General features: G+C 39.9%; 5 protein-coding genes, 1 long non-coding RNA gene and 2 pseudogenes across 14 annotated transcripts; 6 read left to right on the plus strand and 2 right to left on the minus strand.

Moving 5' to 3' along the window:
• Window positions 1–34,305: 34,305 nt before the first annotated feature.
• On the plus strand, window positions 34,306–36,452 carry Foxd3 (forkhead box D3). Its single transcript, XM_048349927.1, has one exon. It carries the CDS (start codon window positions 34,356–34,358, stop codon window positions 35,775–35,777), a length of 1,422 nt encoding a protein of 473 aa, XP_048205884.1. The 5' UTR covers window positions 34,306–34,355; the 3' UTR covers window positions 35,778–36,452.
• An 11,907-nt stretch (window positions 36,453–48,359) lies between these two features.
• Window positions 48,360–51,019, minus strand: LOC125355694 (annotated as a pseudogene).
• A 5,539-nt stretch (window positions 51,020–56,558) lies between these two features.
• Window positions 56,559–82,299, plus strand: LOC125355695 (annotated as a pseudogene).
• On the plus strand, window positions 78,206–117,852 carry Alg6 (ALG6 alpha-1,3-glucosyltransferase). Of its 7 annotated transcripts, none has more exons than XM_048351465.1 (15): window positions 78,206–78,293; window positions 82,217–82,473; window positions 89,911–89,995; window positions 91,975–92,064; window positions 93,016–93,104; window positions 96,524–96,606; window positions 98,085–98,149; window positions 100,404–100,589; window positions 101,186–101,321; window positions 103,552–103,637; window positions 104,753–104,837; window positions 107,529–107,599; window positions 110,939–111,007; window positions 111,132–111,330; window positions 117,497–117,852. In XM_048351465.1, exons 2-15 carry the CDS (start codon window positions 82,392–82,394, stop codon window positions 117,692–117,694), a joined length of 1,524 nt encoding a protein of 507 aa, XP_048207422.1. In that variant the 5' UTR covers window positions 78,206–78,293; window positions 82,217–82,391; the 3' UTR covers window positions 117,695–117,852. The 7 variants fall into 7 exon arrangements, with proteins under 7 accessions (XP_048207422.1, XP_048207423.1, XP_048207424.1 ...); XM_048351466.1 differs by lacking the exon at window positions 78,206–78,293 and adding an exon at window positions 78,849–79,279; XM_048351467.1 differs by lacking the exon at window positions 78,206–78,293 and having other exon boundaries at window positions 81,980–82,473; window positions 111,132–111,276.
• Window positions 117,853–120,118: 2,266 nt separating this feature from the next.
• Window positions 120,119–124,919, plus strand: LOC125355249. Its single transcript, XR_007211627.1, has 2 exons — window positions 120,119–122,061; window positions 124,825–124,919. It is a non-coding gene; the product is annotated as an uncharacterized LOC125355249 (long non-coding RNA).
• LOC125355248 (integrin subunit beta 3 binding protein) lies at window positions 122,528–168,109 on the minus strand. 2 transcript variants are annotated; one of them, XM_048351472.1, is made up of 9 exons: window positions 167,848–168,107; window positions 154,493–154,535; window positions 145,221–145,356; window positions 140,300–140,369; window positions 134,716–134,794; window positions 133,940–134,033; window positions 132,857–132,913; window positions 126,370–126,420; window positions 122,528–123,251 (listed from the first exon to the last, which is right to left on the minus strand). In XM_048351472.1, the coding sequence occupies exons 1-8, from the start codon at window positions 167,850–167,852 to the stop codon at window positions 126,371–126,373; spliced, it is 534 nt and encodes a 177-aa protein (XP_048207429.1). In that variant the 5' UTR covers window positions 167,853–168,107; the 3' UTR covers window positions 122,528–123,251; window position 126,370. The 2 variants fall into 2 exon arrangements, with proteins under 2 accessions (XP_048207429.1, XP_048207430.1); XM_048351473.1 differs by lacking the exon at window positions 126,370–126,420 and having other exon boundaries at window positions 167,848–168,109.
• Window positions 168,110–168,299: 190 nt separating this feature from the next.
• Window positions 168,300–202,500, plus strand: Efcab7 (EF-hand calcium binding domain 7). 2 transcript variants are annotated; one of them, XM_048351475.1, is made up of 14 exons: window positions 168,300–168,400; window positions 170,337–170,524; window positions 172,155–172,366; window positions 172,943–173,029; window positions 174,361–174,556; window positions 175,210–175,328; window positions 183,124–183,265; window positions 185,188–185,297; window positions 188,059–188,216; window positions 190,163–190,296; window positions 193,301–193,449; window positions 198,958–199,167; window positions 200,820–200,927; window positions 202,201–202,500. In XM_048351475.1, the coding sequence occupies exons 2-14, from the start codon at window positions 170,338–170,340 to the stop codon at window positions 202,273–202,275; spliced, it is 1,887 nt and encodes a 628-aa protein (XP_048207432.1). In that variant the 5' UTR covers window positions 168,300–168,400; window position 170,337; the 3' UTR covers window positions 202,276–202,500. The 2 variants fall into 2 exon arrangements, with proteins under 2 accessions (XP_048207432.1, XP_048207431.1); XM_048351474.1 differs by lacking the exon at window positions 168,300–168,400 and having other exon boundaries at window positions 168,615–170,524.
• A 49,860-nt stretch (window positions 202,501–252,360) lies between these two features.
• Pgm1 (phosphoglucomutase 1) lies at window positions 252,361–285,535 on the plus strand. The gene is made up of 11 exons (XM_048351476.1): window positions 252,361–253,032; window positions 259,112–259,274; window positions 259,606–259,752; window positions 261,580–261,705; window positions 262,430–262,620; window positions 263,818–263,972; window positions 266,590–266,705; window positions 275,867–276,002; window positions 280,097–280,280; window positions 282,018–282,152; window positions 284,870–285,535. The coding sequence occupies exons 1-11, from the start codon at window positions 252,733–252,735 to the stop codon at window positions 284,957–284,959; spliced, it is 1,743 nt and encodes a 580-aa protein (XP_048207433.1). The 5' UTR covers window positions 252,361–252,732; the 3' UTR covers window positions 284,960–285,535.
• The last annotated feature ends 2,823 nt before the right edge of the window (window positions 285,536–288,358 follow it).

The following is a 288,358-nucleotide window of genomic DNA, read 5'->3' on the forward strand; positions in this document are numbered from 1 at the left end:
GTATGGTTAATAAGAATTATAAACCCAACTAATAGATTAATCATAGTGAAGTTACTAAACATTTTAAAAATATTTTATGAGTCATTTTTCTTTTGAATATTCAATATTTGAATATTCTTAACAAAGAATGTTAACTGTCATAATGATTTTTTATATTAGAGTCATTATCTATCAAAAATTATTTATTATTTACTACAAATCCAATGTATATTTATTAACATTACTTTGCTCTCTTCTCTACTTGCAGAAGCTAAAAACAACATCCAAACTCTCCAGGTGATTTTAATACATTTAAAAACCACCAGTACTACAAACTTATGAAGGAAGAATTTTTAAAAAGAAGCATGGAACACTCTAAGCATTAGCAGGCGACAGGGTAGCAAATAAGAGAAAAGCATATGTCAAGCACCTATCATTTCACCAATACAGAAAATTCTAGTTGGGAAAATCATTTGTATGTTTTATAATTGCTGGTAGTGTGTCCTTAGGAACCAGCACAAATATAATAGTCTTTCTTTGCTCTACTACATCCTGCACTCATGACTTCACAGAAGAAGAGTATGATTTGGGAATGAGCTGGCCATTTTGGAGGCTCCTACCTTGCAGAGAGCGTGGTCCTGAGCTAGGAGTTGAAGAGAAGGCAGGACTGGTGTGTAGGTCTTTAGGCTTATGGGGTGACAGGATCTGAAAGGAGTGGATTAGAGAAACACAAAGGAAGTTCAGAATGTATGGAGAGAGAACATACCTTGTAGTAAATTATCTCTTGTAGTGAAAAATTTCCTGGAGGGAATACCTCCTCTAGTGGACACAGCCCTAAAATGTGTCAGAGGCTACATTAAAAATTATTAAATAAAATACCATTATTTATGAAATAAAATAATGTTATTCTTTAAAAAAAAAAAAGAAAATTCTAGTTGGAAAAACTGCTGAGAAGACAATTTCTGTAGCACAAATAAGTTTCAGAGTTCATTTCCAATGTCTCACTTTCAATGTTATTTTTTTACTAGCAAAGTGAAAAAGAATTACCACATTAAGTCTATGTAAAATCTAAGACACTCTTTTCCAGTGATTCAAAAGCATGTGGGACTGAAAAGATAACCCACCATAAAGTCAGCTTCTCTCCCAGGTAAATATTGGCAGGCACAAAATGCAATTCGATTGCACTCTTCTTTTCTGAAAACATTGTTTGTAGAATATCCACCTCAAGGCCATTTCTGTTTCTTAAGAGAGCTATAAGTGCTTGCCCCCATGGCTTCATTAAGACTTTCAATTTCAATATATTCTTTTATTTTAGATTGTCTCCCTTGTCTTTGCTACATGGGGCACTGTGGCTCCAGGGGAAGATGGCAGCCATGCATGCTGCCCCCCCCCCCATCCACCCAGTAACTGACATGCAAGGACAGGTAGCTCTGCAGCAGAAATGTGGATTTGTTGGCATGAGGTGAGAAACAGAGGTTAAACCTCTGAGACATACTGCGGCATCATTCAGCAGACACTAACATTACCATGCTTCTTCCTCATTAACTCCGCATGGGTCTCCCAGCCCATTCATCTCACCCAATGCTCTGGTGATACTGAAGATGCTACAAGTTTTGAGAGGCCCTGCTGCCAGACCTCAATGTTGCCTAAGCAAGCATTAAGAGATTATAGTAATCATAGGTGAGCTTATCCCAAATAAAAGGTTTCATTAATCAAGCCATATTGAGATAAACCTGTCACTGGACAGAGGAGACCAGAAATCAAATGCTGTGAAAGTTCTGACAGATTGTTAAATAGAAACCCTTTAAAAGAGAATTTAATTTACTGTGATATTATAGATATTTATGCATCAATAGGCAAGTGCAGATTGAGTTCAAAGGTTGACTCTGGTATTTGAAAAATAAAAGCGCGGGATGAAACAAAAGGTGACAGTTACCTTTGTCTGAAATTAGGGTTCATTAGACTAACTGGGAAGGTTTTAACTGATTCATGTAGGGAATTCGGGCACAGCATGGCATGTGGGATTGGGTGAGGTGCAGTATTGGATAACAGGCAAATCCAATTAGGGAGTCTTCATCAGGTTAAAGATTTGTCTACAAATGTTACAAGGGCTAGCCTAGGAACAGCCCAGATGCTGATGGGTGGCAGTTATCTCTCACACCCCAGCACGGAAATGTAAGTCCTTTGTGGAATTATTGTTAAGGGCTCCCTCTGAAGCCAGAAGGACCTGGTTCTAACCATAGCTTCTGTAGCTAATTACTCTATTTAGCTTCAGGATCCTGATTCATTAAACAGTACTATCTACCTCACTGAGCTATGGTGAGGACTGAGATCAAGTTTGCCAGGTTCTTGGCATGGTGACTGCCAATGCTCAACAAAGAAAGCAGTTCTTCCAAGCCCCACAACCGACACAAACAAACAACAACAAAAAGGAAATTTGTTCTTCCTTTTCCTTCCCCTCCCTTTCTCCCCATCTTGTCTTCTTCCAGGCCCCTCTTTTGCCTTTCGTCCATGCCCCTTTATCTTTCCTCTCCTGTCTATGCCACAGAACCTGTCACTGGCATCAGCAGTATTTCCAAACATTCTGTAGCCCCTTTCTGGGCTGAAAAATCTGATGACTTTTGGGTAGTGGGAAAAGTTTAAAATGAAGTTACAAATATCCTATTTATTCATACTGCTTCATACTGTGCTATATAATATCTGACATTTGCTTGTTCAAAGAGAATTAAGCTCTACATTCTACAAAACTTATCCACAGATTCATCTTTCCTTAAAACCAAATCAGCCCAGGAAGCAGTCAGTGACTCATGCCTGTAATCTTAGCTCCTCAGTAGGCTAAGATCTGAGGATCTACGTTCAAAGCCAGCCCAGGCAGACTCTGACTTACAACTAACCAGCAAAGAGCTGGCAAAAGTCCTAGAGGGTTAGCCTTGATGAAAAAGTCCCTCAATGGACAACACAGCCTTCAGGCCCAGTACTAGCATACACACACACACACACACCCCACATACCAAAATAACAACAACAAATCAGCATGTTGCCACAAATTTCTTACTAATAGAATTCTGTGCATCAAATCACTAAAAGTTGTTGAATAATTTTAAAGAAAAAAAAAAAAAAACCATGGTTGGAAATGTGGCTTAGTGGTAGAGTGCTTGCCTAGCATACATGAAGCTCTTGAGTTTGACTCCTTAGTACCACATAAACAGAAAAAGCTGGAAGTGGTGCTGTGGCCCAAGTGGTAGAGCACTAGCCTTGAGCACAAAGAGGCTCAGGGACCCTCTGGACCCTCAGGACCAGGCCCTGACTTCAAGCCCCAGGACTAGCACACAAACTAAAAAAAAAAAAAAAAAAAAAAAAGAATGCTAGGGGCTGGGGAATGTAGTAGTAGAGTGCTTGTCTCACATACATGAACCCCTGAGTTCAAGTCCTCACCACCACATATATAGAAAAAGTCAGATGTGGCACTGTTGCTCAAGTGGCAGACTGCTAGCCTTGAGCAAAACGAAACCAGAGACAGTGCTCAGGCCGGGAGTCCAAGCCCCAGGACTTGGGGGGCGGGGAGAGAATCCTACACCCAAAATGTTTTATTTTGTTATTGTTATGGGGCTTGAACTCTGGGCCTGGGCACTTTTCCTGAGCTTTTTGCTCAAGGACAGTCTTCTACCACTTTAAGGCACAGTGCTACTTCTGATTTTCTGGTGGTTTTTTGGAGCTAAGAGTCTCATGAACTCAGGCTGGTTCAGCCTCCTGAGTAGCTAGGATTACAGGCTTGAACCACTGGCACATGGCTTCCCAACTGTTTTTAGTATTACAGTTTGACACTATTTTGATCTTCTAATTTCTATTTTTAACACTTCATTACTTCCAGGGTTTTGTTTTGTACTTTAATGTTTCTGTTTCTTAGTTTCTGTGTTGCATTCTATTTGTCCAAATTGAAAGAAAAAGGAAGGCTTTTTTTTAAGCTGGAATAATGTTTCAATGAATAATGGTAATAAAATGGGGCATATGGAAAAATATAGAGAGTCCCTTAGTAAGATGTATTAGAAAATAGGCATACAGCCCTGCTACCACCATTCCCAGGGAGTAACAGAAAACAGACAAGACAAGTAAGTTACAAATGCCACGAAGTGTGACACTTTGAAAGTTATTTGTCTTCCCTGAACTCCTGGCTTGAGTGGGGCCTCCTCCATCCTTTACCTGTACACTTTGTTTCTTTTTCTTTTTCCTTTTTCCTTTTTTTTTTTTTTTTGCCAGTCCTGGGCTTGAACTCAGGGCCTGGGCACTGTCCTGAGCTTCTTTTGCTCAAGGTTAGCACTCTACTACTTGAGCCACAGTGCCACATCTGCCTTTTTCTGTGTATGTGGTACTGAGTAGTCAAACTCAGGGCTTCATGCATGCTAGGAAAGCATTCTACCACTAAGCCACATTCCCAGCCCTACCTGTACACTTTGAATACCTACATCAGAATTATTTTCACATTATTGAAATTATCTGGCCCATCACTAGCCTATACTATTCAATGGTAGAGGCGTTACTATTTTAGTATATTTGTATTCCCCAGATAAGAGTGGTTATCTTGACAAATATTTGCTGAATCAAAAGACTTCATATCTAGGTCTAAGTTAACACCCTACACATTTGTTAACTGAAAGTGTTGGGGAGATGGGGTACCCTTCAATGGAGGAGCATGTTTTTAGCATGTATGAGGACCAGGTTCAGTCCCTAGAATAGAAGAAAGAAAAGGAGGGAAAGAGGAAGGGAAGAAGAGAAGAAAATGAAAGTTAATTTATGTAGGCATAAAAATGACTCAGATAAAGTGGAGTGATTTAATACTAAAACAGTAGTTCTCAGAACACTCTTCAAAGTTTGCTCAAACCATAACTCTTGAAATTGCTGGTGTCATTTTGGACTTAGTCTTTCCTTGTATTTTTTTTTAGTACAGATTAAACTCTCTACTGAACCATCTTAAATAAAAATTAATTGTTTAAATAAGTGGATGAACATGAAGTCCTGACCCCTAATTGAATCTCAAGCTCCTCTACCCTGTGTTTTTTATCTTATTGCTTATCCCCTGAATTCACCAAAAACAAATACCTTTGCCAACTTTACCTAGAACTAGCATTTAAGATTACAGAACAATCATGTTTTTTTTTCTAGAACTACACTTAGACGTACAAATGATCACAACACAGACATTTAATAACAAACACTTCATTTTATTATACCAGTTCTTTTCAAAACCTTAATTTCTGTGGCTCGTCATTGCACTGATTTTTTTTTTTTTTTTTAGTTTGTCCATGCTGAGGAGCCAACCCACGGCCTGGCACATGATAGACAATGCTCTACCACTGAAACATATTCCTAACCATGCATCACTTCTTTCTTTACATTTTTTAAAACAACAGTACAAGCTTGGCATCAATGCTAACTTCTGTGATCTCAGGAAACTGAGACAACAGTATCATGGTTCTAAGCCAGCCTGGGTAGGAAAGAACATGAGACTCTTATCTCCAGTTCACCACCAAAAAACTGGAAGTAGAACTGTAGCTCAAGAGGTAGAGAGATAGCCTTGAGTGAAAAAGCTAAGGGACAGCACCCAGGCCTTGAGTTCAGAGAGAGAGAGACAGAGACAGAGAGACAGAGGAAGAAGGAAGGAAGGAAGGAAGGAAGGAAGGAAGGAAGGAAGGAAGGAAGGAAGGAAGGAAGGAAGGAAGGAAGGAAGGAAGGAAGGAAGGAAGGAAGGAAGGAAGGAAGGAAGGAAGGAAGGAAGGAAGGGAAGACAATGGCTGGATCTGCACTATTTTAGGCTATCCCCCCTCTCCTTTCCTACCTCCCCAAACAGTGCTAGAAAATACTCTGTAATATTCACTATAGAAAGCTTAGCACACATAAAAATACTCAGCCAGTGAGGTGATCAATGGAACCAAATTGAAGATAAATTCAGGCTCATGAATATAAAAACCAATTTATAAAAAAAATGGTTTTAACAAAAAATGATTGCTTATAGATGTAGACAGGAAGATGTCTTTCCCCCAAAGGATTCACTCTACAAAGTCTGGCAGCATGATAAAAGGCAGAGGAGTGTGGTTCCATGACAGTAGAGGAAATAATACTTTCATCAACTGGCAACCAGTTTTCCTCAGAGGGGTATGGACACAGCCAACTCAGGCCAAAAATTATGAATGGACTTGAATTCAAACAGGAAAATAATGTATTACAAAAAAAGTCTCATCTGCTGTGCCTAGACTGACTTGAAGAAGAAAGGGAAGTCTTCTAGCAATCTCCTAACAAGGAAAAGAAAAGAAAAAGAAGAGAAAGGTGCAGGCATGGTAGCAGGCCTGGTGGCACACATCTATAATCCCGGAACTCAGGAGACTGAGGCAGGAGGATTTTTAAGTTCAAAGCCAGTCTGGCTTACTAACTAAAACCCTGTCTCAAAGAAAAACAGAATGATGACAGCAGCAACAAGAGGTTAGAAAAAGCAAATGGCAGGAAAATATATCAATAAAAGAAAAGAGCAGGGCTGGGATGTAGCTCAGTGGCAAAGCGCTTGCCTAGCAAGTGCAACGTCCTGGGTTCGATCCCCAGTACCAAAAAAGAAAAGACAAAAAAATACAGTTAAAAAAAAAAAAGAAAGAAAGAAAAGAGCAGCCAGGTGGCTCATGCCTATAATCCTAACTTCTCTGTAGGCTGAGATCTGAAGATTGAGATTTGAAATCAGTCTAGACAAGAAACACTGTAAAACTCTTGTCTCCAATGAACTATCAAAAGGCACAAGTGGAGCTGTGGCTTAAGTGATAAAGTGCCAGCCCTGAGAAGAAAAAAAAAGGGAGGGGGGAATTATACAAGTCTAGAAACTCATCAAGAGGACCTTAGGTGTCTTGCTCAACTATCACTACCACAGTGCCTGGTACAGAATAGGTGTTCAAGACAAGTTGAATTAATGAAAGAATAGAGACAAAGAAACAAACAACAGTTGGGGGCGGGAGGCAGTATATTCTTTTGCTTCTAGCTATGCACTAACTCCTAACAAAACTTCTTCATGACTGAAAGATGAATGTAAGAGAAAGTAGATGGGTCAGTCAGAATCTGTGACATCTCAGCAAAAAAAGAAGACAGGTGTTATGCTGCTAAGTACCTTGTTACTTGCTTATTTTCTCTTTTCTTTTAATACTCTAGGCATTTGGGATATAGTTCAATGACAGAACATGTGCTTAATGTAGTAGGAGATCCTGGGTTAATTCTCCAGTGCCAAAAAGTAAGAATAATATTAATAATCTGGTAAGTCCCTCTTCAATATTTTAGAGTCACAGGCTCAACACAAAGGAAACACCCCAGTTAATTCCAGTTCAAAAGAATTTGATGGCTAAAAAAAAAAAAAATCTACCTTGTCTACCTGTCATTTTATAAACTCCACCAATATTTCATTATAAAAATAAAACTGTCAGGGCTGGGAACGTGGCATAATGGTAGAGTGCTTGCCTAGCATGCATGAAGCCCTGGTTTCGATTCTTCAGTACCAAATACACAGAAAAATCCAGAAGTGGTGCTGTGGCTCAAGCAGTAGAATCCTGGCCTTGAGCAAAAAGAGGCCAGGGACAGTGCTCAGGCCCTGAGTTCAAGCCCCAGGGCTAGCAAATAAAATAAAATAAAATTGTCAAGGAAAAAAAAACTGAGTTAGAAATAAAAACAGCACTGGAATGTCTTCTGCAGTTTGTATGGCTCTGTAGAAGAAGGTCCTTGCAAATTTCATTCTTTTGGTTAAATGTTGACACAAGATCAAACTGCATTACAGTTTGAAAGCTCAGTTCATTCCCCCTCCACAGGTTATTTTAGATCTTGGTCTAATACAACTATCCCTTTAGGACCAGTCCAATTGCCATAGTAATTGTTCAGTGACCACAGTTGTTGCAACTTTGACACAGGAATGACCATGGTCCCAGGTAGGCTTTCAATTCACCTAGAAATGAAGACACATTCACAAAAGTGGGACTAGACAGACACAGACAACCTTCTCAACACAATATCTGCTGGAGAGAGGAAACAGAAAGAAGAGCCCCCATTTTAATACTTCCTCAGGACTCTGATTAAAATACTATCCTTTTTTCCTACAGCATTTTTCTTTCAAGAACATGAAAAGTATAACTTCCACCTGCATTTTAATCAGATATGTCTCCTTTTAAATTAATTCTATTTATTGGAGTATATGTTAATAATCCATGGAATATTTTCCACAGTTCTCTTGTTGATGAAGTAACTCAATATTTTAGAAACAAGATTGACACATTAATTTTTTTCTAAATAAAATGAACATCAAATTATCTTTGTTTGCTTTTCTTTCTTTCTTTCTTTTTTTGGGGGAGGGATAATAACTCTTGCCACTTAAGCCCTGTCCACTAGGTTAAGGCTAACTTTTAAAGTAGCTAACATTACATTCTAAAAGAGGGCCAGTGATTAATTTAAAATTTTTTTTTTTTTTTTTTTTTTTTTTTTTTTGGCCAGTCCTGGGCCTTGGACTCAGGGCCTGAGCACTGTCCCTGGCTTCTTCCCGCTCAAGGCTAGCACTCTGCCACTTGAGCCACAGCGCCGCTTCTGGCCGTTTTCTGTATATGTGGTGCTGGGGAATCGAACCTAGGGCCTCATGTATCCGAGGCAGGCACTCTTGCCACTAGGCTATATCCCCAGCCCCTAATTTAAAATTTTAGTTTGGCATTTTGTTTATGCAAATTAAGTTCTTATCTAGAGATTATCAACACTAGTTAATTCTTTCCATTTCTTCAATAAATGTTAGTATACAACCAGAGTTGTATACTTTCTGAAAGGATAAATTTTATGGTATATGAATTATATCTCAAACTTAAAAATATTTGAAAATACAATGCCAAAGACTATTTCCCGGGATAAAGAAGGGCATTTCATAAAAATAAAGTGGCCAATTCACCAAGATGATATAAAACTCCTAAACATTTATGAACCTAGTAACTTAAATTTCAATACAGATGAAGGAAAACCTGATTGAACTATAAGTAGATAAGACCACAATTATCGTCAGAGTTTTTCATATTTTCTATTAAAATTGATAGAATAAGTCAGGCATGGTGGTACATGCCTATAATCCCAGAACTTGGAGGCAGAGGCAGAAAACGGTGAGTTTAAGGACACTCTATGCTACAAAGCAAGTTCAAGTGCAGCTTAAACTACACAGCAAGACCCTATCTCAGAAAGCCAAGTTCAGTGGTACAATGCTTTCCTAGCATGCCTAAAGTCCTGAATTTGACCTCCTGTGCTGAAAAAAAATTAATCCACAATAAACAAAAAGAAAATAGTAACTATCTGAGCCAAAATAAAGAAAATCAAAGGCAGGTGGGAATGGTTCATGCCTGTAATCCTAGCTACTCAGGAGGCTGAGATTTCACAGTTCAAAGCCAGCCCAGGCAGAAAAGTCCCTATTAGACTCTTACCTTCAATTAACAACTCAAAACCAGACTTGGCATTGTGGCTCAAGTTAAGTTGTAGAGTGCTATCCTTGAGCACAAAGAATCTCAGGGACAGACAGCACCCAGGCCCTGAGTCCAAGCTCCACAACCCACAAAAAGAAAATCAAGGAAACTTAAAGACTGATCTAGCCAAGTGCCAATGACTCACATGTCTATTCCTAACTACTCATAGGAGACTAAGATCTGAAGATCATAGCTCAAAGCCAGCCTGGGCAATAAAAACTGTAAGTGGAACTGTAGCTGAAGTAGAAGAGTGCTAGTCATGAGCAAAATCACTCAGGGATCACACCAAGGCCTTAAGTTCAAGCCCTAGGACGGAGAGAGAGAATATTCTTCATTAACATTGGTAAAATTGAACTTCTTGTCAAATTGAGCAGAGAAATTCAAAGGTACACATTGAATGAATCATAACCATCAATTATAACATACCAACTCATATGAAATGGCAGTAGTGATTCCTATCTATCAAAAAGTACCTTTGCTGCAATCAAAGAAATAAAGTGACTAAATGGATTAAAATTAAAACAAGAGACTCAGTTCACCTTTATGGCTCACATAGACTAAAAGTAAAGGGGTAGAAAAAGATAGTACATACAAATGGCAACCACAACAGAGGAGGTGTAGATATACTTAAAGCAGACAAAATAGCCAGTTGCTGATGATGGCTTACACCTATAATCCTAGATATTCAGGAGGTTGAAAGCTAGATATTCATTGTTGGAAGCCAGCTCAGACAGAAAAGTTGCCAAGACTCTATCTCCAATTAATCAGCAACAAGATAGATAAGAGGTGTGACTCAAGTGGTAAAGCACCACCATGAAGAAGAAAGCCAAGTGAGAGGTAAGGTTGTGAGTTCAAGCCCTGGTACTAGGATACAAAAAAACATATATATATATATATATATATATATATATATACATTTATGTGTGTGGGTACATATATGCACACACAGGTATGTATATATGTATATTTGTGTGTATGCATATAGATGTTGTATGTATATATTTCTATACCTGTTTTATATATCCAGATATTTGTATATATATTGTATGTATGCACATGTTATATGTATGTATTTATAAATATGTGTGCATTTATACATACATACATACACAATGGAATACTATTCAATCTTTTAAAAAGAAGGAAACTTCAGCTGCGTGCTGGTGGCTCTTGCTTATAATACTCAGGAGGCTGAGATCTGAGGATCATGGTTTGAAGTCCGAGCAGGCAGCCAAGTCTGTGAGACACTTCTCTCCAATTAATCACAGAAAAATTGGGAGGTGGTACTATGGCTCAAGTGGTAGAATGCCAGCCTTGAGCGCAAAGAGGCTCAGGGATAATGCCCAGGCCCTGAGTTCAAGTCAGGACTGGCAAAAAGAAGAAGAAGAAACAAAAAAAGAGGAGAAGGAGGAGGAGGAGGAGGAGGAGGAGGAGGAGGAGGAGGAGGAGGAGGAGGAGGAGGAGGAGGAGGAGGAGGAGGAGGAGGAGGAGGAGGAGAAAGGGGAGGAAGAAGAGGAGGAAGGGGAGGAAGAGGAGGAGGAAGAAGAGGAGGAGGAAACCTTGTCATTTGTTACAACATAGATAATGGGTCTAGATTGCAGTGTGTTGTGTGAAATAAACGAAGCATAAAAAGACAAGCTACATAATATCATTTATATGTAGAAGAAAAGAAGGTCAAACCAGCCAGGTGCCAGTGGCTCACACCTGTATTACTGGCTACTCAGGAGGCTGAAATCTGAGGATCCAGTTCAAAGGCAACCTAGCAGAAAAGGTCATGAGACTCCTATATCCAATTAACCCCTTGAAAACCAAAAGTGGAGCTGTGGCTCAAGGAGGTAAAGTGGGAGCCTTGAGAAGAAAAGCTCAGAAGATCAGGGACAGCACCCAAGCCCCAGGACTTTGCGAGGGAGGGGCTGGAAAGGATGCCAAACTAGGGTAGGGTAGAATAATGGCTGCCAAGGGCATGAGGTGGTTGAGTTGTGAGGGGGATTACAATTGGAGAGAAATATCATTTAAAGCATTAAAAAAGCTTCAGTTAGACAGAAGAAGTAATTTTAGGAGATACATTGTTCTACATAATGACTATAGTTCATAGCAATGTACTGTATACGCAAATAAATGATAAGTATGTGAGGAGATATAAACAGTAATTTGCTTGATTTAGCCATTCCACAGTGTGTGTATTTTTCAAAGCATCACGATGTATACCATAAATATGCATCATTTTTCAATGAAAAATAATGAACACAGCAACAGAGAAGGAAAGAAAAAATTCATACAGCAAACAATGAAGAGAATGTGGGAAAAGGGCTAGGAATATGGCCTACTGGTAGTGCTTGCCTCATATACATGAAGCCCTGGGTTCAGTTCCTCAGCAGCCAGAAGTGGCGCTGTGGCTCAATTGGTAGAGTGCTAGCCTTGAACAAAAAGAAGCCAGGGACAGTGCTCAGGCACTGAGTTCAAGCCCAAGGACCGGCAAAAAAAGAAAAGAAAAGAAAAGAAAAAAAGTAGGAAAAGATCAAGGCAAGGAGAAGAGATGAAGGAAAGCCTAGATAACTCAGTAAGCACAAATGAGATGAAGAGCAAGAAGAGGTGAGGCTAATCAGGAGGAGATTCACTGAAGAGGACCTGCTTCAAGTCTTGTAGAAATCATGGCTCCTACCTGTCATCCTAGCTACTATGGAAGCTAAGCTCTGAAGATCACAGTTCAAAACCAGCCCAGAGAGAAAAGTTTATCAGACTCTTTTTCTCCAATTACCCAACAAAAACCCAGAAGTGGCTCAAGTGATTGAGCATCAGCCTTGAGCAAAAAGACTAAGGGAACAGTGACAAGGGCCTGAGTTCAAGCCACCCATACAGTACCAATACTGGAGGAGGAGGATGGAGTGGGAGAGGGGAGGGGAAAGGAGGAGGGAAGAGAGAGGAGGGAGAAAAGAAAAAGGTTTCTAGATGGCTATTAGCTGATGCCTTCAGAAAGCAGAGAACAGAAGGACAGGGAGCAAGTACTCCTGAATATTTCATGAAGATATGAATCTCATAATGAGGCTCTACCCTCACCCTAATTTCTTCCAAAGATCTCATGTTCTAATAGCATTCTATTAAGAGTTAGACTTTCAGCATATGAATTTAGGGGGACATAAACATACAGTTTACAACATTATGCTTCTTCTTCTTCCTCCTCCTCTTCCTCATCTTTCTCCTCCTCCTCCTCCTCTCCTCTTCCTCCTACTCTTTGTTCCCCTTTTCCTCTTTCTCCCTCCCCTACTTCATCTTCCTTTTTCTTCCTCCTTCTCTTCTTTCTTCTCCTCCTTTTCCTTTCCTTCCTTCTCCTCCTCCTTTTCCTCCTCCTCTAGTGCTCAGAATTAAACCCAGAGCTTTGCACATACTATACTCAGCTCCAACACTAGCTTCTAGTTTCTTTTGTTTTACTTTATGTTATTATTTTGTTTTATTGGGAAAGCCTCTCAGCAGATAGCCCAGGATGGTGTAGACCCTTTTATACTTGTTATATATATAGCCCAGGTTGGTCTGGAAATCATGATCTTCTCACCTCAGTCTCCTAGATGCTAGAATTGCAGATGTGAAGGTCTATGGCCAGCTTTTTTTTTTTTTTAACCTAGAGGTAAAATTTATATTGCACATTGTAGAACTGATATGTGTACATTTAGGTGCACACAGCTTAACTCCCCAATTTTGGCAAATAGATATTTCCATTTATTGAAGATCCAAAACATTTCTACTTCCTGCCTTTCCTTTTTCAGTCACTTTCCCACTCCTATCCAGGAAGCCATGATTCTGTTACCTTCATCCTTTCCTACACATTCAAATAATGTAAAATCTCCCCCTAAGGGCTCTCACGACCAGCTGCTTTAGCTCAGCATAAAACTCTCCTTACCACTTCAACAATAGTCAATACCTTTTTAATAGCCTTCTTTCCACCCTATCACGAAAACAGTGAGTTTATCCCATTGTCATGTTAATGGCCTTAGGATGGTTCCTCTTTTGTGGGCTACTGAGAATAAAGCTGTAATGAAATTCCTGCCAAAATTTAAAAAAAAAAAAAAAAATGAAGCCTGGGCAGAAGCATGGCTCAAATGGTAGAAAGCAACAGGATCTACATTCAAACCCTTAAATCAACACAAATCAAATGAAAATTCTCTTGATAATTTTGAGGGTTGGAGCCAGTTTCTTGTCCGATGTAATTAGACCGCCACTGCGTTGTTTTTATTTATAAGTGGAAGGGCATTGGTTAGATAATCATTTTTATCTTGAAAAGTCACGGAGGAAGAAGAATCTTTTTAGGAAGGAAGAAAGTACTCTCTTAGTACTATCTTCAAAGTTTCTTTGCAGGAATCTTCTCAAGCTCAGTGTGCACAGTTTGTGTTGTGTTGTGTTTTGTTTTTTTGTGTGGTATATGCTAACTGATAAATTTCTTCATAAGCTCATTTAACCCAAGAAGTGCTCAGTCAATGTAATTGAGAGAAGGAAGTGAGCAAGAGAATAAAGAATCCTGACGTCACTCTGTAGCGTGAATTCCCACTCTTGTCTCAGAGGCTGCTTCTGCCCTAGTCACATCTACTTCTATTTACGAACCTACCGTTTTAACCAGCCAACCCAATTGAAAGCACAAGCTAAATAAATACTTGTCTGTGATGTTGAATAAAATAGCAAAGCTAAGCCGAGCCCCCTCCACATCACACTTGCTACCAGTTTTTCCTGATAGAGCTAAGGTATCCAGCATGAACATCCTGTTTAGTCCTGGTAGGGAGACTCGTTGCATTCCTGAGGTCGATGTGCAAATGAATTCAGTCTACCCACAGTTATCTTAGCATAGCTCCCGTGGAGACGCTTTGTAAGTCAACAATTGCCTCCTTCAAATTCCGTGTAGTCACTACTGCTAACAGTCTGCCTGGCTACTTCCTCAGGTAGCATTTTCTTCAATTATCCTGCAGACTTCCAAGTGTATCCTGCCTTTCCTAAGGTCAAAGGACTTCCCCAATCCTTAAAGGCCTCCCGGCTGTCCTGACTTTACTCCTCCCTGGGACACGTCGTAAGCTGCTTTAAAAATGCATTTGTGGTGCAACTCAGTGGGTGCTTCCATAACACAGCAAAACAAACCAACAAACAAAAAAACATGCATCTTAATATCCAGTGTGATATCCTTCCTTTATCCTTTGTAAAAAAAATACTATTCATATACGTCTTTTGTCAGTCATTTGGGGTTTGCTAACACACAGGATGTATGGTAGAGAGACCCTAGTATTGTTCCTGTAAAACACACAACTCAAGGACAGCATAAAGAGCTCCCAGGATGAGATGGCCTGCAGGTTTAGACAACAAGAATATACAGCAGCTCAGAGAACAAGGATGCGCCTGAGCAGAAGGAAGGAGACCAGACTGGATGCTCACATTGCAGCATTGTTCGGGAAGCTGAGATCTGAGGATCTTGCTTGAAATTCAATCTAGGCAGGCAAATCTAAGAGCTTCGTATCTTCAATTAAAAAGCAAAAACCAGAAGTGGTGGCTCAAGTGGTGGAATGCCAGCCTTGAGCAGAAAAAGACCACAAAGAGCCTAAGCCTCTAAGCTCAAGCACAGTACTAGTGTACCCATACACACACACACACACACACACACACACACACACACACACACACACACTCCTGCAACACACATTATGTTTATATGGAATACATTTCAGATACAGAGATAGAAGCTAGCAATCCTGTAATCCTAGGTACTCTAGGCTACTCCTAGGCTGAAATCTGAAAATCACTTGAGCCACAGAGTTACTTCCAGCTTTTTTAGAGTAGTTACTTTAATGAAGATAGGAATCTTGTGGGCTTTCTTGCTCAGTCTGGTTTCGAACTGTGATTTTCAGATTTCAGCCTAGGAGTAGCATACCTGTCTCTTAAGTGTGAGGATCCCTCCATATGCCCAAAAGTGAGGACACAAGAAAAAAATCCAAAGCATTTAAAGTATAAGATGTATTATTTACAAACATCAAAAAGCATTATCAGGCTAGAGGCATTGCTCAGATGGTACAGTGCCTGCCTAGCAAGTGCAAAGCCCTGAATTTAAATCCTAGTATAAGGGGAAAATTTATCATAGCTCTTACAGAAATATATTTAAAGTTATAAAAAAAAACATTTTTTAAAATTAGCACCATTGATCTGATTGTTCTATCTTATAACTGGCTATATATACTCTTTGTAAGGTCCACCCCAGGAGGGCTCCACGAAGATGCCCCCCACCTGGTTAAGTCTCCACCCAGTTACCTGGGTAACCAGCATACCTGAAGGCAGTTACTTCCCCCTTCCCTGAGGTCACATCCTAATCCACCTGGCCACACACCCTTGCCCCCTGCCCTATATAAGGCAGGAAGGGGGGGAGGAAGGGGAGTGGTACCCCTTCTCTCTGGCCATGCATCATCTGGGCCACAGGCCAGCAGTTCTGTAATACTTTCTCTCCTGCCTGTATACCACGTGGTGTTCTCCTTTATCAGCTACCTATTTTAATAACTCTAACACTTATTTGTATTTTGCTATATATAAGACTTGGGGTTTTGTTGTTGTTTGGTTGGTTTTTGTCCATCGTGGGGCTTGAACTCAGGGCCTGGGCACTGTCTCTGAGCTTCTTTTGCTCAAAGCTAGCACTCTACCGCTTTGAGCCACAATGCCACTTCTGGTTTTCTGGTGATTAGAGATGAGTCTCAGGGCCTTTCCTGTCCAGGCTCACTTTGAACCACAGTCCTCAGATCTCAGCCTCCTGCATGGCTAGAATTACAGGCATGAGCCTGGTACCCAGCATAAAACTTTCTGAGTAACACATCTCAAATCCAATTCTCAGAAAATCAGTCTGTTCTCAACATTGTTTGATACTGGAAATGTTAAAATTTAATGTCTACAGATGTAGTAGCACACACTTGTAATCACAACACTTCAGAGGCCTAAGCAGGAGGATCACAACTTCCAGGTCAGCCTCAGCTACATAGGGAAGCCCTGTCAAAAAAAAAAAAAAAAGGTCAGAATTGCTTCCAATTAAGATACTACTCCTTTGGGTAGTAATTAAAAGTGTTTAAATATATCAGTACATAAAACTGGGGGTTTGGAGCTGATAGAAAGTATCACAAATCATTCTTCAGTAATCATTCTTCAGTATTTTTGTCAAGATATATCATACATTGGTGGCAATTAGGATAACATATCAATATTGCACTTTACTTTTCTAAGATTTTTTTATTTTGAGACTTGATTTGTAACCCAGGTTAGAAGAAACTTCCTTTGAGAACCTTCAACCTTACTCTAAATTTTTTATTTGACTATAGTATACATTCAGTACATCCTGAAGTTACTGGAAATGCGGTCATTTAATTTGGTGTTAGTTCTTACTGGTCACTTCCAGATTTTAATGTTAAAATGAAGAGACTTAGCTTAAGTGTCAGTCTCTTTTAATCCTTTCCTCCAATCCTGCATGGTTGAAAGAATTGTTATTTCCTCCCAGGAGTAATGTATTGGTATTTCTTATGCCACATAACAAATTCAACCTTACAATATAATATTTTAGGGCTGGGGATATATATCGCACTCGAGGTAGGATACTTACCTAGAATATACAAGGCTCTGGGTTCAATCCCTTGAGTCATTGAGTCTCTATTGAGTATCGCTTGAAAGATTAGTTGATTGATTGATAATATATCATTTTATGCATCTGAACTCTGCTTTTTTTTTTTTTTGCCAGTCCTGGGGCTTGGCCTCAAGGCCTGAGCACTGTCCCTGGCTTCTTTTTGCTCAAGGCTAGCACTCTGCCACTTGAGCCACAGCGCCACTTTTGGCCGTTTTCTGCATATGTGGTGCTGGGGAACTGAATGCAGGGCTTCATGTATGGGAGGCAAGCACTCTTGCCACTAGGCCATATCCCCAGCCCCTGAACTCTGCTTTTATTCTGCAAGTGAATTAGGTTAAAATCCACCACCGACCCACCTAGCAAAACTTCAATAATGCTTTCTTTGTTTTGATTTGGTTTTTGCCAGTCCTGGGTCTTGAACTCAGAGCCTGGGCACTGTTCCTGGCTTTCTTTTGCTCAGGGCTAGCACTCTACCACTTGAACCACAGCGCCACTTCTGGCTTTTTCTGTTTATGTGGTGCTGAGAATTGAACCCAGGGCTTCATGCATGCTAGGCAAGCACTCTACCACTAAGCCACATTCCCAGCCCCCAATAAATGCTTTCTAAAGTTCACCAATACATATAAGGTATAGAATATAATGGTTATACATACACGTAAGTTATTATTACAGCCAAGCATACATTTCACATAGTTAAGTCTATTTTTTTTTCTTTTCCTTTCTTTTTTTTTCCAGTTGTGACCAGGGAGGTATTTTCAAATGGAAAACTACCAAAGAAAACAATACATTCTTGAAAGTGGTAGAATGCTGGATAACAGTAATAGGAAAACAGTAATTAACATATGCTAATGAATAAGGCATTGACACATCATTTCACGCAGTGTTTATCAACTATTCTCATTAAGAGTCTCTTACTGTTAGTGAAAGACTGAAATGTCACTGGAACACTCTATCTAAGAATGACTAATCCTTTGCATTTGTGACAAAACCCAAACTTCTTTCTACAGCCTATAAAAGTATCTGGCCGCATCAACCTCTCTAGCCAAATCCCCTGTCCCGCTGCTCTTCAGAAACAAAACTCCTGTCTGGCTAGCCAAGTTTATTATAGCTCCTGGCTTTTGTTGTTATTGATTTGCTTTCCTTTGTTTTGCATTGCTTTACTTTAGTTTTTTGAGACAGAGTCTCACTCTGTAGCTGAGGTTGGCACCAAACTTATTATATACCCCAGGCTGGCCTCAAGTTCATGATTTTCTTATCTTAGCCTCCCAAGGGCAGGGATTACTACTGCCATGCACCACCACACCTGACATCCCAGAGCTTTTGTATCATCCATTCCGCCACCAGGAACAGGATTTCTCACCTCTTCCCTTCCTCAGGCCCTCCCCCAGCTCTCCCACAATCAACTTTCCTAAGACCTTAGAAAAGCTTGCTCCTCTTCTTCTGATCTCAGATGGCCCCAAAGGCAACTGTACCTTAAAATATGTTACCTTAGGCTTCTTCAGCTATTACCTTCTATCATAACACTCTTACCTGATCTCATCCTGTATTATTATTAATTTTTTTTGCCAGTCCTGGGGCTTGAACTCAGGGCCTGAGCACTGTCCCTTGCTTCTTTTTGTTCAAGGCTAGCATTCTACCATTGAGCTACAGCACCACTTCTGGCTTTTATATTTATATATATATATATATATATATATACACATACATACATATAAACATATATACACACATATGTGTATATATGTATATGTATATATATGTATATACATGTGTGTGTATACACACACACACACACACACATATATGGGGTGCTAAGGAATCGAATCCAGGGCTTCTTGTATTCGAGGCAAGCATTCTACCACTAGGCCATAGTCCCAGCCCCACATCCTGTATTTTTTTTTAAATCATCTACTTACTATCTGCTCTATTAGACCCTATGATGGTGACAGCAGGGACCACCTCAATTCCTGAAAAATAGCAGATTCTCAGTTTGTTGATTTAAAGGAATGAGTGAAAAATGCCACATGCATGGATTTCAGGTTTAGTGTATGTACTCACTTCAGTGTCATAATAAGCTTTAAGTTCAAGTAGAGTAATGGTTGAAACAAATTTCAGTTTAATCCCTTGCTTACAATGTAACCTTGAGGGGCTGGGAATATGGCCTAGTGGCAAGAGTGCTTGCCTCGTATACATGAGGCCCTGGGTTCAATTCCTCAGCACCACATATACAGAAAATGGCCAGAAGTGGCGCTGTGGCTCAAGTGGCAGAGTGCTAGCCTTGAGCAAAAAAGAAGCCAGGGACAGTGCTCATCAGTCCCTGAGTTCATGGCCCAGGACTGGCCAAAAAAAAAACAAAAACCAATGTAACCTTGAGCTTTACTTAAGCCCTCTAGATTTCAACTTCTTCAAACAGGGGCTAACAACAGTATTTCCCTTAGTTTAAGAAATGGCAGTTCCCATGGGGCTGGGGATATGGCCTAGTGGCAAGAGTGCCTGCCTCATATACATGAGGCCCTGGGTTCGATTCCCCAGCACCACATATACAGAAAATGGCCAGAAGTGGCACTGTGGCTCAAGTGGCAGAGTGCTAGCCTTGAGCAAAAAGAAGCCAGGGACAGTGCTCAGGGCCTGAGTCCAAGCCCCAGGACTGGCCAAAAAACAAAAAACAAAACAAAGAAATGGCAGTTCCCTTCCCCACCCCCACACACACTGAGCTAAAAAGAACTCAATGGAGTGTTGGTATTATTATTCACATTAGAATTCCTTTAGTCTCTCACTGGTTGGTTGTTCTTTCCTTCCAGGCATCAATTACTTCACCAAAAACAACAAGTTTAAGTTAATGAAGTTTTAAAAATGTGATCTGGACTCTGTTTTTTTCTATACAACATTATGTAACCTTTCACATCTATATGAATGCGGGTGTATCCCAGTTTGGGAAATCTGTAAGAAAGACTTTGTTTAGTTGCAGAGACTAGGGATTCAGGAATAAGGGATGTATGCTAGAGTTGATAGTTGCTACGATATAAAAGGACTTGTGAATTAAAAAAATATATATCTATGTCAAACATGGAGCTTGAACTAAGGAGCAGTCCTTGAGCTTTTGTGGTCAACGCATTCTACCACTTGAATCATACCTCCACCTCCACTTTGGGCTGCTTTTTAAAAAATGATTAATTGGTGATAAGAGCCTTACTGATTTTTCCTGAAGGGCAGGAATTATATAGAATATCTCTGTAAAACAACTATTTTTTTTTAAAGTACAATCTTTCTAACAATTGTCTGTTTTTAACCTATAAACCCTCAGGTCTAAATATTATATAGAGAGGAAAGAAATACTTAGGTAAGAATGTGAAGGAAAAGGGAAGGGAAGGAGTGAGAATGCCTGGAAATCATCAGGAATATTCATGTTCAATTCTCTTATTTTGTCAAATTGGTGGTTGCAACTCATAAGTGAGCCATGAAATCCTGTCACTTTTATGAAAGAGTAGAACTATCCTTCCTTTGTAAAATAACATGTGAATATGCAGGGAAGCACAAAATTAAACCAAAAAGAAAAAAATGTCCCTAAGTTCGCAGTTGGTAAACTCAGATTTCCAAACTGCGCAGGTGTCTTAATTCTGGGCTGAAACCTATCTGTAGTACCTTATAAATAGTATTTGGAATAAGAGCCCTTTTATCAGGAAAGTCATTTTGGTTGGTTATTAATTCAAATCCTTTGTGTTATTTATTTACATGGCTTTAAAAGCAATTAAGACATTTAGGGAGCACATTAAACCACAGATTAATGTGGATTTTTCTTTTGGACTATCTATTATTCAAAGGTTTACCCCTACCCTTTTCCACTCAGGTTGATAAATGTTTCAGTACAAGAGAGGCATATTTCCTTTCTGTCTGGTTTCTTAGAATTAATTTAAACATGCCTATTGAAATTTTTGTCATATAATATGTTAGCAAGACTCCTTAAACATATACTGCGCATAGATTGTAAATATTGTAAGACAAGAGTGCTACCAAGTTTTCTTCCTTAGGCAAACAATACCACAGTCAAAAACGACTATACAAACAATTCCAGTGATAAGTAAATTACATTAACATAATAAAAGAGCAAGTACTCTGTCTTCCTCTACCTCTTTTAAATAAATTAGGATGAATATTCAAAAACTCTAAATGCTCTGGCTCCTCCATGCTTTAAGAGAAGATTCCTTATAACTTTCCTCCAAAGGAATTACCACTTTCTCTTGTTAAACATTCTACTTGGTACAAAGAAAAAGTTTTCCTCTCTAAGCCATAGTATTTTAAAAAATTGAATTCCTAAGACTTCTCAATGAAGTAAAGACTGAAAGACCACCAGAGATGCTTATTTTTGAGATCATATAAATCAAAACTTGATATGGGACTTTGCTCAAGTGATAGAATGATAGAATACTTGCCTAACAAGACCAAGGCCCTTGGGTGTTTAATTCCCTATTCTAAAAGAAAAAGAAAAGAAAAGAGAAGAGGGGCTGGGAATATGGCCTAGTGGCAAGAGTGCTTGCCTCATATACATGAAGCCCTAAGTTCAATTCCTCAGCACCACAAATACAGGAAACAGCCAGAAGTGGTGCTGTGGCTTAAGTGGCAAAGTGCTAGCCTTGAGCAAAAAGAAGCCAGGGACAGTGCTCAGGCCCTGAGTTCAAGGCCCAGGACTGGCCAAAAAAGAAAAGAAAAGAAACAATCAAAGACTATGACTTCTTTAAAAACAACAACAACAATATACTCAAACAGAAAGTCATCTAAGCCAATATACAAAGATTCATTCCCTTAGGTCTCTTGGCCATGGCTTAAGGAAAACAGCCTACTACAAAATAAAAAGGAGCTTGCGCTCCTTGACTCAAGCCTGTAATACTAGCTACTTAGGAGGCTGAGATATGAAGATCATGGTTCGAAGCCAACCTAGACAAAAAAGTTACCATGCGACTCTTATCTCCAATTGAGCACTCAAAAACCCGGAGGCTCAGGGACAGCACCCAGGTCCTGAGTTTAAGCCCCACACCCACTAAATAAATAAATAAACAAATAGGATAAATATCAGAGGTGACTGTCACCCTGTTGGAAGGTTATTATAGGTGGGAGAAAAGATCTGGGACCAAATTTTACTGTCATCTGGCCACCTAATCTGTAGCTAAGTAATCAGATCTCTAGAGAACTAGCCAATTAGAGTAAAAACCGTTAGAAATTAGGATCTTGATTTTTTATTTTTAAACTTTTATGAGCGTAGCTCCTTTGTTTCAGAGGAAAATAAAACACTTAAATTTTTATTCTTTGTAGAAAAACAAAAACAAAAACCCCGTCAACTCTACTTGGTGAACTCATAATCACATTACATTCTTATATTGAATTACTTACTTCTCTAGCTTTCACCTGAGCATTTGACATCCCTCCACCCCAGCCCAACACAAACACATACCCTTGGGGGAGAGGGGAAGGCACAGAGATATACTAACTGGGCTTCATTTTAAGTTCATAACCACAAATAGCTACCAGTTTTATTTACTTGTGCTGGTGCTGCGGCTTAGAGTCTGGTGCATTCTCACTTGCTCTACCACTTGAGGTACATCTCCAATAAACTATTTGTGCTTACTTGGAGAGTCTTGCACACTTTTCTGGCCCCTTTGAATTGCAATTCTCAAACCTCAGCCTCCAGAGTAGCTAGGATTATAGATGTGAACCACCCTCACTTCTAGCTAGTCACTGGTTTTAATATAAAGTTTGTTTTTTGATTCAGTTCCTCAATTACATGACAAAGAATCTAAGTACCTTCTACTTTTATTCTGTTTTTCCTCAGTCAGCCTCAGGGCCACAAGATGAAAAACTCTTAAGTATGATATATAGACATGCCATTGCTTAGTAGAAAAGGGACTTTTTCTTCCCCTGGTGATCTCACACCAACACACACACACACATACACACACACACACACCTCAAAGATCAGCAAAGAAAACTTTTCACAGAAACCCCTAAATAATCTTTCCCTTCCATCACAGCAGCCACAATGGCATCACTTGAATATGTCTTACTTAGTCTCAGGCAAGGTCAATGAAACCATCATATCTGGATTAAATCAAACAAGTTTCACCCTCTGGAACTGGAATGAGGTTCATTTCCATCAATATACATGGCCATGGGGAAGACAGGAGATACCTGGAGAATTCTATTACCAGGAGAGAATTGTATTAGTAGAACACTATTAGCGTTGACTGAAATAAAGACAGTACAAAATAAAGAGGTCTTCGGACTCCCCATCCCTAAACTTCTACAAACAGCAAGTCATGGAAAATACCTACTATGTTAAAAATACCTACTGCACTCAGCTGTTCTCTTCTACAAGAAAGAAAGGATAAAGCCTGGGTGCTGGTGGCTTATAGTGGTGATCTTAGCTACTTAGAAGATTGAGATTTGAGGATAACAGTTCAAAGTAGCCCAGGCAGGAAAATCCATGAGACTCTTTTATTAGCTACCAAAAAGGCAGGACTGAAAATGTGGTTCAAGTAGTACAGCACTAGCCTTGAGCACAAAAGCACAGAGACAGTTCCCAGGCCATGAGTTCCAGCCCAGGACTGGCAAGAAAGAAGGAAACAGAGGGGGGCAGGGGAAGGAGAGAGAGGAAGGAAGGAAGGAAGGAAGGAAGGAAGGAAGGAAGGAAGGAAGGAAGGAAGGAAGGAAGGAAGGACGGACCTATGGTACCGTGTGTGTGTGTGTGTGTGTGTGTGTGTGTGTGTGTGTGTGTGTGTGTGTGTTTATGTGTTGGTCCTGGGGCTTGATCTCAGGGCCTGGGCACTGTCCTTGAGTTTCTTTTGCCCAAAGCTAGTTCTCTACCACTTGAGCCACAGTACCACTTCCAGCCTTCTTGGTAGTTTACTGGAGATAAATGTCTCATGAACTTTTATGCCCAAACAGGCAGGCTGGCTTTGAACCCTGATCATCAGATTTCGGCTTCTTGCATACCTAGGATTACAGGTGTGAGTCACTGGTGCCCATTTTCTAATATTACCTTTTTAAAAAATATGGTTGATACATATATCATATCACAAAACAAAAATATCAAACTGTGAAGTAATAACTAGACAATAAAACTTCTTTATGCACCATTTTTTTGTAATTCAAGTAAAATTACAGAAACATTTCATCAATGTGTCACACTGAAAGGTTTAATTCAGCTATGGGAGTCAGTGAGGAAGCTATTTAGGAATGAGGAAGAGAGGAAGAGGCAGGTGAAAAGTAAAATATCAAAGGGCAGTGTGATACAGTGATGAAGAAGATGAGCTCTAAAGCCAAACAGCATGAGTTCAAATCCTGACTGGTCATCTGTCTTCATTTGTAAAATGGAAATAATTATGGATCCTGCTTTGAAGATGTTTCTAAAAATTCACAAATACATGTGAATGGCACAGATGTTTCTAAAAAATCATAAATTCATGTGAATAACAAATCAATTTTATTATCCATCTATATATCTATGGATATATAGATGCTTTAGGGATCACAGGAATTTTCAGATTCAGTTTTTACCTTCAGGAAACCTTGGGAGGATGCAAAAAATTCTGCCCTAACAGGCACTTGAGCAATGATACCAATCCCTAACAGCTCCCTAAAGCTCTTTATCTGAACTGTCCAACAAGCTAGTCATTTCCTACATGTGGCTACAGGGTACTTGAAATTTGGTTAGCTCAAACTGAGATGAATGCAAGGTTAAATTATACTCCCTATTTCAAAGACTTAGTAGGAAACAAATGAATGGAAAATATCTCAATAAATCTTTCACTGATTATACACTGAAGCCACAATTTGGGGAGCACTGAGTTAAATAAAATATATCATTAAAATCTTTTTATGTGTTTCTCTTTTTAAAATGTGGCTTTTAGGCTGAATGTGGTGGCACACATCTCTAGCACTGAGAGGCTAAAGTGGGAGAATTTTGAGTTTGATACCAGTGTAGGCTACATGGTGAAACTGTGTCTCATAATAAAATAATAATGATAATAAAAATAATAATTTAGGTAGATGGAGATAGGTAGAAGATATATAGCTAAGTACATTCATGACTCATATTTGTGTCTCATATTATATTTCCAAAAGTCAGCATTACTCTAGACTTTTATCTTTGTATCATCAGTACTCAGAAATTCCACCATCACTTCAAATTCAGTATGCACAAAACTTATTTCATCATTGGTCCCTTTCAGTTCATTCTCCATATGGATGAAAGAATGGCTAGAGTACATCCGGTCACATTCCTTCCCTATTCAAAATTCTACAATAGTCACTTTGGGGATAAAAAAAAATAACAATCTAAGCTTCTTGATGTCTACCTTCAAGGGCTTACAATGTCTCCTTCTCTCAATCTGCACAACTGAAGACGCCTCAAGGATTTTCAATCAGAAAATAACAAAAGGCATTGCAAAGACACACTCCACTGTGTGTGTGTGTGTGTGTGTGTGTGTGTGTGTGTGTGTGTGTGTGTGTGTGGTAGAGGTTAAACTCTGATTTGGAATGTTCTGGGTATACATGATCTTTACAACAACCCCATAAGGAAGGTATTATTATCCCCATTTCACAGACGAAGATACGAATCATATGAATCTGAGGAACATGGCTCAAGCTCACACAACTAGTAGAGGATGGAGGTCTTAGTGAGTTTTGGGAATGAAGTATAGTCCTACGGTAATAGAGAGTAAAGCTAAAAGGTAATGCCTTTACTAGCTCTTGTCTTTCGCGCCCTCCAATTTATCCTTCATGTGCCCTTAAAGAATTGGCCCATTTTTTTTCTAAACTTGTCAATCATAAGCTTAAAATCCTTTAGTGGCTTTAAAAAAAAGAAAGAAAGAAAGAAAGAAAAACCAACACTGGGCTGGGCTCTTTTAGCTCAGTATCTACAGACCTTTATAATTTTACTCTTGTCACTAACCACTCTCTCATCTTCTGTCAGTCATACTAAACTACACACTGCTCCTCCCTCCTGGCATCCCTACACATCATGGCTCATGCTCTGTACTCTGCCTAGAACCCTGTTCCTCTCTTCATCTACCTAACTGCTACTCATCACTCAAGACAGCTCTGGGATTATTACTTCCAGGGAGAGAGCTTCCCATACACCTCTTCTCTATTCCAAGCAGTTTGTTATGTCTATCCTGCACTCTAGTACCATTCTATGACATATAGTAATGGTTCATCACACTATATTTTAACTATAGGTTTTTTTTGAATAAGAACCCCATCAGAGGAGGGGCTATATTTTACTGGTCTGGTCCTTTAGTCATTGTTTGAGCCCCACACTCCCCTACCTTGGTGAGAGTTTAGAGATGCAACCATGAACAAAGAGATCCTGGTTCTACCAATTAGCCTTTTTCTTTTCTTCTTCTCTTCTTTTCTCCTTTTTGTTGTTTTTTTGTCTCCTTGCAGTGTTGAGGATGGGGCATCTCATTCAAGATAGGCAAGTACACAGCACTCTACCACTGAGCTACACCCCCAGCCCACCAAATAGCCTTTCAATAGTCTCTGTCATTCTCTTCCCTCTAATCTCTTTTCCCCCTACTTGCGTTCTCATTAATTACTTCCATGTGTTTAGTTAAAGTCCTTCCATGTAGTCTAAAACGGAGTCAAATTGGACCTATACAGAACTTCTAAGCAAAGTTCCATTTTCACACTGTTTTCTCTCATCTTCCATCCCTCTTTGGTTTTCTTGTCACATTTCGGCTCCTTATTTCCCTTGAGACCAAGTACTCTCTGGCTGTCCAGAAATACTGATAGTGATTTGCTTTTCCCAGACTATCTCCCTAATTTTTCCTGCATGCCCCTGAATTGAGAAGTAGCTGGACAATGTTACCTATTCTTTTATTTTGTTTGTTTTTTTTGAGACAGGATCCCACTACATAAACTGAGGCTGGCCTCAAACTTAGTCCTTTGGTCTCCTTGCCTGCTCAATGATAAGCTACCTTACCAGCTGACTTTACCTGCTGAATTGGAAGGCTTACAGTTCTCGTGTCCTATTCAGTGAGAAAGACCCTTCTCAGGACTCTTTCCCAGCGCTGTGGAACCTGTAGGGGATAGATAGATTCTTCCTTGAGGGACCTTGGCTTTAATTCTTTTCATCCTTAGCACTTTCCAGAATCCACAACAGGTCAGTAAAGTATCAATAAAAGAATTACATACACATCTAATATATTCTCCTGAATTCAGCTTCTGTGACCTCCATTGAACAAGTTTCTAGAATCTAGGGAGACCTGTCAAAACAAAAAGAAGCAGCGGGAAATAGAGGCTTCGAGCTCCAATTTTTAAAAAATCAGCCATTTTTTTTTTAGTGTGAAGCAAATTTAGGTTTAAAAAGTGTGTTTTGATATTCTTGACCACGTCACACCTGTATATGCATCCTTAGTACGTGGCTTTTGCATTGTGTGAATTATGTGACCAGCTTTGAGAATAAAGTTTGTATTGCCGTGGTGTTTCTATGCTTAGTCCTGGTAGGTCCTTGGGAGGGGGGAGGGGGAGCGGTGAATAAGGAAGACTGGACTGGCTTGGAACCGACCCCTTAACATAACTATTCGAAACCAAGGTTCTTGTTGAGTGTATTGGGGAGTGGGAAGGAGAGGGAACTTCTTGCACGAATGCAAAATCACAAACTTTTGAAGGGCAGAGCTCTAAGACACCTTCCGCGTCGCCCAGGCGCCCATGGTCTTGCACAAGTAAGAAATGGTCTCAATACTCCCCACTGAGAATCCTTTCCTAGGACAGTAATCCTCCTCCCACTTCCTCTCCCCCACAGGGAAGAATCCGGGCGCTCTGCATTTTACAGGCGCTGTGGCGACTGCTTCTACTACCACCAGGCCGCCCTGGCTTGCTCTCTCTCCTGTCCAAAGCTTTAGAGATGTTAAAGATTCTTAAGCCGGGGTTTTCCAATTTGCCCCTAGATGAATTGCCCCAGAAGCTAGGCGGGCGGGACCAGGCTGCGATGCGGAGAATTCGATGTGCGAGCTACGTCCTCGGAGGAGTGGATCGAGTTAAATATAACCGCGCGAATGGAATGGCGCTAAAAATAAGGCAACAGCTGGCGGGTCCACAGCCCTGTCCCGGGAAGGGCGGAGGCCTGAGGGGTCTTGTGCTGAAAGGTCGCTCCTCATCAAAACAGGAGGCCATGTATCTTCAGGCTGGGCCCAAAGACCATTCACTGGACAGGCCAACTATCCACAACCTAGAAGGCCCTTCTCCAGGAAAATCCCTGGGACTGGCTTCTGGGCTGAGGGGCTTTCCGAAAGACCTCGAAAACAGGGCCCACTTGCCTGTATGTAAGGACGCGGAGGAGCGCTGAAGTCCTGCGCACCCCGTCACCAGAGGGAGCTAAGGGGGAGAGGAAAAGAAGCGGACCCTCGTGGGCCTCGGAGGTCACCCGTGATCCACGTGGCAGGGGACCCTGCAGCGGGCGCATTCGAGGCTCCGGGCGGATTGGCTTTGCCTCTGTGCCCCTGCCACTAGCCCTTTCCAGAGTGCGCCCCAACCATCAAGCCAACAATTGAAACGTTCGCAAACGGGCTATTTATTTGCACCCAATAAATCGATCCGCGGTGATTAAGCAATCGATGTGGCCTGAGTGGGCGAGTCTCCCGCGGAAAGGGAAGGGCGTTTCCCCCGGGCACCCGCCGGGAGGAGCAGGGCCGGTGCACATCCTGGAAGCGAGAGAGGCTCAAGCTGTTCAGGCCACACCGGGGCCCTGCACACCTGGGCGCTCGGGCCCAGGATGGTCCAGTTGGCTTGGGCGGCGAGGGGCACTTGTCCGCCGCCCGCGTCCCTGAGCCTCTCTCGCCTTTCTTGATTCCACCCGGTGGAAGCCGGGGCCGCCCGCAGCCGCTGCGCGGCTCCCAGGCTTTTGTTGCGCCTCGGCCCCGCTGAATGGGGATTTTGTAAAGCGGGACAGATAAAAATGAGCAGCATCATATTGTTTGACAGAATGATCCCGCGTGATGAAGTGTCGCCTCCGAAGGGGGTGAAAATGGTGAATTCCTAAAAACCCAGCCCTCAGCTCCTCCAGGAGCTGCCGATAGCCTGGAGGGACCCAGCGGACAGCCGTGCCCCCACCGCCTCGCACCAAACAGTGTCGGGAAGCCTGGAGCATTCAATGCCAAGTCATTTTTAAGCCCTGATACTGCCCAGGACCCTGTTCCTCGCGGATGAAAAGAACAATTTTCGAGAGAAAGGCTCGTTTTGATTAAATCTGACATGCTGCTGATAACTCCATGCTAATGTGAAATAATTAACATAATAGCCATAATTAAAAGCACGCTAACAATGCCATAAATTTATCACACAATTTTACTAGCTTTCTGCCCCTAACTGCTCTCTCATCGTTAATTAAACGTGTTGCCTTTTACAGAATGGATGTTTATACATTTCCAATATAAATAAATTCGAAACCATTCTCTCTCTCTTTCTCTCTCTCTCTCTCTCTTTCTTTGCTTGTGGTCTCACCATTTACAAGCACACCTTGGCATGGATTCTATCTTAGAGGGAGACACTGAAAATAAATGAAGTTTTGAGATGCAAATCCAAACATGAACATTAAATTAGCTCCCCCTCCTTTTTCTCCTGCCAAAGGAGATCTAGAGAGGTGTACAAGGGGCAGTGGTGAGAAAGCGCATTGAAAAATCTCAGCCACTGGGGGAAGTGTAAATAATGGGAATGGGATGGGGCTCCAGGTATTTCTGTCCTTCCCACCTTCCTTTGTGGCAGCCATCCAGACAGACAATCTATGAAGATTGTCACCACCGTGCAGACTTCTGTTCCGGGGTGATTATGAGGAGGAAAGGGGAGCTGTCTTTCAAATGGCTCCACATTTATTTTGTTTTCTCTGCTGGGAAGCAGGTAGCTACCCTGGATGGGAGCATGCCCCTCACCCCTCACAACCTGGTCCCACCTAACCCCGGTGGTAAGAAAATTGAATCTGCTAAAGAAAAAATGATTCTATCTCAGAAAACATCAATGATTTAGTCAAGCCGTTGGTATGAGTCTCTGACTTAACCGAAGATAAAGAGCACATTGGCGGTCCTTTGGGCCTGGTCAGGTTTAAGTGGACCATTCCAACTCTTGTACGTTCTGACCATTCCCCTCCCCCCAGTGTTGTCCGTTTAAGAACTCAAATTGAGCTGTAATTAATTTTCCCTTTCTCTGTCATAAATTGTTCCATCCACACCCACCCCCACTCGCCAAGAAGCACATACTAAATCTCCCCTCCCCAAGAGATGTCTCAATTTCCTTCCTATCGATCCTGACACCATTCCTCTGGCCTCTAGTTGTGACAGCCTAGGTCCCCTTTTCCCTGAATTTGTCCCAGTGGCTTCCACAGCGGGGTACTCCTTCCTCTGTCAGCATCAGGACAAACAGGAGTTGCCATTCCACTGTCGTTTGCTAAATCCTTTCTAATAGTTGAACAGGTGAGAGCACTGGCTACCATCTTCCTCTGAAGTCTCCTCCGGAGAGGTTTGCTTGCTGTGACCCAAGTCATTACTCCCACTCATAATTGTGTACATGTGTTCTCTTCTCCCAGCCCTCTCCCAATAACCCTTGGAGACTCAGAGAAGGTTTACCTATTTCCGTTCCCTCCATCGCCCCCCCCCCCATGTGTCTCACTTCCTTTTTGGACTACCTTGTTTCTCCGTCTGTATGCTAAAGTTTGGAGGTCACTAATGATTTGTAGATTGGGGGGCTTCAAACTTCAAGCTCGCAGCAAACTATCTCAGAATCTAGCTGCTAGGGACCAAAGCGAGCGAGGGGTCTGGGTCGGACCCCCTCTAGGCCATCCATGCCCTCCCGTGGCGAAGGCTACGGGACTCTTTCTGACTTGTACCATCGTGTCCTAATCACAAAAGTCTGTTGGGAAGGAGGAAACACACCCGCAGCCGGTCCCCTAGCTGAGAACAGTGGCGGAAAAATCCTCGGCCTCGGCTGTTAATCGATATTAAGCGATTAGGCCGGTGTTGGCACGGGCTGTCCGGGCTGGAGCCAGAGGGTCCTGCACGTCTCATCATTTAGTTAATCGAGTCGAAAAGTTTCTGTAAGGGCCGGACCCAGCATCAGATGGTAACACTGATTGAACAAGAGATTAGCACAATAGATCTCTAACCAAGGGGAAGCGTTGCTTTTCACGCTACGCGCCGTAATTAATGGTATGAATCAATTAATTTGACTTTTATTGTGGAGAAAGAAAAAAGCGCAACAAATGGAACTGGCAGCTGGGAGTTGTTCACCACCCCCTTCCCCAGGGAGGTTACAAGGAGACACACGGGAATGGACGACTCAACTCAGCCTCGGAAGAGGGCGGGTGAGAGTCAACCACTAGTGGCGTGGAGGGAGTCCCGAGAGCCAAATCTGGCTGGAGGTGAGATCGAAATTAGGTTCATTTGGAGATTTCAAAATGACTGGTTAGGACATCCCCGGAGCTGCTGATCGGTGGTGCGCACGCACGCAGACACAAACGCGCGCACGCCGCTGAGGCCCAGTCACCAAGGCCGAAGTGGGGCCCCGCTCTGCACCCTGCGTCTGCCTCTCTGGTCAGCGCGAGTTAGCCAAAAAGAGCTCCTAATTTGGCAACTTTCATCTTCTTTTTCTTTTCTCTGAGTTGCTCCTGCAATTGCAACTGCGACCTCTGTAGCCTGGGATGAAGGGCAGCCCGCTCCAAGCTCTGGTCCGTTTCGCCGGAGGCTGTCTAGACCGCACAAACTACGGTTCAAGAGACTGCAGGTCACAAAGCAATGGCAGCTGCAGAAATCAACTCAGAGATGCGTTTTAGAGTTAACCATCACCCCAGGATCGCTTGGAAATAAAAAACGCAGCAGAGGTGCCAGGTGTCTTAGAAATGGACTCACCACCCCCACCCAACCCGTCCCCACAAGCCAAACAGGAAAACGCGGCGAATTCGGGATCCAAGAGCTAATGTTACATCTAGGGGAATTGTCTAGTGGGTAAAAGTCAATCTGTGCGCCGCGATGCCTGTAATGAAGCAAGTTTACAGACGTAAATTTTATTTTAATATTTATTTGGCGTTAAAGCAAAGAGCGTAAATGGATAGAAAGACTAAGAGTATCAGGAGCGCCAGTGTCCGCCCGGAATTAAACACATTTTCCAATATGTAAATATTTCAATACTTCTTTAGTAAATATTTTAGTACTTCTTTCCTCTCTGACCTCCTCCCAGCGCGCCCCAACTTGAGTGAGGCCGCCCTCCCCGCCCAGGCCTTCAGCAACGGGCCGGCTAGTCGAGGATTCCAAAAGCCCGCCACCCTGGCAGGCTCTTGCGCTTTGCAAAGAAGCGACCTAAATGCGGGCAGAAAGGCGCGTCGCAATTTACCTGAACAGAGGCACTGATTCTATTCGGAGGTGTGAGGTCCAAGCACCTCGATAACGCCACGCACCCAGGGCCGTCTGCAGTCCCCACCCCCCATTCCCGTCGGAATCGCCACCGTCTTTCCTACCATCACTGACTCCTGGCCACAGAAATTCCTCGTGCACTGGCCACATCTTGGCGTCTTCCTCCACCTGCTCTGTCGCTGCATTCCCAGGCAGTTAAATCTTGGACGGTTTGTCTAGCTTTAAAAGAGAATCCACGTTAGTTAGCAGCAAAAAGAGATCCAATCCGCCCATCTGTCCGAGACCACTGCAGATCCCTGGAGACCGTGCCGGCCGCCAGCTCCCCATACTTTGTCAGCTCTCCGGACCTGGGAGAGGTGTCTCACCTGTGGGCCCGTCGTCCCCACCCCTCCCCACTTACCCAGGCCGCAGCCAATACCGCTTCCTTCCCCAGCTCCTCCGTTCCGACTTTTTCATATGCTAAGTCGTTTAACAACTCGTGTGGCTAGTTCGGGCTTTCTTTATTTATAGGTTCCCGGTCATTTTACGTGTCGTTTTTATTTCTCTGGGCAACTATTCTAATAGATTAATCGATAGCTATTTTCTGACCTTCGGGAACCCCAGCTGATACTGTTGTGAAAGAGAAAAAAAATTATATACATATAATGCCTGCGCCAAGCCAGGAACGCGAAGGTAAGACTTGAGTCGTTAGGTGTGGGAGAAGGTAGAGACACCTCAGCAGGTGTCTCCCTTCCCAGCCCCCAAGAGCACTGAGGCCGGAGATTTGGGGGGCGGGGGGGGGGGGACTGGACACTGAAGTCTAGCAAAAGGGAGCGCGCTATTCTTACTCTTTAAGAGGTAAGACAACCAAACCAAAACCCCAAAGCGACTCACAAGTTTTTCCTTCCTTAAAAATGAGTGGGCAACCTTGTTTTACATTGCCAGTCTGAGTCAAAGGAATTTTAGCAAGGTGGGCAGAGAAGGCCGGGCAGCAGGAGCCGCCGGGTCCCGCGGACGCTCTAAGGCCCACGACACACACACACACACACACACACACACACACACACACACACACACACACACACACACACACACACACACACACACACACACACCCTCCCTGGACCCCGCGCCGGGCTCCAGTCTAGCCAAGGGGTCTCCGGATGGGCTGAAGCGCCCTCGGGGCCCTCGGGATGCTGGCTCGCGGTGCGCTGCGGAGTTGCGCGTCTCTGGTCCCTTTGTTGACAATTCCCTGAAACCAACTTGAGTTTGGCCAGCTCCGCCGCGGGCCTGACGTCACGCGTGGTCACGTGGCCCCGCCTCCCGCTGGATCTTTAAGTAGAAAGTAATCTATCAGGCCAGTCCTTAAAACGGGACTTTCGACTACCGGGGCTTCGGCGTCCCTGACACCCCCCCCCCCTTCCCGCTCCCCCGCGGCTGCCCCAGCCTGCGCCCTCCCGAGCTGCCTGGCGCCCGGCGGCCCGCACTCTTCTGGACCGCTCCTGTGCCCCACGCCCCGGCCCGAGGCCGAAGAAGGCAGGCGAAGTGAGGGGGCGCGGCGCGGAGAACCCTCCCGGGCCTCGAGCGCTCGCTAGCACCCCAGGAAGGCGCACCGGGGACCGCAGGAGTTGGCGGAGCGCGGCGGTGGGGGCGGACGGCGGCGCCCGTGCCGCGCGATGTCGGGCCTCCGCGTGTGAGCCGAGCGGGGCGGGCCCCGTGCCACCTGCGCCCCCTCCCCTCTTCCCTGCCCCCGGTGTTGTTGTTTTCTTTGGGGGGGGTGGAGAGGCGCCCCATTTCACCTGAGCTCCGCGGCAGCCCCTTACAGCCCCCATCGCCCTCCGTCTGCTCCCTCCTCGCCGCCGCCACCAAACCGGAGGAGGGATGACCCTGTCCGGCGGCGGCAGCGCCAGCGACATGTCCGGCCAGACGGTGCTGACGGCCGAGGACGTGGACATCGATGTGGTGGGCGAGGGCGACGACGGGCTGGAGGAGAAGGACAGCGACGCGGGCTGCGATAGCCCCGCGGGGCCGCCTGAGCTGCGCCTGGACGAGGCGGACGAGGGGCCGCCGGCGGCGCCCCATCACGGGCAGCCTCAGCCGCCCCACCAGCCAGCCCTGGCATTGCCCAAGGAGGCTGCGGGCGCCGGGAGCGGCCCGGGGAGCGAGGCGGGAACGCCGGAGGCGGACGGCTGTAAGGGCGGGGAGGAGGGCGCCGGGAGCGGCGGCGGGCCGGGCGCCGGCAGCGGTGCGGCGGGCGGCCTGACCCCCAGCAAGCCCAAGAACAGCCTGGTGAAGCCGCCCTACTCATACATCGCGCTCATCACCATGGCCATCCTGCAGAGCCCGCAGAAGAAACTGACCCTGAGCGGCATCTGCGAGTTCATCAGCAACCGCTTCCCCTACTACCGGGAGAAGTTCCCCGCCTGGCAGAACAGCATCCGCCACAACCTCTCGCTCAATGACTGCTTCGTCAAGATCCCCCGCGAGCCGGGCAACCCGGGCAAAGGCAACTACTGGACCCTGGACCCGCAGTCCGAGGACATGTTCGACAACGGCAGCTTCCTGCGGCGCCGGAAGCGCTTCAAGCGCCACCAGCAGGAGCACCTGCGCGAGCAGACGGCGCTCATGATGCAGAGCTTCGGCGCCTACAGCCTGGCGGCAGCGGCCGGCGCCGCGGGACCCTACGGCCGCCCCTACGGCCTGCACCCCGCGGCCGCGGCCGGTGCCTACTCGCACCCGGCGGCCGCCGCCGCTGCAGCCGCGGCCGCGGCGCTCCAGTACCCGTACGCGCTGCCGCCGGTGGCGCCCGTCCTGCCGCCCGCCGTGCCCCTGCTGCCCTCGGGGGAGCTGGGCCGCAAAGCCGCCGCCTTCGGCTCGCAGCTCGGCCCCGGCCTGCAGCTCCAGCTCAACAGCCTGGGCGCCGCCGCGGCCGCCGCGGGCACCGCGGGCACCACGTCGCTCATCAAGTCGGAACCCAGCGCTCGGCCGTCGTTCAGCATCGAGAATATCATCGGCGGGGGCCCCGCGGCGTCCGGGGGTTCGGCCGGGAGCGCTGGGGGCACCGGCGGCACCGGGGGAGCCGGGAGCGGCGGGAGCGGCACGGCGCAGTCCTTCCTGCGGCCGCCCGGGACGGTGCAATCCGCAGCCCTCATGGCCACGCACCAGCCACTGTCGCTGAGCCGGACGACGGCCACCATCGCGCCCATCCTGAGCGTGCCGCTTTCGGGACAGTTCCTGCAGCCCGCCGCCTCCGCTGCCGCCGCCGCCGCCGCCGCCGCGCAAGCCAAGTGGCCCGCGCAATAGGGGCGCGCCGGCCCGCGGCTGGGACGCCAGGCCGGCGGGCGGCCCCGGGCTGCGGCTGAACCTCTACACCCTGAGCGCTCCGCCCGGGTCCCGGTGACCCTGCCCAATCCTGGACTCTGCGAATCCCTCACTCCCCCCTCCCCACCCCACCCAACACCGACCTTCCGTGACCTCCATCCCCTCGCTTACACCACGCTGGCCCAGCCAACTCAACGCGCGCCTGGCCCGGGAATAGCTTTCCGTTCAGGTAAAACCCACAACCGAATTTCAAAAAAAAAAAAACAAAAACAAAAAAAAACCCACCCCGACGGCGCTTGCTATCACTTGCCGTGAAGGGGGTGGGGGGAGGGTAGAAGAAAAATTCTTTGTACATATTTGTATAAAAATTATTGACTTTCCTTTTGGGGTTTTTATTTTTTTAAGGAAAAAAAACAAATTCAGTAGATTTAGAGGTCTGAACTTTCATTTTTTTGGAAGGTTCACTCTCCGCAGTTTTATCTGAGAAAAGAATGTATAGAGACGTTGGGAGATTTTAAATACAAAAACAAATTTTTTTCAAAAGAGCGAAGTGTCATACTATTATAAAGGTCTGTTTATATATGAATGAATATATGGTATTCTAAATGTTATTCCATCGTGTTGTACACAAATTTGTAAATAAATTTTTAAAATGTTCAGCCTACTGTTTTATTTAGGGTATCTGAAGTAAATGGCAAGATTTTAAAATGGAATTTGCATTTTATTTAATTTAAAAAAATCAAGAGTTTCAAGTAATGACTTTTTCAACTTTGCACAAAATTAATTTGAATATAAGTACATTTTAATTGGAGAACATATATATCTAGGTTGGATCATATTAACATTTTTCCTTTTGTTTTCAAGTAAAATCAGGGTGCAGGTGAAGATCCAGATTATATCATCCCATTAAATCTAAATGACTAGGCACTTTGAAAAAGTTTTTTAAAAGTCATTACCAAGTCTATTCTAAACAACAGCAGTCTTCTGCATTTTTAAAGATCAGATTGGTGTCTTCCACAATGCAAACTTCCCTAGAGTTGTTGGTCATTTTAGTTTATCCCTTCAAAAGTAAGTAATTAGAAACATTCCTCATTTTAGCATTTAAATCTTAAGATTTTTGAAATTCCTTAAATGGAAGTGCTAAATAAATCGAATTGATTTTTTTATTTATGCGATGACATTTTAAATTTTGGAGTGGAATGGAACTATGTATATTATTAACCTGATAATGTATTGCTTAACTGTTTTCATAATGTTTTGAGAAGGTGCCTCTTTCCGCAGCAACAATCTGCCCACATCATAATTGGATTTCCACAGGATTCCCTTAGACGCTTTCCTCCCTCCCACGGAAGCCTTGCAAAGGACAAGGAATCTCCATCAACACCCTTTTAAAAACAGGTGCACATAGCACCACGCCCCCTTTTTTCCACCTTATGCTAGTTAGTGTGAAATGCCAGATCGTAGGACAAAAATGGAGAATGCCCTCTTAGATAATATGTAATGTGCATTTCAACTAGTTGAACCTTTTTTTTTTTTTTAATACTAAGAAGTAAAACGTCTTGGCTGGGGAGGCCGCTTCCCGCCACTTGCAGCAGCATCTTCAAACGGCATCAATTCTAATTATATTGTAATTAATTTAGCTGTTACAGTTACTTATGTGAATCGCTTTTTCAAACTGGAGCGGGCAGCAGCACTGTTTGCTCAGCCTGCCCGAGCCGGGACGGTAAAACCCGGGCGGAGGGACGAGGGTCGCCGCTATTAGCTTCACCTCTCCCGGGTGGTGAAGATGCCTCGGTCCAGCCTTTTTTTTTTTTTTTTTTTTTTTTTTAATCCGCGGCCAGCGGGAGCTTGGGGGGTTCCTTTGAAATACACTTCCTCCCAAATACCGAATCTGTTTTCCTGGTAAACGGTAAACATTATTGAGTCCCGAGTAAACATTCCTTCTGGATCAGGGTTTTAAAATAAAACCGGCTGCTGGGGCCGAGGGTGAGAGTTTAACTCGATAAACAAGTACCTGATAATCAACCACAGCCACTGAAACCTTCCCGCAGGAGATATTATGGGCAGACCGGTCTAAGGGCGGGTCCCTTCTAATCTCCTTTTACAAGGAAAACTAAACGGATCTAAATTTGTTTGTGTGTTGCAGCTATAAAAGTAACAAGTTGTTTCACAGTTGTGTCTGGCTAATCGGTTTTTACACAAACAGCAAATGGTACATGATTTGTGCAAACACACAGAGGTTATTTCTAAATTTAGCTGACACCCCTGGGAAAAGGGAAAGGCAGGGCTTCTTGAATTCACTTTTAGCCTCAAGAAGCTGCTGATCCAAGGCTTCTAAATGACATTGGATAACAGGGGCCTCATTCCATCCCTGATCCTTTGTTACTTATAAAATTACTCGCTCATATTTCCGCGCATAGCAGCAATACCGGCCGAGCCTAAGCCCCGCAGCGTGACACTCGGCTACAAGCCGCCGCTTGAGATCCGCAGGGCTTTTTCCAAGGACGCATTAAGAGGAGCCGAGATCCGCCGGCGACTCTGCTTCCAGCCCCTCTCACTTTTGAACTATAGCCTGGAGAAGGGCCCTTCCCCCTTTATCTTGGAGTGTAGAAAGGAAAAAGACCCCCATACTCAGAACCCTCAGCGGCCAGCGGTTGTTTAAAGTCCTGGCAGATGTTAAGAAGATAGGCCTAGGTGTAAATTCTGAAAACCTCGCCTGGGTTTCAGCTTTTTAAACTGCGATGGTTTAGAGCAGAAAGAGAAAGGCATATATCGTAGATAAGATTGCCAGGAAAAAGGAGAGAAAAAAAAAGATTGCCAGCACTTAGCGGCAGGGCGGGTGGCAGAAGCGTGAGACGCATGTTTACTGTTTCTGAACTGCAGACACCCACTGAACACTGAACACTGCTCTCACGTTGCGATTTAAAGGCACTGAGACTGATGTCCGCCTTTTATTCTATTTACAAAGAGAAGTTAAAGGAAAGGCTGGATCACTGGAGTTAAAAAGTAGGTTGCATTTTATGCGGAGAATTCTAGCTTTCGACTATACACAAATTTAAACATTTCCCCACTCCTGCTGATATCGATTTCTAGAAAGCCAACACACTCCTGAGTTCTGTGGCCCCTAGAATGCCCTCAGGGTGGGGTTCTTGAATAGACAACACCACCACCCCCCCCCCCCCCCCCCCCCGCCGCCCCACCCAGTCCCTTGAAGTAACAGAGGTTGGTTCTGCAAATCTGGAAAAATGGGAACCAAGAGTAGAGAACAGCTCTCGCTGCGATGGCGGATGTGGCCTGTAGGGGGCGACGAAAAGATAGAAAACTTCGATTCTTTCGGAGGGTTCAGTCCCCAATCCCCGAGGCCTCATCTTCTCTCCTAAGCATTGTCACCCTCCCACCCCCGGGTCACCCTGGCTCATCCTCGAATAGTGGACTGCAAGGCTGAATCTCAAAGAAGTTGTCTTCCTCCATGGGTCTCCTGGAAGGGACAGGGAACCCAGGGGAGTTTGTCCTAAATATTGGGAAGCAATAAAGTTTAGTGATGAGGAAACATTGGCTTGAAAACAATCAAGAGTTGCATTTGAGGTTATTTGTTTTATGTGGTTTATATGGAGAGTCTTAGTAGCGAGAAGAACATGAAAGGCAGGGTTGGGTTCTAAGACTGGGTTCCCCTTGAGAAACTGTCCTGAGGAGGATAGTATCCGAAAGATAACCAGTTTCTAAACGTGCGTCTTGTCCAAGTCCACCTGAGTGGACTTTTGCTGGTGCAAAGTGCTGTATGTGTAGGGCAGTGTGTGTACTGTATTTCATGGGAGGGGTGACAGGAAGCCACAGGATGAGCCAGGCCTTACCCACTATGTCACAATAGAGATTAAGTACTTCCTATTACTTTAGAAAACCTACTTGGTGTGTGTGTGTGTGTGTGTGTGTGTGTGTGTGTGTGTGTGTGTTAATGTTTCTATTTCCTTGACTACATGAGAATGTGCTTACCTTCCTCATAGACTTGTAGAATTAGGTGAGTTGGCATCAGTGACAAAATGTTTTATAAATTGTAAAAGCTTATAAAGAGCTGTTTGTTTTGTCTTAATGGCTTCTGGTCAGAGAAACTACTCTGTCCTCAAGAAGTGATTCTAACTAAGCTTTTTGCATTTGAAAGACTGGATTTTAGCTTGTGGGGAAAATCCCTGAGGTTTCTAAGAGGAGCACAGAACCTATCCCAGCCCTTAGCTGGAAGGTTGGGGCAAATACGAGGGAACTTGCTAGCTGGTCCTCCGATCTCACCCTGGGCCCAAGGACAGGCCTGAAGGGTCACCGTGTCCACCTAAGGCTCTAACAGGCACCCTTGCTCCAGAGGCTGGCACATGGCTTTCGGGCCTGATGATCTGCTTTACAGTTTGCCCATTTTGCTTCCCACGAAGCGAGGCAAGTGGGGAAACCTGAGCCCTCCGCTGACAGACGCCTATTAGTGCAAAAACGTGGCCTGGGAGGCAAGGTAACCAGATCCCAGACTCGCCTAAAAGACCACCCTCCCTTCGCTGCCCTCCAGCAGTTGGCAGAGTTACACCCAGAGCCAACTTCTCCCGCTGCCCCCTCCCCGTGCCCTCTTAGGAATGTGCACGCCATGATTTGCTCCCCGAGGCAAACCCAGCCAAGTAGGGCGGTGCATGGAACAACATTTGAAAAGAAATGTTGCAAAAATCAGCCAGAGAGCATAATCATCCCATTTTCATTTCCCTAGATGATGTCTTACATCAGAATTTTTCTAAAGAATTAAAATTTTCCTCAAGAATTAAATTAGTCGCACCTCCCTATTTTATTATAAAACCTCTACACCCACTGCTCCATCCTGTTGGTTATGGTGGAAGTGGGGGGCAGTCATTCCCTTGTGTCTGGGTCATGGGATGATGAGGTTCTGGGCCCATCTTTAGAAAAACGGTCCTGGAATATCCTCCCTAGAAGTGGCCTAGGAGCCCCCCCACCCCACCCTATTCACCCAGGCCCAGAAGAACGGTTCGGGTGACTTGACCAAGGTCACTCAGCAGGACCAAGTGTAAGCTACGGAAATTGTCTTGAGAGGGACAAGTGTTTGCCCAGGAAGGATGCCACTGCTTGTGGGGGAAAAACAGGCAACACAAAGGACAAAGAAGGTTGGGGAGACTGCAGAGAAGAAGAAAAGGCTCCCGGAAGCGCGGGGTTCCCAGAGTGTGGTAGACCTAGCGCCAAGGGCCTTCCCCCCACCTGGGTACCCAGGCCGATAACATCACGCTGGGCAGATCAGCGGGGATCCACAACCCTGGTTTCCTTATCCTTTCTCCAGATCTGGGAGAGAAGAAAGAAGAGTGTCAGGCCCACAACTCCCTTCACCGGGTTGGTGCAGCTCAGCCCCGGGGCCGCAGTGTCTGGAGCAGTGCCCAGCTACGTTCCCATCCCCTTTCGCAGGCCAGGCTGGAGGCCTCGGCCTGCAGGACCCCAGCTCCCCCCCTGCCTGGAGGTGGGGTGGTGGAAGAAAACGAGGTGGAAACCCAGCGTTGAAGAAGCACCCACAGCGCTGCGGAGCTGGGCTTGTGTGTGTGTGTGTTGGGGGGAGAGGGGGCGGGGAAAGCCCTGTCCTGCGGCGCCCAGGCTGGAGGCTCCTGATGGGAAATCACTCGCTCCCAGTTAATCTGAGCGCCCCGATGCCCCAGCCTGAGACCTCAAGTTTACTGCTGTAGTCCACGCGCAGACATGGCAAAAGGACCCCTGCTCAACTGACTAGGCCGGCAGGTAGGTATGAGTGCCCCTAGCCCAGACCAGTGGGAATGTTGTTGTTTTTTCCTCTCTTCCCACCTCGTCCGAGTCGCTCTAGCCTCTGAAGGTTTTGGAATGGGGTCCCGGGACTGGAGATGCAGGGCAGGTCTTACTGGTGAGGAAAGCTTGATTCTTTTTCTCCCTCCCCTGATTGCTCCTCTCCCACTCTTCTATCGGTGACTGGTAAGCAAGATTCAGTTTTCTCCAATTCAGTTTGCCTTTGTTACCGTTTTCCGCAGAGGACGCATGTCGCGTGTTTGGGTTCTCAGGAAGCTATGCAATCAACGCCGAGCAACCTCCAAAATCAAATTTTCTCTTTGCTCTCCACCTCTACTTGGGAGGCTACACCTGCACCTTGGAACTCACTACGTCCAGCACACCTTGCTAACTAAGGAACCATTGAAATGATCAATGTCTTGTCATTTCCTGATGGGTTCTTTACCATCAAACATTGCTGAGCACAGAGGAGATCCAAATCATTTGCCTAAAAAAATGACAACCTCGGACCATGGTCTGGGGGAATCTGGAAAACTGTTAATTGATCAAGATTGAGCTCAAGTGTTTGAGGGACTGTCTTGGGGGTGGGGTTCCCATTTATTTTCCTCAGTTTTCTCCTTTATACCAAATGCTTTTATAAACACCCTGTTAAATTTTTTAATGAAAGAATTTAAAAAGCATTTATTAGAGATCTAGAAAAAGCAGGCCTGTAAACTCTTTGTAATGTAATTAGATTCCCTGGCATGTTTTCTCTGCCATTGTGAAATGAGTTGAAAACTTCTCCCTGTCTGAAATACCATGAGCTAGTTCCACTTTCTCTCTTCTTCGGACCCCACTAGCATAACTTTCAATCAGCCTCTGTTTCAGTGTTCCCACTGTACTTAGGGAGTCTTTACCTGTTAATGTATCTTCTATCATAGAGCTCTTTTTCCTTAGGGGAAAAATTACGTGTTTGAGAATCATTTGCTTAGGTCTTCATATTAAAGATGGCCACATTTTGTTGGGGTTCTTTATTAATACATACAAAGAATTCTCTGTGAATTTGCTTCTTCATTAAAACTATCAGTTCCTTTTTTTTTTTTTTTTTTTTTTTTTTTTTTTTGCGGGGATGGGGAGGCAGGGAGAATTGTTCCAAGGTAATTCATAGACCTGGTGCTAAGACTCACATGGGCAGATTTTAGTTGTTTACTACTTCACTTACACTTGCATTTAGACTACACTAATGGTGTGTGTGTGTGTGTGTGTGTGTGTGTGTGTGTGTGTGTGTGTGTGTGTGTTCCCAATCAAATTAGTTTGTTGTTGTTTTGTCTTGTTTTTTGCCTGGTCCTGGGCTTGAACTCAGACTTGAATGCTGTCTCTGTACTCGAGGCTACTGTTCTACCACTTGAGCCACAGTTTCACTTCTGGCTTTTTTGGTGTTTAACTGGAGATAAGAATCTCATGAATTTTTCTGCCTGGGCTGGCTTCAAGCCATGATTCTCAGATCTCAGCCTCCTGAGTAGCTAGGCATGAGCCACTGGCACCAAGCCCAAATTAGTATTTTTTTAAATGAAATGTCATTTAATTTCCTTTTCATTATTGAATCCCTTGGCATAAGTTATCTCTTACCTAGCAGTCATCCAAGCCATTTAAAATAGAACATTAGTAGCTTAGAAGTCTTTTGTGAAATATTCATGTAGAAATTTCTATTTAATGTGGAAAAGAAAGGAAATTCCAGATTATTTGGCCATTACCTTCTAATTGGAATCAACATAATACACTCTTTTGTGTTAAGCATTCATTATTATTATTATTTGAAAATTTACATACCAGTGTGGATGGTCTTTAATTTAATCATTAGTCTTTCTAGAGCCCAGTTAAGCTTCTTTCGTTGCTCTGTTACAGATTATACCAGTAAACTATTTCTCAGATTCTACCATCTTGCAAATATAAACATTGATTACAACAGCAAGGTAAGGTACTTTGACAGCAATACTTATCCACATACATCATGCATTATTGCTTTATGATGAAGTTGCTCTTGTTGCTAGAAGAAATTGAATGTAAAAATTAATACACTACATTAAAAGATGACTAATTCCTAGCTCTAGTCTTGACATTGAACTTGGAAGTATCTGATAGACTCTGTATTTGTCTATAGAAAGACCACTATTGAAAATTGAGCCGAAAGAGAAATTATAGTGTAGTAACCATCAATTCAATTTTTTTTTTTTTTTTTTTTGGCCAGTCCTGGGTCTTGGACTCAGGGCCTGAGCACTGTCCCTGGCTTCTTTTTGCTCAAGGCTAGCACTCTGCCACTTGAGTCACAGCGCCACTTCTGGCCATTTTCTGTATATGTGGTGCTGGGGAATCGAACCCAGGGTTTCAAGTATATGAGGCAAGCACTCTTGCCACTAGGCCATATCCCCAGCCCCTCAATTCAAATTTTTAACTTTTTGATTTAACTGTTAAAAAATTTAAAGATTTTTAAAAAACATGATTTCACTTTTGTCTTGATTTAAGATAGCTGTCATTCTAAGACATCTGCCAATCAGTCCTCCAGCAGTGGAAGACTTCATTTCTCTGATATCGATTCTTTGTATTACACAGGGCTCTCTTGATCTACCACTATCCAGGAGACCCCAAGAATAACTTGAAGAAGCCCCATGGGAAATTGAGAAAAACTTCATTCCGCTTTGGGAAGCCTTATTCTAGAATAATTTATTTAATATACAAACAATGAATTGCATTCTTTTCTCTGCTGCTTTAAAGTGTTCTTACATTGAGATAAAGTTTGAGAAATCATTTTATTATTTATAAGAGCCAAACACCTTGTGACAGATAGCTACACTGTATTTTTCAAATTATTTTCCTTGTCAAAGAGGGTATATTATCTGAGGCATAATGATATTCTTGGAAAATTATTGTCTTTGGATTTGAACACCCTACGGTTCTTCATTTCCTTAGCATATATTTGTGTGTGTGTGTGTGTGTGTGTATGTGTGTGTGTGTGTCTATGTGCATCACGAGTGCACATGCATGCACATGCTGGCCCTGGAGCTTGAACTCAGAGCCTGGGCAATGTCCCTTGTGCTCAAGGCTAGTGGTCTACCACATGAGCTACAGCTCTGCTTCTAGCTTTTTGGTGGTTGATTGCAGATAAGAGTCTCATGGTCTTTTCTGCCCTGGTCAAATTTGAACCACAATCATCAGATCTCAGTCTCCTGATTATAGGAATGAATCACTGTTGCCTGCAAGTATGTACTGTTGAACAGTTATTTAGCTTTTCCTGAATCTGGGCTTTCATATCTGTACAGTGGGGATCAAAATATCAAGATTTATTATGATATATTTGGTGGGCCCCACATGCTGACTTATTACTGTACAATTTTTGCTGATTGTATAATGGTCATATTTTCATAAGGCTACCTGTGTTTTTCCTCTGATATCATATGTCCAATAGTTGTCACCTTTGACATTTAAAAATAAAGTTGCTGAGACCATTATCTCGTCTATCTGTTCCAGTTAAGTTTCATTTTTGTGTTCTTACAACTTAACAAATGTGAAACAATTTACTCAGTAGTACTGCCTGGTAAATCACTTTTTCACTTTCAGGATATTTTTCAGTCTTGTGGATGAGAGGTCCTGACAATAGTCATTAAAGATATGGTAGCACTTTCACAAGAACAAGGACATATGCCTACATTCTTTGCTGAGCTTTGGTCTGAGTACACTAATTTTAACATTTTCCCAGATCTGCACTAAAACATCACTAGAGGAAGACAGTCTCTGCCTTGCCTGGGTCTGACCAGGCAAATACCTGATTCTGAGCTTGTAAAGTCAACCTCAGTCATTCTATCTAACCAATGCAAAAGTATGTTGTATTGTTAAAAAGAAGATGAGATAGAAGCTGATTTGGATTTGCAGGCTGGCTGGTGTCTTTATTAAGTCAATTGAAACTCCAAGCTACTGGTTATAATAATCTGGTGGAAACATATTCTGTAATTGTTTAGTTCATCAAATTAAACCAAATATTTTAAAAGATAGAGAGAAAGCCAGGCATTAGTGGCTCACACCTGTAATCCTATCTACTCAGGAGACAGATATGAGGATCTGTTCAAAGCCAGCCTGGGCAGAAAAGTCTGTGAGACTCTCATCTCCAATTAACTAAAAAAAAGCTGGAAATGGGGCTGGGAATATGGCCTAGTAGCAAGAGTGCTTGCCTCGTATACATGAAGCCCTAGGTTCAATTCCTCAGCACTACATATATAGAAAAGGCCAGAAGTGGTGCTGTGGCTCAGGTGGTAGAGTGCTGGCCTTAAGCAAAAAGAAGCCAGGGACAGTGCTCAGGCCCTGAGTTCAAGCACCCAGACTGGCAAAAAAAAAAAAAAAAAAAAAAGCTGAAAATGGTGCCATGGCAGAAAGTGGTAGAGCACTAGCCTTGAGCACAATAGCTCAGGGACAGCAGGCAGGCCTTGAGTTCCAGAGTTCAAGTCCCAGGACCAGCACTGGGGGGGGGGGGTGAGGAGGGCGGCGGATGGACATTTAAGTGTGAAGCTGTTCTGGATTCCATGATGGACATGGATATCAAATGGACAAGTAAATAAAGAGTATTGCCAGGCTGCTGTTCCATACTTAGTCTCAGTTCCCATTATGACTTTACTGCATACAAATCTTCCTTCCAAAGGTAGTGACTTCATGTTGATATGCACTGCCTTTAGTTTCTAAATACAAGTCAGTTATTACATGTAGAACTCAACCAGAGAAAGAGCTAATAGGCCAAGGGAGAAGTGATATGTTAGTTTAATGCAAGGACAAATCTAAGGGATTCTATGGCTAACTTATTTTTTTTTATTTTAACTGTCCAAGTCATCCAATTTTTAATTTTGTGCCCTAAACCCTTCCTTTTGCCTTAATATTTTTTTTTGTCGAGCCCCTGCCTCACGAGACTTCTTCCAGGCTTCATTCGAGGACTGGCATCTACCACCAAGGGACCTGCTGCTCGCCTTCTCCAGGAGGGGCCGCATTTCTGCCTTTTACCCCTAATGACGACACCCCTTGCCAGCAGGAAGCAGCCAGAGAGAGTCTTTGTCCTTTTTCATAACTACTAAAAGGCTGGAATCTCTATGGCTAACTTATTGGGGAAGTTTTTTTTGTTTTTTGTTTTTTTTACCATATGTTTTACTTTAGACTACAACAATGTAGAGATGCCACCTTTACATCTTTTCTGTCAGTGGTATTCTGGGAATTAAATGAAACAATATATGTTTTAAGGGCTTGACAGGGTTCTGGACACTGTGAAGTATAAAATCTTTCTATTCTCTGAGGAAGATTTGACTAGTAATCCATTTAAGTTTTGTTTTTTCTTTTGTTGGTTGTGGGGCTTGAACCAAATATTTGAAAAGATAGAAAGCCAGGCATTAGTGGTTCACACCTGTAATCCTATCTACTCAGGAGACAGATCTGAGAATCTGTTCAAAGCCTGCCTAGGTAGAAAAGCCTATGAGACTCTCATCTCCAATTAACTAAAAAAACTGGAAATGGGGCTGGGAATATGGCCTAGTGGCAAGAGTGCTTGCCTCGTATACATGAAGCCCAAGGTTCAATTCCTCAACACCACATATAGAACAAAGGCCAGAAATGGCGCTGTGGTTCAAGTGGAGCCTTAAGCAAAAAGAAGCCAGGGACAGTGCTCAGGCCCTGAGTTCAAGCCCCCGGACTGGCAAAAAAAAAAAAAAAAAGCTGAAAATGGTGCTGTGGCACAAAGTGGTAGAGCACTAGCCTTGAGCACAATAGCTCAGGGATAGCATGCAGGCCTTGAGTTCAAGTCCCAGGACCAGCACAAGCAGGGGGGTGGGCACATTTAAGTGTGAAGCTGTCTCCTCCAGAAAGTATGGTCAGTAGTTTAAGGAAGAAGTGCCCTGAGGAAGATGAGACATTTGTACCACCATCCTGCACCCAAGAAACCTAGCAAGGCAAGACTTGTGGCTATGAACATGGGGACCATTCTCAACATTCAGACACAATGTCTTCTCCAAGAACCCTGCCCTTCCAATGCTTGCTAATTTAAAAAAGGAGATTGTATGGTGTGTGGAAAGTGACAATATGTGTTTCAGGAAACAACCAATACATCTGTACTTTCCCAAGACTTTACACCCTAGAAATCTGCATTTCTCCACCAAGGAGGGTCAGGCTGCCAGTGTTGGGCCAAGTAGCAAGACCACCACCAAGAAGACCACCGAGACTCAGACATTTCCAAAATGCAAAAGCAAGGCAAGGCTTTATTTAAGCGAGCTGCAACTCGGGCCTCGTCCTACCCACCGACACAGCGGAGGTTAGGAGGAAGCCCCGAGCTGTGATTACACAGGGCTTATAAAGGCAAAGAACAAGGTTACAACAATCAGGTGTGCAAGCAAGATTAGGACACAGGTACAAATCTGATTGGCTCAGGGTTTAATTCTAAAATGGGGTTCACATGTCTGGCACTTCACCAGGAGACAGATCACACAGTAAGGCACTAACCTAGTTCTGGGCAGAGGGAGGAGAAAACAGTTCATGTGCCATGCAAGTCTGGGAGGCCAGGAGATGGCAGGGCTCTCCTCAGAGCACCTGGCCAACAGCCTAGACACCTGTCTGGTGAGCACAAAGGCATCAGGGCTCCTCAGCCTGGTGCACACAAGGACACTATGCTCCTCAGTCTGATACATATAAGGGCATCAGGCCCCTCTGCTGTCAGGCTCTTCCTCTGGAGGAGTCTCCTTCCACTCTTCTGCTGGCCGGCCCTCCATCCGCTCTTGATTGCTAGCTGTCACACTTCACAGAAACAATGAGGAAAAGCAGGAGAGTGACTGAGTAGCAGCCAGAGGAAGAAGTAGTAGCTCAGATGGCAGCTGCTGATGTTACTGAAGTCCTTGTGGTTTCTCATCTACCCAATGGGTTTGACAAACACCAGAGCCAACAGACTGGGGCCCACAAAGGAGCCTACACCAAAGAAGAGGCCATAAATCTACAAATAAACCTAATAGATAGTAAAAGACAAAAAATTACACTTGGACATGATTAATTAAGCAGGACTCTATAAACATCCACACAGTGAGACCAAAGGAGGATATTCTTAGAAAAGAATCACAGGGGCCCAATAGTTATATGAATATGGTCATATAAAATGATGCTTCTCAAAATGAACTCCAAGAAATGGACACAAGGTTTTTTTTGTTTTTTGTTTTTTTTTTGAACTGTTTGTAGTTCTTCCCACCCCCCTCCCTTTGATTTATTCCCTTTTGGCACTGTAGTTTGTTTCTGTACCCTTTGTCTTATATGTAAGTTTATATGATTTGGGGAGAGGAAGGGGAAGCACAAACAGTGGGACACGTGGTGAACCAATTCAACAGTGATACTAGACACTATGTTGGAAATGAACTATACAGCTTGGGAGGGGGAGCCAAGGGGCCAGGAGGGGAAAAACTGGGAGAAAATGAGGGAGGGAGTGGCATCGTTCAAAAGGAAATGCACTCATTATCAGTCTCATGTAATTGTAACCCTTCTTTACCTCACCTTTACAATAAAAAATTAAAAAGGAAAAAAAAAAAAAAAAGAAGAGGCCTATGATGGCACTCTGTACGGACTTGGAGGCACTGACTCTGTGAACTCCAGTCCTGTTATACTGGCAAATACCTCGTTGATGCTGGTCAGTAGGCACTGGGGAACCTGCCACCAGATGGGCCATGTAGTAAACCATGTGGCCTGTAGTTTGATTGGTTTTCTCTTTAAGGAGGTCCAGGCTTTGACTCTCCAGGATTCCTGCAGCAAAGGTGGAGGACAACATGAAGAATATGCTCACAGCAATCTTCTTGAGGGAGGATGGCAGCAGGCTATTTCTTGTCAGCACAGGGCCCACAAGCTTGTCCTTGAGTGGGCTGAGCAGCAGGATGAGCAGAGCATCAAACATGGTAAGCCAGCCAGGCTGCCTGGAATGGGGGAGTGGTGATGGTACTATTTGAGATTTCTGGAATCTTCACATGAAGACTTTGCAAAAGTATGTGGTCTGGGGAGGGAGGGGGGCATGAGGGACAAGGCAACAAACAGTACAAGAAATGTATCCAATGCCCAATGTATGATACTGTAACCTTTCTGTACGTCAGTTTGATAATAAAAATTTGAGAAAAAAAAAAAGTATGTGGTCTGCATTTGGAGGTACATACACTGTCCAGGAAGGAATCAAAGCCAAAAACACAGGCATGATCTTGACCAGGGCTTTCATGTGTTCCACTTTGTCCTCTGCGAACTGCCTTCCGATCCACATTACATGCGATGTGCTGCTTTTGTTGGGTGTTGGGGAGGATATTTTTGAGGGCACAACTGAGGAAGCGTGGTCAACTGCCTGGATGCCCCACACAGTGCCTTTGAGAGCAGCAGGTGTAGGCACTGCAACTGGGGGGCTTGGTAATAAAGATGCTCTGGCCACAGGAGAACCACGAAAGCTATGGCCACGCAGACCATGGGGATCAGATAACCAGAGAAAAACCTTGCATTTGCCTGGACATAAGGAATGCCTCCTAATGAAAGGATCGCTCCCAAGTTAATGCTCCAATAAAACCAATTCAAAAATCCCCTCCTGGCTTCTGGACCTTGATTTTTGACCTTTTCAGGTCTGCTCTGCATCTCCTGCATCTGTGCTATGGAGGAGACCTGTGCACTCTGAAGCCCCGGGCACTTCCTCCTTCTGCCCTGCCTTGACTCCCTTGAGCCCCACCCTGGCCCCTGGGACTCACCCTTCACCAAGCCAGGGTGGCCATGACTCCAGACGCCATCACGAACCATGCATTCCAATGGCTGCCAGTCCCTCTCTTTCTGGACACCATCACTTCGTGTTTCTTGTCTCTGCTAAGTTGTACACCCATTCCTGCCAGGCATTCAAAGATTCTCATCCACAGTTTCAGCTCCCTCACACCCCGGGTTTACAAGTGGCCATTACTGCCAATCCTTGAGCACCTACTCTATATGTCTTGGAAGCAGAGCTTCAGCCTTCAGATCTACACTTCTGCCATTCTGGACTTGCTACTTCCCCAGGGAAGGAGGCTCACTGTCAAGCCATCTTTGTAGTCAGCATGAGTCCTTAAGCCCTGTTAGTCATAGGCAGATCCATAGATCTGAGTCTTGAGTGTGGAGAGTTGTCTTAAGATTCTGTTTATTCTAATGAGTTGCTCTTGCAAATAGTTCTGACTTCAAACAGTATAAATACAATAATTGCAGAGTTGAGGGATGTGATTTCACGGTAGCATGCTTACCAGAGATCTAGGGTTTGATCATCATAAATAAAATGAGCACAGTAGATGGCCTTTAGTGTACACTGTTACTCATTTCTATCAGCATCTTTTCCCTATTGGTAATATGCTTAGTACTTTAAATGGATTGTTTTAAATAAAATACTGCTTTGTCAGGGGGCCAGTCATTGGGCTTGAACTTGGAGCCTGGGCACTGACCCTGAGCTCTTCTGCTCAAGGCTAGCTCTCTACTACTTTGAGCCATAGCTCCACTTCTGGTTTTGTGGTAGTTAATTGGAGGTAAAAGTCTCGTAGACTTTCCTCCCTTGCCTTGGAACCTCGATCCTCATATCTCAGCTTCCTGAGTAGGCAGGATTACAGGCATGAGCCAGCAGTGCCCAGCTATCTTATTGTTTGTTTGTTTTTTATCCTCAATGACCTTCTAGAGTTACCCCAGTTTTAAATATTAGATATCTGTTCTTGGAAGTCTCCATGTTACCTGTGTATGTAGTTTTCTTTTTCGGTTCTTACAGAGATGAACTAAAGTGCTGGTTGAGGAAACCCTTGTTTTGTTGGGAGGAACTTGTTTTCATAGAGAACTTTCATTAGAGGAACATTTCAGATTTTCCCTTGTTCCTGGTGGGCTCTAACTGCTCAGTAATTTACCTGATCAGTAAATTTTGAAGTAGGAACAAGATGTTTCTTGAGCTCAGAGAGGATACATGATGGTTTTCAGTCTGCCAATCTTGACAGAACATGCTCTTACTTTTTTTTTTTTTTTCTTTTTTTGGTAGGTCCTGGAGCTTGAACTAAGGATCTCAGAACTGTCTCTGAGCTTTTCTGCTCATAGCTCTACCACTTGAGCCACAGCTCCATTTCAGGCTTTGTGGTGATTAATTGGAGATTAGAGTCTCACAGACTTTCCTGACCTAGCTGGATTCCAACCATGATCATCAGATCTCAGCCTACTAAGGAGCTAGAATTACAGGCATGAGCCACCAATGCCTGGCCTCATGTTCTTGCTTTTTTGTTGTTGTTAGTCTTGGGGCTTGAACTCAGGGCCTGAGCACTGTCCCTGGCTTCTTTTTGCTCAAGGCTAGCACTCTATCACTTGAGCCACACAGCCACTTCTGGCTTGTTTGTTTGTTTATGTGGTGCTGAGGAGTCCAACCCAGGCCTTCATGTATATTAGGCAAGCACTCTAGAACTAGGCCATATTCCCAGACCCTGCTCTTACTTTTGAGTAAGGTCTGCACCTGTTTAGTGCTGCCTGTGACTGGGTAGACCAGTGGCTACTTAAGTCCTCTTGGTTGTCTATCCTTCATTTTGGCTTTCACTAGAAATAAAGCCAATGCTTTTTATCCTTGACAGCTAGTGTTGTGGTTCCTAGTTTCTAGGCATCAAAACTGAGAAATAGGGCTAGGAATATGGCCTAGTGGCAAGAGTGCTTGCCTCGTATACATGAGGCCCTGGGTTCAATTCCCCAGCACCACATATACAGAAAATGGCCAGAAGTGGCGCTGTGGCTCAAGTGGTAGAGTGCTATCCTTGAGCAAAAAGAAGCCAGGGACAGTGCTCAGGCCCTGAGTCCAAGACCCAGGACTGGCACCAAAAAAAAAAAAAAAAAAACAAAGACAAAAAAAAAAACCTGAGAAATAAATTTCTATGATTAGTGACTTATCTAGCCTATGGTATTTGAATGTAGCGCTGCAAACTACTAATATAAGACACATTTATTAAAGTTTTGATTCAATTATTATTAGTATATAGGCCTTCTTTGTGCTAACCATAGTTTAGTGCCCCCCTCCTTTTTTTTTTTTAGTGCCAATACTGGGGCTTGAACTCAGGAGCTGGGTGCTGACTCAGCATTTTTGCTTAAGGAGGGCACTTTGCCACTTGAGCTGCAGCTGCTCTTTCAGCTTTTTGGTAATTAAAAAGAAGAAGAGAAGAATCTCACAGGCTTTCCTGTCCAGGCTGGTTTTGTATTGTGATCCTCAGATCTCAGCCTCCTGAGTAGCTAGTATTATGAACATGAGCCACCAGCACAGAGCTATAATGTAGTCTTTTTCCTCTCTTTTTCTCCACTTGCCAGTTTGCAGTAATGGGATTCATAATGACACTCCTTATGGACTCTAGGTAGTATACTGTGATTACTCCTATACAGAGACCCCTGGTGCCTTGCCTCACCTATGTATTGTGGTTGTTAAATATATGCTATCATATGAAGGGGGAGGCTGGATGAAGAAAGTCACTGAGTTGCTCTTAAGGTGCAAATATGCTGTAATAATATTTAGGGACATATAATTTACTGTGAAAATTTGTGGACACAGAAAATAAAGAATTTTATATCAAAGACCTGTATACACACCAATCTGCAATCAATATTTGAATATTCTTACTTAATCACATAATTGATCACCCAGCCATCATTTCATCCACCTATTACAACATCCTAGTATCTTCCTTTTCTGAAGTATTACAGAGAGAGTGCTGCAGTAATATTCCCAAAAGCTAACATGTGGGCGGGGAAGGGGGAGTGATCAAGCCCTGAGCTTCTCATATGCTGAGCATATGGTCTATCAATGAGCTACTTCTGTAGCTAAGCTTTGCTTCTTTTCTTGGAATTTCCTATGATCTCTCCATTCCTCTTAGAAGGCCGGAGCAGAATGACAAGAATGGACAGGACCATCAGTATCACCACCTTGGCTCTACTACCTACTCCCCATGCTACCTAGTTAACCTTATCGTGATCTCTTGTCCTTGTCTGTAACAAGCAGAGAGCCTAGTTGGGGGGATAAATGAAGTAGTTCCTATAAAAGACTGGCAGCATGTATTCAGTACCAACTTGCATGACATTTTATATTAATTTATTTGATTATCACTCAAACTCATGAAGTAGTGCCAGTATTATAAAAATACAACCAATTTTATATCAGTTGCAAGTGAGGAAGTGGTATCTACCTAACAGTTGTGAGGATGAAAATAGTTAATATGTGGAATGTGCTTGTAATAGTAATGTGCTTGTAACTGGTGCATAGTAGGCACTCAAGAACTTTTAGATGATATGCAAGTTCGTTTGCCTTATTAATGAAACTCTGTGTGTTTGTGTGTGTGTGTGTGTGTGTGTGTGTGTGTGTGTGTGTTGGTGCTGGGGTTTGAACTCAAGGCCTCATACTGCTCACTTGACTTTTTCACTCATGGCTAATGCATTTCCACTTGAATCATGGCTCTACTTCTGGCTTGCTGGTTAACTGGAGATAAGAGTCTCATGGACTTTTCTGTCTAGGCTGACTTTGAATCTCAGTCTTCAGATTTTAGCCTTCTGAATAGCTAGGATTGCAGGCATGAGCCACCAGTGCCCATCTCCTTACTGATGAAACTTAATTTACTTTCTTTTTCATTCTCTCCTCCCCTCCCTTCCTCTCCCTTCCTCCCTCCCTCCCGCCTCCTTCCTTTCCTTCCCTCCTTCCTCCCTCCCTTCCTTCCTTTACCCCCCCTCTCTCTTTTTCTTTCTCTTTCTCTCTCTCTCTCTCTCTCTTTTTTTTTTTGCCATTGCTATTAGGGCTTGAACTCAGGGATCTCTCATTGTCTTGCTTATAGCTAATGCTCTACCACTTGAGGCACTCCACCAGTATAGATTTTTCTACTTATTTTGGAGATGAGTCCAGTGGACTTTTCTGCTTAAGCTTGCCTTGAATCACAGTCTTCCATGTCTTAGGCTCTTAGGTGGTTAGGATTATGAACTACTAGCATCCATATTATAATATACTACTTTCATTATGAAGCTTTAACTAAGAGTTGGCAAGGTAGGGGAGGTTTTCTAAGTTGACACAGTTGTTCTCTTAATATTTAATAGACATGGGCTGGGGATATGACCTAGTGTCAAGAGTGCTTGCCTCATATACATGAAGCCCTGGGTTCAATTCCCCAGCACCACATATACAGAAAATGGTCAGAAGTGGCGCTGTGGCTCAAGTGGCAGAGTGTTAGCCTTGAGCAAAAAGAAGCCAGGGACAGTGCTCAGGCCCAGAGTCCAAGGCCCAGGACTGGCAAAAAAAAAAAATTAAATTAAATTAAAAAAAATATACACACACACACACACACACACACACACATATAATAGACTATGCTATGGACTGAATTATGCCCCCTACTCCTACCACTAATTCATATGTTGAAGCTCTAGTTCCCAATGTATTGGAGATACATTTTTAATTGTTTTTGTTTTTTAAGAAAGCTTCTCTATGTAGCCCAAACTGGCCTTAAACTCATGATTTTCTTGCCTTAACCTCTCAAGCGCTGGGATTATAAGCAGAGAGAGTGAGTCTCACCAAGATCCAATCCTGCTGAATCTTGATCTGGGACTTTATCATCTACCATTACAAAAAAATTCTGATGCTTAAGCTATGCAATCTCTAGTATTTGTTATAGTTTAGCAGACAAGAACAGATTGCTAATTAATAAGAAATAGACTTGTTAATTAAGACTTGAAACCTCTTCAAGTTGCATTTCTGTGCCAGTGAATGGGCACATGAAACAAGTGGTTTCCTTATCACCTGCCCTACTCAAGGGCATCCTGCCCTTGAGGATGGGACATAATGATGGAGAAAAGAAACCTGACTTTTTGGCCCAGTCTTGTCCCTTTTCACCTAGGTCATTTGGGGCAAGTCTTCTAACTAGCACATGCCTAAGAGGCATCTGAGATGAATACATTTATCCTTGTATAATATGGTTGAGTTACATTTTTGAATCAGTAATGAGACAGGAAGAAGGAGCAATTGTACAAAAAAAAAACCCCAGGAATGTAGACGACGAAGTGATTGGAGTCAGAACCAAATGTTCTGAGAATAAGTCTCTGCATCTATTCAGAAATGCTGGGTAGGGTATTGGACTTTTCCACCAGAGGTGAAATGGGAACTGCAATCAACCTCAGAAGGCCTTCAGAACAAGGAGACTTGGTGGCCTTCTGGATTAGGAAGAAATCTAAAGATCTCTAGCTCTAAAGATTGAGCATTCTTATTTGTGAGGAGGCTGAGGCAAGAGAATTGGGTAACCAGGACTACATACTGAGATCCTATCTCAAAAAACAAAACAGTCGGGGCTGGGGATATGGCCTAGTGGCAAGAGTGCCTGCCTCATATACATGAGGTCCTGGGTTCAATTCCCCAGCACCACATATACAGAAAATGTCCAGAAGTGGCGCTGTGGCTCAAGTGGCAGAGTGCTAGCCTTGAGCAAAAACAAGCCAGGGACAGTGCTCAGGCCCAGAGTCCAAGCCCCAGGACTGGCCAAAAACAAACAAACAAAAAAAACAGTCTGAGTACATTATGATACAAACCTGATCTTTTTTCATTACGTAGCCTGGGCTATTTAGTGAGCCCCAGTCTGGGCTGGGCTACAGTATAGAGAAATACTGTCTCCAAAACAAAAAAGTTGCTGGTGGCTCATGCCTGTAATCCTAGCTACTCACAGGCTGAGATCTGAGGATGGAAGTCAAAGCCATCCCTGGCAGGAAAGTCCATGAGATTCTTATCTCCAATTAACCACCAGAAAACCGGAAGTGGTGCTATGGTTCAAGTAGTAGAGTGCTAGCCTTGAGCTGAAGAGCTCAGGGACAGCTCCCAGGCCCAGAGTTCAGGCCCCACGGCCTACAAACACAAAACAAAAACAAGATGCCACCAAGCCATGAGGAGACCTGGGTGTGAGCAAGATTTGGTTTCATGGGTAATCTACCACCATGGCCGAGAAAGGCATTGCTGCTAGAGGTGTGATGGACACCAATACTACTTTACAAGAGGCGCTGAAGACTGCACCCATCCATGATCGCCTAGCTTGTGGAATCAGCCTTAGACAAGTGCCAAGCACATCAGTGTGTGCTTGCATACAATTGAAATGAGTCCACGTACATCAAGTTGGTGGAGGCCCTTTGTGCCAGCATTAAATCAACCTTATGAGGGTCCATGACAAGTAAAACACTAGGGGAGTGGGAGGTCTCTGCAAAATTGATCCAGAGGGAAAACCTCATAAAGTGGTTGGTTGCCATTGTATAGTAGCTAAGGACCATGGCAGAGTCTCAGGCCAAGGAGGTCATCAAAGAATATTCAAATGCAAGAAATGAACAGATAATAAACGTGTGTGTGCACGCCTGCGCATGCATGCAGGTCCTGAGGCCTAGACATTGCCCTTGAGCTTTTGTGCTCAAGGCCATCATCCATTACTCTATCACTTGAAAAACAGCTTCACTCTTCCAACTTTTTGGTGGTTAATTGGAGATAAGAGTCTCATGGACTTTCCTGCCCAGGCTGGCTTTGAACTGTGATCCTTAGATTTCAGCCTTCTGAGAAGCTAGGATTACAAGTGTCAGCCACCAGTACCTGGCTGATTTAATATATTTTATCTAATACATAGATACAAAATAGTCCACATAAGGTCTTAATATATATGTAAATTTGTGTAATGTTTAAATCAAGCTAGATATACTTATCTCCTGAAACATATATAATTTCTCGATGGTAAAAACATTCAAAAATGCTGGATATTGGTAGCATACATCTGTAATCATAATTATTCAGAAGGCTGAGATCTGAAGATCTCTGTTTGAAACCATCCCAGGCACACAAATCTGAGAGACTATTATTTCCAGTTAACCAGCAAAAAGCCAGAAGTGATGATGTAGCTGAAGTGGTTGAGTGTCAGCTTTGAGTGAAAAGCCAAGTGAGACTATGAGGTCCTGAGTTCAAGTCCCAATTACAAAAAGGGGAAAAGAAAGAAAGAAAAATAAAAGTTATTTCTTCTAGCTTGTTGAAATAAACAGCATAGTATTTTCAGTAGCCATCCTACTGTTTAATAGCACACCAAAATTTCTTGCTCCTACTTAACTACACTTCATTATTTGTTGGTCAACCTTTCCAGTAACTATATATATATATATATATATATATATATATATATATATATATATTTTTTTTTTTTTTTGCCAGTCCTGTGGCTTGGACTCAGGGCCTGAGCACTGTCCCTGGCTTTTTTTTTGCTCAAGGCTAGCACTCTACCACTTGAGCCACAGCGCCACTTCTGGCCGTTTTCTGTATATGTGGTGCTGGGGAATTGAACCCAGGGCCTCATGTATATGAGGCAAGCACTCTTGCCACTAGGCCATATCCCCAGCCCCAGTAACTATATTTTTGAACGAACAAAAACATATTAGTCTGATGTCTTATGAGTATAGTAAGTGCTCAAGAAAAGAGGGCTGGGTGTGTGTGTATACACACACACACAAACATATATGTGTATATATATATGTGTGTGTATATATATTCCCTTCTCTAGTGGTTATCAATTACTTTACTGTCTGTTTTCTAGTCAATTTCAATTTCCTTTGTAAACCTTCCCCTTCCTCACTGTTTCAGTGCTTGTGATTCTGGTGGAGCTGACCCCATATTTCTGCTTGAGAAGTGTCTGTGGGGCCCAGGCAGACCTGGGCCAGTGAAAGTCAGGCCAGGTCTTTTTCTGGACCTAATGTAAGAGAGATACTCTCTTTCCATCAGGGTTGCCAAGTTGGTAAAAGGTGAGCCTGAAGCTTCTGGTGGCCATCTGGTTCCATGAGGGAAGAATCTGCCCAGGATAAAGCCAAGAGACAGAAAAGGAGACCCGAGGAATGGAGGGAAACCAATTCCTGATATCCTTTGATATCTGGATTCAGCCCAAAATAAGAAAAAAAAAATCTCTGGCTTCAAGGTGCTCACAGATAGGTGGACTGTGACACATTCAGGAGGGTCAGGTGCCACAAATATACCATATATGGATACAAAACATAGAACCAGAACTGTAGTGAGCAGAGGTGGACTTCTGGCAGGCAGAAAAGATATGGAAATGATCAATATGAGCTAGCTAGGTGATTGGAGGTACATGGAGTCCAGTATATGTGAGAGAGTAGAAAGAAAAAAGAATATAGGAAGGAAGAATAATGGCTTCATCCAAAACACTATGGTCCTTTCAGGAACACAATCTGAGCAAAATATACATATTTCCCCCCTCCACCCCCACATGCTTCATCCAATTCTGTAAAATCTTAAACAATGACAGCAATAGCTCAGAATGTGTCCAGCTACAAGTGAATGGTAATCTGACTAATGCTGATTTAAACAATGAAGGTATTTAATTATTTAGAAGTGGACTCTTCAGAGCTGGGACCATGATTCTCTAGCATTATTAAGATTCTGTGATCAAACCAGATGTGATGGTGCATGCCTGTAATACTGGCACTCAGAAGGGTGAGACAAGAGGATCACAACTTCAAGACCAGTTTGGGCTACATAGAAAGGCTCTGTCTCAGAGAAAGCAATAAACAAACAAGACTCAAAGCATTTAAGGCTTGGCTCAGCAAGTCATTTCTCGTGTCCTTGTTTGGAGCCACTAATGTGGCTGCAGTCATTTCATGACTAGACAAGAGTGGATGGTCTAAAATGGCCTCGTTTAAATGTTTAGATGTTGATGCTGGCTGTCATCTGAGCTATCTATCTCAAGAAACTATGGCTTTGGTTTGTTGTTGTTTTGTTTTGTTTTGTTTTTCATAAGATACCAGTAGAAAGTAAGAACAATTACTGTGAGGCCCCTTTAAATTTAGATCCCAGAGGATTTCACCCCAAACTCCCACAGTCTGTCACTTAAAATACCGTCCAAATCTAGCTTAGGTCCAAGACTCCACTTCTTACTAAGAGGAGATGCAGAGAATTTGGGGCCATTTAAAAGCCATTACTTGAACACATTACTTTTCTTAGTAAAAGTACCACTTTGTTAAATAACCATGCCATATTTAACAACCATAACTTTTGAGAATTAGATAGGACTTTGGAGATTATCTAGTATTTAGCCTCTGTGTGTGTGTGTGTGTGTGTGTGTGTGTGTGTGTTACTAAAGATTGAATCTAGAGCCTCACATACATGACCTATCTTTCTATTCAGCCACTCAGTCAGTCAGTTATTCTGACAGGGTTTTACTGTATGGTCCAAGTTAATACTAAAGACTTCTGCCCAAGCAGTCCTCTTGCCTCTTCTACCTAGGACTACAGGTGTGTGCTACCATGCCTGCTGGTTTTATTATTTGCAGGAGAAAGGAAGAAGCTGAAGAGATTCTTTTAAAATGAGAATAACCAGTAGAATTTTCCTCCCAGAAAGTTGAAGTGGGGGACTTAAAATGATTTAAATGCTTAGAATGATGCATGGGCTATTGGGAGTCCTCAGAACAGATAGTCATCCCCGATCATCAAGAAGATTTTTTGGCTCATAAATTTCTGAATTGAAGAATTCCTTTAGTTACTACTAATGCATGGGTATATGGATTAGAAGGAGACTTTGCCAAACAATTAAAAATCAAAATTCTGACATGCTGAATGAGTTAGAGCAGGCAAGTAGTCCTTTTTAACTGAATCTATAACCAGTCTTATTTCTTTCTGGATTTGTTTACACTAATACAATAGATGATATGCTGTAAAGGAAGCAAAGGAATACAGAAAGATAATTGCTTAGTTTGTGTAAGTATCTTTCATTTTTAACTTGTGTTTATTTATTGACAGTTTAGCTTGTGTTTAAGCCACCTAGATTTTTAAAAAGACACGACTAAGTGTGTGTGTGTGTGTGTGTGTGTGTGTGTGTGCATCCTGTAGCTTACACTAAGGGTCTGTGCACTGTCTTAAGACTTTTTTGCTCAAGGCTAGCCCTCTACTGCTTGAGGCACAGCTCTACTTCATGCTTTTTGGGTATATAATTAGAGATAGGGGTCTCATGGACTTACCTGTACACGGCTGACTTTGAACTAAGATCCTCAGATCTCATATTCCTGAGTAGCTAGGATTAAAGGTATGAACTCCCAGTCTCTGGCCTAAGTTTTTTTTTTTAACATCTTAAGTGAGCCCACATTTTAGTGAGGATGAAAAGTAACATATTGATTGTGTTCAATTTAGAACATTAGCACACAAACCACTCCTCTCATAGCCTTGAAAAGCTGAGAACAAGTTATGTTGATGTAAAGAGACAGTTTCAACCAGCTATTGTTTCTTTCTTGCCTTTAAATAAGACTTGTAATCTCATTTTATGAACTCCTGTGTTATTTTTCAAACACTTGGTCACCTTATGATTTGCAAGTGCTAATGGAGCAAAGGATGTATATCATCAGTAAATATGAACACTATATTGTTCTTAAGGGACAACACATAGACTTAGGGCTTTTATGGAGTTACATTTTACTTATCCTAAAATATTTAGAGTTATGTACTTAAAAGATACAGAGCATAGGTATTACCTCCACAGAAAGTATTTTAGTCAGTGAATGTTCAATGTAGCAGGTAGAGATGAACTTCACACGTCCTGTAGACTGAACTGGGAACAGACTCTTCAGCCATAAAATGCACTTAACAGTCTATTTAATAGTGGTGAGGTCCTTGAAAATGCAATATCCATGCTAATCTTGCCTTTTTTTTCTAAATCACAGATGAAAAATAGGTCAGTTAGGTAGAGCCTTCTCTTTCTATTTAAAGTGTGACATTTAATCTATTTAAACAACTACCAAAACTTTATTAATTCATTGTAAGATAAACGTGCTGAGAAAGTAGAGAACTTTATTAAGGTTTCCCAAAATTTGATCTGGATGTCTTAGATTTCAGAACTCAATAAAAAAAAAATCTCTATTTAGGGGATTCTATCAAATCAGTAATAGCAAAGAAGGACCAGGGAAAAAAAAGCAATCTAGAATGTAATTAAATCTTACTCTGTGAAATGGCTTAAAGGCCTTGAGTATTTTACAAAAAGAAAAAAAAAATAGAACGGGAATCTCTGGAGAAAAGTTTCCCACAGCTCTAATACCCATAGGAAAAATCCATTTGGGAAGAGAAGTGTACACTGCCCGAAAGCTTCCAGCAAAGGAAAAACTAAGAAGTCAAATTAGAATTAATGTAACTTGCTGCCTGCTTTGTTACATTTCATTTAAGTCACAATGTTCTTTGGAATTCTTTTGAGAGGAGTGCATGAATCTGATGAATCATAAGGGCATTTCACTGGGGTCTATTTTGGAGAATGACTGTTTCTGCTTTTCTTTTCTAGTCTTCCTCCTTTATTTAAATGGAGTTAGTACTCTGTAGCCCCACCCTGCCAATCAGCTGAAATGTATACCAAGTGTAAAGTACTAATTCCAACTTTCCTCAAAACAACTGTGAAAAGCAAGAACTCAAATACTGAAAAAAAAAAACACAACAATATTCTACAACAACTTTGAGAGAGTTTTGAATTATTTAAAAAATTTTTAATTTAATTTAATTTATCAGTCTTGGGTCTTGAATTCTGGGCCTGGGAGCTGTCCATGAGTTTTTGTGCTCAAAGCTAGTGCTCTACTACTTGAGCCACAGCTTCACTTCCAGCTTTTTGGTAGCTAATTAGAGATAAGACTCTCACAGATTTCCTGCCTAGACTGGCTTTGAACCATAATCCTCAGATCTCAGCCTCCTGAGTAGCTGGGATTCCAAGTGTGAGCCACTGGCACCGGCTGAGTTTTGAAATTTTTAAAACAGATTTCTCCACATCAAACACACTCTTGGAAGATGTATGTGCTATAGCTGAAGGGAGATAATGCTTTCTTCTTCATTGACATCTTTGAATCCAGGAGGAATCCTGGAAGAAATCAGAGAGAGCCCAGCACCTGTGGCTCATGCCTGTAAATTGTAGCTACTCAGGAGGCTGAGTTCTGAGAATCAAAGTTTGAAGCAAATCTGGACAGATAAATCAGGGAGATTCTCATCTCCAATTAGCCAGCAAAAAGCTGGAAGTGGAGGTGTGGCTCAAATAGCAAAGTGCCAGTCTTGAGCAAGAAGCCCTGAGTTCAAGTCCCAGTAGTGGTACAAGGAAAAGAAATCACAGAAAGGACATCAGTAGGTTACTTCCCTTGCTTAAACACTATGGATTCAATAAGAATTTCCTTTTTTTCAGTTCAGCTTCTATTCCAGAAAAGTAATTCCAAAAATCTTATACATAAGATTTTCCAAGCCTATCTTCACAAGAATTATTTTCTTTTACATCAACAAAGCACCTAGTCTTTCCTTCACTTTATAAGAGCTGTTCAGGTGACTTGTTGCTACATGTCTGGTATCTAGCACATATGGCATCTCATGTAGATTTTAAAATCCATATTTCTAGAGGTAGACCTCCTATATCATTTGTGCCCTGTCCCTCTCTTAACACTCCGTTTTAGTGAACATTTTGAAGAAAAACTCAGTGGCCAAAGCTAGGTGGCCAAAGCTAGCCTTATGTGATATAATCTTAGCTACTTACTCAGTAGGCTGAGATCTGAGAACTGTGTTTCAAAGTCAGCACAAGCAGACAAATCCATGAGACTTATCTCCAATTAATCTACCAAAACTCAAGAAGTGGAAAATATAGCTCAAGTGGTAGAATGGCAGACGAGTGAAACGGAGCCAGGAGTTCAGGTCCTAATACCAGCATGTACACACACACACACACACACACACACACACACACACACACACAAATTGGTGATGAAATAGAAAATAAAGCCAATAGCCAGGTGCCAGTGGCTAATACCGGTAACCCTAGCTACTTCGGAGGCTCAGATCTGAGGATCATAGTTTGAAGCCAGCCTGGGCAGGAAAGTCCATGAAATGCGTATCTCCAATTAACCACTCAAAAGCCAGAAGTGGTGCTGTGGCTCAGGGGGTAGAGCACTATCCTTGAGCACAAAGAGGCTCAGGGACAGCATCCAGGCCCTGAATTCAAACCTAAAACAGACAAAAAAATAAAGTCAAGCAGGAAGCAGTGGTTTTATTTTGTGTCTTACTCTGCTTCTTTGGTATGAACTTTGATTAATTATGGTAGTGAAGGTTTATTTAAAAATTTGACTTTAATTAACATTGAATTCAAACTTCTTTGTACGACTATTTAGAGAATAATAATAAATATTACTTTAAATTTTGATGTACTTCCTGGAAACATTACAGAATGGAACCTCCTACCATCTTGATTTATATGATTTTAAAATGGAATTCTCAACATTTCCCTTGGGAAGACTTTTGGTTTGAATAGTTCTTACTGGGAGGTTACCTTCTTTATATGTAGCCCAAATTTTCATTTTCAAAGACTATTTTAGACAAGTATCATGACAGCTATAAGCCAATGGATCTGTGTGCCACATAATAGAGTGTGACAATTCACTCAGTTGTGAAAGACACTGGAGATAAAGTAATAAAGTAGCATTTGTGATATCACATTGACTTTACAAATCTCCAACACTGACCCCACAGTGTTGCTTATTATTGGAATTATAGATGCTTGCAGTTCTCAGAAACATGTTGGGATAAGTTATATATTACATACTTAAATTTAAATTCAAAATCCTAGGCTGAGAAAGATGTACATTTGTTTCACTCCTTGGAGATTTGAGGTCCATGAACCAATGAATACCTTATACTGCCACATTAAAGAACACTTTAGCTGTAAAGATATAAGCAGATCCTGGGGGAAGGGCGACAAGAGCTCCCGAGATGCTGCCCATACCCCAGCCCTGGGACAGTGATAAAGCTAGACACTCCCACCTTCCGGCCTCAACCGGAAGAGAAGACCCCACCCCTGGGGGGGGCAAACACGTGCATGCCACCATGATAGGGGTTGTCCAGCCCACAAAGGAAGTTTCATGACATCACCTGATGGACACGGTCTTTAGCCTATGAGTGGCCCTTTGGCCAGTCCCCCTCCTTTCCTGCCATTACCGCTATATAACCCCCTCCTAATTAAATCCTTTGAGACCCATTCAAACATTCAGGCATCTCCCTGATGTCTTCTTCCGCTGCCACTCCTGCCACTCCTGAAATGTGAGGGGACGGGGGAGGGGAGGCATCAGCAACCTTTCCTCAACTTAGTGTAACCCATGAGGGTACACCTTTGCCTTCTGCTGGTGGAAGATAAGGCCGAGTGCTCTCTCATAGTTTCTGGGGTTCAGGCATTTCCCCAGGAGATAGGGGAAAAGAGATCCTTCAGGTCCCGACAATTGTGTGTGTGCACACACACGTACATGAAGGAAGGTACATGCATACAGCTGGTACTGGTGGTACATGCATACAGCTGGTACTCAGGGCCTGGTGCTGTCCCTTATCTTTTTCACTCAAGGCTAGTGCTCTACCCCATGAGTCACAGTTTCACTTCTGGTGTTTTTGTTGGTTAATTGTAGATAAGAGTCTCATGGACTTTCCTGCCAGGATGGCTTCAGATCTCAGCCTCCTGAGTAGTTAGGATTCTAGGTATGAGACACCAGTACCCTGTTTCTGTGAGTTTTTTGACACTGTTAAAAATATAGAATGGCATGCAAGCACACTCCTACAACTATAAGACTACCTAATAGTGACATTCACAAAAGAACCACAAATTTGCACAAAGGTCATCATAACTTTACACAAAAAGCATTTTTTTTTACAAGGACAACTGTCTAGCTCCAGACCATACCACGTTTGTTATTTTTTTTTCTTAGTAGTAGTTTGTCTTTTAATATTTACAACAAATTCTTTATACAACTGTTTTTGAGGATGTGTATGCTATGTAGCTTTATTGTATATATTACAATATGCATTACAAAACAATATATGAGAAAAATGCCAAATATCTGTATAAACATCCATAATATATGCAAGCATTTTTTTCAGGTTGATTTTGAAAAAGTTACTCATTTCTATTTTTTTTTATTTTCAAACTGATGTACAGAGAGGTTACAGTTTCATACGTTAGGCATTGGATACATTTCTTGTACTGTTTGTTACTTCGTCCCTCATTCCCCCCTCCCCCTACCATGTTTGTTATTAATTGTCATGGCCAACATATTTATGAATCGTCTTCCTTTTTAGATTTAAGAAGGCCCCCTTGCCTCAATCTCTCAATTTTTTTAAAATTAGCATTTATTGTTGTAGAAAGGGATTCCATTTTGACATATCTATATTTGCTCACAATGTACCCTGATCAGATTCACTCTTCCTCACTCTTCAATCTTTTTGAATAGTCATAGTTCCTTATGACATTACTAATACAAATAAATATCTTTTTTTTTTAAAAAAGTAGAGGGCTGGGGATATAGCCTAGTGGCAAGAGTGCCTGCCTCGGATACACGAGGCCCTAGGTTCGATTCCCCAGCACCACATATACAGAAAACGGCCAGAAGCGGCGCTGTGGCTCAAGGGCAGAGTGCTAGCCTTGAGCGGGAAGAAGCCAGGGACAGTGCTCAGGCCCTGAGTCCAAAGCCCAGGACTGGCCAAAAAAAAAAAAAAAAAAAAAAAAAGTAGAGTCTGCTGATGTGCTCAGGGTGGTCTGAAGTCTTGATCATCCTGCTTTACTCTTCCTAGTACTGGGATTACAGACATATATCACTATGCTGGGCTTCAAAATAAGTAGCCTTCATTTTTAGAGAATCTTCTCTCACTGATGTGTGTGTGTGTGTATGTGTGCGTGCGTGTGTGCATGCCAGCACTGAGGCTTAAATTCCAGGCTTTTAGCTTTCACTCACCTTTTTCACTCACAGCTGGTGATCTACCACTTGAGCCATGCATCCAGTTCCAGCGTTTTGCTTGTAAATTGGAGCTAAGAGTCTCATGCATTTGTCTACCTGGTCTGGCCATGAACTTCAATTCTCAGATGTTAACCTTCTGAGTATCTAGGATTACAGCTGTGAGCCACTGGTCTCTGGCTCTCACTAATTTTAATCTGGATTGACACAACGATTTGGCAATCCACTGTAATCATTTATATAAGAAGAACAGAATAACTGCTTTGTTCTTTTGCTGTATTTACCCAGCTTGAAAAACTTGAGTTTACTAGATGCTTCCATTGGTGACTTTTTTTTTCCAAAGAAAATTTTCATAGAGAAGGTAATATGCAAGCCCAGTGCCAGTAGCTCATGACTGTAATCCTAGCTATTCAGGAGGCTGAGATCTGTGGATTGCTGTTCGAAGTCAGCTGATGAGGAAAGTCTATGACACTTATCTCCAATTAACCACAAAAGGCTAGAAGTGAAGCTGTGGCTCAAGTGGTAGAGTGCTAGCCTTGAGCAAAAAAGCTCAGAGACAGAACACAGGCCCTGAGTTCAAGCCCCAGAACTAGCACAGGAGAAAAAGAAAGAGGGGGGGGAGGGGGGGGAGGGGAGGGAGGGAAGAAAGAGAGGAAGTAAGGAAAGAAGGAAGGAAGGGAAAAGAGAAAAAAAAAAACCCTGTGATATCCAAATTTGATATCCACATTTGAAGGTAAGACACATATTTGATGTTTCTCAATCCATTGTAGCTATTGTGCTTGTAGTGTATTGCTGGGGGGAATTTTTGCAAATTGGCTCCTGTCTTTTTCTTTTTTTATATATATATATATATATTTTATTATCGGACTGAATTACAGAGAGGTTACAGTTTCATACATTAGGCATTGGATACATTTTTTGTACTGTTTGTTACCTTGTCCCTCATCCCCCCCATGAGTTGTTCAGTTGTTCATTTTCACCAAACAGTTTGTAAGTATTGCTTTTGTAGTTGTTTGTCTTTTTTTACCTTGTGTCTCTTGATTTTGGCATTCCCTTCCAATTTCCTAGTTCTAATACCAGTATACCCGGTTTCCAATATACTCAGATAAGATACAGAGATATTTTCTTTTCTTTTCTTTTCTTTTCTTTCCTTTCCTTCTTTCTTTCTCCTCTTTCTTTCTCCTCTTTCCTTCTTTCCTTCTTTCCTTCTTCCTTCCTTCCTTCCTTCCTTCCTTCCTTCCTTCCTTCCTTCCTTCCTTCCTTCCTTCCTTCCTTCCTTCCTTCCTTTTTACAGTGTTGGAGTTCTAACCCAGGACTTCTCCCATACTAGGCAAGTTCAGTGCTCTGTTCTACCTTTCCAGCTTTCATTTTCATAATTCTGGTGTTCATAATTTTTTATTCAGTACTTAGAGAGAAGTACAGGCATTAAAGCGTTTATTGAGCTGTTCTCACTTACCTAGGTTTATTGATTAACCTATTAAAGAAAAAGTATGAAAAAAAATACCCCCTTTAAATGTTTTATTGGGCATGTTCCCTTGACACTGGTAAGATTTAGCCAGGTAAGATGGTACATGGGAGTATGGTGGTTCAAGGCCAGCATGGGCAAGAAGTTTGAAAAACCTAATCTCAATCAACAAAAACAACAATAACAACAATTTTAAAAAGTGTGACAACATATGCCTGTTATCCCAAATATCTGAGAAGTGTAAATCAAAAGTCTGCAATCCAGACTGGCCAAGAGAACTGTGAGAGTCTATTTGAAAAATGATGAAGGGCAAAAAGGTGCTGGTCCTATGGTTGACATACTATAATGCCAGCCTAGCAAGTGCAAGTGCAACTCCCTGAGCTCAAACCACAAGACTGAAAAAAAATAATACTAAATTAAAAGAACAAAAGAAGGGGCTGGGGATATGGCCTAGTACCTAGAGTGCTTGCCTCCCATACATGAAGCCCTGGGTTCAATTCTCCAGCGCCACATATGTAGAAAATGGCCAGAAGTGGCACTGTGACTCAGGTGGCAGAGTGCTAGCCTTGAGCAAAAAGAAGCCAGGGACAGTGCTCAGCTGAGTCCAAGGCCCAGGACTGGAATAAATAAATAAATAAATACAAGGCAAGCACTCTTGCCACTAGGCCATATTCCCAGCCAAATAAATAAATAAAAGAGCAAAAGAAAACAGTTTTCATGAGACATGCATTGGTTTCTTAGTGTTTCTGTAACCTAATACAACAGGCCATGGTGTGTAAACAACAGAAATGTATTTCCTGAGAGTCCTGGGACTCTCAAATCAAAGTTTCCACAGGTGGGTTTATAGATGACCTTCTTTTTCAGTCTTTATATGATCTTTCTTGTGTGTACATGTATGCTAATGATTTGAAATGTTCTCAAAGTTCATGAATTAAAGGTTTTGTTCCAGGCAGGATGTTGGTGGCTCATGACTGCAGTCTAGTTACTCAGAAGGCAAAGAGCTGAGGATCACGGTTCAAAGCTAGCCTGGGCAGGGAAGTTCCTGAGACTCTTATCTCTAATTAATCACCAGAAAAAATGGAAGTGGCTCTGTGGCTCAAAGTGGTAGAATTCTGGCTTTGAGCAAAAAAAGCTCAGGGACAGCACCCAGGCCCTGAATTCAAGCCCCACAACTGACCAAAAAATAGGGGGTGGAAAGGTTTAATTCCCAGCCTGTGGTGCTAAAGAGCCAGACTTTGAAGTCAGGCCCCACTTTACCACGCGAACCCCACTTTACCACGTGAACATGAGATAAGCAGGCCCTGTGAGCAAACCAAACCCAGGACAAGCTTATTAGGGCCCAGCCGGTCAAGAACTCTAACCGCTGGGAATGCTTAACTCTAACTGCCCCAGAATCTAGAGCCCTGTGCCTTGAGCCCTGAGCCAAACAGATTTGTACCCGTGTCCTAATCTTGCTTGCTTGAACACCTGATTACTGTAACTTTGTTTTTTGTCTTGCTTGAACACCAGATGGCTGTAACTTTGTTTTTTGTCTTGCTTGAACACCTGATGGCTGTAACTTTGTTCTTTGCCTTTATAAGCCCTGTGTAATCACAGCTTGGGGCTTCCTCCTAACCTCCGCTGTGTCGGTGGGTAGGATGGGCCAGAGTTGCAGCTCGCCTGAATAAAGCCTTGCTTTGCTTTTGCATTTTGGAACGTCTGAGTCTCGGTGGCCTTCTTGGTGGTCGTTTTGCGACATGGCATAACAGTGCTCCCAAGAGAGAGCAAAACCTTTGAGAGGTAGGACCTAGTGAAGGAAGTTAGGTCACTGGAATGTGCCTTTAAAAGAAGGTTTGGACCCTGTCCCCTCTTCCCTCTCTTTTACTTGTTGACTACCCTGAAGTGAGCAGCCTTCTCTGCTGTGTGCTTCTGCATTGATGCACTGTAACTTGCCATAGGTCGAAAAGCATTGAGTCCAAAAGCCATGTCTGCAGCCTCTGAAATAGCCAAGCAAACCTTTCTTTCTTTCTTTTTTCTTTCTTTCTTTTTTTTTCTGACAGTCCAGGGGCTTGGACTCAGAGCCTAAGTGCTCAAGGCTAGCACTCTGCCACTTGAGCCACAGCACCACTTCTGGCCTTTTCTATATATGTGGTGTTGGGGAATTGAACCCAGGGCTTCATGTATGGGAGTCAAGCACTCTTTCCACTAGGCCATATTTCCAGCCCAAACCTTTCTTCTTTTAAGTTGATTACCTCAAGTACTTTGCTGCAATGACAGAAATCTGATTAGCATACCAGTCATATTGGATTAGGAACCACCCTACTAATGACCTCATTTAGATTTCATTGCTTAAGATTCCTGTCTTCAAGTATAGCCATATCTAATATAGTAGGGGCCATATTCCCAGCCCAGATTTAAAGAACTTAATTAACCTTTTCTTCAAAAAGGAATTTGAGGAGATAATAATTCGGCCTCAAAACTAAGCGTATACAATTTGTACCATAAAATTTTTATACATGTAGTAGTAACTAGAGGCTGCTGTTTTGTGAAGGATGTGCTAGAAAGACAAGAAATTAAGAGGGTTTAACTATTATTTCCTGGTTAGTGACAAGTAAAAGTGATTGAAACAGTGATTGGGTTCTTCTCTATTTTCACTTTCATCTCAAACTTTCTGTGGTAGATTAGAAATGGCTGCAGACTCTTTTCCCTTCTTTCCACTAAGAAGAGGAGTTGATTTCTCCTTTGCTTGATGAGGGCTGGATCAGTACCTAGGAGTGATGCTCTGTAACCTTTGTCATAGGCACAATCACAATACATTTAAAGATTTTTTTTTTTTTTTGCCAGTCCTGGGGCTTGAACTCAGGACCTAGGCACTGTCCCTGAGCTTCTTTTGCTCAAGGCTAGCACTCTACCACTTGAGCCACAGCATCACTTTTGTATTTTTCTGTTTATGTGATACTGAAGAATTGAACCTATGGCTCCATGCATGCTAGGCAAATACTGTACCACTAAGCCATATTCCCAGCCCAGATTTAAAGATCTTAATTAACCTTTTTCTTTTTGGGCGGGGTCTTGCTATGTAACTCAGGCTCACCTTGTGACAGCTATCTGAGCTGCTTATGCGGAAAAAGCCATTTCCTTAGTTGACTCCTTAGTTGAACCATAAATTAGCTAAAAGCAGGAGAAGAGCTTGGCATCCCCTGTTTCCACTTTTTGTATCTGACTGTGCTTAATCGATTAATCGCTTAATCACTTAATCACTACTGTAGACTCCCAAAGTGACAGGACTGATGGCCTTCAATGACCACATTCTGGCATCCCTTTACTCAGGGCATAAGTCATAATTCTAGCCAGTGTGGTGATTTGCTATGGTAGTGACTCTTACATGGTAGACAAGTGTCGCGCTGCACATCTTAAAGTGCTATAGCCAGGTGCCATCTTGAAACAGGGCTTATTGTTTGAAACTAAGCTGTACTGGGGACCTGAAAACAAGGAACAATTATGGCTCAGAGAATGTGGAGACACCTTGTCACCCTGTCTGGTGTGAGATGACAGTGGAGGGGGGTGGTCATGGAGAGGGGGAAATCTGATATGGACCCACTGAGAAGTTTAAAAACAACAGGGAACCGGGCAGAGACAGGCACTGTGATGGCTGCCCCACATTCTGTGGAGAGAAGCAAGCCTCAGTACTGGAGGGTCACTACAGAAACACTACCAAGCCTGTGGCTGACAGAGTGCTTGTTTCTGCTTTCTAGCTGCATGAATGATGAGGTTCTTGGCTGGGACTGAGAGCCCAATACCCAGATTCCACATACTGCACGATTTCCTAAACCTCCTCCCTCTCACAGTAGGTTCACGGCTGAGCAGGGTCTGAAAATTCTGAGACCAATACTCAGAGAGCATGAATTGCTCAGTTTTGCTTCTCTGGTACTGAACTCAGTGCTCTGTTTGCTCCCCTCTCCCACACTCTCTGGCACATTTGGAAGATAGCCCTATGCTAGGCTTGGCAAAGTAACTGTAGAGAAATTGGAACCTGCTTGGCTACCCTCCTCCCTCTAGGCTGCAAAGTTCATTGTGGCCAGCAGTGGCTGGCTTCTTGGTGTTTACCAAGAAGGTACACACCTAAAGAAATCCTGATGAGGACAATTAACTTTTGGCTGGCCCCTCCCTCAGCCTATCTAGAGCACCAACATGTACACTGGGAGACCCCAGCTAGCTTTCTGCGCTTTGAGTGGTGCTAAGGACCAGATCTGGGGCCCTGAGCTTCCAGGTAAATCTTTGGCTACTCAGTGATGAGAAACTATTCAATGCTGCCTGAACAGGGACAATATTTCAGTTAATAACTTGGCCTCAATGTGCAAATTCCAATGCAGAAAAACAAAAAATATGAAACACTAAGTTGACATGAATTTTCCAAAAGTAACAACTTCACAATAACAGATTCTGATGATACTGAAGTGGATGAAATCTCAAAGAATTTAAAAGAATGATTGTGTGAATGATCAATGAAGTTAAAGAACACATGGATAAATGTTTGTAATAAATTTCAAGGGAACTCAAACAGCTGAATGAAACAAAGAAGATAATGAAGGATATATAAGAGAAAGTAAAACAAGATATGAAAAAACTAATATGAAAAAATATTTAAAAATCAAAATAAAATTTTGGAAATAAAAAGTTCAATAAATCAAATTGCAAGATATTCAACTGGGAGAAGAAGAAATACCAATAACATTGGGTTTAGAGAGAAAATAGAAAACTGAACTAACTCATAATAACTGCAAAAAATATCCAGGAATAAAGCTAACTAGAGATATGGAAGATCTCCATACTGAAAACTATGAAACACTAATGAAAGAAATGGAAGAAGACACTAGAAGATAAAAAGACTGCCCATGTTCATATATTGGTAGAAGTAATATTGTAAAAATGGCTATGACACTAAAAACTATTTATAGATCCAATGCAATTGACATAAAAATTTCCATGATAGAAAAATCAGTCCAAAGTCTATATGGAAGATCTCAAATAGATGAAGTGAGCAAAAAGAGAATGCTTGAGGTATTACAGTATCTAACTTCAAATTACACTTCAGAAGCATAGTAACAGAAGTAGATTATGTAGTTCAATGGAATAGAAGACCCAGAAATAAGCCCACACAGTTTCAGTCATCTGACTATTCTCTTTTATTTCTTTCTCCTTTCTCTTCTTTTTCCTTCCCTACCCTTCCTTTTCCTTTCTCTCTTCCTTCTTCCCTCTCTCTTTCCTGCCTTCTTCCTTCTCTTCCTCCTTCCTTTCTCTCCTTTCTTTCTTCCTTCCTTCCTTCCTTCCTTCCTTCCTTCCTTCCTTCCTTCCTTCCTTCCTTCCCCTTCCCCTTCCCCCTTCCCCCTTCCCCCTTCCCTTCCCTTCCTTTCTCTTCCCTTTCCTTCCCTTCTCTTTCCTTCCCTTCCCTTCCCTCCCTTCCTCCCTCCCACCCTCTCTTTTTGCAGTCCTAGAACATTAATGTAGGGCCTAGGCACTGCCCCTAAGCTTTTGTGCTTAAACCCACTTCTGGTTTCAAATTTCAATCTTCAGATCTCAGCCTTCTGAGTAACTAGAATCACAGGCATGAGCCACTGGCGCCTAGTTTCCTTTCCTTTCTTTTCCTTTTCCCTTTCCCCTTCCTTTTCTTGGAGCTAGGTATGGAATCTATGGCCTTGTGCATGCTAGGCAAGTACTCTACCACTGAGCTTCATCAATAGATCATGCTACCTGATTTTCTACAAAGGTCCCTAAAACGTATATGGGAGAAAAACATCCATTTCTATAAGTGATGTCTGAAAAACTGGAAACTCACATATAGAAGGCTAAAACGACATCTTTATCTCTCACTCTGTGCAAAAATCAATTCAAAAAGACCAAAGATCTTCATATAATTTCTTAAACTTTGAAACTACTACAAGAAAGAAAAAAATTGAAGATATAGTCATAGTTTATAGTCATGACTTTTTGAATAGGATTCCAATAGCTCTGGAAGTAAGAGCAAAAACTGACAAATGAGTTTACACCAAATTAAAAAGGCTTCTGCACATTACTGAAAATAATTGTCAGGGGCTAGAATAAGTCTTGATAGTAAAGCAGTTGACTAGCAAGTGCAATGCCATGGGTTTAATCAAAAGAAAAGAAGAAGAAAAATTACTAGAATGTAGAGACAACCTACAGAAAATGGACAATATTTTTTTGCAGGGGGAGCAGTACTGGAGTTTGAACTCATGGTCTCACACATTTGCTAGGCAGGCACTCTAACCTTTTTTTTTTGCTAGTCCTGGGATTTGAACTGAGGGCCTGAACACTGTGCCTGGCTTCTTTTTGCTCAAGGCTAGCACTCTACCTCTTGAGTCACAGTGCCACTTCTGGCTTTTTCTATAGTGTGATGCTGAGCAAATTGAACCCAGGGCTTCATGTATGCAAGGCAAGCACTTTACCACCAGGCCATATTCCCAGCCCCATTTTAAAAAATTTCTTTATTGTCAAAGTCATACATAAGGCAGTGAGTACATTTCTTATCCAACTTGTTACTTCCTCCCTCATTTTTCTCCCACCTACCCCCCCTCTATGGCCCTTCCCATGAGTTGTACAGTTGGTTTATAGCATATAGTTTTATAAGTATTGCTGTTGTATTGGTTCATCTTTAATCCTTTGTCTCTCCATTTTGATGTTCCCCTTCCCTTCCCTAGTTCCAATAAATGTACATACAGTAACCAGGGTACAGTGTCAGTTACAGTGACATCAGGGGTAAAACCATGGGGAAGAAAGACCAAAAAAACCCGGCATAATTTCATATGGTGTGTTGACATTAACAACAACAATGATAAACATCTTGTTTCCAAACTTGGAGTTCATCTCACTTAGCATTGCTTTGGTGTTCTTTGAGATAGGATCTAGCTTTCTGCCCAGTCATATGTAAGGACTGTAATATGATTGTTTTGGGCTTCCTCTAGGAGCTGCAATGCAACTATGCTCAGATTTTTTTGTTGCTATCTTCCTAAATTCAGCTAATATGCCAGGTACATACCACCTCATCCAGTAGTATGTTGAGGGGGTAGGCATATCTTAAGAACTTTTCTGTCCAGGATGTCCTCAAACACTAATCCTCACACTCTCAGACTCCCAAGTAGCTAGAATTATAGGCAGGAGCCAGTGGGCTCTAGTGGGAAAAATATTTTCCAGCTCTTTATCAGTAAAGAATTAATGTCTAGAATATGTGTGTGTGTTTGTGTGTGTGTAAAGCTCAAAAAGTTAAACACAAAACAAAGAACCCAATTAATAAATGGTCAAATAAAACAGAAAAATCATTTTCAAGAGAAGAACAAATGGCAAATTAAATACATAAAGAAATGTTCAACATTCTTAGCTATAAAGGAAACTCAATCAAGATGATACTAAGATTCTATCTCATCCCTGTCACAATGACTATAATCAAGAAAACAAATAGAAACACATACTGGCAGTGTGTGTGTGTGTGTGTGTGTGTGTGTGTGTGTGTGTGTGTATTAGGCACTATAAAAGTCAGTATGGAAGTTCCTTAGAAAACCTAAAATATAGAACTACCATATGAACTTGCTATACTACTTTTGGGCACATATTTGAAGAAATGTAAAGTGGTGCCCAACAGTTACTTGCAAACCTGTGTTTGTTTCAGAACTATTCACTATAGTGAAGCTGTGGAATAAGCTGTCTATGAAATGATGGATAAAGAAATTATGGTATAAGCCGTGTGTGATGGCTCATACCTGTAATCTTAGCTACTCAAGAGGCAGAGATTTGGAGAATTATGGTTGTAGGCCATCTTGAGCAAAGAGTTCAGGAGACACTCATGTAATAAGCACTCAACTAATAAAAAGAGCTGGAAGTGATGGTGCACAGCTGTCATCTCATATACTGGGGAGACAGAAATAGGAGTTTCATAGGCAAGACCCAACCAAGCATACATATGAGACCCTATTTAAAAAATAACTAGACTAGGGGCTGGGGATATAGCCTAGTGGCAAGAACGCTTGCCTCGTACACATGAAGCCCTGGGTTCGATTCCCCAGCACCACATATACAGAAAATGGCCAGAAGTGGCGCTGTGACTCAAGTGGCAGAGTGCTAGCCTTGAGCAAAAAGAAGCAAGGGACAGTGCTCAGGCCCTGAGTCCAAGGCCCAGGACTGGCAAAAAAAAAAAAAACAAAAAAAAGACAAAAAAAAAACTAGACTAAAAAGAGATTGAGGGTGGGTGGGAGGTGGCTCAAGTTGTAGACCACCTACCTAACAAGTGCAAGATACTGAGTTTAAACTGCAGTACTATCCAAAAGGAAAATGTGTATGTATGCAAAATGGAATACTATTCAGCCATAGAAAAGAAATTATATTATTTTCAGGAAACTGGATGAAACTGGAGGTGATATTAAGCAAAATAAGGCAGACTTAGAAAGGTAAACATCATATGTTTTCTCTCATATGTGGAGTCTAAACATAAAAAGATGACATAAATATAAAAAGGGGATTGTACAGAAAGGAAGCCAGGGGAAGGCGGTGAAAGGATATAGGGGTTGAAAGGAGATAGGGGTTGAATATGACCAAAATATGTTATGTGCATGTATGTAAACTAAAATTGTTGGGTTTTGTTTTGTTTTGTTTTGCCAGTCCTAGGGCTTCGGACTCAGGGTCTGAGCACTGTTTCTGGCTTCTTTTTGTTCAAGGCTAGCACTCTACCTCTTGAGCCACAGCACCACTTCTGGCTTTTTCTTTTTTATGTTGTGCTGAGGAATTGAACCCCGGGCTTCATGCATGCTAGGCAAACACCCTACTGCTAAACCATATTCTCAGCCTGGAAATTAAAATTGTAAAAAAAATAAATAAATAAAGATAAGGTTCTCCACAATCTCTCCTCTTTCATCACCAACCTTCCAAACTAGAGAAAACATTCTGCACTTTTAAGCTGCAAGAATTCTTGCTTCAATCATCTCTTAAGATTAGGACTCCTCTTCTCTTGGCTTGCTGTACCTAGCTTTTCCTTCAAAGCTCAGCTGATTGCTTTAGGAAAGACATTTTTGGGTAGTTAATCCTTTACAGTGAGCCCGGCTCAACTCCTAGTGTTTACTGTGTATACCAATAATGTGACACTGAGTACATGCTTTTATTTTATTTTATTTTATTATTTTTTTCAAATTTTTATTATCAAATTGATGTACAGAGAGGTTACAGTTTCATACGTTAGGCATTGGATACATTTCTTGTACTGTTTGTTACCTTGTCCCTCATGCCCCTTATATGTTGCTTTTTATCCTTTTATGTGTGAAAGTATCTTCCCAAATTGGGCAGAGACTTGGCCATATTTCCAGGCTGACGAGATGTCTGTGCGTGTGCCCACACATGCACCAATACTGGGGCTTGTGGATTCAGGGCCTGGGAGCTGTCTTGTAGCTTTTTCACCCATAGCTGGCTTCCACGTGAACCACAACACCACTTCCTAGTCTGACAGTCTTGTAAATAATAATAACATTTTAGATCTGGAAATTCACCTGGACTTGCTGATTCACAGATGAAGACATGGAGGTCTTGCTGTTACTTGTAAATTAGAGGGGTTGGCTTGTAAAGAATGGCAGGATTCTAGGCTGGGAATATAGCCTAGTGGCAAAAGTGCTTGCCTTGTAAGAATGGCAAGATTCTGAAGGGGCTGGAGTATTTTCTGAAGGAAGGGGAATGCTGCTATTTTTGGCAAATGTGGAAATGGGCGATGTAAGCTACCTTATGGAGCTCGCCTAACCACTACTAGTAGGGGGAAAAGTTTGTTTTTCCTTTCTGAGACAGGATCTTGCCCTGTCTGGCTTCCAACTCTCCAGCCTCCTGAGAGTCAACGTTCCTGGTGCTGGGGCCCAGGTGTTGCACCTCCACGCGGCGACAGCGCTGTTCTTAGGCACAACCCATGTTTCTCATCTGAAGTGAGTTTCCCGACGATTGACTATACACCAGGGTGACTATGCAACGCGCTTCATTGCAGGCACGTGGCTGGGAGAAAGTGCGGTAGGCTGGCCTTGTGGCTCCTGGACCTCCCGGTCCACAGGAAGATCTGCTGCCCCGTGATGGGGACCAGCCAAGACTGTCCATTCTGCAAAGCAGGCCAGGGCCCGCCCCTGACAGGAATCCGTGGGCTAAGCAGCGGCTGTGGCCTTGGCCGCCATCCCGTGAAAGAAGACAGAGGGGCTTTCCGTTTGCCCTGGGCCTAACCCGGGTGGTGGCACCACTCGGGTTCCTGAGCCCCGCCCCTCAGCCCCGCCTCCCCTGAGTCCACGCCCCCTAAACCTCAAGGCCCCGCTTCCCTTTAGGCCCCGCCCATCACGTCCTGCGGGCTCGCTCTCTTTCTCGCGCGCGAGCTCGTGGGGCTGTGTCGGGTGGACTGCGCAGGCGCTTTTCCGGAACAAGCTGTGGGCGCGAATTCCTGCAGCTGGAAGCCGCCAGAGGGTAAGATCCTCGGTTCCCGATCCCCGGTCATGGTGGGGAGGTGAAGGGCTCGAGACGCTCCAGGAGCGGTCGCGGAGTTAGGGAAGCGACTCCCAGCCCCGTTCCGTTCCTGCGGACGCGCCGCGAGGCCCGGGTCTGTCGTGGGGTGCCCCTGGCCCCCGCGGTCCTGCGCGACGGCCTGCGGGAAAGCGGGGGTGGAGTGGGTCCTGTGCACCCACCGGGGCGGTCGCGCGGGCCCCGGGGCGGGAACCTTCAGGACTCCAGGGTCCACTGACCCAGGGAACCCCGTGGCTGCTCTTCCGCGCACGCCGGCGCCACTCGGCCCTGCCGGGCCACTGGGCGGCGGGCGCCTGGGTTAGAAAGTTACCCGACGTCTGGACGGTGGGGAAGTTGTGAAGAAACATTGTTTTTTAAGGGGAAGGGAACGGCTAAGAGTCTCACTGAGCATCTTTAACCACTCGGGACTCAGTAAAGTTAGTGTTGCCCCCCCCACCCCCCTCGCTCCTGTGTATTTCGGTTTGTCTCTGTGTCTCTGCCTCTCGGTGTCTCTGTCTCTTTCTCTCTAGCTCACTCTGCTCCATTCAGCAGACTGGGTTCCTGCCTCTTTGCCAACACACTAAGAACTAAACAAAAAGGAGCACCCTACTTACATAGGCTTTTATTTTAGCTGACAAGCAAATGTCATTTCCCTTTATTTTATTATTTGTTTTGTTATCCGATAGTTTATTTGTATAAATGAGAATAGAAAATTGAAACCTGTTGAGATTACTTTTGAAGGGGTTAGGGAAAGAAGGGGGTGAGTTTGATCACACTGCATTGTTCATATGTATGGAAATGTCACAAAGACCAGCCCCCCACCCCCGTACAATTTATTTGTAAAATTTGTATATAGAAAATCCTTTCTTAAAGAAAAGAAGTAACTCTAACGAGGTACAAGAGGACTAATTGGGGGACCAGTGGGAAGAAAGACAAGAGAGGATGCTGGGGTAAGTATATTAGAAGTATACTGTATACAGTTGTGAAAATATCACTGAAAACTGTTATCTTGTAATACTAGGAATCATTTATATTGTTGACTTATAAGAAAGTAAGGTGTGTTTTTGTTGTTGTTGTTTGTTTTTCTAAGAGTACTGGATCCTAAACTCAAAGCTCAAGCTTTTTAGGGAGAGGCTCTACAGCTTGATCACACCTCCAGTCCAACACATCTTTAATCACCTGGATCCCCTTCCAATCACCACCCCTTTTCCTCCCTGTAGGCAGTCTCTCTGCTAACCTCTGCTTCTTTATGAACCTTTTGCAGGTGAAATAGTGTTTGGTGTGTAGTTTATTTTACTCACAATTTTGTGTGAGAATGTTCTTTGTTGTGTGAAAATATAGTTTCTGATGATGAAGAAATTAGGAAGACAGTTAAAGATGGTAACCTTATAAACAGTAAGGGGTATTTGATTAGGGTGTGGTGATAATATAGCCTCATGGGATATAGCATGAATGACAAAAGATTAATTAGCCAATGAGCTAAGAGCTGGCCAAACAGAGTGACAGAAGCAAAAGATGGCTGAGCTTGAGTGAAATTGCGAGGATCTAGCAAGCAAGAAAGTTGTAGAGGCTGGCAAAGGCCAGGTCATAGATATGCTTATGTATGAGTAGAGTACTCATTTTAACTGTAGAAGATGTGAGGAAGAAATGATCTTGATGTCCTTCAACTTTTAGCATGATCTACTTGTATAAGACCTAAAGGTCTATTCTTTTGCTTATCAGAAATGCCTGGTAGCCAGGCTCATCCTGTAATCCCTGCTAGCTACTCTGGAGGATGAGATTTGATGATCGTGGTTCAAAGATTGCCAGGGCAGGAAAATCTGTGAGACTCCAATAAAATACCAAAAAAGCTGGAAGTGGGGCTGTAGAGTACCAGCCTTGAGTGAAAAAGCTAAGGGAGAAGCACCTAGGCCCCAAATTCAAGCTCCAGTACTAGCCATCTTCTCCCTAGCTCCCCACCCCCTAAAAAGGAGAATGCCCGGCATAAGTGGCAAAATTTCTAGTAGCGATGCAGATAAAATTTGTTTTCAAAATCAGATTTAAAGGACACTTTAAAATTAGCCATTTGTTTTAACTCTTTAAAAAATACTCCTGAAGTTATTAAAGAGGAACTTCCTCCAGAAGAGGCTCATTTCATTTTTAGGCAGCTCTAATTATTAGAAAACTTTCTTTGATATTTGTTTATTTATATTTTGGTGCTGTGCTTGAACCCAGCAACTACCAACCATATGCTCCACTACCAAATAACAAACTAACCATGCTTTTTAATATTGAATCAGAACGTATGTAATATGGGCTTCAGTTCTAGGTCTACACTGAACTGATAATTAGTGCTTACTTATTGCCTTCTATACAGTAATTACACTCCGTATATGTGTAGGACTTTGCACTTATTTGAAATTATCTCTGTTATTTCTGGAGTTAGATTTAGTCCAACCATAGGTGCTGTTCAAATATTTTTTGATTTGATTCTCTCTCTCTCTCTTTTTTTTTTTTTTTTTTTTTTTTGCCAGTCCTGGGGCTTGAACATGGAGCCTGGGCACTGTCCCTGAGCCTCCTTGTACACAAGGCTAGCACTCTACCACTGAACCACAACGCCACTTCTGGCCTTTTCTGTTTATGTGGTACTGAGGAATTGAACCCAGGGCTTCATGTACACTAGGCCAGCACTCTACCACTAAGCCACGTTCACAGGCTCTTGGCTTTGATTTTTTCATCAGCTATCCCATCATTATGCTCTTAAAAAACCTAATCAACTTGATCTCTGGAACTATGTATGTGCAGGTAGATAACCTGATTGTAAACTCATTTTTTATTTATTTTTATTTTTCTGTATTACTGGGATGATAGGCAAGCTCTCTACCACTAAACTACATCCAAGCCTCTTGCCTCAGCCTCTTAGTAACGGTTCCGGTATATACCACCATCCTCTGCAGTGATTTGAATTTCCTAGTGGATTGTTAGCTCAATGATATTTTTTTTGCCAGTCCTGGGCCTTGGACTAGGGCCTGAGCACTGACCCTGGCTTCTTTTTGCTCAAGGCTAGCACTCTGCCACTTGAGCCACAGCGCCACTTCTGGCCATTTTCTATATATGTGGTGCTGGGGAATCGAACCCAGGGCTTCATGTATACGAGTCAAGCACTCTTGCCACTAGGCTATATTCCCAGCCCCTCAATGATATTTTTTTAATTTAGGGATTATTTAAATATTGAATTTTAAATATGTCTTAGGAGTAGATCATTGTACTGCAGTTCTGGAATATATTGTACAGGGTGTTGATAAAAGGCAATTATAGTAATGAACTAAAAAAGGATTTGTTTACAGGATTAGTTTACAGTGGCTGTAGCCTGTATCAGGCCCAGAATTCAATTAGAGAATGATTTATGGGACTCTGGATAGAACTGACTGTGCCACTAGCTGTGTATGTTCTTTTTGTTTTGTTTTGTTTTTTGCCAGTCCTGAGGCTTGAACTCAGGGCATGAACACTGTCCCTGGCTTGTTTTTGCTCAAGGCTGGCACTCTACCACTTGAGCCACAGCATCACCTCCAGCTTTTTTCTATATATGTGGTGCTGAGGAATTGAACCCAGGGCTTCATGTATACAAGACGAGCACTTTACCACTAGGCCATATTCCCAGCCCCTATCTTCTTTTTTCTTCTCAGAAATACTCTCGTTATATTTCAGGTCACATTTTACAGGTAGAGCTGCCTTTTGAGGTACATTTCCCAATTATGAGAATAGGGAATAAGAAATTTAACAAAATCTCCTTTCCCTCAGTGTCTATCCTTCCCTCTTCCCCTCCTTTTGTATCTTTCTACTTGTATAGAGACGTCATTGTTAAGGTACTGTGCACACTAATTCTTGATACCTTTTTTCCATCCTAGGCTTCTTCATGGATACAGTTTTTGACTGCTTGGAAACACAACATCATTTAAGATCCTCCAAATGCCTAATTCCAAAGAAGTGATAACATTTCTCTAATCAAGGAAATAAGTGACCGATTCTATGATAAAAGTACTCTGATCCTGGTCCTGTTTTCTTCTCTGAATTTGAAGAACTATGGAGAAGTGGTATTGGATGATAGTAGTGGTCTTAATGGGACTAACAGTGCGGTGGGCCGTTTCCCTTAATTCTTATTCAGGTAGTGCATTGTTTTTAAAACTTTTTAAAATGTAGGTAAATATTTCCTTTGAGTGGGCTCCCCCTACCTCTTCAGTGCTGGGGAGGGAACCCAGGTCCTCATGATTCTAATAAAATACTCAACCACTGGTCCACACCTTGAGTTCCTGAGCGGGTTTTTATTGATTTTATTCTTTTTGTAACAGTTTACAGTTTTCTGATTGAAACAGGAAAAATTGGGGCTTTATTGGTGTGGTCATGAAAATAACATTTAAGGGTTTGATGTATTTCAGTCAAGTATGAGGCCTGGTAGCACAAAAAAACAAAAACAACATTTAAACAAGTAATTGTAAAGGAAATACGTAAGAGCTAAATGTGCTTTGTGTTATGAGAAAACTAATGGCAAATATGGCAAATTATGAAAGAATTATGTCTTAGATACTAAAGTCATAGTTTGTTGTTGTTTATGGTTGGGAAAGTACATTGCTAGATTGAGAAGAGGAGATCAATGGGAACAAAACTGACTGAATGAGGGAGGAAGAGTTGGTAAGAGTGTGGCTCTGAAGACAAGGGATACAATCAAGTATAGCATTGCAAGTGTTTATTTAACACTTATTATGTCTCAGGCATTGTATTAGGTGCTGTAAATACAGGGTGAGAATTGTTTTCTAATGGTCTGTGTTAGCCAGTCTTCATCATTGTGACAAAATACATTCTCCCACCTGACAGTTGTACTTGGGAAGAACTTATAGGAGGAGGAATGCACCTTTTTCTTCTCTCCCAGTTTCTCTGCAAGGACTTATATAAGAAGACAGACAAGTGCAAACCATATAAATTTATTCAAAAAAATTCCGTATGACATTGCAGACGAAAATGAAGAGCTAAGGAAACAATTAAACCTGAGTGCCTCTGTGCTAGGCTTGCTGGAGAGAAGAAAGTTGTGAAAAATATAAGGGGACCCAGGGATAAACTAAGAGTAGTAAACTAGGAGAAACTTGCAAAGCCAGTTCGTTTTGGAGACAAGGGTGCTCCATTCGCTTGGTATAGGGAGAAAGCTCTGCTAACAAGGGCCTAGTTTTCTGCTTGCTGCACCTGTGTTTCTCAAATTCCCTTCAGCTCACACTACGTAGTGTGACAAGGAGCTATATTTTAGGTAGCAGGTCCAGATTCCCTGTCACAGAAAAGCATAAAAATTTAAGTTAGCTTGCTTTATTATTGTATTAGTCTTCCTTTGGAAATTATCCATTATTTAAGTAAACTACTTAAATGTTACTGTAATTGCATCTATTTCCAAAATTTATACTCCTTAACTTTTTAGGACGCTATGTAAATTAATTTTCATAGACCTAAAAATACTAAATAAATACTGCTTTTTGCTTTTAAATCATTTATGGGGAATAGACAGTTTCTTTAATGCTGGTTGTTTATCATTTCTTGTAGAGAATTACCTTCAAGTACACTTGATCCAAAGTATAGTAATGTTTTAGACAAAATAACAGCACTTGAACAGAGAAAAGTTATTTTACTATAAAAATCTTTTCCTACCAATTTTTTGAAGGAAAATGACATACAAAATGAGCTTTTACAACATTTCATTATTAAAATAGGACTACATTCTATTTAGTTGGTTAGATTCTTTTTTTTTTTTTTTTTTTTTTGGGCCAGTCCTGGGCCTTGGACTCAGGGCCTGAGCACCGTCCCTGGCTTCTTCCCGCTCAAGGCTAGCACTCTGCCACTTGAGCCACAGCACCGCTTCTGGCCGTTTTCTGTATATGTGGTGCTGGGGAATCGAACCTAGGGCCTCGTGTATCCGAGGCAGGCACTCTTGCCACTAGGCTATATCCCCAGCCCTGGTTAGATTCTTTTTAAGATAACTAGTAAGAAATTACAAGTTCGTTAGCCAGAAACAAAGGAAAATTTTATATGAAATATTTTAAGCCAATCTTTTCTTTTAGAATATTTTAAATTGCATTGTAAGCAAGCTTAGAGGTGCATGGCTCATTCCTGTAATCCCAGCTACTCAGAAGGCTGAGATCTGAAGGTTGTGGTTCAAAGCCAGCCCAGGCAGGAAAGTCCAAGAGACTCTTACCTCCAATTAACTACCACTAAAAAACAAAGGTCAAAAGTTGAGCATGTATGGCTCAAGTGGTAGATGTTAGCCTTGATCAAAAAAGCTTAGCCCCCAGGCCCTGAGTTCTATTCCCAGATTCAGCAAAAAGTAAAAAAAAATTGTAAAAGGTAATATAAAGTATCTTGTTAACACACGCTACTTGTTCTTTAAATTCAAGCATAATTCTGATGAGTTCAGTAATTAATAAAATGAACATTTAAGTACTGGCCATTTTCCTAAGGATGAGACAGAACTAACTGTATAAATATAAATTAGTGTGTTTTCTTTGTGTAATTCTGAATCTCATGTAAACGAATTTGTAGAATTAATCACCCCGTGGAAGGAATCCTCCTTGCCCTTCCTAAGTGGCGCTCCCACAGGTACAGTTGGGTTGTCCTTCTGGTTGCTTTAAGGGCACTTTAGCAGTTTTAAATTTTAAGTACTAATTTCATAGCCAGTGTCAGCTGAATTTATTGAAGTAGGTCAGACTCTGGATAAAAACTTGTTTCCCAACCCTAAAGAGAGTCATTATCTATTCTTCTATTTGTTAGAGAATGATAATAAATTCTTCCACACTGACCACAAATCTAGAGTTATTGTAGAAAAAAATCTAGACAGTTGAATTCTTTGGGTATAAGATATTACTTAACATCTTCTCTGGCTTTTATCATTTCAGTGGTCCAAAAACAAACAAGAAATAAAAATCCATTATTTTCTTCTAAATGAATTCACGTTCAATGATTATGTTCATTGAAATAGAAAAAAACATACACACACCTATAAAATACACATGTAAAAATGAGAGCAATTTATTGGGGCATTATTTTCATCTAAAATATTGTAGGTTTTCTCCAGCTTAAGCACGTTGGTTATTATTATAATTACTTTTTGGTGCTACTAGGGTTCAAACTTGTGCTTGCTAAACCTGGCATTCTACCACTTGAACTACTCTATCAATCCCATTTTTGTATGGTTATTTTCAAAATAGGGTCTTTCATTATGCCCCGGCCATTTTCTTAAGCTTTCCATTGTCACTGGGGTGACATTGATTGAGATGTAGTATCTTGGAACTTTTTATGCCTGGTCTGGCTTTGAACTGATCTCCACCTCCCAAGTGACTAGGATTACAGGCTTGAGCTACCACACCCAGCTTAATTTTTTTTATTTTTTTTGTCAGTTGTAGGGCTTGAACTAAGGGCCTGGATGCTGTCCCTTAGCCTCTTTGTGCTTAAGACTAGCACTCTACCACCTGAGCCACAGCACCACTTCCGGTTTTGGAGTGGTTAATTAGAGATAAGATTCTCACTGGGACTTTTCTCCCCAGTGTGGCTTCTAACTGCAGTCATCAGATGTCAGCCTTCTGAGTAGCTAGGATTACAGGTGTAAGCCACTTTAGCCCAGCTTAACTATGTTTTTTTGTTTTTTGTTTTTTTTTTGGCCAGTCCTGGGGCTTGGACTCAGGGCCTGAGCACTGTCCCTGGCTTCTTTGTGCTCAAGGCTAGCACTCTGCCACTTGAGCGACAGCGCCACTTCTGGCCGTTTTCTGTATATGTGGTGCTGGGGAATTGAACCCAGGGCCTCATGTATACGAGGCAGGCACTTTTGCCACTAGGCCATATCCCCAGCCCCTTAACTATGTTTTGAATGTATTATATATGCTTGTCAATGTTTCCTTTGAACTCTGGAATATATTTTTTTTCTGTCTTTAAGAACTAGGACTATTATTTGGAAACAATTAGGAAATTGTATAGTTATGTGATAAAACATGATACTGAAAGTGTAATATGAGAAGTCAATAACTAAAGGTCATTTTTTTTCCAGCTGATACAAGGGCTTGAACTCAGGGCTTTTCTGCTTAAGGCTAGTACTCTATCACTTGTGCCACAGATGTGCTTCTGACTTTTTGGTGTTAACTGAAGATAAGAGTGTGGCTGGCTTTGAACTATAGTCCTTAGATCTCAGCCGTGAGCCACTGATGCCTAGCTGGTCAATATGTTTTTAGTTTATAAGAGAAGGTTAATGGAGAACTTGAGGTGATTCTTGAAGATTGCATATGAGTTGGTAGAAGAAATGAGTGGAATAGGGGGTGGGTAGCATGAATAGAGAGGCTTATAATTTCAAGCACTCTCTCTGCTCCAATCATATCCTAGCACTCAGAAGCTTGGGCAAGAGGCTTCCAAGTTTTAGAATAGCCTGAGCTATGTAGCCAGACCCTGTCTCAAAAACAAAAGAAATTTTTTTTTTCCAAAGTCACAGGACATTTGGGGCAAGAACAAGTATTTGGACATTGCATTCAACCAGTCTTGGCATAATTGGTCTGCCATCCTAAATTAATGTTGCACATTCAGTAAATGGGAATGCAGGGACTCACATGCTCTTTGAACTTAAAAATCTTTGATGTCACACAGATAATACCTATTTATGCTATGTCAACATATTCCATGAGAATTTATCAGATGTTATGAAGAGTCTTCTAGCTGCAGATACCAAAATAAATAAGACATGGTTCTTTCTGAGAGGCTGGTGTAGTGTGTGTGTGTGTGTGTGTGTGTGTGTGTGTGTGTGTGTGTGTGCATGAATATGTGTATACTGTGTAATTAAAAAAAATTATTTGCCAGTCCTGGGGAGGCTTGAACTCAGGACATGGGCACTGTCCCTGAGATTCTTTAGCTCAAGACTAACACTCTACTACTTGAGCCACAGCACCACTTCTGGCTTTTTCTGTTTATGTGGTACTGAGGAATCACACCCAGGGCTTCATGCATGTTAGGCATGGTAGGCAAGCACTCTACTGCTAACTCATATTCCCAGCCCTGGATAATTTTTTTTTTTTTTGCCAGTCCTGGGCACTGAACTCAGGGCCTGAGCGCTGTCTCTGGCTTCTTCTTTTTTTTTTAATTAAATTTTATTGATAAGATGATGTGCAGAGAGGGTATAGTTACATAATAAGGTAGTGAGTACATTTCTTGTCATATTTGTTACTCCCTCCTTCATTTTTCTTTCCCTTCCCCAGTTCAGATAAGCATATATACAATATCCAGTATACCAGAATCATATACAGTGACCACGGGGGGTACTTCAAAGGAAATTCACCTAGTACATTAAACATTGACAACAGTAAAATCCTCCTGTTTCCATCTCTTGGAGTTCATTTTGCTTAGCCTCATATAATCATATGTATGTAGCTGTTGAGACCTTTTTATGTTTATTTAGTAATTGTTTGGTTTTAGAGAGATGATCTATCTAAAGTCGCTGACCAAAATATGTAGAAATACCATTTGAAAAGAAGTTTGTTGCTTTACAGACATGATCTCTACTGTTCTCCCCTCCCCCTCCAACAACCACATATCAGGGAGACCATGCGCCTTTGTCCTCTGTGCTTTAGGCTTGCCTCGCTCAATATTATTCATTCAAGATCTGACCATTTCCCTGTGAATGCCATTATTTTATCATTTTTTTTGCCATTAAGATTACCTTTATTTTAAGTACACATTAAACAAGAGATTGAATATCTAAAATCAAATGTAACACTTTTGAAAGAGACATATTCTAAAATAACTGATTTCAATGACAAATTAAAAATTTACTGAGTAGTCTGATTTCTAAGTTTATCTTGCTGCTTCTGTTATCTGGCTTCTTTTTGCTCAGGTCAAGCACTCTACCACTGGAGCCACAGCGCCACTTCTGGCCTTTTTCTATATATGTGGTGCTGGGGAATCAAACCCAGGGCTTCATGTATATAAGGCAAGCTCTCTTGCCACTAGGCCATATTCCCAGCCCTCCTGGATAATTTTTTAAGCTACTTAGTGTGTTATGTTGCAGAGCTGTGAATCTGCTTTTCCTATAATTACCCCATGGTAGGAATATCTTCTTGAACAGAAATTTAATATTTAAGGAGCATTGGTAGAATAGAGCCTTTTGTAAATGCAAACAATTTATTTTATTGCTCTAAAGTTGGAGAAATCTAAGTTAGATTTTAGTGCACATTAATATGTTGAACATCTTCCTATCAGACTAATCAGTATATTTGACTCTTGTGATTTTCACTTTATATGCTGACTTAGAAACTGATGTCTACCATTTTGTACTTGTCAATACTTTTGTGATCAACCACTAGTTAAATAGTGAGAGCTGGGAATGGTATCTTATACTTGTAATTTTAGCTATTCTGGAGGTGAAGATTGGGTGGGCTGCAGTTTGAGGTCAGACAGATAAAAAGTTAGTGAGATTCCATCTAAAATAAGCCAGGCCTGGTGGTCCATGCCTGTCAGAAGGCTTTAGATAGGAAGTTTGTGACCTTAGGCAAACTCGTGGCAAAAACATGAGGCCTCACTTGAAAATAACTAAAGCAAAGAAGAGTTGAGGGTGTGGCTCAAGTGGTCCAGTTTCTAGCAAGCATGAGGTCCTGAGTTTGGACCCCAATACTAACATTTTTAAAAAGGGACACAAGATAAAAACATTTCATAGGAATATTCAAAAATGCTTCATAGGAAGCAAAATGCAAACAACAAACATAAAATATTCTCTATCTATATAGCTAATTTGATATCAAAGCCTGACCTAACTAGTGGCTATGTAATAGTCTTTTTGTAGTTTGTGCTCTACTTAGGTTATTTATATTTTTTTGTAAAAGCTCTTTGTAAAAGGCATTTATAATTATGATACTTCTAAGATAGTGTAGTTGACTATTTTTTTTTTCAGCATGTAGCCCAGGCTGGTTTTAATTCAGTCCTCTGTCTTTGCCTCCCAAGTGCTGGGATTACAAGTGTGCACCGCTGCACCTGGCTTTATCCTCATGAAGTGTATCTTATAACTTGGTAATGTAAATAGTAGTTTCTGTTTATTGCATGGTTACTAGATACTATTCTGGATATTTTATACCTATTATTCTAGTAGTGTTCTAGATAAGTTATATTGATCCTGTTTATAATTTGCTAAAGGAAAGATAGGAAGGATAAGGGAGGATAAGTAATTTGCTTATCACATAGTTGCTCAGTTCTTTAGCAGTGCCAGGATTCTACCTCATCTCCCTGATTCTTTTGGTAACTGTTATGTTCTTGCCAGCATTGTCTCTACATTTCCTCCGTTCCTCCCTCCCTCTCCCTCCTTCCCTCCCTCCTCCATCCCTTCCTCCCTCCCTCCCTCCCTTCCTCTTTTCCTTCCTCCTTCCCTTCCTTTAATTAATTAATAAGTTAATCAATTAATTTTTGGGTGCTAGAGATTGAACAGAGTGCCTCCAACATGCTAGGCAGGTATATCCCAAGCCTTAGAAAATTTTTATAAAGAAATTTAAAATCACTGGTATACTAAAGTCCATTGCTGTTTCGCTGTTTTTATTTTTCATTGTAGGTGCTGGAAAACCTCCCATGTTTGGGGATTATGAAGCTCAGAGGCACTGGCAAGAAGTCACTTATAATTTACCAATCAAACAATGGTATAGACAATTTTGGCTGAATTTTATTTTTATTGTAACATACTTTATTTGAAGATATTGCATGCTTATAGCTTACTATCATTTTAGCACCATTCCTGTTTATTTATTTCCAGTGAATCTCCAGGTAAAAGTGAGTGAAAACTAGTTTTTGCTTTATAAGAAACTGAAAACAAAGTTGTATTGGTCAAAATGAATTACTTAACTTTTTTAATTACTTGATTTCTTATGGCCATATCTCTCCCAGCAGTGGTCTGGCTAATGGCCAACTGGTACTACTGAATAGGGGTAATAGATTATTTAATGGGGTTCATGTTGAATACCAGCTGGAAAACTTTAATCCTAAAGTACGAGACTATGCCTTGTAACTGTGACCCATTACAAATAGGCTTATGAACAGTGGCCTTGTAGGTTATGTAGTTTGATACATAATATTATAAGCTATGACAAAATAAACTGGATGGAAGAAGCTGCTTAGTTACAAAGGATATGACTAAGAATGTCTATGGAAGTGTAACTTTTATTTCTTGAGGCATAGCACTTATAATAAGACTTTTTCAAACACACACACATATATATATATATATATATATATATATATTTTTTTTTTTTTTTTGCCAATCTTGGAGCCTGGCATTGTCCTTGAGCCACAGCGCCACTTTCGGCCTTTTCTGTTTATATGGTACTGAGGAATTGAACTCAGGGCTCATGCATGGTAGGCATGCAGCCACATTCCCAGTCCTCAAACATAACCTTTACATTCTTTCTTTATTTGTTTTTGCCAGTCCTGGGGCTTTAACTCAGGGCCAGAGCACTGTCTCTGAGCTTCTTTTGCTCAAGGCTAGTCCACTTACCACTTGAGCCACAGTACCACTTCCAGCTTTTTTTTTGTGTATGTGGCACTGAGTAATCAAACCCAAGGCTTCATACATGCGAGGCAAGCACTCTATCACTAAGCCACATTTCCAGTTCCATCAAATATAACCTTTTAAAAAATTTTATTGTCAAATTGATGTACAGAGAGGTTACAGTTTCATATGTTAGGCCTTGGGTACATTTCTTGTACTGTTTGTTACCTCCTCCCTCATTCCCCCCCTCCCCCCTCCTCCTTTCCCTCTCCCCCCATGAGTTGTTCAGTTGCTTTACACCAAATGGTTTTGCAAGTATTGCTTTTGGAGTTGTTTGTCTTTTTATCCTTTGTCTCTCAATTTTGATATTCCCTTTCATTTCCCTAATTGTAATACAATTTTTTTTTTTTTTTTTTTTTACAATTTTTTTTTTTTTTGGTGGAACTCGGAGCCTGGATGATGTTTCTGAATTTTTTTGCTCAAGGCCAGTGCTCTATCATTGAGCCACTCCTCCACTTCCTGCTTTTTGTTGGTTAGGTAATAATCAGAGATAGGGGTCTTGTGGATTTCCTTGCCTGGGTTGGCATTGAACTGAGATCTCAGATCTCAGCCTTCTGAGTAGCCAGGATTACAAATGTGAGCCACCAGCACCCACTTCAAACATAATCTTAATTCCAAGCCTTCCTAGGACTGGGAATATAACTCAGTGGTAGAGTACTTGCTTAGCTGGGTTCTGTCCATAGTACCTCAAGACAACAACGCCTGCCTGATGGTATTTCTTTTTCAGTAAGCTAGATCTTCATGTGTTATTTGAAGTTGACTTTTCATCTTTTAAAATTGTGAATTAAAGAAATACTTTCTTTAGTGTGTCAAGACTATGAGATGCAAATTGTCTCTTTTGTTTGTATATTTTTTGTTATAGGAGTATTAGTCATTGATTAAGTCAATTAATGGAAAAATGGTCAGTCCTAATTTGCCTGGAATATCTGCTTTATGTCTTTTCATAGCTTAGTATTCTAATAGTTAAAGTTTTAAGATGAAATTCAGTTAGATGATACATGTTAAATAAATCTTGAATATTGATAATAGAATGGTGCTTTTTAATTTTCTTTTTCTTTTCTGATGTTTTTCCAGGTATTTTAACAGCAGTGATAACAATTTACAGTATTGGGGACTGGACTACCCACCTCTCACAGCTTACCATAGTTTTTTATGTGCCTATGTGTAAGTTTTTTTTCCTTGATGTAACTGAATTTTTATGTCCTCAGTAGATATAAGAAAGTCTGATCTGACTTTATTGAAGAGAGGAGAGATACCCTATAGTCCTGTTTTACTATGTATTACAAATGGATTTTAAGAAAGTACCAGAATTTGAACATTTCTCTAATTTTGTTGGAATACATGCTAGATCAAAATACAAAAACTTAGCTTTGTTTTGAAGTGGAAACATTACCAATTATACACTGATTGCTGAGAGATACTTATAATATTGGTCCCATCCAATGACCCAAGTAAGTGGAAAATATAAGTGCAAATGGTTTTCTGACTAAATGTCAAGTTAGAAACTGGAATTACTGTAATATTTCACTTTGACTTAAAATTTGGGATTGGAGTTCTTCCTTTGGAGAAATGGAATAGCTTATGGGAAATGAGACTTGTTTTAGTGGAGCCTCCTAGTTCTACCTTGTACTAGTATTTCATCTCAGACTTAAGTTTGTCAACAAAAATTTAAGGAACATTTTCATAGTATTTCTTGAGCTCATTTTCCATGTTCTGTTATTCTAACATTTAACTTTTTCATATTTTGAAAAAATAAACTATAGATTGAAAATAAACACCTAAACATCATAACAACTAGTTGTACTTTGTGGCATTCATGTTATTACAATATGATTGAAAACTTCATGTACTTTTAATACTAATTGTTTTATACCATGATTTATGATTAATAGCAGCTTATTATAGTTAATACTTATGATAACTAAAAGATTATGAACGGTAAGACCTGAGTTTTATAGCTTAAGTGATTTCACCTGGTTAAATAAAAGGAGTAAAGCTTCATCATTTACTATTAAGAGCAATGGCTAGTTTCCAAATAACTCCTGTGTCCTCTAATGTCCTTATTGCTAAAAGAGGTGAGGAATAAAGTACATGTGTATGTGTTTTGATTTGCAGGGCAAAATTTATCAATCCAGACTGGATTGCTCTCCATGTATCACGTGGATATGAGAGTCAGGAGCATAAGCTCTTCATGCGTACCACAGGTAATGATAGGAATTGAGTATCAAATTTGAGTTTTTGACAGTTTTGGATCAATTAATAAAAAGTACCTAATGATTTTAAATCTATACCATACACACACACACACACACACACACTCTCTCTCTCTCTCTCTCTCTCTCTCTCTGAGGATATTAGGCTAAAAGCATATGCAAGCTAAAAACCAAAGAAATAGAAAGGAATCATTCTGTATATTTTATTATCTCTAATTGAATCACCAAATGGGTATGTGTGTGTCCGTCCTAGGGCTTGAACTCAGGGCCTGTGCACTATCCTGAGCTTTTTTGCTCAAGGCTAGTGCTTGAGCCATAGCTCCACTTCTGGCCCTCTCTCTCGCTCTCCTTTTTCCCCACTCTCATTATTTGGAGATAAAAGTTTCATGGACTTTCCTGCCTAGGCTGTCTTTGAACCTCAGATCTCAGCCTGAGTAGCTAGGATTATGAGCCTGAGTAGCTAGGCATGAGCTACTGGTGCCTGGCTTCTAATCTTATTTTAAGCTGAGGATGCTGTTTAGGTACAGAGAGGTGAGGTACATAACTTCTCTGAGGTTGCATAGCTGTGTATTTGCAGTTTTTGTTGGTTAGATAGCTGCTTCCATGTCCTAGATTTAGGTTCTTTTCACCTTTTTCTTAAAGTCAACCTCAAGTTGTATCTCATACATCTGTAGTTGGGCATTGTTGCTAAATTTAATAATCTTTCACACTTTTCATTTCAACATTGTGGTCCTGGGGATTAAATCCAGGGGCATGTCCATGCAAGTGCCCTACCACTGATCTGCACCCACAGGGTCATTTTTAACTTGAGTACCTGTGTGTGCTGTTCTAGGAGTTTGGAAGTAACAAGTTTAGCTTTCTTTATAAGCTTTCTATCAAGATTTTAATGCTTAGCTGGGCCTTCTCATTAATTAGTCTTAAATTTACTCAGTGAAATCTTTTTGTCAGTCTGGTTTTATAGAATCTTCAGGCTCAGGAGATTACTTATCTTGTCTGTCTTTCTCTTTATCAGATCTTTTTCCTTCTCCTCCAGTGCTTTATTCCTTTGCCAACTATGTTCTCACTATCTGAACCATTATCTGTATTTTTAGGAAACCCAGTCTTTAGAATGCCTTCTTCTATTTTCAGAGAATCCTGGTCATTAAAATTTTCCTTTCTTGGGCTGGGGATATAGCCTAGTGGCAAGAGTGCCTGCCTCGGATACACGAGGCCCTAGGTTCGATTCCCCAGCACCACATATACAGAAAACGGCCAGAAGCGGCGCTGTGGCTCAAGTGGCAGAGTGCTAGCCTTGAGCGGGAAGAAGCCAGGGACAGTGCTCAGGCCCTGAGTCCAAGGCCCAGGACTGGCCAAAAAAAAAAAAAAAAAAAAAAAAAAAAATTTCCTTTCTTTTTTTTTTGTCAGTTCTGGAGCTTAAACTCAGTGCCTGAGCACTGTCCCTGGCTTCTTTTTGCTCAAGGCTAGCACTCTACCTCTTAAGCCATAGTGCCACTTCTGGACGTTTCTGTTTATGTGGTACTGAGGAATCGAACCCAGGGCTTCGTGCATGCTAGGCAAGCACCCTACCAGTAACCCACATTCCCAGCCCCAAATTTTTCTTTTTACATTATAACTTCCTTGTCGTTCTAGGTTCAGTTTTCTTAGGTTATAGAGAACATATTTGTTATTTTATTTCTTTATATACCTAATGATCTATGATAATTTGAAATCATTCCTCCAGGTTGAATATTCTTTAACTATTCCTTAGATAACCAGTGTGGGAGTGTTTCTGTTTGTCTGTCTTTTTTTTTTTCTTTTTGAGAGCAAGGTCTTGTTCTATAGCCCAGGCTAGCCTCATTTGAAATCCTCCTGCCTCAGTCTTCTGAGGTGTTGGGATTATACCATACTGGGCTTTTAAATTTTTATTTATTTATTTTTTGGTGCTAGAATTGATCATGCTAGGCAGTTGCTTTACTACTGAGCTACATCCACGGTATCATCTTAAATGTATCATTTGTAGATGAATGTAGTTTGTACACAGTAACACTGACAGTTTACTATCATTTAACCTTTTTCTATGTATTACATTTAGTAAGATACAAGAAAATGTCTTTGGATTGCTAGGTTGTCCTATTGGAGAATACATTTCCCTATTAGTTCTTCTAAAAGAACTGCTTATTTTGAACACACACACACACACACACACAGATATTTATCTGTCTACCAGAAGGAAAATACCACAGGCTGGTTACCGAACTCTTGATTTTCTTTATATGTTGGAATTAAGGCCATGAGCCAATGTACCCAACTCCCTCAAGCTCTTTTTTTTTTTTTATTTTTGGCCAGTCCTGGGCCTTGGACTCAGGGCCTGAGCACTGTCCCTGGCTTCTTCCCACTCAAGGCTAGCACTCTGCCACTTGAGCCACAGCGCCGCTTCTGGCCGTTTTCTGTATATGTGGTGCTGGGGAATCGAACCTAGGGCCTCGTGTATCCGAGGCAGGCACTCTTGCCACTAGGCTATATCCCCAGCCCCTCCCTCAAGCTCTTTATGTGCATTAATTAGCTAAAATTTACTTTTCCTTCCCTTTCCCCTCATCTCCCTTTTTCCATTCCTTTCTTTCCTCTCCCTCCCTTTCCTCTTTCTCTTACCCTTCTACCTACACACTTACTTACCCACCTACCTACCTGCCTGCCTACCTACCTACCTGGTTTGTGGTACCAGTAGTTGAACTTGGACCTCAGGCTTGCTAGGAAGGTACTTTGCCTCTTGAGTTTGCTATACCTCCATCTCTATAAAATATTAATATTTAAAAATGATTCTCCTATGGGCCTAGAACTAGTAGGTCATGTTTGTAATCCAGCCAATCAGAAGGTTGAGAGTTGAGCATTTCAAAGCCAACAAGGCAAAAAAGTCTTGAGACCATCTTCAGTTAACCATCAAAATGCCAAATTGGTGGCATGGCTCAAGTAGTAGTTTACCAGCTTTGAGTGACAAAGCTGAGAGTGAGGCTCTGAGTTCAGACACCAGTACTAGTTTGCACACACACATACACACACACACATACACACACACTAAACAAACACAGACATACACATTCTCTTACAAATCACATTTGAATTGTTCTCATCAGAAAATTCAGAGTATACAGATACTTAGGAAAATGATACCTTTTCTTGCTTTGAGCATTCTTCATTTTTAAGCTAACTTATGGAATGCATGAGTTGTTAGGGAAAATGAAGAAACTGTTTTGTAATATAGCATTTGAAATTAGGCACAAGTGAAGCAAACAGAAGGGGTTAATTGTGTCAGGAACTTACCAATAGTGGGTATGTGCCTAATCTCAATCAGAGTTGAGAAAGAAAGTCAGTTAATAGATTGTTAGAGATCCCCATGTAGTCATCATGCTTGAAATTATTTGCTTGTGTTTCAGTTTTGATTGCTGATTTGCTGATTTACATACCTGCAGTGGTTTTGTACTGTTGTTGTTTAAAAGAAATTTCAATTAAGAAAAAGGTAAGTTTTAAAACAATCAGAAATTTATGTATTTATATTTATTTTTTGCCAGGTCTGGGGTTGAACTCTGGGACTGGGTGCTGTCCTTGAGCCACAGCTCCACTCCAGCCTTTTGTGGTTAATTGGAGTTAATCTCATGGACTTTTCTTCCCTAGCTGGGTTTGAACCACAGTCCTCAGATCTCAGTTTCCTGAGTAGCTAAGATTATAGGCAGGAGCCTCTGGTACCTGGCTCTGAAATTAATTAATCAGTTGAACTAAGAAAAAGGTAAATTTTAAAGCAGTTGCATTTTATCTCTGAAATTTATTTTTATTCTTTGCTGGTCTTGGGGCTTGACCTCTGGGCCTGGGTGTTGTCCCTGAGCTTTTTCACTCAAGGCTAGCACTCTACCACTTTGAGCCACAGTGCCACTTCTGGTTTTCTGGTGGTTAACTGGAGATAAGAGTCTCACATACTTTCCTGCCCAGGCTGGCTTCAAACCATGATCCTCAGATCTTACCTTCCTGAGTAGTTAACTAGTATTATAGGTGTGAGCCTCCATCACCTGGCTTGAGATTTATTTTTATTACCTTATACTGCCTGGGTGATATGGCTCAAACTTATAATGTTTGATATTTGGGCAGCAAAGATCGGAGGATTGTGGTTCAAGGCAGCCTGGGCATAAAAGTTCACAGGACTCCATCTCAACCAATTGCTGAGCACAGTGGTATGTGACTATCATCCCCAGTGACATGAGAAAGTGCAAGTAGGATCACAGCTCAGGCTAGTCTGGGCATAAAAGCATTCCTACTTCAAAAATAACTGATGCAAAAAAGGGATTGGTGCAGTGGATTAGATAGTAGAGTGCCTGCCTCGCAAGTGTGAGGCTCTGGTTCAACCCCCAATATTTTCCATACCGCTCACCCCCCAAAAAGGGATTTACTGTTCATCCCCCCACCCCAAAAAAAGGATAATGAGGCTGAGAGCACTATATTGTCTATCAATTAATTTTCATTGAGAAAACAGTATCATAATTATTTAATGTCCTACTATAGTAATGATGACAATACTGAAGTTCGTTCTACTATGTACATAGTGAATTTATTGCTTAACTGATAAATACAAATTTTGAGCTGGAGTGACTGATGGAACTGAACAGGCATTTTGAATAGTTGCTGTAATCTTCTCAGTCGCAGTTAGACACTTCTTTTATGACCATTTTACATTTAATGATTAGATAGGTTAATCATCAGATTAACCTCTGATTTATATATCTAAAAATACTTTCTTTGACAAATAACCTTTAGTGATTTTTCCTTTTGAATGAAGGGTCTTAAGTCACTTCCTTAAAAACACCAGTGTGTAAAACTATGCAAATGGAATATTTTAATAAAAAACACCTTAGGAAAACGGAACATTTGCTATTATATAAATAAAGGCTACACCTTTACCCTGTTTGAGTACTGAAATTACTTATTTCACAATGTTTTTCTTCACAGGTTGCTAATGCATTGTGCATATTGCTGTATCCAGGTCTTATTCTTATTGATTATGGACATTTTCAGTATCCTTTACTAATTTAGAAATAAAATCAGTCACATAATTTGAAATCTAGATTTAATTCATTTAATGTCATCCAATAATGTTGTACATGCTAAGGTGCTAATAGGAACTATTTATGCAATGACAAGAGATGAGTGTTATAGTTTGGATATGAAATGTCCCCCCAACACTCAGTGTATAAGGCCTGGTCCTTGATGCACTGCTCAGAGGTGGGGCTTTTATGAAGTGACTGGATCATGAGAGCTCTAACCTAATGAATGGGTGAATCAATTGATGGATTTTTAATTTCATGGCATTATTGGGAAATAGTAGAAAGTAGGAATTGGGGACTAGCTAGAGGAAGTCCATAACTGGGGATTGTGCCCTGGAAGGATAGCTAACTTGTCCTTGGCCCTGTGCTTCCTGTGCAGCATGAGGATCATGAAGCTCATGAGACCTTGTTTTAAAAAAAAATTATTTACCAGATTTTAAAATTATTATTTTAAAATATGATACTTCATTTAGAAAACTATTCAAAACAAATAGGCATCCCATTGAATTGGCAAAGTATATTCATATCAAGAAATAGAACATTGCTTTTGTATATATACTCCCAATTACTTGCTTTTTTTTCCCCCAAAGGTGTACTGCTAGTACTACTATAGTTTAGTTCTGCCATTAGATATTCCTTTGTGTTTGGTGTTTGGGCTCAACATTTTGTTTGTGTGACTTGTGCATGTATTTGTGTGTATAGCTATAGTTGTTACATTGCTTTTCAGTATTCCACTGCATGAACAGAGATAGTTCTGTTACTGATAGACATTTGATTTGTTCTAGATTTGAACTATGATAAATACTGCTGTTACAAACATTCTTGTATTTCTCTGTGCACATATAAATGTTTTCATGGGTGCAGTTGTTGAGTTACAAGGTTTATGTCCAATTTTAGATAATCTCAAATTTTTTTTTTTTGCCAGTCCTGGGCCTTGGACTCAGGGCCTGAGCACTGTCCCTGGGTTCTTTGTGCTCAAGGCTAGCACTCTGCCACTTGAGCCGCAGCGCCACTTCTGGCCATTTTCTGTATATGTGGTGCTGGGGAATCGAACCAAGGGCTTCTTGTATACGAGGCAAGTGCTCTTGCCACTAGGCCATATCCCCAGCCCAATCTCAAATTATTTTTAAGTGTAGAATACCAGTTAACATTCTGACTAGCAATGGTATAATAGGCTTGGCACCATTGTCCCACACCTGTAATCCTAGCTATTTGGGAGGCTAAGATCAGAGGGCTGGGATTTGAGGCCAGCTCTGGGCAAACACGAGACCCCCTTCTCCACCAATAATAGCTGGGTGTGATGGTGCACACCTATCATCCAAGCTATGTGGGAGGCTGAGATTAGGATTGAGCTTCTGACTCCAGCCTAGGGAGAAATATTCATGAGAGAAAGTTGGGTATCAGGACAGGAAATGTAAGGTAGGTAAGTGGCTTACATCTAGGTGTGTGCCCAAGAAAAAGTGAAACCCTGTCTGCAAATAACCAGTACAAAAAAGGCCTGGAGGCATGGCTAAATAGTAGAGGTTTGCCTAACAGTTCTTTGCCAAACACCAGAAAATCAAGCAACTGCAATTAATAACTGAATACTGGAAGAGCTCCGGATATTCTCTATTTTTCTGATCCTCATTTTCATTTTAGACATTCTGGTAAATTTGTATCTTCCTTGTGATTGGAATTAAACTTTTTTTTTTTTTTTTAACTCAGGGCTTAGGGATTGTCCCTAAGCCTCTTTGTGCTCAAAGCTAGTGCTCTACTACTTGAGCCACAGTGCCACTTCTGGTTTTCTGGTTGGGTAAGTGGTAAGTGGATCTAAGAGCCTCATGGTCTTTCCTGCCCAGGCTGGCTTCAAACCGCGATCCTCAGATATCAGCCTCCTGAGTAGGTAGGATTTCAGATGTGATCCACTGGAGCCTGGTTGCCTTTTTTAAAAAAAGTTTTGAGACAGAGTCTTTCTGTATGGGTCAGACTGGTGTAGAACTCATGTGCCCAGGCTGGCCTCCAAGTCACAGTCCTCCTGCCTCAACTTCCTAAGTACAAGGATTATGGATATGTGTAACCAAGTTTGACCAATAAGTTTCCATTTCTACTGAGATGTGGCTTTCATTTCCTACTTAGATAGGGCTTTCATAGTACATATATTATTTTTAAACTATATAGGAAATATACTTGATAAATGTAAGACCTTATTTTAATTATTGAGATAATTTCCTTAACATTGGAACATATATAATTCTGTGAGTCTTGGCTTTGCTCTATGGGGTGTTCTTGGAGTGTCTTGTGACTGGGACCTGCTTGGGTCACTGGCATTTTGCTTAGCTATAAATTATAAACAGATGGAACTTTACCACTCTTTGCCATTTTTTTGCTTTTTACTTGGCAAATGTTTTAAAAAAGGCCTTAAAGGAAAGGGGTGAGTGACTTTTAATCTTTGGATAGAATTCAGACTTTTTCTTCAGAGAACTAGTTTGGCATACTTACTTGGAGGAAGGTAGTCTTTGATTTTGCTTTATGTTGATTTCTTACAAATGCACTGGCTGTAGATGGATGGGAAGAAAGTGACTGAGTTATGTTCTGTATTCTAGAGAAATACTTTCCTCATTGTATCTTTTCTGAAGGTGAAGAAATATGGAGTTTGTTAAGTGCATTGCTGTAGATTTCATTATATTAGAGCTTATTACATTATATACTTACTAGAAATATGTCCCCATTTGACATTTTTCTTTATGGCTACATCCCTTTTTCCCCCATAGAAATGTCATCCAAGTTAAATATTAATTAGATTGGCACTAACAGCTTTTTGTTGGAGTGGTGCACATTTTAACAGTTGTGAAATTTTCAAGTCTGTTGTGAGCAGACTCTCCTCTTACAAGCCCCATCGTAAATCTGTATTGGTAGCATAGCCACTAAATAGACATTTGCACTCATTGTATTCCATGAGATTCACATTAATTTTGCAGACCGGTTTATCTTTCCCTATCTTACTGCTCCCCTCTGGTTTTTTTCTAGGTGTGTGCTGCTAATGAAGCTGGTTTGTATCGTTGTGGCTTCCTTCACTCTCTGTTGGCTTCCATTCTTTACAGAATGGGAACAAACGCTGCAGGTTCTAAGAAGACTTTTTCCAGTTGATCGTGGGTTATTTGAGGCATGTTTCAAAACTTAGTACTGTCATTCCTGTCTGTTACTGTAACTGTAGCCTTTGGGGAGTTCATGTAGAAGAACAGGAATAGGAACCTCAGCTGCTTTTCTCATACAACCATTCCCTGCCAGCTACTTAAACCAGTATGGAACCTTGAACACAGTGGGTGTTTTCTAGGACATTGCATGAATTGGTGGTGTTTTTTCTTTCTTTCTTTCTTTCTTTTTAGCCACCATTAGATTCATAATTCAGTTGTGCATTTTTCCAGTGAAATTGGGTCATGATGAAAGATAACATGAGAAGTTGTAGATAAAAAGTTAAGAGCTCTGCAATTTTTTGGTTTTTAGTCTGAGGAAATTATTTGTTAAACTGATAATCATGTTTGCTTCTGAAAGGACTCATAATTCCTTATGAGATATGTAACCTTCATCCATAGTAATTTTTAATGGGATCTTTCATTTCATTTAATGCTAGTTTAATCACTCTTGTTAAACTTTTATTACATGAATAATTTGATCATTTAGATTTAGTAATTAAATTAAACAAACCATTTTTCTGAAACAAGACCTTTTAATAAGGTTAGAGACAACATATTTATAGATAATTTGCTTTTGAAAAACATTTCTTTAAGAAAGAATTAGTGCATATATATCTTTTTAATATTGGAATTTATAAATCTCATCGTTCAGTGTATTTATCTTTCAGTATGTTTATAGGAGGATGGAAGCAGTGTTTGGCAAGAAACTAAGAACGGAATTATAGTGAAGGAATTGGTATATGTGACTATGTACACAGGGATGATGGTGGTGCTGATATAGATGATGAGCATTAATCATCATTGTTACTATTCCTTACTAGATACCAGATCCTTCTTTGTGATTTTATTTGATCATTATTCTGTCTTTAAGTGGGAATAGGTGTCATTATCACCTTACAGATAAGAAAACAGATCAGAGATACATACAACTACTGTGTGGTAGGGCTGAGATTTGAACTTTTGACAACTGTGTTCCTAACTCTTTAATAATCTCTAATACCTATATAAAGAAAAAAATTATCTCCCAGTGAAAGCTACCTAGTTATTTGCTGTACTTACCATTTTAGAAATGATATTTATCATCCAGGCACCAGTAGATTATGTAATAATAGCTACTCAGGAGCCTGAGGGATAGAGGATTACAGTTTAAAGCCAGCCTGGGCAGAAAAGTCCTTTAGACTGTCTCCAAAAGAACAAACAAAAAGCTGAGTTGGAGGTGTGGGTCAAATGATAGGATACCAAACAAGCAAACAAGCATGAGGCTGAGTTCAAATTACAGTACTGGTTAAAAACAAAAGGAAATGGTATTTATCGTGGTAATTATAAAGCTGGGTATCAGGCATTTTTGATAGTGTTGCCGCTCTCTTCCATTTTTCCATTCAGTGTTGCCCCTCCAATTCTGAAGATATTTTGTTTGATCTGGTGGGGGAACATAGGATGATACAGTAGCAGGATGGGTTTTATGACCAGGAGAGCCTTCAATTACAGATTTAATTTTGAAAGTGATTCTTGAGCAGCTACTAGTTTTTCTTTTTTCTTTTTTTAAACATTTTGATTTATTAGCTATTAGCTCTTGTTATTGCTAGTATCTAGTGGATTGCTCTAAATAAATTCAGATGTGTGATTTAGTTAGCTAAGTGTAATGTGTTTTATCAGCAAGAAAAGATTCCTGAGTACAATTTTTTTTTTTTTTTGGTCAGTCCTAGGCTGTGAACTCAGGGCTTGAGCACTGTCCCTGGCTTCTTTTTTGCTCAAGGCTAGCACTTTGCCACTTGAGCCACAGCGCCACTTCTGGCCATTTTCTGTATATGTGGTGCTGAGGAATCAAACCCAGGGCCTCATGTATAGGAGGCAAGCACTCTTGCCACTAGGCCATATTCCCAGCCCCCTGAGTACAATTTCTAAAGGAATAACTTTAGGAATATATTTAGGATAGCATACTGCTCTTTGAAAAAATATTAAGTATTTCTTTGAAACATCTACAGTATAGTTAATGGTTTATATTAGTTCCAGTTGCAAAACGACTAAAGAAATATGTTTAGAGTGTAGGTGTATGTTTATTGATGAAGAATTTAATCTTTGTCATAAATGTGAATAGGTTTTATATGTTTTAATTTTACTTATTTTTTAGTATTTAAGGGTTGTACTTTAATAACTTTCCAATTATGCCAAATGTAAATCTAACAAATCTCTCTTAAGGATAAAGTTGCCAATGTCTGGTGCAGTTTCAATATTTTCCTGAAGATTAAGGACATTTTGCCACGTCATATCCAGATAATAATAAGGTAAGAGACATAGTTTATAAATGATGTTATATAAGTTATTCCAAAATTAAGTAATGTCATTAATCTGGCAATATTAGGGAATGAAATATTTATTAGTGATTTTTTTTCACTTAAACCTCTGCCTCTATACAATGCATACAATACATGTTGGTTGTTTTTTTGTTGTTGATTTCTTTTTGTTTGTTTTTTTAAGTGGTGCTGGGGATCGGACCCAGGGTCTTGTATGTGCTAGGCAAGCACTTCAACATTGAGATACACTACCAGTCTAATAAAACTGATAGGAAAGTTTTTATGTATTTTAACTTCCTACTTGAACAGAAAAAATATTAAGCATGATTTGACATCATCTTGAAGAGTTATGTTCTTCAGAATTATATCAGCCAAAGTTAACCAGAGAAATAGAAGAATTGGGAGATTACTGAGAATACCCCTCATAGTCCACCCAAACAGGAAGCATGCTGGCAGGGAATCTGGGGGGCTTTAGCTTAGCCTAGCTAAATCACACAATCACTGGAACTGGGAACATGTTGCTGTATTAGTTTATATACTTTTTTCAGGGCCTTCAGGACTATAGTCCTTGGTATTAAGTGGCTCCAGCTCAGCTGTTTGCTGAATACATGTCTGTTTCCTAGTGTTTCCTCCCTTTGGCCAGCCCTAAGGGAAGCTCCACTAGCTTCCGGCTTTCTCTCAAATAATTTGCTCTTTCTGATCTGTGATGGGCTTGAAAACCAGATTGTTAGCTTTTGTGAAATGAGAGTTAGAGGCGTTCTTTTGGGAGCAAGTTTATGTATATTTGTGTTAAAAACGTATTGTGTCTTTACACCTGCTTTTCTTATAGTAAATGTTCGACAATTGGCCTCCAACTATATAGCTTTGTATATTTCTGTACATGGTATTAGATACTATAGTGTCATATAGCCATGTATAGTCTACACATAATCCAATGTGTAGATTTTGTTTAAATGTTACTTGGTTTTAAATTTAATAAATAGAATAAGCTTTAGTTTAAAATAAACTTAAATTGATAAAAATGTGATCTTTATATTTTAGAAAATGTTTGTTTTAGCTAATTTATATGACTACAAAAACCCACATAATTTATTTTTATTGTTTAGCTTTTGTTTTACATTTTTGAGTTTGCTTCCTGCATGCATAAAGTTAACACTTCAGCCCTCACCCAAAGGATTCAAATTTACTTTGGTAAGTTTCATTACTTTAGATAATGAATTCCGCTCTAACTGATCTTTTAAAAGAATTGATAGTCATTTTCTTGCTTTGAATAAAAATTACTGGTTTGGGAAATAAGACATTCATTTATAGGCAATTACTGAGTTTCCCATATTAAGATGCTATGTTGGGCACAAGGCTAAGCAGTCAGGACATTCCAGTTTATTTAAACAATTGTTCAATTTCTATTTTGTATTGATTAATGAGAGGAAATAAGAAATAGTGGTGATAAACATACTTAAATAATTATGGTATCAAGCATATGGTGTTAAGTCTGTCAGGTACAAATCAAGTCCTATGATGGTATGGGAAAGGGAGACATTGGAGAAAGATTTTAGACAGCTGCTTACAGCAAATGGGATTTGAGCCAAGATTTGGAATAGGAAAATTATAGCAGAAGAGAAATTCACAACCAGAAGAGATCAAAGTAGGAAAGGAAATGTTTTGACAAATCTTTTAAGCAATAAAATTTGTGGTGTGTGTGTGTGTGTGTGTGTGTGTGTGTGTGTGTGTGTGTGTGTACACGTGTGTTCAGAGCAGGAAAGAGAGGTAAAGGTCAAAAACAGTAGACCAGATTACAGATAATTTTGAATGTCTTGTTGAATGGTTAGGAGTTTAATCTATATACAAGAGGAATGAAAAAATTGAGGGTGGGGAAGGGGTAGATCTGTTTTATGAAGGTGACATGTCAGTTTAAAGATGGTATGTTTCCTATAGTTTAGGGTTTTTCTGAGTGGGTTTATAAATTCTTCCTGGTATATTTCTTTCTTTTGTGGGGGCAATAAGGGTTTGAAATCAGGGCCTCATGCTGGCTAGATAGGTGCTTTACTGTTAAGCCCACCTCCAGCTCTGGTTTTTGTTACTTTTGTTACTTTTTCAGTATAGAACCTTACTTCCTGTTGGGTGTGCTTGCATCTTGATCTGAGTATTTTAGACCTCTTGTAGTTTCTGGAATACCAGGCATATGCCACTGCATCTACTTTCCTTCCTTGAGATGGAGTCATAAGGACTTTCCTGTCTAGGGTGGCCTGGAACTTCTGTCTTTCCAATCATGTCCTCTTACATAGTTTAGGATGAGAGATGTATGTTACTATAGCTCTGTTGTGCCCAAGGTGGTTTTTTGTTTTTGTTTTTGTATGATACAAAGTCTCTATGTAGCTCAGGATGGCATAGACCTTTCTTCCTTCCTCCCTCCCTCCCTCTTTCCCTCCCTCCCTCCCTCCTTTCCTCCTTTCTTTCTTTTTTGGCCGGTCATAGGCTAGTGTTCCAACACTTGAGCCACAGTGCCACTTGGGGTTTTTCTGAGTAGTTTATTGGAGATAAGAGTCCTCTTAGAGTTTACTGTTGGGGCTGTCTTCAAACTGTGATCCTCAGATCTTAGCCTCCTGAGTAGCTAGGATTACAGGTGTGAGGCCCTGGCACCTGGCTTGGCATAGACTTTTTATCTTTCTTTCTGCCTCATTCTTCCAAGTACTGAGATTATGGGTGTGTGATGTCATGCCTAGTTTCATTTTAATTATCTTTTTATTGATGGTTTTTAAAAGTTTCATTCTCAGAATGAACTACGAATGAGCTACGAATGAGCATGTTATCTATTGTTAATATTTAGATAGGTTTGACATGATTAGTAATACTTTGTGTTTTCAAAAGACTTAACTAATTGTTTTTCAATTTGTGAGAGAGTATCTGACTTTTCTAGGAAATAGCATGCTAAAAATGTATATTTCAAAATATTGGAATAGAATTTTAGAATGTAAATACCTTTTAGGGATATAAGAAAAATAATTCAAAAAACATTTTCTCAGTAAAAAATCACCTAAAAGAAGAACAAATTTGGCTTGTTCCAGTCATAAAGGGACAAGAATGAAGTGGCTGATGTGAAATGAATGAATGAATTAGAAGGCAAAGACAGGAGCCAGACCTCTAGGGGTTTGGATTTCATTCAAAGTATAAAGAGAAGCTAAGGGAGGATTAAAAAAGGGAAATCTCATGATCTGACATGGTAGCTTTTGGGAAAGTAGAGTATAAGGGGGCAACTGTGTTACCAGTGAGGAGAAGTATTACTGGTTACTTCAGGAGAAAGACAAGTATAGCTTGAGATACTCTGCCACCATCTTCAGAGGGGAATGGGGAGAAGTTGAAGGACATATTTAGGAGATGTATTAGGATTTGGGGATAGATTGGATGTATGTACAGTCATATCTAATATGTAAAATATAACCTTCTGAAAACAGATCTAAGTAATTCACTTAAAACCCCAAATAGATGAATTTTTAAAACATTCAGTATATTTTGTTGATGCACACATTTAAAAAACTGTAGTGGATTTGACCAGTTTTAGATTTTTTACCCTTTTGTACTTCATATGTTTTTTAGTCAAATAGCAAGGGAAGATAAAAATATGGTTGTTTTATATGATGTTCTAAGTAATTTTGTTTATTAAGTATTGAACCTCAGTGAACTCATTTTAGATAGTTATAGCTGTATGTTTTCTGAAAAATACGTAAATTTTTATGCATGTTAGTGCTATTTCTGTTTGATCTCTAGATAGTAACTGTAATCAGTATTAAAAATTCACTTGAACTGATTTTGATTTATTCATAATTCAGCTGGTATATTTTACATGTTGTAACATCTTATTCCCTCTGATCCTTTTTTTTAAAGGTTAGCTGTGCACTGTCATTCTTTTTATTTTCTTTCCAAGTACATGAAAAGTCCATTCTATTGGTATCATTGTAAGTAGAAAGCTTTGAAGTTTGCATTTATTATTTTTATTATATACATAAATTTGTAATTTACGTATAGGTGTTGGTTAAATGTTAAAGCTAAACAAATTTTCTGTGTGTGTGCTAGTCCTGGGGCTTGAACTCAGGGCCTGAGTGCTGTCCCTTAGCTAGCACTTTATCACACACACATATATATATATATGCATATATATGTATATATATAAATATGTCACTATATATAAAAATATGTATTTGATAGCCAGGCTAATGTTGTTGTTGTTGTTGGTGGTGGTGGTGGTGGTGGTGGTGGTCATAGAGCTTGAACTCTGGGCCCAGGTGCTGTCCCCGAGCTCTTCAGCTCAAGGCTAGTAGTACTCTTGCCACTTGAGCCAGAGTGCTACTTCTGATTTTTTTGTGTGTGGTTAATTGGAGATAAAGAGTCTCACAGACTTTTCCTGCTTGGCTTTGAACCACAATCCTCAGATCTCAGCTGTCTGAGTAGCAAGGATTACAGGCATGAGCCACTGGCACCTGGCATAAATATTTTTATATATAGTGATTTCAGTCATTTTTTTCTACAATGATGATGTCTATAGTTTTACTTATAAAATGTATTATAGGCCAAAGTAATAGAATTATTATTGATATGCTTCTCCTTTCTATTTCTTTCTAATTCTTTTTCTTTTTTGTTGGTCCCGGGGCTTGACCTTAGGGTCTAGGTGCTATCCCTGAGCTTTTTGTTCAAGGCTAGTGCTCTACCACTTGAGCCAAGCTCCACTTCTGGCTTTTGTTGTTGTTGTTGTTAATTGGGGTTTTTGTTGTTGTTTTTTTGCCAGTCCTGGGCCTTGGACTCAGGGCCTGCGCACTGTCCCTGGCTTCTTTTGCTCAAGGGTAGCACTCTACCACTTGAGCCACAGCGCCACTTCTGGCCTTTTCTATATATGTGGTGCTGGGAATTGAACCCAGGGCTTCGTGTATAAGAGGCAAGCGCTCTTGCCACTAGGCCGTATTTTCAGCCCAATGTTGTTGTTAATTGGAGGTAAGTGTCTCACATATTTTCCTGCCTAAGCTAGCTTTGAACTGTGATCCTCAGATCTCAGCCTCCTGAGTAGCTACGATTACAAGTGTGAGCCACCAGCACCTAGCTTTGTTATTTTCTTAATGCTAATGAAAAAATGTTCTCCAAAGAGGCTTTCGTTAAACTGGAGCCTGTTCCTTTTCTTTGCCTTTTTCATTCCATTCACTTTTTCATTTATTTGATAGATTTATTCTCTACATTTACCTCTTCAGGGTTTTTTCTTACTTTTGTTGTTTTTGTTTTTGTTCTGTTTCCCCTTGTCTTTACAATCTTTACATGAAGATTTTTAAAAATCATGTTGGTAGTCCTTAACCAGACTACTATAAGATGATTATATTTTTCCCAATCTTCATAGAAAGAGTTGGATAATAATTGGGGTATGTTTTCCTGATATTATTTGAATAGTATTTGACAGAACACTCTGGAATACTTGCATCCACTCCTTGGTCAATCCCAGCTGGGTACTACTATTTACTTCATTCCACTCACAAATGAAAACAACAAAAATTATACTTAACTTTGTGTTTGTAAGGTTTCTGTGGAAGATAGATGTTCAGAATGAGTCATAACAAATAGAACACAGTCTTGTTTTTAATGTGTGGCGCTCTGGTCTGAAAGCAGCTGGGCTGACCTATGTGGATGATATCCTTGCTCTGAACACAACTAGAAGTTGGAGGACATGTCTTTCTCTTAAGTTAGATCTTACTTCTTAACAAGGTAATGGGTCCAAGTTGTATAAGACCTTGTAGGTGATATTAGAAACTTTGGATTTTATTCTGAAGGAATAAAAAACAAGGTGAAGGAGATGAGAGAAGAGATTGAGGATGTGGGAAATTTTTATTGCTTGAGTTTATTGCTATGAATAAAGTAGCTTGAGGTAAAGGGCTGAGTTCTAGTCATCTCTGTATATTCTTTTCAGAGCAGTAGCTATGTATAATAAATTTTTGATCAATGCTTCAGGTTTTTTTTAAAACTATATCTAACAAATAAATGGGAAAGAATTAAGACCTAGGAAAATCATATATATTGAGCACCTACTATGTTGTTACTAGTGAATTCATTCTGATTTAGAATATATTCAAGCAATGAAATGGAAAGTGCCATAGTATTATTTTTAGTATAGGTGCTTTCAATCACTTTCTAATCCCAAGATTTAATCTCATCTGCTAGGTGACATGGAGAGAAGAATTCCTTCTAAGAAAAGGGAATAATGCTCAAACTTTTTAAGAGGAGGTTTAAAAGTGAGGGAAGCCAAAATAATAATATAAGCAACAATTATTCACAGTTATCATTAGAAATATTTTTTATTGATAAAAAATAAATACTAGATGATACTCTCAGACTTTTTTCTACTACCTAACAATACCAGCTATTAGTATGATGCAGTATACATGTGAGAAAACAGTTTAATTATTGTTTTGCGGTCACACAGTAAGTGGCAGAAATAGAATTAGCACTCAGGGCTTCTGACTAGCCCCCTTCTCTGTGAGTACTGACACATTTGCATCCAGAAGGTATTGGAACAAGGGTAAGGAGGTCAGCAAATTTGGAGCTATGATTCCAGATGGCTGTTTGATAAGCCAATGAACCCACTTGATTGGCATTGTGCTTTCTGTTCCTAAATGAGAGCTCTTTTCATGTAGTTTCTTATGACTCAGTTTTCTTGTTAGTCTCCCATTAGCATTTCTTTCCCTTTCTTTTCCTTCTTCATACTGGCATGATGATCTCTGTAATTCACCTAATATGTAAAACTGAGGAACATAAAAACTGAAACTTGAAAAAAAACTATCATGGGGATTCATCTTACATTTTCCAAGTAGGATGAAATACATGGGCTGAGTGTGGCGGCCTGCACCTGCAGTTCCAAAGCTTGGGAGGCTGATGGCACAAGATCACAAATTCAAGGCCATCCTGGGGTACATAGTGAGACCCTGTCATACAAGAAAAGAAAAATATGAAAAAGCTTTCTTTCTCTGAATGTTCAGATAGGGCTTATCTGATCTTTTCCTTAAGGTACTGTTTGTATGACAGAAAATAAAAAAAATATTCTAATGGCATGATAGTAGCAGTTGTCAAGTTCTGTTGATACCTTCTTTCTAGCCACAAATTGGACTGCTGTAAAAAGATGAATCAGATGTTATGTGGACAAATGGCTTTTTCCTTTTAAGCTAACCTTAAGAATCTGATAAATAAAATATATTTATATTTTTCACAAGTCGAGGTTGAAATTATATTCTGTAATATTGAAACTTTTTTCTTTATCATTTTAGACCAGTGTGCTTAGTTTTAAATGAAATTCCTTTTATGGCGACTTGGTTTTTACTTGTGTCAACCTTTAGGTGAGTCAAACCATATATCATTTCCCATGTAACATTTTCTTTATGAGTCTTCATAAACATGTAAAACATTTTACAAAGTGGTGATTTGAATTGGTGATTTTGTTTTGATGGTTTTCCTTTACAGTATGCTACCTCTTTTACTAAAGGATGAACTCCTAATGCCCTCAGTTGTCACAATGATGGCATTTTTTGTAGCCTGTACAACTTTCTTTCCGGTATTTGGAAAGACTTCAGAAGAAGAACTGAAGTTGAAATCTTTCTGCATTTCTGTAAGGAGGTATCTTCCGTGTTTTACATTTCTTCCCAAACTAATACAATATTTGGTAAGTTGTTTTAAGGAATGATACATTTTCTAGCATGCATATTTTTAAAAAATTACTGATGTCTTCTATAGCTTTTGGAGATACTATTCATGTGATCCACCCATTTAATGTGTGTATATTAGTGACTTTTGGTACGGACATAGATTTGTATAACTGTTACCATAATCTTACTTTCAGTACTACAAAAAGGAACCCCTGTCCCCATTAGCAGTCATCTCTCACACTTTTTGTCCTATAACCCCCAACCTTGGTAGTACTAATTTACTTTTTGTGTTGATACTTTTTGTGTTCACATGGGGACTTCTAGTATCTTCCTTTTGGATAACAATGCCATTGGTTAAGGGCCTCAGTTATCTCAATTTCACCATAATTGACTTTCTAAAAGCCCTAAGTCCAGAGATAATCACACAGGGTGTTGGGGTTTCAACTTTTGAATTTAGGGGTAAGACATAGTACAAAGCTTAGTTCTTAATAAACATACAAAAAGAGGCCTTTTATGAATGATTTCTTTCACTTAGTGTGTTTTTGGAATTCATCCATGTCACAGTATTTATCAGTACATAAATTCCTTTTTTTTTTTTTTTGGCCAGATTATACAAAAGCCCCATATTTTGTTTCTCAATTAATGGACATTACCTGTTTTGGCTATTATAAATAATACTGTTAAGAACATCTATGTTCAAAGTATTGAGCTCATAGTAGAATTGCTGGGTCTTAGAATAATTATACATTTAGCATTTTCAGAAATTTCTGGGCAGGCTGCTTGCTACATCTCACAGCCAGAGACCTGTGGTTGTCTGAGGGGCTAGTGAATGGGCAGCAGGCTTTGCATTAAAAAAAAGAAAATTACTTGGGCTGGGAATATGGCCTAGTAGCAAGAATGCTTGCCTCATATACACGAAGCCCTGGGTTCGATTCCCCAGCACCATCTATATCTATATAAGATAGCCAGAAGTGGAGCAGGGGCTCAAGTAGCAGAGTACTATCCTTGAGGAAAAAGAAGCCAGGGACAGTGCTCAGGCCCTGAGTCCAAGCCCAGGACTGGAAAAAAAAATCTTTACTTTATTGTTATTATAGAGGTGATGTACAGAGGAACTAAAATTATATGAGTCCGATAATGAGTACATTTCCTTTCATACAGTGTCTTCTGTTCCCTCATTCTCTCCCAGTCCCTCCCTCCCATCTCCACCCATGAGTTGTATAGTTCACTCTTATCAATGTTTAATGAGCTCCACTACTGCATTTTTTCACCCTTTTTTCCCTTGAGTTCTGTACCCTTCCCCCAACTCTTCTGAAGATATACATGTGAATACATCATATATAAGGTAAAGAAGACAGAATCATCAAAAACTACAAACTGAAAAAAAGAAGTCTCTTGTTTGCATATCTTGGAGTTTGTCTTGTTTTCAGGTCTTGGAGTTGGTTTCAGTTATGTGTATTATTTTATATAAATATGAAGAGGCACTTATGCATTGCTTTGTGTTTCTCTCCTAAGAGTATCCTCTTTTGGTCTCACTGTGTGTGATTCTCTAGAAATCTGTATAATTTGTCATATCTCAGTACATTATGGATCTAAATTTTACATATCACTTAACATGATTCATTTTAGTTCTATCCATTTCTCATGGCCTTATTTTGTTCTAAAAGCTATCTAAAATTCTTTTTGATTCCACTCATCTATTGTAGGGCATCCATATCTTGGCTATTGTGAATAATGCAGCATTGAACATCCTGGCTTATGGTAGATGCCCAGGAGTGGTATGGCTGGGTCATAGGGAAGGTCTATGTTTAGTTTTTTGAGGAACCTCCAGACTACTGTCCGGAGTGGTTATACTTGTTTAAATCCCCACTAACAGTGCAGTAGGGTTCCTTTTTCCTTGCATCCCTGCCAGCAGTTGTTGTTAGAATTCACGGTGTTGGCCAGTCTTAGTTGGGTAAGATGGAATCTCACAGTTGTTCCGATTTGCATTTCCCTAAGGCCAGCGATGATGAGCATTTCTTCTTGTGTTTCTTTGGTATTCTTATCTCTTCTGAGAAGTCTCTCTTTAGCTCCCTTGCCCATTAGTGATTGGTTTATTAGGTTTGGGAGGGATTAGTTTCTTGAGTCCTTGTATATTGGATATTAGGTCTTTGTCTCATATATTGCTGGTAAAGATCTTTTCCCAATTGGTTGGCTGTGTATAGTTTAGTAAGTATGTCCTTAGCTGTGAAGAAACTTTTTGTTTTGATGTCCTTCTACTTGTCAAGTCTCTCTCCTATCTGTTGTGTCTCTGGGAACACTATTCAAGAAATTTCTACCTGTACCTATAAGTTCTAATGATTCTCTTAGATGTTGAGGTCTTTGATCCACTTTGAATTGATATTAGTACATGGTGACAAACATTGATCCACTTTAGTTCTCTGCACATAGATACCCAGTTTTCCCAACACCAATTATTATAAAGAGGCTATTTTTTTTTCTGCTGTATGTTTGGGTCCCTTATCAAATATCAGAAATTTGTATGGTTTTTTCCTGGGTCTCTAATCACACCAATCTTCGGATCTCTTTTTGTGCCAGTACCAAGTTGTTTTTGTTATTATGGCTCTGTAATGGAGTTTGAGGTCTGGTATTGTGATACCACTCACATTGGTTTTTGTTTTATAGAATGCCAAAGGCATTCTAAGTCTTTTGTTGTTTTATGAATTTTTAGATTGGTAAAGAATGTCATTGTGATTTTAATTGGGATTGCATTGAATTTGTGTATCATTTTTGGCAGTAGGGCCATTTTTACAATATGAATTCTACCTATCCATGAACATCAAAGGGCTTTTCATTTCCTGTTGTCCTCTCTGATTTTTTTCTTCAGATATTTATAGTTTTTGTTATAAAGATCTTTTATACCTTTGGTTAGGTTAATTCTTAGGATTTTTTTTAGACTCTTGTAATGAAGTTTTGTTTTTTTATGATTTCCCTTTCTGCTTGTACATTGTTGGCATACAGAAAGGCTACTGATTTTTGTGGGTTAATTTTATATCCTGCTACTTTGGCAAAGTATTGGTCAGCTCTAGGATCTTAGGGATGAAAATTGGGTCCTTTAGATATAAAATCATGTCATTTGCAAATAGGGATAGTTTGATTTCTTCTTAAGCTATGTGAATTCCTTTTATGTCCTTTTCTTGCCTTATTGCTCTGGCTAGGAATTCAAGAACTGTATTGAAGATGAGTGCAGAAAGTGTACATACTTGCTTTGTTCCTGATATTAGGGGAAATGGTTTTAGTTTTTCCCCATTCAGTATGATGTTGGCTGTTGGTCTGTCATATATAGCCTTTATTGTTTTAAGGAATGTTCCTTCTATTCCTAGTTTCTCCAAAGCTTTTAACATGAATAAATACTGTATTTTGTCAAAGGCTTGATCATGTGGTTCTTGTCTTTGTTGACATGATGAATTACACTTATTTATTTGCATATGTTAAACCAGCCTTGCATCTGTGGGATGAAGCCTATTTGGTCATAATGTATGATTTTTAAAAACTTGTTTCTGGATTCTGTTGACAAGTATTTTGTAAACAAGCTTTGCATTTGTGCTCATCAGAGAAATTGGTCTGGATTTTGGTTGGATCCTTACCTGGTTTTGGGATGAGTGTGATATTGGCTTCATTTGCTCGCTGTTTCTATTTCACAGAAAAGCTTGAGGAGTATTGGTCTTTGATTGGCCTGTCCTTTGCTAAGAGCAGAGTATTAAAATCTCCCACTATTATTGTGTTGGGGTCGATCATGTTCTTCAAGTCCAAAAGTGTTTAATGTATTTAGGCACTACATTGTTTGGTGCATAAATATTGAGCACTGTGATTTCCTCTTCTGGGATTATTTTCTTTATTAACATGTAATGACCTTCCTTGTCTCTTCATACTAATTTTAATGAAAAATCAGTATTTCTTGATCAACTATGCTTTAATGGGAGGTTGTCCCACCTGAGTCCTGAATTGGACAAGTATGGGCCTGGGAAGGGGTGGGCTCCCACAGGGAAATGTGGGAAATTGTCCCCACTGGAATCCCAGGCTGGCACCTTCTCAGGCCCAGGCTGGCGTCTACTTCCCATGGAGGGGCTGTGGCCCCAGTCTGGCTTGCTTGCAGCCAGTAGGTGGCACATGCGTGGCCCCCAGGCCCACACTGGGTGAACAACTAGCCCACACTCAGCTCCTGGGCAGGCAAGCTTTCAGTGGACTGGCAGGTGCTCAGTCTAGTCTGGGGTGGGGGATGGAGGGCCTGTATTCAGACCTCCAGGGTAGGTGTAAGGGGTGAGCTCCCAACAGTTGTGGGGAGATTGTTCCCAATGTCTTTTAGCAGATCAGCCTTTTCTGCCAGCAGCCAGGGCTGCAGAGGATGCAGGGTCCTAGTGCTGAGCTGGCTCATATCCGGCACATGACAGGCTCTTGCCCTAGCTGGAAAGCTCTCCTCCAGCTGGTGTGCACTCATTCTGGTCTGGGGTCGGGGTTGGGAGGGCTACATTCAGGCCTGTGGGGTGGACATGAGCTTGGGAAGGGGCAAGCTCCCACCGGATGTGGGAGATACTAACCCCTCTTTTAGCCAGATGTTTTGTTTTTTTTTTGGGTTCAGGCAACTAGGGCTGCCGAGGATGCAGGGTCCTAGTGCCCAACCAGTATTAGTCTAAGGGGACGAATACTGGAAGTGATGTGTAGGGGGGATGAGGAAGGGCTCTGGCTTCTTGGCCTTTTTCAAGTGTGATGTCCTTTCTTGGGTGGGAGGGAGGGATCTGGGCCTAGCACTCTTGAGTCACCACCTGTGCTGGCCTCCATGGGAGGGGTCTCCAGCAGAGTACTTACACTTCCTGGCAGTGCTGTGAAAGTTTTCTACATCTGGATGCTGTGGTGTCGAGTGGCTGATATATGTGTGCTGGTTGGGTCCAGGGCAGCTGCAGGGCTGCTCTTGCAGCTTAGCTGAGCTGCAGGTGTGGGATGGGGGAAGGAACTTCACAATTTTCCATCCTTGTGTATGTTAAGTGTAAGTTCATTGTTCTTGTGTTCTTGAGTTCTGTATACCTTTCTTGTCCGTCTCTTGGGGAGAAGTGCGTGTTAGGACCCTTAGTCTGTTTGATTAAAGAGAGGTAGAGTGATTTTTCCATTGCTCTCCTGCCATCTTGACTCCCTTTTCCAGCTGTTGCATTCTTCTGTGGTGTTGGCTGCTCAGCAGAGTATGGTGCTGGGTATGGCTGACTTATCTTGCTGCCTGTGCCCCGGGAACAGTGGTGTTGGGCAGAAGCTGGCTTCACACTGCTAACAAGTGGATGGAACGTGGAAAAGGGGTGTAGAAACATCAGAATAACATGAAACATCCACCTGAGAGATGCTTTCTGCCCAGCAGCCTCAAATCCAAGCTTACTGGCAAATATTGAGGGCCAGCATCACTGTGCTGCAAGCAGAGGTAGAAGATGTGACAAGTTACACCTTTTGCCAGATCTTGCCATTCATGAGGATCAAACTTATGAAGAGACTCAAAGAAACTAACTGAATCCCAAACTGTGAAAAGATGTCCTGGCTTCTTTTTTGTTTCTTCTTTTCTGATATAGGGATTGAAATTAGGGCCTTGTGCTAAGTTTGCTTGCCTGACTGGCACTCTTACTCTTCCACTTGAGGCAAGCTTCCAGACTGGTTAGTAGGGGATGTAGTCTTGCTGACTTTTCTGCCCTGGCTGGCTTCAAACACCAGCTTCCATGTCTCAGCCTCCTGAGTAGCTAGGACTAGAGGCATGAACCACTGGCCACAACTTTTTTATTTTTGAGACAGGGTCTAGCCGTGTAGCCCAAGCTTACTGAAATGCAGTATCCCAAATACTTCTCTTCAATGCCTTGGCAGTTTTAGGTATTAGACAGGCTCTCAGACCTAGCTGTTAACACAGGGAAACTACTTGGAAAGCTTTGTCCCTAATCACAACGATCTACCTTGGTTTTTCTGCTAAGGGCTGGTGTTCTTCCATTTGAGCCACATCTCCACTTCCATCGTGGAGGTATTTTTAATTCTCAGGTGATCCTAACATGAAGTGAAAGTTGAGTCCACCTGCTGATGAGACTGGACTATCATTTCTCATCAAACCTTTTTAATAAATACAAGTCAATGTTAGCAGTACCTTCCAGTTTTACCTTCTAAACTATTTTTTTTCTTTCCTAGTTTCTTACTTCAGTAACCACTATGCTCCTTCTGACGCTGATGACTGTCACACTGGATCCTCCTCGGAAATTGCCAGATTTATTTTCTGTATTGGTGTGTTTTATATCCTGCATGAACTTCCTGTTCTTCTTAGTATACTTTAACATTATAATCATGTGGGATTCTAAACATGGAAGAAGTCAGAAGAAAATCAACTAATCTGTATTCCCAAACAAATGTGAACTTTTTGATATATATATATATACATATACATGAAATGATCATTTTAAGAATCATGGAATTATAGAAAAGGGTGAAAAGCCTTTTTCTGTGTGTGTGTGTGCACAAAATAAATGCATAATGGGACCAAAAATCAACCGAGGCTTTTAACTTCTAAGTATTGCTTGGTGTACTTTGATTAATATTCATAGCTATTTAGGTGGTAAAATGCGAGGATGATGTTCTTATTCCCAGTATTTACTTGGAAAATGAACACTACATATCTTAAAATTTACAATTGCAGTTCTTTTTAAAAATAAAATCACCAATCTTAGTATTTGTTTCCTTTGCATTTTACTATGCAAGTAATGTATACTTCACTGTATAGAAAGTGTCTCAGGAAATTCAATTTGGTCTCTGTTTTTTGTGCCAGCCCTGGGGCTTGAATTCAGAGCCTATGCACTGTCCTTGAGTTTTCTTACTCTAGAGTAGCACTCCACTTCTGTTTCTCTGGTGGTTAATTGGACCTAAGAGTCTTATAGTCTTTCCTGCCTGGACTGGCTTCAAACTGTGATCCTCAGATACCAGCTTCCTGAGTGGCTTAGATTACAGGTGGCAGTCTGCCAGTGCCTGGCAAATTTAGGATTATCTTTTTAATTACTGAGAGGGTAAATTAAGCTTCTTAAAAGTTTGACCATAATTTATTAGACATGTAAACTTAAATGTTTCAAACAAGCAAAGTAGATTAAATGGGTTCTTGTTTTATTCTAATATGGGTATACCCAAATCCATTAAGAAAATCATTTTTTTTTCTGAATTTAAACCTAAGTGGTCTAAAGATATTTTTTTGAATTACAATCCTCAGAGCTCAGCTTCCTGAATAGCTAGGATTATATGTGTAAGCCAGCAAGAGCCCAGCTAAAGTTCTTTTTTATTAATCATAATTACTAGTTTTATCCTTCTAGAATTGTTCTATTTAAACTGGTGTATTAAGATTTCATCCACTTCCACTTAGTGTGAATTTTGGAAGGAGTTGTGGTAACAGTATGCATGACACTGTCACAGTGACTGGCAGGATCCCCTGATCTGAGAACCCAGTACTTCAGGCAGGAAACCAGACTTAGCTGTACTGCATTGCTCGTGTCTGCTGGGAGTGCTGCGGGAGTTGGGTGAGTGGCTCCTGGGCCTTGGAGAGCACCTAATGGTGAGCCATCCTGCTGCGTGGATTGTGCAGAGCCCCGGGATGAACAGTGACTGGTTTTCCTAGAGATGAGCTCCAGGATGCTCCTCCTGGGCAGACATGGAAGCGCAGAAGGCAAAACTTAGAGGGGGACCCTGCCTGGAGGACCTGGGGCTGGTCTGTGGTTCTTTGCCCTGCTGGACTTCGGCAGTTTGGACAGAGTGAGAGCCCCGGTGTGCACCTCTTCTCAATCTTGAATGTACCTTTGGCTTGTATTCCCCTTTCATGAGCCACAGACCCTCACCGCAACCTTGCCAGCATGATCTCCTGACTTCACTTGGCTATGCCCTCGAAGTGAAAAGGCCTGTGATTCTTGGGAATAGAGAGGATAATGGGTCCAGAACACCTGTGGCTAGCTACTTCATGACCCCAGGGTGGCCTTTGGTCTTAGCTAAAAGAAGGGGAGATGTTTCTCATCAGAGAGAACGCCCCATGAGGGTAGCAGGGGCTATGAGGTACTGAGGAAAAAACAAGGCTGGTGATGAAAGAATCATAGCACCCAAATCCCCAGAACCCTCTACCCCAGATATTCAAGAATCCATGTGTGGGGCCAGGCAGCTGCAGGGGGAAATTAGAAGTCATGTCGCTTTAGAATTGAGGAAAATATGATTTCAACTCTGAGCTGATGAAGGTTGGTCACTCCACTTCCTGGTATTCAAAACAGCTTTTTCTAGGAAGATGCTTGATGATACTCTTCCACTCACTCAGGGCAACAATGAAGTTGAAGAGGACCACTTCCATCTGTCCCCAGCTCCAAATTCTTTGTGAAATACGAAGTTTACTCTCAGGAAGAGAATTTACAGAGTGCAATAGGGAGTGACGAGGTAGACACAACACGAGCTCTTAACTATCCTGTTGGCTGTCCCTAATCCTGCCTAACCATGTGTGTGTGTGTGTGTGTGTGTGTGTGTGTGTGTGTGTGTATAAATTGCAGAGGACTCTAAAATAAACCATACTATTAAAGAACTGTAACCTGTTTGGGACAATTTCATATAGTCAATAAACATATTCCTTTCAAAAATTAAAAAAAAAAAAAGATTTCAACCACTGGCTGCTGGTGGCTCACACCTATAATCCTAGCTGCTCAGAAGGCTGAGATTGGAGGGTTGGAGGATCGTGATTTGAAGCCTGCATGAGCAGGAAAGATCTATAAGACTCTCATCTCCAACTAATCACCAGAAAATCAGAAGTGGTGCTGTGACAAAAAAATGGTAGAACACTAGCCTTGAGCAAAAGAGCTCAGGGACAGCATCCAGGCTCCAAGTTCAAGCCCTCTCAATGACAAAAAAAAAAAACCCAAAAAGATTTCATCCTTTCTGTTATCAAGAATACCAGCAGCATAGACAGTAATTCAAATCATGTTTCAGATTATGTTTGTTTTGTTACTACAGTATCACTTCTTGTTAGCAAAATCAAGTCTTTATTTCAGTCTTCATGTATATCATTTTGTAGTGTCTCATATTACAATATTCTCTTAGTCTTTGTTACAAATAAGGTCATTTTCACCATTAACTATTATGTATTGAATGTATTCCCTTCATAAAGTAGCCACTTACGTATACTAAATGGTTTTAAAACTTAGAAGGGTGCCAAATGCCAATTCAAACCACACACACACACACACACACATATCCATGTACATTTTGGACATGGTCAGCTAAAGGCTGCTTTAAGAAGTTATGTGTTTCCCAGTGTGATAAAGGAAAGCGAGTTTAGACAAAGCAAAAATTGAGAAGTATTTCTTTCTCAAAGCAAATGTGCATAAAGACTCAAAGGGCAGGTCAGCACAGCATAGCAGCCTTGAGCCACTGCCGAATCAGCAGCGCTGTCCATGGTCGACATTTGTAATCACTGTACCCAAATGTCAGCATCTTGGCTGGCTGGTATAACCTTATTAATACTATTTTAAATTTAGTAGAATACTGGAATTTAACACAGAATGTTAACTTAAATTAGTGACAATGAAGTTTTAAGTTAATTTCTAAGTAATTGGAATAGAGAAACTTTTGCATTCAAGGTATCTTATAAGTAAATTTTATAAGAATCAGTTTTTCAAATGGATTGACTCTTAATACTGAATTATGCTGTAGTTTTTAAGGAAATGTGTAATAATATAAATACTATAAATATCTATTTGAAGCCAGTTTAAGAATGTACTTTGAACTTGGAGCAGCTAGGTTCTGAAATACCAAAATACTCAAGGATAAATTAGGACCACAGGAGTAGACAATTCCAAAGCATTTCTTATAGTTAAATTCAGGAACATAAGGATACTTTCATAGGTATCTAGGTTATACAAAAGAGAGAGAAATATCTTCCTTTGCTAACATATCTGCCAAAAGTGAGCCCTACTAATGTTACTCTGAAGTACATTTTAGAGGGCAGAAACATTTTTGAGAAATAAAGATTTTTTTCATTGCTGATACACTTGGCTTTGCTTCTTGAAGAAATGAAGAGAACAGAGTGTATGTTTATATATCATGTATGAAGTATATAGAAATCATTTTCCCTTGAGGCCTTAAGGAGGGGAGAAGAAACCCCGATGTAGCATTCTGTCCAAATGATAAACCACAACTAAGTGAGTGAAATATTTACAAAAGCCAGAGCAGCCAAAGGAGACTGTTCAATAGGAAGGGAACAGGAAGTGGATAGGTTATAACTAAATAATGGTTAGAATAACACAGTGGTTTCAAGTCTTAACTGGTCTCTCTTTTGTTACATTCGTTGGAAAATCGGGACCAAGTATGTCCCCTACTCCCCTCCCCCCACATAAACATTAGTTTTGTGTGTGTATCTTTCTGCTTTGTCCTTCATGTGGCCTCCAGGGGTGATAAAGCGAGAGTCATCTGATCTACAATGAAGAGAACTGGGAAATGATTCTTAGCAGACCCAGCTGTTGTGAAAGGCAAAAGCTTAGTATAGCAAGAGGTCAAACACACAGTAACTGGTTTAATAGCATTAAGCACATGCCTACATAACTTGGATTACATATGAAACCAATCTACTACTTAACCCTTTGCTTCCTAACTAATATGGGTTACTTTATGAAATGTTTTGGCTTATAGCCTAAAGTTAGTTTTTGGTAACAACTGATCAGAAGGATTGTACCACAGAGTATTCTTTTTTTGTTTCTTTTGCCAGTCCTGGGGCTTGAACTCAGGGCCTGAGCACTGTCCCTGGCTTCTTTATGCTCAAGGCTAGCACTCTACCACAGACCTACTTCTGGCTTTTTCTACATAAGTGGTGCTGAGGAAATAAACCCAGGGCTTCATGTATACGAGGCAAGCATTCTACCACTAGGTCATATTCCCAACCCAGAGTATTCTTAATATTAAGGGGGAAATGAGTTGCTTTCAATCTTAATTTATTAGATTTTTTTCGGATTTTCATAGTGTTTTATTTTCATGGTCTGCTGAACTGAAAGACATCTTAGACTGATTCTGTCAAACTCTCGGCAAGCACCACAAGGAAGTATCTTCCCTACATATGGCCCTGCAATGGTGTTAAAAACAGGGAAGGGCACTCTGTGACTCCTCCTTCCCCTCTACTTTGTGAATGATAGCACAAATAAGATAACATAAACTACACCCAGAGAAAAAGAAATTGAATTTAATGCTTCAAAATAATTCGGAAGGGATTGCATGCTATCCCAGGGTCTTTTCTGTAAAATTCATTGGAGTATATAGTTTAGCTAAAAAATAACTTCACATTTAAATGTCTATGCTGGAAAATGTATTGCAGTATTTCATATGAGGTGTAAACCTTAAAAAACTTTCAAAGTATTTTTTTCTATGAGCACAGAAAAAAGACTAGCATATAAATAATAAAGATACATTCCTAAGATAATGGCTAAAGGATATACTTCTCAACACATTAAAAAAAAGGAATCTGTAAATTAATATGGAGCTAGTATTTTTACGTGGAAAAACCGATACCCAATTTCACTCACATTAGGTTTATTCATTGTTCCAGAAAAAATAAAGCTTTGTCAAAGAACCACTGTCATACATACTTTAGTAATTCTATCCACAAGTGTTTCAAATATATAGAAACATGACACAGAATGTAAGGTCTTCTTCTACACGTTGGCTTACATTAAAGGGTCAAGAAGAAATGTATTATTTACATTGAGATTATCTACTGGTGCGTGTAGAAAGTTTAAATTAGCTGCAAGAAATTTTATCTTGTCTTGCACCTGCCTAGTGCTACGAGCTGGTATTTACCGGGCAGATTAATTACAAACATTTCTTCTGTTCCTTTAAATATGATCAAGCAGATGCAGAAGTTTTGCTCATAGAATACATTTCTTCTAGGTGTCTGTAAAATATAAAAGGTGATTATTACATCATCACGAATCAGTTCCCAAATTAACATTTTTCATACATTATGTATAAAATGATTCAATCACTAATCACCCATTTAATCCTGTTACCTTTTTAATTAGATACCTCTCATTTGCCTTTTGTTTTTGGTGGTGCTATTTGAACTGAGGGCCCTGGGCTTGCTAGACAGGTTGTTTAACTTGAGCCATGATCCCTATCCTCATTTGCTTAGTTTTGAGTTTTAAGTAGGATTCACTTTATAAAAAATTGAATGATTACTCTGACATAGCACTTACTGGCTCTTCATCTTATGGGAAAATACATGAGATAGTTTTCAGAGAATTTTAATACTCTGACATGACCTACTGAAAACACTACATTGACATGCTTTCGTCTGAAAGCTTTAAGGGTCTTTCAAGCAGGTGTTTCCTCCAACAGCTGCCCCCTAAGAGGCTGTTTACAATGACAGACTCTTAGCCACACAGTGTCCCTCTGGGGACTCCTAGTGGTGATAGAGGTTCTTGTCTTATTTTGACATTAGGAACTGTGTGAAAGAGAAGCCTTGCAAGGAATCAGTTGGTGGCAGTCAGTGGCATATGTGTCCCATGGGGTGTATGGACCTTTCGCTCCTTCCTTGTAACAGTTATAAGGAAGGAGTTACATGATGGGTCCGTACACTTCCCTATTCTTAACAGGCCTTCACATGTATTCCCCCTCAAGGTAAGTTGTCAACTCTCCAAAGCTATGCTCAGTCTGGCCTGCAAGATTAAACAACTTTCACTTAATTTCCTCAAAGGTTATTCATACAGTTGTCATAGCAGATGATAGAACAATAAAGGAAAAGAAGTTGTTTAGTACTACTTATAATCAAGCCTTAGGGGAACCCGGTACCTAGTTTAAGGCCATGTAACGAAGTAGGTAGAGCTGGTGTTGGACATCTAATCCAAATCACAGTCTTTTTTATAATGTCAGATCCTCCATAGAAGTTTTCATCAACTGATTTTGACTGCTGGGACAGCTGTGTTGAAAAAGATTCTAAGACAAATGTAAGATCCAGCAAAAAGAAATACTCGGATCAATGTGATGTATGCTATAGCACACAGTAGCAGTGTTCATCCTTCATAGCAACTACATTACTCTTTTACAGCCCTGTCATGTTGTTACTTACATGGTAATCTTTACTGGCCTATTTCTGCTTAATGAATTAAATTTGAATGCATTAGCTTAGTTAATTGTAATTGTCAGTGATGTGGCCTTGATCTCGCTATCCATCATTCTGCTTTCCTGTACTTTTTACTAATATTCTCTCTGCCTACCTTGTTTACAAAGTTCATTAACAGTACTGCTTTTTGGGGCCGTGCATGATGACATAACTCTAACATTTGAGAAACTGAAGCAGGAGGAGGTTAGCTAAAGCTAACCTCTAAAACTGAACAAAATAGAAAGCGACCCCACTTTTGTTTAGTAAAGTACAAACTTTTCATTATGAGAGTCTTGATGGTGCTCAGAGATAAGGTAGAGGAGAATAACTAGGACTGTTGGCATTATTATAATTATCTTTGAAATAGTGTTTTGGTGTGTAGCCCAAGCCAGCCCTGAGCTTGAGACCATCCTACCTCAGCCTCCCAAGTATGACCACACTCAGCTAAAACTAGTTTTAAAATCATTAACATTTAATAAGTTATTAAGCTACCTCACCTAAAGGTGATCTATGTCTGTTGTGAGTTCTGTAACAAGCCTTATTCTGCATTGGGTACTCATGGTAGAAGGAAGGAACTTCTGTTAACTCTTTGTTTCTCTGCAGCCAGTGAAAGTGTGACAAATTTGACTTGTCAGAGTTCAAAACATTCACTCCACATTTTACTAATACCATAGGTCAATATTGTAGACCATTCTTCCCCCCTGCACAGTTTCCCTATCTCAAGTCCAATGGGCCCTTGTACTTCCTAATTCATGTGATGAGATGGCTACCTCATTCTCTCATGCTGCCGTGCAAACATGCAGGTAAGGCAGGCCTGAGATCTTCACGAATTTATATGCTTATTGACTTAAGAGTCTGCTTCAAGACTCAGGTTTGAAATCAGAGAATTCAAGATCACTGTGGGCTCCACTTCTGTTTCCTCACCAAGTAAAGATAATAACTGTAACTACCTCATATGTTGTTGTGAAGAATGAATGGCTATGTAGACAGCACTTACATAAAATATGCTCTGTAGGTCTTAACTGTTATTATAAATTATTTATTGTATAAATAGAATGGATAGGTCAATGAATGAATGTACACAATATCCTACATAAGATGCATTTCAAATATTTTAACGGCTAGTTTGTTCACTTTCATCCACGTCTAGTGAGCTCCACTGCTGCACTTATTCATCCTTTGCCCCTCGAATTCTGTACCCTCCCCCCAACCCTTCCTAAGACATACACTTGAATACACTACATGTAAGAAAAAGAAGACAGAATCATTAAAAACTAAAAATAAATTAAGAAAAAAAGAAGTCTCTTGTTTCCATATCTTCAAGCTTGTTTTGATATGTGTATTATTTTATATAAATATGAAGAGTCACTTGGGCATTACACCTTTGTGTTTCTCTCCCAAGAGTACCCTCTTTTGGTCTCCCTGTGTGTGAATATCTAAAATTCCGTATAATTTATCATATCCCAGTATCTTTTAGCTCTAATTTCTGCATATAGAACATGCACCATTTTGTCTTTCTAAGCTTGACTTTCCTCTCTTAATATGATTTGTTCTAGTTACAAGGAATTATTTTGAGGAAAAGATATAACTAATATATAATTATTTACTCAATTTAATACATTTCCAAATTTAACCGACTTAAGTCTTGTTCAAACTTGTATTATAGAAACGAATCTACTTTTTACCTTTTTTTAACTAAAGACTCTTAAGGCCCTTTTACTAATGAATCTTCTTAATCTTCCCTCACTGCTTACAAGAATGGATTGAACATCATTTCAACAAAGCTCCAAAGCTCATGTACCTATTTTCTTAGAGAAATACCCAATCTCATAATGCAAATGAATGGTTTCTACCTTAACAAAACAGTGAAATTTAAAGAGGTTAAACTAAATTAGAAAACTGAATACAGTACCTCAGTTTAAAATGGCTTTAAGGAATTCATAACTGTCAAGATGACATAATTCTGTGTAAAAAAAGAATTTTTGTCAGAAAACAGAAGTAACACACTATATGATGCAGAAAGATTGGTTCAAGATGAAATTAAAATAAATTTATTTTACATGGTAAACAGAAGTCTCTAGACTTCTGCTTAGTTTTATTTTAGAATGTACATTTAAAACAGCCAAGAACATTTATTATAATGTACTCTTATACTGTTGTACTAAGGAATGTGAGGAGTGTACTGACGGTAACTCCACTGTAGAACACCACTGCCATTACACTGGGTGCTTCATTGTCATTACTTGTATTTACACTGGGTTTCAAACTCCTCAGGGCAGGGCTGTCCTGTTTGCCACCATATCTCCAAGGCTAGAACAGTGCCTAGTTTATAATAGCCATTCAACAAACAATAAATTAATGAAGTGGATAAAGAGAGAAATTTATAAGTATTTGAAAATCCTCAGGTAATTCTTTTTAAAAATGCTTAGAATAGCCATTCATTCACACATTCATTGTCCTGCTTTGAGGACCTTCTGACATGGGTTCTATATAGGCTCTAGTCTCAAGGAATCCAGAAGGAAATAGAGCATTATACTGTATTACATCATGATACGTTTATAAATACTCAGACAAGTGGAGAGTCTAGGAGATGAAGTGATTTTTTCTATTACATAGCAGGATTTGGGAAGAGTTCCCCTGGGGATGGCACACCTGACACTGATTTTCCAGGATCGACAAGGGATTTGCTAGATAAGGAGGAAGAACAGTCCAGTAGAGAGGACCAGCAGGGAAGCCCAGATGAAAAGATTTTACTGGGCTGAAGTGTATTATGTGAAGTGTGAATAAAATGATCAACTTCCTCCTTTCTGAGGTCTGAGAGGGAGGGTTAATCACCCATGATTTACTTATTATACAAATCAGGTTCTTAAAAATATAACTAGCTATAATAACACTACTAATATCTGCTTTGCTATACATGTATTTAATATATGTAAACCACTTAAAAGAATTTATTTGACTTGGGGGAGGGCTTTTATGACTTGTCTAAGAGTTAAAAAAGGGAGAAAAAATCCAACTGTCAGGTGACAGAAAACCAATTTCTATAAATGTGCCAGAATAATTTTTCTCTACCTCAAGAACAGTTCATTCATTCATTCAGTCTATCATTACAGTCTTTTTATAGTATTTTTATTTAATAAAACCTATTAAGACTACCATACAAATCTCTTTACTTATGCTTTTATCTTTTAACTGATCAATTTTTATATTGCTGACATCCCCTCTTCACCATTTGCTCATTTAAAAATTCATAGTATGTGAGCTATGTCTCAGGGGAAAATGTCTATAAAATTTGTTACAGCTGGCAAATGTGTATGAGTCAGTGATAGCACATGACTAAATGCTTCACAGAAAATAAAATTTGTTTCTGTAGTAAGCAGAACTGTTTAAATGTTATTTATTTTTATGTTTCAAAGAAAATATATTGTGAAGTGCTGCATTGATTTAATACGCAACAATGTCTGTGTACACGCTGTAGAAGGAAAATTTATGAAACCTTTGCACAACTCCTTTAATTGAATTTTCCAAATCTCTCACCACACACAAATAATCAATATCTTCTGCAGAGAAAACCAGTCAGAATTATTACAGTCTTTCTTTTCAATTTTGTTGTCATCAGCACATACAGAGCACCTGGATATTTGTAATGTCTGCTGCTAGCAAGTTATTTACACCTCCTAAAAACATAATTGCTACTAAGTGAGTCTAGATATATAGTTTCAACATTATTTTACTGATTTTGCTCAAAAGAAAAATTATCGTACTTCTTCTAAAAGTATAAAAAATTTAAATCATGGAAGAAAATGACTAAAAAAGCTATGAAAAGTAATAAACCTGCCCCCGCCCCATAAGCCCTAGACATAGCCCAAGAAGCATTTTTAGCTGTTGAAATGTATTCCCCAAACAGTGATGGGTGGTGCGTTAACCTTATTAATAGGTCAGGTATGACCCATAGACAGCTTACATGAGAACTGATTCCTTGTTAGAGCTGAGGACTATAGTGTACACCAATGTGTATTTGTGCTACCAAAAGTCATAGCTACATTTCTTTTTAAATCTGCCCATAACCCCAGAATGTAAAAGCTAAGAGGGATTTTTTGTTTTGAAGGGGGAAATTTTAAACCTCATCGCAACTAAACTTCAAATCTTGGTGCTTGTAAAACAGAAGTATCTGCTTGAAAAAGATATTGTTTAATGCTATGATATGTAGGTAGAAAAAGGATAGTAGTCCTCGGAGAGTAAAATTATTTAGTTGATATGATGAATACTTTTTCAAGACCAAGAGGGGAAAGGGACAACATATTTTCAGGTTTAAAAAATACTTCAGTATTTAGTTAGAGAAAAGGCCATGTAAGCTATTTATACTCTTAGAACAAACAGAGGGGTTGAAAATTTGTTCTGTACAGTTAAGAACTTGATAACTTTAAAATCCTGTAACCTCGATGAATTTTATAATGTAAATTAACTAAAGAATTTTATAATGTAAATTAACTAAAGAACGAGCTTTTCTTTAAACACCAGAGCCAGAAATTCTAAAAGGTTTTCTATTACTAACAGCTGAAACAATCAACCTCTTTGAACAATATAAAGTTCAGATGGCTGTGGTTCATTTAAAATATGCATACTGCAACCTACACAATTATTCTCGAAACAGATAAACTATGTTTTGGACTGAAGCTAAGTGTCTACATTTCATATCTTGGCAACTGCTCTACATTTTGCTTACATTCTTTTCAAAAACATTTTGTTTACTGGAAGTACTAGTCATAGACAAACAATGGTGGCATTTTTTAGAATCTCCATAAAAAAATGATAATACCAAATACTACAAAATGCCATCTATTGATGAAGGAATATCTCTTTTAAGTAGAGGTTGGTTATGTAAAGCAAATAAATTTCATGCCTTGCCATGTGATGATAATGTGACATTCCATCTGTGTCAGCCCACTGAATGGTCATCTATTTAAAGTCGTCAGCATAACAAATTTAAAATAATTATGAAAATTCACATTCATATCTAACAGAAACAAACTTTTCATTTGATTCTTTTCCTAATAGTCATAAAGCCAATATTATTAAGGAAGCTGAAGCTAGAATTACTTACTAAGTAACTGAAAGTAAGATGCCTTCCTTTGTTTAAGAAACTTGTATTTAGCAGATGAGATCCTCTCTTACTATATAAAGGAACTCTGATTTCTTTTTCTTTTCTTTTTTGCCAGTCCTGGGGCTTGAACTCAAGAGCCTGAGAACTGTCCCTGGCTTCTTTTTGCTCAAGACTAGCACTATACCACTTGAGCCACAGCACCACCTCTGGCTCTTTCTATATATATGTGCTGCTGAGGAATCGAACCCTGGGCTTCATATATACGAGGCAAGCATTCTACCACTATGCCATATTCCCAGCCCTGGAACTCGCTGATTTCTAAGGTTCAGTTCTTCTCAAAACTCTGAAACTTTTAGTGCAGCTTCTCTTGTTACACATGTGAAGAATGTCTGTAGGAGCCTTACAAACAAGTGCCAGATGTCTACATAAAACACTAGTGTTAGCCAAGCACTGGTGGCTCATTCCTATAATCCTAACTACTCAGGAGGCTAAGATCAGAAAACTGAGGTTCAAAGCCAGCCCCAGCAGGAAAAGTCTGTGAGGCTCTTATCTCCAATTAACCACCAAAAAAGCAGGAAGTGGAGCTGTGGCTCAAGTGGTAAAGCAAAACAAAACACCTCAAGGACAGGGCCCAGGATCCAGTGTTGTTTTTACAGTAATACTCTAAGTGTAATAATGACTATAAGTGGTACTAAATAAAGAGAACTAGCATTGAAATGAAACAAAGATGCTAAAAGATCAAGTTGAAGGAATGCTGACAGCACAAGGGATAAAACTTTCCTCCAAAGGTCTATTTTAATCCTTCTAGGAAAAAAACCTAAGGGCATCTGAAAGAAAAAGAGGAAGAGCATGAAGCAGTACTCAAAAGGGACAACTGGCTTTCATAAAACATTCTAAATTTTATACTTTTTTTTGTGCCAGTACTGAGACTTAAACTCAGAGCCTGAACACTATCTCTTAGCTTTTCATTCAAGACTAGTGCTCTATCACTTGAGCCATACTTCTCTTTCTGACGTTTTTGGTAGTTAATTGAAAATAAGAGTCTTATAGACTTTCCTGCCTGGGCTGGCTTAGAACTACAACCCTCAGTTCTCAGGCTTCTGAGTAGCTAGGTTTACAGGTGCAAACCCATTTTAAATTATAAAAAATTCTGAGTGTGTAGTAAAAAAGCAATGGAGAAATTTCTACTAAAAGCTGAAAGCCTAATTTCAAATAAGACACAAAGTAAGTTAGTTTGAGATGTCAACAAAAAAGAAAAAAAAACAAACAAAAAACTGCCAAAGTACTTTTAACAGGATTGTATAAACAAAAACAGGTGAAGGTTTTTACCTTAGTAAGAAAAGTGTGTGTGGGGCTGGGGATATAGCCTAGCGGCAAGAGCGCTTGCCTCGTATACATGAAGCCCTGGGTTCGATTCCCCAGCACCACATATACAGAAAATGGCCAGAAGTGGCGCTGTGACTCAAGTGGCAGAGTGCTAGCCTTGAGCAGAAAAAAAGAAGCCAGGGACAGTGCTCAGGCCCTGAGTCCAAGGCCCAGGACTGGCAAAAAAAAAACAAAAAAAAAAAAGTGTGTGTGATGTGCTAGTGTACACATCATCTTTTTTTTTTGGCCAGTCCTGGGGTTGTTTTCAGGGCCTGGGCACTATCCCTCAGCTTCTTTTGCTCAAGGCTAGTACTCTACCATTTGAGCCATAGTGCTACTTCTCGTTTTTTCTGTTTATGTAGTACTGAGGAATTGAACCCAGGTCTTCATGCATGCTAGGCAAGCACTCTACCAGTAAGCCACATTCCCACCCACTGTTTACATCATCTTTAACAACAAAAATCCCCAAATTAAAAATATACATAGTAGGAACCAGAGCAAGAGGTGAAAAAGCACTCAGGAAAACTATATAGCTCAAACACAAATTGTAGAGAAAATAAGCACTAATATGTGTGTACGCGCACACATGCATGCTAGGAGTGGCTCTCCAGAGGCCTCAGACTCTAGGTCCATTTTCTTGCTCTGCTTTCTTGCTCAAGGATAGTTCTCTACCATTTGAGCCACATCTCTTGGCTTTTTCATGCTTAATTGTAAATTAGAATTTCAAGGATTTGTATTCTTGGGCTAGTTTCAAACTGTGTTCCTCAGAACTTAAGACTCCAGAGTAGCTACAATCAAAAGTGGTAGCTACCGGTGTCCCGTTTAGGCATATTAATATATAATATGTAAAGGTATTTAATATATAAAGGTACTGGATTTTCTGAGCTTTTAAGACACAAGTAACTAATGTATTAGAAATGTAAAACATGAATAGTGATACAATTTTCTCTGTGAATATGCAAAACTGAGTTGTATGGGAAAACTTGATAATGGGCAAGTCATTTTATCTCATATAAAAGAAATTAGCTGTAAGACTGATTTTTGCATAAACAGAAAGAACTGAAGTAAAATGAGTAACAGAAAGGAGATAACAAATGTATCCTAAGGAGGGAAAGTTTTTAATGATACAGTAATAATTTTGGTATAATTTCTTTATATTCGCTTTATTGAGAATTTTTTCTTCCAAATTTTTCAAATACTGATAAATGCCAACTAACTAGGACTTAGTTCTAATTAGCTCAAAGACACTACAGATTTCTATTTCATACTATTATCACAGAATATATAGAGCTAAGCCTTCTTCCATTTAGAAGTTATAGATGTATATTTGTTATAAACACTTAAAAACTGCTGAGGTAGTTTCCCACAGTGTAAAAAGTCAGAGGTGGGGCTGGGAATATGGCCTAGTGGCAAGAGTGCTTGCCTCGTATACATGAAGCCCTGGGTTCAATTCCCCAGCACCACGTATATAGAAAACGGCCAGAAGTAGTGCTGTGGCTCAAGTGCCAGAGTGCTAGCCTTAAGCAAAAAGAAGCCAAGGACAGTGCTCAAGCCCCAAGTCCAAGGCCCAGGACTGGCAAAAAAAAAGTCAAGAGGCATGAGTTCACAGCAGATCAAGCATCCAAGTTCATTAATGACTAGGAAGTTTCCAGGGTGCTGGTTATAATATTTGTATATTCATTTAACCTACCACTAAAATTATACACAGTTGGTCTTAGTTCTCTGAAGAAATTTAATAGACAAAATTTTAAATTGTATTTCAAAAGACATTTAAAACAATTATTAGGGAAACTGATTTCATTATACATGGTCTTCTGCTAAATGCAAATGAGATTACTGCTTTATAAAAATAATACATTCATGATGATTGGTTTGATTTGGTCAAATGGGATGAAAGTATCTTATGCAATAAAGTAAAACATAACTCTACCTTTGTGAGGAAGTACTATATTCTTCTCAAATAATTTCTGTCTTGTTACTTTTATCACTAAAAGAAAAAAGAAATCCTATGTTAAGAATTATCATGGAGGGGCTGGGGATATGGCCTAGTGGCAAGAGTGCCTGCCTCATATACATGAGGCCCTGGGTTCGATTCCCCAGCACCACATATACAGAAAATGGCCAGAAGTGGCGCTGTGGCTCAAGTGGCAGAGTGCTAGCCTTGAGCGGGAAGAAGCGAGGGACAGTGCTCAGGCCCTGAGTCCAAGCCCCAGGACTGACCAAAAAAAAAAAAAAAAAAAAAAAGAATTAACATGGAAAAGCTATGCATGGTTGTGCACACCTGTAATCCCAGCTCTTGGGAAGCTGAGGTAGGAGGATGGCAAATTTGAGGCCACTCTGGGCTACAAAGTGAGTTCCAGACCAGCCTGGGTTACATAGGAAAACACAAACAATGAATTCATCTGGAATATGAATAATTTTCCATTATGTAGAAGAAACAACATAATATGGAGGCATGATTTAAAGGGTAATACATGCCATAGCTATCAAATACAAAGTATAATGCCTTACTGCATATATTATATATATTATAATATGCAATTTCATATTTTAAAATGATCTCTATGTAAAAGAAGCCTACTAGAAATTTACAAGGTATAATCTTTGCCTTACCATTAAAGAGGTACCCTTGGGCTGGGAATGTGGTTTAGCGGTAGAGTGCTTGCCTTGCATGCATGAAGCCCTGGATTTGATTCTTCAGCACCACATAAACAGAAAAGGTCAGAACTGGTGCTGTGGCTCAAGTGGTAGAGTGTTAACCTTGAGCAAAAAGAAGCCAGGGACAGTGCTCAGGCCCTGAGTCCAAGCTCAGGACTGGCAAAAAATAAAATAAATAAAAATAAATAAATAAAGAGGTACCCGAATAAAAGAGACATGGCTTTTGATTTGAAGAAGAAAAAAATAGATCTCTCACATGTCCAGTAACGGTATATAGTCTAATCAAATTTAAACTTGAGAAAAATGAAGAGATTTCTTTAAATTTACTAATGTTGAAAACATTAATTTTTCTTACTTAGTTCTTTGGTTTTCTTCATTTCTCTTTTTAAGTTACACGGTGCAGAGAAGGTGCCAATGAGATTTTCAAGCTCTCTGTTTCTCTCCAGAGCCTAGAAGAAATCCATCTTAAATGAGTTAAGTAAGTTTTCTATAACATTACTGGCGAGAGAAAATTTTATGTTAGGGAATTTAACTTTTTCAATAGATTGGTTATTGGAAGCTTCCTAATGCCTGACTAAACACAATGCATTATTATGATTAATCCTAGCTATTCGGGAGGTGGAAAATGGGAGAATCATGATTCCAGACCAGCCAGGGCGAAGAGTCAGCAAGACCACAATCTCAAGTACAAGTGTGGTATTGCACACCATACAGAGGAGGATCAGAGTATGATGCCAGCCCCAAGAAACATGTGAGGCCCTATCCGAAAGAAAAAACAACACCCATACATAAATACAAAAATAAATAAAAGCAAAAAGGGTTGTGGCTGTGGCTTAGGATCAAATGGTAGAGTGCATGCCTAACAAGTGCAAGGCCCTGAGTTGCCCAGAGGCAAAACCAATGTGTTATTAAAAAGATTAAGCATATCTACAAATGTGAAAAGGCCAGCTACTACTAATATATTATGGTTCAGTAATATTCACACAAGCAAAGACATTCTCATTAAAAGTAAACTAAACATATCACTTGTAAACTCTATTGGATTCAATCTCCAATTTGGGACTTATTCCAATCTATTACTCTTTTCAAATGAAGTAGGATATATGAAAACCTACATATAAAAAGGCAAACCTGTATACTATGTAAATTCTGCATTATCTTCAAGATCCCTTCTGATGATTTTTCAGCTTTTGATAGCAACATCATGAATCTAGGAATGAAGGGAAAAATAATATTCAGTAAGAGTAAATATAATAAATATGGCAAGTCACTTTCAGAGCTTTAATTATACTGTTTTCCACTCCTCTCAACATTATTCATTATTTTACAAACAACATATATGACCAAGCATCTCCTGGAGTCTCACTTCTTTCATTCCCACTGAATGGGAAAGAAGACATCATTGGCTTGTCACTTCTCTATAGCCACACCACTGCTTACTTACTTATCTTCACTTGAGACTATGAGGCAGTGTTATGCAGAGACTTTTTAAAAACTAAAAGGGCTAGGATATGGCCTAGTGGTAGAGTGTTTGCCTCGCACACATGAAGCTCTGGGTTCAATTCCTCAGCACCACATATATAGAAAAAGCCAGAAGTGGTGCTGTGGCTCAAGTGGTAGAGTGCTAGCCTTGAGCAAAAAGAAGCCAGAGGCAGTGAGTTCAAGCCCCAGGACTGGCAAATTAATTAATTAAAAATGAAAAACAAGTTGTATGGCTTATACATTTTAGTGCAAAAAAGATGTAAGAGTAGTCCTTTATATTTGAAAATGAAGAAAAGGAAAAACAAAAACTTGTAGTTCTACTTCCTGACCATATTGCTAGTTAATGTTTTGGAAATTTTTCTTAGGTTTAAGATATTTTTCGGGGCTGGGGATATAGCCTAGTGGCAAGAGTGCCTGCCTCGGATACACGAGGCCCTAGGTTCGATTCCCCAGCACCACATATACAGAAAACGGCCAGAAGCGGCGCTGTGGCTCAAGTGGCAGAGTGCTAGCCTTGAGCAGGAAGAAGCCAGGGGCAGTGCTCAGGCCCTGAGTCCAAGGCCCAAGACTGGCCAAAAAAAAAAAAAAAAGATATTTTTCTAAGTTTAAATCATGTTTCCTTAATTAATATGACATCACAACATTACTGTTTTGGCAAAAATGTCTGTAATTTTAAGGGCTGTACAATTTTCTCTTTAGTAAACATGGAAAGATAACATAACCTTTTCCTTATTATTATTTTAGTCTCTTTTCCAATTTTAAGATTCCATATTATATAGAACAATCTGTATCTAGATTACACAGTAATTATTTTACACAGCAAAAAAGAATAAGTCACATATGTAATTTAGAATTTTAAAAGGAGAAAAAAGAGGCATACTTATTTTTAATAAAATTTTCTTTAACACAATATAGCCTAAATGTTATCACTTCAATATTTAATCAATATACAAATTACTGAGATGTTTTTCAAGTCCAGTGTATATTTTACACTCACCACACATCTCATTGCAGACTAGCCGCAATTCAATGCTTATTAGCCACATGACGCTAGTGACTATTTCAGACAGCACAAATCTACATTATTGATTTTATGAGAAACCAGAAATTCAAGATCATATGATATTGAGCATTACATTTTGTGCTGTAAAAGGCAAAAGTGATGGATTAAAAATTTCAAACATAACTGTAGTGCTGTATGTTTGAACTAAGTAGACTAAATTTCTAAGTAGGCAAACAGAACAGAGGCACAGCACACATACAAAAGGGGGAACACTCTAAGAAGATAGAATTATGGGTGATTATTTTCTTTAGTTTTTTCTGTATTATTATGCGTTTCAATTTGAGGCATCTGTTTGAGGTTCTAATTGCTTAAACCTTGAGCCACAGTTTGAGAGATGATACCAAAAGCATGGATCCTGTCCCATACAGAGGCCTAAGAAGCAGGAGGACTTAAGTGACTCCTACATACCATGAAAGCCAACTAATCAAAGGCCCCAGAAGTTCAAAGCAGAGGCAGGTAAACTACTTTCTTGTAAGAAGGAATCCTGGGGGCTCTTTATCTTGTATCCTATTCCTGGAAAATCTGGAGTGACAGAACCTTTCCACATTGTATTCCCATTATCTTATTAAAGAGGTGATACAACTTATTGTTGAATTTTAGAGGACAGTGAGGGGAGGATTAAAGTCTGCAGATCTGCCATCTTGAATGACCCTAGGGTGCTCTGTTGATGGGCCTAGTAAGATGGGAATGGCGTCCTCAGGGATTGTGCAGGGAAGCACTTTCAAAGGACCTCATATTAACTCTTCCAAGTTAAGATGGACTGAGAAGCCATGCTAAGCAAACTTTTGACAACTTTGAAAGAGGTATTAACGGAGTAGCAATTATCTGGGGAAATAGTTTTGAAGACACTTTCCACATGTGAAAGCTGCTTATCCAGCGACAATTTTCTCTACTTTAGTAGACTAGTGGACACTGCATGGGTCTCATCATTTAATTTTAATTTCCTTTCCTCCTCTCCTCTTTTCTTTCTAGAGGAAATCAATATCTTCTCTTACATCAATGACAACCACTTGAGGGAGTGGTTTTATAATTCCTTACAAAAATCATGAAGTATATTCTTTGCCACATCTTCTCACTCAGCAGAGAAATCTTCATATATTTTGCAGATCAACTGCTTGCTGAGCAAAATTTTAGAGAAATAAAGGTAATTCTTTATAAGCATATTTAATGCCACTTGTTCTAGAAACAAAATTTTCATTGCTTCTCAATAATTTTCTCCTTCATTTCCAATGTGTGGTTCAATTTGTTGAAGGATGACATTATTGTTTGTTCAAGAGCCCCCAGTGTTTAGTATATCTTGACATTCCTTAGATTTACTTTTGGATTTTTTTTTTTTTTTTTTTTGCCAGTCCTGGGCTTCGGACTCAGGGCTTGAGCCACTGTCCTTGGCTTCTTTTTGCTCAAGGCTAGCACTCTGGCACTTGAGCCACAGCGCGACTTCTGGCCATTTTCCATATATGTGGTGCTGGGGAATTGAACCCAGGGCTTCATGTATACGAGGCAAGCACTTTTGCCACTAGGCCATATTCCCAGCCCTACTTTTGGATTTTCTACCTACTTGTTTTTTGTGTTCCTGGTCTAAGCTGTAAGTGCTATAAGAAAAATAAAACTTAGGTATGGGTTATATCTCAATAGTAAAGTGCTTGCCTAGCATAAGGTTCCAAAAATGTCTTATAGCAGAACTGATGTCAATGTTAGAGGTATAGTATATGATTTTGCTGGGTCTCAATGCAATTTAACTCTACTTTGTAAGAATGTCAATTATTAAAATATTCTTTCTTTCACAAGTTATTGAGCAAAATAATGTTCTAACCCAATCTCTACTTCATTCATACTAAAAACTGAAACTCATACTCATGTGTCTGCTGTACTCTATTAAAACAATACTTGCTTTCCAAGGATACTAATACATTCTTGATTCTATTACTAAAGTGTTATCTGAAAGTTACTATTGCTAAGAAACTATACTTAACAATTAGCCTGAGATTACATGTACATCAACATTTTTTGTTCTCATAATATTGATGATACATAATATATCCTACATAATACTTTGTTAAAAAATAAGTCATAGAAGCTGGGTGCTGGTGGCTCATGCCTGTAATCCTAGCTAGTCAGGAGGCTGAAATCTGAGGATTATGGTTCAAAGCCAGCCCAAGCAGAAAAAAATCCCCATGAGGTTCTTATCTTCAATAATCTACTCAAAAACCAGAAGTGGCACTGTGGCTCAACATGGTAGAACACTAGCCTTGAGCAAAAGAGCTCAGGGACAATACATAGGTGCTGAGTTCAAGCCCACGACTGACAAAAAAAAGTCACAGAATATCCAAAATTAAAAAAACTAAACTGACAATGATAATACACTGCTAGTATTTTTAAGTGTATTCTCAACTAAAGGTACTATACTTGTTACTTTACAGTTTTAATTTTAAAGACAACTTTGTGGTCATTTCTCTTTTACAGAATGGAAACTGAAGACAAAAAAATTATTTCATTATCCAGGACTTATAACAATCAGCATGTGAACCTAGGTATTTCTAACATGTTTTTAAACCATTATACAATATTTTCAAAAGTGTAGTTAACTTAAGAATGGCATCCATATTGAGTACAGAAAAATACCAGTTCTTAGGCTATATCCAAGAAAAAAACTATAATATCAATAATGTGTCTAGAAAAGGACGAGAAGTATACCTTTCTGGTGACTTTCGCATATATCAGAAGCATTTTTTTCTGAAGACTGGCCATTTAAAAAAAAACCCTACAGATTATATAAAAATATTCCTTGTCAAAAACATGTCCCCAGTGTTTTTGGGTCTATTTATTATATTTTTATGGACTTCTTTGGGTAAGTTTCTTGGGTATCCTTTAGTTTTTCAATTTAAAACATTCTGTGATTAAGATACAATAAAATTTGTCAGTTCAAACATAGTAGATGCATGACTCAGTAGACTAACAATGTGTGCAACCACCACCACAATCTATTACTCCAAACAGAAATTGTAACCATTAAGATTGCTTTACTCCTTGTACCTCAGCCCAACTAGTGTCTGAGAACCTATAATATGTTTTTTTGTCTCTTTAAATTCATCTCTTCTAGATACTACATATAATTGCAACCTTAAAATATTTGTCCTTATCTGTCTGGCTTATTTCACTGAGTCCTGTTTTCAAGGTTCATCCAATGTACAGCATGTATCAAAACTTCCCCTTTATGACAAATAATATTCAGTTGCATGTCTGTATCACATTTTGCCTATCCATTCATCTGTGGAGAGAGATATTTGGGTTGTTTGTACCTATTGGGTATTGTGAAGAATACTAGAGTGTATACGGGTGTACAAACATCTTTTTGAGTCAGAGGAAGAGAGAAAGAAAGAGATTAATTTACATGTGTTTTGTTGATGGCATTACAGTACTTAATCCAATTTTTCCTATATACTGTATTCTATGGAAATAAAAATGAAAGAAATAATTCTGTGAAAAGGGGTACAAGAAGGAGTTTAGAAAGTCAAATATGTTAGGCTTATTCTATTTGGGACCTCTCAAAAAGTTAAGTTTTTTTTTAATGCAAGTAAGTTTTAAAATAGGCCAATTTATCAATTCTTTTGTGGTTGGTACTTTGCCTACTTCAAGGTCATAAAAAGCTGTCCTACATTTTCCTCTTAAATTTTTACTTTTACTCTTCACATTATAATCTATCTAGAATTGACTTTTCTATATAGTGTGAGGCAAGGGTCCAGATCCAATTTCCCCAGCAAGTGACAGTACTATCATTTATGGAAGGGGCAGTTAGTTAGGCAGGAATTTAGAGAATGTAGAAAAGGAATATCCTACAGTTAACTCAGCTAATTGAAAATGTTCTTGAAAACATCATACTCCCTGACTAATAATTTGATTACTGATCGTTCTTAGTAGTTTTATTTATCCGAACTAATCTGACTTTGACAAGAGGATACTCTAGAAAATACTAATATTGGGTCACTAATTGATAATTGTATCAATGAAGTTCTTCTAGGAACTTTGTCGATGAAGTACAACACATCTTTAAGAAAGAATACCTCAGATGAGCTATAAAATGTTTCTACAAATAGTTAAATTGTCATGTTAACAACTATGAAACCTTTGTTGCAAAATATGTATGTGGGATTTAAAAAACAATAAACTTACTCATCATTGTCTTCTTCTGTCGATTCCTTTCTTTTAGTCAAACTGAAGTGTGTCACTATTTTTCTCCCTCCTATATGTGAAATAAAGCAAAGAAACATATAGTTGAGACAATTTGTCAAATTTAAATAGAATTCAGATTGCTAGTTTTAGCCAGGTGTGGTGGTACATGCCTAGAATCCTACTACCTGAGGCAGTGGCAGATGGATATTGACTTAAAGGTCAACCTATGATCCAAAGCAAAACCCTGTCTCATAGAAATAAATACCAAAATCCAATGGAAACAGAGAAAGAACTGGGTGTCAGGCTCATGCCCATAATCCTATTTACTCAGGAGTCTGAGATACAGAGTTAGTTCAAAGCTAGACTGCCAGAAAATTCCACAAGATGCTATCTCCCAAAATAACCAGCCAAAAGAAGGGCTGAAGGTGTGGCTTAAGTGGAAGAGCACTAGCCAAGTAAGTAAGTGCAAGGCACTGAGTTCAAAGCCCTGTACTGTCAAAAATGAAAAAAAAAAAAAAAGATTGCTAAATTTTAAGTGAGTTTATTTACTTATTTATTTGTGCCTGACCTGCAGCTGGAACTCAAGGCCTGGGCACTATTCTTGAGCTTCTTTTGCCCAAGGCTAGCACTATACCACTTGAGCCACAGCTCCACTTCTGTGTGAATTAGTACAACCACTTTGGAGAACAGCATGGAGGTTCCTCAAAAAGCTCAGCATAGACATACCCTATGACCCAGCCATACCACTTCTAGGCATCTATCCTGAACAACAGGTCTCAAGATATCATAAAGACATTTGCACATCCATGTTTATCACTGCACAATTCAGAATAGCCAATATATGGAAACAACCCAGATGCCCTGTAACAGATTCAAAAAATGTGGTACCTATACACAATGGAATACTACATAGCGACTAGAAATGATAAAATACTGGCATTTGCAGGGAAATGGTCAGAACTTGAACAAATAATGTTGAGTGAGACAAGCCTAGAACACAGAGAACACAGGGGCATGGTTTCCTTGATATATGACTGTTAGAGAGGGAGGAAGACAGTAGAGACCAGGTCTGCAAAACAACAAACTTCTTTTCAAATGGTATTTCCATATGTTTGGGTCAGCGACTTTACATTATATATCTAAAACCAAACTACTAAACATAAAAAGGTCTAGAATAAACCAATCAGTGGATCACAATAGCTCAACAGCTGTGTATACATGATCATATAAGACGAGGATAAGCAAAAACAACTCCAAGAGAAGGACACAGGAGGATTCTACTGTTGACGTTATCTTTATGGACTTTGCAGTTTTTTGGTTTTTTGGCCAGTCCTGGGCCTTGGACTCAGGGCCTGAGCACTGTCCCTGGCTTCTTCCCGCTCAAGGTTAGCACTCTACCACCTGAGCCACAGCGCCCCTTCTGGCCGTTTTCCATATATGTGGTGCTGGGGAATCGAACAGAGAGCTTCATGTGTAAGAGGCAAGCGCTCTTGCCACTAGGCCATATTCCCAGCCCCTGACGTTATCTTTAAAGTTCTAGGTGAATTTCCTGTAGCATACCCTATGTGGTTACTGTATATGATTTTGGTACACTGGATATTGTATATATGCCTACCTGATCTAGGGAAGAAAAATGAGGGTGTAAGATATCACAAGAAATGTTTTCACTGTCTTATTATGTAACTATACCCGCTTTGCACAACACCTTGTCAATAAAATTTAATTTAAAAAAAGAAAAGGATGAAAAAATGAGGAAGTTTTTTTTCATTAAAAAAATTTTAAATTATATGGAAAAAACAAAATTTTAAAGATCCAGACATGGCTTAAGTGGTAGGGTACCTGCCTAGCAAATGTAAGGCTATGAGTTCAAACCTCAGTACCACCAAAAATAAAAAAAGAAAAGAATTATCTTTTGAATAAAATTTTTGTTGATGTTTGGAGTATTTAAGTAAAAACTAGGGAAATCTAATTTGATAATATAATTAGGCTAAAGTAAAATAGCAAGCAAAGGACCAGTAGTTCATTCCTATAATACTAGCTATTCAGGAGGCTCTCGATTCAAAGCCAGCCTGGGCAGGATAGTCCATGAAACTATTTTATCCACAATAAATTACAAAAAAAAAAGCCAGAAGTGGAGCTGTGTCTCAAGTGGTAGGATGATAGCCTTGAACAGAAGCAGCCCAGGGACAGTGCCCAGACCCTGAGTTCAAGCCCTAGGAATGGCACATACACATGTCCCCCTCCCACTATATACATTATGTAACACTATATATAATATATAATGGTAAAGGTTGCTAGATAATGGATGCATTTTTAATTTTAAATTATCTTTAAGAAATTGTACAAAGGGTTTTCAATTCAACGTGTCACTTTATGAGAACGGTACATCTTGATCAGTGTTACCCCTTCCATCATTTTCCCACATCTCTCAACTTGACCCATACCCTCAAGTTATCTACTTCCATTTTCACATATGTACATTGAATATTATGACTGCATTTGCCTACCCTTTTTTCTCTATTCACCTGACTTCTCTCTCCTTCATCTTCTCACTTTAAACATGTTGCAGCTTCCTATAAACTATAAATTTGTTAAGCTATAAATTAGTTGTTCAAAGAAGTTACCCCACTGCAATTCTCCCCTATGTATATCACACTTTAGTTAATATGTGCATATATATATGCACATGGCTCTGTGTTTTCATATATGTTTATATCTTAAGATCTAACGTCCACATATAAGAGAAAATGTATACTCTGAGTCTAACAACATAACTTTTTGCAGGTCCATCCATTTCTTTGCAACTGGCATTGTATTCTTCTGGAAGGATGAATAAAATTGAGATAATGGATACTTTAAGCACACGTGCGTCAGTACCAGGACCTCACTTGGCTTTCCTGTTCACATCTGGTACTCTACCACTTGAGCCACACCTTTAGCTCAGTTTTTTTTGCTAGCTGACTAGAGAGAGTTGGGCAGACTTTTCCCGCTATGCTTATATCTCTGCCTTCTAAGTAGCTAGGATTATAGGTGGGAGCCACCAGCATCAGGCTCATCAGATATTTTAATCAAAGATATTATACTAAGGCTTTTAGAGTTTGCATTCCTTTACTCCTATTTTTTTTCTTAAAGTTAACATCAAGGGATTAATGATACTAATATTTAGAAAATAGTGTCTTAGTGATAGCACAGTAAAAAAAATTGACGTTAGGGAAAAGGTACCTATTATTTGCTTATTTAACAAATATATAAAGTATAAACCATGATTATCCTTTACATACTTATTGTTTTCTGGAAAAACATATAATCATCCCTCTTTGCAATTTTTAGTGTAGAGATATACAATTAAGTTATTAATTTTTATTTAAAAAGATAAACATTAAATGGTTTAAAACAGAACTATAGAATTTGAAAAACCAAAGACATTTTAGTTAAAGATTTTATTAATGGGTTAGGAATGTGGCTTAGTGATAGAGGGCCTGACTAGCATGCATGAAGCCTTGGGTTCAATTCCTCAGCACCACATAAACAGAAAAGGCCAGAAGTGGTGCTGTGGCTCAAGTGGTAGAGTGCTAGTCTTGAGTTCAAGCACCAAGAATAGAAAAAAAAAAAATCTTATTATAACAAATTAGGTAAAATGAGAAGACTTCTTTGTTTACTGTATAGATTCTAGCATATGCTTACTTAGTACACAATAAAATAAAATGTTAAATAATAAAATATGAAGGCTGGGAATCTGGCCTAGTAGCAAGAATGCTTGCCTCGCATACATGAAGCCCAGGGTTCGATTCCCCAGCACCACATATATAGAAAACGGCCAGAAGTGGCGCTGTGGCTCAAGTGGCAGAGTGCTAGCCTTGAGCAAAAAGCCAGGGACAGAGCTTTGGCCCTGAGTTCAAGGCCCAGGACTGGCAAAATAATAATAATAATAAAATATGAATTAGGCTAATCACAGCATATCTAAAACACATTTTGTTAAATTTCAGCCTATGAGGGCTGGGGATATAGCCTAGTGGCAAGAGTGCCTGCCTCAGATACACGAGGCCCTAGGTTCGATTCCCCAGCACCACATATACAGAAAACGGCCAGAAGCGGCGCTGTGGCTCAAGTGGCAGAGTGCTAGCCTTGAGCGGGAAGAAGCCAGGGACAGTGCTCAGGCCCTGAGTCCAAGGCCCAGGACTGGCCAAAAAAAAAAAAAAAAAAATTTCAGCCTATGAAAAATTCTGTATAAAGAAATGACATGTCACTGATTCATGACCTTGCTCAATACTAAAAAAAATTAAACCTACAAAGTTGAAATTCATGCTTTTAAATAAATATTTTAGCAATAGACTAACAGCCCAACAATTATTTATGTTCATGAGTAAATTTAAAAAATTTAAATAAAGATTTTGCATTAAAATGTTTTTTTCCTATGGAAAATTCAACTATTTACAAAGGCATTTCAAATAACTAAGAAAGAAGGAAATGAAATATGATAATGGCAAACTATATAAAATACAGCAAATGTGGGTAAAAATAATGGAAACCAAGGCTAAAACTAATGTTTAGGAATCTTACTGGTAACCTGTAATACAGTAGTATCTGAGTTCTGTGTCTTTAATTTATGCAAACGATGGATCGCTTGTTCAGGGGTCTATCTGAAACCACTACAATTAATAGTAGCTGAGGGCCATCAGACCATAATTTCTATTTAATGGATGGGATAGTACAGGAACAAAATCTGCAGCAGCATTTTAAAACAAGTGGCTAGAAAGTTTGCATTTATGTTCAAAGTAGTATCTACTTTTTAGTCTCTTCTATGTTGTTTTTTGAGAAAAATCAGCTACAGCAAGATCTATTTATTATTAAAATCAAAATCTTGATTTAACCAATACCAAAAAGAAATCTCACCATAAATGGAAAAGAAAGTTCAACTAACCACTTGATGGTGTATTGCTGTGCTTTCGTTTTTCAGATCTTCTGGGAGAAGAAAATGGGGTCATTGGACGTGTTCCAGTTGTTGGAGAATAAGTTGCAATGCCTTTCTTCCTTGTAACTTTTGAAGAAGCAAATGACTGGAAATAAATAATAATTTAGAACACAAAGATTTGTGTTTAGCTGTAGATCTTTGAAAATGACTTAACAATTCAGCAATATTCAATGAATACTGGTGTTCACAGTCTTTTCAGATTTTAAATATACTTATTTACCACATTCAAAGCTAACACTACTCTACTTAGGGAGCTAGTTCAGATCTCTACACTAATTAGGGCATTTCAATTTGATATTTATGTAACTTTGATATTGCAATTTTACTAACTTGTGAGTTGATAGCTCCCAATAGGCTTGCAGAAACATCCTCACTTTTCGTTTCACTGAATTTGAACTCTCAGAGTTGCTTGTTCCTAAGAGGGGCAAGGAAATCCTAGGAAGGATCAGTGCTCTCTTATACAGTTATTCTGAAATACTTCACAGTTCTCTGAAAGTGTCATAATCTGAAGATTAGATAATGTCCAAATGAAAATAATATCTAAACAACTGAAAATTTGGTCTAACCACAACTTCTTTTGGTAGGGTTCTTTTATTTCTATTTGTCTATCTCCTATTGTAGGTAATAATTTTCTTAATGGCTTGTCTACCACATTAGAAGTTGTTCCTGAAAATATTTCATTTCTTTGTACTCAAGAACTCAAAAGTATATAAAGTATGAATAACTTAAAAGTAACAAACCAGCAAATTTGGTTACATCATTCTACTCAGAATATACTCATTAGTCCATTAGGTCATTCATCCACTATTCACTGACACCTGGAATTTCAGATTATTCTGTGATCTCATCTTGGAATGATTTTTTTCCTTTTTTTTCATTTAGGTCTCCAGTTCATGACATCCTTTCTCCACACGTCCATTACCTCATTACTAATTATTTGCTCTCTTCAATTCTCCTAAATTTTGCTTTCCATTATGCTTACTGGTCACCTAGCAATGCTAACTAGTATATATAGAGAAACATAATAATTGTCCTGGCCTCAAGGAGTGTCTTAAACATTAGCCAAACCAGAGATAAGGCTTAAACTGAGTATATACGCTAGAAATTCAGAGAGGTATATAAAATGAATACACCAAAACATAGAAAAGAGAAGAGGTGGGTCAAAGGGGATGGGAACGTTGAAGGGGTGACACTGATCAAGATGCACCGCATTCATAAACTGCTTTGTTAAATACATAAACTCCTTTGTACAACTACTTAAGGATAATAAAAAAAAATTTTAACAGTCAGAGAGGTGGGAAAACCAAAGTGGGTAAACTAATCTGCTTCAGAAGGATAGCTGTGAGAGGGACGGCTGAGGCTTAGACAAGTGAATTTTAAAAGCATGGAAAACCAGAAGTCTAGGGCATAACAGATAGCACAGGGTGAATTTGGGGATAAACAAAAAGTCTCAAGACTCATGTAGTTAACGCTATAGAACTAAACTTTAGGTTAGTAGCTAAATTCTCTATGGTCAACTATCCTTTATTTTTAAGACACCCAGGACAGAAATAGTGGCTTTGTCACCTTTTTCAAAAATCTTGGTATTCATTCCAACAATATATATATATAGTATCAAAAATTTTATAGTTAAGATTTTAAATGATAAATATTACTGTTTGGGAGAACAAAAGGCATTTATTTTATGTATCTATGGTAGCTAAAAATGTAACCAATATCTTTTTTAAAAAATCAAACCATAATATCAAGTTATAACTGGAGCAATCCTTTTAGTAGGGTGGAAGGGTCTTAAGTTTATCAAGAGTCTTTATCAAGAGTTACTACTACCCCTTCATCTTGAGTTTTCACCTGTTTATATATATTCAGTCATAAACTATGACATTTATCCAATCCCTACTCTGCTTTTCCAAGAATTTATTGCCTAGAACTATTTCACTGTGTGTGTACAAGAAATGAAAGTCACTGCTCTAATGTACGTTTTTGTCAATCTGTTTTCCTATTTTCACCCAAAATTATTTTATCCAATTGCCAGATGTCTAAACATTGCTACTGTAGATAATATATTTCTTGAAAACAATTCTCTAGCTTTCAGAAAACTTTTATGTGTGCATGTGCATGCGTGTGTGCACATGGTTTGCCTCGCTTTAAAAACATTGAGTCTTCCTTTTTTTTCCTTTTCTTTTTTTTCGTTATTTGTGTTGGCTAAAAGGAAAAACATACAGTTAACCACTCTAGATTGAGAGGAGAATGACGTTCTACTTTTCCCTATCCTCCCACTAAATATTCTTCAGTAAACAATCCCCCCTCCCCAACCCCACTGCCCTGAATCAGTCATGAGGGCTTGATCTCAGGGGCTGGGCTCTGTCCCTGAGCTCTTTTGCTCAAGGCTACTGTTCTACCATTTTGAGTCAGAGTGCCATTTCCAGTTTTCTGGGGGTTAAGGAAGAAAAGATTCCCATGGACTTTCCTGCCTGGACTGGCTTTGAATTGTGATCATCAGATCTCAGCTTCCTGAGTAGCTAGGACTATAGGCATGGGCACTGCCTGGGCCAATAATTTCTTTTAATATATTTGCCCTCCTGTGTACACAAAAATAAAATCTTACATCCTTAAGTTTTCTTTCCTTCAAGATTTTACCAAAGTTTTCTTTGATAGTTTTTTGGTGTTGTTTTTTTTTTTTTTTTTTTTTCCCCAGAGCTGAGGATCGAACTTGGGGCCTTGCGCTTGCCAGGCAGGCGCTCTTCCACTGAGCTAAATCCCCAGCCCCTTTACCAAAGTTTTCTAACTTTTATTCTTTGAAGGTCCTCAAGAGTGATCTTACCAGACCCTTCCAAAACGCAGTAAGGTTTGGCTAGAAAAGGGAAAAAAAAACAACCATGCAAGGAAATAGATGTCACAACCATCTCCATAATAATTTATATAACTGCTTCAAATAGTTACTGAGTAGATAGATATTTAGCACAAATTTATCACAGAACAACTAAACAAAAAGGCCATGTTTGAAGATTTGGTTTATGATCAGCCCAAATGCTGAACATTTTTTTTTTAAAGAGGTCAAATCTTGTATAGTAGCAAAACTAAAATCCAGGGATTGATTTTTATTTGTAGGAAGTGATCAATGATCTCTATAATTTCAGAGATATGACATTTTCCTTCAATATCCTTTATGAATTGTAGCTTGCTTCATCACCTTGTTTAAAGTGTTCTACCAAAAAAGATGCTTGCATGTTATTGATTTTTTTTTACCCATTATGTATAGTCTACAAAGTACTAACTAAGGGTTATTTTTAATGAAATATGGAATATAAATTATTATTATGAACTACTAGTCTATGTTGTCACTGAAATATTTAAAACATGGGTACTATAGGTATTTGGCTAACCAAAAATAAAAAGTCAGGTAAAGGTTTTTATTTATTTATTTATCTTTATTTTGAGACAGACCTTTCTGTGTTATAAGCCTGGAAATCACTATTTAGCCCAGACTGGCTTCAAACTTACAACCTTCCTGCTTCAGTTTCCTAAGAGGGGGAAATACAGGCCACATAACACCAAGCCCAACAAGATAATCTTTCCTTGGAAGTACCAGGAGTTTGAAAACTCCCTGGGCCTTGCACTTGTTAGGCTGGCATGATACTACTGGGCCATTTATACAGCCCTTTTTTCACTGGTTATTTCAGGATAGGGTCTTGCTTCCAGCCCAGGTACATGCTGGGGCTTTTATATGCCTAATCTAGGCTTCCTGTTGTAGCCGCAATTATAGGCACATCATGCCTCATCCAGGTTCCCTCAGTGGAGGTGCAGTCTCATGGATTTTTCTGCCCAAGCTAGTCTGCACTATGATCTTCCAAATCTCAGCATCCATGTAGTTTGAGATGACAATGTAGAAGAGTGGATAAGTCTCATAAACTTTTTGGCCCAAGCTGACCCTGAACCATGAACTACCAGTACTCAGCCTCCCACATAGTTAGGATTACAAATTTGAGTCACTAGCATCTAGCAGAGGTAATTTTTGATAACTTTCCACTGATTAATTAGGTTAGTGTAATGTACCATCTAAAATATAATTATTATGCACTTCTAATAGTAGTTATAAAATATATATTAGAGAATTCAAAAATCTAACAGTATTAGGAACTTTTCACATTTTGGGCCTTGGGTTCCTAGAAAAGTAACAGGTATCAACTAATATCAGCTGGCACAATTGCCAGACTTAATGGTTTACAGACACTAGGGTTTCGTTGTTGTTTTTAATTAAATGTAAAAGACAAAAAGATGTACACATATCTAGTGATCCTACTAGATAGTAGAAAAAGAATAGGACCAAGAGATCAGATCTGCAGTAATGGAAATGTACTACTTCTTGATTGGGTATTTGATTCACAGGTTTATGTATTCGTTAAAATTCATTGAAATGTATACTCAAGATCTGTGAGTTTAATGATTTGTCAATTTAATCTTAAAATGTTTTAACAGGAAAAATAAAACTTCATCTGAAAAGGTTGATATACTAGTTTTTCTATTTGTGCTCATTATAGCTCCATAATTTTATGATACTATAATAACTTTAATGTAAGAAAGTTATACTGGCAAAAAAGGATATATTATTGTACTCATCTTGTAATCCTCAAGATACATACTTTCCTGTGAAGCATTTTTGTGGCTATTTCCCATAGTTTCATACATTCTTTTATTTTTCAGAAACTAAGTTTATCTCAACCTAGATAGGTTTTTATTTCATGAACAGTGGTTTACTGCAATAAAATACACAGATCTAGTAGAACTTGCAGACTTCTGTGACTTCTGAGTACTTCTGAGTACTTCTGAGTGACTTCTGATGAAACCACCAGCTGAGATATATACATTTTACTCTCCAGATCCTCTTACAGTCTCAGGTGCAACCATTTCTATTTCCAATAACCACACATAATTTTGCCTATTCTTGAACTTCATATAAATGGAAGACATAAATTAGGTGTTTGGCTTTTTTTGCTTAACATCCTTGTTTTGTTTGTGTGTGTGTGTGTGTGTGTGCATGTTGGTTGGTCCTGGGCTTTGAACTCGGGGCCTGGATGCCATCTCTGAGCTTTTGTTGCTCACAGATAATGCTCTACCACTTGAGCCACAGCTCTACTCCCAGCTTTTTGGGGGTAGTTTATTGGGAATAGGATTCTCATGGACTTTGCTGTTTTTCGAATTGTGATCCTCAGATCTCAGCCTCCTGAGTAGCTAGAATTTCTGGTGTGAACCACTGGTGCCTGGCTGCTTAACTTATTTTGAGAATTGTGTTAGTAGTATGTCGTTTCTTTGTTGTTGTTGTTGAGCAGAATTCCTTTCTTAAAATATCCCATTTATGCAGGTTGTTTCTAGTCTGGGACCCTGCTATTCAAACAGAAATGAAGGCTTCTGTGGAAAATCTACCTTGAACCTCAATGAGTTACGTGGGCCTTCACTTCTACAAACTTCAGATTTTTGAAAATTCTAGGGATGTTGCTTTCCTTTATGCCGTAATATTTTCTAAGCCAGAATGAAAATGGTAAACATGAAGCCAAACTGATGTACCCAATGCTGAAGCACTATACTCTGTGGGATGGGATCTCTCAGGTAGATTACAGGGTGTTTCCATGTGTCCATCATAACCCATTCTTGGGACCAGGGTGGAGAATTGTCCCAAGAACAGATGTGATAACACAAAGGAGTAGTTGGAATAGCTGCCAATTTGTAACCTCTAACTTGACTTTCACTCTGTTCTGTGCTGCTAGGACTTTGTTCCTTTGAATAACTTCACCTTGGTAGTTATCCAAGAGGTGGTCTTGGATAACTTCTGGAGGCCAAATGTACTCATGTTGTACTTTCACTTCTTATTGTAAATATTTCAGTTTTGTATCATAGTATATTTCAATTAGTGGTCTTCTTTCCTACGCAGTGTACTCAGGGACACAAGCAATGTGAGAGAGGACTTGGCTGCAGCTTTGGGTCTGCACAGCAGGAGTGCTTTTTGTTATTTTATCACCACAAAGAGAATGGCTTGGAGTACATATATTGACTATTGCCAGTAAGAGTTGGCTTTTCTACCACTGTGCTTTTTGAAATTATTCTCACTTGATAATATTTCATAGTAGACTTAGTTTTGGTTGTTTGGCCCCAGGACTTGACCTACTAGAAAACTAGAAATGAATACCAATAGAAAAAATGGTGCAATGCTGGGAGCCGGTGGCTTACACCTGTACTCCTAGCTACTCAGGAGGCTGAGATATGAGGATTGCAGTACAAAGCCAGCCTAAGTAGTAAAAGTCTGTCAGACTCTTCTCCAGTTAACCACCAGAAAACTGGAAGTGACACTGTGTCTCAAAGTGGAAGAGCAAAAAAGCTCAGGGACAGTGCCTGGGTTCAAGCCCTCTGACCAACAAAAAAGTGGTGCAGCAAATTAGCAAGGACCAGGAGAAGCAGAGATCAGATGAGGCGTCTCCATTTATAACAAGCATGCTTATTTTAAACCTCTAATCTGAGGGCATGGGGTTTGCTTTATACTTGAGTCAACCTTCAATGAGATTGTTAGGCCTACCATGCACAATGATGTGTGTGTGTAAAAGTTGAAGTTGGTAAATATAGGTTTTTGGAATGATAGTGGGAGGTACAGAAAGAATTCACTATAGAAAATCACCTGACAAACCCACCTCAATGACAGGGTCCTTCAAACACCCATCTGTGCTGCTTAAGAATGAATGTATGAAACAGGCTAAAATTAGCCTTTCAAAACTGTGGGCTTTTGTCTTAGAGAAAGATCTGTGTGTTTTTTTTTTTGCAGTGTCTGGAGCCAGTATTCTGCTCTGCTACAGTAGCTATTGTGATGTCATAGTGGTTAAAGAGAAGGTTTTGTTTACACGTTATAAGACCACTATGAACATATATCACTGGGCTACAGGGTAAGTGCAGTGGAACATACTTGATTGTGTGTATCTCATCCCAGATGGGAGATTAAGAGAGAGGAATGTATCTAAGTCACTCAGGAACTTTTATACAGATACAAAAATCTTAAGTTGAAATGGTCATAGATTTACTAATAGGAGGGGAACAAATGTAACTCCCTATTTACTGTTAGATATTATTGAATTGAACAGCATTTCTGATTTTCAGATTAATGACATTTAACTTGTAGTGACCTTGTAGAAGAGATCATAAAGAGACACTACTTATCATTCTGTGCTAACAAATTAAATCATCTGAGTAAAATGGACAAATTCTTAGAAGCATTCAACCTGTCAAGATTGAAGTATGAAAAGTAGAAAATATGAATAGATGAGTAGCAAGTAAGAGCTGAGTTAACATTCAAGGTAACTGATTAAAAAGTATAAACTGGCGGCTGGGGATATAACCTAGTGGCAAGAGTGCCTGCCTCGGATACACGAGGCCCTAGGTTCGATTCCCCAGCACCACATATACAGAAAACGGCCAGAAGCGGCGCTGTGGCTCAAGTGGCAGAGTGCTAGCCTTGAGCGGGAAGAAGCCAGGGACAGTGCTCAGGCCCTGAGTCCAAGGCCCAGGACTGGCCAAAAAAAAAAGTATAAACTGGCTCAAATATTATGTTTTTTAATACAGGCTATTTGCAGCACTGGCCTCTTTGCTAGATGCCTGTAAGAAAAAAAAAAAAAACAGAAAGCCTATTGTGATGACAATTGTGTTTCATGAAGAGAATGGATTCTGAAATGGTCATTCTTCCCCATTTAAATAATATTTCCATCTCCCAAGGAAGAGCTTTGGGGCAAAAAAGAACAGTATTTCATTTCAAGCTGGACTACTCATCTACCAAAATACCATTCTGACCAAAGAAACAGATGCAGAATTACAGTCACAGCTGCATTCTGCACAGAACAAGTTGGATAATGGTACTCTAAATTGCTAATTACACTGTTAATGATTTTTGTTTTAGTGTCATTGCAGTATTTTGCCACCTTGGTGTACAATCTTTTTAAAAAGCATTTAGAAAGTTTTTAAAATGGTGAATGTTGCGGTTTTGTTAAATATCAGTAAATCTTCCAAAGAGAAACTCCATATAAAACCCATTTCTTAAAATGGCATTTTCATGAGAGTTTGTGGAAATGCATCATTTTGGTTAAGTATTTTTATTTACTTTCTTACCAGTTTATTTGGATTTGAGATTACCAAAATCATAACTATTTCAGTATTAGCGTTTGTATCTAAATCCACATTTGGTATGAAAAGATAATAAACTAACATATGTCATGACATGCTGGCACTAGGAATGTGCTATGACTAGATTTACAAAAGTAACAGCAGCAGTACAATTTAATTTTTATTGTGATAACTATGGTGAAATTTATGACTATGTTAGTACTTTGTTGTTGAATCCATGGCAGCATAAAAATAGAAGGACCACAGGGAAACAATACCATTTTTATATGAAAATATTACTAATGTTTTGACTTTAATTAAGTAGATTATAATGCGCAGATTTAAGTATGGCCAATATGCTGTTTGTTTCTTACACATTTAAAAAGCATTCTATTTTTTCCTACCAACAAATTACCACTAAATTAAGGTTCTAAGTAGTTTGCTTCTTAAGGGAATACCTCAAACTGGCCAGAAACTTCCACACATAGTTTATAAAAAATACTTTATATGCAAGAAAGAAATTACAATTACATCACTTGCTTTTTAAAAATCATTTTATATCTATCAAGGTAAATCAGTAATTGAGAGTGAATACAATTGGGCCATGCACTGGGGGCTCATGCCTGTGACCATAAATGTTCAAGAGGCTGAGATATGAGGATTGTGGTTTGAAGTCAGACCAAGCAGGAAAGTACCTCCAATTAACTACCAAAAAGCTGGAAGTGCAACTGTATGTAGCTCAAGTGGGAGAGTCCTAGCCTTGGGCACAAAAGCTCAGGTACAGTGCCCAGACCCTGAGATCAAGACCCACCAAAAAAACAACAACAAAGCCCAAAACCACAATTGCTGGATGCGGGTAGCTCCTACCTATAATCCTAACTATTCACAAAGCTGAGATTTGAGAATCCTAGTTCAAAGCCAGCCTGGGCAGATAAATCCAAGAGTCACTTATCTCCAACTAATCAGCATGGAATGTGTGGTTTAAGAGATAGAGAATCAGATTTGATTGTAAAAAGCTGAGCAAGAGTGTGAGATCCAGTAATTGCACAAAACAAACACCGCCTCCCCAATCTGAAGCAAATACTTACATTTTCTTCTAATGGATCATCCAGTTTCAGTGCCCTTCTAACACTGCAAATAAAATATTTAAAGAATTTTAGATTTTAATGTTTTAAGTAGGCAAATGTTGAAGTATAAGATATGCAAAGGTTGTAAGCTAACTTTTATTAAACAACTATTTATGATCTTTTTGTTTATTTGATCATGTATTTTAATAGCATGCTTTAACTTATGATCATAATAAAATATCTAAATCACTTTTTATATATGCAGTTTTATAAATATGGACTGTTTTTCTGGAAAAAAAAAGACACCTATACAAATTTTTAGATTAGAACATAATACTACACATACCATCAATGGAGACATTAAAAGTATATTATTTGCAGAACTAGAGTAATAGGTGTTAAAGGTATTCACAAGGTGAAAAAAGTTTTGCACATTATTGTAGCATTAAACATGATTCAGTGCAACCAGCCTATGACTTAACAGAGGAACAGATGCTCTATGTCTTTATAAGTCCCCAATCCATAAGAAACTATTTTTTGTTTCCTTCACTAAACTGAATCAGGAACATGCCAGGCTCTCCCTGTGCAAAATCTGTTCTGCTAAACTGGATGCCCAGCTGTTGGTGACAATGCTTAGAAAGGAAAGCTGAATATTTATAATACTTTATTTCGTACAGCTGTCTTCTAAAGAGCAGTCATCAACATTTTATTGAATGCAGACTAAATGCTCAAAGGAGAAAAGGTCAATATAAATTAAAACTAGTTCTTCCACTGACAAATGAAGCATTAAAAAGTACCTCCTTGGTCCCTAGGAAACAGATATTAAAATTTAAAAGTCTTAGAGAATTAGAACATTTTTCAAAAGATTGCATTATAAAGGTTGCATTAGAAACCCCCTGAAAAATTGTATAGGTTATAGGAAACTATCATTCATAAAAATTATTGATTTATAAACAAAAGAAACAAGAAAAAATAGAAAGATGATCAATCTTTGAAATTAGTAATTAATATTCAAAAGTTAGTCACTCAAAGGGTTTACTTAATTTTGCCATTCCTTTCTAGCCATTCACAATATTAGTCTTTGAGATTAAATTGGTTTAAATAACTACTTGTGTCTTTCAGAAGTCAATTGAAAATCAAATTAAAATAAATTCTCATGGTAGCAAGGAGAGAACAGAGGTATGAATGAATAAAAGTGGCAAATAATTCTTAAAAGTATACTTATTTACATATTGCCTTATTTAGGTATCTGAGACGTTCTTGTTTTTAAAAGAGTTCAAAAGTAGAAACGAAAGCAAAGTTACACAGTATAGCATCTCTTTTTTTGTACTCAATGCTGTTAAGAATGCAACGCAATCTTTTAGTGGGGAACAAACTCACTCTGATTTTAACTGTTCAAAATGTTACTGCTTCATTATCATGGCTAATTCTTCAAAAGTCACTCAATGTTTGGAATTAAAAGGTTTCCAGATCAGGTCCTAGAGGCAGATCTAAGAATAACAAAGAAATATGAAAAACTAAGAAAGAACAAAGTTCAGTTAAAATAGGCTATTACTTTCCAATTTATGTATGGCCAGAACCTAAAAACATGATTTATTAAGGGTAATATAGTAATAAAGAAAGATGGACATATTTATAAGTATCTTAATAAAGATTTAATTGTAACAGTAGAAGACACCTAAGAAACCACTTAGCTCAGCCTATAGAGAAAAAGAGTTTGTGTGGCTTACTTACTATCATACATTACAGAAGGGAAACTCAGATTTCAGATCATGTTCCTAATAAATCTTAGTTGAATTGAGCGAGGAGGGAATTAGAAAAGGTAAAGATGAACAAACTTACTAGAAGAGTTTACAGTCACTTCTTACCATTTTATTACAATGGGACACTGTTGAGTTACTTATCAACAGTTAAGCATCTACTATACACAAGGCATTTCTCTACCCACAGACAACTGTAATACAAAAATGAGATGATGCTAAGTGGATCAGGATGCTGTCAACAGGATAGAGAAGGGATGGACAAAACCATAGAGGGAGATCAGGCAAGACTCAGTAATGAGACAGATACTTTTTCTAACATATCATTTACTACAATACTACCAATATTGCTTACCAAAGGTGATATCCTTCTGGGAGTTGCATAAAGTTATAAGAGGATTCCATGGCTATTAGCATGGTTAAGAAAAAATAGGCACATAAAATGGGCAAAAGACTTGGACACACATTTCTCCAAAGACAATTAAGCATACAAAAAGATGTCCAACATCCCTAATCACTAGGGAAATGCAAATTAAAACCACAATGAGATACCAGGTCACATCCATTATGATGGCTACTACAGAAAATTGGAAAAAAATAACAAGTGTTAGTAAGGATGTAAAACAATCAGAACCCCGTGCACAGCTGACTGGGGTTGGAAAATGATGTACTAGCTATATAAAATATGGCAATTCCTCAAGTAACTAAAACTAGAATTACCAATAAGATCTAGCAATTCCACATCTCAATTTAAAAGAGCAGAAATGTTTATGAATACTTGTATGACAAGATTCACAGCAGCACTGTTCATAACAGTGAAAACAAATAAGCAACCCAAACATCCACTTTCAGTTTATCCACTGACAGATAAACAGATAAAACAAAATGTGATACACATACAATGGAATATTATTTACCCTAAAAAAGGAAGCAAAGTTGACATGCTAAACACAGATGAACCCTGAAGAATTAGTATATACTAAGTAAAACAAGCCAATCCCAAAAGGATAAACTTTTAGGATTTTACTCACATAAAAATAATCAGATTCATAGAGAAGAGGAAATAAGATGGTGGTCTCCAGAGGCTAGATGGAGAGAATGGGAAATTATGGTAGTTTCAGTTTAACAAGATAAAAAAAATTCTAGAGATGGATGGTGGTGATGGTTGCACAACAGTGTGAATATATCTCCCTCTTGTGGGTAATCATATAACTTCTGTGAGCAACTTCTCACTTCTGATTTGCCCATATTTCCACATATGCCCATATTATGTTATATCTTTAGGTGTATTATGTTTATTTTCAATGATGAGATAGTTACTTTTTGTTTTTCAGTACTGGGATTTGAACTCAGAGCCTTGCACTTATCAAGCAGGTGATCTAATGATTAACTCCTCTAGCCCTTTTCTGTCCTGGTTATTTTTGAAATAGTGTAACTTTCTGCCCCAGTATGTGCCTGGACCATGATCTACCTATTTTAGGAGCACACAATCACAACCAGCATTTATCCACTGACATGGAATCTTATGGGCTTTTCTGACCAGGCTAGTCTAGAACTTCCCAATCTTAGCTTTTCATATAGCTTATGATAAGACACACACACCACCTGGCCCAGGTATCAGTTACAAAGGGGTCTCACAGATATTTCTGCCTGGGCCAGTCTCTGACTGCACTCTTCTCATTCTCAGCCTCCCAATTAGCTAGGTTTACAGGATACTCTTGGTTATTAGTTGGATTGGGCTGAGGATTTTAGATGAGTAAAGCACATTTCTGAGTGTGTCTGGGGGCATGTTTCCAGAAGAATAAAGGAAGAAAACCTGCCCTTATTATGGGCAGCACATACCATAGGCTGTTGGTCAGGAGGGGAATAAAGGGGAAAATGACAAAGTCCACAATGTAGGCATTCTCTCTGCTTCTTGGCTGCCAAGATGTGAGCTGCTCTACTCCACCACACCCTTTGTGTTCCAAAGACTTGGAACTTTTGAAAGTGAGCCAAAATAAATCTTTCCTACTTTACATTGTTTCACTCAAGTGTTTGGTTAGGTGAGTTATAAAAAAATTAACACAGCTGGGATCAAAATTCTAGTCACTACTAGAATCGCTGCTGGTGGAATTTAAAAAAGACAATACTTGATACAAAGCGATAAATTGTTTGCTAAATTATCTGTTATTATCTAAGATATCCCCAATCTGTTTTACTTAGCTAAATATTCTGATTGTCATAATAACTGGGCAAATATTACTACACAGTGTTACTAACACCACTTGCAATATCAAAGAAATTATTGTAAAATAACAAAGGTACCATTTGATTCCTAACCAAGAATCAGAGTGGCACCTCAGAAGCTCACAAAATTATATGATTTGAAGTTCTTTTTTTACAAGACTTTTAAAACATTAGATTAAATGGCAGGGCTGAGGATGGGAGTAGAGGGTGAAGAATAAACTTAGTAAAGCAGATAAGACTCAGAGAGCTTTGATGCTATGCCAAATTCTTCCCTAAGGTTGGGCAAATCACATAATCTCACTAAGCTCCATAAAATTGATAATAATACTGGCCTGTAAAGTAGTAAGACATTTCTGAGTGGAAGATAAAAATATCACTTAGTATTTCAGTGCTTCCTTTTACTCCACACTAAAATGGACCCCATGCTATTGCCAGCTACCATCTTCACTAGAGTGTTTAGAGGATTAGTGAGTACGCTCGTGAGATGCTTAGAAAGCCTTTGATGAAAGGCAATGGTCAAATTCACAACCCATGTGATTTCTTTAGTGTAAGTTAAGATACTTGAAATGATTTCTTTTCCATTCTCTGTGTGACCAAAGGGACAGGCATCTCCTGTTTCCTTTCAGCATTCTCTCCATTCAGGCCTATGCTCCCATGTGTTAAAATCTCACACAGATGACATCAGTGTGAGGGAGTGGGAACACCACCTAGAAAAGTAGAAATATGCTCATGGTGTTTAAGTACCAAAAATAAGTGGTCCTGTTATTCTTTGTGTGTGTGTGTGCGTGCGTGTGTGTGTGTGTGTGTGTGTGTGTCAGTCAGTTGTGGGGCATGAACCTTCGGGGCCTAGGCACTGTCCCTGAGCTCTTTTTGCTCAAGGCTAGTGCTGTACCACTTTGAGCTACTGCACTACTTCCAGTTTTGTAGTGGTTAATTGGAGATAAGAGTTCCACAGACTTTCCTGCCTGGGATGGCTTTGAACCACAATCCTCAGATCTCAGCCCCCCAGGTAGTTAAGATTAAGGGCATAAGCCACCGGCACCTGGCTTCCATGTATTTTTTTTTATAAACACTAAACAGTATCTTACATAAGCGAAATAACCAACCTTTAAAATTTTATCATTGATATATTAATAGTCTATAGTCGGGCTGGGAACATGGCCTAGTGGCAAGAGTGCTTGACTTGTATACATGAAGCCCAGGGTTCGATTTCCTAGTACCACATATATAGAAAACAGCCAGAAGTGGCACTGTAGCTCAAGTGGCAGAGTGCTAGCCTTGAACAAAAAGAAGCCAGGGACAGTGCTCAGGCCCTGAGTCCAAGAGCCAGGACTGGCAAAAAAGTTATTTGTTGGGCTGGGGATATTCCCTAGTGGCAAGAGTGCTTGCCTCGTATACATGAGGCCTTGGGTTTAATTCCCCAGCACCACATATACAGAAAATGGCCAGACGTGGCAGAGTGCTAGCCTTGAGCAAAAAGAAGCCAGGGACAGTGCTCAGGCCCTGAGTCCAAGCCCCAGGACTGGCCAAAAAAAGAAAAAGAAAAAAAGAAAAAGTCTATAGTCAAATACCACGTTTTAATAATATCCTTTGCAGCCAATTTCTTTTCATGTCTAGTAGCTAATCATGGATCACTCATTACACTTACATATTCCATCTGTTTAGTCTCCTTTAATCTGGAATAATTCTTTAACCTTTCTCTTCATATCTTTGATATTTTCCTATAGGGTACAGATCATTTTAATTTTTGTAGAATATGCTCAATTTGGGTTTATGCACTATTTCCTCAAAATCAGATCCTTCATTGACATATATCACCACCAACACGATTTTTGTATCCTTTTGAGTACACATTGTTAATGTACTATACTGTAGTAGTATGAATTTTGAACAAGATATTATTCTCTAATTTTCTCCAGTGTAATAAATAAGAAGTCATATATGTAAAAGGTTACTAATAATATTCTAACCCTATCATTCCTTATATACTTACTGGTTAGTATCCTACTAAATGTTTTCCTTTTCTCTTTACTCATTTACATCACTTTAGTGTGATGGATTTTGATTTTTTACCAATAGATTTTAAGCCAATATTCTTATGTGTTATCTATTCCAGATTTGGCAACAGAACCATCTAACTTTACCCTTGCTTCTGCTTACCTATGTAACCATAAGTCTTTCAGCATTTTCTTATTTTACAGAACAACAAAAACACTTCTCTGAATACCCATGGAATCACTTATTCCCCTCCTTTCCCAGTTATACAATGGTATTTTTAGTGAGCAATAGCATTCAGATATTAGAAGCTTAGGAAGCCCATTGCAGTTTATGCCATTGCTTACATGCCCTCTTGGTAGTTAATTCTAGAATATAAACAACACATATATGTATACATACACGTTTCTATCTTTAATGTCTATTTTAAAAACACGTATTATGATTTCATATCGACATCTCTAATATCAAATGAAAATAGAGTATTTGAAATTCCTTTATCCAGGTGGGTCTTGGTGGCTTATGCTTGTAATCCCAGCTACCCAGAAGGTAAAGACTCAGAGTATCAAGGTTCAGACCAGCCCAAAGCCCACGTCATAACACTTCATCGCAATAAACTGAGCATAGTAGTTTATGCTTGTGATCTTGAGTGGGAGGCTATTCATAAAAAGGAAGCTATCTGAGGCTTGCCCCAGTCAGAAGACCTATGTGAAAACTATAAGAAACCAGAAGACCTATGTGAAAACTCTAAGCAAGAAAGGGCCAACAAACTGACATGAACATAAAAGTGGAACTACTACTAGGTAGAAAGATGAAAAGAGGGTAGGAGGAGATGAAGTACATTTATGCAAGTATGAAAAAGTCATAATGAAATGTTAAAAATCTACAAGAAAGCTTAAAAAAGCAAAGATGTTGAGAACAATTAATAATTTAACAAAATAAATGGCAAGAAACTAAAACATGTCTTGACTGGAGGAGGGGCGGGGTAAAAGGACAGGAGTGGAAGAATGGAAAGAGGAATGAAAAGTAGGCAAATACAGACATAATACAATGTATAGTACATATGTGAAAATAAACAAGGTGATTGGTGGAGTTGGAGTAGAGAATGTAGAATGATGGAAAGGGTGACTAGTCAAGATGCATTGTACACATAAATGGGTACGTTAAATTGAAACCACCTTGCACACCTACTTGAAGATAATAAGAAAAAGAGGCATTTGGGGGGTAGTAAAAAAGTAACAGAGGGAGTGAACAGAATCAAGGGGGTATATGGAAAATATCACAACAAAACCCTTTGAGTAATTAATATGTACTAATAACGATAATTTAAAATAATTTCTTGTATGAAATCTTACTGACTCTTGCAAACAAGCAACTTCCTTTTCTTTCTGGTAATCGTACTGAGGCTTGAACTCAGGACTCTGACCTTGGTCTTGTTCGGTTTGCTTACTCTGCTGATATTCTATCACTTGAGTCATGTCTCAAGTCCTGTTCTTTGCTGGTTATTTTGAAGGAGGAATCTCATGGACTTTTCTTCCTGGGCTAGCTTCAAATCTTGGTCATCCATATCTTAGCCTCCTGACTAAATAAAATTATAGGTGTGAGCCACTGGCCACCCACACAAAAAACTTCCTATTAAAAAAAAAAAAACTTACGTTAAGTACTACCCATTTTGTCAACCTTAAAGTTGTAGGATAAAAATATCCTGCAAGGCATTACATTAACTTTGAATATCTATTATGATTCAAAGGATGTTTATTAAAGAATTCACTTTTATTTTTTGTTTTGTTTTGTTTTGCCAGTCCTGAGGCTTGAACTCAGGGCCTGGGCACTGTCCCTGAGCTTCTTTTACTCAAGGCTAGCACTCTACCACTTGAGCCACAGCACCACTTCTGGCTTTTTCTGTTTATGTGGTACTAAGGAATCGAACCTGGTCTTTATGCATGCACTGTACCACTAGGGCACATTTCCAGCCTTGCCTTCCTGTTCTATAAGTAATCGGTCCACACAAAAAATCATTACACTTGACATTAGCACTAGCATAACTAAGGCCAAGTGAATGTAATAAAATAATAAGGCAGGCAAAGATTGTACTAATGGCTTGTACATTTTATTTCATCATACAAAAATAGCAATTTTAAATTTCTCTCAGAATGGGCCCTATTCTGAAAAAGGATGTTATAACTGTCTCCAACACAAATTCTGTTCTAGTTTTCTAGTTCAGTTATAGCTTGGAACAGAATAATGTTAACTCATGGAAATTGATGGATTACTCAGTGGCTGAATTAGCATAATGCACACTAATTATTACTAAAATGATAGACTAATAATTGTTGGAAAGACTAAGCAAACAGTACTGGGAAGCTTTAAAAAGGAAAAGACAGGAATGGAGAAAAAAGCATTAGAATGAGATATTTATAGCGAAAATGATCATATTTGACTGTAATGATATATACAAACATAATGGTGTGAAACATACTCCAAGAAGCAACTTTACCTTTCAATTAATATTTAATTAGCAATTACTTAATTGATGAGATCATTGTTAACCTAAGATTAGCTCATATGGCTGGCTAACAGAACTAAGATTCAAACCTTATTACAAAGTCTATGATTTTTTCCACTTTAAAGTCTGTCAAGTTATCAGCCTAGCTAGAGCAATTATAGATTGCCTTTAGTTTTACAATGAGTAGAGAAAGAATAATTTTTGATATTACCCTAAATTATGAGAAGCAATTATTTAATTAACCTCTTTTTCCAGTTCCAACACATATCCAAAGGACCAAAGGGAAGGTGAGAATACTTAAGACCTTAACATAATCTCTAGGTCCTTTCAAAAAAATTTAAAGTAGTATGTGATTCACACTACAAATAAATAGAAGCAGTGTACATTATAAAACATAAAAACATTAGCACCTCACAACACCACATAATTCAATAACTAGATTATTGCCTATATGATTGGGTACAACTACTTCCCTGTACTTCTCCCAAAAGCCAACCTTTACATTGAATTTTCTAATTGTTACTACCTGCCTTTTTTTCCATAATGATTATAGGAAATATATACATACTTAACCCCATGTAACAGATTGTTTGCTTGGCTGTAAGATTTATAAGGTCAATACATCATATGTAGTCTTCCACAGATTGGTTCTTCCATTCACTTGTCTACTGTAATTAGATATTTACTCTTTCCCATTTAGATTCATGTAGGCGACACATATTTCTCCATTACTTTTAGCATTTTCCTGCCAAGTTTCAAGCAAATTAGAAAGGATCTAGGTCACACTTTTTCATAAGTTAAATTACATATTTAGCCTTGGAATTTTATCTCAATATCACCTAAAAATGACCCCAAATTCACATATAACTTGTCAAGATGACAATTTTTGTTACTCCACTTATGATCTCACTATTTACCACATTTTTAAACACCTTATAATCAATAATGGAGATCTGCTATTAAAGTGGCCATTATGCTTCATGCAGTATCAAACTGTTCTTAAATCACTTTGCTAAAATTATTAATTTAACAAAGCTATATATGTGATGTCCACTTCAACTGTTTCCATTGTTGGAAAATTTGCCTTAAACTCCCCTAATACAACATACATCTACTGATATGTTAAGAAATGAGTTGCCTGAAAGTTCCACTTTCAACAGTTTTTTGTTTCTCAACTTGTCTAAAAGAATATAATTCAGGCATTTGTTAAGCAAATACACACCAGTTTGTTTTTACTGTGTTCCCACTTAGTTTCTGTGTTCCTACTTTTTCTGTTAACATTATTTTCGTAGTTTTGTATATGTTTTTGTTTTTGCCAGTCCTGGGGCTTGAACTCAGGGCCTGGGCACTGTCCCTGAGCTTCTTTTGCTCAAGGCTAGCACTCTATCACTTGAGCCACAGCACCCTGGCCTTTTCTGTTTATGTGGTACTGAGGAATCAAACTCAAGGCTTCATTCATGCTAGGCAGGCACTCTACCACTAAGCCACACTCTCAGCCCCTAGCTTTGTATTTGTGATAATGCAACCAGACAGTCTTTTTAAATTCTGGGGGATTAAAACTCACTCAAAACCTAACAACTTGAGGGAGGAGGTAACAAATTGTACAAGAAATGCACCCACTGCCTTACATATGAAACTGTAACCCCTCTGTATATCACTTTGACAATAAATAAGTAATAAAAAGTAACAACTTTTAAAAGTTGTTATGTTTATTGATACCTGTAGATAAGATACCACCTCAAGTGAATAGTTTTCTTTTTTTTTTTTTTTTTTTTTTTTTTTTTTTTTTGGCCAGTCCTGGGCCTTGGACTCAGGGCCTAAGCACTGTCCCTGGCTTCTTCCCGCTCAAGGCTAGCACTCTGCCACTTGAGCCACAGCACCGCTTCTGGCCGTTTTCTGTATATGTGGTGCTGGGGAATCGAACCTAGGGCCTCGTGTATCCGAGGCAGGCACTCTTGCCACTAGGCTATATCCCCAGCCCCTAGTTTTCTTAATTATAAAGTAAGTATAGTAGCAGTTCCTACATTCTGAAGTCCTTTTTCTAAGATTAAATGAGAAAATGTTGATAAATTGCTATGTAGAGGAACCAGATGACAAGGATTCAATAGACATAGTCTATCATTTCTTCACTGCTATCCTTTTTACTTCTATGCCAATTCTTATCTAATTCAAATATTATCCCTGCTGATTACTTCACATTTTACTCAACCCTAAAAATACTGAAGGAATATGCTACTTTAGAAGCAGTACCCATGTCAGCCTGGGGACAAAAGGTAGCCAGGGAGGAGATTCACATGTTGGCCATCTTCAGTTCTAAGTTCTTAAGGTTTTTTAAGTTTCTAGAGGGTGCCTAATGCAGACTTTTTATTTCTCTTTCTCTCTCTCTGAATATATGATGGATGAAGGGTAGGAATAAAAAAATGAACAGTATCTAGCACAATACTTATCTACTTCTAGCAACTGGTTATTTACAGTAATCAGATTATTGGGGTTGGATGGGAATTTAAAGATGATCCAGTACAAACATTTTTTATAAGAAAACTGAGTTGCTAAGTACTTGACAAGTGAGTTCCATGTGCAACCTAGGTAACCTAGTCCACAAAATCTGTCACAAGTTTATGTGAACTTGTCAGTGGGTACAGGTGAGGGTTTGTGAAGTTTCCCTCTAGAAGCAGGGACTCCTCACTTAGAGTTTTTGACTTCACTTGCAGATAAGAATTTTCAGCCAGGCGCTGGTGGCTCACACCTGTAATCCTAGTTACTACTAAGGAGGCTGAGTTTTGAGAATCGAGGTACAAAGCCAGCCCAGGCAGGAAAGTCGGTGAGATTATCATCTCCAATTAAATCCAGAAGTGGCCCTGTAACTCAAAGTGGTAGAGCACTAGCCTTAGCAGAAAAAGCTCAGGGACAGTGCCCAGGCCTTGAGTTCAAGCCTCAAGCCAACAACAACAACAAAAAAGGATTTCTAGACTAGTCATGATGGTATGAAAACTTGGCAGAGCTTTATTGAGTAAGCAAACCAGAAGACAAGCAAAAAGGAAGAAGCACACTCTTAAGAGTGTGGGTGCTCCAAGGGAGTAGCAGAGCTTTTTGACATCAGCAGTATGGGCTCAGAGTTTCCCTGATTGACCTGTACTTTAAATTTAGGACCATTATATTTGGACATCCCCTTCAAGACAGAATGTACTCTGCCATAAAATATGTTTATCTTTGAGATAAAGAATATATCCTGCCACATCTTTTAAAATTGATGTTTACCCTTGAGATAATGAATCCTACCACAAATGTTTATCCTTTGAGATAGGTACTTTGTATCAGGAGAAGCCATTCCCCCAAGTATTTGCTTTTCCAGGATACATGTCATCTTCTTCTTCCTCCTCCTCCACCTCCTCTTTTTAGTCAGTTGTGAGGCTTGAACTCAGGGACTGGGCACTGTCCCTGAGCCTCCTTTAGCTGAAGGCTAGCGCTCTACCACTTGAGCCACAGTAACACTTCTGGCTTTGGGGATTTAATTGGAGATAAGAGTCTCACAGGGACTTTTCTGCCCTGCTAGCTTGGAATGGAGATTCCTAAATCTCAGCCTCCTCAGTAGTTAGGATTATATGTATGAGCCACCATTGCCCAGCTCATGTCTTTTTCTTTTTTTAACTTTTATTGTCAAGGTGATGTACAGAGGGTTAAAGTTACATAAGGTAGTGAGTACATTTCTTGTCAGTCTTGTTACTTTCTCCCTCATTTGTCTCCCACCTTCCCTCCTCCCCAATTCCACTGCCCCCCCCCCTTGCATGTTAGTTTACAACATATTGTCTTATAAGGATTGCTGTTGCATTGTTGTGCCTTTTACCCTTTGTCTATATATATAATCTCCAGGGTACCAAAGTCAAGTACAGAGGCTGGGGGTATGGCCTAGTGGCAAGAGTGCTTGTCTCATATACATGAGGCCCTGGGTTCAATTCCCCAGCACCACATATACAGAAAACGGCCAGAAGTGGCGCTGTGCTCAAGTGGCAGAGTGCTATCCTTGAGCAAAAAGAAGCCAGGGACAGTGCTCAGGCCCTGAGTCCAAGCCCCAGGACTGGCCAAAAAAAAAAAAAAACACACACACACACACAACAAAGTCAAGTACAACAGGGGCTAAACCATAGGGAAGATGAACAAAATTTCACATAATATATTAAAAATAACAATGATAAACCGCTTGTTTCCATATCTTGGAGGTCATTTCACTCAGCATCATCTTAGGTGATCATATGTCATTTTTAAAATAATATCCTTCATCAGTTTTTAGAGCACTAATTTTTTGGGAGCCACCAGGCAAGGTCAGATAGAGAAAGTTTTTCTTGTTCTTTTCTTTTTCCTTGTGCTAATACTGCAACTTATGAAGGAGTACAAGGGTGAAAACAAAGAGGATAACGCTCTTATGTTTTTAAATACACTGTTTTTTTCTGACTTTCTGGCTGCTGTTCATCATGCTTCGTTTTCCTAATCTGTCCTGCCTCAAACTCACTGCACTAGTCTAGGTTTTAAAAGGTATTACAAATTATATGGGGCATATTTTAATATCCTCTAGTCCCATCCTCGGTATATTAGCCTTATTTGAATTATTTCAAGTTGGGCACTAACCTAGTCAGCAGCCTATAAGATGTCGGAAGGTGTGGAGAAACATAATTAACGTGAACAAGACCTGAAAGAGGGTAGAGAAGTGGGTTGAGGGTACCAATCCCTGAGAACTGTCAACAGAGATAAGTTTCTAGGGGAAAAAAAAAAAAACCCTAAACCAAAAAACAGGTAAACCAAAAAGGCTATAGGATCGCATCACTATGCACTTTTGCTCCAAGCCACTTAACTCGCCCCTCCCCAACAAAAGTACCTGTAGAGGGGATACCTACCTCATTTCGGGGCTCAGACACACACCACCACCACAGCTGGATAAAACGAATGAGTCAACAACCTCTTCAGAGACCGGAGAATGCGCCAAAGGAAAACACCAAAGCCTGAAAAAGCGCGGGCGAATTCACTCTGGATGTCACACCTAACACTGTCCCCTCGGAAACTACATCCGCACGAGGAAGGAACGAAGTATGTGTGAGGGGAGAGGTGTAGGGAAGGACTCTAGGCCCAGAATCACACGAGTCCTTGCTTGCTGATTGATATATCCGACCTTCTCTCGCTCCTGACTCAATTCCCAACAGCCTCCCGACTTAGACGTCGGACTACAAGGCGGTCAGTGCATACGCTCTGGATCAAGGCTCCCTACATTTCTACCCGGACCGCGTAGGGGTAGTGCGCTGGCTCTTACTTCCGGTGACGGGGGGGGGAGGGAGAGGAGCGCCGTTTCCAGGGTAACGAGATAACGGCCTGAGCGAGTCCAGCTGCGGTGAGAGCCTCGCGGAGTCGCCGCGGAGAAACGGTTTTGCGCCGTGGTTTGTGAGCTGGAATTAGGTAGCGGACGGCTTGGCGTCTCGTTCCGTTCCCCCACGGGGGCCCCTCCACGTGCACCTTCCTCCCACTTGCTGCTTTAACTTCTTCCGGCCTACTAACCCGTGGCCCACGCACGTCTCTTTACTTTAGGACCAGGAAGCACCGGGTTCACGGCCACAGGAGCGCACGGGGGTGGGGGCCGGGGGGGAGGGGCGGGAAGGGGCGCCCCGGACGCGCTAGGGACGCGCGGCGGCCCAGGCTCCTGGACTGTTTTCGCTTGGCTCGTTGGCAGCCTTAGGCGCTTGTTAACAGTTTATTTTTCCTGCTATTGTGGGCTCGGTTATTTATGGAGCCGTTTGCTTCAGTGGACTCTCTAGGCACCTTGTCTGGGTCTCGGGCTGGAGTTTTAAAACAAAGGAGGTTTTCTGAGCCGGAGGGGATGCAATAATATATTTATTTAAGCTTGAGTTTAGTCTCTCTTCATAGAAAAGGGAAAGAACAGAATTCTGGAACATTTCTGTCCTGGGGATTTCTTATTAAGAGTCAGCTGATTTGGGAAGAAGTATTTGAAGAAGCTTTAAAATAAAAACAAAACCAAAAACGTTTACTTTTAAAAATTACTCACTATAACGTGGATTTTATTCTTCCGTATTGGAACAGTTGCCTTTCACATTTGGGAAATTACTTGCACGCATATGTGTTTAAAACGGTTGCTTAATTATAGTGACACCAATTTGTAGTAACCAGACTGTGACACTACATCCCTGTGGGGGCCTTCTAAATCTGGTGTAATATGAAAGTGTCAGCCAGGCGGTCTGTGTATTATAAATAGGGTACTTCATCCATGATAAGCGATTATTATCTTTCTTTCCCAAGTGTAAAAGACTTATATAATTCAAGAAGGTGCCAGTGATTTAGGCCTCTTGAGTAAGAATCCAATGAGTCCTGAAGGGGACTCTACCTATGTCATCTTATTGTTGAACTTGAAACATTCAATTTCTTAGGTTGGAATGTGTTTTGTCAAGTCAGAGCAGAATAAAATAATGTTGGAAGCCATGAGACCACTAGCACAGTTTAGTACCTCATAGTAACCATTGTTCAGTACTCCTTCATGTGCATTAACAAGAAACTGAACTGAAATTTTCTGCCTCTCACCAATTACTACTAGCTAGGTAATATCTTAGTCCCTCAATTTCTTCATCTGTAAAGTGGACAAAAAGTACCTGACCACTGGGATAAAAGTACCTGACCACAAGATGGATGGCAGTTCATTAAGGTCTTATGAGTGTTAATGGATGTTATATGAACCTCAAGTTTTATTATCATTAAAGGAACATAGTAAAGCCTCATGACAGTTTTGTAAATGGGACTTTTAAGATTTTAATTATTTGAAATGAGACATTACATTATCAAGATATTCATGAAATGATTTAGTTGATCCTGCTGTAGAAGAAGGGTGCCACCTGCAATTGATTTACACAAAAATTCTTGGAATGTCACACTGTAGCTTATTTAGAACCTGTTAGGTGTCTGCCAGTGTTCTACATGCTTCACGTATATTAACTGGTTTAATTCTCTTAACTCTATGAAGAGCCTCATTTGATTGTCCTGTTATTTTGGGAGAGTAGATGCAGACTTTCTCTTTGTCTGATTCTTATTTTGTAATGTTACATCTTTATTCTTTTGGCTGTTATTACACATTTGAAGAAAAATGATATGTATGTGTGTTTTTTGTGTGTGTTATGTATAATTAGAATTCAGTAGCCAAAAGTTTAATCAACTTAACATATGCTAATAAATCTATATAGATAACATAACATTCATCTTTTTTTTTTTACATATAGGAACATTATTATCTTGGTCTCATTTGAAAATCTGCACCCATTAGAAAAGCACAATGACCATTGCATTTTAGATGATTAACATCTAAAACAATATTTAAACTGTTTTCTAATAGAATGGCCATCAGTCCAGGAGGAGATGCATCTTTTGCCAGTCAGAAACCAGTACTTTCAGAGAGTTTTCGATCCAAGAAGTCTCCACTAACTGAAGAAGAGATATTTTATACGAATTGTAGGGCCGCCTACTTAACTGTGTTCAAAAGCAGCTTAGAAAATATTGTTTCAAAAGATCAACTTTACCTAGGTAAATTTCATAAACTGTGAATAGTTTACCTTATTTGTCCAAAGTGAATAGATCAGAAAAATGGGAATTAGACGTACATTCTTCATCACTATTTCATAGTGAAACTTGAACGATGAAATTACAGTATGGCATACCACTTTTTTACAGTTTTCTATTCTGGGAACTTTCAAATGTAATTTTCAGTCTATACAACTTAGGTTCATATGTCTCAAAATTTTAATGTATATGTTGATGTGCTTTACATGGTGTAGGCAAAAATCCAATTAAAATTTCATTTTGCTATGATTCCTAAAATATCCAAGTGTATTCTTTTGAAAATGGGCTGAGATTACAAATCTGCTAAGTTTAAAAGTTTAAATGGCCTTCCACTGCTATGGCACTTCGTTTGTAAATCAATCAATATGTACTAATAAGGGTCTATCAGTCTAAAGCAAGGTGTAGGTGGCTCACGCCTGTATTCCTATCTACTCAGAAGAATAAGACCTAAAGATCGCAGTTCAAAACCAGCCCAGGCAGGAAAGTCCACGAGATTCTTATCTCCTAATCACCAGAAAAAAATGAAAGTGCTTCTGTGACTCAAAGTGGTAGAGCACTAGCCTTGAGCAAAAGAGCTCAGGGACAGTACCTAGGCCCTGAATTCAAGCCCCATGACCAACCTAATAAAACCCCCAAACAGTTTGTCAGTCTAATAAAATTATCTGGGAAGATACTAATTCAGTGTTTGTCTTCCAGTGCTGTATACACCTTTGATTTTATGGTGGAATATTTTATGTAAGACTTCGGTTTCAGATAATGTAGTTTTTAAAAAGAATCTACATTATCTACATGTTTTTAAAAAGAATCATGTAAAACAATGGTGTCTCTTTTTTACTACTGTCATTTGTAAACTTCTTTCCTTAGGCACCTAACATAGGCTCTGACATTTCCATTTTAAAATCAAAGCAACATCATTATCAGAGCTTTAGAATGTCTTTTTTGTTATTATTGACGATAAATAATACAAATATTGTAGATACATGTCAAAGTTTAAAGTAAACCCTGGCAAAAGATCAGTATCTTTGTGCCAACCTTGAAACCATCTACACTTATGTAATGTTTTCAATATCATTAAATTTAACAAACTTCAACTCATCTTAAAGCTTAAGATTAGTAATAACTAGATCATATTAATATTTTAGATATAGAGATGTCTACTTACTGAATACATATTTTGACATAATTATATTTTCATATTTATAATACATTTTAGAAAGCAATGTTTTCAGCGACAAGTGTACTCTGATCTGCTGCACACCTGTTTTCCCAACACAACAGAAAACGTTATATTAATGTGGATTTTTTACCTTCAAACTATAACTTCTTGTAGGTTCTACGTGTATTCCAAACTTTTAAAGGGCTAGAGGTGTCTGGCCCTATAGCTCAGGGATTAGAGTACTGTTCTTGTAAAGGGCTAGAGGTAGCTGATGTGTCAATATCAATATGTGTGTATATATTGATATAACCAGATAGTCAGCACCAAAGCACCAAATCTATGGGTTTCACTTAATACAGTAGTAGATAATGATTTGAAAGAGTATGCTTACATGCTAATTCTAAACATTATAATAACAAACCCTTGTTTTATGGGCAGCTCTTCAGCATGCGGGAAGAAATCCATCCCAAAAGACCATTAATAAATATTGGACTCCTCAAACTGCTAAACTGAATTTTGATGATTTTTGTGTAATTTTAAGGAAGGAGAAACCTACTTCAAAAGCAGAACTGCTAAAATCATTTAAGCAATTAGATGTAAATGATGATGGCTCTATTTTACACACTGACCTTTATAAATTTCTAACAAAGGTAAGATCTGTGCATATTTGTGAAACAACTTGGAATCTAGCTTTGGCTAACAAAAGTCACATAAAAATAAGTATTTCATTAACGGATTAAACAAATCATCTAAATTTTATTTCTAAAGTACTTAAATGTTCTTATGGATTAAGCATGCTTTGTAAATGGAAGTATAAAACTTGAGTCTGCATTTTAAATCCCCTTATGCCATTCTATCTTTCTCGGGACTTTTTGGAAATTAGTGATAGGTCCTTAGCTGATAAGGAAAAGGAAAGTGTAAATGGGATTAGAAATCCATCTTCCTTTTTGGCTCAGTGTTAGAAAATACCATTACTATAAATTCAGTAGCAGTTATTACTGTTCCATGATAAGCAATTGTTAAATTTTAGTAATTGAAATTCAGCGCATTTTTCTTAAAATGTAACAAGAGTATCATTGTTGCTTGTCATATTTCTCACTTTGGTTTATGACAACACCATATATTCAAACTTACCTGGAGAAGAGATTTAAGTGTATATCTACTGTCCCCATAAATAATGAAGTGGTAATCGTGTTGTTTTAAAATAAATCTTTTTGAAATTATAGAGAGGCGAGAAGATGACTCAAGAAGAAGTAAATGCCATAATAAATTTGGCTGATGTAAATGCTGATGGCAGATTTGACTACATTAAGGTACATAAGCTCTTATGATATAAATTTACATACTATATGGGAATTTTTAAATTTTTATTTTTTCCAGGTTCATTAAGGTATAATCAAGAAAAGCCATATGTTTAAATGTAGATGTAATGTTTTGATATGCATATAAGTTGTGGAATAATTAAATCAAGCTAATTAACATGAGAAAAAAGGCTTAGTTTTGTTTTAGATATTGGGGATCGAATTCCCATGCAAATCACATGCTCTACCACTGAGCTACACTTCCAGTCCTTATTTTTTAAATGGGCTCTTCTTTAAATTGACAAGGACATAGTGTGTACTCTGCACTCAATATCTTTATTTTTGTAATTATTATTATTATTTCTTACCAGTCCTGGGGCTTGTACTCGGGGCCTGAGCACTGTCCCTAGTCCCTGGCTTCTTTTTGCTCAAGGCTAGCACCCTACCTCTTGTGCCACAGCACCACTTCTGGCCTTTTCTATATATGTGGTGCTGAGGAATCAAACCCAGGGCTTCATGTATACTAGGCAAGCGCTCTACCACTAGGCCATATTCCCAGCCTGCACTCATTATCTTTAAATGAACACTCAGTCCCATAATTGTGATGATTTGACTACATTAGAAATGATACAAGATGAGCATCCTCTAATCTGAAAGTCTATCAGAATTCTTCAAAATCCAAAGTACTTCAAATAGTGAAACGTTTTGAGGTGGACATGCCATACAAGTAAAATATTCCACATTGACCTCATGTGACTGGTGCAGTCAAAACACAGGAATATTAAAAATATTGCATGAAACACCTTCAGGACTTGTGTAGAAAGTGTATATGAATTTTGCACCTATGTCTGGCCAATATATCTTACTACATATCTGCAAACACTCCAAATTTGAATAAAAGGTCCCCAACACTTTTAGTCTTAACATTTCAGATAAAGGCTATTCAACATGTATAAGTTAAAATACATATGTCTTACACACAGCTTTGTAAACAAATATAGACACTCCCCAGTAATGTACCTTTCCTGTGTTGAAGAATCATATAAATTATTTAGAACAACTCAACTCTACATGTCCTGTAAAAAATAAATAAATCACCTCTCCTTGTGTAGCATTTTATTTTCACTCAGAGTATGACCTCCTCATTGAATCATGGCTGCATTTCACTAGGTCACTTGAGGCTGGTCAATCTGATTCAAGAAAATAAAACAAGTAACCAAGTTCAATAAGAAATATATTCCATCTATCAGTCTGTCCCTTGCTTACTAATGTGCATTTGCCTTTTCCTCCCAAACGTATGCCTGAATGTTTTACCCAGTGGACTACTTTTTTATTTCCTATAGTTTTGTAAATTGTATATGACAACCAGTGAGCAATGTCTCAAGAATACACTAGAAAAACTGGAGGTTGACAGTAAACAGAGGCGTCAGCAGTTTGGAAGCCACAATGAAGGGTCCCCTGAAAGAGACCCACCACCAGTAACAAAGCCATCACCTAGAATCATAGGAAAAAGTGACCAGGAAATATTCTCAAATAAAGGTATTTGCTTTCATTTCTTTCTTTTTTGCCAGTCCTGGGGCTTAGACTCAGGGCCTGAGCACTATTCTTGGCTTGTTTTTGCACAAGGCTAGCACTCTACCACTTGAGCCACAGCACCACTTCTGGCTTTTTTCTGTGTATGTGGTGCTGAGGAATCAAACCCAGGAATTCATGGATACAAGGCAAGCACTCTACTACTAAGCTATATTCCCAGCCCCCAGGTATTTACTTTTAATGCCAAGACTTTTTTGATCAGAAGTAAAGTAGTATAATTCAAGTAGAATTTTTCTTTCATCTCGGTGATAAATTTAAAACCTAACTTTTGTCAGATACCATTTCTAGACTCTTAGCTGTAAACTCTGCTGTAGGATTTTATTATGGAACTTGATTTGGCTATACCCATTATGTTCTATTAAAACTAAAAATTCAGACTAAAAGGGACCATATTGAAACAAGGAAACTTACAAGTACCACATAAAATACAGACTCTGAAAGTCCAATAAATAAAAGTAATGGCTTTATTCAGTAGGAGGAATAAAGAGAATGAAATGAACACAACACATCTTTTACACAGCAGAGTTGCTGTGTTTAGAAACAAATGCCTGTTTACAGCTTTTCAGATTATGAGAGCAAATAACTATTGCCTGTTACAGGTGACATAAGGAGTTCTTTACTTTCAACATCTAGAATGTTCAAAACATCTGTTTCCTTCACAATTACCATGGAAGCCAGTAGCAACCAAAATTCGAAGTTAACTGAGCCTAATTTAAAGGTATAGTATTTTTAATTAACTTTTTCTGAAAATATTTGACATTAAATTTATTAATAAATATTTAGTATGAGTACTTCACAACAATAGTTTGTGAAGTAATCCTTTGGTTTTTCCTGTGGAATGCATATATCTACTTACAAGCCAGTTATCATGTTCTTAACATAGAAAAATTATAAGGCCGTTAGCTTGAAAATGATGATTTAAAATTTTAACTTGATGAATAGATTGTCTAATTCATAAAAAAATAAGTATAATATAAGGCCTTTAGTTTGAAAATGATGACTTAAGTTTTAACTTGATTGTCTAATTATATATTTTGGGAAGCAAATTTTTTGTTGTTTGATAAATGCATAAGCATTTCGTATAAATTAGTCATCCATTCCATCAGTTCCTGTGAGAAAAAGACAACAAAGTTACTTTGCTAAGTCAATATTTATAGAGTGTTAATATTGATCTTCTTCCTTTGTTTTCCCTTTCTAGCCTCAACCTTTACTAGTTTTCTTACTATAGAAAATAATAGCTACAGAAATATAAAACATTAACTGGAAACTGCTAGGATACATTAAAAATGTGTACCTGGAGACCTCTGTTAAAGGGGGAAAAATGGTTATGACCACATCCTATAACTGCTGTTAGAAAACTGAACTGATTGTTCTCAAGAGCTACATTTTTGTTTCAAATAACAACTCTGTATTTGTTATTGAACTCTGAAGTCCCTTATATCTTTAAATTGCTAGACAGTGACATTTGTTCTATATTAAAATTTAAAACATTATCTCCAAGGAATTTTGTTCAGACTGCTTAGGAATCTATACACCCTAAGCAATTTGGTGTGTGTGTCCAGCACGTTCAGGCCATATTTACTGTTCCAACAATATTATTTTTCACTGATGGAACCTTTCTGTATTTTACAGCTAAATTAAATGCTAAACAATTACCTTAGTTAAATAGTTATAGGCAACCTAAAATTATTCAGAAGTATAAATAACCTAGTGTTAGCCAGTATAAAGATATATATCTAAATATTAATATAGACTATATTGATTCATAATAAGTCCTCTTCTCTATGGCCTTAATTGAGCTTCTACCAATAAGTGTCTTTACGTTTAGTTCACACATAATTCAACAAATGATCTCTAGCAATGATCTCTATGCCAGCTGTTCTGTTTAGTGTTAAATAGGGACCTTGAACTAAAAAAGTAGACATTTTCCTTTGATGGCTAATACTAAGGAGGTATTATCAACTAATACTCATTGATTGACTACTCTGTTCAAGGCAGTGTTTTAAGTATTGATGAGAGCTGTGGATAAACACAGACTTGAGTTTGAACCCTAGCTTTTGGCCTTAATCACTTTATTAGTCTCCCTTCTGAGATTCAGTTTCTGTATCTATATATTAGGAATAATGTTACCTTAATGTGTTTAAAAGACTTAAGTCATTGAACATATGTAAAGCTGTGAAGCATTTAGGACCAAGAACACACACATGTATATATGTATGTGTGTATATATGTGTGTATGTATGTATGTGTGTATCTATGTATGTATATATACATATATATTCAGTTAAATGAAAAATAGTGCTAAAACTATTATAAGCTAAGAAATAATTGTAGGGCTTTATAAGGGGATGACCTGATAAAAATGCAGCTTATGTTATCTAGTATTATATATGGAGACTTCAAATTAGAAAGACTGGCTGAGGGGGGCAGGGAAATTGGGAAGAGGAGCAGGTGAGGGGAAAATGAGGGAGGAGGTAACAAGTTGGATAAGAAATGTACACACTGGCCTTATGTATGAAACTGTAACCCCCTCTGTACATCATTTTGACAATAAATGAATTAATTTTTTAAAAGACTGGCTGAGAGACTGACGGCCAACCAGATATGAAGTGAAGATAGCTTGGTCTAAAGTACTACTGTGTGTTGACAAAAGAATGTCAGAATTATCTTGTAGGCCACAGCAGTTGTGTAACATGAGTCCACTTAGGTTTTGCATCTCAGAAATCATAAACAGGAATGGTGGTGATGACAACTGGGAATATATGAAGCTACTTAGAAGTTAATGATTATAAGAAGTTGTCATATGCCACCCTTTTAATTCTTTGACTTCATATAAAACTTAAAAATCTTTAGGAAATACTTGTGTTTCTTACCTCTTTATATCCTGTTTCTGATCTTTATCTTTCAGATTGTTTACTATCTGTTATTTATTGAATGAACTGGACTATTTTTTTTTTTTTTTTTTTTTTTTTGCCAGTCGTGGGCCTTGGACTCAGGGCCTGAGCACTGTCCCTGGCTTCTTCCCGCTCAAGGCTAGCACTCTGCCACTTGAGCCACAGCGCCGCTTCTGGCCGTTTTCTGTATATGTGGTGCTGGGGAATCGAACCTAGGGCCTCGTGTATCCGAGGCAGGCACTCTTGCCACTAGGCTATATCCCCAGCCCTGAACTATTTTTTTAAAAGCTGTGACTCTATTGTTATTTAGTTGGTTTAGGTTCTTCGTTTTCATTTTACTTTGAAACAACTTTAATAAATTTTTACATTTCTGAGATTTTAAAGCTACTCTGGTAAATATTTTGCTGCGAGTAGTTGGGACTAAAGGCATTTACCACCATGCCCCCAGCCAGACTTTAGAGCATAGTCACCTACACTTGATAAAAGACTTGAATTAATTACAGGGAAAAGTAAGAATGTTACAGTGACTATGCATATATCACATTCTCCTTCCTATATTTAGGTATTAGATTACTACTCTATTTTTTAATCCTGAGCTCTGTCCATTTGCTTAGGTTCTGTAATGTTCAAGGAATGTCAGGTATTTTCCTTTGAGAGGGGAATAGCTTCCGATTCCATGATAAAGCCAGTCATGACTAAAATTAGAGTAGGCCACAAACCATCAGGGTAAATGCAGAGATATAATACTTCCTATATTGTCTTCTAATTAGAAACTACCTAAATATATTTTATACATGCATATTGTATATTATATCCACAAAGCACATATAATTGTTCTGTTGCTTATATATCACACACATACATTCCTAGTGTATATTCTATGCCATCTTAGATGTATGTCTGCATACATATACGTATTTTGCATACCATGTAGATGTTTTCTATGTCTTTCTATGACAGTACAAATATATAAAAATTTCAAACTCAAAATGTTCTTGTCTTAATTTTTTTTTTTTTTTGCCAGTCCTGGGCCTTGGACTCAGGGCCTGAGCACTGTCCCTGGCTTCTCTTTGCTCAAGGCTAGCACTCTGCCACTTGAGTCACAGCGCCGCTTCTGGCCATTTTCTGTATATGTGGTGCTGGGGAATCGAACCCAGGGCTTCAAGTATACAAGGCAAGCGCTCTTGCCACTAGGCCATATCCCCAGCCCTTGTCTTAATTTTTATGAAAGTTCCAAATAATTTTGTGACACAATTTCTTCTATAAAAATGTTAATCGGGCTGGGGATATAGCCTAGTGGCAAGAGTGCCTGCCTCAGATACACGAGGCCCTAGGTTCGATTCCCCAGCACCACATATACAGAAAACGGCCAGAAGCGGCGCTGTGGCTCAAGTGGCAGAGTGCTAGCCTTGAGCGGGAAGAAGCCAGGGACAGTGCTCAGGCCCTGAGTCCAAGGCCCAGGACTGGCAAAAAAAAAAAAAAAGTTAATCAACTCAGTCTGTCAATTAGGAGACAACCGTGTCAGTTTTTCCCTTCATAAGTCATCTATTCAGCCTTTTATTTTGTGTATTGTTAATAATGATAAACTTAGTAACTGCATGTATTTCTCTTAACATACTGACAGCAAATAGCATTATATTATGGATATACAAAATGATGATGATAATATAAGTACATCCTCTGACTACATCTATGCTAGATCTACTTCTAATTGTAGTTATAATAACACATACTTTACATATCAAATATTCATTATAGTAGCCCAAGAAAAAAATGTAACATTACTGATGTGTTTGTTTTGACAGCTATTTTCTGCCTTGCTATTTGTAGTTTTAGCTCTAAACATTTCCTTATACATTAGGAATGAGAACAAGTTAAATTTGCATATGATCAATAAATGTAACAATTTCATGTTTGTATGAGTTTACTTAAATTGGTAGAATATAGCACCACCTCATGTCCTATATAAGAATTACAAGCTATTATTCTATTTCTGCTTTTATATTGTCAAAGTTATATTATACATAGCATTTCTTACTCTATCATAAAATTTTTCATCTTCCTTCCATTTTTCTCATAATATTCAAACTTCCAAATTATTCTATAATCCTTTCAAGTTGATTTATTTCATCAAACTCACTGATTTGTCAGTATTTTTTCCTTTTAATTCACAGCATGTTAGTTTAGATCTGAGAGAAAAAGCTTTGTGTGATTGAAAGCATATTTATTTTAAAAGAAAATTTAAGTTTAATAAACATCATGTTTAATAACTGACAGATCTTAAGAAATTCTTCTTTTTAAACAGTGGAGGTTCAATTTCCTATTAAGAATAATATGATTGTCATACTGCAGGTTTGGTTGGTGTCAGTGATGTGCATTGTCTTACTTGTGGATTAGATGTTATTCTACATCTCCAGCCCTTTTCACTTGTGTATAGTGGGGTGATAGTTTGGCTGGCATTCTTTACATAGAAACTCAAATTCTCATCTTTGTAGCATTATTTTTGAATTGGAACTTAGGAAATATCTCTAATAAAAATGTTTAAGTTCTCCCTTGCTAGATTTTATAAAGCTATCTCCTGTTAACCCATAGAATTATCCCCAGAAGAAACCTTTAGTTATGGAAAAATTCTTTTATTTTTGAGTTTCCTAAATGGCGCAAATTATGTTCACTGTCAATATGCATGCCAATATGCAAAGTGAATTACTTTTTACTATTTTACTTAAACAGTGGGGAGTTGCTACATTCATAGTCACAAATATAAGAAATACTGTACTGAAATCGACATTCTTTTTAGTAAGAAACCTAATAATTACATTTACTTAATGCTTGTTTAATGATAATGCTTCATTATGCTTTATTAGTACTATAAACATAATAAACATAAAAGATAATAATGAAATATATAAACATAATAATATAAATATAATATGAACACTGGCTTTAAACATAGTCACAGCAAAGTTGGTGAGTTGGTGGCTCATTTCTGTAATCCTAACTACTCAGGATGCTGAGATCTAAAGATCATGGTTTGAAGCCAGCTCAGGTAGGAAAATCCATGGGACTCTTCAATCAACTAACCCAAACAAGCCGAAAGTGAGGCTGTAAGGCTGTGGCGCCAGTGGCTCCAGCACAAGCTCAAACAGTGCCCAGGCCCTCTGTTCAAGCCTCAGGACCAGCACGCACGCACACACACACACACACACAATCATAGCAGAATCCAGGTGTGAGCACATGCTTATAATCTCAACATGTAGGCAACTAAGACAGAATTGTGAATTTTAGGCCAATTTGAGCTACCTACCAAGAAACTGTCTTAAAAAAAAAAAACTCATGTCTGGTGCTGGTGTCTCATCTGCAAGCCTCCCTACTTAGGAGGCTAAGAATGATGAACAAGGGTTGAGATCATGGTGGACGTGAAAGTTTGTGACACCCTTTAGCTGGAGTGCCTGACATCCAAATCTACATTGGAGGCTGAGATTGGGAGGATCATGGTGCTAGGACAGCCCAGGCAGAAAAGTCTGAGAGATTCAATCTAATGGTAAAAATACTAGTTCAAAATTATGGATTCTTAGGATTGTTGTTTATATGAACTCCTTGTGAAACTGAGCCCATAAAACTACTGGGTATCTCAATTTCTTTGTTTATTGAAATGACTAGGTTTATTGCCAGGCTCTGGTGGCTCATGCATGTAATCCTAGCTACTCAGGAGGCTAAGATCTCAGGATCATGGTTCAAAGACAGCCTGGGCAGGAGAGTCAGTAAGACTCTTATCTCCAATTAGCCACCAGAAAAGTCAGAAGTAGAATTGTGGCTCAAGTGGTAGAGCACTAGCCTGGAGTAAAAATAGCTCAGGATATAGCCAGGCCCTGAGTTCAAGCCCCGGGACCAACACACACACACACACACACACACACACACACACACACACACTGCCTCATAGGGATATTTTTTTTCTTTATTGTCAAAATGTAGTACAGAGGGGTTACAGATTCATATGTAAGGCAGTGAGTACATTTCTTGTTCAACTTGTTACCTCCTTCCTCATCGCCCCCTTCTCCCCTCCCCTCTCCCCCCATGAGCTGTACAGTTGGTTTACACCAAATGGTTTTGTAAGTATTGCTTTTGGAATGGTTTGTCTTTTTATCCTTTGTCTCTCGCATTTGATACTCCATTTCCCTTCCCTAGTTGGGATATTGTTAAAGTCTCATATGTAATGGCTTGTTTCTGTCATTGGCAATATACTTGAGGTTTAGGAAAGCAATTCCAAACTAAATCTACATCATAATTTCTCAGAATTAAAAATATACATATCTTTGATACCCACATATCTTTGTAACAATGCATATTAATGAGTAATTGGAAACTTGAGTAATAGTTCAATAGTAATGATAAAATTTTAGAAGTCAAGAAAAAAATCAAAAGAAAAAGTAAAAATAAAAAATGGAAAGCTTATACAAGTTGAGAAATAACCAAAAGTAAAACAAGAGAAAAAAATACATGCTGCAAAGTTTATAACATGTAGTTTATATCTAAAATAGGCAAAAGAATTTATTAAAATATGCAAGAAAACTGCCAAGTCTGCAATATAGCTGTGTGACTAGCAGCTGAATAGAACGGGATACAAAAAATAAATATATGAGCCAGTGACTTGCTCCTGTAATCTGAGCTTCGTAACAGGCTGAGAGCTGAGGATCATGGTTCAAAGCTAGCTCAAGCAACAAAGTTAGTGAGACTCTTATATGCATTTGATCACCAAAAAGCCATGGCTCAAGTGATAGAGTGCTACCTGGAGCACAAAATCTCAGGGACAGCACCTAGGCCCTGAGTTCAAGCCCCAGGACAAGCAAATAAATAAAAAAGGAAGGAAGGAAGGAAATGAAATATTGATATAGGGAATACATGTCTGTAGCCTTAAAAATGCACATAACTTTTTCCTAAAAATCTTTGCAGAAAAATTGTTCTCAGAGAAATTATTCTTCAAAAGGAAAACATTTAGAGAAAGTAATATTCATTTTGGCATTATCTATGTTGGGAAAGTGGAGGAGAACAGAAAAGGAATAGGCCGGACTCAATCATCAACAGGCGAGGACTGTTTATTGAAGAACAGTGAGGGGCACAGACCTTCCAGCGGGATGGGAGGTTGTGCAAGGGGGTGAATTTGGGACCAGGCTTATATGGGGTCTGAGCAAGGAGGCAGGTTATTGAATAAGCGCCACTAGGTCTAGGAAGTTGGGGCTTTTCCATTTGGCCCACAAAGAGTTGTTTACACCTGGGCCTAGGTGAGATGTCCTGCCTGCATATCAAAGCAGGTTTCCATAGAGGTTTTGCCTGGTGCCTGCATATCAAAGCAGGTTCACACATTGATGTTCCTGCCTGGTGTCTGTATGGGCCTGAAGGTATAGGATGGGAGAGTGTCAATCCTTCAATATATGTTGAAAGCACCATTTGTGACCAATTTCTGAGACATATATTCTTTGTCTCTTATGCTGAACATTTCTGGAGAGCAATGACTATATATGACATCTTTTATATCCTTGTTTTTTTTTCTCGTACTAATGCATGTTGGAAACATTTAACAAATACAATTTGAAAAAAAAATGTCTACCTTTATTTCAGGACTGGCAGTGTGTACAATCAAAAGGCTGCTTCTTTCTAGAAGAGGATGGTGAAATTATTAGTCATCAATACAAGATGCAAATAACTCAAAAGTCCATGGTTTATCTAACAATTAAGCCATTAAACTTGAGTCAAGTTGAAGGCAAGTTTAAATTTTCTGTTTATTTTAAAAATATCAAATCTGTCCTCCTTGGAAACAACTCTGTATTAACATTTCTTTTCTTTTTTTTTTTTTTTTTTTGGCCAGTCCCGGGCCTTGGACTCAGGGCCTGAGCACTGTCCCTGGCTTCTTCCCGCTCAAGGCTAGCACTCAGCCACTTGAGCCACAGCGCTGCTTCTGGCCGTTTTCTCTATATGTGGTTCTGGGGAATCGAACCTAGGGCCTCGTGTATCCGAGGCAGGCACTCTTGCCACTAGGCTATATCCCCAGCCCCTGTATTAACATTTCTATTAGTGAAAAAAATAACCTAAGAAATGTATAAGGAAGAATTATTTCATATATTGTCTGTGTTATACAAAACAAAAGAATTGCTCTCTATATACATTTAAAGCATTTTTATTAAAAACATAAGCAAAGTGTTACCTGGATTCTATGAATCTGATTCTATGAATCCAAGTAACTTTTTATTTTCCAATTAATCTTAGCTTTCTCCATTTATCAGTTTTTAAATTAAATTTTCTGGGAAAATTTTTATAGAAGCATAGTTCTAGATGTGAATCTATAAGCATTTTCAACACCTTAAAAGTTGACAATTGAAGTAGTATTAATAAATTATATTAATAAATTATGAGCTGAGGGCTCATGCCTATAATCCTATAATCAGGAGGCTGAGATCTGAGGAACACCATTCAAAGCCAGCATGGGCAGGAAAATCTGAGACTCTTATCTCCAATTAACCACCATAACATCAGAAGTGCTGCTGTGGCTCAAAGTGGTAGAACACTAGCCTTGAGTGAAAGAGCTCAGGGACAGCATCCAGACCCTGAGTTCAAGCTCCATGACCAATAATAACAACAACAATAATATTATAGTACTAATAATTACAGTAATGGTCATCTTTTATCTATATAAAAATGAGTTTCCTACTCTCCAAAATGTTTATTATGTCCTTTTTAATCAGTAATAGATGTTTATAGGGGTGTTTCTCCAACATATTACTTTACTGTTAATTGTTCTAAATCACTATTTATTTTTCTTTTGTAGTATTTTTATAGAAACATTTCCTTGCTACCAGTTCCTTCCCTAACTGTCTAAACTAGTCATTTTCAAAGTGTAGACTGAAAGGGGATAATAGAGATTTGGGTTATATTTTAAAAGTATAACAATAGGATTTTCTAAGGTTTAATTTTGATATGTACAAGTTAAAAGATGATTCCACGATTTTGGAGCCAAGAAGTTAAACAGAGAAGAGTAGAGATGGTTGGTTTTTCTTAAGAGATTGGGGAAGATTAGTAGTCCTATTTTTTGGAAATAGAAATTGTAAGTGGATTTTTTAACGTCTCTGTATATCACTTTGACAATAAATAGAAAATAAATAAATAAAAAGAAATGTAATTGGAAATGTCAAATAGACAGGTGGTTATGTGAGACTAACAGTCAGAGAAAGGTCCTAGATGAGGATGTAATTGCTAGGTTTATAATCACATAGGTGATTTTCCTCATGTTTCTTAAAGGGTGTGTTTTCTCTTGAATTTCAAGCTACTCAGTTGTATCCTGCAACTCTTTTTTATTGTTGTTTGTTTTGTTTTTGTTGTTTGGTCCTGGCTCTGAGCTCTAGGGTCTCATATCTGCTATGCAAGCCCCCTACCCACTACATCAAACCCCCACCTCTTGGAACTTAGGTTTTGATGAAGAGTTCAAGTATAGTTAGGATTTTTAGAAAGTGAATGTTCCTTATAATGTTGTATATAATATATGGTCTATTGCAAATATTAAAATGTTTCCATGTGTATTCACACATGTTTTCATGTGTATTTCTTTAAAAAAATTGCTAAGAGGTAAATAAACTACTAACTTCTTTCTCAAAAATGAAAGTGACTGCTGTTGGATTTTTTTTTATATAGGGAAACTATCTTCTTGGCTATCTGTTGATACTACCTTATATATTCTTAAGGAAAATGAGAGTCGAGCAAATCTACAGCTAATATGTTTTACTGAACTACGAAACAGAGAAGTATACAAATTTATTTTCTGTTTATTTAAAAATATAGTGTGATTTCAAGTTTGGGGAATTTCCCATATTTGTTTCATTTTATTCTTTAAACATTTAGTCTCCTAGTTAAGATCTATGCGATACTTAAACACCATAGATAGTATGTATGTTTTATTAATTGTAAAGAACTTTTTCCTTGCTGAGATTTATTATGGACTGAGGATTGATAGACAGCTCTGGCTTGCCAATTGTTGTTCACATTGCGCTTTACTTTCTTCTTTTCTAAAAGCCCTCGTGCCTCACATGTGAACATTTTCTGTTATACTCAGTAACAAAGATTGATGCCAGTAGATATTCCCACTTCACCCACCCCACCCCCTGTATAAGCAATTTCAGACTTTGGAAAAGTTGTTCTAGATGTTTGTCTTAAACTATTCTTACTGCAGAATAGAAAAACTTCAAGATTACTGTCCTCAAACTTAATTCATATTATAGATTTCAAAATAGACTGATATGAAGAAATGCTTTTAAACGTTTTTAGATGTTGCCCTTGAGGCTGTTCTGATCTTTTCTAATTATGTATTTACTCAAGAGGCCAAATATGTGAAGCAGATACATAAATGTGGCTATTCATTTTATGAGGACTACAAAATACATCTGCTACACAACAGAAATAATACTATTCAAGGTTTACTGCAATATCGTATTTAATCTTTATATAGTTCCAACATTTCCCTGATGGAATGTTATATACAAGTCTTTATTGTAGGCTTCCTAACAGACAACGATAGTTACAGGTAAGAAACTTATAAGGTGGCATAAGTTAATGTTTTGACTAAACTTGTCTTCAGAATTGACTACAAAGTTAAATTCAAGATAAAACATTATCTAAAACAATAGCTTTTCCCACTTGGTTTTGGGTGAAATTGCTTTCTTGTGAGATTGCATGTGTAAGAAAAGTTAGTTCATAGCAAGACTATAATAAAGTTTGAATGAGTTTCTATTTTCCTCTTTACTATATAGGCTTTTGTTTTTCTGCAATATGTTGTATTTACAAAAGTTTTTTTATTTGTATTTTTGGTTTGACAATTACTTTAAGAAAAATTTTTTTGCCCCTGAAGAAGTAACCCATTTGCTATCCACAGTTATATGTGAAGACTAATGGAGCTTCCTAGGATAACATATTTGCACATATTAGGAAGCAATAAGATCTGTGTGCCTTAAAAAAAATTCCTAGCTATCAATCTATATCTGACAAATCTAAAAGTTTACGGTTTCTAAGCATGACTGTGTAGATTATTCTTCAAAGTGACCCTTGGTTACATTAGATTGCTTTTTCTATCAAAATAGGGCTTGGTGACCTTAAGATGATTATGAATCCTCTGATCAGTTGGGCAGAAATAGTACTGAATCTGGAGTTCAGAGGAGCAGCCTTGTTTCATGTATGAATCTCTATATACCTGGGTTTTAGAAGGGATATTTGTATGCAATACTTGACTGAATTCTCTTGTGCTAATCTACAGTGAAGGGCAAGTAACTTACTCAGTCATTTTACACAACTAGAAAAATATGTAGATTTAATCATTTGAAAGAAGACCTCTAGGCTGGGTGTCAGAGGTTCATGCCTGTAATCCTAGCTACTCTGGAGGCTGAGACCTGAGGATCCTGGTTTAAAGCCAGCCTGGCAGAAAAGTCCATGAGAGAGACTCTTCAATTAATCACCAGAAAACCTGAAGTGAAGCTGTGATTCAAGTGGTAGAGTGCTAGCCTAGAGCAAAAGAATCAGCCCAGACCCTGAGTTCAAGCCCCACTTTTGACAAAAACAAGCAAACAAAACCCTGGTTTATATGTCTATTTACCCTCCAGATATATAATTTGGGGACTCTAGAATGCTCCTAGGAAGTTACCTAGAAGGTAAGTTATCTAGCGAGAAGCTATATAGAATACAATAGAATAAAATATTTTCCCATATGAATGACCTGATATCATAAATAGCCAACATTTGATAAGAAACAGAATTTAATATAAGACAGGTTTACTTAGAATTCTGCATTTTGTTTCATAGTCCATATTATATCAAGATTAGTAAAATTTCCACAAAACTGAGCTTTTACAGAGGTTTAATTAGTACAAATAATAAATTTTTAAAATAGTATTTAAATTTTATTTTGTACCATTGATTTACAAATTACATATTTTAATTATAGTAAGAAACATAACATAGAATATTATTACTTTTCTTTAAGAACCTCAGTGTTTACTGAAAATACATCCTAAAATTAATCTCTTTGCTTTATTTTAAAGATATTTTACAGGGCTGGGAATGTGGCCTAGCGGTAGAGTGCTTGCCTAGCAGAAGCCCTGGGTTCCATTCCTTAGCACCACATAAGCAGAAAAAGCCGGAAGTGGTGCTGTGGCTCAAGTAGTAAAGTGGTAGCTTTGAGCAAAAAGAAGTTCAGGGACGGTGCTCAGGCCATGAGTTCAACCCCAAGACTAGCAAAAAAAAAGAGAGAGAGAGAGAGAGAGAGAGATTTACATCCCAAACATTTTTGAAGATTGTGGAGACAAATTAGAAAATATGTAATGTTTTGTCCATTTTTTAGATTTTTTTTAGATCTTAAAGTCTTGTATTGCGGTTACAGTTAAGAAAAAGATTTGATACCTATAAAACATTGATAGAACTGATGACTATTTCAAAATCATTTTTAATGCTTTTCCTTCTAAAGAATGGTTAAAAATCATTAGGATGCATCCTGGTTTTGTTTAATTGTCTTGAGAACAGATGTTTGGATGGACTGGTGAACTAGGACCTGGAACTTACTGGTTGATTCCTTCCACAACTGGCTGTCGGCTGAGAAAAGAAATAAAACCAGTAACAGAAGAAGCCCAACTTGTATATCGAAATGAAACAGGGGAATTATTTCTTACAAAGGAATTTAAGTAAGTATTTGTTAAATTGTAGTTAGAACATATGGATATATATGTATATGTGTGTATATATATATATATATATATATATATATAGCTCTCACCCTCATGTTCATATTTTAATTCAGCACCTCAACTTTTGTGACAACATGGATGAACCTGGAGGTTGTAACCCTAAAAATAATAAATAAACCAGTTTTACAAATACAAATAACTACAGATCAAATAGAGATGGAATCTAAAAAGGACAGACTTATATGAGCAGAGACTAGAATAGTGGTTACCAGGAGCTGGAGGTATAAGAAAACTGATGAGGGCTGGGAATATGGCCTAGTGGTAGAGTGCTTGCCTCATATATGTGAAGCCCTGGGTTCAGTTCCACAGCACCACATATATAGAAAAAGCCAGAAGTGGTGCTGTAGCTCAAGTGGTAGAATGCTAGCCTTGAGCAAAGAGAAGCCACGGAAGTGCTCAGGCCCTGAGTTCAAACCCCAGGACTGCCCCCCCCCAAAATAAGAAAAAAGAAAATTGATGACATGTTTAAAGGATACAAGTCTTTAGTTAGGCAGCAGGAAAACGGTCAGGCCATCTGTTGTATGATATGGTGTCTGTAGTTAATGGCTATGTATTGTAAACTTGAAAAATGCTAATCGATTTTAAGTGTTCTTACCACAAAGATTATTATGTGAGACAATGGATATATTATTTAGCTTGAATTAATCATTTTACAATGTGTACATACATTAAATAACAGGTTGTATTATATACATATATATTTATGAATATATAACTTATTCACTAAGCATCTGAAAGTGACCTTTTATTTAGTAGTCAGGGATAGTAATTGATTTCTGGGTTCTACATACTTTGTGAAAGTCAACTTTACCAATTTCTCCTCCAAAAATACAAACTTTAAAATAGAACCTACATTCTTGATTTTGATAACTGTCAGAATATAAAATACAAAACTTAGGGCATTGTTTTTTGTTTTGTTTCCAGTCCTGGGGCTTGGACTCAGGGCCTGAGCACTGTCCCTGGCTTCTTTTTGCTCAAGGCTAGCATTCTACCACTTGAGCCACAATGCCACTTCTGGCTTTTTCTGTTTATGTGGTGCTGAGGAATTGAACCCAGGGCTTTGTGCATGCAAGACAAACCACTCTACCACTAAGCCACATTCTCAACTCTAGGGCATTGTTTTATGTACTAGATATATACTATGAGATTTGGCCATAGGCAGAAAAAAAGACAGTAAAGTAGAGAAAGAGAGAAAAAAGAAAGGAACTAGTTCCTGGCACTGGTGGCTTATACCTGTAATCTTGGCTGCACAGGAGGCTGAGATCTGAGGATTTCAGTTTTAAGTTTGAGCCGGAAAGTCCTTGAGACTCTTATCTCCAATTAACTACCAAAAAAGCTGGGAGTGGCGCCGTGGCTCAACTGGTCAACTGGTAGAATGGCTAGTCTTGATGACAAATGCTGAGGAACAGTATCCAGGCTCTGAATTCAAGCCCAGAAACAGTGCAAAGGAAAGAAAAAAAAAAAAAAAGAAACTAGTACTAGCATTGAGTTTCTACTCTGGTTGCTTTAAGTTTATCTCAATACTAGGGTGATTAAAAATGTATTAGAATAGTTCACAGAAACTGTTTGTTCTTTTTCTTTCTTTGTGTATTGATAATGGGGTTTGAACTTAGGGCCTGGGTATTGTCCTTTAGCTTTTTTGTTCAAGGCTAGTGCTCTACCACTTGAGCCACAGTTCCACTTGTGACTTTTTTTTTATTTCTGTAGTTAACTGGAAGTGTCTTATGGACTCGCCTGCCCAAGCTGACTTTGAACCATAATCCTTAGTTCTGGGACAGAAAGTGATTAATTCTGTATTACTTCTTTTGAACGCTGGCCTTAGAACTGTGTTTACCCTAGCTGTCTTAATGACAATAACTAATTTTCTGCTTTTATTACTTTAGATCAACTTTATCAGATATATTCGAAGTAATTGATTTGGATGGAAATGGTCTTCTTAGCCTCGAGGAATACAATTTTTTTGAACTGAGAACAAGTGGTGAGAAATGTGATGAAGATGCATGGGCTATCTGCAGAGGTGAGCAGGTTTTGTCCTCTAGAGAGATATGTGGGAACATATGTGACATCCTTTTATTCCAAAGAAGTAAGAAGCCAAACTTCTCCTCCATGCAATATTTTTATAGCGTTTAGGACACTTTGGTGCTAGGTGCTGGTAACTCACACTTGTAATCCTAGCTACTCAGGAGACTGAGACCTAGAGGATTAAAGTTTGAAACCAGCCCAGGCAGAAAAGTCCAAGAGAATCTCTACCCAAGGAGCCAGCAAAAAGCTGGGCTAGAGCCTTGTTCAAGTGGTAGAGCACCAACCAAGCCAAGTGAGTGCATTAGGCTCTGAGCTCAAGCCACAATACTGACACAAAAAAGAAAAAAAAAGTTATACCTTTGTTTGTAGATCTAAAAATCCTAAACATTTTATTTTCCTTAAATCAATAATGTGTTACTAACATTTAAAAAAGTGAATTACTAGGCTGTGAATGTGGCTTAGCAGTAGAATGCTTGCCTAGCATGAATGAAGCCCTGGGTTTGATTCCTCAGTACCACATAAACAGAAAAAGCCAGAAGTAGCATTGTGGCTCAAGTGGTAGAGCACTAATGTTGAGCAAAAGGAAGCCAGGGACAGTGCCCAAGCCTTGAGTGCAAGCCCCAGGACTGGCAAAAAAAAAAAAAAAATCCAATTACTTAGTCATGATTTCAGCTTTCAGTATATATAGTCTTGTCAGCTTAAAAAAAAAAGTTTAAAACCAACAACTAAACAAACAAAAAGAAACCTTGTCCTAGCTCTTGGTATCGCTGGGCTACACGTTGTATTCAAGAGAAGACAGTGAAGAGTTAACAACCTAGTTTTACTGAAAAATTAAGTAGTTTCCAAAAAGTTGTTTATACATGGTAAGAATTCTTTAGTCAGGCATCAGTGGCTGACATCTGTAATCCTGGTTACTCAGAAGGTTGAGATCTGAAGATCACAGTTCAAAGCAAGCCGGTACTAGAAAGTCTGTAAGACTCATCAATTAACCACCAAAAAGGCCAGAAGTAGAGTTGTGGTTCTAGTGGTAGCGCACTAACCTTGTGCACAAAAGCTCAGGGACAACACCCAGGTCCTGAGCTCAAGCCTTAGGATCAGCGCATGTGTGCTCGCACACTCACACACACACACACCTGTAATATTTTTGTATTTGAGTTAAATGGAGATGGAGATACTAAATCTCAGAGTGTTAGGATGGTTGGAGAACCTCATTGAGAATGAGTCTCTTGTCACTTCAGAGGTGCTTTTACTTTATTTTGCCTATTAATAGACTTCACTTCTAGAGAAATTTTAGATTTATAGGAAAACTGAGTAGAAAAATCCCAAGTCTTCTGTATAACTGGCTCCTTCCTTCTATCACCTCAAGTTCCCCTCTTATTAACATATTCATTTACTATGGTACATTTGCTACAATTAATGTGTCAGTACTGATACATTATTACTAATTAAGTCCACAATTTTCATTAGGATTCACCCTTGTGTTATATAGTTCTGTATGTTTTGACAAATATATAATGGTACATATTTTCCATTGCAGTCACATGCAGTATCCTGACCTAAAAATTCCTTGTGATCTGTCTATTCACATATACCTATTTGTTCCCTCAGACCTGGAGCAGCTATTCAACTTTTTAACTCGCTATAGGTCTGCTGTTTTCATGAGGGCATAGAACTGTATTCATATATTTTTTAAGGTTTTTCCACATCTATTCACATCTATCTATTCTCTTTCTCTCCCTCCCCCCTTCCCTCCCTTTGTGCATCTCTCCCTCCCTTCGTTCAAGAGATTGAACTCAGTCCCTCACATTCCTTAGGCAGGTGCTCTACCACTTGAGTTCCTTTTTGCATTGACTATCCTCAAGGTAGGGTCTCACTTTATGTCTGGACCAGCTTGATCTGTCTGTGACCCACTTACTTGTACTTCCCCTCATCTGACAGTCATGTGCTACTGTGTCCAGTGATTGTGCTTCCTCTGTAGCTGAATAACAGGTGCATGCTACCTTGCCCAGCCATTGGGTGAGGTGGAGTCTCATGAACTTTAATGCACAGGTGGCCCTCAAACCATGTCTCCTGATAATACTACCAAGTAGCTAGGATTACAGGCTTGAGGCCATACCAATTGCCTTTATTTGTTGAATAATATTGCATTGTATAGACAGCAATTTTGTGTTTATTTTTCTTCCATTTATGTATAATATTTGATGAGATGTTGCTTGTATTTTTTGTACATTTTAAAATTGAAATCTTTGTTTTCTTATTGGTAAATTCTAAAAATTCTTTATATATTTTGAATATAAATCCTTTTATAGATGCGTATTTTTCAAGCATTTTCTCTGTGTCTTGTCAGGACAAATATGACATAGGCAAATAGCCACATTATAGACAAACTCAGAAATTACGTATTTCTGGATACATTCGGGTGACTTTAATATTGCTTAAAAATACTGTTAAAATGGGTGTACTTAGTCTTGCTTGGGAAAGTATAGTTTCCCATTATCTAATTGTCTTTCAAAGACCAAGGGAAAATTCAGTTAAAATCAGAGGAATAGGCAAGTAACAGTCTCAAACCCAGCACCACCCATATCTTCTTTTCTTAAAATTCTAGTCATTTAGGGGTACTTAGGTTTTATGTCATATGCATCCAGGTTCTGCCAGATTTAGGAGAAAATACATATGAAGCATTTTATTTTGTTTTGAAGTGTCAGCCTAAACTCTAAATTAATTTAATCAGAATTTATCAGTTTGGAATTCACCTAGAAAGATCATAATTTCCTCTAATTTTAGAATAAGTTTGTACTATTTGAAACTACAAGATTTGTTGAATCATGGGAATTAGAAATATAGATCTCAATCATATATTGAGACAGTCTCATTTCACTTATAGACTGCTGCTGTAAGATTTGTAAGGCTTTGCTAACATAAATGTTTATCAACAGTAAAGACATTTTATTAAATATGAGTTTTAAAATTCTATATGGAAGCAACTTTTTTCTTAACAGAGAATTTTGATACAAAAAAGAATGAGTTAACAAGACAAGGATTTATGGACTTAAATCTAATGGAAGCTAATGATCGAGAAGGAGATCCTACTGACCTTTGGGTGACTCTGCATTCGATGGGCTACAACAAAGCCCTGGAATTGACAGAGGTAAAGCACTCTTAGTTTTCCCAATGGGCTTAATAGTCATACTATTTTACCCCCTTGAACATTTTCCTGACACATGATTTTCAAATTGGGCACTCAGTTCTTTGACTTTCAGTAATAGATTAATGAATCCTAGGTACACTGGCATGTTTCTACTTGTTTACTGAAATTTCTATTCTTACCTGAAATTTAGTTAATGCCAACTATTTAAGTAATTCAGAGAGAAAGAGTTAGGGCATATGATATACAGGAAAAATGATAATTTAAAAATACATATTCTCGGGGTTGGGAATATGGCCTAGTGATAAAGTGCTCACCTCGTATACATGAAGCCCTGGGTTTGATTCCTCAGTACCACATATATAGAAAAAGCCAGAAGTGGCACTGTGGCTTAAGTGGTAGAGTGCTAACCTTGAGCAAAAGAAGCTCAGGGTCAGTGCCCAGGCCCTGAGTTTAAGCCCCAGGACTGGCAAAAAAAAATACATATTCTCTAATTGAAGATAGATATTTGAGTTGTTAGTCTCATTTATGAACGAAAACTCTGTCCTAACAGAACAAAGGCTCTCAGAATAAAGAGAACATTCTATAAATCACTGGCTCATGCCCACAATCTTGGATGTAATACTAGCTACTCAGAAAGTGGGGATCTAGAAGATCATAGTTCAAAGCCAGCTTAGGCAGAAAGGTCCTCTAGGCTCCGTGTTCAAAATAACTAGCAAAGAGCAGAGCTGGAGACATGACTCAAGTGTTAGAGCGCCAGACATGAGTAAGAAAGCTGATCAAGTGCAAGGTGCACTGGCTGGCTCATACAAAGAACTATGTATATTTTGTATCAACTATCATTATTAACATGGTAATATAAAAATTGAATAATTTTTATTGCCAGAGAGGTAATTAAAAGTATATCTTCTTAAATTCCTGTCAGATTTAAAATACAGAATTGAACAGTTTCAAGTAGGTAACAATATATTTGCTCTTAAAATATTATTGTTAACACTGTTTGAAAAGAAATATATTCATTACCTTACTTAAGTAACTGTAATCACTCTGCACATCACCTTTACAATAAAAAAATTATTGTCGTTTTCCATACATAAAGCAACTTAAGAGGGCAACCCTAGCATTAACAACTTTACATTTTTACTTGCATATGGAAAGGTTCATAACTATGAATTAAACCCTCATGAGCTACCTCAGCAATCCCTCCTAAGTCTCCTTTCTACTTTGTTCTCTCTCCTCTCTCTTTTTTTTTCTCTCTCTCTCTATATATAATATATTATATACGTGCCCTTTTTAGTAATAACAGATGAATAGTTACAGTACCTTTTTATTTCCTACTTTATTCCAGTATTCAGTGAATACCACATTTTAATCAAGGTATGAAAACATCATCTAATCTTAGAACAATATTGATTCTGTTACATATGCTTTTACTTAGACAAATTAGTTAAGACGCAAATTAATACTTTGTGTGTATGTATGTTGGTTGTGGAGCTTGGGCACTGTACCTGAGCTTTTGTGCTCAAGGATATTGCTCTTCCACTTGAGCCACAGCTCTGCTTCTGGTCTTCTGGTGATTAATTGGAGATAAGAGTCTCACGGACTTTCTTGCCTGGGCTGGTTTCAAACCATGATCCTCAGGTGTCAGCCTCCTGGGTAGCTGGGATTATAGGCATGGGCCATCTGTGCCTGGGCCATCTGTGCCTGGTGAGATAAATTTTTACTTAAGTTTTATTTACATATTGAGCAAATAACATATTAAGATCATTTAACATTTCAAAGGAAAAAATACATACAGTTTTGTCAAACATTCATCAAACCATTCAATAACTGAAGTAAAAAGAGCAACCCATATTTATCACTTGTAAGGGATATCAGTACTGGTCAGGCACAGTTGATCCACATAGAACAGAATGCTCATTTTATTTTAGGGCTTGGGAAAGGCATAAAGTTCAGGGATTGGTTATCTCCTGGAGACATAAATGAGTTGACATCATCTGAGGAAATATGGTTGTTCAGGTAAAACTGTTGATTGGTTTATACTTAAGGGTAGATTTACTAGTGTGAATCCATCTCTGATTGCCTGAGTTTCAAAAGTAAGGGACAGGTACTAGTTGCCTTACAGTGTGCTCACTGAGTTGGAGTTCTTTCTGATTAAGTGAACAGGTTTTAACAACAGTTCTATGGCTACTGTTAACATGACAGCAGAATAATCCATTTTGCCAAAGTTTGTGAAAACTTTTTTTTTTTACTTAGCTAAGATTTATTGAACTGGATGATGAAAACTTTTTTTTAATTCTTAGTTTCACCTTCTAATTTATATCTAATTGTAAGATACATCACAAATTCACCCAATTGCTATTGTTGATTCTCTTGTTTTTTTTGGTAGAGATTTGATTTCAGTTTGTGCATTGATTTATGATTTCATGGAGAACCAACCTAAAACTCTCCACAATAGTAAAAACAAAAACCCTCAGAAAGCTAGGCATGGTGACAATGCCTGTAATTCCAGCACTCAAAAGGTTGAGGCAAGAGAACTGTTTTCCTGAGCTATATAGTAAACTCAAGGCCAGCCTGAGCTATTCAACAAGATCCTATCTAAGCAACAGCAACAACAAAATAAGAACTTCTGAGACATTAAGAAAAATAGAAGTACTAGAAGTGTCTGAAGGGCAACCCCAAATCATGACCCTGGATTTTCAGTTGTCACCAAGGAAACAAATTCCACTTTGAATTTACCTTGTATAACCTTTTAGAATAATTTTAATTCTTGTAGATTAACTTGCTTGTAGTATTAAGCCAGGTACAACCTGAAGTGTTAGCTTTGTTGCTCAAAAGAAAATCCCTAGTTGCTCCAAAGGAAATCCAAATCTTAATTAAATTGTTTAGATTTAAGAATTTAAAATGACTTATTGTATCTACTGATATTAGGCTACACTAATTACTATATCAGTCAATATAAGGGTAGTTTTCTCAATGAGAACTTAGAGTGGTATAACTCCTATGAATGGATCACTATCTTCAGGAGTCTTTTTCCAAAAGAGTGTATAGTAGATTCCTCCCTTACTCAGTTATCTTCGGTTAACTGCAATCCAAAACTACCAAATGGAAAATTCCAGAAATAAGTAATTTGTAGGTGCCATTCTGCGTAGCATGATGAAATCTCACAAAGTCCTTCTGTTTCCTGGGTAGGATATGAATTAGCCCTTTGACCAGAATATTCGTCTGTGCTGAATATTGTACCTTCTCATTACATACTCAGTAACCATTACTTAGGAGACATCTCAGTAAAAGATGGACTGTCATATGACAGTATGCAACTGTGCTGTTTTCCCATTACCCTTATACAGCAGACTAATGCTATGTGAAACTGCCTGCATAATTCACCACACTTCATCTCACCAAGTAAATACTCTATCTTCCCACTTCATCACAAAAAGAGAGATGTAGACCAATAAGAAACTACATTCACATAACTTTCATTCTAGTACACAACTTGAATGACTTGAATTAGAAAATGCTCCAAGATCTGGAACTTTTTAAAAAAAAATGCTGCTATGATGCCACAAGCAGAAAATTCTACACCGTAAAACTTTGTTTCAAGAAAAAAATTATTATACTTTTAGATATTAGTGACTGGAATCTGTAGATCACATATTAGCATGTACAAGGCCCTCAACTCAACCCAGAGAACCAAAATTAGAACAAAAAACAGTGCTGGTTTTCACTAATGATAAGAGAGCTTATATGTAGCATCATTAGATTTGAGGGATTTGAATAAGATCTGAAGATATTTTAATTGATTTTGTTGGTACTTTTACTGAAATGAGGAATCTACTTGAGCTATTAAATATGAAATTAAGGTCTGTATTATATGGGTGCCATGCTACTCAGTTATTATACACAGAAATAGTCTTAACATTTTCAAGCTTTTTTTTTTTTTTTTTGCCAGTCCTGCAGCTTGAACTTGGGGCCTGGGTGCTATTCATAAACCTCTTTGTGTTTAAGGCTAGCGCTCTACCGCTTGAGCCACAGAACTACCTCCATCTTTTTCTGAGCAGTTTATTGGAGATACGAGTCTCACTCCAGGCTGGCTTTGAACCGTAATCCTCAGATCTCAGCCTCCTGAGTAGCTAGGATTATACTTAGGATTACAGCTGGTGAGCCACCAGCACCTGGCCGTGTGTGTGTGTGTGTGTGTGTGTGTGTGTGTATAAAAATTTTCCCCCAAGTCCTGGGGCTTGAATTCAGGGCCCAGGCTCTATCCTTGAGTTTCTTTTGCTCAGCAGTAGCACTCTACCACTTGAGCCACAGCACCACTTCCACTGTTTTCTGTTTATGTGATACTGAGGAATTGACTCCAGGGTTTCATGTATGCTAGGCAAGCACTCTACCACTAAGCCACATTCCCAGCTCTCGCCATGCTTTTTAATAAAGGAAAATTTAGTATAGGAAGAATATATGTATAATCTTAAATTCTGTTCCACTTAGTCTGTATGTTCTGTGCAGTCTTGTGCCCATACAGATTTAGAATAGCTATTTCTATGGTGATTTCTTGAATCATATATACATAATTAAACTAATGTCTACATGAGCAATAATTTGATCATGTGTAGGAATTGTCAGAATATTGTCAGGATGTAGATTCTTTTAAATTGGGATGTGATGCTGGGCATCGGTAGCTTAAACCTATAATCCTAGCTGTTGAGGAGGCTGAGATCTGAGGACCAAAGATTGAAGCCAGCTCAAGCAGGAAAGTTCATGAGACACTTACCTCTAAGTACAAAATTCAGAAGTGAAGCTGTGGCTCAAGTAGTAGAGCACCAGTTTTGAGGAAGAAAACTCAGGGATAATGTCTAGGCCCAGAATTCAAGCCCGAGGACCAGCACAAAAAAATTAAAACAAAAACAAAAAAAGCAAGGTATTATATCACAAAAAATAAATTAATCAGTAATAGGTGTGAGAGATAATCTAGGATTCTAAATCTCTTTATTTGAGAAGGTCTTCATAAGTTGATTTTTTTTTAAATTTTACGCTTTCCACAATTTGCTATATACTTTAATTTTTCTGTGAACATCAGTTAATATATGACTCAAAAATCAGAATCTCATACATTTTTTTTTTTTTTTTTGCCAGTCCTGGGCCTTGGACTCAGGGCCTGAGCACTGTCCCTGGCTTCCTTTTGCTCAAGGCTAGCACTCTGCCACTTCAGCCACAGCGCTGCTTCTGGCCGTTTTCTGTATATGTGGTGCTGGGGAATCGAACCTAGGGCCTCGTGTATCCGAGGCAGGCACTCTTGCCGCTAGGCTATATCCCCAGCCCCGAGAATCTCATACATTTTTATTTCTCAAGTCATATTACTAAAAGTTTAAAAATGTAAGGTTGTATCTGAAAGACAAATAAGAATGTTTAGTACATCTTAAATCATATGATAAACATATTAGTAATAAATGAAATAATTTATTTAAATATTACCAGAGGCTAAAACTAAGTTTTTTTCTTCCATGTTAGGCATGTCCATTTGTTATTGATATCTGTGCAGAAAAATGCAAGCCAAGAATTAAAGCTGCCCATATGGAAGCATGCAGTGGGCAACTTGAGAAGGCCATTTGTAAATCTGTGCTTAGCAGGAGTGATGCTAAAGTAATGGATGACTATGAAAATATAATTGTGCATACTTACAATTGTGATACCTGGATAACATCGGTTATTGAAAATAAGGTATGAAGGGAGGAGAGGGGAATGAGGGATGAGGTAACAAACAGTACAAGAAATGTATCCAGGGCTGGGGATATGGCCTAGTGGCAAGAGAGTTTGCCTCATATACATGAGGCCCTGGGTTCGATTCCCCAGCACCACATATACAGAAAACGGCCAGAAGTGGCGCTGTGGCTCAAGTGGCAGAGTGCTAGCCTTGAGCAAAAGGAAGCCAGGGACAGTGCTCAGGCCCTGAGTCCAAGGCCCAGGACTGGCCAAAAAAAAAAAAAAAAAGAAATGTATCCAATGCCTAACGTATGAAACTGTAACCTCTCTGTACATCAGTTTGATAATAAAAATTTGAAAGAAAAAAAGAAAAGAAGGTATGAATTGAGTTATTTTTCCTATTTTTTCTAAAATGTTCATTAATATGTTACCTTCTTCCTTATACTTTTCAAATAGTAATTAAATTTCTGATTATATTAATAATGCTTATCATGGACAATTATCTCATTTGCTAGTTTGTAAATCAATCAGTGCATAATAATTCATATATGATTTTTAAAGGCTTGACATTAAAAAAAAATTTTTGTCAGTCTTGGGGCTTGAACTTGGCCTGAGCACTGTCCCTGAGCTTCTTTTGCTTAAGGCCAGTACTCTACCACTTGAGCAACAGCACCATGTCCACCTTTTCCTGTTGTGTGGTACTAAGGAATTGTACCCAAGGCTTCATGCATTCCAGGCAAGTGCTCTACCACTAAGCCATATTCCCAGCCTGTTTTTATTTTAAAATATGCAAATTAACTATTTGGGGATCAATAAAGATAATCTTTGTGCAGACTGCTTAATTTGTTATACAACAGGGGCTACCAGAAAGTGTAAGACATATTTCTGCTTTCAAGACATTTATGAGCTTGTTGGAAAGACAAAATGAATACTCTCAAAAGAGATCAAAGAAAAAGTTAATGTTAAATTACATGGTAGTGTTCATACATGCAATGGTTTTATTCTATTACTGTCTCTTGTAGTTGTTATTAGTTTGGAGCATAGAAGTTGAGTAAGATTTGTTGAGATGAATGTGGTATAGCATTTTAGCATTGGTGAATGTCTAGGATTCAGATACTCAGAGAGGCAGCCTTAGAAACAAAGCAGACAGTGAAAGGAGAAACATGGGAAAGGAACAGTATGAAATATGGAGGTAAGAAAGAGTAACTGATTTACAGAAGCAGGAAGCTAGTAGAAGAGAATCACTACCTTATCCCAGCCATCTGCTCTGCTATTACCTATCATTTCACAACTCTACCTCCTTTTGCCTTAGGAAAAATGTGTTTCTTCCATCAAAATATGGAAGTATTAATAATGGTTGAGAGGCTACAACATGAACCAGGCATTTGCCTATATTGGCACATTTGCTTTTCATAATACTCTGTAAAGTAAGTTCTATCTCTGTTTCACACACAAGAAACTGAAACACAAGGCAATTGACAGTAGGAGTAGAAAATCGTACCCAGAGGGTCAACACCAAGTGGAATGGAGAAAAGGTCATGGAACAAAGTTGACAGGAGATGAGAGGTGTATGATCTATATTAAAACAATTTCAAGACTTATTTTAGGTTTTATATTTGTCACTGTACTTATTAAAGAAAGAGCTAGTAACTTATGGAATTTTTTTGTAGTCAGATGACAAAGTGATTATTCATATCAACAATGAGCTAAGCAAAAACTGCGTGAACAACAGAGGACTCAGCATTTTTGCAGTAGAAGTGGCGCCAAAATCTACGATGGTAATGCTTGATTTTCTAATTTTACTCTTTTGTCTTATCTCTTTGAAAAGAAATCTGTGCTATGAATAAATATGTAGATATGAAATGAAGTGGAAAATTATTTTAAGTGTGATATTCATATCCATGTCATTGTATACCCTGACACAGAGGCTTAAGCCAGTCTGTCACTATTTTGTTGATAATGGGAAATTCACTTAAATGTCTGCTCACTTTTTTTAAAGGTAAAATTAGGATAGTAAAACTAGTTTAGTTAGGTAGTACACAAGGCAAATGTAAAGATAAAAATTAAAATTATACCTCCTTGACAACTTATGTATGGTAATAAATAATAAATTGGCTTGGTATTGGTGGTTCATTCCTGTAATCTTAGTTACTCAGGAGGCTGAAATCTGAGGGTAGTAGTTTGAAGCCAGCTTGGGCAGGAAAGTTCATGAAATTCTTATCTGCAGTTAACCACCAGAAAATTGGAAGTAGAGCTGTGAGTCAAAGTGGTAGAATGCTAGCCTTGAGCAGAAAACTCAGGGACAGTGCCCACTGAGTTCAAACCCCAAAACAGACAAAGTGATGTAGAGAGGTGTTACAGTTTCATACATAAGGCAGTGCATACCTTATCTCTGTTTCTTAAGTGTTGGGATTATAGGAGTGTGCCACCATAGCCAGCCTGATTTTGCTCCTCCCTCACTCTCTTTCTTTTTTCTTTCTTTCTTTCCCCCCCCCCCCCAGTAATAGGGCTTGAACTCAGGGCCTGAGCACTGTCCCTGGCTTCTTTCTGCTCAAGGCTAGCACTGTACCACTTGAGCCACAACACCACTTCTGGCTTTTTCTATATATGTGGTGCTGAGGAATCGAACCCAGGGCTTTATGTATACGAGGAGGCAAGCACTCTACCACTAGGTCATATTCCTAACCCTCCTTTCTTTCTTTTTTTTTTCTCCTTCCTCCCTTCCTTCCTTCCTCCCTCCCTTCCTTCCTTCCTTCCTTCCTTCCTTCCTTCCTTCCTTCTTCCTTCCTTCCTTCCTTTCCTCCCTCTCTCCTTCCCTCCCTTCCTCACTTCTTTCTTTTTTTGAGACAAGCTCTACTATGTTGCCCAAGATAATCATGGTCTCTGGAGATAGTCTCCTGCTTCAGACACCCCAGTAACTGGGGCTGTAGGTACATGCCAGTGCACCCAGCATCACAGAGATATTTCTCAAACAAAGTCTAGAAATATTATCCTATTGAAAATTATCCAGTTGATTAAAAAGAAGTCATAATTGTTTGTTTTTATATGCAGGTTTGTCAACATGTAATGCCCTTGAACGAACAACAGGAATGGATACATTATTGTGTGTACTCCCTTATATCTTAAATAATTCTACTTGGATCCATCAAATAAAGAATAATTTTAGATTTATTTTGTTGTTTATGGCTGACCTAAATGCAATTCAATTTAATGGATGTACCTAATTAGTAGTAATTTAAATATGTACACTTATATTTTATGTCCATGTTATATACTTTATTATTAAAATATAAATAATGCTTTAAATATGTGTCCTTCTTGTTAATTTAGCAGTAAACCTAAGTTCATGCTTAGGAATAGTAAGTAAAAAGTTAAAGATAAGCTTTTAAAAATAAAGTTCATTAAATTCCTCAAAATTCTATACATACTTTTGGTTTTTCTTACTCATTACAAAATGAAAGAATATAAATAAGACATTTAATTTTCCAACCATAAAATAGTGAGAAACTTAGAGAATTTTTTATGTTAAATAATGGTAGGAGGGCTGGAAATATGGCCTAGTGGCAAGAGTGCTTGCTTCCTATACATGAAGCCCTGGATTCGATTCCCCAGCACCAAATATACAGAAAACGGCCAGGAGTGGCGCTGTGGCTCAAGTGACAGACTGCTAGCCTTGAGCAAAAAGAAGCCAGGGACTGCTCAGGCCCTGAGTCCAAGGCCCAGGACTGGCAAAATAAACAAACAAACAAATAAATAAATAAATAATGGTAGTAATAGTTTGCTCTAACAGCGAAGTTTCTGTTTGTTAGGTGCACCCTGAAATAATAGGAATGAAATAGTGCTGTTAGTGGAATAGTACGTAGTATGAAAAATGATCCTAAGCAATTAAGAACTGTATGGCAATGTCAGTGACAGAATGTGTGGCTAGTAAATGTCAGTGTTTGAAATATGAATGCCATATGGCAGGTACTATGTTTGTACCTAGTGCATATTAGCACATAATTCAAATATCATTGGTTGTTTTGCCCTTGTTTTAGATATCTATAAAGTAGGTTATCATTACATAGCAGTTTGAAATCTTCAGATGATGTGTCACAAAAGCAGTGACACAGGAATATGTTTTATTAATTGCCAAATGCTTTACAAATCCAAAGAAGTGTAGCCATATATCCTATTTCTCCCAGTATTGAGTTACAAGAAATTGTTTGTGATGTTAAAAAAACCTATAACAACGTTGTTATTCATGCCCCAAGTTGTGAAGGGTTTTTCAAAATATAATTTTAGTGTTATTATTAGGGTATTATACAGAGGGGTTACCATTTCATTAGTCAGGTAATAAGTGTATTTTCTAGCCTTTTAAATGTCCAGAGGAGTTATTCCTTTGGGTTCTTCCCCTAAGGGTACCCTCCATAAAGGGGTTTTTATAATAGATGATAGGTTACATAAAAGGGAAGTGAGGACTCCAAGAATATCAGGCACTTGGGCTCAGCACAATTTAGAAATACCAAGCCTTTCTTATTACTTATTAGAATAGGAGAAAAACTGCAAGCATTTAACAGTCTGATTTCAACTAGTAGATAAAACAAATATATTTTTAAGTTAAACATTCTTAGAACAAAAATAGAAACCTAAGGGAAATGATACACAATGAATATAAATTAAGTTACATTTTTGGACCTAACGATAAATTACTGTTTTATTTTGGTTCTGGTAGTACTAGGGTTTTAAATTCAGGGTCTTGCACTTGCTAAGCAGGACCTCTACCACTTGAGCCATACCCCCAGAATGATAAATTATTTTTTAAGGATTACTTAAATATTGTGATTCTCAAATATCTAAAAAGCTCAATTCAAGTCCTAAGATATTTGATTCATAAAGTTTTAGTGATTTTTTAATCAAAACTAATGTAGTTGATTAGCATAGGTGACTGTTTCCCTTAAATTTGAGGGATGTTTCTCATGTACACGTGCGTGTATGTGTGCGTGTGTCCGTGGGTATGTATGTCTGTGTGTGTGTGTCCGGGCTTGAACTCCAGGGCTTGAGCTTTTACTTTTGTTCTTGCTCTCTACCACTTGAGCCATACTTCCACTTTTGCATTTTGCTAGTTATGTTGGAGATGGCGGTCATAGATTTTTCTGCCTGAGCTGGCTTCTAACTTCTGTACTCCAGGTCTCAGTCTCCTGAATAGCTAGTACTACAGGGATGAGTCACTGGTATCTGGCTGGAACTTTTTCCTTTTGGAGATAGTTTTACATTGCTATTTTCAAAGGTTACTTTGAATGTAGTTTAATTTGAAAAACATATCATGGTCTGGAGTGGTAGAGCTTCTACAGGCCATGCACAAGGCCTCAGCGCCACAAAATAACAGTAATAAAGAAATAAATAGCAGAGTGATCCAGCTTACTAAGAAGACATTCAGATGCCTCTAGCCTCTCCTGTGCTTTGAATTCCATTTCTGCCTTTCTCTTCAGTATCATATGAGAGTTCTCTCTGGAAACATTGTTTACATATGACATGATCTAGAATCTAAGCTTCCATCTTATTTCTAACCTCTGCTTCCCTGTGAAAAGACTTAAAAGAATTATCCACATTTGAATTTCAAATAACAGTTGTTCTCTCGCAAGACACCAGTAACTTCCTTGTTATCAGATCCAACGTATATTTTAAAGTCTATACTGTTGGATACTCGATCTTCAGAAAGATAACATTTTTCAGATTTTCTTCTCACCTCTGATCATTGCTTTTCAAAGTTTCCTTTCACCTACACTTCTGGAGCTTCTCACAATTTTAACATCCTTCCCAACCACAGGCCCTACAGAATCTTTCCTCATTGTCTATAGAATAATTCTTCCTTCCCTTTTCACTCTTGTTAATATAGGTTTTGGCAGCCATATAATTTCTTCCAAGACTTCTTTTGTGACTGTTGCCTTGGTCAAGATTTTTTTTTTTTCCTATTCCTTGCTGTGCTGGTGTTGAACTGGTGATCCTCCTGCCTCTGCCTACCAAATTGTTGAGAATTACAGGCAGGGGCCACCATACCCCGCTAATTAAAGACTGCTTTGTTGTCCCTAACACTTGGTGGTCACTGTCTGTTGTAGCATTCATTGTACTACATTTGGTTTGCTATTTATGTATCTGTACTTTTTGAAATCTGAGACACTTAGAACCCCAGCATTAATTAGCCTTAAAAGCTATTATGGGTATGTGAAAAACCTGGGTAGGAAATTACAACTTAAATGTAGCAAGACTTTTAAAAATAAAGCTATTTATGAATACAAAGCCTCATTGCTATTTAGTTTCATGAGTCCTGAATTAGTATTTCATTTTATTAAGATGAAGAAACAATGGCAACAGTTTTTTTCAGTGATAATCTAACAAGCAATTTTAGATAAGATAACAGACTACATGATCACTGTAACTCCTTTTAACTTTAAAGTTCTATAGTTTTGATACTTAAAACTAGTTTAAGTGTTAAGTATCACATAAAGGCAAATCCTAAATTACTATATTTAATCATTGTGTGGACTTTTTATTAGCTATTGGAGACTAGGGTATTTTTTAAGTTAATAGCCTTCCCTTGTATCTATTTTTGGTTTAGGTTAAATATGAAGCTGAAACTTAATATACCACACCAATCATGTTTTGGATTTAATCCAGGAAAATGGATGTGTATTTCTGATTTTGGCCACCAGAGGGTGAGAGATTTCTCAGTACAGTGGTCCTTTATAACTTGTAAAACTGCTTTGGTGAACTGTATTGGACATGATTCCTGTATGCATTATCCAGGCACATATACCCCTTTTTTAATTATTGAAAAATTGATTTATAACTTATAAAATGGGTCCTAAATTTTCTCTTCTTCAAAAACACTGACTTTAATTTCTTCATATTTCCTAGGGAATATAGAATTGGTGCTGTTAGCTTTGCATGGCATAATATCTTTGCTACTTTGTATGTGGCCTTGAGTTTGATTCCCCAATGCTTACAATAAAATGAAAAGTAGTCACTCTGCTATTTTTTACATGTTTATGAAAATAAATGATGGATATTTTAAAAAAGCCTTCACAGACTAAGAATGTAGCTCAGTGATGGAGCACTTGTTTAGAATTCACAGGTCCTTAATTCAATCCCCAGCACTAGAAACAAAAAGAAGGTACACATAGGATGAGAGGGTTAGGGTATGATCTCATTCCTGGAAATTAAATACTTTTTCATGTCTTTCAGATACAGCATAAACATCTAGCATTTTATACACATTTATAATTTTATTTTCCTTTACAAATGAATATAGATCAACCAAGTTGAAATTCAGTCTTATAGTTGAGGCTAATAGTCATCATAGAAATGTAATAGTGCCAGTTAGAAAATTCTGTCATTGTGATAATATTCATTTCTGACCACTTCTCATAGGAATAAGCAACACTACTAAAAGGTACATTTTTCTGTGTCTTTCCTAGGAATCTATCACGGAATTGTATTTAGCTTAAAAAAAAACTTCTTATTAGCACAGTAAAGATACTAGGCATAGATTACTTTGGAGGATGTACGCAAGGTCATCCAACTCTCAAGTATCAGTTACCCATTACATTAGTTACAGTAGTGAAGAAGAGGCACGCTCTCTGTCCTCAGGAAGAGGAAGACCAAGGAAATGAGTCACTTGGCCTATTAGGGAATAATATATCTGAATTAGTAAACACCAATCATGTATTAAAAACTAGCAGGGAACTAGGAAAGAGCAAGGGAAGGGGTGACATTGTCACAAAACAAATATATTCATTACCTGACTTATGTAACTGTAATCCCTCAGTACATCACCTCTATAACAACAACAACAACAAAAAAAAACTAGCAGGGGAGTGGTAGGAGGAGATGAGAGTCTTGCAGTATTGAAGGTGTAGAGAAAGTATAACTTCAAACTAGTGTTTTAATTTTTGTTGTGACTAATTTAAGCATTAAATAATATATAAGGGACACATCTTAATGGCTATCATAGGAAACAAATCAGATTTTAAAATACTGAGAGCCACTACACTAACCTGTTAGTCTCATTTGCTCGAGCAAACAACAAACTGGGAAGATGTGTATGGGCTGGAACAGCTCGGCAGGGGCTGAGCTAGATTGTCAGCTGACCTTGAAGAGAAGATGGCAGGAACATAGAAAGGGGGATAGAAAGCTCAGATATTGTCTCCCACTTCTCATTTTCCCTAGAATGCCCTGCTGTTGTATTTCTGCCTATTAATATTATAGGCAGTAGGTCAATTAAGCATGTACTTCTTGGGTGCCTAATATGTGCAGAACACTACTTTAGATCCTCATTATGCAGAAGCGAACAAGCCAGACAGTATTCCTGCCCTCATTAGTCTATCAGAGAAGATAAATCATGAGTATTACAGGCTGTACCTCTAACATACATTTTTAAGTGCATCATTCTTTATGAAGCCTTTAATCTTTTCCTTAAGCCAGAAGAAACAGTTCTACATCTTGAGCTTCTATTCTGAAATGAGTTCCTTTTTTCTTGTGAAGTTTTTGTTTCAGGTGTAAAACAAATTATTTAGTAAATTTCATCCTTCTGAGAGAGCTACACAGTTCTATTAACACACATAAAGATTCATATAACCACCATTACAATCAGGATACAGAACAGTTCTTTTTATTGTAAAGGTGATACATACAGGGATTACAGTTATATAAATCAGATATTGAGTATATTTCTTTTGAACAGTGTCATCCCTTCCCTCATTTTCTTCCAGTTTTTTTTCCCACTCAGCCTCCCTCCCCACCAAGTTGTATAGTTCATTTCCATAGTGTCTAGTGAGTATCACTGCTGAATTGGCTCATCATTTGTCCCACCAATTCTGTGCTTCCTCTTCCCTTCCCCAAATCAGATACACTTACATACAAGACAAAAGGTACAGAAATCAAATATGGTGGCAAAAAGGAAAGAAATGGAGGAGGAGGAGGAGGAGGAGGAGGAGGAGGAGGAGGAGGAGGAGGAGGAGGAGGAGGAGGAGGAGGAGGAGGAGGAGGAGGAGGAGGAGGAGGAGGAGGAGGAGGAGGAGGAGGAGGAGGAGGAGGAGGAGGAGGAGGAGGAGGAGGAGGAGGAGGAGGAGGAGTTGGAGAGAAGGAGGAACTTCAAAGAGTAAAATAAAGAAAATGTCTTGTTTCCACTTCTTGGAGTTCATTTCGATATACATTTTATATGATCATTTTCTGGTAGCTATTGAGCCCTTGTCATCCTCTCCTAAGAATATCTTCCTTTGGCTTCACTGTGTGAATATTTAGAGTCCTGGTACTTTTTTAGATTTGAGGCCTTAATTTTTTACAGAACAGTTCTATAATCAAAAAACACTCTCATGCAATCCCATACATATATATTCCTATCACACACAAACACACTCTTATCCCTGGCTGCTGTTCTTCAGTACTATAGTTATTTGGGTTTTTAAATGTTTCATATAAAAAGGATCGTGCAGTATGTAACCTTTTGAGACTGATTGTTTTTCACTCAGCATAATGCCTTTAAGAATTATACAAGTTTCATGTGTTAGTACTTTATTCTCTTTATTGCTCAGTAGCGTTTTATTATATGGTTGAATCAGTTTGCTCATTCATTCATCTACTGGTTGCTTCCAGTTTTTAACAGTTACTAACAGGTGAAATAAACATTCATATACAGATTTTTATGTAAACATAGTTTTTATTTCTCTCATAGATATCCAGACAACATTTTTCTGAGTCATACTGAAAATGCTTATCTTTTTTAAGATTGATGAAATGTTTTCCAGACTGGCTGTACTATTTTGCCCTTTAAGAGTTGCATCATATGAAAATTACAGTTCCATATCCTTGTCAGCACTTGATGTTGTCCTTGACTTTTTTGTTTAGATACTATAGTGTATATTCCTTGAATAGCTAATGATGTTAAACAACTTTTCCTGTGCTTCTTTGCCATTAATATATGTTGTTGTTGTTGTTGAGATGTTCCTTGAAGTCTTTTACTCATTTTATAGATGAATTATTTTCTTACCATTAAATTCTGGATTCTTTTTAAATTCTGATGTCTTTTGAAGCATATATGATATGAAAATATTTACTCATAGTCTTTAGCTTCTCTTTCATTCTCTTCACTGGATCATATGAAAAGTGAACATTTTTAGTTTTGACGAAGTTCAGTTTGTTTATCCTCTGAGGAATTATATTTTGCTATTAGGTTTAGCATACTTGGTAACCTCATTGTCCTGCTTCTTCAAAAAGTAGTCTGGTTTTATTTTTAGCATCTATATCTTGGTTGAAAAGTCAACTGGTCATATAGACCCATATATTTCTGTGATTTTTTATTGTTTTTGTCAGTCATTGGGCCTGAACTCTGGGCCTGCATGCTGTTCCTGAGCTCTTCAGCTCAAGGCTAGCACTCTACCACTAGAGCCACAGTGCCACTTCTGGTTTTATGGTGGTTACTTGGAGATAAGAGTCTCACAGACTTTCCTGTGTGGGCTGGCTTTGAACCACAATCCTCAGATCTCAAGGTCCTAAGTAGCTAGGATTACAGGCATGAGCCACCAGTGCCTGGCTTTCTTTGATGGATTCTATTGTATTCTATGATTTAGGTACCTTCCCTTCACTAATACTACACTGTCCTGATAACAGTACATCTTATAATCAAGAAATGTGATTGCTTCATACTTTTGGTTCTTTTTTAAACTAGTTTCTTTCCCATGCCACATACAGTTTAGAAATAGCTTGATTATATCTTCAAAGAATCCTGTTGCACTTTTAACTCCTATTGCAGCTAAGGATCACTGAGTTCTGTCACTAGCTGGCCACATGAAGTCACACTTCAGGTCTCTAGAGAATGAGGCCTTATGTTTCCTGTCTCCTATTGTGCAAAACTAAAGCATCTTGATTAGTTTTCTTTGGCTATTGTAATCAGATTGCTCTTGAAGCTTCTCTGAGACCTGCGTATGCCTGGCTTTCTTTACTGGTAAGGAGGTAGGCGAAGTGTTCTCCTTAGGCCGTGTGCACGTGAGGTCAGGGCTGGCTCCCCTGCCCCATCCTGGCCTTACCTGCGGGCCGGGTGACCAGGGGAGAGGGTGAGAAAGGGAGTTGTGAGAAGCGTAGCTGAGCCTTGATCCTCACGCCAGGGGAGGCGACCCGAGCCCGACAGTAACCAATTATCACAAATGCTGTGATATAAAAATAAGTTGAAATTGGTTTTCTCGCTGTTCAGGAGGCAGAAATCAAAACCTTGGGAAAATCTCTAGAGGACAACAGGGCTGTGCTCCCTTTGGAAGTTCTAGAGAACACTGCATTCTTGCCTCATCCAGATTTTGTGGCTGGCAACCTGACCTCATCACTTTAATTTCTGCCTGCAGGGCCATATTACCTTCTCCTTTTATGTAGTCATACCACCCCCCAGGACATCTGTCTTCAAAGGACATTATTTTAGAGCCCACCTCCTAATCCCTTTTAGGAAAGGAGAGTTTGGGTGATCTTCCCATCCCTAAATCCTTAAACATATATGCTAAATCATTTTAGCCATGGAAACTCACATCATCAAGGTTTGAGGGGTAGGTAGCACATGGAGATATTTTTGAGAGGCATTATTTAACCTACCATACCACCTAACAGGAATTGAGAACATTGATGAAATGGGATAATGAGGATATTCATTATCTCTTGAAAAATATCTTTTACAATCTGTATTTTTAAAAATCTTATCTTTTCTCATTTTAAATATTAATATTTTCATATAAAATATTCATATATATTAATTCAGAGTGATATCCTTTATAGAAGATTCCAAAAATGAATTCTAAGGAAAAAGCCCAATTTATCATATATCAGTGCTTTTCACATATAGCCTCATGAATAAATGACATTGAAATATGAGTTCAGAAACTTACTATTTTAGCATGGGAACAAACTTAATTTCAGAATCATAGCCTCCAAATATGTACTGAGTCTTATGCAAAGGTTTTACATATGTGAATACCTTATTAGCATCAATTACAATGTCAACTTGACACTGAATGTCAGTAGTTCCATATGAATTAGTCATTTTAGCAAATCTCAAATAAATCAGAAGTAATTGAGAAAAAGCAAATAATTTAGATCTAACAAATGGACAATATTTCAGCAGTAATTTGGGTTTAGTATAAAGTCACCAATTATTGGCCAGCTATAAATTATTGAAAACTTTTTTCATTGCTGATCTTCCATTTATCTCTTCACAATTCATGTCACTATTTTTAAATATTTATTTTATTAGTATATGTTAATTGCACAAAGGGAGTTATGTCCATAATTGCATAAAACATACTTTAAAATCACCTCTATTACTTTTTATATCCCTCTCCATGTTTTGCTTTTACAGTTTCAGTAGATTTCATACATATAATGTTCTTTAATCCTATTGACCCTGTAGTGAGCTTCTGGTTACAGAGGTCCTCTCTCTCTTCCCTACTTTCCCATTGGGGTTAGTTCTTGGGAGTTCTGGAGGAATTTAGCAATGAGTTCATCTGGTCCTCAGCTTTTCTTTGTGGGGAGACTCTTTTTTTTTTTGCCAGTCCCGGGGCTTGTACTCAGGGCCTGAGCACTGTCCCTGGCTTCTTTTTTGCTCAAGGCTAGCACTCTGCCACTTGAGCCACAGCACCACTTCTGGCCGTTTTCTGTATATGTGGTGCTGGGGAATTGAACCCAGGACCTCATGTACACGAGGCAAGCACTCTTGCCACTAGGCCATATCCCCAGCCCCGGGGAGACTATTACGGTTTCAATTTCATTGCTCATTGTTATATCCAAGTAATTTATATCCTCTTGGATCAATTTTGGTAAGCCCTATGTGTGTTGAATTTTATACATTCCTTCTAGATTTTCCTATTCATTATACATTTTTACAATATTCTCTAATGATCATCTGAATTTCATCAGTAATTGTGGTTATATACTTTTTCATCCTTTCTCATGTGATTTTTTTTTTTTTACTATAAGCACACATAGCTATTTATGCTTTCCTTTTAACACTGTGTTTTCTGTGTGCACAAGATTTTGGTAAATTGTTTCATTTTCATTTGATTCTAGGAATTTTGTTATGGTCACCAGAATTCTTTAATGACTCACTGATTATTCAAGTGCTTTGTTCAGTGTTCATATATTTTAATATTTTCTGTGATTTCTTTTGCTCTCCACTTCTAGTTTATTCCACAGTAGCCTAATAAAAGACAGAAAGTTATTTAATTTTCTTGAATTTCTTAAGACTTGTTGTATGTCCTAAAATGTGTTCTCTTTTGGAGGAAGTTCCATGGGCTGGAGAGAAGAAGCATTCTCTGTGCTGTTTGATGTAGCTGTCTGTTAAATCCACTCATTTGATAGTCATTTCATTTGAAGTTTCTTCACTGTTTGTTTGTTTTTGTTTGCTTGAACTCAGGGCCTGCGCACTGTCCCTGAGCTTCTGCTCAAGGCTAGAACTCTACCACTTGAGTCAGAGCACCGCCTCTGGCTTTTTCTGTTTATATAGTACTGAGGAATCGAACCCAGGGCTTCATACATGCTAGGCAAGCACTTCACCACTAAGCTACATTTCCAGCCCTTTACAATGATTTTGTTTTTGACTCAGTGACCTGTGTATTGATGAGAGTAGGGTATTAAAGCCACTCATTGTTACTGTATTGGGATCTAGCTATATTTTTATTTTCAGTAGTGTTTGTTTTGTAAAAGTGGATGGACCAATGTTCAGTTCGTATGATTACAATTGTTATATGCTCTTTTTATCAGTATATGAAGTGGCCCTTTTTGTCTCTCCTAAGTTTTGTTTGTAGACTTCTTTGTTAGATAGTAGTAACTACAAACAAGCTACTCTTGCTTGTTTTCTGATTCCATTTGTTTGAAAAATCTTTTTCCATCCTTTGATCTTAGGCATGTGAACTGCATTTCTAGCAGACAACAAATGGTTGGGTCTTGTTTTTTTCAATTCAATCTATCAGTCAGCATCTTTGGTAATTGGGAACATTACCATTTACAGTTATTATTGGAAGTTATGTTATAATTTCTATCATCTGTTGTTTTGGCAGTGTTTGATTCTTCACTCATTCCCATTTGCCTATCTATGCATATGATGTGATTTTTTTCACCCAGTATTTTCATGAAAGCATTTAGGTCCCTCTTAGGTATGATTCTTTTAAGTATCTTCTGCAGTACTGGCTTTAGTGGTCATGAATTTCTTCAGATTTTATCATGTCGATGTTTTCTTTTGTTTGTTTTTTCTATGCTGGACCTGGGGCTTGAACTCAGCCTTTTTGCTCAAAGCTAGTACTGTACCACTTGAGCCATAGCTGCACTTCTGGCTTTTTTGGTGGTTTATTGGAAATAAAAGTCTCATGGGCTTTTCTGCCTGGGCTGGCTTTGAACTGCAACGCTCAGATCTCAGCCTCCTGAGTAGCTAGGATTACAGGTATGAGCCACCAATGCCAGAATCATGGAAGTTTCTTTTCTATTTTGCCTTCACATATTGAAGGATGGCTTTGTCTGGGAACAGTAATCTCTGTTGGCAATTATTTTCTTTAAATTTTTTAAATTATTGTCTTTTGTTGTACAAAGGAGTTGCCATTTACCAAAGCCATTCATGAATTCAGCATATCTAGATCAATGTCACTCCTTTCAACATTCTCACCCATCTCTCTCCTCCCCACCACTTCTTCTTTTTGTAGGCTATACATTAGATTTTGTCTGTATTTCCTTCTCTTTTCCTCTTCAGTTGTCTACTTCTTTCCCCTTGAGCCATTCCACCTCTTTTGATTACCCACTCCTAGTATTTTATTTTGCTGAACTTTGATTTTGGTTTTCTAAGGAGTTACTTATTGGAGTTCTCCCTTGAATTTACCATATTTAATACATTTGTATACACTTACATAAGCCAACTCTAACCTCCACATATAAGGGGAAATACAGGGACCCTTTGTCTCTCTGAGCCTGACTTACTTAATATAATTTTTCCAAGTCTTGGGAGTTATTTTCTTTCAGAGTTTTCAATACATTGTTTTATACCCTCTTTGCTTTTAGATTTTCTTCTTGATGTCATTTTGATGATTTTTCCATTATATGTAATTAGGTTCTTCTTTCCTCAAGTTTTCAATATTCTTTCCTTGTTTTGTGTTTTAACTATAATAGGTCTTAGATTCTTTTCTGTTTAATGCCCTAGAAGTCACCTGTATTTAGATGACCATCTCTTAAAATTTGCTATTATTTTATTGAATATGTTTTCTATGCCTTTGGCTCACCCGTTTTTTACTATGCCCATGATGTGCAGCTTTGGTCTTTTAAAGGTGTCGTGAGAGGTCTTGCCTTTTCCACTTCTATTCTCCTACTTTAAAAAATGTTTTTTATCTCAATGTTCTAATTCATTTGTTTTGTCCCCAGGAGCTGAGTTTTTTGTTCTTAAATTATATTTATTAAGCTTTTGATTTCCAGAATTTAAATTTGATTGAAGACGTATATATCTTTATTGGTTTTTCTCTTAAGAATTTTGTAATTTGATTTAGCAAAATCTTATCAGTGTTCATTTCTTCTACTTTTTCTTCTTATCAATCCACAAAGAAGTCTAAAGGTACTCTTTTTTTTTTTTTTAATTTTTTTTTTTTATTAATTGGACATAAATTTTTTTACAAGGTGTTGTGCAAAGAGGGTGCAGTTACATAGTAGGGCAGTGTGTACATTTCTTATGATATCTTACAACCTGTTTTTCTATCCCTTGTCTAGGTCAGGTTGACATATATGCAATATACAATGTATCAAGAACATATACAGTATTCACAGACTTGGTCTCTACTGTCTCTCCGTCTCCCTTTGTTAACAGTCATATATCAGGGAGATCATGCCCCTTTGTTTTCTGTGTTCTAGGCTTGTCTCACTCAACATTATTTGTTCGAGTTCCGACCATTTCCCTGCAAATAACAATATTTCACCATTCCTAATCGCTATGTAGTATTCCATTGTGTATAAGTACCATATTTTTTGGATCCATTCGTCTGTGGAGGGGCATCTGGGTTGTTTCCATATTTTAGCTATTGTGAATTGTGCCGCGATAAACATGGTAGTACAAATGCCTTTTTGATATCTTGGATTTTGCTGTTTAGGATAGATGCCTAGGAGTGGTATGGCTGGGTCATAGGGTAGGTCTATATTGAGCTTTTTGAGAAACCTCCATACTGTTCTCCAAAGTGGTTGTACTAATTTGCACTCCCACCAACAATGGAGAAGGGTTCCTCTTTCCCCACAGCCCCTCCAGCATTTGTTGTTTCCTGAGTTCAGAGTATAGGCCATTCTAACTGGGGTGAGGTGGTATCTCAGGGTTGTTTTTATTTGCATTTCCTTTACTAGCAGGGATGTTGAGCATTTCCTCATATGTTTCTTTGCCATTTTTATATCTTCTCTTGTGAAGTCTCTCTTTAGCTCTTTTGCCCATTTCCTAATAGGTTTATTGGGCTTGGAGGGGCTTAGTTTTTTGAGTTCTCTGTAGATGACCGATATCAGGCCTTTGTCTGTTGCTGTGCTGGTAAATATCCTTTCCCATATCGTTGGCTGTCTTTCTATTTTGGTGGCTATGTCCTTAGCTGTGCAGAAACTTTTTAATTTGTAGTAGTCCCATTTGTCGAGTCTTTCTCCTATTTGTTGTGCCCCTGGGACTCTATTCAGGAAGTTCCTTCCTGTGCCTATAAGTTCTAGTGTCTTTCCTACTCTGTCCTTCAGTAGTTTCAAGGATTCAGGTCTGATGTTGAGGTCCTTGATCCATTTTGAGTTGATCTTGGTGCATGGCGATAGGCTTGGGTCTACTTTGAGTTTTCTGCATATGGCTGCCCAGTTCTCCCAGCACCAGTAGTTGAAGAGGCTATGTTTATTCCATTGTATATCTTTAGCTCCTTTGTCGAATATCAGTTGGCTGTAAGAGTGCGGTTTTATTTCTGGGTCTTCAGTTCTAATCCATTGGTCTTCCGATCTGTTTTTATACCAATACCATGCTGTTTTTGTTATGATGGCCTTGTAGTAGATCTTGAAGTCAGGTATTGTGATACCTCCTGCATTGCTTTTTTTGCCTAGAATTGCTTTGGCTATTCTAGGTTTTTTGCTGTTCCATATGAATTTATGGATTGCTTTCTCTATTTCAGTGAAGAATGTGACTGGGATTTTGATAGGGATTGCATTGAATTTGTATAACAATTTGGGCAATATGGCCATTTTCACTATATTGATTCTGCCTACCCATGAGCATGGGAGGTCTTTCCATCTCCTTGTGTCTTCTTTGATTTCCCTTATTAGATTTTTGTAGTTTTCATTGAATAGGTCCGTCATGTCCTTGGTTAAGTTGATCCCTAGGTACTTTATTCTTTTTTTGGCTACTGTAAATGGAATTGTTTCCATAATTTCCTTTTCTGTTTGTCTATTGCTGGTGTACAGAAAAGCTGCTGACTTTTGTGGGTTGATTTTATATCCTGCTACTTTGCCAAATTGGTTTATTAGGTGTAGGAGTTTGGGTACTGAGGTTTTTGGGTCCTTCAGATACAAGATCATGTCGTCTGCGAATAGGGATAACTTGATTTCTTCCTTGCCGATGTGGATCCCTTTGATGTCCTCCTCTTGCCTTATTGCTATGGCTAGGGATTCCAGCACTATGTTGAACAGAAGTGGGGAGAGTGGGCATCCTTGTCTTGTTCCTGATTTTAGGGGGAATGACTTAAGTTTCTCTCCATTTAATATGATATTAGCAGTTGGTCTGTTGTATATGGCTTTTATTGTTTTGAGGAATGTTCCATCTATTCCTGTTCTCTCCAAAGCTTTTAATAGGTATGGATGTTGTATTTTGTCAAAGGCTTTTTGGGCATCGACTGAGATAACAATGTGATTCTTGATTTTAGCTCTGTTTATGTGGTGAATTACGTTGATTGATTTACGGATGTTGAACCATCCTTGTGACTGAGGGATGAAGCCTACTTGGTCATGATGTATGATATTCTCGATCACTTTCTGGATCCTATTAGCTAATATTTTATTGAGGAGCTTTGCATCTGTGTTCATTAGTGATATTGGTCTGTAGTTCTCTTTTTTTGTTGGGTCTTTGCCTGGTTTGGGAATTAGTATGATATTAGCTTCGTAGAATGAGTTTGGAATTTCTCCCTCCATTTCTATTTCGCGGAAGAGTTTGAGGAGTATTGGAATTAGCTCCTCACTAAAGGTTTTGTAGAATTCGTTGGTGAATCCATCTGGGCCTGGGCTTTTCTTAGTAGGGAGGTTCTTGATTACCTCCTGTATCTCACCGTAAGTTATTGGTTTATTTAGCTGATTTATTTCTTCTTGGTTCAGTTTGGGCAGTTTGTACTTCTCTAAGAATTGATCCATTTCTGTAGAATTATTGTTTTTTGCTGAGTAGAGGTTTTGGAAATAGCTCCTTATGATTGTTTGAATATCGTGTGTACTTGTTGTAATTTTTCCTGTGGAGTCCCTGATTTTACGAATATGAGTCTCTTCTCTTCTTTTTTTTGTAAGTCTTGCAAGGGGTCTGTCAATTTTGTTTATTTTCTCAAAGAACCAGCTTTTAGTCTTATTTATTTGTTGAATGGTCTTTCTATTTTCAATCAGATTTATCTCTTCTTTAATCTTTGTGATCTCTCCTCTCCTAGTCGTTTTAGATTCTGTCATTTCTTGTTTCTCCAGTTGTTTTAGTTTCATCGTGAGGGTATTCACCTGCTCTGCTTCCATTCTTTTAATGTGGGTGCTGAGTGCAATGATCTTGCCCCTCAGAACTGCCTTAGCTGTGTCCCATAGGTTTCTTTGTGATGTGTTTTCTTTGTCATTGTGGCTTATGAATTCGTTGATTTCATCTTTAATTTGATCTGTGGCCCAAGTGTTGGATAGCAGCGTGGGGTTTAGCCTCCAAGAGTGTGTATAGGCTCTGTGGTATCCTTTGTTGTTGAGGGTTACCTTTAATCCACTGTGGTCAGATATAATACATGGGATGACGTCAATACTTTTGTATTTGCTGAGGTTCTTTGTGTGGGCTATGACGTGGTCTATTTTGGAATATGATCCATGGGCTGCTGAAAAGAAGGTGTATTGGGTCTCTGTGGGGTGAAAGGTTCTATATAGGTCTGTTAGATCCATTTGGGAAATGGTGTTATTTAGGTCCTCAGCTCCCTTACTAATCCTCTGAGTGTTGGATCTGTCTCTTGGAGAGAGAGGAGTATTAAAGTCACCCACTATGATTGTGTTTGCGTCTATCTTGCTCTGTAATTCTTTGAGAATTTGCTTGACATATGTCGGGCCTCTTTTGTTTGGTGAGTATACATTTATCACCGTGATTTCTTGATTCTGGATTTTTCCTTGTATTAATATGTAGTGTCCTTCTTTGTCTTTTTGAGTGGACTTTAAAGAGAAGTCAAGCTTGTCTGAGATCAGGATGGCTACACCTGCCGTTTTGGTGGATGCATTTGCTTGGTAGATCTTGCTCCATCCTTTCACTCGAAGCCTGTTTTTGTCCCTTGCTGTAAGGTGGGTCTCTTGTAGACAGCAGATGTCAACTTTTTGTTTGCGAATCCATTCTGCCAGTCTGCTCCTCTTTATCGGGGAGTTTAAACCATTTATATTTAAAGAGATCAAGGATAAGGGTGTTTTTTCTCCTTCCATTTTCTTGGTGGGCTGTTTTTTCTTCTTTTTTTTTTTTTCTTCTTGTCTTTAGTGAGCTTGTGTTTCTGCTGGGCTTTGGCTATTGAAGTTTCTTTCTGAATCTGTCTGTGTGTCTTTTACGATCTCTGTTGGGTGGGGTTCCCCTCTTAATATTCGCTGTAGGGCTGGTTTTTTATTCACATACTCCTTTAGCTCCTCTTTGGTGTGGAAAGATCTGGTTCTCCCTTCGAATGTGAACTCCAATTTCGCTGGATATTTGATCCGAGGTTGTAAATTGTTATTCTGGAGTACTTGGATGGTGTTCTTCCACTCACTTCGAGCTTGGTAGGTTTGTGTGGATAAGTCGGATGTTATTCGAATCCTCTTCCCATTGAAAAAAGTTTCCTTCTTCGCTTTGGCTGAATTCAGAATTTGCTCTTTAATCTTGAGGTCTGAAGTCTTGAATATTATGTGCCTTGGGGTGGCTTTCCTGGGGTCTGGCCTGCCAGGTGTCCTATAGGCTTCGGTTACCTGGATGGGGTCCCCTGTGAGATTGGGGAAGTTTTCTGCAATAACTTTATTGAGAACATGATTAAGCCCTCTGCTCTGGTATTCGGCTCCTTCTTCTATTCCAATTATGCGCAGATTATATCTCTTGTCTTTGTCCATTAGTTCCTGGATTAGTCTTCCCTGAAGCTTCACCTTTTCTTGGAGTGTGGTCATTTTCTGGTTGTTGTCAGCTGCTTCATCGTCCAGGCGAGAGATTCTGGATTCTATATGGTCTACTCTTTGTGTCATGGTTTCAATTGCGGAGTTTATGGATGTCAGAGAGCTATTTATGGTTGTCATATCAGCTCTGATCGTGGAGATTTCTTCCTTTAAAGAGTTGTATTTTAAATCTATTTTTTCATGCATTTCAATTCTTAGGATGTGGAGATTTTCTTTAAAGGCAGCTTGCATTGTATCCATTTTTGCTTCCATTTCTTTAAAGCAGGTTTGCATTGTATCCAGTTTTGCTTCCATTTCTTTCTTGGCTTCCTGGGTGTCCTTCCAGATTTCCGCTCTAAATTCCTGGAATTGTTTTCTGATTTCATTTCTGACGCTTTCGATCATTCCTGTTAACATGGCCTCATTTGCTTTTTTAGTCTCCATCTCCTCTTCAGTCGTGCTGCTTTTTGGAGCTGGCGAGTTGGCTTGCCCTTTGATGAACTGAGTTATGTTTCTTTGTGATTTGCGCATCTGGAGATCTGGATGGCTTCTCAGGTTTGGTTTGTAGCTCCTCCCTCCCTCCTGTGTAGACGTGTCTACGGGCAGCAGGTGCTGTCGCTGTGTCCCCGCCCACCAGTGCAGGGTACGCCTACCAGAGCGGGCGCTGTCGCTGGGGGCCCCGCCCTCCTGTGCGCTGTGCGTTCAGTGCAACAGGCACTTCGGCGGGATATGCCTCCCAGAGCAAGTCCTGGGTTGTTGGGTTGTGCTTGCGCCCTCTCACGAGTCCGTTGTGGGGGGGGGGGGGGTACGTGTGGGGCCCAGTGGGATCGACTGTCCGGGTGTGGCTTGGCACCTTCAGACCTCACCTCCGCTGTGAGGAGGGGGGTCGTGATCAGGCTCAAGTGACCCTGCTGGGCTGGTATTGCCCACCAGCGCCTGTGGTTTTAGTTGTAAGAGTCTGCGCGGTCCAGGCGCCTCAGGTGGGGTTTGCACAACCGGCTGTCTCCCGGCCCCTGTTGGGAAGGGGGCAGGGCCGGTTCTGCCAGTTCAGGAACCTGTGGGGTGTTGGTGCTGCTGAGCCCTTCCCCTGCTAAACTGACTTCCCAGCGCCTGATGGGGGTTTCCCCGCCTGATTTGTGGGTTCTTTGTTCCCTCAGGGGTGGGGGAGGGGGGAGGGAGGGCACTCACTTTTGCTGCTTTGTGTGTGTGTCCCGCGCCGCCGTTGGCCGTCCAGGGGTTGGCTAAGTGTCGTGGTGGCTTCCCTGGTTCCCGATTTCTGCCGCGCTGGGTTCCCTTGTCCAAACCCGGTGTGGACCCGAACTTCTCGTCGCTGCCGGTGTGTCTTGGTCCGCACCCTGCCTTGTGTCCGTGGGGTCTCCCCCTATATGAATTCTGCGCTCCTGGCAGCCTGTCTGCCGATCGCCGGGTTCCCCTTTCCCAGCCTGACCCTGTTTGGGCCAGGGTCGGCTGGAGGGGGGAGGGTGCCCCGGTGAATCTCCGGCTCCGTGTAGGTTTTCGGTTCTTCTTTTTTGCTCCTTTTTGTTTTCCTGCGTTTCTCCACTGCTTCTGGCTGCTGGTTTTGCTGGGTTCTTGATGGGGTGTTGGGTGTTGGGGTTCCCAGCTCACTATGCCGTTGGAGCGAGTCGGGGTGCCTCCCTATTCCATCGGCGCCATCTTTCTTCTACTAAAGGTACTCTTAAAAATGCTGGAACAACCACTTCTCGGTTTTCTATCTTTTCATCACATTACAAGGATGACCAGCCAAGATATTATGCTAACTGAAAATCAGACACAAAAGGACAAATGTAGTATGATTTCACTCAGAGTAGAATGGTCAAATTCATAGAGAAGGTAGAATTCATCTTTATTATGTATAGAGTGTTTATTATTATGCTTATCCAGATGATATTATGCTTTTTTGTTTTCAAACTTGCTTACGTGACTCTTACCTGTTTTTATAAGAACCGTTTCTAATATATCACATATTATGTAACTGACAAAGTAGCAATATAATAAGGGAGAATATCATTTTTGTAAAAATAATTCATCTTGGGCTTGGGAATGTGGCCTAGTGGTAGAGTGCTTGCCTAGCATGCATGAAGCCCTGGGTTCGATTCCTCAGCACCACATATACAGAAAAAGCTAGAAGTGATGCTATGGCTCAAGTGGTAGAGTGCTAGCCTTGAGCAAAAAGAAGCCAGGGACAGTGCTCAGGCCCTGAGTTCAAGCCCCAGCGCTGGCTAAAAAAAAAATCATCTTGATAACTATTTGGCTCAGATAGCCCATCTTAGGCTATGATTAAATAGTTACCTTATGTAGTACCAAAACATTAAAAATGAACATTTTGTTTTTGATATGCCATATTGATGAGACCATAGAGCCATCCTGCTTTGTTCTTAGTAAATGGTTTACACTGCCAAGAAACTCTCTCACATCTGCCTGCATGGGATTTTCAGGTCCAATGACTTCTTTCCTAACTTCAGTGCCACATGGGAAAACAGTCACCATTCTGCATTCTGTTGCCTTTTTCCTTGAAACTGGAACTTGAACATCTCTTTGAGGTAGTTTTAGAGTATGAATAGGACCTGTGGATAGGATGGGATCAGCACTTTCATGAAAATGGTACTCTACGTGGCAAAGAGGAGACTGTTCAGGTAAAATCTAATCACACAGGAGTGTGTGTGAGTGTGTGGGTATGTGTGCTGGTCTTGGGGTTTGAACTCATGGCCTGTATGCTGTCACTTTGCTTTTTTGTTCAAGGATAGTGCTATACCACTTGAGCCACAACTCCACTTTGGGCTTTTTGGTGGTTAATTGGAGATGAGTCTCATGGCCTTTTCTGTCTGTGCTACCTATGAACCATTATTTCAGAACTCAGCTTCCTAAGTAGCTATGATAACAGGTATAAGCCACCAGCATCAGGCAACCCACATCTCTTTTAAAAAGTTTCTCTGGCTGATGCCAGAAGAGGGGGCTTTCAATCATGAGAAGGTCTCCAATACATGCCAGGTTCTAGCTGATAAGACAGCAAATAAATGGGGATCTAATAGATCTAATCCTATGACTGCAAAGAAATCAATCCTGCCAATGACATGAATAAACTGTAGAAAAATAAAAGCAGATCAAACATTAAAAACTAATTTAAAGTGCATACAAAGAAGAGCTCACAAACAGGAAGTATTCTAATCAAAAGTGAAAAATTCAGACTAGAGCAGCTACAGTGCACTTATAAAGCTGGAAGTATTTTGACCCTCTTCATAATTAGCTGTTAACCATTAAAATTTCCTTAATGGCAAGCAGAGTTATTTAAGTTGATTTGTCTAACTGGTTACTCATTTTATTACATCACCATGATGAGGATATTTTGTATTTTGTTTATGACTAAGCTAACAGTGGGATGAATTAAGTTATAGCTACATGGCTATAGACATTCAAATGAGCTTTCAAAACTGAAACTGTGGCCTCTACTTCTACATATCATTAACATTTGGAAGCAAGTTCTTTCCAGAGTCTCTGGATAAGAGCCCTGCCTGGTCAACACTCTGATTTTAGTCTGTTACAGATCTTTAATGTGAACCAAAAAAAATCTGCCCAGATTTTGATTAATTAATCTGATTAATAATTAGATGTTTTCAACCACTACATTTGTGGAATTTTGATGCATAGTGTTAGAAACTAATATAAAGGGGATTATAATATAGAAGCATAATTACCAGGAGGCAAGAATCATGCAGACTACTTTGAGTTTTGTCACTGGAGTCCTGCCAAAGCTGGGAGAATGGCCCAGTTAACCCCCGGCATAGGAGCAAAATAAACAGTGGTTGTTTTAAGCCACTAAGATGTAGATGAAGTAGTGGAGAATAAGTGAGGGAGCGCAAAGCCAGTCCTCTGAACCAAAATGTCCTCCATACTTCCAAAGATAGTGAATAGAAGGAACATGGGATCTAAATTTGAGCCAACTACTTAGGAAGTACCAAATTGTGTGTATGTATGTGTGTGGCAGGCTGGCTTGGACGTCATTATGTAATCTAGGCTGGCCTCAAACTCATAATCCTTCTGCCTGCATTTCCTAAGTGTTGGGATTACAGGTATGTGCTACTATACCTCATGTGTAGTTACTTATAAATACTGTGGTAGGAGCTCCATTTAGCAAACAGATATTCCTAAAACTGTATATATCCTATGCTATATTTTTACTTTGACTTAGGTAATTTTGATTACATTCATTAATCCTTTCTTATTTTCTTGGTTGCTCTACTTAATTCACAAGATTAGCTACTAACTGAATTTCTGTGTAAATATTAGAAATTATGGAGAGCAGTAGTTCAAAATTCAGTTTTCACAGCTCACATTGGTGACATCAACACACTACACATGTATACAACACATACTAACTATATCAATATGCATATCAACACTTGGTTTCTGAGAGACATAACTCACATGAGCCTATCAGCTTCCTTGCCTGATTTCCAGTTAACCACTAAAAGAAGCATGATCAGAAGCTAATTCACAGGTTAACAGGCAATTAGGGAAGGTGAGCTATTATTTCTAGGGTTTTTGTGTCCTGCTAGATGGCTGTCTTACTTATACCAGTTGATTATGAGGAAGTCACCTGGGCTAGAGCACCAGGGTAGTTTCAAAAGCATCCCCAGACAATTCTACTGTGTCTCCCTGACTGAAGATTACTAATATGTAGGACCCCATTGATTCTTTCAGAAATCCTTTGAGACTGTTCGTGTTAGTGCTTAGCAAACTTCCCCAAGGTCACACATCCTGTAAAAATAAGGTTTTCATTACCACTTCACCAAAAGGACACATAACAGAGAGGACTCCATGTCAGCTTATATTTGTGCTTGTGTTTTTTTTTTGTTTGTTTGTTTTTTGGCCAGTCCTGAGGCTTGGACTCAAGGCCTGAGCACTGTCCCTGGCTTCTTCCCGCTCAAGGCTAGCACTCTGCCACTTGAGCCACAGCACCACTTCTGGCCATTTTCTGTATATGTGGTGCTGAGGAATTGAACCCAGGGCCTCATGTATAAGAGGCAAGCACTCTTTCCACTAGGCCACATCCCCAGCCCCTGTGCTTGTGTTGATCAAGGCCATGAAGTACATGTCCTAGTCTTCAAACCTGATGACTGGAAGGTAGATTATTATAGAACGGCACTTTGGGGGGTAAACACATTTGGATTGGACTGCTGTATACAATGGAAATCCTGATGAAACATTTTATTCTTTCCAAATTTAGTTTTGAGCCATATGCCAGTGGCTCTTTGCCTGTAATCCTAACTACTAAGGAGGCTGAGATCTGAGCATCATCGTTTGAAGCCAGCCAGGCCGGAAAGTCTGTGAGACTCTGTCTCTTAGCACAGTCCTTAGCTTTCTTGTCCCAAGGCCAGTGCTCAGTCCCTTAGCTTTCTTGTCCCAAGGTTAGCACTCTACCACTTGAGCCACAAATCCACTTCTGGCTTTCTGCTGATTAGAACCTTGAACCTCAGATCTCAACTTTCTGACTAACTAGGATTACAGGCATGGGCCATCAGCTCCCAGCCAGAACTGGTGCTTTTAAAACCATTACATCCGGTGAACCAATACACGTCTTGACCAACCTAAGTAGAGTGCAGCGTATGGCAAACACAGGGAAAGCAGTGAGTGGAATTAGACCTTTGGAGCTGATTTCTTTCCCAACTCAAATGCCCTTACATTTAGGGAGATCATAGAAAATAAGCAGTCAGTAAACCTAGCCGAGGTTGCTATTTCTGTCCTTCTGAGCAGGTTTCCAGAAAGTTACTTACACCAGATACCCTAAGCAAACTACAGAAAATCATTATATTGAACAAGGCACTTCCCTCCCACCCACCCCTTGCCCTTTGACCAGGTCCCTACGACCCCGCCCTGGGAGGAGGGGTGGAAGTTTCTCTACACAGAGCTTTGGTCTAGGGAGGAGGGTAAATCAGGGAGGCTCCGCCCCCTCCACCGAAGTCTCGGGATTGAGCTCTCCGGGCTGGACGTGCGGGGAGGTGGGCTGACCGCAGAGGGAGGGCCCGGCCTCTGCCCCGGCCCCGGCGCCCTGTCCCTTTAAGGAGGAGGGCCGAGCGCGGCCCGCAGAGCCGTCGCAGCCCCCGCCAGCGTCCGCACCCCAGAGCAGCTGCAGCCCCCGCCGCAGCCGCCCCTCGGAGAGCCTCGTCTGCCCCGGGCGCCCGGCAGCCAGTCGCCACCATGAAGATCGTGAACGTGAAGACCCAGGCGTACCCGGACCAGAAGCCCGGTACGAGCGGGCTGCGGAAGCGGGTGAAGGTGTTCCAGAGCAGCGCTAACTACGCGGAGAATTTCATCCAGAGTATCATCTCCACCGTGGAGCCGGCGCTGCGGCCCGACGCCGTGCTGGTGGTGGGTGGGGACGGCCGCTTCTATATGAAGGACGCGGTCCAGCTCATCGTCCGTATCGCCGCCGCCAACGGGGTAAGGGGAGCCTCCCGACGCGGGGAGGGACGCGGCCACCTCCGCCTTGCGGGCCGCCGCGTGTGCGACGTGCGGCCCCGGCCCGGCCCGCTGCGGCCCCGCCACTTCCGCGCGCCGCGCCCGGCCTCCGCCCCCCCGCTACGCTCCGGGGCGCTCGCTCTCCAGGCTGCCCGGGGCAGGGTGGGGATGGAGGCGCTGACGTGGGCCTCCGGGGCACCCGAGCTGGCCCCTGACCTCCCGGGGGCCGGGAGGCGTGGGCAGCCTTGACCTTGAGAGGCCCGACCCCTCTCTCCGCCTCCTGATCCTTCCTGCTCCGCGGTACTGGCTGCCCGTGGCTCCTCGCGCCTCTGACATTTACATTCACCTTTGCTGGCTCTCCAGATACGGTTACAGCCGTCACCCCGAAAGGTGAGACTGTCGCCGCCTTGCTCCGAACCCCCCGCCTCGCGCCTGCTATTCTGGGATGGGCCTGGCTCGGAGGCGGGTGCTTCGGGGCCAGGGTGGCCTGGGCACCCCTCCTCCCTTCTGGGGCGCCGGGCCCGGATCACTGCGGGCAGCTGCCAAGCCTCTTTCTCTCCTCCCTGGAGTTTGCTTTGAGGGGGCAGAGCTTCTGCCCTTGCTCGGCCTACTTTCCGCAGAGCACACACAAGCTTTTGAAAAGTCTAGTCTCTGCCGAGGGGTACCCTGGATGGGTTCCACCCAGTGGGCCGGGAGCTGAATTTTCATTCAAACCGAAACATGCCCACGGGCACCCTTACTCAAGCAGTTTGGACTGGCCAGGAAATTAATGCAACACCTTGGTTCCATCGCCCTGTACAGGAACACTGTCTTCATTGGGCGAATTCACTAGGAGAGCTGAAACTTGAAAACTGTGTGTGTGTGTGTGTGTGTGTGTGTGTGTGTGTGTGTGTGTGTTTGGGTAAATCCTGATGAATGAAAACATGGATTTGTAAAATGGGTCAGTAGGGGGTTGGTTATTCCATCCTTTACATTCTCTAAAGAGTTCTAAGGAGCAAATTTTCTTTCAATATTTAAAGTAAGGTTTGACCTAGACACAACAACTCTTCCGGACTTCATTCCCATTAGCACTATCTTTATTCATCTTAGTAATACTGTGGCTTATTTACTGGCAAGCTGTTTTGCCAAGTACCAGGATAAGCTCTTTACTTGCATGCCATCCATCATCCAGCAGCTCCCTCTAAGGTAGTTGCCACCATGGTACATGCATGTCATCCTTGAGAGAATTGAAGCCTAGGCAGGCTCAGTCACTTGCAGGAACTATATAATGGCAGCTCTAAAAACCCAAGACAGACTTACCAATTCCAAGACCCGGAACAGCTTCTGTGAATGAAGGAACCTTTGAATCTAATGATCAATTTTCCAGACTTTATAATCTACACTGGGCTCTATCTACACCTGGTCCTCTGGATCATTGAGGGAAGTTGGGATTTGTTTACTCTGGGCTTCTTTTTCAGACACAAATTTTCATGGAGAAGAGCAATCAGTAGATGTATTCTAGCACATCCTTGAGTTCCCTGTTACCTCATTCATTCATTCAGTTGGCTTCATAGCAGGTACAGAGAAGTACATGGACAAAAAGGATAACTCAGGCCCAGGTCTTGTCTTTAAGCAGCTTGAACATAGTGGAAGCTTTAGAGTCCAAATGGATATCTTATCATCTTGAGAATAGTGTGTTAAGACAAAAGCAAGGAGGTCTTGGAACTTGGTCACTCTTTAGCTACTGCTCTATTCTCTGTCCTCTTTTAGCCAAACTTTGTAAAAGTTCTCTGTACTCACCATCTGATTGTCTCTTCCCATCTACTCACCCCCTACCTGCCTTCTGGCATCCACTTCCTCCATCTTTACTGAAATGCTCTTGCTGAAGTTACCAGTGGTTGCTAAATCCAGAGAACAGAGTTCTCATCTGACCTTTCTCCTGCATTTGGCATGGCTGACTTAACACTCCTAACAATTTTACTTCCCGGCCTAGGTCTCTCTCCACATCTCACATTTTGCAATGTCTTCCATGGACTGTTACCTAAGTTTCTTTTCTCAGCTTTCTGCTCTCTGACTTTTCTCTCTCTCTCTCTTTCCCTCCATCCCTTCCTCCCTCTTCCCGTTCTCTCTCCCTCTTTACTTCTTCTCACCAGGAATTTAAATATACTATTCCTCTTCCAGTGTGATTTGGGTCACACAGTATCTTCACAAAGCCTTTCCTCACTTAGCACCTTTCCTTGCTGTTCCCTTTTGCCTCACTGCTCCTTTGCCATAGACACCGCTAGTATGGATTAATGAAATTGAAATCAGGTTTTCACACCATAGGCCCAGAGTCCAAGAAGCCCACATTAGGTCTGACCACTCATTCCCATATGACAAATAAAGAGACATGATGAGGGGCTGGGGATATAGCCTAGTGGCAAGAGTGCCTGCCTCGGATACACGAGGCCCTAGGTTCGATTCCCCAGCACCATATATACAGAAAACGGCCAGAAGCGGCGCTGTGGCTCAAGTGGCAGAGTGCTAGCCTTGAGGGGGAAGAAGCCAGGGACAGTGCTCAGGCCCTGAGTCCAAGGCCCACGACTGACCAAAAAAAAAAAAAAAAGAGACATGATGAAGGACAGAGAAAGGAGATTTACTACATGGCAGCCATGGGAAGACAGCACCTCAGTACACCTTTAGCTGACTTCGAGGTACGGGTATGGATATTGGCTTCAGGTTAAAGAGGGAATATTGGGGACAGGAAAAAGATATAAATAGTTAAAACAGTCCCAGATCGCAGGTATGTAACCTGGTTGACCACTGGCTTGCTCTTTGTCCTTGGAGGAGTTCTGGAGAAGTTATTACTTTGTTACTGGAACAGAACAGGAACAAGATAGTCTCCTGAATTTTTGGCTCTTTGCTTGTTTGAGGGGCCTTTTGCTTTCCATACAAGATGCTTCTCTGTGAATCTGGTCTTTCTTGGAGTCCATGGTGATTGTAAGGTGACTGCAGCAGAGAATAGCTCAGGTCATAGGTCACTGATTCAAAGTCAAGGGCTTTTCATTAATTCATAGGACCCAGCAGAAGCATTTTTAAAGTTGCCTCATATGAAATGATCTATTTACATGTGATAGTCCTGCAGTTGAGTGAAAATTTCCTTAAGGGAGGATCTGTGTTTGGCCTTGGTATCCTCAGAGAGTTGGTCCAGGGCCTCGTATAGACCATGCTCAAGTTCTTCTGTTTCACTAGCGTGATGAATGCATGTAACTCATCATATCCTTCCATATTTTTAAATGTCTATAAGTTACTTATAGTAACTAATAAAATGTAAATGTTATAGTAGTAAACTGAATTTTTTATTTTTTCTATTCTACTTTTTTTGTGTGTGTGCTGGTCCTAGGGCTTGTACTCAGGGCCTGGGCAATGTGATTAATTGGAAGTAAGAGTTTCATGGAGTTTCTTGCCTGGGCTGGCTTCAAACCACGATCTTCAAATGTCAGTCTCTTGAGTAGGATTATGGGTGTGAGCCACCAGTGCCTGGCCGTACATTTTTATTTTATTATAGTTTAATGTTTCTATTTTTTCCAAATATTATTAGTCTGTGATTGGTTGAATCCATGGATGTAGAACCCATGAATATAAGGAGCAGGCTGTATGTACAGTACCTGGGGCAAGGTGGCCTGATTCGCTAGTCACCTATATATTCCGACATTCAACTTGAAGCTAGTAAATGGTTGGTGGCCAATAGATTTTTTTCTCATTAAATACTTTCTGTGTGCTTGCTTTGTATGAGAGAGAGAGAGAGAGAGCGCGCTGAGTTGAATCTTAAAAGAGGAATTGGAGTTGGATATGCTGCAGGAGGAATGATGGGCAGAAAGAGCATGAGACTCTTCTCTTGAACAAGTTATTTTCTTCCTGATCTTTGTATTTCCTGGGCTAAGAATTGAACCTAGGACTGCAATAGGGTAGACAGTCATTCTACGGAACTCCATCTCCAGCTTCATTGATAAAAGTTGGGAATGTACATACCTATTCAGAGAATTTATTGTGAAAATTAGACAGAACACATTTGAGCCAGTTGCTTACGGCTCACACATGTAATCCTAGGTACTCAGAAGGCTAAGATCTGAGGATCCCCATTTGATGTCAGTCTGAGCAGACAAATGGAAGAGATTCTTATCTCCAATTAACCAGTGTGATGCCAGAAATGGAGGGGTGGCTCAAGTGGTAGAGTGCCAACCTTGTGCAAAAAAGCCAAGTGAGAGCATCAAGTCCCTGAGTCCAAGCCCTACAAAACATAAACAAAAAGAGCAATAACAACAGCAGCAGAAAAACAAAACAAAACACCATACATTTAAGAATGCCTGGCAGGAAAAATCAATCAAAACAAAAAAAAAACCCAAGTGCTGTTGGCTCACACCAGTAATCCTGTAGTCCTGACTGCTCTGGAGGCTGAAATCTGAGGATTGCAGTTTGAAGCCAGCCCAGGCAGGAAGGTCAGTGAGACTATTATCTCCAGTTGACCATCAAAAAAGCCAGAAGTAGAGCTGTGTCTCAAGTGGTAGAGCACTAGCTTTGAGCACACACACACACACACACACCTCACAGGAAGCTAAAACATATTTTGTAAGGGGTTGGGGCTTTAGGGGAGGGGACTAGATGAATGGAGAGAGGATTGGCATATAGCCAATGTACATTATGTGAAAACGGAGCCACAGAATTTGAAGGTACAGATGGGGTTGGGGAAGTAGGGGGAGAAAAATGGAAGGGTTGATATTGATCAAGATGTATTTTCCTTGAAATTGATTTGCTGAATTAAAAAAAAGAATACGTGGCAGCTGCTTTTCATCTGGAAACTGTTAGAATGACACTTATGTGAGTGTTCTGCTGATATTAGCACACAGTTAATCCAGCTGTGTGCAGATACTATTGCCCCCCTCCCCATAGATTACAGCATTGTCACCCACTTTCTTCTAGCTTTCAACAATCCACCTAATCTACAGGGACTCTGTGTCAGTCATAACCATGGGGTTCAAACCCAGGTTAGTCTAAGGGCAAGTGATGCTGAACAAATGCCTCCGTTTAGTCTTTCCCTGCTCTCAACCACTTCTGGCTCAGTGATTATGTGGGTGACCAATAGTAGAAACTGAAGAGACATTATGTTCATAAATAAATAAATGTGTGGATATTTCGAAGATAATCATCACTCTCCCAAGAAAGAATGTAATCAGTTTATAGTTTTTCCCATTCATTTTTATTTTGGTGTATATTAATTACACAAAATAATGGGTATCATGAGTGTGTATAACGTCTGTGAGCATATTCATTCCCCATTACCTTCTTTCTCTTGTCCTTCTTCTTGTTGGTCCCCCTCCTCTTCTCACGATTGTTTGGGTACAATAATTCACAATAAATTTATATTTTTCTTTTAAAATTAAAAAATTATTATAAAGATGATGTACAGAGAGATTACTGTTATGTAAGCCAGGCAAAGAATACATTTCATTTGGGACAATGTCACCCCTTCCTTTGCTCTCCAGAATAATTTTAAGTGAATATAAAGCACAAAGGATTGTAAAAGAAAGAAATTGTATTGAAATGCACTTACTAAAAGACTAAGAAACCAAACTTGTAGTGTAAGTAAGATATATGTGTATGAGTGTGTGTGTATACTCCTTTCTTGCCGTATTCAATTACAAGAACCGCATCCACCCCTCTCCCCCACTGGAGGGTTTAGTACAACCCTGCTTCATAACAGTAATGTATTTTCATGATGTTTTGAAATGATACTTTTGAAAATATTTATTGTTTCTATTGATGATAAAGGTGCAAGTAGAAGTAACAGTAGGAATAATAGTTCTAGCCAACATAGTGTTTCACACCTGTAATCCTAGTTACTCAGGAGGCTGAGATTTGAGGATCTTGGTTTGAAGCCAGCCCAAGCAGGAAAGTCAGTGGGAATCTTATCTCTAATCACTCACCAGAAAAGTCAGAAGTGGAGTTGTGGCTCAGGTGGTAGAGCACCAGCTTTGAGTGCAGAAGCTCAGAGACAGCATTCAGGCCCTGATTTCAAGTTTCATGACTGGCATATACATACACAGAAATACTTGTGGCTGGCTTACTTCCTGTATTTATAATTAAGGTAATGTTAATTCTCAATAGAGTTTAGTGAGATCAAACATTTGTTGTTTTGTTTTTTTTCCCCCCTTTGGACCTCTTGGAAATGAGATGCTGTCTAAGCATCCTGAGTTAAGAGCTCTTGTGCTGAATAAATGGTCCCCTCTTAGCATCAGTTGCTACTTGCACCATAATGGGCCTCACATGTATGTCCCAGAAAGTAAGGGTCTGATGTTCTCAGACTGAATCAGCAGAAAGGTTGTAGGAGTGGCTCAAACAATAGAGACCTGCCTAAATAAGCATGAATCCCTGAGTTAAAACCCCAGTTAATGCCCTTCCCCTAAACACACACAACTTCTTTAATTGTGGTGGGTGTCTACATGATTGTTTTCCATTTGTAGACATGTTCTGGTTTTTGCATCAGCATTAGGAAGCCAGAATAAACAAGGTATTAACAACAGGGTATTAACAATAAACAAACTTTTTCTATCTGGAAGTATACAATTCTTCAGGAGATATAACATCCAAGTAGATTCATATAGAAAGAGCAGAAATAGAAAAAGTGGCTGACTTTAGAAAAGGGAGAGAACATTCTGGGCTGGGGAAAGAAGATGTGGAAAGTATATGGTGTCTTGGGTGGATAAACAAGAGACAGAGCCATTTTTCAGGGAAAGGGAACAGCCAGGGGAGGTAAAGAGGACAGGTTTTTTTTAGTGTCAGACACTTAGTTATAACAAATTTATGTCCTATGAAGTTGTTGTATTTTATAAATATATATAATATATTTATTAATATATTATATATTTATAAAATTATATAAAAATAAATATATAGCCCATTGTTTCACGAAGTCTTTCAATCAAATTGTTGAGAGCCTCTTCCTTTTCACTAATATACTCTCAAAAAATTTTTTTTTGTAGTACTGATGTTTGAAGTCAGGATATAGTATCTCATATTTATGATGGAGCTGATCTGGGCTACAGTCCTCCTATTTATGCATCCTGAGTAGGTAAAAGGACAAGCACTTTGTACTATCATACTTAGCTTTTAATAACTGAGATGGGGCCTCCTGGACTCTGCTCAGCTGGCCTTGAAATGTGATCCTTTCTCTCTCCTCCCAAGTAGCTAGGATTATGGGCAGGAGCCACTACATCCAGCTTTTCCTTCTTTCTTAGGCAAACCTAATTTTCACAAAGACTTAAAAAACTAAAAAGAAAAGCATTCTCCCTGTTCAAAAAAAGCTTTTTTTTTGGTAAACAAGACTAGATAAGGAAGAGCGACATATTCACATGTTTTAGGCAGAAGTAGACATGAGAGAGACTGCCGTGGTGAAGAGATAAGGTAATACTCCCCCTTCCATGCCCCTAACTTTATATTTGGGTTTTATACTCTACAAGAAATAACAGCTCTAGGGGCTGGGGATATGGCCTAGTGGCAAGAGTGCCTGCCTCATATACATGAGGCCCTGGGTTCGATTCCCCAGCACCACATATACAGAAAATGGCCAGAAGTGGCGCTGTGGCTCAAGTGGCAGAGTGCTAGCCTTGAGCAAAAAGAAGCCAGGGACAGTGCTCAGGCCCAGAGTCCAAGCCCCAGGACTGGCCAAAAAAAAAAAAAAAAAAAAAAACTCAAGAAATAACAGCTCTAAAGCCACACTTCATGTTGTATTTTGCAAGATGCTTCTGTGTCTTGAAAAATGCATATTCTGCATTGCTTCACTTCGTCTCCACAGTAAACTTTTTAGTTGTCTCAAGTCACAAAGTCAGGAAAAGAGATTGCCCTCCTCCCTGCTTGTCCTAGTCTTTGGGAGATGATTATGGTAAAAAGTAAAGACCTACCCCTCCACACACAGAATCATGTTTCAAATGGCAGGTTCCACTAGGAGAGGTGGAGAACGCAGCCGGTGTGGCTCAAGGTTTTAGCAGGAAATGAGCACTGTATGCAGGGAAGTTGCGTGCAGGTCTTGCTCCTTAGGCTGAAGCCATTTTTCTCACTACTAGATTAAATTACCACTAGGTTATGGATTCCCAATGAGAAAGAGGAGACAAAACCTACAGAGGGACAACTATTCTCCCTTTGATATCCTTATTAAAAAACAAAAACAAAAACTGAGCTTGTAGATGACAGTCCTATGACCAAGTGTTTCCTCTGAGATCACGGGTTAACCAATCAGCAACTACCATCCAGTTCATATAGGAAAGGGACTTTTAAGTTTTTTTTGCAGTTCAGTATTTTTATTCGATGTTTTCCATAGTTCCTCTTTGGTGGAAACATAGATAGAAAACTATGCAGTAGAAATTCCAATAATATAATCATAGCAGGTAGTTCCATGACAATATGAAAGATAGCCAGGCTGAGCCCATTTGGGATCCCCAGAAACTGGGAGCATGACACATTCCAGTTGGCGATGTGGTAGGTGTCCACAGGGTGGTGAGTTGAGGGTGGTTTGAGGGAATTTTGTCAGTATCATCCTTGGGAAGAAGAAGCGGAAGTGATGTTTTATCATGGGATGTGTTTCTAGAGTTGGAGTGGAAGGTGGTGCTTCAGTAGAGTCCAAATCTTCCTTCACATTCCTTGCACAAGCATCACATTGGAGAAGTGTGTTACACAATATGTACATCTATAAGAGACCAGAAGAACACAGCACAGCTCAGACTTTGAGAGACATAGGGACCAGGACTGAGTGAGAGTGTGTAGTCATTAAGAGAAGTGGTTAGCAGGATTGCCTGTACTATTTAACTGCCCCCTCCCTCTTTTCATCACCATCTCTTTGTCAGTTATATGTGGTTAAATTTGTGCAAGAGAAATTACTTTTGTGATGGGACTGAAGTGGAAGTTCTACTGTCACTCAGAGATGCACATATGGGAAGCATTATAATCCCAATTCAACACATGTGACCTGGAGCATGATGCCCTTGGGGCTTTCTATTGGGCTTACATTCGAAATCTCTGCTAGATTTTTCCCATCAAAGCTTGGGTTTCCCTTTGTAGCTTAGTTTTGGCTGCTCCAGAAGTTTACACTAAGAGGTTCCTCCAAAAGCGAATCTGATGTATACCATGAAGCCTATATTTTAAGCCAAATAATTTGTACTCTTACATAAATTGAACTGTTGTAGCAAAGACTGAATGGGATTGAGTAAACAGATCTTTTTCTCCTCTTAATCTGATATAAACAGGTTAGAACTGGTGTGGTAATCTGATGTTTGAACCCAGCCTTGCCTGACTTTGCCATCTAACGTTGTTGAGCACCTGATTACAGATGGCTTCCTGCTGAATGTCTACTTTTTAGCCAGTGGACCTGGGAAGATGAGTGTGTTGGTCAGCTTTCTGTTACTGTTACAAATATCTGAGTTAAAGCCACCAGAAGAAGAGGAAAGGTTTATTTTGATAAATAGTTTTGGAAATGTCAGTTGATCATCAAAGGGTCTTGTTGCTTTGGGCCTGCAGTAGCTCAGTACAGCATGATGGCAGCATGTGGTAGGGAGAGGCCTACATACCTCTCAGTTGAGTGCAAAAGCAAGGAAGAAGAAAGGGCTGGCATCTTGTTATTCTACCAGAGGGCAGGCCTACAATGACCTCAAAATTTGCACTGAGCCTTCTCTCAAAACTACTGCTTCCCAGTAGCCATGGGCTAGTGATCAACCCTTTAACCATGGGTCTCTGGAGACACCCAAGCAATACTAATGGGGAAAAACGTTTAAGTCCTTTAAAATCTGGAAATTTTGTTGGTCACTGGTGGTTCACACCTGTAACCTTAGCTACTCAGGAGGCTAAGCCAGCTCAGGCAGGAAAGTCTATGAGATTCTTATCTCCAATTAACCACCAAAAACTGGAAGTAGAACTGTAACTCAAGTAGTAGAGTGCTAACCTTGAGCACAAAAGCTCAGGACAGCACCTAAGCCCCTGAGTTCAATCCCCTAGACTGGCACACACACACACACACACACACACACACCTAGAAAATGTTTACTACATTCCTGTTATCAGTTCACTGGTTTGATCTATTATTCAGGATTCGTTTATCTCTGAGGAAAGCTGGAAAATGTTGACTTTACATTGGGAGGCATATGGTCAGCTAAAATGGCATTATTTAAGAAAGGGAGGAAAAACTGAAAACCCATGCCCTGAATCTGGCCTCTGGCTATACAGACAGCCATGCCTATCCATGAAACATACCAGTCTTCCCCAGGGGAGGTGTCCTACCTTTCGTCAGTCCTGTTTTCTTCATCGAACCTCCTGTGACTCAACTTCCAATCAATGTAAAGGCAAATTATCAGTCCCCTCTACTCTAATAACTGTGTGTATGTGGATGGATGGATGGATGGATGGATGGATAGATGGATATAAATGGTAGGGAGAGGAGAGTGTTGTGCAGGTATATATGGCCAAATGTATAGGGCAGCCAGCAGCCTAGGTTTTGTATTTTACTGCTGGCAGTCGACTCCCTTCCTGGTAATGGGTAGGTCCACAAAGCGCCTTAATTTCACCTTCAGAGATGGTCATCTTTATCCTCAGCAAGTACTTAATGGTGGACATTGGCAAATAGATCCTGAGCCTTTTTAAGAGCTGCCTAACTTTTTATATAACCTTGCCTCCTGTTGATGGAAGGTGGAAGCTAGGAGGGCAGGGGCTGCTTATAGGCTGGGTTTACAGTAGCTTGCATGTAGTAGTGTGCATGGAGGGGATAGTGTAGTTCTTTCTGGTTTCTCAGCAGACTCTATCCAAGGTGGACTGTGAAAAAGAGAGAGGGCAATTTGTGCTGTAGAATAGCTACTTTGTTTTCATCAGTGTAAGCAGCCATATTTCTTCTCCTCCTCCTCTTCTTCTTCCAAATATATTTGAACTTATAGATCTCAATTAGTATTGTACCCTGCCAGATCTCCACTGTGGGAACTGCACATCTACTCCAGTGATGCGTCCAGCACTTGGAGCATTTGAAACTCCTCTGTGGGAATTATTTTTCAGCCAGCCAGTTTATGGGTCACCAAGGAAAGCCAGTCACATTACTTTATAGTCATGCCTCATTTTTCACCTAAAACGATCTAACAAGATTTGATCACCCACTTTATTCATTAGACATGGCTCCAACCAATTTTCGTCTCTTTCCAAAGTTCAAATCTATTCTCAAAGGATAAAATTTGTCATGACTGAGGACTTTCAAAGAAAGTGCCACAGACTTGGAGAGCTGTTTGTCTAGAAAGAGTTAGTGTAACATGTGCATTATTTGAATATATTTTCTGCTTCTCCGGGTGGTGGTTTTGGAGGAGATAGGCTGATCATGATAAATGCATGCTGGCATAACTGTCTCAAATGAATTACATGTGTTGTACTCTTTCTTCAAGCACTGCCTTATAGAACGGTCTTAGGGGACAACTGTATTGAGGGGACTCTACCATTCTAGTGTCCTGCAGCTGTCCATGGTGGCTGGGAACATGGTCTCTTTCATTCTGGTGAATACTGAAGTGTGTGTTTAGACAGTTAGGAGACGTACAGCGTGGGAAAGTTTGCTCAAACACAAACAGTGTGGCTGAATACCATCCCAATCCTGACTTAAGAGGAGAGCCCTGTCAGTTCTGAGCCATGAACTCAAGCATTAAACCCAGGCCCACATTGAGTCTGAGAATAGGGTCCTGTAGCATCAACGAGGCCAGAAAATGGAGCTGGGTGGTATTTCTGGGTGGCTTTGTGATTTAGTAATACAATTGTCATGTGATAGGACTTCCATGGGCCTTTGGAAGAAACATGCATTCTGTGGAGCCACATGAAATATAATTTAAGTGAAGATTTTCAGTGAAGCAAAGAGAAATCAGGAGTAAGAATGGTGCCTGTCAAGAAAGCTGAACTTGCTCTCTGGACAGGGCCACACAGTTGACTTCAGCTCTTTGTGTCAGTTCTCCATGATCTGTTTCTCAGCTTGTAGATTTGATAGAAAGAAGGTAATAATATCTGCCTTGAATAACTCATGTGAGGATGAGCCATATTTGTGAACCACCACTGACATTGTATTTAGTAAATAGCACACTCTGATCATTCTGAGATTTTTTTGTTGTTGTTATTCTAAATACTGAGGCCATTGAAAGGCAACAGGAAGGGACTAAGAGATGGACCGCAACAGGAAGGGACTAAGAGATGGACTGAGGAGATGTTTGCTGCCAGCCACTCTCTGGGTATCCAGTTCTGTTTCTCTGTCCACAAGTTATCTCTTGGATTTGCCATTTCCTATGAAGCTCCACCTCAGACCCACTGATTAAAGCCTCTGCTTAATGGGAGTCATGAGTTGATATCTCAGGATGGACCTTTCTTTATCCTTCTTTCCTTCCTTGCTTGCTTCCCTCCTTTCTTCTCTCCCTCCCTCCCTCCTTCCCTCTTTCTTTCTCTTTAAAAATATTTCTTTCTTTTTAATTGTATTTTCATTGACTTTGAGTAGTTTTACAAAGGGGTTACCATTCAAAATATCGGTTTATAAGTAAAATGCATCTTGATCAATGTCACCCCTTTCATCATTCTCCCATCTATCCCAACCCAACCCCTCTCCTCAATTTTCCTAGTTTCATAGGATATGCATATAAATATGCATAGGATATTTATATGAATATTATACCTGCATTCTCCCTCATCTTCTGTTCTTCATTTGTCTGCCACTTATTCATCTTCCATCTCCCCACTTCCATTTCAGGTACCGGTGTCCTCATACTCATTTTATTGGACTGTGAGTTTTTCTAAGGAATTATACTATTTGAATTCTCCCCTGCATATGCCATAGTTGTGTTAATATGTTTGTGTACATGTGTGTATGACCCTGTATGCATTTATTTGTCTACTTATCAACTAGATCTTATTTGGGGGGTGGATATTTCAAGATGGATCTAAAATAGTTTCCTGTCCCAGGCCGGTGTCATGCGGTAGATGGGAAGCTGTAAGAAGTGCATATCGGCATTGCTGTCAACACAAGGGTTTGTTCATTCAACCAATAGTTGGACATTGTGTGCTTGGCACTGGGTGCTGGCTGAGTGCAAAGATGAGCATGCCCAGGCCCTTCTAGCTCTGGATGTTCGTGTTAGTGGAGGAGACAGGTTTGAGGTAGCTATAAGAATGTTGTGCCCATGCTTCAATAGCTTCACTAGGATGATGAAACTACTGACCACTAGCTGGGGGCCTAAAAATAAAGAAATTTATTTTTTCAAGGTGTTAGTCCAGGTGCTTTGGGAGCACGTCCTTCCCTGCCATATTCAGCCTCTCCTAGCTCTGGACTGCTCCTTGGCGTATGTCTGTGTAACTCAAGTCTCCATTGACTTTACATGGCATTGGTGTGTATCTGTCTTTTCTGCTTCCTCTATCCTTTTATTCCTTTCTCCTTCCTTCTCCCCCTTCCTCCTTCCTCATTATTGTTATTAATATTATTTTGGTCAGACATGGGGCTTGAACTCTGGGCCTGGGTGCTGTCCCTAAGCTCTTTAGCTCAAGGCTAGCGCTCTATCACTTTAGCCACAGTGCCATTTCCAGTTTTCTAGTGGTTAATTGGAGATAAGAGTCTGTGGACCTTCCTGCCTGGGCTGGCTTTGAACCTTGAAACTTAGCTTTCAGTCTCCTGAGTAGCTAGATTGTAGGAGAGAGTGACCGGTGCCTGGCTTCCTCCCTCATTCTTCCTTCCATCTTTTTCTCCTTTGCCCACACTGCAGGACAGGAAGAGGCAGGCAGCCAGTGACAGGGTTACTGCCATTCTGAGTCTTGAGTCTCCCCAGGCTTTCTTTAAAAGTTAATTTTAATTTTCTTGCTATGTAATAATAGTATGTATTTGTGGGATACAGTGTGATAATTTGGTAGATATTTATAGTATGTCCAGGGTAACTAGTGCTTCCATCTCCATAAACATTTATAATTTCCATGTATTTGGAACCTTCTAGCTCCTTTCTTCTAGTTCTCTATAAAATGTATAATAAGTCATTCTAAGTTACCATTATTGACTGCGGTATAGAGCATTAGAACTATTCCTCCTATATAACTGTATTTTGGGACCCATTACCAACCTACAGCTATCTATTTCTGTTCTCTCCTAGCCTCTGAGGACCACTTTCTACTCTACATGTAGTTTTTTAGCTTCTACATATTAGTGAGAACATATAGCTTTTGTCTGGCTATGTCTACCTGGCCTGTTTCACTTAATATTCATGTCCTCTAATTCTACAGTGTTGCCACAAATGACATAGTTTCATTCTTTTTATGGCCAAGTATTCTATTGTGAACCTACATCCTGTTTTCTTTATCTATTTATACACTGATGGCCACCTTGGTTGATTCTATATCATGGCTAATGTGAATAGTGGTTGAATAAAACATTAGATTACTGGTCTTATTTTATTTGTTTAAGATATAGAACCAGTAGTGGGATAGTTGAATTATGTCTTCAGTTTTTTGAAGAATCACCCTACAGTTGTCCATGATGTTTGTGATAATTTACATTCTTATGCTCTATGAAAGAGCTCCCCTTTTGCTGGGTGGTGCTGGTAGCTCACACCTATAAACCTAGCTATTCAGGGCACTAGGATCAGAGGATTGAGGTTCAAAGTCAACAGAAAATTTCGAGGGACTCTATATCCAAAATAACCAGAAAAGAAGCTGATCAGGAGGTGTTGGGGACTCACGCTGCCCTTCCCCCAGCCCTGGGCAGTGTGGGAAGGAGCCCCTCCCATCTTCCGCCTGTAACAGGAAGAGAAGCCCCCACCCCTGGGGGGGCGAACACATGCATGCCATCATGGCAAGGACTTCTACAGAGACCCAGCTCTTGGGGGGCTGTAATCCCCGCCCACAGAGGAAGTTTCATGACATCACCTGATGGGCAGCCCAGTCAGCCAATCAGTCAGTCACCTCAAGTCCTTCCCCTTCTGCCTTTGTCATCGTAATAAATTCTTCTGCCCGCACATGCATGGACCATCGAATTGCCTCCCTGATGTCTCTCTCTCTCCACCGCCGTTCCACACGTAAGGGGACCGGGGAGGGGGGCCTCGGCATTTCTCCTCAATTTAGCGTAATCCATCACAGATTTAGGCATTCCCCTGGGAGATAGGGGGAAAGGGATCCTAGAGACCCCAACATTTGGGCATCTCCTCTGGAGAAGTGGGGAGAGGGGTCTCAGAGGCCCGGACAAGGAGGTGTGGCTCAAGTGGTTATAGAGCCCGCCATGACCAAGAAAGCTGAGTGAGAATACAAGGCCTGGAGTTCAAGAGCTGGAACCAGCCAGAAGAAAAAAAAAAGTTTCCCCTTTTCCTCATCCTCACCAGCATTTGTTGTTCTCAGGGTTTATTTATTTATTTATTTATTTATTGCTAGTTCTGGGCTTGAACTCAGGGTCTGAGCACTGTCCCTGGCTTCTTTTTGCTCAAGGCTAGCACTCTACCACTTGAGCCACAGCGCCACTTCTGGCTTTTTCGAACCCAGGGCTTCATGCATGCCAGGCAAGTGCTCTACCACTAAGCCACATTCCCAGCCCTTCAGGGTATCTTTTATACAAGTTAATCTCCAATCTAAGAATTATGTCATGACTCTCAGAGAACAGTCTTGGAGACTTAGGTTAACACACCTCAAAAACTACTTACAAGTGGAACTGGTTCCCAGTACTGGTGCCACATCAACACTGCAGTCTTTGCTGCAGCTCTTTCTTTTTTTTTTTTTTTTTTTTGCCTGTCCTGGGGCTTGGACTCAGGGCCTGAGCACTGTCCCTGGCTTCTTTTTGCTCAAGGCTAGCACTCTGCCACTTGAGCCACAGTGCCACTTCTGGCCATTTTCTGTATATGTGGTGCTAGGGAATTGAACCCAGGGCTTCATGTATAAGAGGCAAGCACTCTTGCCACTAGGCTATATTCCCAGCTTGCTGCAGCTCTTTCTCACCAGCAGGTTACATGACATGGCCCATGTCTGTTTGTGACCTGGACCTTCACTAGGGCAAGCCACTGATCTGAATTGATACTTTGGAATGCATGATGTGCACTTTACTCAGATTACACAGTGATAGATTTAATACAAATGACACCCAAATTACCAATTTCAGCCATACATACGATGTGTTATGGCTTTCCTACAGGTCTCCCTGACAGGGTCCAGGGTATCTTTTGCTTTTCATCTCTACCCAGCTCTCACTGGCGAGAGCTACCCTTTCACCGTCATGGCCCCATGAAGAGAGAACACTGTCTTCAGTCTCTGCCTGCAGTTATTCAGGGCTGTTCCAGGAGTAGTGGGAGCTCTCACACACAGACCAGCCATTCTTTCCTCCCCACTGTGGGTCCTAGTTCTTTTCCTAGCTGCTGTTGCACACATGTGTGTGCTCTGAAGCTACTTACGATGCACTTCTCAGGCATAGTGCTCTTAGCTGACACCCTGGGAAGTATCTAGAAGATGAGGGAGTAATTTTATCATTGAAGATGGTCTCAGGAAAGGAGATTTCTTACTTGGCTGCTGTCTAGACCAAGTCCTGTATTTATTAAATATCTCATTAGTGGCAGAATATTTAATGCTGTCAGGGCTGGGAATATGGCCTTGTGTCAAGAGTGCTTGCCTTGTGTACATGAAGCCCTGGTTTCGATTCCTCAGCACCACATATATAGAAAAGGTCAGAAGTGCCACTGTAGCTCAAGTGGCAGAGTGCTAGCCTTGAGCAAAAAGAAGCCAGGGACAGTGATCAGGCCTTGAGTTCAAGTTCCAGGACTGGAAAAAAAATTAATGCTGTCATTTCAGTGGTTTAGTCACTCAAGCATTTATTGATTGTCATGTGCAGACGCTATTGTAGGTTCTGAGGTTAAAAATGAGTACAATGTAGTGCCTATCCCCCCCCCCCCACCCCACCAAGCTAAGGAGAAAGTGTCATTGTATATGCTGAGCCATGGCCCATACTGTGCTACCTGATGATAAGAAGCAAACTCTAGGACATCCAAAAGGTGTGTGGGCTGGACATGGGGGGCAATCCACTCTGACTGCCTCTTTCAGACAGCTACCTCGCTGCTGAAAGATCAGCCGTCCCTGGGGCTGGACTTGCAGTTCTTATTACTATGATTACTATTATTTAATTTTGCCATTAACCCATTGAATTGAACTCGTAGAGTTGCAATAAAAAGCACCACACTCTGTGGTTTCAAATAGCAGTTATTTATACTTTCCAGTTTCGGAGGCTTAAAATTCCAAAATCTAAGTATTAACAGGACCACGCTGTCTTTTCTCTTTTTCTCCTTCCTTCTATCTTCTATGCTAGAAAGGGAGTCCAGGTTCTTCACATATGCTAGATAAGCACTCCACCCTTGCTCTCTCTCTCCCCAAAGCCGGCTGCTTCTGCAGCTATAGGGAAGAAACCTTTCTTGCCTCCTCCCAGCTCTCGTCCAGTATAACTCCAATCTCTGCTTCTGTCTCCATATAGCACTTTTTCTTGTGTGCTTCTCTATAAATCTGTCTTTGAATCTCCATCTCTTTACATGGATGCCAGTCCTAATCCAGTATGACCTAACAGTCACCTGGTTACATCTAAAAATATTCTATTTCCAAGTAGGATCACATTTGCTGATACTTGGGGTTAGGAGTAAAAGATGGTGGCACAAAGTTCAGCCAAAACATCTGTCTCTTCAACCAGCTGCAGTGGTCAGGACAGGCAATGATACATACTTTGTACTTGGTAATATTTCATTGGGGTTAACCTGGGGTTTATTTCCTCTTCATTGTCTCTGATTTCAAACTAGCTTGGTTATTCAAAGGAGCCATACAGCCTGCTGATGATGTGTGTATGCCTAGACATACATACATAGATACATAGACATATGTGTATACATATATACATAGATCTATGTATGTATATGTCTATGTATGTAGACATATAGGTATATGTATACACACATAAGGTATATGTGTCCATATATATGCATATCTCTCTATATCATCAAAAGCTATATTTATCTATAACTATACACAATTCCATTGCATTCTTGGTGAAGGGGCCCCCTGGAGTGGTGCACAGTTGCAGTTCTGGGAGGGAGTGAATGTCAGAGCCAGTTAGCCTGCCCCCCATATGAGGCTGCAGTAAATCCTGCCTTCGTATTTTTCTCTTTTCCACCACAAGAGGGAAGCATACAACCATGAGTCCTGTGAAAATAAAGCTAATCCTTTAACTAGATCTCTTTTTCTTCCTTTTATTTTTATTTCTTAAATTTTAGTTTCCACCTTTTAGTAGTTGTACAAAGGAGGTGCCATTCAACAAAGTAGTAAGTATATGAATACAATGAAACTTGATCAAGCTTCCTTTTATTTTGTAAGTTAATTCATAACAATATTATGTACTTCTGGGACAATGAATATGGTAACATGTATTATGTTGCCCGTGTCTATGAAATCATGGCACCCAGCATTTTCCTCTCCTTAAATGTTGGGAAGTTTGAACTTGAGCTTCTTTTCACCAAGAGATTTGAATGACTTAGCTACTGGTAATAGCCAAAGGTGTAGAATTCTTGTGTTTGCTCTAGCTGAATATTCTTAAGGTGTTCAGATGAAAATTGCTTTGAGAATATTTCAAGAAGGAAATAAAACATGAAATTAAACATTTAATACAAGCCATATAAATTTCTGCCTTCCTCAGTCCTAGATGGTTGGCTATTGGTAGTTTTCTGAAGAAAACAGAGGAGTTTTCTTCCCAAGTACAGTACTTAGGAAGGTAGTTCCTGAGCATTTTGCTTCTTCAAGTTGGTTGGGGGGGTGTTTTAATTAGCAGTATGACTTTAAGAAATGAGTTTGTTAGCAAGGTGCTGGTGGCTCATGCCTATAATCCTTGCTGAGGATCTCATTGAAAGCTAGCCCAGGAAGATGAGCATGTGAGATTCTTTATTTCCAGTTAACCAGCAAAAAGCTGAAAGTGGAGGTATAGCTCAAGTGGTAGAGCACTAGCCTTGAGAACAAAAGACAAACAACAAACAACAGTTTAAGCCCCAGCACTGATACAAACTGCACACTCATTGCCCCTCACAAAAAAAAAAAAAAGCAAATGAGATGGTGAATGATGTGCACACTTTCTCTCCCTTGTGAGAACACAACTCCCTTGCAAGCTCCTACACAAGCACTTAAAAAATATACACATATATAGTTTTAACTTTCCTGTCTTTTCCTCCACCAAAAGTCAAAGGAGAAGGGGAAGGGATTGCTTTACTTCTTCCCACCTGCCTAGGACATCAGGGGGAAGCTGGCCCAGGCCTGACAACCAGGAGTCAGCACTACAGAGCCTCCATCAACAGTGAGGAGAGGTAGGTGGTTGCAAGGGACAGCTGCCAAGAGGACTGGCTCCATGAGGCCTGGGGGCTCCTGGAGGCCGAGGCTAGGTTGTGCAGGCAGCCACCCTCTTAAGAGCTCCCAGAGGCTGATACAAGAGAAGCCCAGGGGGCTGGGAATATGGCCTAGTGGCAAGAGTGCTTGCCTCCCATACATGAAGCCCTAGGTTCGATTCCCTAGCACCACGTATACAGAAAACGGCGAGAAGTGGCGTTGTGGCTCAAGTGGCAGAGTGCTAGCCTTGAGCAGGAAGAAGCCAGGGACAGTGCTCAGGCCCTGAGTCCAAGGCCCAGGACTAGCAAAAAAAAAAAGCCCAGGCCGCTGCCATCTCTCATCTGTTCATCTCTGCACATCTGCTTGATGTTCCTCCTTCTACTGACCCACTACTAGTCAGCCTTAGTTGAGTTTTTGTGTATATGTCATTTTATTTATAAACTCAACTTATTCAAGCTTTTAGGAGTATTTCAACCTTATAAAGCAAATCTTTCTTTCAAAAGCTAGCTGCCCGTGGTGGCTCACATCTGTAATCCTAGTTACTCAGGAGGCTGAGATAGGAAGGACCACTGTTCAAAGCTAGTCCAGGCAGGAAAGTCTATGAGACTCTTATCTCCAGTTAACTATCAAAAAGCCAGGAAAGCAGTGGCTCTAGTGGTAGAGCACTAGCCTTAAGCACAAAAGCTTAGGGCTAGTGCTGAGGTCCTGGGTTGAAGCCTCAGGACCAACACAAACGCACACAAAAATTCTTTGTGTAACAAGACAATGCGTTCAGGTGGTTCTTCTGTTATCTGTAGTGACAACAGCAGATACTTGTGTGGGGTATACTGTATTAGCCCAATTATTGTGGCATTTGATATACAGCCAGCCCTCTGTGTCATTCAGGCCAACCCAGAAGGAAATAGTAAAAAAAAAAAATAATAAAAGAAGAGGAAGAAGAAAAAGAAAAGAAAAATAGGAATTGCCTCTGTACTGAATATGTGCAGCCTCTTTTTTGTTGTTGTCATTTCTAGTAAAACAATAGAGCGTAACAGCTGCTTGCATAGCATTGGTTTGACATTGTATCAGATATTAAAGTAATCTAGAGGTGACTTAAAGCATCTGGAATGATGTGGATTGGTGATAGGGAAACAATCCATACATTTTATATAAGAGATTTGAGCATCTGCCGGTTTTGTATCCTGGAACCAGTCCCCCAGTGGGTACCAAGGAATGACTGTATTATCTTTTCCAATCATTATTAAGTGAAATGGGAAGGGCTACCATCCCCTGTTTTTACAGATGAGGGAAGTAGAAACACAGAATGGTTAAATAATTTGTCCATAACCACACAGCTGGTGAGTGGTAGAGTGGAGGTTTGAGTCCTGTCAGTTTGGCTTTAAGGTCCATTGCCTAAAACCCTACAGTGTAGTGTCTGCATCTAATGAGTTAAACTTACAGTACATTCCAAGTGTTCTGAAATATTCTGTTGTTTATGGTTTTAGTACAGTCCTCTCACTTGATGTTAAAATTACAATTCTAAATTTGTTACTCAAGTACCTGTTATTGTTACAATCACAAGATAAGGTAGTATCATCAATTTTTTTGTTCCTTTCTTTGGCAGTACTGGGATTTGAACTCAGGGCCTCTCACTTGCTAGGCAGGTATTACACCACTGAGTCAGGCCACTAGCCCCTTTTTTGTACTGTTTTTTGTTTGTTTTATCTTTTTAGATAAGGTCTCACTGCATACCTAGACTATGACTCCCCTCTTTATGCCCCCCTTGAAGGTACACACCACTGTGTCAAGCTGTTGATTGAGAAGGGACTTCACTTTTCATTTGGGCTGGCTTTGAACTGTAATCCTCCCTACCTTACCTAGAAGCTCAGAATGCTCCCGAGTTTGTTTGTTTGTTTGTTTGTTTTTTATCTGACATGGAAAATTCCACACCCGACCTCATGAAAGATCATGGTCAAAACACAAACACACTGGGGCTGGGGATATAGCCTAGTGGCAAGAGTGCCTGCCTCGGATACACGAGGCCCTAGGTTCGATTCCCCAGCACCACATATACAGAAAACGGCCAGAAGCGGCGCTGTGGCTCAAGTGGCAGAGTGCTGCTAGCCTTGAGCGGGAAGAAGCCAGGGACAGTGCTCAGGCCCTGAGTCCAAGGCCCAGGACTGGCCAAAAAAAAAAAAAAAACAAAAACAAAAAAAAAACACAAACACACTAAAAAGATTGCATAAAACTACCTCCCTGCTTTGAATAATTGATGTATGCGCTACATAAATTAATTTGATCTTCTAGAATTCAGTTCCATCCCCAAGATGTTATCTAAGTATAGATATACAGATATTCCAGAATCCAGAAAAATCCAGAATCCAAAACACTTCTGGTCTTGAGCCTTTTTGCTATATTCAACTTGTACTGTAACTTGATTTCTTTATACTAGGAGATAATCTTTTTCATCTTTGTACTTCACTCTGAATCTATTTAAAAGTTCACTTTAAAAGAAAACATATGTTTGCTCACTTCAAGTGATTGGGATTTCCCCTTCCAGCTAAACCAGGATGACATTGTCAGCTAGATGAGGTGCATTTTTACCAGGGGTCTGGGTGTGGAGCCACCATGGTCCAAACACCAGTGCCTTAGTGATTCTCAAGTGACTTGTATTCACAGAACATGCCACCTCATTCTCATGTCTGATGAATCTGAACCTCTACCAGCTTAGAAAGCTTCATCTAACTTATTTTCTGCTTGATTCTCTTCTGAATTCCTTCTGATTCTTCCCATTTATCAGTGCCAGAACTCTTAGAGATGTATAAATGATCCCAAGTCACATCCCACTCATCTCTCGTGTGTTCTGGTGTGTCATCTGGCTGTCGGTAACAGTTCGGTGGACATGCTCCCAGCATGACTCTTCTTGTCCCCCAGAACACCCCTAGTTTACTTGTCTTTCTGGTCCAAGGGCTAACTGGATCTGACTAGTAAAGTCTGACTAGATCCCAAGAGTAGCTTTCTTTGGTCAGGTCTCTGCTCTTGGGTCCTTGGGTCCTTGCCCAGAACTGGGGTCCCTTAGTAGAAACATGACCCAAGGGCTCCACTTTTGTGGGATGGGATGAGGGACAATTGTTAGAGAAGAGCAATGAGCAGAAGACAAGGTCAGAGGATAGAGGCTCTTCAGAGGGTCTGTGTTGAAGGAGGAAAAAAAAGAGTACCCAAAATGGACACAACCTCCAAGATGAATATAGGAGGCGAGCACCAGAATCACATTCACCAAGACTGACTCCAGCCCAGCTAAGAAAGGAATGCTGTGCACTAGCTGTGATTCACCTTTTCTCCAGTCTCCCTTGCCAGCTATCCAATGCACCACCGTCAGCCAGTCTGCTTCCGAAGTGGTACTCATGTGTGACCATCCTGCTTCAACATTTCTATAGTTTCCTTCTACCTACAAAATCAACCTTAGCATGGGACATGTGACTGCACTGTCTGTGCCAGCTGACTCCTCCCTGGAGGCTCTTCCCTGTCACTACAACCACTCTAGAGGCACCGCTTTGTAAATGGACTTCAGAACAGTCCCAGGTCACCACACCACGATGGCTCCTTTCTCATGTGAACTTCTTGAGAATAAAACCCTACTTAACCTGTGTTTCTGCCCCTGCTGTCCTTCAGAATGTGTGTGTGTGTGTGTGTGTGTGTGTGTGTGTGTGTGTATGTTTGGGGGATCATGAGTCATCTAGCTGTCAGAGGCTTGGTCTTGACACATTCAGTGAGGTAATAATCTTTATCAGAGTCTTCTTCTTGTGAGGCAGGTACTAAGATACTGGAAAGGCATGGAGTGGTGAAGGTCGAGGGCTTAGATTTACTGACAATCTACATTGTGTTGAGCACACCACACTGGGGGTTCCCAGGGTGGGCTACCTGTTTCCATGAGTGTGAGTTCCATTTTACAGGCTTAGTTCAGTGAAATCACTTGTTCAGTGGCTAGGATCACATGCACAAGAGAAAAGGAAGGTAGAAAGGAGAAAGAGAGAAAAGAGGGAGGGAGGGAAGGAGAAAGGGGGAAGGCAGGAAGAAGGAATGCAGGAGCATAGATTGTCTATAGTTCCTGCGGCATTCACTAGGAACTATTGTTGCTGGTAAGAATGGAAGCCAAATCGTGAGGCTGGAAACGAAGAGGTTCATAACTCTGCCATTGTGAAATTGATTGGACCCAAGACCAGTATGAAAGTTCCTTGTCTGAAGGGAGTAATCCTTAAGTCCCCCATATGGTTTCAATGTAATTTGTGTCATTGTGAAGGAGTACTGGCAAAGCAGGCGAATTCATTAGGCCAAATTGGGTTTGCTATGCTCGACAGTAACGTTTCTGAAGATGAAGTTTAACCTTTGCTGGAGAGCTGAAACAAATGAGTTTCTTAATAGCAGCCCCAGTTAGTCCCCATGTTTCAGGAAGCTTAATGTTTTTAATGCCTTTTCTTTTTTACCATACTTCACAGTCCATCTAACATTGCTGCTTCTGGTAATATTTTTATATGGGGTTGAGTCTATAGTGTCCATAAAATTAAGACGCAGGCCATTTTTAGAAGAGAAGCTTTTCTGTAGTAAGAATGAGCATCCTTCTGGTTTTGGTTTGCATATTGACAAACACCAGGCCAGACATATGCAGTTGTTCAAAATGATGCTCTCATAGATCCAGCTTAAGAAATTGCTTTACCCAAGAGTAGTAGACCACCAGCAGAGAACATCCTAGAATGTGATGAGAAGCTTTGGTGGGGGATGTTGGAACCCTTTTGTGCCTAAGTGTCCTTAAATTTCCCTTGGGATTTTGAGATCTCATTAAGAAAATGTAACAATTACATGGTTGATTGCTTTGTTATTTCAATGAAGTGATTATTGGAATAATATTTCATAAATCGGAGTCTCTTATTGACACATATGACAGCCACATTGGCAAGCCTGTAGAAAGCCAGAGGAAACTTGGCACACAACTTAAAAAGTATAAATTAAAAAATACATTTGTAGTAAGTTGAAAAACCGTGGCTATGTAGTCATAAGCTTGCTTTTAAAATGCATTTCTAAGGAATTTTCCTTTTGAAAATTCATTAAGAGCCTCAATATAAGCTATAAAAATGTATATTTTTTGTCTGATTTTTTTAATTGAGTAGTTATTTTTAACTGAATGGTGGTGTGTATTTTTTATATCTTGAGGTATGCTCTGCACAGGAACTGTCCCACCTGTCCTTTACAAGGCTTAGGCTTGCTTGCTAAGATCCTGCTTTCTCCTTGTTAGTTCTTCTGGTCCTATGCAGAGCAAGCCCCAGGAAACATGGTGCTTTTCCTTCAGGTATGCAGTTAGCCACTTCCAGAGTCCATACGCTGGCAGACCTTACTTGACTTGTTGGGAGAAAACCATTCAGATTTTGGTTTAAGGTAGCTCTCACTCCTTTCATAAGGACCCTGGTTCTTTGGTGCATGTCACTCTCCAAACATGGGGTGTGACTAGTCCTGGTTTACTTTTTAAGCATCTTTATCAAAGTTCAAAACATTGACAGCAGAGCTACTGTTTTCCGTTTTTGTTTTGTGTTAGTACTTGGGATTGAACTCAGAGCCTCATGTCAATTGTCTTTATTTCTTTACTCAAGGCTGAAGTGCTACCACTTGAGCCACATTTCTAGTGTAGCTTTTTTTTTTTTTTTTTTTTTTTTTTTTGCTAGTTAATTGGAGGCTTTTCTGCCTGGGCTGGCTTTGAACCTTGATCCTTGGATCTCAATCTCCTAAGTAACTAGGATTATAGGTGTGAGCCACTGGTGCTCTTGCTACAATGGAGCTTCCTCTTATCTTTTTTTCTTCTTTTCGTTTTAGCACTGGGGACTGAATTTAGGACCTTGCCTCCAGTCCAACAGAGCTTCTTAATTGACAACTGGACCAAGTAAAGCATACATCTGTATATAAAAAATAGATGATTAAGAAACTCTCAGCTGGGCTGCTGGTGGCTCATGTCTGTACTTAGGAGACTTAAGATATGAGCATAGTAGTTCAAAGCCAACCTGGTCAGGAAAATCCCTGAGACTCTTATCTCCAATTAACCACCAGAAAACTGGAAGTGGTACTGTAGCTCCAAGTGGTAGAGCACTAGCCTTGAGCAAAAAAGCTCAGGGATCGCATCCAGGCCCTGAGTTCAAGACCCAAGACCGGCCAAAAAAAAGAAAAAGAAAATCTCATTTAGTTTGGTAAAATGTTTTTAAACAGTTTTGCTTTCAGAACTGCAGAAGACAAGCTACTTCACTAAAATTGTTTTCTTAAAAGTTAGGCATGTTTAAAACTGAGAAAGTTTTTTTAAACTACATTAAAAATTAATCTATATTCCTATTATTTTTCTAAATAATAATAACCTTATGTACTCAGATATCTTTCATCACTCTCCTCTCTACCTTTGCTCTTATATTTCTCAGAGTTTTGTTAGATCTGCATCACTTTTTCTTGGTAAATTTACAAGAATGGTCAAGCTATTGGTCATTCAACATATTTTTATGTATTTCTTCTTCTGGACTTGACTACTATTGGTAAATTTTTTAAGCTCTGAGTATTGACTACCCCCTCCCCCCCACCCCTCCCCCCCGCCGCAGGACCTTGTACATACTAGGTTGTTTGCCAGTGAAGAGACTGGAATAATCTCTTCACCATTGAGCTATACCATTGAGCCCTAGTCTTAGTGGCCATTGAATAAATCTATTCTGTTGGATGACTGTATTTCACTAGTACCTGGGATTATATGTGGGAAATAAAAAGTCCTATGGGTATCAAAATGAGTGAAATAAGGAAACCAACAGTAAGGAGATCCCTCACTTCCATTTTAAGCTTGACCTTTAGCTTGCTAGGTGGCATGGAGCAACTTTTAGCTGCAGATGGCCTTCTCAGTGCTCCCTGCCCAGAAGCAGGCTCCAGTTTAAGAGGTGGCAGGGGCAGAGAGAGACGCACCTGCTCTCTTTCTCACTAACCTGCTTCTTGGGGCTGTAGCCGCTCTGTCTGGGAGTGGAGTCTGGCAGTCTTTGGTGACTGTAACTAAAGTCTGGAGCTGGCAATACCCTTGGAGCTCTCTCTGCCCTAACGGGGAGATGAGACAAAAATAATTGAAGAATATCTGGCATGGTTGTGTGGGCAGAAGTATCCTCACCAAAACAGCTTTGAAGATTTACTTTGTGCATGGCTGTAGGTGGGTATATGGCTCGTACATTTTTCACATAGGACAAAAACCACGCGGAATTAATCAAGCTTTCTCTCTGAGAGAGATCGTGTAGGCAAAGCCTCTATGCTAGTTACTCAGACAGTATCGTGGCGGCTTCACGTTGGACAGACTGTCTGGGGGAGTCTCAGCTGCATCCTGGAACCAAGTGGTGGAAATGAAAGATGAGTGATTTTGAAGAATGGATTTCTGGGAAATATAGGAAAATGGAAGAAGGTCCTCTCCCTCTGTTGACATTTGCTACAGCTCCTTACCATGACCAGAAACCAGGAACAAGTGGATTACAGAAGAAAACATATTATTTTGAAGCAAAGCCATGTTATCTGGAGAATTTCATCCAGAGCCTATTTTTTTCTATAGACCTAAAAGATCGCCAGGGATCATCAATGGTGGTCGGTGGAGATGGGCGGTATTTTAATAAATCAGCAATAGAAACAATAGTGCAGATGGCAGCTGCCAATGGGGTTGGTATACAATCAATATTGTTTTATCTCTGGCTCTCCAAATAACCTCTTAATTCTGCAGCAAGATATACATATCCAAAAATGTATATGTAGTCTACAGCTCAATTCTACTAACACCCACTTAGGTTTCATTGTGACTTCAGCGATTGAGTGTTGTGAAAATACTCCAGAATTACCTGGGAAAGTAAGTTCTGCTGTGTTTGTGTGGTGCTCTGTTACTCTTGTTTGCAAAGTACCTGTTGCTTTTCTGACATTTCCAGCGCACTCCTGGCCTTAAGCTTTTGTATCTGCTTTCCAACTGGCTTCCAGGGGCACCCTGTCCTGTGTAAGAGAGCTGTCCTGAGTGGTGAAAAGAGAAGGATTTGCTGAACTTTCAATGAATTCCTTGTTGAAGTTCAGTCATTTGTCAAATAGGAAAACAAAAGCCACAGCATGTTGTTGTTTGTGAATCCTCATAGTCATGCAGGAATGCTGTAGGGGGGGGGGCGGGGACTGGGACATGTTAGGTGTGAGCCTTTCAAAAGGATCTGCTTATAATGACCCTGGGCACAAAGAAGCCCTGTGCATGGTGAATTTGTGCAGCAGGACAAGACAGTAACTCCTCTAAGACTAGAACATAAGCAGGCTCACTAGAACTCTGCATCATGAAAAAAACAACATACTGGCTGGATTATTAAGCAAATCCCAAGGAATATTGCACCAGAACACATTGATCTTGATAACCTAACAATTTGCCCAGCCTGCTGAATTATAGGAGCGAGAGCATCAGTACATGGCTGGCTTTGCTCTGCAGATTCTTCTGTGGGACCAAAGATAGATTTTTTAGTGTTTTAGATAATGCTTAGCAAGAATTTTCAGCACATGGTCCTTTGTTACCTGTAAATTTTAAAAGATTCGGATTCTGAGAACATAAAATTTAACATTGCAACCAAATGTGTTAGGCATTCATTTTCAGTCTATCTCAATAATATGCCAAGCAGGTGTTTATAAGAACCCAAGTTAACCTTAAAAAATGTTTGTGATTCATTGTCTATAGTAGGAAGTTTCCTTTGAGGTTTCAGCATCTCAGTGCCTCTCATGTAAAAATTGCTGATAAAGTACCCAAATATGAAATTATTATGAAGCATACCACATTTTTAAGATAAAATGTGACATACCATAAATTTCATCTTTGAGGAGGGCTGCACAGGAAACGGTATTAAGATGCTTTTAATCTTTTGAGAGGGACAAATGGAACATTATTCTCCGCATATATCTAGACTGTTGAGTGGATCTGGTATTCTGTCCACTTTGCTATGATATATTTGGCTTCAATTCATTTTTGTGTGGGGCAGAAGGATATGGATGAGGTGGTTGGAATAGGTAATTCAGGCAGACCCTATCGGCTTGCTCAGATTTACTATCTGAAGGTTTGCTAAATAATGTATTTCCATGATAATAATTGACTAAGTATGGTAACTGCCTATTTGTTAAGACTGTGGCAGTCAAGTGATTTTTTCACATCTTTTCAAGGACAGTCCCTATTAAATAATTGCACTGCATTTAAAGCAGTCATGCTGTCCGTCTGAATTACTTAAAATGTTTAGTAGATTGATAAGACACATTAACCTGATTTAAAAAAAAAAACTTTTGGAATTCTTGGTTTCTTGTTTTTCTAACCTATCCTACATTCTGTCTGAATAGCCTCTTGGTTGTGGGCACTACAAGGCAGAAATCTAAGAAAACAATAATTATTGCCACAGATTTGGGCAAAAGACGGTATTCTTCACCCTAACCTCACCCGCTCTGTGCATGGGCCAGTGCACAAGGGCTTTTCAGACTGAACTACATAGAGAGCATTTTAGTTTCTCCTCTTAATATACTTCTTATCTGGTGCATTTATTGGCTGTAGAATATAATTAGCTTTCATTAGAAATTTCTCTTTGTTCTCATTTGCATAGAGCTGTGTACTTTCACCAGACATTTTAATGCATCCAATAAATCACTGGTGGGCTCCATTTAGAATATTGGGTTCTCATTCAGTTCCCAGAGCTTTGAACTTGGAAGGAAATGTAAAACTGAGAGAAGAACCATGTGTGTGACCAGCAAAACAAAAGAAAAAGGAGACCTGAAAACATCACACCCTATTTTCAATTAGGAGGAAAATTTAAACCCTTGCTCCTTGCCATGCTTGATTATGGACTGCTTGACTTTGGGTGACAGTGAGGTCCCCATTTCTGGGGGTGACATGTGAGTCATGTGGAAGAAAGTGGTGGGAGAGGAGGCTGGGGGAATCATGGTGAACTCAGGAGCTAGGAAAGGTAGCATACCTAAAACTTCAGGCACATTCTTTCATCCATTTACAGTTTAGTGGTGTTCATGATAATTTCAGTGTTGGGTAGCCATCCTCACTATCCAGCTCCAGAAATATTTCATCATCCCAAACACAAACATCAGTACCATTAAATAACGGCTCCCTATTCTTCTTCCCTCCAAGTCTATGGCCACTTCACTTCTACTTTTTGTCTCTTAATTTGCCTTTCTAGGACCCTCTTCAATGTGGTATTATCTAAGACTTGCCCTTAAGGATCTGGCTTATTTCTCTGAGTATAATGTCTTCAAGCTTCATCCATGGATGAGAATTTTATTCTCTTTTTTGAGTTACACAAAGAGTATTTCCCATGTGTCCTTAGAGGCACAACCATGTATATAGATGAGAAATGCCGTCTTTCAATATAGTAACAGATTTATAAGTCAATTTAATTGTAGTAAGAATGTAGTTTACCATATTAACCACTGCCCATATACTTCACCAGTTTTAACTATACTCATGTTATTGTGCAGCAGATCTAAAGAACTTTTTCATCTTGTCAAACTGAAACTGTATGCTCACTGAATAGCAGTTCCCCATTTCTTCCTCCCCTGAGTCTCTGGGAACCATAGTTGTCCTTTCTGTTTCTATTATTTTGACTGTTTTAGATACTTCATGTAAATGGAATCCTGCTGATTTCACTCAGCATAATACACACATGGTTCCTTCACATTGCAGTGTGTGACAAGATTCCTTTCTCTTTTAAAACCTACTTTATCTCTATTTCTTCACATTCCCACTCATCAGCTCTGTGTGTAACAGCCTCTAAGCTGATTTCCTTCCCTTGTAATTACATTTTGTGTCTGTGCAATATTTTGTTTAGCTGTTCATCTGATGAAGGACATTTGGATTGTTCCCACTTTGGGCTGTTGTAATACTGCTGTGAACATTGGGAGTGAGTGCTTGAAATCTGGTTTTCATTTCTTTAGGGGCATCCTCAAAGTACCATTTCTGTATCATGTGTTGTAGGGAAGATTTTTGAGAAGAGGGACACAGAGTTATGCTTAGAAAGCTGAACTGGGTAGGCTAGAGGAGGTGAGATGGATTCAACCAGGTAAAGCAAGGGAGGGCCAAGTGGAAGATTGTGTGAGGAGCTGTTACAATGGTCCAGGTATCTTTAAGGGAAGGAGGATGATATGGAGTAAAACCTCCCCTGTGTTAGATTGAGGGAGATTGGTAGAAAGATACCTTGAAAGAGGAAGTAGGTTGACTAAATATAACTCCTCTTGGGCACAGCAGAGAGGAGTTACTTCTCTTAGCTTCATTTATTGTATTTCTCCCTGGCATAATTCCCTCCCTGCTGATCTCACGATAAGAAATTGCAGAATAAAGGAGTGAGTCAAGCAGTGTAGCTTAGTATTCATTAGCCTCTTCTTCCACACATAAGAGTGTCTAGATTACTCATCAGCTCTTCTGGTTGAGTAAATGGCTATCTCTAAGTCTCTCTTATAGAATTCTGGAACTGCCAATCTCTAGGGCTTTAATCTCCTGGAAAGGTGAGATATTGCTATTCCCACTGTATGGCGTCAGAGGACTTCAGTGCCTTTTCCACTCTGATAACTTGCTGTATGACCTTGTCATATCATCTCCTGACACTGTCATGGCACCCTTCCATGCTATTGGGTTTGGATGGGTACAAGAGTGAAGGAATGGGAAGGACCATAACAACTCTGGTGGTGCTACTTGGGAGCAACAATAAAAAGAATGTACTGAAAGTGCTGTGAGATATACAAAGCACTTGGGAGCTCGGTACTAACCATCACCATTGATTCTGTATTATGCGTTGCTTCCTCTAGCTTAAAACAGAGACCCCGTGTAGCACCTGTCCTGCTGGTTACCTCTTCCTGGGGGAGGCAGGATGTAGCAAATGTCTTAGGGCAGCTGTGACAAAAATTGTTCAGAGATGGACAAATGGGAGCCCAGAGGTGATGGAAATAAACCAGCTGTTTCCTGCGGAGATTCTTGGTAGTGGGGGAAGGAGAGATTATAAGGATGTCAAGTTTTCAGTGACCTGTACTGAAGGTGGGGGTGGCGGCAAAGCTAACAGTACCAGAAAAACATTTTTCAGGAAATCCTGATGTCTAATGGCATTGTATGTCCAAATGTCTCATGCCAGTGCGCACGCGCGCATGTGCACGCGCGCGCGCGTGTGTGTGTGTGTGTGTGTGTGTTGTGTGTGCATTGTAGATTGAATCCAGGACTTAGTGCATGCTTAGCAGTCATGCTATAATTTGATCAACCCTTTGTTTTTGTTTTAATTTGGAAATTCTTTTTTACTTTCCTTTTTTTGTATTTTTATTATCTTTAAGAAGTTATACAAAGGAATTCAACTAAGTAGATTATGAATACAATGTGTCTTGATCAGTGTCACCCCTTTCAATATTCTCATCCATCACTCCCCAACCTACCCTTTCCCTCACTCTTTTCAATTTTGTAGCATATTTCTTAATTTCCTTGGAGTTTTTGACTGCATTCTTCCCTCTTCTCTTTATTGGTCTTCTCCCTCCCTTTCATCCCGCCTTACCCTTCTCAAGTCCCCATTTCCTGGAGTTTATTTTGTTGAAGTATGATTTTGCCTTCCTTCCTAAGGAACTACATACATTATATTCTTCCCTGAATCTACCATATTTCAGTTTACATATTTGTTTATACTTGGCTTCTGCCCAGTGTGTTTACTTACATATTTATAAACTAATTTTAACTTTCACATCTACGAGAAAACATGCAACCTTTGAGACAAGGTTTCATTGACCTTTGCCAGGGCAGGGCTGGAACTCAGGATTCTGCATACACCTCGCATGTAGTTAGGATCACAGATGTGTGCCACCCTCCTGGCTTTCTAGCGGCATTTTCCACATTAGAAATACATCTTCCAGCATCAAGTCATTTCTTTAACCATATTTATCTTGGGGAAAGGGGGCCAAAAGAAATAATTAATGGAAAGAATTTAAATGTTTCTGTCCCTGTCTTCTCTCAGAAAGGAGAATGTAGAAAAGGCAAAACTCTAGTAAGAGCATTAGCCTTTTTAATATAGCAGTCCCATCTTCTCCAAGTTAGAAGAATTGACAAAACTTGCAAGCTGGGTTATGTTGAAACAGATGTAAATCACTGTCATTGTAGCAAAGGAACAGGCAGGCTGATAACATCTGTGAGAGATGGAGGGAAGTGAGGAATGCAACAAAAGCCCAAGCTGTTGTCCAACTGCATGAAAAATCCAAAGTTGATTGGATAACCACATTTATAACATGCATTATAGATTATGATTTATATAATGTTTGATCTCTTTAGTTTGAAAGAATCTTATATTACAAATGATTTCTCTTTGGGTCAAATCTCATTAACTAGCACAACCTGCAACATTTTCCCTATTGTAGGTTGAAAGTATGACTGAGTTGAATAAAAATGTGGGCCTTCTCACTGTTCTTTAGTATATTTAAATTATGAACTAGATCTGGAAAGACTCTGTTATGAATATGCTATACTTTCCTGCCAGAGTCTTACAGCAACCCCAGACCACACACTGTTCTAAAACTACAAAAGCTATCTGAAGGAATGTCTTTGTTCAACAACACTGATTCTATTTCAGTAATATGGTGTTGATGTTCACTAAAGAAAATCTTTTCTGGTCAAACAATATTTGGTTTGTCCATTTTCTTACTGCTCTAGTATTTCCCTGTGGTAGCTCTGGATTAATGGGGTGTTCAAATATGTGCTCTGGGTTTCTTCTAGATTGGTCGCTTGGTTATTGGACAGAATGGGATCCTTTCCACTCCTGCTGTATCTTGCATTATTAGAAAAATCAAAGCCATTGGTGGGATCATCCTAACAGCCAGCCACAACCCAGGAGGACCTAATGGAGATTTTGGAATCAAGTTCAATATTTCTAATGGAGGTGAGTTGACTGTTGTCTTGGGAGCAGACAATTTTATAGTGAGTTGGATAAACCAGTACCTAAGGCCTTGAGGGCCAGGGTTCTCACTATCCTCCTTTGCAAGGAAATGTTGCTTCTTTTTGGTGGAGTTGAAATGCTTCTCCTTCCATTGTACCTAAGTAGGAACAACCATCACTAATATGATATTTTCTGTTAAGAAAAATCCTGTTGCTCTGCTGCTGAGTGAAGTAATGGTCAATGTGTTAGGGAAGAAGAACCCTAAACCTTGGATTTTTTTCTATTTTCAGGTGAACCACATAGAATGGCTCATTGTGTATTATTTGATTTTCAGGTCCTGCTCCAGAAGCAATCACTGACAAAATTTTCCAAATCAGCAAGACAATTGAGGAATATGCAATTTGCCCCGACCTGAATGTAGACCTCAGTGTTTTGGGAAAGCAGCAGTTTGACTTGGAAAACAAGTTCAAGCCCTTCACAGGCACGTTATTTCTTCTTCCTGCTCATCTCTATTCAGACTTGAGCAGTATTCTTTTCATGACTTTAATAAAGTGGACCTGTGACTTTGGAAAGATTGTAGGCACTGTGGTTTACATGCATAAGTTAATAAGCAGGTCTGGAATTATGTTTCACCAGTCTAGAGATCTGAGCTCTCTGAGCTTGTGATAACTCATTCCCAGACTTTCCAAGGGTTCGTTTCCACACAGGTAAACTGAACGGCCTTGCTGGGCAACTATGGCTCATCTCTGTAATCCTAGCTACTAAAGAAGCTGAAATCTGCAGATCACGGTTTGAAGTCATCCCAGGCAGGACAGTCCATGAGGTTTTTATCTCCAATAAGTGACCCAAAAAGACAGAAGTGGAGCTGTGGCTCAAGTGGTAGAGCACTAGTCCTGAGCAAAAAAAGAAGCTCAGGGATAGGCACCCAGGACCCAGGTTCAAGTCCCAAGACTTGCACACACACACATACACACACCCCCAAAACAAAGTGGCCTTGACTAGGAGACTACTGTGGTTGAGCTCTTCCTGTCCCCGTTCCCATGTGTTACTCCTTGGGAAGGGAGTACTCTGTGTTTACTATTTACAGAGGAGGAAACAAAGGCCAGTAGAGGTTAAGTGACAGGCTCTAGGTCACAGAGTGAGTGAATGGTAAAAACAGGACTCAGACTCAGTGTGAATGATTCTCAGTCCTGGGCTTTCAGTTTTCCTCTTGCCTTAATACTCAGTAAAATCAGACTGATAGTTTGGGCTGCATTGAAAAACTGTACAAAGGTAGCTGTGATTAAATTACCGTCTTATTGAATGTCAAGCTACACAGTAATTAATGGACTAAATGTTTATACATTTATTTGTGTTAATAAAATGAAGATGTCATGGTTAGCAGTGAAACCTATGTTTTAACTTTGCCCTGTAATCTTCAATTTATATTTACTCCACCTGTTGAAGGTTGGCAATTGCATCCTAACAAACAAAGTGACACTGGTGTATCTCAGAGATACTGTTGGTACTTATAATACCCTGGTAGAGAGCTTCATCATCTCTTCATATATTGAAGATATTCAGAAACCCCAAATGTCCAGTAATTAGGATAATAACTTGCTATGTTTCTTTTATTCCATTAGCAGGACATGCAAAAACTCTTTATTTGCTTCTTTCTTTCTTTTTTTAATGCCAGTACTAGGTCTTGAAAAGCTATGCTCTCTCAGCTTTTTCACTCACATCTTGTGTTTTACTGTTTGAGCCATGTCTCTAGTTCTGGCTTTTTGCTGGTTCATTGGAGATAAAGTCTCTCAGATTTTTCTGCTGGCTTCAAGCCCCAATTCTCAGAGATCTTAGCCTCCTGAGTAGCTAGTGTTATAGCCATGAGCCACCAGTGCTTGGCTTAAAATTATTCTTTAAAGAAAAAAAAATGCTTGCCTTTTACCATTAAACCTTGATGATAATGAACCTGTAAATAAATGTAGATATTATCTTTTCCATTACACATGACAATGAGATATATCCATCATGGGGACACGTAAAGAAGCAGTGTGGCAGCAGAGCAGTTTACACAGAAGCTATTGAAAACCCCATGTGTATCCTATCCTACCCCTAGTTTCTTCATCTATAAAATAGGTCTGATAACATTTACCTTCAAAGAAAATGGATGATACTGAGTAAGATGTCATTAACAGCTTTTTGTGTTGGAGTTGCTCAGTAGTTATCCTTTTAAAACAGCTGTTACATTTTATATCAATATAATTAATAAACTATTTACTATTTCTAAATGTTTCATCCTTCATTCTTTCATTGTTGCTTGTTCTCACAGTGGAAATTGTGGATTCAGTGGAAGCTTATGCCACGATGCTCAGAAACATCTTTGATTTCAGTGCACTGAAAGAGCTACTTTCTGGTCCAAACAGACTAAAGATCCGCATAGATGCCATGCACGGAGGTATGGACTTTTCACTCTTCTGTTCACTCCTCTCAGAAACAGGCAGTTGATTTCTACTGTGGAGATTATGGTCCCTCACAGCCTTCTCAAGGCTTTGGTGGTTTCAACAGTTATTTCACAATCATTTCAGAGGCAAAAATCTAATGGTAGGCCCCCAGTGTAGCAGAGGCACTTCTTGTGTTAAACTAGTGCAAAGTCATGTTTCCACAATAAGCATCAGGCTTTGAGTCACATGCATCTGTTATTGTGGATGCTGTCTGTCCCTCTGGAGATCACTCACATTCTTAGTGGGTGCCTCTGTGGATTCCTGAGGTGAGTAGTGATTTCTCTAGGTGTGGTGCTAGAGCCACTACCCCATCTATCCCCCACCCTGTTCCTTTTCTTAGAAGAGAACAAGAGGATTCCATTCAGAGAACAGTAGGATGTGTGTCTCCCTTTCTTTGTCTGTGCGTTACTTGTGTGACTACTCCAGTAGAGACAGCAGCCATGACTGTGAACCAGAACTGGGGGATTTGCTCACCTGAGAATACAACAATTTGTTTTACAATGATTAAAAAAAGATTTGAACCTCTAGGAAGTGAGGATTCTCCATTGTGTGGAATCTACTCACAGTGCACCAGCCTCTCAATCTAGTTTGCAGCCCCACTGTTGCTGTAGTGCTCTTCTTCCCAGATGGCAGGTTTGGTTTCTGATTCTTCTTACTTTCACTCCGTGCTTTACATAGTCGTGGGGCCATATGTAAAGAAGATCCTCTGTGAAGAACTCGGAGCTCCTGCAAACTCGGCTGTTAACTGTGTTCCCCTGGAGGACTTCGGGGGTCACCACCCTGACCCCAACCTCACCTATGCAGCTGACCTAGTGGAGACCATGAAGTCAGGAGAACATGATTTTGGGGCTGCCTTCGATGGAGATGGGGTGGGTACAAGTGCATGGAAGTGAATTCCTATATGGGCCACACCTTGCAGATGGGAAGAACAAAATTAATCGAAACAAAATCAGGCTGCTTCTGCCAGGCTCAGGATCCTTCACTGAACTTGGTTCAGAAGGAAGTACATTATTTAAAGACCCTCTTCAGCAGAAATGAGAGTCTCTGGAATAAAATTCATGCATTTGATTTCAGACATTTATTAAGAATGGCAGCGTTATTAGATGCTGGTTATGATATAATGACAAGTACATCACAAGCTGATTGAGTTCTGGATAAGTTTCTCCTGTCAACCAGCAATTGACAAGCCTTTTAACTTCTAGAAGAGGTTTTGGTTTTGTACCTATTCATTTGTTCACATTAGTTGAGGGGTAAAACTATAATTTTATTGCCTATGTAAAGATGAACTGGAGAAAATTACATTTTATTAAAACATTTATAAATAAATTGTTTTGCTTATACTGATGACCACTGAGTCATAGTCAAGTTCATCTCCTTTGTATCTCATAGGTAGTTTGGTGTTTGGTGTGTTTAGTGAATTAGACTTTGAGTTTTGTTGGGATTGATGTTTTTTATAGGAAGAGTTACTGTTTCCTGCAAAATAATTTTTTCTGTATCAAAATTTGGAGAAATTTAAATGGACTCCTAACTGATATGATTTTCCAATAGGTATTTCTGATGCAGTACCGGCTGAGAGTTTCTCATAGTTACTTGAAGGAAAGAGTATACTGGAAGCCATGAAAGTAGCAGCATATTTTGTTGGGTCCAATACCAAATGGAGGGACTATGATTTAGAAACCATTTCTTAAAGAAACCTGCCTTTGTTTTTCTCTGGATGTCTGGTAGACCTATCAAACTGTATAAACAGCCAATATTTCCTCTCTGTGCATCCTCTCTTCTCCTCTGGGAGAGGCATGATTGGTTCCAGAATTTGGAAAAGGTCTAGGAGGTTAAAGTTAGCCAGCCTCTGGAGGGAGAACAGAGGATTCAGCTCACATGGAGTTAGTGCTCACAGTTTAATTGAAACCAGTTTTAACTCTTGGACATGGAGGTACCTTTGGCTCATTGGTACTATTCAGATCCAATAATAATAAAATCCCGTGTTTAAAGCTCAGGATGAGATAATGGGTCAGTTTTCAGTTTTATAAAACTCAAAGGTCTTCCTTTGATTCTCTCTTATTCTCAAGGATCGGAACATGATTCTGGGCAAGCATGGCTTCTTTGTGAACCCTTCAGACTCTGTAGCCGTCATTGCTGCCAACATCTTCAGCATTCCATATTTCCAGCAGACTGGGGTCCGAGGCTTTGCACGCAGCATGCCCACGAGTGGTGCCCTAGATCGGTAGGTCTACCAGTCCCCTCCATCCTCCTTTCTCAGATCATCATGGTGGTCACCATGCCCTTCACTGATCCCCGAATGCTCTTCCTCCCCTTCTGCAGAGCCATATTTCCTGTATGAGAGGATGGGTGAATGTTTTTAGGGTTACAATTTCCTTCTGAGCTCTCCATCTCAGCAATTACCACACTATATTCATAGGCCACTTGCTTGGTTGGCTGCCCAACAAGCCTATCCACTCAGAAGCTGTCTGACTGTAGCTTGCCTGACCCAGTAGGATATGCATGTATGCATCATTTTAAAAATGAATGATTGCATTTTAGTGAATGAATGGATAGCACTTCCACTGTGCCCAAGACATTCTAAAGGGTTAGTTTCCTTTAGGAGTGTGCAGTGACTGAGCAAAAGAAAAGTTTGAATTAATAGTAAAGTTTCAAAACAACTAGATTGTCCATGAACACACAATTAGAATTATTTTTTATTTGTAATCTAAAACAGAAACATGAAATTGGTTAAAAAAAAGTTTTTAATTACATTCAGTTTTTGTGCAAAAGAGACCAGTGACAGTAAACAGTTGATTTCTCAGATTTGCTTATTGGTATATTTTTCTATTCATTTTATATGACCTTATTATATGAAGGCTTTAGGGGGCTTCTGAGACCATATACATAAAAGCTAAAAAGCAGGAAGTAATAAATAACAAATGGAGAAAAAGAAAAATGTTATTAGAAAATGTCAAATGCCTAGGACATTTTTACTAAATGAGTAGTTTAAAAAAATGAATAACTGGGTACCAGTGGCTTACACCTTTAATCCTAGCTACAGGAGCCTGAGATCTGAGGATCACAATTGTAAGCCAGCTTGGGCATGAATATCTGTGAGACTCACCTCTAATTACTCACCAAAAAGCCAAAAGTGAAACTTTGGCTCAAGTGGTAGACCCTTAGCCTTGGTAATAAAGCTCAGGCACTGCGCTTGAGTTCAAGCCCCAGGAACTGCACCAAAAAAAAAAAAAAAAAAAGGAGGAGGGGGAGGAAGATAATTAAAAGGTCAAGAATAGGGAGAAAAGTTGAGTGTTTAAATGTAGTCTCTTAAATAAATAGCTAAGCTTTCCTTAATATTACCCTTATATACTAACTGCTTTGCATGTTTTAAGTCATTTAATCTCATACCAATTCCATCAGGCAAAGGCTGGGTATAACCTCATTTTACTGGTGGAAGACAAAAGGACAAAAGAATTATTAAGTTGTTCAAAGGTCAACCATCTAGTAAATGGCTGAGTCGGGACTAGACCCAGAGCCTAGTGCCTAACCACTTGCCCATATGATAGTTTTCCTGTTAAACAAATTACAGAATTAGTGCTGGCTTCACTTCAGCTAACAACAACAAGAAGTTACTGATATCTACATATCTCTACCTCAGCTGATTCTCACAGCAGTCGTCCTTATTTTAAAGAAGGGGAAGCTGAAAGTAGAGAGTTAGCAGTCTGTCAAAGACTTCACAGCTAAATTGGAGCAGGAATTCAAATCTAGTGCTTCTGTCCTCAGATCCTACATGTGAGGCTGAGTGTCATTTTTGTGGACATACTATTGTGTTTGTCTGCTGGGCCTGGAAACACCTCCATGAACAGTATAATTCCAATTTTTGAAATAATAGATACACAAATAGATTCGTAACCCAAACACCTTATTGCTCAAATAAAACTTTTCAGAATCATAGATTGGATTGTCTTTAAATGTTAGGATCTAAATATGACATAACTTTGTTAGGAAGAAGACAAGCTTTCTGGAAAGCAAATCTTACAGAAGCAGCACATGAAACTTATCAGGTAACATTTTGTTAAAAAGGAAAGAGGATTGGTTGTTTCAAAAAAAAGCCACTCAAACATTTTATTGTGTATTTAGTTTATGTATTTATGTATTTACTTATTTGTGTGTTAGGGATCAAATCTAGGCCCTTCTGTATGCTAACCACATACTCTACTACTGAGCTCCAATCCCCACTCCAGGGTTGTAAATAGTCTAAAGATACCTGGTGAAGAGTAAAAGATGCGTTGGAAGAGAAAAGGGTGGGTGAGGCTGGGGTAAATGGGAAACCCCACTTGGTGCTTTGAGTGGGAGCCTTCTGATGAGATGAAAGGTGTACTGGTTACAAAGCTGAATGCAGGGCTGTCAGTCATCCTGCCGGTGTGACCCCAGGATCATCTCTGTAAAATGCTGACCTTCCAGTTCTGTGATTGTAAGTTTGTCAAAACATCATTCTTTTGTTCTTTATAGATGAGGTAGACACAGTCTGTACCCAAGACACATGAATTTAAATATCCCCCCTCCCCCAGGATAGCCCTGTGTATTTTCCTGCAGTTTCTTCTTTTCTTCTAAAATATTAAACTATAATCTGAATGAATTTTTTTCTTCTTCATCTCCACTTTCCTTTGAGTCCAGATAGAAGAATCCATTGTGCCCAAGTTTTCTCTTATGATTTTCCACCAATCTTAGAATTCTGTCTACCCGTGAGCAGTACTGAATAGGACCCTTGATTACAATAATGGTTGCTCTTTTCCATCCTTCACATGGCCCTGCTCACAGTCCTGCTGTGATGTAACTTTGATTTCATGCCTTTGAAGGGTGGCTAACGCTACAAAGATCGCTTTGTATGAGACTCCAACTGGCTGGAAGTTTTTTGGGAATTTGATGGATGCAAGCAAACTGTCCCTCTGTGGGGAGGAGAGCTTTGGGACTGGTAAGTTGCACCCCTGTGATGGCATTTTCTTCTCCATATCTGCCACCTCCAGTGAAAACTTAGACTGCTTAAGATAGCACTGAAATAGCCATGGTATGGTAGCTGATGTGTCCTAAATCAAAGCACAATTTATTTATAACAGCACGATGAAGTATACATGTCTGAAAAGCATCAAGTGCATTCAGCCAGGAGGGCTAATTTTACTTTCAGAGGATCACATCTACTGAGGCAGGAAGTTTGGGGGCCTCCTTGACAGCCTGGGCTTGAGTCTGCAGGGATTAAACAGAGTGATAAACATCATTTTCTTACCTCAGTGGCCAAGGAAACCTTAATAAATGTTTTCATTTCTAAAAAGATACATGGTAGAACAAGTCAGTGTTTCCTTTTTATTTAAGAAGAGGTTTCAGAACAGCATTAAACCTTTTGCTTTCATAAGCCCAAGTTTTCTATAGCAACAAGTTATGATTTATCAAGGCTAAATGAAACGAGATCATTTAGGGAAATAAATTTGTAGGTGGTCAAGAAATTAAAAATATATCCTTATGTGTCGGGATCTGAATGATCCCTTTCTCCCCGATCTCCCGGGGAGAATGCCTGAACCCCAAAATCTATGAAAGAGCACTCAGCCTTGCCTTCCGCCGGCAGAAGGCCAAAGGCGTACTCTCATGGACTTGCGCTAAGTTGAGGAAAGGTTGCTGAAGCCTCCCCTCCCCCCAGTCCCCTCACATGTTACCAGGAGCGGGGGCGGAAAAGAAGGCATCAGGGAGGCGGAAAAGAAGGCATCAGGGACACGCTGCTATGGTGGGATGCGTCTCAGTCCCCAAAGGGCGGGACAAATCAATTTATTATGATGACAAAGGCGGAAGGGGAAGGACTTGGGGTGACTGACTGATTGGCTGATTGTGCTGTCACTCAAGTGATCCTGGAACCTCCTTTCTGGGCCAGGCAACCATCATGGTGGCTCGCACATGCTTGCCTCCCAAGGGGGGGGGTCGCTTTTCCGGTTGAGGCCGGAAGGTGGGAGGGGCTCCCTCCCATTGTCCCAAGGCTGGGGGAAGGGCAATCCCCAACATTTATGCATAGGTAGCATGTTGAAAGAGTACAATGGGGTATACTCTGAGGGTGATCCAAAACTTTCAGACTCTGCTTTTTGTGTTTTCCCTCCTCCTCTCTACCCATCCAAGTGCTGATCTGAGCTCCTATCTCCACCATGACTTTTTCTAGTATCTCATCCAGCCTGAATCAGCCTCTGTTGCTCTGAAATCACCTCAGGTGATTGGTCTCCATCCAGGTACATTGGTCTCCATCCAGGTTGCAAGGCACTTAAGCAATCACATCTCTTCTGTTGCTCCTACACAATATTTTGAAGTAAAGAAACCAGTCTTCTTTTGCTTTGTTATTCTATAGTCATCATTTGGCAAAGCAAAGGAAATCAAAGCCAAGCATTCTCTCAACCTTGCAATTGAGTCAGAATTCCTGCTATGATGAATATTGATTTCCTTTCCTTTTCTTTTCCAGATGTAAGGTGAGTGGGATGAACTGGTAGTTCTGAGGCCCATATTTAAGAAGTTCTAAGCAATTTAATATCCTTAGCAGTACTCTTTGGCAATGAGTAGACATGATAGAACTAGAAGGTATTTAAAAAGATGAGGCCAGGTGCTGGTGGCTTATGCCTGTAATACTAGCTACTCAGGAGTCTAAGATCTGAGGATCGTCATTCAAAGCCAGCCCAGACAGGAAAGTCTATAAGACTCTTTATCTCCAGTTAATCACCAGAAAACTGGAAGTGGAGCTGTGGCTCAAAGTGGTAGAATGTTAAACTTGAGCAAAAGAGCTCAGGAACAGCGTGTGGGCCCCAAGTTCAAGCTCCACAACCAAAAAGAGAATGATAGATGAGTTGGTGGTGGGGGGGGGGGGTGTACAATAGCCACAGAGGATGCTAAATAATTTCCCAAAGATCTAGATCTTTAATCAGAGTACACAGACCACTGCTTAGTCTTGTCATACTTCACAAAATGTGGGTGATAGACATGAATGCTCAGGGAACTTAGAAGATAGTCTTGGAATATGCCTATCACGGATAATCATGGTAATAAAAATATTTGAAGGTTCCAGAGCATTCTTCTGCAAGGAACTCTGTTAGTGCAGTTATACCCAAATGTTGTTTTACTCACAATATGTTTTTTTTCTTTATTAAATCTTTTTCTGTTTGTTCCCCTTGTGGTAGTACACCCAGTAACATCTTTTTCCATTCGACCCATGTGGAAAACATTGGGCAAGGAAAGTAAGAACTCCAGAGCCAAGCAGAAGAGCCTGGTGTATAGCAGATGGAAAGAGACCTGAAGACAAGGCAGCTGTTCTAACACACACAGTAGGGCTCTAAGTACTAGGAACTGCACTCAGATCCTGTCTTCTCAGACCACCTATCCTGTCGCCCAGTCTTTCTTCATTGCATATTGTTCATAGACCCAGCACCAGCTTCTAGGCGCTTTGACTTCATCAGTATTCCTTTTGGATATTTATGGCTGGAACTGAGTCCAATATTTCCAAAGTTAGCCTGGCAGGTGAAGAGTAGGTGGAATGATCCTTTCTAGAGAATTGGACACTGTATTTTAAATTTTTTCTTTGTTCAAACCTAAGACCTGTGCATGCCAGGGAAGAACTCTACCACTAAGCTACATACATAGCCCCATGCACTTCTTCTGATGTAACTTGCATTTTTAAGAAGTTTTATAATATTGTCTAGTTTTTAAATAGTGCACCAGGTTTTGGAATAGTTAATTCATAGTGGCAGAGGGTGGAGTGTCAGCCCTGTTCTACGTTGGGCTTCAAAGAGAAATTGCTGAATAATACAGAAGGTTGCTATTTTTGAAATGCTCCTTAAGGAAAATGAGGGACTTGGGGAAAAAGGACAAGAAGCCTAGTTGAAGTTGAACTTGATAGCAAGTACCAGTAAGTTATTATTTATTTAAGTGTAGAGATTGGAAATATTTTTCCTTGTCTTATCTATAAAAGTGATAAAGTATCATACAGAAGTGATAACTTGAGGAGACATGTTGTTAATGCTTTGTGTATTTCCTCTGTCCCTTTTTCTTTCCTTTCCTTCCTGCCTTTCTTCTTTCTTTCTTTTCTTTCTCTCTTTCTTTCTCCTTCTCCTCCCCCTTCTTTCTTTCCTTGGCAGTACCAGAGTTTGAACTCAAGAGCTTCATGTTTGCTCAAGTTGCTTTGCTGGTATTCTACTACTTGAATCATACCTCCAGCCCATCTTTTTTTTTTTTTTCTTTTGGCCAGTCCTAGGCCTTGGACTCAGGGCCTGAGCACTGTCCCTGGCTTCCTTTTGTTCAAGGCTAGCACTCTGCCACTTGAGCCACAGCGCCACTTCTGGCCGTTTTCTATATATGTGGTGCTGGGGAATTGAACCCAGGGCTTCATGTATAAGAGGCAAGCACTCTTGCCACTAGGCCATATCCCCAGCCCCTCCAGCCCATCTTTTGCTGTATTTTAGAAATGGAGTCTCACAGATTTTTTTTTTTTTTTTTTGCCTAGGCTAGCTTTGAACTGTAATCTTCTGGGTCTCAGCCCCCTGAGTAGCTAGGTTTACAGGTATGAACCACCAGTACTAGAAACATATTTCTTTTCTTTTCTTTTTTTAAAGTCCATGTTTATACTTCTTTATACCAATTTATTCTTCAAATATGAGTTGAACTTTGTGTTCCAGATACTGGGTTAGGCTGATAGTGAGTTAGGATTTCAAAATGTGTTTGCATCTGGGAAAGGAAATCTGACCCTTGCCAGGTAATTACAATTGTCTACTGTGTATTGTACTCAAGGTACCTAGCCTAGTTCTGTAGTGTAGGGGCCTAGATGTTTTGTCTCGTTCTCTGGCCATTCTCCCTTGCATAGCTTTTAAGTACATTTCCCTTTAGGCAGAGACCTCAGGGATTATTACTGTCACCCATATCTGGAGATATACCACACAGATTATCCCAACAGAACTAGGCTTAGAGCTTAGTTGGAACTAATTTGGTTAACCTGGATCTGCATGACTATCTTGCACCTCTATGTCTGTACTCACCTACAAGAGCAGAGGATATATCTTACTCATTTTGGTACTTGGAACATGCAGGCACTGCTTCATGTTTGTTGGGTATAAAGTGAAGTTTATGTTGAGACACCTTATGGAAAGGAAACAAAGTCCCACGGCGGTCATAAGTGCAGGAGGGGTGCTAAGGGAAGCATGCAGGAGCCCCTGGGGCTGCCTCCTCTCAAGTGGCCAGGCAAAGGCCTCCTGTCCAGCTCACCATCCTCCTCAAGTGACAGTGTCCATTGTGTGAATAGAAAAGGTAGCAAAGGATGGTACTGATAGAGCCTCCTTGCCAGGCAGCCTGGATTGACCACTTTGGAACTAACTGGGGGTCCTGCAGCAGCTTGGGGGCACATAATCAAGGGTAGGGGTGACCATAGGACAAGATAGTGACACAGAGTGGCACAAAGATGGCAACCTGGGTGAGAGTTGAGTTGAAGGTAGTTGGAGGAGATTTTAGCCAGGAATAGAGCATGTGCAGTGGTAATTTCCAGGCAGAGAATAGCACATTCAGGAGACTCGAGGAGAGATAGAAATAAGCAGGAAGAAGAAACAGACAAGACATTGATGCTTTTGAAAACTCCATGTAGTTGTAGGTAGTTGCTTGTCGGCTGTTCTGTCCCTGTCCCCCCCCCACCAGACCTACCCCCCCCACCTAGCTGTCACCTGACAGGGACAGAAGCCAGGGCAGCTCCTGAGATGACTTCTGGTTAGTGTAACCCAATCCCTAAACTGTTTGCTCTTGGCTCCTGCAAGGAGGGTTGACATTTTTCTTGGCTGTGACCCAGAGCATGCCCTGACTGAGTTTGCACTTCATACAAGGTGCTGATTAGGCCGAAGTGCAGTGACAGGTGTTGGAAGATGCTGAAGGGGTGGAATTCCCGGGCGCTCAGTCGTTCCCTGAGCTGGAGTGAGAGTGCAGAGACTCAAAGCAAAACCCAGATTACCTCTGTGCAGGCTAGGAAAGTGGCCTGTGGCTCAGAATGCTCTCCCCATCCTGGCACTAAAGCCAGCATGGCTTCCTTTACTCTTTAAAAGTTAAACCATCATGATGCAAGCTAATTTGTATTCATCCAGAGAAAAGAAGAAAGTACTAAAAACAACAGCAACAACAACAAAGGAAACTTCCCACTGTGGGCTAGGAGCTAGCTCAGCCTAGCAAGTGCAATGTCCTGGGTTCAATCCCCAGTACCAAAAAAAAAAAAAAAAAAAAGCCAAAAAACAAACGCACAAAAAACAAAAAAGCTTCCCACTGTCCAGAGCATATTGGATTATATTTTTTCCATTTTCTTTTCCAGTATGTATCATTGGGGGACATTATTTTTGAAAGCTTAATGAGGTCATTGGAAAACATGACTTTTCCCTAAAAGTTTTTTTTTAAATTGTCTTTCTTCATAGTGCTATCTGGAATTTGTATAGTCCTTAACAGTTTACAAAGTATCTCTTGTTGTTTTATCATAGTGATATCTTGTAACAATGAGAGAGGTTTTTATAATTGATAACATGAAAGCTCAGAAAAATTGTGATATACTCAAATTTAAACAGCTCAGAAATGACAGAATTCAGTCTCAAAGACCAGCCTTTCTACTCCTCAAATATAAATCTATTGAACCACATACATGCATCATTGTTTTTTTTCACTATTCCTTTTGTTATTCATTGCAATACTGTAGGAAATAGAACTTACCCAGCCTTCCTGAGTAATAACCAAATTACTTAGAGATTTTATAGATCCAGGATGATTAGTGACATTTCTCAAAATATCCATTCAGACCTGAAAAATGGAATAGAATGGTTTTCTTTTACCCAAGCATATACTTCATTTATAATACTAGGTGTGTGATTAAGTTTTTCCCAAATAATTAAGTTACAGTTGCGTAAGACTTATAGATTTTTATTTCGACATGAAAGCACAAAGAACAAATCTCTCACTTAGAGGAGAAACATTACCTCCCTGCTTTCAGTTTTGTCTCTTACAAAAATAAATGTATTTTTTATGTAACAGTTAATGTTTTTTAATCAAAAAGGAAGTGGAGCCTGGACAAATAGTCCCAAGCTGTGCACTGCTATTGTGAATTCTTTATATATTGGGGAGCTGCCAGAATTCTGCTTTTCATGAAGAACTGTTGCCAAAACACAATCATCATTTGCAAAAATTGTGTGTATGTGGCAAAGAGCTTAAAAATCAGTAAAGGTGAGCTGGGTGCTGGTGGCTCACACCTGTAATCCTAGCCACTCAAGAGGCTAAGATCTAAGGATCAGTTCAAAGCCAGCCTGGGAAGGAAAGTTTGTGAGACTCTTACCTCCAGTGAACCACTGAAAGCCAGAAGTGGAGCTGTGGCTCATGTGGTAGAGAGCTAGTCTTGAGTAAAAAGACAGAGCTCAGAGACAGCACCTAGGCCCTGAATTCATGCCCCAGGACCAGCACCAAAAAACAAACAAACAAGCAAGAAAGTACCAAAGGCACATACAAGTCCATAGAAAACAAAGTTGAGAAAACATCTCCAAAATTTTTGTATAAAGCATGACAAATATTACCTGTTGTCCCTAATTTGGCAGTTCTTGGTCATGAGGACTCTTACTTCTAAAAGTGATATCTGATCAAAGAGAAAACTCTGGAAAAGGTTGTGTATTCTTATAAACCAAAGAGAGAGAGAGATATTGTTGGAATTAATGAATGTAGGATTGATTGATTCATTCATGTATGCCCTTCTTTACAATTAATTTTCTGCCACATTCTATGTACTGTGCTTGTCATCACACTTTGTTACAAAGAAAAATAACATATGCCTCAAAGAGGTGCATTGTTAGTGGACAAGGTAGATGATTGGGTCTCAATAATGATGGCACGGCTCCTCTTGTCTTATACAGGTTACTCTAAGACATCTGGAGGTAAGAAAGGGGCTCGTTACAGTTGAAGAAAACTGGGAGCTAATCTGAAAGAAAAGGACATTTGGTATGGGTATAAAAGGATGTAATCAGGAAGGAAGGAAACTTACCATTTGCTTGCTAAGTGGCGAGTGTTGTGCTAGATACTTTGAAAGATCCAAAAACCTGGTGGGAAGTCAAATAGGGCAGGAAGATACATAAAGGACACAAGATATGACACTATGTAAAAACTAATTATAGAGGGATTGTATTGAGTCATACTCATAAATCAGAAAGTAGGGCCCAATGTTACCTGTATGTTATATTGTTTAGATTAAGGAGTTTAAATTTTTTTTTTTTTTTTTGTGGCCAGTCCTGGGGCTTGGACTCAGGGCCTGAGCACTGTCCCTGTCTTCTTCTTGCTCAAGGCTAGCACTCTGCCACTTGAGCCACAGTGCCACTTCTGGCCATTTTCTATATATGTGGTGCTGGGGAATCGAACCCAGGGCTTCAAGTATACGAGGCAAGCTCTTTTGCCACTAGGCCACATTCCCAGACCCAAGGAGTTTAAATATTTTTAAAAATGTAAGTTCTGCTCCATATCTGGCTCTTGGAATAGGATTTCCCCAAATACAAGCACATCCAAAAGAGCCAATTTTTTATTTTAACTAGGATCTGACCACAAGAAAGATGTGTCATGGTTTCCTTGATTAATCCTTACTGCTTAAATAAAGATGTTCTAGAATGGGAATTGCTTTTCCATCAGTAGGCTTAATTTTAAGACTTTGAAACTTTTTGCCAAATTGTTTTGTAAAAGGATGAGATCAATGCATTCTCTCACTGCATCCTGTTAGAACCTCGTTTCCCTTATATCTCCTCTAATTTTAAAACTTGTGGTGCTAAGCAAGTAACATTGTGTTTTTCTCTTTTAAAATACCAGCTTTTTTGTTGTGTTGATTCATTACCTGAACAACATTTTGTGTGAATTATCTACTTATATATTTGGCTTGTTTTTCTATTGACATTTTTTCTTTTAATATATAAATTTTTCTTGAGCTGAGTGTATTAAACATTTTATAATTGTGATTATATTATTTTTCTTCAGAGTACGCTAGTGGCCTTTTAATTTAGCTGTACTAATTTAGTATGTAGAAATGGAAACTTTTAAGTAAATTGCTTTCCTACATGAATAGAAAATTTGCATGTACTTTCCTGAAAGTTTGAAAAAGTGAATGTATCTTTTAGTATTTAAAGGTTTTCAATTTATACTTTGAAGTTTTTATGTCAGCTAGAGTTCTCTTTGATATTGAGTTTTGTAGGGGGATAAAACAAGCTTTTTTTCCCCCAAACTCTTGAGCCAGTTGTGTAAACACTATTTTAAAATTAATCAGTTTTGAGATAGAAATCAGGAAGATCATGGTTTGAGGCCAGCTCAGTCAGTCACCTGGACATGGTGGCTCACAGCTGTCATTCTAGCTACACGGGAAGTATGAATAGGAGGCTCACAGTCCAGGACAACTTGTGCATAAATGAATGACCATAATTGAAAAGCAAAAAAGGGCTAAGGGCATGGTATAGCTCAAGTGGTATAGAGCCCAATAAGCACAAGGCCCTGTGTTCAAATCCCAGTAGCCAAAATTTCCAAGGGAAAGAAAAATTAATCTATTCTTTCCCCACTGCCTGGAAATGATACCTATTATGCATTCAAATCTCTCTGTGGCTTTGTGTCTCTCTCTAGATTTTGCTTTTTATTTTTTGAAACAGGATGTTACTATTCCAGATTGACCTAGAACTCACAGTACTCTTCCTCAGCCTCCTAAGTGCTAGACTTAAAGGCATACATCAGTTTATGTGCTTTCTTTTATTAAATGATGTTACAATTTTATTTTGGTCATGTTTCTCTCCTGCTTATTTAAGCTTTGTTTTTTCCCTTTTCCATTCATTATTTGTAATGGGTAGATTAATTTCTGCCAAATTATTCTACCTGTACTTACTAACATTTGCCTTAAGTTTCTAAATTACTAGGGGAAGCATCAACTCCTTGCTAATATTGTGTTTCTCTATTCAATATGTGATTCCCTCTGTTTACTCAAATTTTTAGTCAAGTTTCAGGACGATTTTTATTAGGTCTGTTGTGATCACTGATGAGTTTATGCCCAAGTATTTTGGTAAAGCCACCTTTTTGATAAAACTTGCTCCATCCTGCCAGGTTCTGACCACATTCGTGAGAAAGATGGGCTGTGGGCTGTCCTTGCCTGGCTCTCCATTCTAGCCACCCGCAAGCAGAGTGTGGAGGACATTCTCAAAGATCACTGGCAGAAGTTCGGCCGGAACTTCTTCACCAGGTGAGAAAGGCCACCTGTCTGGGGTTTGAAGTATGGTGAGGGGCATGGGCCTAGAAATTTCTTATGCATACAATGTCATTTTTCCTGTCTGAAGCAATCAGAAAACTTTACTTGATCCAGCTTCTACCAGTTGGGGGCTTTTAAAATGATTGTTCACAGTCAAGATGAAGTCTTTTTTTTTGTCACCAAAAAAAAAAAAAGAAGCTTAAAGTATTTAGTTAATATAATCAAATACTTTTTAAGCATTTTAAAATGTATCCATTGGCTGAACATGATGAGTAACATTGGATTTTGAGTCAGAAAAATAGATTTGAATGTCATTTCTTCCCTTTCTTAAATTAGGAAGTCATTTAACCTCTCTCTGTACTTAGTTTTCTCATTTGTAGAAATGGAGATCACAGTCCACCTACTGAGAGGATCAGAAAAAATATGAGTTGGATTCTGGAAGCATTATTCTTAGTACAAATCAAAATAGGTCCCCAAAGGCTGTGGACTTGTCACTATTTCATTTATTGATTCAACAAATATTTACTGTATACCTGATTTCTGCCAAGTGCCAGGGGTTCGGCAGTGAACAAAACAGAACCTTTTATCTTCACCATGCATACTCCTATTGTTAAGACATATTCATCTGAGGCTGTACAACTTACACAGAGTGTGTAAGCATGCTCAGTGTGCATGAGATACAATACCACAAAGAAAAATTTTCTTTGTCAGTTTTTTTTTACCAATTCCAATGTGCCTGTCCTCCATTACTTGTAAAAAAAAATCTAATGAACCCTCCCACCCCCGCTATCTCAGTATTGTAAGTATAAAAAGAAAATGTTAAAAATATTAGATGAAGTATAGTAAGAAACGGATAGATGTAATTTCTCTGGACCTCAGTTCCCTTTTAAAATAAATAAAATTAAGTGAGTGAGTTAAACTAGGTAATTTTTTTTATTAATTAAATTTTGTTGACAAGGTGTTGTGCAAAAGGGGTACAGTTACATAATAGGGCAGTGAGTACATATCTTGTGATATCTTACACCCTTGTTTTTCTTTCCCTTCCTTAGATCAGGTAGGCATATATACAATACCCAGTGTACCAAAATCATATACAGTAACCACGTGGTGTATGCCAAAGGAAATTCACCTAGAACTTTTTTTTTTGGGGGTGGGGGGGCAGTCCTGGGCCTTGGACTCAGGGCCTGAGCACTGTCCCTGGCTTCTTCCTGCTCAAGGCTAGCACTCTGCCACCTGAGCCACAGCGCCCCTTCTGGCCGGTTTCCATATATGTGGTGCTGGGGAACTGAACAGAGAGCTTCATGTATAGGAGGCAAGCACTCTTGCCACTAGGCCATATTCCCAGCCCTTCACCTAGAACTTTAAATATAATGTCAACAATAGAGTTTGCTTGTCCTTGTCTTATATGATCATATGTACATAGCTGTTGAGCTATTGTGATCCACTGATAGGTTTATTCTAGACCTTTTTTATGTTTAGTAGTTGTTTGGTTTCAGATAGATAAAATATATTTCTGCTTTAATATCCATGATCTTCAGATAGTCAAGACAGAATTCAGGTATAGGCAAACTTGGGCTCCTTAAGAGGCGTATCCTCTTAATTAAGGATAATGGTTAAGTCACTTAAGTTAAGATACTCCATTGTGGAAAGCTGAGACAAAAGTTACTACCATGTGTAGTCCTGTCTAGGAGCCAGAAAACCTGATGGTTCACAGCAGCAGTCAAGAGTACTCTAGAGCTCAGATTCTACAAAATCAAGACCAGGTCGCTTTCTGTATCCCCTTGTGTCCTGGGAGTCACAGAAGTCACTATGTAAATATATTTTGGATAGATAAGTAAGGGAGTTAATGCATGAACCGCAGCCAGAGTGGAATCAGGTAAAAAGCAGTTATTCAGAGAGTCACTTTTTTTTTTTTTTTGCCAGTCCTGGGCCTTGGACTCAGGGACTGAGCACTGTCCCTGGCTTCTCTTTTTGCTCAAGGCTAGCACTCTGTCACTTGAGCCACAGTGTCACTTCTGGCCATTTATCTATATATGTGGTACTGAGGAATCAAACCCAGGGCTTCATGTATAGGAGGCAAGCACCCTTGCCACTAGGCCATATTCTCAACCCCAGAGAGTCACTTTTTGAGGGGAGGAAGTAACAATAACTGGGGTTTGAACTTGAGGCCTTGTACTTGCCAGGCAAGTTCACTACTACTTGAGTCATAGTTGGGTATGCCCCAAACCTTTTGCTTTTGTTGTTTTTCAGATAGAGTCACTTTTTTCCTAGGCTGGCCTTGGCCACAATCCTCCTATTTATGCTTCCCATGTGTTTGGGATTAACAGGGGCATGCCACTGTAACCATCTTTTTATTTGTTGAGATAGGATTTCACACACTTTTTTGCCCAGGCTAGTTTTGAATTGCAATCCTTCCAAGTAGCTAGGATTACAGGTATGAGCCAATGCATTCAGCTACGAGTCACTCTTAAAGTAGTTATAAACTTCCAGTTAGAACTGTTTTACCATATTTTCATTAATGGAAAAATTAATTAAGTTGGTTACTAATGATAACTGCTAACTATATATTATAAATAAAGTCCTCAGAATTTCCATTTTTTGAATCATAATACTAGTAGGCACATTTTATGAGTTATGCCACATCAGCCTCCAAACAATTATTGAAAAGGTAACTGAGGGGCTGGGGATATGGCCTAGTGGCAAGAGTGCCTGCCTTGTATACATGAGGCCCTGGGTTCGATTCCCCAATACCACATATGCAGAAAATGGCCAGAAGTGGTGCTGTGGCTGAAGTAGCAGAGTGCTAGCCTTGAGCAAAAAGAAGCCAGGGACAGTGCTCAGGCCCTGAGTCCAAGCCCCCCAGGACTGGCCAAAAAAAAAAAAAAAAGAAAAGGTAACTGAGATTCCAGAAGATCAGACAACTAGCTCAGCATTACAGCTAGCAGCCAGCAGAGGCTGGATTCATAGCTCTGTCCACCTGACTGTGAGGCCCAAGTTCTTACTCCTCTGTGCCTAGGATTCATCAAACAATTCCCTCAGACACCCAAAGGTCACAGACATAAAGCATAAACACCTGGTTGTAATTTCTTATTCTTTATCATTTTCACTCTGGGGAAGGGGCTGACTTTAGAATTAAGTGGTCTGTATTATTCTTGACTCATAGAATACTGGCATCAGAGTACATTGATCTTAATCCCTTAGTATTCTCATGTCCCAGAGGCTTCATCTTATATATATTTGTGTGGTACTTGTTTTACTATTGCAAACAAATACAGACTGATTACTTGAGCCTCTAAAGAATAACTCTCTCAAGAGGGAGTGCAACAACTAGGGCAAGAAAAGCTGTTATGAGTCTTTAAACTGAAAAGAACAAAGTTAAGAACAAGTTTTAAAGGAAAAATAATCACAGAATTTCATTTGAGATGTACCCTTTTGTCTTGGCCCCTTGGCTTCCTCACATGGCATCTTCTATCAGGATGAAGTCAAAGCATTTTGGGCCTAAATCCATCCCTCTGAAGCAGTATGGGTGGGAGGAATTTTCAAGTGAGAGGGGTTAGCTTGTGGCTCCTTCCTCTGATCACTGAAACCCTGGCTTTGCTCTAGAAAGCTCCCATGGAGACTGGCACTCTCCTTAGCCAGACTCAGCAACCTGAGGCAGGTCACAGACTGGTAAAAGTCCCATCCTTCATCCCAAAGAAACTCAAAGAGGTGGGAAGAGAAGAACCTGAGTCCTGAGCCTGTTGATGTGGAGTTGTCTGGAGATGATAGAACTTTAATTTTTCTTCCTCAGGAGGTGAGGGTATAATGTTAGCTGCTATCTTTCCAGAGCCTTTAAAGCATCTTCAAGATTTACTCTGTATAAAAGCCAAAATAAGAGTTTTCTACTTATTCAGAAGACCCTGCCTCTTCTATGAAATCTCCATTGGTTCTGGCCTGCTACATCCCAATGGCAGACAAGCTGTTTCTGCAAGCTTTTTATGAAGTTAGAGAGCTCTGGAGGCAGGCCAGACAAATGCTGAAGACAGGGCTGTGATACCTCAGTGTGCTCTGAAGTCAGCCTGAATATTCAACAATGTGACTCCTTCCAGGTATGATTACGAGGAGGTAGAAGCTGAGGGTGCAAACAAGATGATGAAGGACCTGGAGGCCCTGATGTTGGACCGCTCCTTTGTGGGAAAGCAGTTCTCTGCAAATGACAAGGTCTACACGGTGGAGAAAGCAGATAACTTTGAATACAATGATCCGGTGGATGGAAGTGTTTCAAAAAATCAGGTAGGACCAGGAGATTTCAGAGATGGAATCTCTGAAACCTTAAAAAGAAAATTGAACACACCCCTGGCCTGTGTTTCCTTGGCTGGCCAGTGTTTTTTCTGGGGTAATTGTTCTCAGCTGATTTCCTACTGAGATCCTGGACTCGCATGAACTCCTATGGGCAATGGGTGTTGCCCCAGTTTTGTGCAATCTCCTGTGCTCTTGTTGTGGGGTTTTGAATGAACATTCGGAGAGACTTGCATTTTCTGGAATCATGCACAGATGTCAAGTGTATGTGTGGAAAGGAGGCTGGAATTTAGGAAAGCTTTAGATATCAACTCCTCTCTTTCCCCACCCAAAGAGTAAGAGCTGAAAGACTGCAAGAGTGGCATTGTCTACATGTTTCTTTCATATGGTCTAAATTCTTATTAAACATTCCTGGACTTAGAACTATTAATGGTTTGATGTCTGTGACCCAGCCAACAAGGCAGCACAGAACGGGACACCACAGCTGAGCAGCTGGACCATCCTGGGTGGTGACAGAATTGTTAAGGTTTCTCTCATTGTGTGCCAGGTACTGAGGGCTGAAAGGAGTAGAAGAGATGGTGGTGGTGGAGACATTATCTTCATGCTTCATAGTAAGAAACAGGCTGCAGCATTGCTTTGTAGAATTTGAAAACTTGAGCATTTGTGGGGAATATGAGCTAAGATAGAAAGTATTCCCAAGTAGGTAGAGCTTCTAGCAAAGTAATCAGAATTTAGAGTTTAAAATTTAGAGTTTTGGTGCTGTGGAGGGAGGAGACTAACCTGGTATGTCTTTGGAAAGCAAAAAAAAAAAAAGTGAGGGAAAACAACACATTTTTATGCTGATCAACTGGAAAGTGTACTCAATATTCCATTTGTCTTATCCGAGGCTGCTTAATGCATGGCAGGATGAAAACTAGATGGGGATTGGTGAGAGGAGTGGGGGAGGAGCAGAGCCTCTACTTGCATTCACACAGTTCATCCTTTTATGCACTGATAGATTCATAAAGCCTGAGGGTCCTCAGACAGTGGTATGGCCTTGTCTTCCTCTCTGTGGAATGTCTACCCAAGAGTCCCCAACTTTTCCTTGAAATGAGTCTCATGTCCTTCCAGAGAGAGAAAAGAGGGCAATGGAAAGAAGGGTGGGCTCCTCATCCCCTTTGGAACCCCACTTGGAGTCATCATACACCAGCAGATTAGCCAGTGGGTCCTGTCTGATAGGTTGGGCCTGGCTGCTCTACTGCCTGTGACACAGGGCCTCCTGTGCTCTCTCTGAGGCTCTCCACCAGTGTTTTCTAGAGCCCTTTCCCTCACCTGGCTGGAAACTCTTCTGCTCTGGTTTCAGCCAGACTGGGAATCAAATTTCTGTACCCTCAGTTCTACTTACTTGATTAGTAAGCTTCACACCAGAATGGTGAGTCCATTAATCAGAGGGGAGGGGAGTCCTTATGTTCTCCAGCCTCACCCCAGATCACGTCTCCCACCTGACCTGGGAAATGCACCTCCTGCATTAGCTAAGCCCCATGGTCTGGATGTAGTGCGAGGCTGATAGAAGGCAGACCCATGAGGCGCAGTTGCTGCCGTTGATCAAGGAGCTAATCCTCTGATGGGTTGAGTATGGATGAGATTAGGCCTCTCAGCGGGCCCCTTCTAGTTTGCCAGTCCTCAGTCTCCCTTTCTGCCAGTTGTAGAGGGGGAAAATAAAAAACAAAAACCTCTGCATATCTTTTGTAGGGCTTGAGGCTCATTTTTGCAGATGGATCTCGAATCATCTTCCGCCTGAGCGGCACCGGAAGTGCAGGGGCCACCATAAGGCTGTACATCGATAGCTATGAGAAGGATGCTGCCAAGATCAACCAGGATCCCCAGGTAACACCCAGTCCCTGCGCCCTGACTGTTTCCTTCTAATAGAGGGAAGAATAGAGCTTGCACTGAGCCATGCTTTCTTCCATGTCTCATTCATTAGGTCCACAGCAACAATAGCAAATAAAGACAGCAACAACAATAATAAGTATTTGCCAAACTTTTGCTTTAAGCCTATCCCACAAATGTACTCATTTAATTCTCAAATGATACAAGTTCTGATATTCTCTCAACTAACATTTAAGGAAACTGAGGCACAGAAAGGTTAAACAACACTGAATAGGTTTGTATGCCTAGAAAGTAGGATAATATACGTGGGGGGGGGGGGTGGTACGTGCGTGCGCACACATATGCACCACTACTGGGGCTTGAACTCAGGTTCTTTTTTTTTTTTTTGCCAGTCCTGGGCCTTGGACTCAGGGCCTGAGCACTGTCCCTGGCTTATTTTTTGCTCAAGGCTAGCACTTTGCCACTTGAGCCACAGCGCCACTTCTGGTCATTTTCTATATATGTGGTGCTGGGGAATCGAACCCAGGGCTTCACGTATACAAGGCAAGCATTCTTGCCACTAGGCCATATTCCCAGCTATGAACTCAGGTTCTTTGTGCTGCTGTCCCTTTACTTTTTTGCACAAGGCTGGTGCCCTACCATTTGCATCACAGATTCACTTCTGTCTTTTTGCTGATTAATTGGAGATAAGAATCTCATGGAGACTTTCCAGCTTGGGCTGGCATTGAACTTCAATCCTTAGATCTCAGCCTTTTGACTAGCAAGGATTACAGGTGTGCACCACTAATCTTTATATCAGCCTCTCTCTGATGTTCTGGCCTGTCACTCGTCACAGTTACTTTGCTTGGTGGATTACCTGCTCCAGCGGGGAGAGGCAGTTTTATGTGTCCTCAAAAAAGTCTACCATCGGGGCTGGGGAGATAGCCTAGTGGCAAGAGTGCCTGCCTCGGATACACGAGGCCCTAGGTTCGATTCCCCAGCACCACATATACAGAAAAACGGCCAGAAGCGGCGCTGTGGCTCAAGTGGCGGAGTGCTAGCCTTGAGCGGGAAGAAGCCAGGGACAGTGCTCAGGCCCTGAGTCCAAGGCCCAGGACTGGCCAAAAAAAAAAAAAAAAAAAAGTCTACCATCTTTCAGCCTGGTGGGTTGAGTTCCCATTCCTACCTACAGAATCTCCAGGAGTATGTCAGAGTGGGAATGCACCTAGAGTGAGACAGTGAACTTGGAGGTTAGTCACTAAAGTGAGAGAACCAGGAGGATTGGTGCACAGCAGTATTTCTGCAAGCGAGCTCCTCCATCTTGCCACATGTTCTGCAGCCAGAGCTTCTTAGCTACAGAACATTCCCTCCTCTTAGCTGTTGACAACACACACTATACCTTAAAGGCTCCAAGAGGACTTGCACTAAGATGCCTGTTAAATGGCACCTGCATACAAATGGCCATCATGTATGCAAAAATTTGACCAACATTATTAATCATTAGAGAAATGCAAATCAGAACCATGATGAGATATAACCATACTTGTCAGGATTGTTATTGCCAAAGATAAAAGTTGGTAGAGAAATGGAGAAGAGAGAACATAACTGCACACTGTTATAGAAATATAACTTGGTACAGTCATTTTGATGTCATTATCAGGGTCACTGGCTTATGCCTGCTATCCTAACTACTGAGGAGGCTGAGATCTGAGGATCACAGTACAAAGCTAGCTAGGCAGGAAAGTCTGTGAGACACTTATCTCCAATAAAATACAAAAAAGCCGTAAGTGGATCTATGGCTCAAGTAGTGGTTCATTAGCCTTGAGCACAGAAGCTGAAGGTCAGCCCCCAGGCCCTAAGTTCAAGCCCCAGGACTAGAACAAAAAAAAAAAATTAAGGGGGCTGGGAACATGGCCTAGTGGTAAAGTGCTTGCCTCACATACATGAAGCCCTGGGTTTGATTCCTCAGCACCACATATATAGAAAAAGCCAGAAGTGGTGCTGTGGCTCAAGTGGTAGAGTGTTAGCCTTGAGCAAAATGAAGCCAGGGACAGTGCTCAGGCCCTGAGTTCAAGCCCCAGGACTGGCAAAAAACAAACAAACAAAAAAAAACCCAAAATTGAGAACAGAACTACCATGGGATCCAGCATTCCCTCTTCTAGTGTATATCCAAAGGAACTCATGCCATTACTCTCAAAACCATCTGCAATCTATGTTTCTTGCAGCATTATTCAAATAGGCAAGATATGAAACCAACCTAAAGTGTCCATAGTGGATGAGAGGGATAGAGATGGGTCACAATCACATCACTAAAAATTATCCCATCTTAGACATAGAAGTCTTTACATTTGTGGCAACCTGGGTGAACCTGGAGAACATTGTCCTTAGTAAAATGGGCCAGGCGCAGACAAATTTTGCATGATTTCGTGCATATGTACCATTTAAAAACAAAGTTAGAAACAGCAAGTAGAGGGTAGTTAACAGGGACTGGGGGCTGAAGGAAGTAGTGAAATGTTGGTTAAAGGGTACAGGATCTCAGATACATAGGATACCAGTAGCTGAGATCTGAGGTTCGCTGGATGCCCATAATCATTCGTGTGTGTCACATGTCTAGATTTAACTGATTTAGAGACCTCTGGAGTAGACTCTGGAATCAGAGGCTAAGTTAGGTTTGGAGCCAAGCATCTGTTTGGAGAAAATGCTAGAAAACATTCTTTGTTTTGTGTCCTCCTCAGGTCATGTTGGCCCCCCTTATATCCATTGCTCTAAAGGTCTCTCAGCTCCAGGAGAGGACAGGACGCACTGCGCCCACCGTCATCACCTAAGTCGACAGCCCGTGGGGTACGTCCCTCCAGCCACGACGCAGCCACGCCATCTGATGGAGGAGCATTGACAGAAACAAAATGCATTCGCCCGGGCTTTTGTAGGATTTGACTTTTCCACTTCCTAGGTGTTGACAAACGGTGCATTCATAAGACACTGCCAATGGGGATACCCTTGAGAGCTGTGAGGGTGGGGAAAAGTGGACCTGTGGGCTCTTTTAATGTCCACTCCTCCTCATGCCCTTCTGCACTGCCGCTGTGTGGGTGTTTGTCTCCTTAGTATCAGGCACTGTTTATACCACAGCGGAAGGTAGAGGCTGACTGTCAGCCCTTGAGACCATCTTTCACCCTTAGGATGTACCCATGAAATGACGGCCCATGTTCCTTTCTCCTTGGTGAATCTCTCCCTCCCCCAGTTTACTGTTTACACATAAGTCAACAACATGCAAATTCTGGTGCCTTCTCTCCAATCAGTTTTCCTCTGAGCGAGACGTACTTGTCTGCGGATTTCTGCTTTGAGTTGCAATGTAGCCCCATTTGCACACATCTTTGGGGATATTAAAGCAGAATAAGCTACTATTGCTTGTTGCCTTTTTTTTTTAACTATAAAATGTTCTTTTGATTTTAGAAAGGAAACATTTGGGTGGGGTTTTTTTTGCAGGTGGGAGGAGCTTATATTTTGTTTTGATATCCTAGCTAGAAAACAAAATGTTCTCTGGCCTAGGTGGCAAAAATCTTTAATCTCAGAAATTTTCAGTGCAAGTAGTGTCCGCTTAGCTCTGGATCCTCCCAAGGTAGACAATGAAGTTAACGTGGAACCAGGGAAAGGTGAGTTTCAAATTGACAAAGCAAAGCAGTGCCTTGCAGGTGCCTATTGAAGGATCAAGGATACAACTCTCAGAATCTGAGAGCAGAATTTCTGGCACCTGGCTAGAGATCAGCCACTGGTATTTCGGCCAGAAAGAACATTTCTATTCAACCCACATGTGACTTAGGAGATTAAAAACATAAACTTGAGAGCTATAAAAACAGACCCGAGTGTGAACTCCATTTACAACCTTGAGTGATCTGTGGGTGTCATTCCCTACATCTTTAAAATGTGGGAGGAAAAGAATTCTAACATGTTGGGGGCATGAGGAACATTAGGTTAGTAGGCCTGTGAGAGGCAGTGGGCACAGTTTGATCCATGGGAAGGTGTCAAATAAACAGCAACTCTGATCATATTTTTTTTTCTAGATTTTGAGATATTACAGTACAGAAACTGTAATACTGATGTTTACAATACATTTTATGCTTTGCAAGCCACTTCCACAAAGTGACTTTGCCACACTGGCTTTTCCAGAAAGGCAACCCAGCCCTGCATTGCTCTGCCACCCAGTGTGGACTCTGGTTAGGTGGAAACATTTTTCCCTGGGATGAGATTTTCAGTGTTGCCATTTAACAAGAGTGTCCAGCCCAACAGAGTTGAGCTTTGATGACTGATGACAATGGTAGTGGTGGTGATGGTGTTGCTGGTAATGATGGTGGTGGTACTAGTGATAATGATGGTGATGATGGTGGTGGTGGTGGTGGTGGTGGTGTTAATGATGGTAGTGGTAGCTGATGTTGGTGTTAGTGATGATTATAATGAGTGATTTTGATGGTGGTAATAGTAATGACTGATGGTGATGAGGAGTACTTATGCAACATTAACTCTAAGTGATTTCCCACATATCCTTTTTTTCCCCCCCTGTTAATTAGTTTATTTTTTTTATCAGTTGCACATCTTGAACTCATGGTCTGGACTCTGTCCCTAAGCTGTGCTCAAGGCTAGAACTCTACCACTTTGAGCCACACTTCTGGTTCTCTGGTTAATTGGAGAAAAGAGTCTCAGGGCCTTTGTTGCCCAGGCTGGCTTTGAACTTTGATCCTCAGGTCTCAGCCTCTTGAGTAGCTAGGATTACAGGTGTGGGCCACCAGTGCCTGGCTCCATATACTCTTTAAATGCTCCCAATGACTACGAGGCTTGCACTGTGAATAGGTGAGTTCTGATTATTCACGAAGTCACACACTGAAGAGTGGCAGATACCCTAGACAGTCACTCCATCCCTGTGCAGCTCACCACTGCTCTGTTAACTGTTCTGTTCACTGGCTTATTTCTAAGGCAAAAAGTAAAAGTTGTGCAATCGCCCTGTATTTTACTCATTGGGGGAAGGATTTTGAGTGCCTTGAGTGCTAGAGACAGCTAGGCACTATTGTCCCGTAGAAGTCTCAAAATGTGGATATGTCAGTCTCCCAAGGTATAGATACCGACCCACGTTAAATGTGAGAGGTATGGGAAGGAGGGATGTGTGACAGTCACTGCCCCACCTGCCTATGAGAGGACTGGGGGAGTCAAGTCCAGCACCAATAGAAGATTGTGTAGGATAAATGTCATGAGGCAGGTAGGCAGTACTTGCTAATAGAATGTATTATTTCCCAAGCACTTATTTTTTTGTAGATGCTGGGAGAGATACATTCTAGTAATCCTTCAGGCAAGATATTATTATTCCTATTGTATAGTCAAACCACCTGAAACTCAACAGAAGCTTAAGTAATTTGTACCAAATCATCAGGCACCATTTGGTGAGACTGAAATTTTGACCTTGAATCTTCTTTACCTTCCATGACTCTTGTCTTCCTTTTCCTCTGTGGAGCCAGCTGTAAATACCCCCCATCTTATGGTTCTTGGAGTGGCTTCAAAAAATGTCACCTCATCCCTGATCATAATTCAGTCACTTTTCCACACTCCATTTGTCTACAGGTTGGGAGCTTCAAGGTTAGTGGATGAATAGGAAGGTGGCTAGAGCCATGGGGAGGAGGTGCGGGTGTGGAGAAGGGTCAGTCTTCCTCTTTCTGTGGCTGTTAAAGAGACACCAACACCTAGTCCTGTGGAGTGTAGGTCAGATGAAGAGGCTGCAGCAGCAACCAGGCCTCGCCTCTCCCAGGGCTGATGTGGTGGGTGAGTCACACTTGTCTTTGGGGTATGGTAAGGCTTATAGTAAGAAAATTGGATCGGATCTATTTGGATCCCAAATTTCAACTTTTACTTTCCCCCTTGCTCTTGACATTCAGCTCTTATTGAAGAAGTTCAGGATGTTTCCACGGCCCAGGTAGGGCCTGGCTTCCCAGGCTGGGCCTGCCTCCTTCTCCAGTGCTGAGGATGCCATCCCCTTGTCCTTTCTAGGCCATGCTCTGGTGCCTGGGTCTCTTCCTCTTACCCGGAATTCATCCATGCTGCTTTGTGTTACATTTCTTTTTTTTTTTTTTTTTTTTTTTTTTACCAGTCCTGGGCCTTGGACTCAGGGCCTGAGCTCTGTCCCTGGCTTCTCTTTGCTCAAGGCTAGCACTCTGCCACTTGAGCCACAGCGCCACTTCTGGCCG

Source organism: Perognathus longimembris, chromosome 7, assembly GCF_023159225.1.
Source record: "Perognathus longimembris pacificus isolate PPM17 chromosome 7, ASM2315922v1, whole genome shotgun sequence".
NCBI classification, from domain to species: domain Eukaryota; kingdom Metazoa; phylum Chordata; class Mammalia; order Rodentia; family Heteromyidae; genus Perognathus; species Perognathus longimembris.

What these genes read in the sequence shown, in the direction of transcription:
- Foxd3 (XM_048349927.1), top strand. Translation starts at nt 34,356, where the DNA reads ATGACCCTGTCCGGCGGCGGCAGCGCCAGCGACATGTCCGGCCAGACG.
- Alg6 (XM_048351465.1), top strand. Translation starts at nt 82,392, where the DNA reads ATGGAGAAGTGGTATTGGATGATAGTAGTGGTCTTAATGGGACTAACA. An exon ending in AAATTTCAATTAAGAAAAAG is followed by an intron (nt 96,607 to 98,084) that starts GTAAGTTTTAAA and finishes TTTTCTTCACAG; the next exon opens with GTTGCTAATGCATTGTGCAT. An exon ending in AAAGGCCTTAAAGGAAAGGG is followed by an intron (nt 100,590 to 101,185) that starts GTGAGTGACTTT and finishes GTTTTTTTCTAG; the next exon opens with GTGTGTGCTGCTAATGAAGC.
- LOC125355248 (XM_048351472.1), bottom strand. An exon ending in AGAATTTACATAGTATACAG is followed by an intron (nt 134,034 to 134,715) that starts GTTTGCCTTTTT and finishes GATTTCTTCTAG; the next exon opens with GCTCTGGAGAGAAACAGAGA. An exon ending in GAAGAAAACCAAAGAACTAA is followed by an intron (nt 132,914 to 133,939) that starts GTAAGAAAAATT and finishes TTTTTCTTTTAG; the next exon opens with TGATAAAAGTAACAAGACAG.
- Efcab7 (XM_048351475.1), top strand. Translation starts at nt 170,338, where the DNA reads ATGGCCATCAGTCCAGGAGGAGATGCATCTTTTGCCAGTCAGAAACCA. An exon ending in AAAAGATCAACTTTACCTAG is followed by an intron (nt 170,525 to 172,154) that starts GTAAATTTCATA and finishes TTTTATGGGCAG; the next exon opens with CTCTTCAGCATGCGGGAAGA. An exon ending in GGAAATATTCTCAAATAAAG is followed by an intron (nt 174,557 to 175,209) that starts GTATTTGCTTTC and finishes TGCCTGTTACAG; the next exon opens with GTGACATAAGGAGTTCTTTA.
- Pgm1 (XM_048351476.1), top strand. Translation starts at nt 252,733, where the DNA reads ATGAGTGATTTTGAAGAATGGATTTCTGGGAAATATAGGAAAATGGAA. An exon ending in GTTCAATATTTCTAATGGAG is followed by an intron (nt 259,275 to 259,605) that starts GTGAGTTGACTG and finishes TTTGATTTTCAG; the next exon opens with GTCCTGCTCCAGAAGCAATC. An exon ending in GGCCGGAACTTCTTCACCAG is followed by an intron (nt 276,003 to 280,096) that starts GTGAGAAAGGCC and finishes GACTCCTTCCAG; the next exon opens with GTATGATTACGAGGAGGTAG.